Source organism: Ciconia boyciana, chromosome 7, assembly GCF_034638445.1.
Source record: "Ciconia boyciana chromosome 7, ASM3463844v1, whole genome shotgun sequence".
NCBI classification, from domain to species: Eukaryota; Metazoa; Chordata; class Aves; order Ciconiiformes; family Ciconiidae; genus Ciconia; species Ciconia boyciana.
The window spans coordinates 19,971,620-20,259,977 of NC_132940.1; the positions used below are offsets into that span (position 1 = coordinate 19,971,620).

The following is a 288,358-nucleotide window of genomic DNA, read 5'->3' on the forward strand; positions in this document are numbered from 1 at the left end:
GATTTCATAATCAATTCTTTTGGAAATAAAGAAAAAAGGAAAGACATGTCCTTTTTACATGAAGAGCTGCTTGTGTTCTTTATATTCAGGTCATGGCAACAACTAGAACTAAGCATTTGGCTGGCTGCCCTTAATTTAATTCTGTTAAAGTGAATTTCCTCCAATTTTCATCAGAGAAGAATTTACAGCAGACTGCAACCCAAGCAGAATCAAAATCACAGCTTCCTCATCTGCCTATCATTACCAATAACCCACACAACAAATAATCTCCAGTTAGCTTTAAAAAAAAAAGACATTAAAAATGTTATTTTTGAAAAATGCATATAATATAGTAAACACATTTCACCCAACGTGAAAATTTTTCCTAATCCATGGAGAAAATAGCTAGCTGCAATACAATTGTAAATTCTAACCAAGAATTTTTGACAGTGTTGTGGATAATAGTTTATAAAATTTGAAAATTATATTTCAGAGTTAATCCATATGGTACACATCACCCACTTGTGAATCTGAAACTCCTCTGTTTCCATTTACCCTGCTTCCAAAGGATCAAAAATGTATACCATTCCTTTTCATCGAAGTATCACCCCTGTCATTACACTGACCCAGACCCACTGCTGCTTCATGCCGTTCATCACATCCATATCTAGCCTATGCATAACTTCCAGGGTCTCGGTTTGCCCCTGTGACACAAGATTCAATCTACTCCTGTGCATCTCTGATCTACACTCTAGTATCAATTATATCAGAAAAAAATCTGAAGTCTTCTCTGACTGCTTACTATAACAATAATTTCAGATTTCTACCTGTATAAAAGAGAATGCTCATTTTCACAATAACTAAATCTGAAGTTTCTATAAATCCTGTGAAATGGGATGAGCTTTGTTTCCTACTTGGCAGATAGCATGCAGGGATGCAAGAGGCCTAAAACAGTAGTGATGTCCCGTTAGCCACATCTTTTGCTTTAAAGGAGCTGGAGTATCCACAGATAATTCCTTTGTAGTACAGATGCTTCATCATTCTCCCTGTCCACGGTGTGTGTGTGTGAACCATAAGCTGCTGAGCATCTTCTCTGCACAATCGTGCCTGTGCAGGGTCAGGTGCTCAGTCACACTCCCTTCACACTTGCCAAGTGGGAGTAAAAAGTGAGAAAGATGAAGAATGTCAGCATAGAGTTAGAAGGCTATGGGTACTGACTGAAGAGTTAGTCAATTCCATAGAAATATCATGGAGCTAAAATTCTGCAGAACACCAAGTTGGATATCACCCTCACTTTAGCTACAAGAAAATGTGAATGGCTTGCCAAGCCATGCTGCAAGGCCAAGACAAATACAGAGTTAGAATTTGAGAATTCCTGGCACCCAGTCCATTACATCATATTGCACACTGACTTTAGCCACAAAAATCAAATTCATAAATTGTGACACAGTTCCATTAAGTGAATATTCAAGTAGATAAAGCAATTTTACAAATAAACCTTTAAAATACAATCCACATTTGCTGGTTCTAGAAATCCACAGAGGGATAATTTTGCTGAAAATTTCCAGTACAGTAAAATCAATATACATTTGAAACAGATCTAGTAAAAACTTGTTGGGGGAGGGAGGAGAAGAACGTATATATAATTCTGGGCTAGGTTCCCAGCCTGTGTAATATTTGTAATTAAAAGACTGACAAGAGGACACAATTTTTAAAAGGTATTGTTTCTGCAATTAGATCAGAGTCAGTATTCACATGTTATGCTGAGTCAGTCACTCATATTCATAACTGAGTGAAAAGCAAAATTTAATCAAGAATAAAAGCTTTCCATCCTTTTAGAACATGCTTGGTAAGCTCTTTCCAGAAATGGCACTGACTACACACAACCAACCTTACAGACACTTACTACCCCGTGATGATCCAAACAGGTGATAGGACACTCTGACCCCATAATAACTTTTAGCTGTCAAGAAAAAGAGTCCACACAGTACCAGTGCCACACTCTGAGAAATCTAAAGAGAGCAATAAATCCTGTAATATTAAAATATCCCTCATCAAAGAGAGAAGAGTCTGCAGCCATTTCTCTTCCTGTCCCTATTCAGAGGAGGTTCAAACCAATGCAGATTAAAAGCACTTTTCCCCTGAAAGAAAGGTAATGACAACACTTAAAGCCTGGATTTATTAACCAGGGACATCTCCAAAGGAAAGGTTGGCAAAAATCACCTACATTTTCTCTGTTAAAGTGAGCATCTGCCAACTCTGTCCATTAAAAAAACGAGGCACTCCGGGCCAAATTGTACTCGTACTAACATTGACATAGCCTTGAAATAACTCCACTGTTTTGGTTTTGTTAGTTCAGATTCAGAATGATTCAAATGAAAGCAGAAGTTAACCCAGTGTTTTTACTTACAAAACATTCCTGTTATCTGCACTGAACCAGAGACTGCACCACTGCTTAAACACTGTACTTGTTTAATATGTGCACATCATTCCCAGAGCACATGGGTGAGGAGAGAAAGCAAATACTGCATTTAAACAGTGTGGGAGAAGGTAAGGAATTTTTAAGGTTGTTTCAGATTCATTATCTTTTAATTGTATATTCGAATTCTTGCTTTTAATCTGCAGACGAGATGATGAGCAAAATTTATATATTAATAATCTCAAAGTACTATACCTTAGCATGTATGCTAGAGAAACATATCCCACTCCTCTCGATTATTTGGGAAGTCTTGAGACCAGACCAAATCTGTATACTTGCTGTTGGTTTTCTCTTATTTGTTTTCTAAGTAAACTGTGGCAGAGGCAGCATAATCTTTATCAGTGTCTTAAGTTTATCTGGACAATATAACTGCTTCATTCTTACAAAATGAAGAATCGAGTAACTGGGCTGAGGAAGCAATTGCATAAACAGGCAACAGGAGAACTCCGTCATGCAATAGAATTTAGTAAACCCGTACAAAGGAGAAGGGAAACTTGTGGAAAAGCAGCTAAGCTATCTGGGTACATTCTATTAGGTATCTTTTGCCATTCAGGTTTGATATATGGAAAGTGACAAACAAAATAAGGTACATAATAATAAGGCATTTCCAGAGGAAGTTTTACCTCAAAATTTTCAAGTAACCTTGCAGATGACTAACTTGCACAACAACACGTGGAATAAGAAAGCATCTAGTGTCTATACTTTACAGAAGGGAAAATGGAGCAGACTGCCTACAGTCACACAGCACGGTGGTTGCATGGCTGGAATAAGAATCCAGAAGTTCAGGATTAAATCACTAGACCACAGATACATATATACTTTTTCTTCTGAACTGCATAGGAGCTGAGCTATAGTGTAGTCTGAAAAGCTTTAAAGGAACAACTCGACTGTGTAAATATTTGTTGGCTTGGTGTTAATTTAAAAAAATAAAAGCCCAGATGGTTACACTTGGATTTCAAAATGTAGGCAAGAACAAAACATTGCACTGTCACCTTTGTCTTTGATAATTATTAACTTAAGGATGTAGTCTTTAAGACTGCTTTGGCACTTAAGGTAAACTGAGGTGTATTCCCCATAAATCTGAGGATTAGCTTGAGACAAAAATACATGTTGCTTAACACTTTGCTCTGAAAATTACAAATAACATAAAAATAGACTCGATAAAATTTCATAATACCAAAGAGACAACCTTAAGATGAAGAAGAACAAATGCTTACAGAAAAAGAAGGTGAATTAAATAATGTGTCTAGGATTTCACACACAAAAAAAGTGGAACTAAGCAAAACAGAAATGCAGAGCTGCAACACAAACAGAAATCCCAACACAGGGAGGCCAAAGATCAAGGGTAGTTGTAGTTATGAAAATTCATTCAAAATGCATCACAAATGAGTACTTTGCACAGAATACAATTTGAGGAAAGTACACAAAAGGACACTGAAAAGAGCTGCATGAGAAACAGTTTGAGAAATGAGAAACTTGGGCTTATTACCAAACCTGAAATGTTAATAAAAAGCAAAAGAACTCCGTCTTTTCAGAATAACATAGACAGGCTCTCCTTTGGCAACAGAAATGTACAAAAAGTTATGCTTCTGAAATGCACTGGAATACAAGATGAGTGAAATGCAGAACTATATAGCACCATTGAAAAGACTCTAGTAGCTAATTCTCACTGTGTTAAGCTATGGAATACGGACAGAAAATTTCAAAGTAGAAAAGGCCGATCAACCAAACAAGAAACAATTCTGCAAAGCAAATTCCCACTGGAAAAGAAGCATAAAATTATGACACATACTCACAAAATGTCATTTTAAGAATAAAAAAAAAAGGGGCTTTTTAAGAATAGCTTTATATAGTGAAAGGGAGGCATCACTTTGGATATTTTTGAAGGATGTTTGACACAATTCTTATGCTTTTCTGAAACAAAATGGGATGTGTTCTGATGAAAAAACAGATCCAATTAACAACAGAAAATGCTGAAGTTGTCTTGAAACAGACTCCCATCTCTCCAGAAGTCAGATGTACTCCACTTTTGGCAAGAGGCACCAGCCGGGACTTCTCCAAATGTCCTGTCGCAGTGCGACAGGACTCTGCATAGGTTTGGCACTATTAGGGAGCACTCTTGAAGTAAATGTTTGTCAAGAATTTGCCACTACAATCATCCAGAAAAAAAATAAGTATCTGTATGTGTGATTACTGAAATTAATTTCAGGAAGCGTTGAGGATCTCCTGCAAGGTGCTAATGCTCTGATTATTTTCAGTGAAAACAGCCAATAGCAATATCACAAAGGATGTAAATGGGAATTAAGGATGAAAAGCACCTTGTAGTCATGATTTTCATCCTTGTGTGATATGAAGAAAGCACTCTTGACCATGACTACAATAATCTGCATTTATTAAAAACGTTCCTTTGACCACCAGTCTGTACCATTACAGTGAATGGCCTCCAAATGTACATACTCAGGAAAAAGGAAAAACACGGGGAAAACCCCTCACAAAACCAAAGTCACTGTAGACACCTGGTTTTATGTAGTTTGCTTTCTGAAGAAAATATAACAATAAATATAGAAATAAAATAATAATAACATAGAAATAAAGAATAAATAAAAAATAAATTAATAACAAATGTCTGGTACATAAATACATTACATAATAAAACTGTACATATGAATGATGAAAATATAATTTTGCATTTATTTCAAAAGAAGATATTAGAAGGAATTTGAGCAAATACGAATGAACTGCAAGTGATACCATTCTAACCAGTTCCTAGGCTCATCACCAATTACATCATCACAGAAAACAATGACTAAGATCCATGGACTGTACACCAGGTATTTAAAAATTACTATTAAAAAGTTACTTTTGCGACATGAAGGGGTTCAAACTTTTCCATCAAAAGACTGTATTCATCACAGCTAGCTCTGCAGCAGCTGATCTGTTAATAGAGCTACACAGAATTAACATTGTCTGTACAATTAACATTGTACTCACTTGTAGGAGTGATTTGGCATGATTGCTCATGTCCCCCCAACTCCTCAAGACACTGCCCTTGGGAATTACTCCTACCTACCCAAATATACTTGAGAGAACAGAACATGTATTAGTCCAACAACAGCCATAAATAAGACAATTGGAAGAGGTTCTTAACAGCAGTCTTCCTGCTGGCAGCCTAACAAAGAGGGGCAATTCTCCAGTGCCCTGATAGTCACATGGAGATTACAGCCCCCACTGAGGAAAAGGCAGAGATGCAGAAGCATCTACAACGTGAAGCACTTATCTTCATGTTAAGAAAATAAAAATAAAAAAAAATAAAATTGTAAATGACCAAAAGAAACCCTCCCTGACAGAGTTCTTTTGGAGATCCTCAGGCCCTGTGCATCCCAGCATTTTTCCCACCAGTTTGAAGAATGCTTTCTCGTGCTGCACTACACAGATGAATCATTATAGCAGTAGGGTTGTAATAATCCCCACTTGAAGGGAGAGAAAGAGAACCACCTGAAATGTACATATTGTTTAACGGTCCCATTTAGGTAATCTATACATGACAACCTCTTTCTCTGTAGTCTTCTATGATCTCTTGCTCTCAGCAAATGTATTTACTATAAAGGTTCTTAGAGAAAGATGATGGTACTCCCAACAAATATCTGTGGAAGCTCTGTAAATCTGGAAATTGACTTTCTAATAAATTCATGGAAGCTCAAACCTTACCAAAATTAATTGGATATACAGTACATAGTGATTTTTTTTTTCATAATGACAGAAGTTAATGCTGAAACCCAAGTTGTAAAAAGTTTCTTGAAGAACACTTCAATTTCATAATTAATTTCTAGATTTTGGTTTTAATCAATGGAAGAGTCCTATAGGATGGTGCTTTTTTTGGCCTGCCATTGATGCACTTTGCTGTCTTGTGTCAATGTATTCCTACCTCAGTTTCTCCTCATATTTAAAATGAGCAAAATGGCACCTAGCTGAGCCTAGTGAAAATTTTCCAAGTGCCAGTAACTAAAAGCAGCACACCTGTACTCCAGGAAACTTCTACTCCCTGAAACAGAGCACAAAGTTGAAGAGGAGCTAAGATGAAAGCCAGCTTGCAACAGAAGTGGACTTCGGCCGGCCCCGGAAGAGGGAAAGTCCAAAGGACCGACCCAGCTCCAGGCGCCAGCAAAGGTTAATCTGATCTCTTGTTTCTGCCTAACAGACCACATTTCGTTAGCTCACGAACCGAGAGCTGTGCTGTTTCTCATGCAGCAGCTCCACCTGCTGTCCAAAAGGAAAGGTGGACTTTGCACCGGGACTACATTTACAGAATAAAAAAGGAAACTGACTTGAATGATTTGAAATATCTCTGGAAAATTTGTAAACGCTTCCCCAGTCAGTCCTCCTGCATAAACGAAACCAACAGCCAGCCTTTACCTACCTGTGTAAACCAAGTAACCACAATGAAAATATGAAAGGAAATAACAATCATATGAGTGTCAGGATTATTCATGCATACAGCTTCAGAATTATTTTTTTCACAGCAAACTCTGATTCTTCACTATCTGCAATCAGTTAGTTCTGTGCTGTCCAAAGGTACCACGTTACCAAATCACGCTGGTGAGGTACTGACTCACTTCACCCCACAATAAATGTGCCCAGGTATTCACAAACTACAAGATGTTTATGGGGATTCTTTGTTACTTACAAGTGGTTTATTCGAGTTGCACAAACTTAAATTTAAGCTTATTATTCTAAGATCAACTCAATTCCTAAAAACAAAAGTTCTGTTTCTTTTATGCAGTGCAGGGCCTTGAGGACTCAAACTTTCCACACTTTGCATTCCTTTACCAGGAGCACTATGAAGAGTTCTGTCCACAACAGAACAGTTGTGGCAAGATCATGTGGACCCAGAGCTTGTAAATTCAATCAGACCTGCTCTGAATCTTGTATAACTTAGTGATTCTTGGTCTGTGTTCACAACTGCTCTGGCTCCACTAGAGTTTGTTAGCTTGGGGGGTATACCTCCAATATGGTATTTGCTGTAACTACTGAATCCTTCCAGTAAACCCCCCAGGTTCTGGGCAGCACTGCAGGAGCTATTTAATAATCAGCCAGCTCATGAGCTTTGCTCACTGCTGGCCACAGGCACGCTAGCTGACTTCACAGGAATCACGAGGCGTACTACCAGTGTGCCTTCATTACCTGAGTCACCTTGGTTACTCATTACACTTGGTATCTTAGCCCTTGATGCAATGGCTAGTGGATTGTGTATCCTAATCAGCTTATTTTACATTGATTTGATTAGCTTCCTGGTTCCTCAGATTTTAGGGTGCACTTATTTTCACGTTTTTCTCCACTCTTATGGATACTGATGCTTTTAAATTATGAAGTGAAACACGAGATTCTCACAAAACCGTTTTACGGTATAACCTAGCCCAGGGCACTACAGAGCACATCTCCTTCCAGCCCCGCCTGCTCTGGCCCCAGCTGGCTCCCCTGGGCCCTCCAGCACGGCCTGGTGCCTGGCAGCCTTGTGCCCCCTCCCCAGGCTCGGCAGGGGCGGCTGCAGGAGAGCCGAGCTGGGGAGTCACCCAGCAGCAGAAAGCCATAGGCTTCTGCTGGGCTTAGAATTCAGTTTTGGGGTGGGTTAAAGACAGAATAACCTAATGCTCTTGTCTTTTGGGGTTTCTAATATGCCTACTCTTGATTTAAAAAAATAACATCAAAGACTTGTTTCAGACCATAATTACAGCTTTAAAGGGAAAATCTTGTTTTACTGAATCTACTGGGTTTTTTACTGTGATTTCAGAACACATATAGTTCAGTCATGACTCCCTTAATATATTTAGTAATAGGCATTCACAGTATTCACAGCAATGATCCAAGTATACTGTAATGTTTTCACCCACATTGAAAATATTGTCACGTAATAGAATGTTATTTCCCTAATTTATTTTCTTTTTTGTTCTTTCCATTTACAAGGGGTTTTTTAAGGTCTCCAAAATATTCTCAGTTGCTAATTTCCACGTGTGATTCCCACATCCCATTTCTCTACCTGTTGACTCACAATAAGTTGCTGCAGTGTCTAGCAGAGATTGCATGGACACGTTTTTACTGGTCACCTATGTCTTGTCTTTCAGATTCCCACAGTTTTTTTGTCTCATGTGGCACTGGAAAGCCAGAAAAAAGCTGCAGTGCCTGGGATGCCCAGTAGACATTACCACAGTTTTCTAGATTCCTGCAATTCAGATGCTATTGTTTAAAAAAAAACGAAACGAAACAAAACAAACCCCCCATGTTTAGACTGTTCCTAAAAACTTACAATGCTGGAAATGGCCCATGTTAAAAGAACTTGGTTCCAAATAACTTTGGAACTGACCCAGTGTAGTTTCCATATCCTTGATGCTATGACTGAAAGGTTTTTTATTTTTTTGTCTGATATATTCATGTGTACTTCAGAAGTGGAGTGCTGTTAAAAGCACATTATAAATAATTGCAGTATGAGAAATGTTCGTATTTATTAAAGCAAAATCATTTTATCTAATTCATCAATGTATCACCTTCATCTGTGTAAAAAGACCCAGTCCTATAAAGACTTCCTTATGCAAATTTACGGACGTTTGGAGGAACAGTTCCCCAATATAAGACAGTTGTGGAATATAATTATATTCCCCCCAAACATAAGGATTAATACTGATAACGCCCAAGTGAGATGACGGCAAATATTTTATTTTCATTACTGATGAACTTAAAGAAGTCTGTCTTTCACAAGAAATAACGACGTAGCCCTATGGCGAGCGCCTAACAGCAAGCTATGGGCCCCACTCGGGACCTGGCCGTGGACAGCGCTCAAGCGGCACGTAGAGGCTGCCTGGAGACTCGTTTGTACAGCGGCTTATAAGACTAAGCCTGTTCATATCGGCAAAAAAACCAAAACAAAACAAAAGAAAAAAGAGAGAGTACCCACCGCCCACGCGTGGACGAGCGCCCACCCTCGGCCCCGGCCCCTTCCAACCGCCGCGGGCGGGGGGCGCCGGCCGGGGGGCGTCGCGCGCGGGCTCTATGGGCGGTGTGCAAAGAATCCAACAGGTGGCTCCGTGGCGCAATGGATAGCGCATTGGACTTCTAGAGGGTGAAGGGATTCAAAGGTTCCGGGTTCGAGTCCCGGCGGAGTCGCGTCTTCCCTTTTACCCCCCCGCGCTTTTAGCGGAAATCTTTTTACGCCACTATCCCGTCCCTTACCTCTCCGCCGGAACGATCGGGCCGGCCGACCTGGCGCTTCCCGGCGGCCGGCTCCCGGCGGCGAGGCTCTCCGGGCCCGCCTCCCGGCGTGCCTGACGGAAAGTGGGGAAGGCTGGGAGCAGGCGGAGTCAACGGCACCAGCCTCCACCGAGCGTGGCGGCGCACCGGTCATCTGCGCTGCGACCTCCGCTCGGCCCCAGCGACATTAAGGTGCTTCACCGCCAGCGAGAAAGGTGGAGGGCCGAGGATGGGCGCCGCGGCGAGTGGCCGCTTGCCTCCGAGCCGGCGGAAGAAGGGCTCTCCTCCTCCTCCTCCTCCTCCTCCCCGTCCCGTCGTCTGCCCTCAGGCAACGACCGCCGTCAGCGCGCGGTGAGGGAGCGCCGGGGCGCGCGTGGCGCCCGCTGCAGCCCTCCCCAGCGGGCAGGGCCCGTCCGGCAGCAGCCTGGAGCGGCGGGGAGGAGGGCAGCCCTCCGACAGCCGGCTCTCCGCTTCCGCACGCAACGAGTTTCTTAACAATACGTACAAAGGAAAAGCCACCAAGCAAACCCCTGCAACAGGAACAACTCCGGCATATTTGTCAGTATCTACAAACCAGCCTACTCATGCCGTTAGGCTTCCAGGACAGTCTTCAGAAAGGAAGTTTACTTGAAAATAAGACTGTGTCTTTCCCGGAGGCACTTCAGTGAGGGTCCACGATACGTTTCTGGTTATTTTCAAGTAACAAAACAAGCCCACAAAGTGCAGTAGACAGAACTGAAGCATTTAACACTCGAGTGGATACCATCTTTTCCTCCTAGCTTACACATGCCTATAGATAGAAGATGAAGAGCCATTTTAACAACAACAATCAAATTTTAAAAATTGCGTGGTAAAACACAAAACGGTAGCAGCACTAAACAAACCTTGGTTTTGCTCAGGATTGAATAAATTATAAGTTCATCTGAGTCATGGTTTTATTCAATTTGTGGGGTTTTTGATCAATTATTTTTAATCCTGCATGTGACTACAGCCTCTTTTTCAGACTGTACTAATGTTTATTTAAAAGCAATAAAGGAAAAATCCACATAATTGAAATGAAACACACCATCAGGAACATTAACTGTCACTGTTTTGCAGCACAGCAACCCACTCAAGAATGCCATCTAGCTATAAAATATATGTATCTCTTTACAGAAACATCAAACTTTCTCAGAAGTTGCAGATAAATAGCAAAAACAAAACCTCTCTACATTAACCTGATAAAAAGCAACTAAATCAAATGACAGAAGACAAAATGTTCCTCCTTGTTCGGTCACTTCCAGCAGTGCATAATACTATTTCCCTTTGTATTTTTTGTATTTAAGCATAGCTTCATAAAATTTGCTTAGTTCCAAGTGAAAAAAATTTGAAGGCGGAGGCTTTTACATATATGTTTGCATGCTGCAAGCACTATTTACATAATAGATACTCTAAAAATGCATAAGTTAATTAAGGGCTACAGTCCAAAAGAAAAAGAGAAAATTGTAGGTTCAAGGAGCAGGGCATTTCCTAGAGGTAAGCATGGCGACACCTCTCCTGCGACACTGGCGGTGTAATGTTCTGATGTGAACCTGAGTGGGAAAGTATAGGGACACAATTCCACAAAATATTTGTATGAAGAGGGTTTTGAGGAAAATGTTGCACAGACAAGATACTTGTAGTATTTCAGAACGCATCAAGAGAATCAGGAGAAAAAAATTCAAGACATACAGCAAGCGATATAAATTGGACAGATGCTGCTTGCTACAAATTTATGGAGTAATTAAAAAAAGAAAGCAATGTGAAGGCAAAGAGGCAGTCTAATAATCAATAATAATCCTTCTATCTGACTGGGTATGAAGAACAACTTTTTTGCTGTGAGGACAGTCAAGCAGTGGAGCTCTGGGAGATGTGCAGTCTCCTTCCTTGTAGGTTTTCAAGACCTGATTGTATAAAGCCCTGAGCAACCTGGTCTAACCCTGCTTTGAGCAGGAGGCTGGGCAGGACAAGCTCTCATGGTCCCTTCCAACCTGTGTCACGGCAGGATTCCAAGTCTCAGCAAGACTTACCTAGGTAGGCTCCTGTGATAAAGACAGGACTTTTTAAAAATTAAGACATCAAAAATAGTTTTATCACATGGAAAATAGCAATGGTAAGAAGATACCTTCAGTTTTAAGGAGACCAAGTTGATTGCAGAGAGATTAAAGACGCCCCAAAGAAGGAAAAAGGAAGAACTGCGAACAAGGAGAGCATGACAGAGGAAAGTGAGAAGTCTTTTACTTCTGTTCTATGAAAAGAGCTAAAATCCCCAAAGACAAAAAGAAAAGTTGTAAATATGTTTCCTTTTACTTTCCCTTTTGCAAATAATTTAGCCTAGCCTGTCAGTATGGTTGGCCTTAAGTAAGGAAGCTTAGATAGTAGAATTGCTAACGAGCATTCTTTATTTGAAGGAAACCTCCATATGGTCTTTCCCCTCCTCCTAACAATAATCATTAGAGTAAGAATGCTTTGCCTGTGTTAAATCCTTGGTTAGCTGAGATAGTTGCAATGTAGATAGATAAAAACGAATTCTTCAGGCCCTGTGTCCCTGGAAAGGGCTGATAAGGAGAAACTACACAAGAGCCACCTGGTTTTCGATATGCAAGGAAGGTATGAGCAAGACAAAGATGGACTGAGCATGCGTAAAGACAAAGTTCAGTCAGCAGTCAGAGTGATGAAGACTACCGACCTCCTCCAACGACCACCTAAGGACTTAAGTACGCATGAGTCAGAGACATTTACATATATTAATGAGTTCCAAGAAATCTCATGTTTATATAAATTATTCTTATGAATATGTATGATTTTGCAACATATAACCTCTGCGATCTTGCTTGTTTGTCAGAGCACTTATGGTGGAGCGATCCCCAGTGCTGCCCAGCGCTGCAATAAAGGATGCCTGCTTAATAGTAACTCCGTTGCTATTGAGTTTTATTTTGGGAACACTCTGAAACTCTGATTCACCTGTTGGGAGATTTGGATTTTAAAGGGTAGTCTCCATGAATTTTGCTTCACTATACTAACCATGCCTACTAGTGGTACCACAGCAGCAACACCTCAGCCCCTGTCAGCCTAATCCCTTTTCATTATACCCTTTTGATTGTGACATCTAGGAGATGGACTGTGAACTCACTGGGCTGTACAACCATTGGATAGTCTCTGCCCCGAGGGCAAGAAGAAAAAGGAATATTGGCAAAACCAAGGGGAGCATAAAGAAACAGGAGAAAGGAATTATTACTGTCCGCACAAAACATTCCAATGACATCCAAAACAGCAATAGCTGCATATATAAAAAACCCCAACATGGTACCTACTGCCCTTTAATCTCCGGGAAATTTCTTGTTCATAATGGTTTACATCAATAAAGGCAAAATTACAAATTAACACAAATATTTGACAGCCATTAAAAGAAAATATTACTTGCATTTATAAGCAAAGTTTCTCAAACGATGCTAGTGTTTCACAAATAATTTTTTAATGTATTTGAGTATTTTCAGAGAAATCTGATAAGTTTATACAATCACATGGTGCATTTTGTTTTTACTCTCTCCCCAGCAACTTAAACCTTAGGTCAATTTCAATCAAATTTAATTGAAAGGTAAAGGCGTCCAAAATACTACCTGCCTATGCTTTTATGAAAAGCGGTGGTTAAGAAAAGGTACACTAACTAGTGCCTTAACTAAAAGAGGCTGAAGCCCAAACTCAGGCAATAGCTGACTGGCAAGCCAGCAAACAACCTGCAAGTACTATGCTGCAGCCCAGCGAACACCGTCCAGTACATCTCACCTCGTTCACACAGAACATGGAGACTCGCTGGGCACAGTGTGTGGCAAAACAGAAGACATTAGAAAAATCAAAGGAAGGGAAAAGGATATAGAACATAAATCCCTCACTATGTTGTACATGAATTAACTTCTGTAACTAGCTATTGAGCAGCCTGAGCAACAGACACTGAGTTGTTGCTTGCTGCGTAACACCAAAGCTTGCATTTCTCTTTTAAGGTCTTTCAGAGTTGTATGTTGCTTTTCTAAAGTTGGACTTGAACATCCCAGGATGCAACAGAATGACAACTACTGTGGTGCCTTGTTTTCTTTCCTCAGTGTTCAGTATTAACTTTTTTGTGCTTCCATGTCTCATCCAGAGAACAAGACACCATAGTTGTTTTTATTGGCTTTTTTTATCATTTACAGAGAATCGAGATATTAGCATACATATAATTGTATTAGAACAGCATCTGCATGTTAGCTGAGTCTTGGGGACAGGTGGTTCTACTTGTATGTGTTCAGTACTTCCCAATGAATTCACTTTACTTTGCACACCATTCATCTCCAGGCAGTCAAGACTTTTTAAGGAATCTACATTCCCGTCTGTCTCTGGTAGCAAAACATTATGGTCAACTTCAGAAGAATGTAAAAAACCCCAAAGGATCAGGGAAAAATTTCTTTCAAGCTTCAGTTGGTGATCAATATATACCATGATGCTCATTTCATTTTAGCTATCTCCAGCGCAAATAGCTAATCCTTAAAAAACCAAGTACTTCTCACTCCCAGTAGTAGAACATTTCATGGTTAAACATCGGTCAAGAGCATCCTTCTTGTTTAAGATCTGCAACCTTTAAAAGTCAGTGTTCGTGTGATAAGAAAACATCAACAGCACTGGTCCTCTGATAATCACTTCTAAATCTTTCTCACCCAATCCACCTAAGTCAGCGTAGTGACAATTTTATTTCTTCTATTATCCATCTTTTCTGCTACCTAAGGGCAGTGACCAAGCTACACGAGTTGTAACAGCAATATAATAACCTGGTCATTAAAACCCAACCAAACACCACAGCAGTTCTGACAATGACAAAACGTTATGGACTGTCACTAAAGGAGAACTGAGCTGATGCCATCTCTGGTTCTGTAATGATAGCAGAGGCCTTCCAAACTCACTCTATTCATTTACCCGAAGAACTATTCCAAGTCAGCTACCAGACCACAATCTGCACACTACACCCTAGATAATGGGCCCTACTGTCAAGTTATTTTCAGAAATATCATTGGACAATTATCAAATGGTGAAACTTAGTAAAAGCAACATATGACTGAACGTTAAAATTTTATATATAAATAATATTTACATTATTTTATCTATTAAACAATAGGTAATTTATATATTCTTTATTATTTGTTTATATTCATGTATAAATTTTTATATATAAAATTTATATTATTTTATATATATATATGATTATATATGTATATGCTGAATTCCAGGACATTCTCAATCCTATTATGGTCAATGTTGAAATAAACCCTTCACAACCAAACTATTTCTCAATACCTTCTATTACAGAATTGGCCAGCAGCACTTCTGACAAGACATGGAAAAATTTGTTCTGGCACATAACGGGTGCCAAGGTGAATTACACACATAACTTTAAACTGAATTTACTAATTAATTGATGTAAAGACTGAAGCATGAAAAGACCACAATCCATGAAGTTGGATTTTGTGCTCAGATTTAACAATATGCTTTCATATCACTATCTTTTTACATACACATTAATTTAAATTGAAATACCTGATAATTTGATAAAGCTCCCTACCAAATTCTCACTGCAAGAAATTCCCTAAACCTCAATTTGCACGACCTGCAATCTTAAAAAAGAAAAAACACCACAACCAAAGCATTCTGTAAAAAGTTTTATAACAAATAAGTTGTTCCAGCTTGTTATTTTTCTTCAAGTCTTAATTGTGAAATTTCTTCTTCTTCCGATTCCTCTTCCCTGCTGCAAAAGCTGCTTTTTCACTCATGATCTCCTGATACTTCTTTTTATTATATCTGAACAAAATAGATAATTTACTTTTAAGCATGGTAAACCAAAGTTCAGGAAAAGATAACATGGAAAGTACTCTACATATGTAATTTGTCAAACTGAGTTCTCTCATGATGTTTTCCAAGTCTGATTTCTTTAATTTTATACACTTATGTGTAGGTAAAGCGAAATCAACACTTGGATTAATGATAAATGCAGGTAAATTTGTTTTTGAAGTAAATTTGATTGAAGAATCATTAATTTTGGCATAACCAGAGGGTTCTTCATTGCATACACAATCACTTTTTGAACCGTTTACTAAAACACTGCTACTGCTCATAGTGGGAAGACTCATCAATTTCGCCAATACTATTGACAAATTATACCCATTTTTATACTCCCTTCTCAGCAAACTCAAGATAATCAACCTCACTCTACTCAAGATTGAAAACTGAGATGAGATTAACACTAAACAGTGAACAGGACAGACTTACAGAACATGAGTTGCTAGGTCCTCTAATACAGATTCTTATGTACCTGTACCAATTACTACAATGGACCACTGCACACTGAGCAGTATTGAGGCTTTTAATGGTGACACTGAAACCTGACAAATATCTGCACTAATGCTAAAGTATCTGGATAAAGCCCTTAATTAGTCACAATATAAATTAACTGACTAAATTTCAAATACATTAATTTTTAAAAATAGCTTCTAAAAAATACCTTATAAATCAGGTCAAGCCAAAAAACTAGTTAAGAAAGAGCTATACTAACTTGCTTTCCCAACATTAATAATTAATTCACAAGCCTGACAACATTAACCTTATAATCCCAAATTATGTACTACTTCCAAGAAAACATGTCATTATGTGAAAAAAGAAGTGCAGATTAACATCATGTAATAACCAATATCAAAATGGATCAACTAAGGGATCTACTCCAGAAATTGTAGGTTAGGCAGACATTGATCCAATCATATTCAAGTAAGACTTCTAGAGCAATTTTGATTCCTATGACAGGTGGCAGACTGACATGCTTATAAAATGAAATATCAACTTTCATAGAATTATAGTCAGCACTTTTCTATTAGCTACGACAAGAAAAATTATTCAGTCTTTAAACAAAAAAAAGTGCATGCATAGGCATAAATCACTTATTCAGAGCCCTTGGTTTTTGGTGTAAACCTGTGCAGACACTTACTGTAGAAGTGAACCAGAATAGGGCTGATTGTTATCTCTTCAACACTGACATTATTTTAAGAGTGGCTGCCAACGGTGATGACCCGAGTAAGATATAACCCTTTTATGAAGACAAAACATATGCTGTCTCAGTCTAATTATCTCCTGTCCCTTAGATCTTCTCAATGGCAGTGCAGCTGAAGTGCTAAAACAGCTAAAAAGTTTTCTTTGAAGTATAAAAAAACCCATATAAGCTGAATAAAACAAAGTTATATAGTTAATACTCCTCTCTTACATAGGATATTAGAATTACAAAACCATTTTAAAATACCTTCTAAACTCAGAATCCGCAAGCAGCTCTTCAACAATTGTTCTCTTCCTTTGTTTCTTAGGGATTCGACTATGGTAAAAGTCTATGGGAGAATCAACCACAGTTCCAACCTAGAAAACAGAAATGAAAACATTCTTAGTACAGCAAATGTTGATTATTTTGCCCCCCTTTTTTTTTCAAATCCTCACTGACAAGTGTAAAGACACCTACAGAGAAGATCAGAATGGTATCTTAAGAAAGTGCAAAATACCAAAAGAATTAAACAATGTTTTGTATGCAGTCACTTTGTCTCATTGTTTAGTGCACAGAGGGGGCCTGAGCTTTAAGACTGTACAGTTTTCAACACCGGACTGCTGCGTCAATGCTTGTATTCATAAAAGAAATCCAGTTCTTAACTTTTAAACATTTTCGCAAGGAGGGAAAGGAAACCCTTATGACCATCTTAATTCTTTCCCGTCTCTGTCATTGTGGTAGTTGTGCTAGATGGCTACACAGCAGTTAATCCATCTCTAATACAAGGGCTTCATCCTGGAATGCATCACGTTTTTTCCAACCGGCATGTTAGCCAGTTCTGATGATTCAGGTTAGCAGTGGAGATACATGGAGTACATGCTTCATGTAGCGAAAACAGACCTACACAGATCTCATTATGTGGAACACTTCAGTCTAAGTTTTTCTACGCCCAGAAACTTCAAAAGATACAACAAGACCCACTCTTTAGAGTGAAGTGGTAGTATTTTGAGAGATGAAAACAACTTCCTCAAGGATGCTAACTATTCAAACAGGCATAAGTAGATGGAAGCCTATTTCTATAGTTTCTGCAGTAATTATTTTCTTCATGCAAACCACTTCAAAGCTGAGAGCTACAGCAGCAGAAATTCTGGCTGATCACAAAGCTAGCTGTCTCAATTCAAACTGTATTAGCTACTAAGAAAATAAATGCTGATTATTTTCTACATACTTGTTAAAAAAGGCTAATACTCTAAAAAACCAGTGAAAATCTAGTCCACTGAGGGTTCAGAATACAGATTAAGTCAGATGTTTGTTCAGTACTATGAGATCAGCTGAAATTAAAAAACCCCAGCATATACACATATGTAATATAGAGTTAAGCGGTTGTAAACTGCAGCCAAGTAATCAAAATACTTTAATAATTAAGCTATGAAATTAAATCAACATAGAGGCTACCTACAAAATAGGCAGGGAATAAGAATAGGTGTTCAAAACTTCAGCAGTACAATGCCACCTTCTGCTGCTTCCTTACCTGGAAGTACTTGGGTAGACCATCTCTATCATTCTTCTTATAAAAATGCTTAGGGTCCAGCGAAGCTCTCATCTTCAAAACTTTGAGATCGTTCTTCAGTTCACTTGTGATTTCTGGGGCTTTCATACCAAACCAACCGTCACCTGTTGTTTTCTCTCGCTCTGCCTAGGATGCAATACCAAGAATAATAAATTTGCATTCAGCAACTAGGACAGGATGGAGAAGGGAACTTTCCCCTCCAAAAGATGGATGAAGCATTTAGAACATAACTGTGTACCTTTAAAAAGTGTATTTTATGTCCCTTATTATCAAGAAGGTCATCAGCACTGTATTAATTACAGATTTGTACCATCTGAGCACATTATCTTTCACTTCACTGTCCTGGTGACTAAAAGGATGGCTTTTCACAGGATTGCTCAAGGAAGACACTAAATTGCAGTTCGTCACTTCACTTCCAGTGAGGCCTGTACATGCACACAGTCCCAGCATGGGGCTTTCTACCAAAGCTTGTTTTGTTACTTGAGGCATTATCAGCTCTTCACTTACCCTGCGCTGTTTCTTTAGCTGGTGAAGCGATTCCCTGAAGGGTGGGACACATTCCTTTTTTTCAAAATCTGGAGTTATTATACTCTTCTGCAAGAGCTGTAAGAATTTTTTTTAACGTTAGACAGTCATCTCACTGATAGAAATTTTACTGTTTTACTGTATTTACAGAACCTACTAAAAGAATCATGCAGAATCTATGCAAGCGTTATAATACAATAACTTGAGCTTCTTTGAGCCACAATGAAAGTAGCAGAGATCTTCAAAACAGAACCCTGGCTAACAACAGAAAGCAGCTGGCTAGCTCTGGAAAAAGTGAGACAGCGAATGCTCTATAATAAAGAGAGGTATCATGGATGAGCCTAAGAAAACAGTCTCAACAAAAATAACACCTTCCCTTTATCTCAAAGGGTGCTTTTGAAGTAAAATGGCTAATTCCGTATTAGGGAGCATATAGACCTTTATTTACTGAAATTCATTCTTGCTATAGTCTAAATATCTTGTTAGCAGACCTTCAGCTCGTGTACCATTGGGCAAAACTGCAGGCATAATCAACTTTGTTTTATTTTACAAGATAATGCTGCTATTTGCACTGCTTTTCAGTTTCTGAAGTGTCACATATATTTAAATTCTTACCATTAAACCCAAACATAAATCCACACTTTGGCCAAAAAGAATGGAAGTTCTCAGCAAACCGTAAAACAGGATACTTCTTTAAAAACAAGTAAACCAACCTTATTAAATTAACAACTTTGGGTTACTGTAGTCACAGGTAACTGCATAATTGTGAACACATTACCTGGTCCTTCTTTTTCTCCTTCAGTTTTTTAATTACACTCGATCTGGGCTTCTGTTTTTTTGCATCAAAACTAATATATAAACCTCCAAGCTTCTTGATATTCAAACCAGGGTCTATGCTGCTGGAAAGATGTAAACTAAAAGGGAAATAGTTAATGATTAGAATATTGTAACAAGCATGCAGCTAAACCTTCTACTGTCCTCTGAGACAGATAAACAGAAAAAATATTTTTCTTATTCTTCCCACTTAGGTTCAGTTCTGCAATGATTTTAAGCCACAGTATTTAGAAGAAATACATAATTTAGAGGTGACAGAAGATGGCGGGGGGGGGAGGAAATCATGACATTATATGAAGTGAGAGTTTATTAAAGAACAATACCTGTGGAATCACTTCCACAAATCTTTCATATTAACTCTAATGCTGTATTCTTATCTTAGATATTACTATCTTCTATAAAATTGGATTCTTAATTCGCTTAACCTTGACAAAAGAACTCATGACCAGCATCCTTCCTCTATACATCGAGAAGCCTGCTACAGAAAAAAAACCCACAAAAGCACAAACATATGGGTGGTAAAAACAGTCAATTCTTAGTGAAAAGTATGAAGAAGCTAGAATTCATCGTAGGAATGTTTAAGCCCTTGTCCGTGTTACAGTACTAGGAATAATGTTATTAAACATTTCAAAGCTAGTATGTTTCACATTTTTTCATTATTTCACTCCGGCAAAGGAATGTATCTGCAAACAATGTGCGATGGCTGACTCAAAAGGAGGTTTTTGATGACAAGAATGCTTTAAAGCTATGAAGTATTATGGAGAAATATGGTAATATCTAAAGACATACAACAGATATTTATTGTAGCTTGAATGCTTATTAATACAAGCCCTTTACAACTTCCTATTAAACTGTGACTAATCTTCTATACCGCCTTTACACTGAATGCTTGGATAAGTTTTTGTAAGACCTCTGGCCTACCTGAAGGTTTTTAGAAGATTAAGACTTACTTATCCAACCTAAACAGAGTATTATGCTTTAAACATATGAAGCATGTAACGGGATTTTAGCAGGAGCTGGACTACAAGAGTTCAAGAGGTCTCATCCAACTTAAATTATTCTATGATTCTATGCTGGGCTGATTGCACTTGAAGTGTCAGCATCCCACAGCACAAGAAAAACTGAAAGCATGAAACTATATGCAACTGTTTTGGATTAAAAAGCATGACCTAATTAGGCAATGTGTAAGGAATTCACTGGAGTTTTTGTTACTTATATCCAAACTAAAAAATCAACATTTAAGAAAACTGTGACCTGAATAAGCAATTAAATCAGCCTGACCAGTTTAACCCAGTTTCACATTTTGTTTTTTAAGCCAAACACATACAAGGCCTCCAGATGCCTAAATATTTCAGAGTTCTGTTCTGCTGTATACAAAACTGAAAAAACCCCAAACCCTGAATTTATGGACTATATTTGTATTTTACAATCTGTGCAACCCCACTTTCTATGTCAATATGACTTATGTGATGATACTACTCCCTCATTTATTCTACATAATTTAGCACTTAATGTACATATCCTATGCATATGCTTTAATGAAATGCAGATTCTTTAATTATTCCCAAAATGATACTTACACATCAACCTTATTTTTCAACAAATCATCATCTTCATCTTTCTCATCTTCATCTATCAATTCCTCTTCGGCCTCTTCCAGATCTGAGGATTCTTCTCCTTTCTCACTTCCTTCATGCTTACTTTCAGCATCACTACCTTGGCCTACCTGATCTAGATAATACTTTTGGCTGGAACTCATGCCAGGCTCAGTATCAATTACAAAAAGCCCTTCAGCATGCAGTGAATTGTTTTTTAAAGATTTGTTGAGGGAAGGAGTCCTCTCATCTGCCTCTTTATAAGACAGATTCTCTTCAACTGTATCTATGTCCGCCACATCACTATTTTCAGATTCATCGCTTTCACCTTTGGTCAGAAACAATGCAACAGAATCATTTCCACTGCTTGATCTTTCACTGCTGTGGGATACAGATTCAGCATGTTCTCCTGTTTGGTCTTCACCACTATCCACAACGATTTCAAGAATCCTGCATCTACGAATGCCATCAGTTCTTTGTGCCACAGCTATGTCCTTTTGTGGACTGCTCACTGCACTAGCTTGCTCACCCTTTCTTAATTTATCAGTGTGGGCAAAAGAGTGCTGTGCATCTGCCTCAGCATCTGGACTTCTGCATTCTGGAATTTTTTTACTTTCATTTGGTGTTATTTGCCCTTGGGATTCTAAGAATTGTTTGGGACTCATGCAATCAGTCAAAGAAAGATCCATACGCTGTGATTTCCCCTCCCCTCCCTTACTGTGTTCTTCTTGTATTTGGCCACATGCTTCCTCTGAATCATCTACCCCAGCAGACTGTGTCTTTTTTATTGCCTTTTTTTCAGGTGATTCCTTGTAACTTTGTTTCATTTTTGTAAGACTGCTGGGTATCACATCTTTCAAAACCTCTTCTTTCACATCTTCACTCCGGATTGTATTGGCAGATTTGGAAGAACATCTGCTTTTAGGTGAATTGAGTTCTTTATTATCCTCAGTGACAGAGGAAGCATCTTCTGTGTCAGGGACAAGTTCTGCAGCAGGTCTAGAATCAGAAATTATTACTGGCTCAGATTTAACTGTGTCCTCAATTAAATTCTCATCTTCTGAAACAATTCTGTTTCCCTTCTCAGTCTGCTTAGTATTTTCTGCTTGTGATTTTATTTGCGTGCTCCTAGTAATTCGTTTGGTAGAGATGGGCGGTTCCATATGACAACTTAAGCAGCATGACTCTGCATCAGAAATATCTTCACTCTGGGCTTCGCGAACTGTATCGGACTGCAATTTCTTTTTGCTTTGCCTGCTTCTTGTAGTTCTGGTAACATTAGGGATCTGGACACCAGAAACAGCAGAGGAATAAGACTCAGCTTCAGAGGTATCATCTTCATCCTGAATTCTACTTAACTTATTTAGAAAAGCTGTCTTGTCATGTCTTTTTTTGTCAGGAGAATCCGGTTGATAAGGAACTACAATTTGTCGTCTTCTTGTTACTCTTACAAACAAAGGTGTCTGAAGACCAGACACAGCAGAGCAGTTTGATTCTGTTTCTGACACATCCCCATCAGCTTGTGGTTCAGCAACTGATTGTGCTGAATGAACAGTTGTGTCCTCATTTCCAGTAATTTGCATCTCCAAGCTATCACTGACATCTGTGTCTGCATGCTCTGCCTCTTCAAACTGAGATTCCTGAATTACCTCTGGCTTACGAATTGATTTAGTTCTTCTTCTTGTCATCCTCATAGACACAGGAGTACTAACTTCAGCAGATGCCATCTAGAAAAGGAGTGGAAAAAGTGTGCTATTGACAAATAACCCCACAAAAAGGATGCTATAGAAATCACTAACAACCTTTTTAAACAAATCTACTCAAGCTGACAACATATTACATGTCTCTGTGTAGCCCTATCTATGTGGAAGAAGTGTTAATAAACCATCCCTTGCTTACCTGTTTGTCTACTGTCTTTTACCCAAGGCAGGGGAAGAAACACACACATCCATTAAGAAATATAAAGAAACACATTAAAAAATAGAAACAAATATCTTCTAATTCTGAAAAGTTCTGGCAAGCTGTCATGGGAAGCAAATCCAGAAGCGATGTTCAAAAACATTTGAAGATTTGCTCAACTATAAAACACTGAAGGCTAGCACCTGGCAGAACGTGCCCCAGAATGGTTTCCATAACCAATTTTAGCAGTTTTAGGAACAGACCGGCCTCACAGCAACTGCAACACTAGGTATAATCTGCTGCTTTAACGATGCTTGTAAGTTACCTGGAAGGCAATTCAAAATTTAGGAAGGAAAAAACACTCCTCAGGAGCACGATCTTCCCAAAACCCAGAACAATGTTGGATCAACATGAACCATGCTACCTAAACGATCAGTATTTACGCGGGTGTTTGCATGTCTAGTGGAAAAGCCACAGAGAAATGCTAAGATAACTGCAGTGCAGAGGAAAAAAAAAAAAATTAATACCCTCACCTTTAATTTTCAACGTTAAATGGTTTAACAAGCTACAACGCTGCAAGCCCCGACAGGGGAAGGCGGCGGCACGGCCAGCCTGGGAGCGCCCTGCAGGGCCGGCTGCGGCCGGGCGCCGCCGCGGCAGCGGCGGGGCGGCGCGGCAGGCGGGCACACTGCTGCCGCTGCCGCTGCCCTGCCGCTGCTGCTGCCCCGCCGCCGCCAGCCCAGGCTACGCAGCCGCCACCACCGAGCCCCACGGAGCCGGCAGGCCCCACCGCCCGCCCGCTGCGGACACCGGGGCCCCCGTGGCGAGGCCGCGTGCGTGCAGGAAGATGGCTGCCGCAGCCGCCCCGCGCGCCGGGTGGCGCCCGACTGCCCGCGCCCCCCGCTCCCGGCCCCCCTCACCTCCGCCGCGGCGGCGGGCTCGGGCGCGGAGGGGCTGCCGCTGCCTCCCCCGGCCCGCGCCCCCTGCTCCCTGCGCCGCGCCGCCGCCCGCCTGGTGGCCACCATCTTGTCACCGCCCCCGCCCCTTCCGCCCGCCCTTCCGGCGGCGCTCGGCGGGACAGGGGCGGGAGCGCGGCCGCCTGCGCCCCGCCCGGGAGGGGGAGAGCCCTGCCTGTTCACGCCGCGGGACCGAACAGGCAGCGCAGAGAGGAGCGGCGTGCCAGCCACGGGCGAAAAATGACAGTAGGCTGCAGCGCGTCGGCTTCGTATTGAGAAGCACTGCAGCAACTGGAGACTAGCACACGGTTCTCGGTGAGGAGGGAGGGTTACATACGCCATTAGAAGGTGAAATCTCCCCGCGTAGGACACTTAAGACTATTTTATGACAAAGTGTACAACGCTATTTATGACAGTGCAAGATACTGTTGTTGAGATGATGAGAATTCATACAAAGCACAGATTAAAAGCCTACAAGAGTTTCAAATTTTAATTCAAACTTTCAAGTTTCTCATGGAAGGAAATCCCATCTCTCCCACGTTGATGCAAAACAAGTTAATGAGATAACCTGATAAAACATTATGCTGTCAGTGACTTTAGAAAAATAAGATTATCATGTCTTAAAGTTATCATGTCATAAACGGTACTTTCCTACAGCAAGCAAATTGTTAACAGTTTACAGAAAGGAAATAAATAATTACCCTATTAGAGCAGCCTATACATTGTTTTAGCACAATTCTTGGTCTGTAGCATTTCAATTTATAAAACTGAGCACACATGCGAGTAATACAATACAGAATGTCAACAGCCAAACAGAGACAGAATTTACAGATAGTGGTTAATCATCAGCAGCACACAACTCAAAGCTGGTAGGCAAGTTTTATTTTACACTCATGTAATTTTGAAACTGATACACACTGACCTGACAAAAAAAAAAGATTACATTTTAATTAGGAAAAAAAATTCAAACTTTTATTGATGCATTACCAGTTCCCTCCCTCTCTCATTTATCAAAAGAGCTGAAGAAGGCAAATACTGGGAAATTCTCCTGGACATCTACAGACAAGATATTTGAGGACTCAAAAGGTATCTTGAAAAAGATTCAGCTTTTAACTTAGTGGAATGGATTATAGGAAGCTGACACTCTAGACATTGCCTACAAGCATTCAAATTCCACTAGCTGCCTACATGACAGAATTTGAAAAGTGTTGGTGAAAATTCATTCCCCTACAGTCCAAGTCTCAAAATATGTACAGCTAAGTTAATAAGTACTACTAGTATGAAGCCCTGCTCCTGCCTGAAATCAAAAGGAACATAAGTATTTTGGACACCCAGTATCAAGCTCCTGCTGAACTACAAGTTGAGCTTTTGCTATCTATTCTGATTTGAAGGCCAAGGAAATGAAAAGGCCTTTTCGATAGAAAGACTACATTAAACCAGAGGCCTTGCCTTAGCTACAACAATCTCTCTAGGATTCAAAAGCCAGTGCGCTAAGCTACTGCCAAAGAGAAATATACCTAACTTCAAGCTAACCCTTGCTTGCATCATTTCTGAATGGTACTCAAGCAACAAAGTTACCTAGGCAACCCCAAAAGAAGTCATCCATTTTACACAATCCTGTAGTGAACAGCTTCAGCATTTACTATCTGATCTGACTTGGCCAATTCTGATTGTGTAGGTCACAAGTATCAAAAAAACAAGCCACAGTTGAGAAGGTGACAGGCACAATTCAATTTCTGATTAACAGATTTTTTCATTGCTTGTTTTCAATCCTTATTTTAAACATTTACACAATAATACATTTTCTATTTCAAACGGTAAAGATGCCATTACACTTGTGCAAACACTAAACAAAGCATACTGAGGCACAAAGAAGCCAGAAGGAATTCAAGTAACAATTAAAGTAATTTGGAAGATGCATTTTTTCTAAATCATAGAGGTCTTTTACACTATATTAAAAATAAACCAATTTTCCCATCCACACAAATTAAACAGCTGACTTGCCTATATATACATACCAAGTAATAAGATACTAGTTTAATTTATTTGGGTAATTTTTCATAAAACATGACAATTTTCTATAAAAACTAGTCCTTGAGTGCTTGAAATCTATGTACCCACCACATAAGTAACTACTCTTTAAGAGAAATTTGTTTTTTTAAAAAATAAAAATATATAAGTTTCTCTATACTACCTAATGGCAGCTAAAATATAATGATAATTTTACAGTGAACTGGTCATACAAACAAAAATATTTTAAACTGTTTCTCTATAGATAACTTCAATTAAAAATGACAAAACCAAAATATTTCATATCTTAAATGAAGTGGTCAATAGGTTAAGAAAGAAAAAGTGTTAGAACACTGCAGATGCTCCTGCTGACACCACACTGAATAATTACAACTTTTGGTCTTTGTTACAAATGCTGTAAAAGTGTTTCTATGAAAAAAAGCAATGTTCCCCCCATCCCCAAGAAATTAAACAAGTAAGCCATTAAAAAAAAAAAAGAAAAAACCCAAAGTGTTTCAAGAGGCATTTCTTCTAGCTTGCATGATATAGCCTTTGGACTTGATAATTCCTCTGCTTTTAACAATGACTGAATACCGGAGAAGCCATAAAGGAATCCACTCGTGTGCTTTCGTGTTCTGGATGCTTTCCTGAAGAACTTCTTGGAAACTTGCTTCACAAAGTAATTCTGAAGTTAAAAAAGGATATTCATGCTTTAAATAATGTCATGTAAACAGCTGCAAAAAGCAACACTTACTAAGAGAAGCCTTTTCCTACAGTCAAAAATCTTAAGCAGTGCCAGATACTCTTCTGGAATGCACGTAGGGTAAAAGCAGCTGAATATTACAAAAGAAATCTTCTGGACACTTTTTGCGCAACATTGAGTATTTCCCACAAAACTAATTAACTGATATTTCTACAATATCAAATGGAGTTGATCAGCAGAGCCATTAGCAGGAAAAAAAGAAAATTAAATTTGAGAAGCTAGCTAGACAAACCAGATGCGAGTAAAGCGTAAGGCTGAAATCAGCAAAGCACTGAGCATTCTCAGATACCTCTGCAGTTGCTGGAAGCTAAACATTTATAGCATATCCCACAACTAGGCTCATAATAACCACAAGCCCAGAAAGCATTAAGAAAAATGGGCTTAAATGCCACAAAGCGGAAAAGGAAGGCAAGTACTAATCCTCCTCGTTTCCTCTGGAAAGTCAGTCAAGGGAACAATCTCTTTGACAAGGAATGTTTCCAAAAGATAGTCTCAATGCTCTTCAGCTGACCATTACAGAAAAGTTAAGCTCAGCAAACAATGCTTAAGGGAATCACTCCTTGCTTTGTTTTCTATCAAATCCTATTCTCCTTCATTTCATGACTCTCAATAGAGAGTATTTACTAAGCTGCAGATTGCACTTTGGACTTCACAGGACATGGAAATTGTCAGATTGAATGACAATTCATCTTGTGTACTGCCAGAGCAGTGCTGATACATGCTCAAGCACCGATGAAATTCATTACTTGTAACAATGGTACTATAGAACATGTACTTCAAATACATTTTTTCTTTGGGGGGGGGGGCAATGGGAATAAAGGAGAAAGAAGGAAAAGTATGATCATCATGAATAGTTGGTCATAAGGAAGAATGTAGGGAAGGAATGAACTAAATATTGTTTAAGACTTCTCACTTACAATTCCAGCAAGATATTTAAGATGTCATTATAGTGAAGAAGATTAGATGATGTTTGAGAGAAACTAATATAATATCCCAGAATATTCTCGGGAGCTGGTAACTCAGAGTTCTAGAGTCTAAAGGAAGGCCTCCAAGTCCTTCAATCATTTAATAAACTAATCTCTTCACAGAACAAGTAAAGAATTTACACCAACTCTTTTTGTAATAATGTTATTTTAAGACTTCACTACTTTGAAAGAATCCTGCTTAAAGCATAATAATTTTACATGTCTAACCTTACCAAATTACTCAAAAATCAACTGACCATCAATATTTCTATGCGAGCTATTTCACAGACAAGTTCTGGGCAAGTGGAATTTCATTTGTCATTTACTGGCCTTCAGCAATACAACTGTAATTTCATTTTATGTTTTGTGAAAATAAGCTATTTTTTGAGCATATGTAGTACAAATTTCTCAGTAGTTTGTTCTTTTATTTACTTTATTGTCTCCGATTAAAATGACTTCAAGAAACTATCCAAGGCTGGAAGATTGCCTTTTCCCCCCTTTCCTGAAGCAAAAGCAAGAACTTAATAGAAATATTTTATAGAAGTGAAACTTTTAGAATCCTTTGTTCAGGATTCAAATGTAACGAAGTCTGAAGTTCAAAGAAAGATTATTCCTGATTTTGTACTGAATAAATGCATTTAGAAGTCTTCTGTTAACTTATCTGGCAAAGCCTTACCTTTTGGGTCATTGTGAGTTAACAGCTGTATGTCAAACTGTTTTGCAAATGCTGTGAGATCAGGTGGCATCACACAACAGGAAGCTAAGTTCACCTGATTACTACTTGGTTTCACCTGAAAGTAACAAAATACTTTTATAAGAAGAAAAATATTAATGTACTTATTTTAGTTGTTTCCCCCATGCCCTCTATTACAACAGAAATTTTGCTTTGAACAATTTGCCTTTGACCATTGTTTTGAGGTCTGAACAAGGCTAATTAATTCTGCATGATGCTGAACAGGCAACTCCTACATCTGCCATTTCCTGCAGCACAGAGCCCAAAACAAGAACAGGATCTAACTTCAGGTGCTGCCACAGCAAGCTGTGTACTAACCCATTCTGGCTTCCTGTCTGTTGTGCTCCCTAAACAGCAGCAGGCTGTAGTAAAAACATTATAGGGGTGTTAGTTTGAAGAAGACTTAAAAAAAACCCAAATAATTTTTGTTAAGGATATGTAATTTGCAGCCTTCCATGCCTTCAGGTACATGCCTAGATCAGATTAAGTTAAAAGTGACTCGCTTCCACTGACTCATCACAAACTGCATCTGTGATCACCATGGAGGTGGTCATTAATCCCCTCAATTATCCTCCTCTCAGTATACACAAAACAGCCAAGACCACAGATCAGAACTCTCAGCAGGACCTCTTATACAGATACAGTATGTTCACATACCACAAAAGAAATATCATAAGAGGAGTATTCAAAGAACGAATAAGAAGACAGTAAATCCACAAGCTTACACAAGCATGGGCACACACTAGTACAGACCTCCATCACTTAAATGTTACAAGATGCAATTAGTCAAATTGGACAACAAAATATTGTGCCACTTGATTCATAGCCTGTCCTCCTCTTTACATTTAAGCTTAGCACGCAAACAGCATTTTTCTAAGGGGAAATGCCTCCATTCATAACACAGCTTAAAGTGAAAACAGGTATGTTTTCAGAGTCACTGGAATAAATGTGAAGGTTTAAGAGTACTGTTTATACTCCTTGCTAAACGTAAGAGCATTCAAAACTTAAACCTTAACTACTTCAAAGAACCTGCTACTGAACAGACCTGTGGTTTCCAGCCTTTGCTGGCCTGTATGTAGGAACATTGAACAAGTGACAACCCCCCACCCTGAGCTTCCCCCACCTTGAACAACATTGTGACCATCCATAAGATGCTGAAAATAACAGGGCCAATTAATATTTTGTACATAAACCTATTTATAACAGAAGTTTATAACAGTGTGGCAGCCAACAAAACAGTTACTCTGTCCTAGAAATGCGACAAGTAGGAAGTTTGTTCTCACCTGTGCCCACAGATACAGCTGCTCTAATAGTGTTTTATCTAGGTCAGAGGTACCTATGGCAACAATCTTTTTGTTTTGAACTAGAGTTTCAAGTTCTTGCCAATAAGGTTGCAAATACTCCAAGGAGAGGATAGTTCCATCTTCAACTGGAGGTGGGGCAATAATGACTGAGTCTAACTGAGCAACTCCAAGGGCAGAACACGCTGAGGAAAAAGAACAGAGACACTGCAAAATCTTTTCTGAGATACAAACACAAGCAGCATGACTCTTCAAATTCAGCAGAAAACACACCTCCTGCTTCACTCTGCTAGCTTCCCATTCACCATTTGAAACTCTGAGTGTATCAGCAGTCAAGGATAGTAACACAATGTTTTTAGCAAAGAATCAAACATACAGCTGAAGGCCAAGTTTCAACTGTAGATCTTGGGAGGAGGGGGAAGACAGATGGACATAACCACAACAATCCCCCCCCAAGTGTGAAGCTTTTTTCTCCTTTTCAACATTAAAAATATATTTTTCTCTGAAGACAGTGGTGACATACAATTCTTGATTCCTTCACTCTCAATTTCTTCCAAAATTCATAACTTTCACACTGAACTAACTCAAGTACAGGGCATGGACTAGGAGAACTATTTGATATACGTGAAGAGTTAGACTAAAAGCACATCAAATATGGAGATTTAAATTGCCAGAGAGAAGTGGCAAGTCTTGGAGTATCACTGAGCTTTAGGAAAGATGCAAGTCATGAGGCCTCTTCTGCACCGCAAAATGCATAAAACTAAGTAGCTAAATAAGTTATTTTCTTCTGGAGGAAGATTCTGTCAATGTATTTTTAACAAATGGTACTACAGCTTACAATAAAGGGGCTATTAACTGCGGTATCAATAGAAAAGAATGATATTTGACCCTTTTTTCTTTGGTAACCTCTTACACCCAACACTATTCCAAAGTGGTAAAGTTCAGTGCTGCTCACAATTACTGCTACATTAGGCTAACAAAACTTTATGTATCAGTACAACCATTATATTGTATTTTCAATAAAACTTAACTATTTCATCAGCTGCTTGCAGCATTATTATTTCTTAAATAATCTCTGAAATACTGCACAGTTAGTAGCGAAGTTCATCATGCTAAAAACAACTGGCAACTAACAACAACTGTAAGAACTACTGTATCACTGTTACTAAAACATCACATGCTATTCACTTTAACAAGTTTTGTGTGAAAAAATAAAAACTTGCTCCTCCTTGAAGTAAGGAATCAGATTTGAGTTTGTAGACCCAAGGTTACAGCAATCCACATTTAATAAGTTTACTGACAGAACTGATGTGTAAATAGACTTGATTACCTAAGTCTCTCTTAGTAGGGAAACAGGATATACTTGTGACAGTCACTAAATAAACCTCTTAAACAGAAAAGGTTCTAATTTTATTTCTACATAGTAAAGTAAAAAAGAAACCCTACCAGAAGTTTGAGTTTCACACTTACCCAGGTCAACTGCATCTCTGATTGAAGAAGAGTTTGATCCAACGATGAAAAGTTTTGCTAGTTTCAAAGAAACTGGAATCAATAACTAAACTAGCCAGCTGTTATTAAATATATAGCTATTTACTTTTGCTATATACACTACTTATGAGTTCTTGGGTAAAGGGTTCTTAGAATATACACTTTAAAAATTGGAAAAAACCAACCTTGTGAAAGGTGACTGCCCAATAAAGACACTGTTCTCTTAAATTTCAAAGTTGTTGTGCAGTCTCAGAACAAGAAATCATCCAGTTAAATGATCTAATAAGCTGTAAAGCTAGGACTTAAGCATCAAGACACCAAACAATAACCATAACAACCTGTATGAAAACCCCAAATGTAATAGTACAAACAGACTTCTTCACAACTTACTGAGACTCAAAATGTACTAGTGTTAGTTTGGACTGCCTCCTTCAAGTTCATCATATTCAACCTGGAAAAATTATGCAAATAAATGTGCTTCCAATGCTATTTCTTAATTGCACTATTATCTGTAATATTTTGCTTCAGAAGAGACAAAGATTCACAAAATACATTTAAAATGTCTTGAGGGGATGCAAGTTAAACTAGAAAAATGCTGAGCTGCTTTAAAACCTGAAATACGAATTCAAGTCTTTCTTAGCAAACTTCTAGATTAACCAAAGTACAACAGTATACACTAATGTCATCTGACTTTGCAATTACAAAACACGGTGGAAAAAATACACATATATTAACATCCTCTTAATGACTGCATATGAAACCTTTTTATGCCACTGAATTTTTTACTACATTCTTACCTGATACTTTCAACTCATCCCTTTCTTCAGGATTTATTTTTTCTATAGCTTGAGCTACAGTACATTCCAGAACCTCCAGTATTTCCTGTAGTAAGTACATGAGACTTAGGAACAAGTCATCAAGAGGAGACAGTAAGTTCTTGAAGAATGTTTTTAGTAATTAAAAAAAGGCTTACAGCAGTTAGAAACAAAAATAGTATAAAAATGCAATGACAGAAAGAAAGTAACCCAATGCTTCTTGATCTCTGAGGGGAGGTCAGGAAAATGAAGCTATATGAAAGGCTCTATATGCCCCTAATATAAAAAATACAAATTACTGATAAGAATTATTGAAATAAGATTTAGTAGTGCTCTGATTTTCTGATGTGAACAGATCACTGTGCCAATTCAAACTGCCTTGCTTTTAAAAAAAAGCCTCATGACCAGCTGTAAAAAAACATTATCAGAATTAGGGGTTTTGGGTGGGAACATCTTTGCATAAAAGTATTTTGTAATTTCAGTGAAGCCTATGAAAAGCCTACAGTGACAATACTGTAAAATACAGATATAAAACAATAATTTTGAAACTAAAAATTAGGAAAGGTTCAGAGGTTTCACCCTCTGACCTCATTTAAGACTAGGCTGACATCTCATGTCAGTTGGCACAAGGTGACTTTTTTCAGTCTTTACCTACATGAGATTTTGTATTATACACACACACAGCACCCCACCCCCATCCAAGAACTCTGGTAATTTTTCCTGCCCTACCAAAAAATCCTCAGGTGAGTCTTTGAGTTATTCCATACAGTCAGCATTTTAAACAAAAGTGTTTTTTTTTTAAATTACTGTAAACCAATATAATTAATAAAAGAATTTAGAATTATGCAGTTAGCATGTATTGACAGTAAAACCTAGCTTACACTAAATAATTAACTTTAAATGGATCACTACATCTTAGAGACAAATGTTTATTTATGTTCTCTTGAGCAATCACTAGGTCTTCCACAAATCATTCAGCAATAACTGCCTCACCACACTCCAGTGCGGAATGCAGCAATGTGCAGTTGATGCCACCATTACACAAGAACTGGTTTACAAAACCCAAAGAAATGGTCAGGAAAGTTGGTTTTTTTTTTAGTTTGTTTGGTTTTTTGGATTTTTTTTTTGTTTGGTTGGTTTGGTTTTTTTTAATGAAACATGCTAATATTTCACAGAGCAAATAATGTATTTAGTGGGAACCTATTATTGCTTTGCTGAATTTCAGAAGCAATAGTTAAAGAGGAGCAGGCAAGTACACCAAAATCTTGATGTCAGATGCCTATGATTCTGGTTTTAAATATTATGTGGCAGTCTTTAGCTTTTATGAAAAAATTGCCACTTCTGCATGTTCAGAAATATTTCTGAGACAACCAAGGCTATGCTTCAGAGTCCCCCTCCAAATGGGTTGATCTTCAGCTATCTAGTTTATCATCTCCATAGTTTAGATAATTCTCCATTAAGTTTTTACAAGCATGCTAGCAAACTTCTAAGGTACACAGATTTTTTTTTTTTTCCTGATTGCCCCAACAATTAACCTGAAATCTTACAGACAAGGACTTTTATTTTGCTAAGAATTGTCTATTTTACCATCAACGGGATTCTTTACTTTGGTATTTCTTAACCTCTCAAAATTTACTAAATATTAAAAAAAGAGAGGAAGTTGAAAAATACACTTAAGATATCTGGAACTGCAGATACTTTTACAGAAATTTATTAAATTCATTTATATTTTAAAAGGTATAGCCAACTACATATTTCTCCATTTTCACATGTAACATGGATAACATGCATAACACCTCTCCTACCTGATTTAGGTCTTGTCCAATCTTTGAGCTCCATTCAGTCAGCGTTTTCTGAATGCAGTCCCTCACCTACAAAATATTTTTTCATATTGAAGTGTAGGTATGTTAATAGCTGCACAGAAATACAATGATTCATAGGCATGTAGGACAGACTGACCAGGTGAACTAATGACACTGTTCCTTCAACCACAGAACATTCTTCCTTCATAGCTTCCATCTGAAACTTGTTCAAACTAGTTTACTTAGGTATCTTCCTCTCCTCTTTCAGAAGGAGTTTTAGCAGTAATACAAGTACTGTACTTCATTTATTTCTCAGACCAATGCCATCTTGGAAAAGAAGCAGCTAAGGAAAGAACAATGCTAAGCAAGCAAGTATTAGGGTGTGGTTTTTTTTTTTTTTGCGTAGAGATTCTTAAGTTACAATGTGGTCAGATAATAGTGTACGTGCTGTGACATTGTTAGAAATGAGACTAAATACTCATTATTTTAATTATTTTTCTTTCCAAGATGCATCTGACCCTTTTCATTTACTGTCTGCCTATTCCACTGTGCCAAACCACTAATGCTTTTAAGTCTTTCATTACTGAAGGGGGAACCTTCAGATCCTACCCCACACTTGCATGTTTCTTGCATCCACAGATGCAAAATAAATTTGACTAGGATTCTGATCATGGATTTTCTTGAACATAGTAAGGCATAACTATTAAGTCTAAATCAGCTAATTAATTGCATATTGTACCAGTGCTTCAGCTGTACCAATGCTATAGCTTCCATCTGATACATCTCGGGAGTTGTTACCCTGCAGGCTAAGTAAATGTGCTGTCAAGACTGCTATCTGCCACAGGTCGGAGCACTTTCATGAGCTGCTGCTTTACTTCACTTTTAGCAATATATTTTATAACTATGTGGATACCTACTTTTTGTACCATTAAATAGCAATTTCCTGTGACACCTAACATGAATTCAGAGAGCTCATAATACCATGCACAAACTAGAAGCCACTCCCTCCCCCCCCCCGATATCACAAAGTTTAAGACATAACATAGTAATAATACTTTATGAGCACAAATTCTATACATTCTTTCCCAGTCATTTAAAATGGCATGAAAAAGATAACTAAGTCAAAAGGCAAGAATTGACTTTCCCCCCTCCCAACAGCTATCCACAATGCTGGAACTCTTTAGCCTCTTTTGATGCAACTTACAATGTTATCCTTTCCTTTCTGAGGGGAAGTTAGACAGTGCTAAATATGTATATTCTATATATTGCTACTTTGCAACTGTCACACTTTATATTTCTACTGTAGTTAGCATGCACAAGCCTCTGTCTCCAAAGCACCCCATTCCCCTGCCCTCAACACAGGTGAGAAGCGCAGCATACTCGACTGCTTTGACCAGCTTTTCCAAATAGTTTGTCATGGTTTAGCCCCAGACGGCAACTAAGCACCACACAGACGCTCACTCACTCCCCCCCACCCTCGCGGTGGGATGGGGAAGAGAATCGGAAGAGTAAAAGTGAGAACACTCGTGGGTTGAGATAAGGACAGTTTAATAGGGAAAGCAAAAGCCGCGCGCGCGAGCAAAGGGAAGCAAGGAATTCCTTCACTACTTCCCATGGGCAGACAGGTGTTCAGCCATCTCCAGGAAAGCAGGGCTCCCGCACACGTAATGGTTGCTTGGGAAGACAAATGCCATCACTCCGAATGTCCCCCCCCTTCCTTCTGCTTCCCCAGCTTTATATACTGGGCATGAAGTCATATGGTATGGAATAGCCCTTTGGTCAGTTTGGATCAACAATCCTGGCTGTGCCCCCTCCCAGCTTCTTGGGCACCTGGCAGAGCATGGGGAGCTGAAAAAAGTCCTTGACCAGTGTAAATACCGCTTAGCAACAGCCAAAACATCAGCATGTTGTCAATGTTATTCTCATACTAAAACCCAAAACACAGCACTACACCAGCCACTAGGAAGGAAATCAACTCTATCCCAGCTGAAACCAGGACACAGTTACATCCCCAAACTCCTAACATTAGGATTCATAGATTACAAAATTTTAGCTTACATTCTGCCACTGAGAACTATATACACACTAACTACACCAGATAGAAGACTTAAAAGCCAATTTATTTCTGATAATTGATGTCAATTATTTGTTTTTGGAATTCCAGCAACTCTGGAAAGCAGCGAGCCTTATGTTTAAATGCAGATTTCCCTGTAAGCAAGTGAATTTAAATACCTTAACTGATTAGTTATGTGCACTGGCCACTCCTCATTTAAGAACCCTCCAGAAACTACTCACCCAAGGGTGCTCATTACAATACAGCTATCTCTTTGCTTCAGAACCTAGCCCTATTTCACACAGATCACAGAATGTTGTAATAAGCAACCAGGCCTAATAAAGAAGTTATTACCATGACAGCTAAATAAAAGTATGATGATTTTTTCCTTCTCATTACATCATCCTCCCAGTCACCTTTCTTACCATTTGTGCATTACTAATATGCAGTCAACCAACTTCTAGATTATCAACAGTGCCACTACATAGCAATAACCAGCCAAAACCATAGTTGTTCTGATTATTAAATGACCATTTTCAAACTACTGTGTCGTGACAAGACAGAAAATACAGTGGTTCTGAAGTTCATGGCCACAGGACCTCCAGACATTTTATCAGGATTATTCTAAGTGTTGACACATACTGCTAAAGGTAATAGTTTTAAAGTGGTGATTAAAAAGTTGAAAGAACTTTTTAACAAAGAATGACAGCTATACTCGTTAAAGAAGACAGCAATGACTAATTTTCCTGAGACCTGTCAGCACCAAGAAATTAAATTAATTTCAGGTTAGAAAAGAGAACCTTCATCGTTTGTAATGCAAGCTCATCTCTATTCATATCTTTCTCTTGCTAAAGAAGTATCAGGGATCTCCTTTGCCATTACAGACGGTACTTAAACTCGTAAGCGTTTTAATTCTGCGTTCCCCGAGAACAGAAACACGGTCTGGTTTCTTCAGAGGCTCGAACACAGCAAACAGCTTCCGGGGGCACCCCTGCGCTGCTGCTGGCGAGGCTGGTTCTGGCTATCGCTTCGAATGCCCGCACAGCCAGCCTGCTGGGTTTCCGACGCGCTCCACCGCGAGTTCGCTGCCCGTCAGGCGCTGCCCGCGGCGGCGAGGGCAGCCCCGCGGAGCCGCTCCGCGGACTGGACCGGCCCGACCGAACCCAGGCCCGGCCGACTTCCCAACAGGACAGAACACACACAAGAGAGGTAAAAAAAAAAAAAAAGGAGAGAAAAAAAATAAAGGCGTGTTTCGCCTTTCCCATCTCGCGCCTCGAGAGCGCGCGCGCGCGGTACGGCCACGGGCACACACGGCACGCGCGGAGGGCGGGAGCCGCCCCCGCCCGCGGGCACCGCCGAGGCGGTCCTTAGGGCAATTAAGCCTTTTTCCCCTCGATGACGGGCACCAGGCCACGCTGTCCAGCGCCGGAAAAACAAGCCCTACTCCGGAGAGTGCTGTGAGAGCTCGGACGCCCTCGTACCCGCCGCCGGCGGGGAGCGGTACCCGGCGCTCCCCCCGCCGCCACACCGGCCGCTCGGCTGCGGCGCGGCCCGCCCCGGCCCCCCCCGCCGCGCAGGCGCCCGCCGCAGCCCGCCCCCCCGCCTCAGGACGAGCCCCCGCCGCGGCGCCCGGAGGGGAAGCCCCGGGTCCCGCCCCGCTCACCTCCTCGCCGGGGGTGGCCGGGCACTTCTTGCGCAGGCAGCCCCAGTTGAGGAGGTTGCCGGTCTGCAGGGTGAGGGTGGCCGCCCGCTCCAGCAGGGCGCGGGCGCCGTCCGTCCCCATGGGGAAGCCTGGCGCTGGGGCGGCCGCCGAGCTGCCCGCGACACCGGGCAGCGCCGCGCCGTGACTCAGCACAAATAACGGCGGCGGGAGGGATGCTTTGTAACCGGCCCCGGTCACATGGCACGAGGACAATGGGCGGCGGGGCGGGCTCAGCGCGGGAAGGAGCGCACCAGCCGGGCAGCGCGCGCCCCGCCAGCGCCGCCTCACGCTCACGCCCTCGCCGCGCGCCTGCGCGCCGCCCCCTCACGAGGCGCTTGCCCTCATCGGGCAGCGCCCCCTGGCGCCGGCCGCGGCGCAGCACGCGGGGCGGGGCGGGGCCTTCCGAGAGCGGGGCTTGGCGGGAGGGGCGGGGCTTGGCGGGAGGGGCGGGGCGGGCCCTGCCCTGCCGTGCCCTGCCCGGCCCGGTAGCTCGGCTGGTGCCGCCGCGCTGCGGGCGGGTTCACGGGGGGTCGCGCCCCGGGAGGGCTGTGGCGGCTGCTGAGCTGGGGTCTGCGTGTCGGTCCGGCCCACGGGGGGCAGCGGCCGCGGGAGCCGGCCCCGGCGTCGCGCCCTGAGGAGCGCGCGGGGTACACGTGGCTCTGCCGCGCGGGAGCGGCCCGCCGCTCGGTAACACCCCCCCCCCCGCTTCCGCCCCCCGCGGCAGCAGGGGAACCCGCCCCGGTCCGCCTGCGCCGGGCCGCCGGTCAGTCTGGTGGGCCCGATGTAATCACCTTACAAACACGAGTTACTTAGCTGCTCTGCAGGCTTAGCAAAATTAATGAAACCATCTGAATTTTAGTCATGGTGCTTTTAAGTAACAGATAGTCGTTGATAGACACTGAGATAAAAGGCCCAAAAAAGGAAACCAAATGCTTATTTAGTTTGGTTATGTTGACATTTTGATGAAATGTAAAACTTAATGTCAGGGTATAACTCCAGTTTCACACCAGCAGATTTTGGTGAAGACACACCGGGTGAAACTTGAAGGATTACGGTTTGGGGATTTTTTTAAGACCAGGTGGCTTCTGGAAAGCCACACTCTGAATGTTAAAGTCCTTCTGTATTGGAGAGTCAAGGCGGGGGGGCTTCCCCCCCCCCCAACTTCAGTTAGAGGGAACAGTAAGCCACAAATTGTAATTTTGCTGTCAGCACGGGAATTTGAATTGTGCTTCTAACAGATTTTCCTTCCCCAGGCTGCACGCTGCGCTAATAGAGAGAACCAATTTGCATAACTTCTGTCAGTCTGAAGCACCGCCTGATCGATTTCTGGTACAGAAGGTTAGTTTAAATGTTCTTTATATTTGTGTTCTGATTGGATTACTTTCATGTATTTGAAACGTTTTCCTCATTGTATGAATACAGAGCATCTGGAAGTGAAAGACACTGAAAGAAACGTTAGCTTACTTGGAAAAGCAGTAATTTTGTTTTCTTTTTCTTTAACCCGGAAGGTCTAACCTGGCCCAAAGGTTAGCCGTCCAGACTCGTAATCGGCTTGAGAAGGAGTGTACACCTCCATACGCCTTCACAGGTTTGCCCATATTTACACTAGTAGTGAATTCTGTCCTGCTGGGTCTTTCTGATTGGCCTTCTGGCTTTCCAGCAGAGGCCTTTTCTTTTGGTGAAATTTATTATTTGATATTTCATTTAAGTAGCTCCGATGGTTATAATTCTATGGAAGCACCTTAAATCTGGGGGTTGCAGAAGGTTTCCAAACAGTGCATAGCATAAATCTTTCTGTCTAATGGAAATTTATGGCAGTGAAAAAGCAGCATTGCTTTATAGCATTGTAGAATTTGCTGATATTTAATTGCCTTGGCTCTAGAAAAAGGATATCGGGCAATGAAGACTGGTTGGAGGAAAAATAGTATCAGCCCCTGTGCTGCTTTGTGCCATGCATTTAATTCTCAGCAGCGGCAGGAACACATCTAAGGAGAAGAAGGGATCTCAGCAGAGTCTTGTTGTCAGTCCAATCACCCCTGAAACGTACGGTAAACTATCAGAGAAAGGAAGGAGGATGTTTTCTAGCTCGTGGCCAGTTGTATTTTGGCAGGTTATCTCATTGAGCTACTTCAGGTCTGCAAAAAATACGAAACGCGATTGATTTCCTGCAGTAATTCTGGCATGTTCAGAGAGAAATAGAGTACCCCTTTGAATGAAATGCCACTGAATCGTCACTCAGGCGGTCGGTGAATACTACTCTTCTCTCCCAGCTTTTGCACACCGGGAGCCGCAGGACTTGGCTTGCGCGAGGTCCCGGCGGTCCCCCGCACTGCTGCAGACTGCCGGGGTACCGCTGCTGCCGTTGCACGGAATTGTTCCAGCAGCCGCCCAGCGCGCACCGCCGGGCAGCGGCCCGGGGCGGGGGGTCCGGGCGCCGCCTCCCCGGGCCCGGCGCCGCCGCCGGCAGCCCCCCCGCGGGGGCCGGGCCCCGCCTGATTGGCCGCAGCGCGGGGGCCCGGGGAAGGTGCCGCGGCGGCGGGAGGCGGCGCGGCGGCGGCAGCCCGCAGGATGGGCGGCAGAGCCGGCTTCTTCGAGGTGGGTGCGGGCGGCGCCGCGGGGCAGCGCGGGGGGCGGGCGGGGCGAGCCCGGGCCGGGCCCCGCAGCATCCTGCCGCCGGCGGCCGGGGCTGCCCGGGGTCCCGGCGGACTCCTCTCTCTTCCCTCTCCATCTGCATTGAAGCGGCGGGGAGCCGGAGCCGTCCGCTCCCGGGTCTGCCGAGGCCAGTGACCGCCGCTGGAGCCGGGCGGAGGGAGCCGGGGGGCACGCCGCTCGCCGGGGTTTCCTCGGGGCGAGGGGGCAGAAGCGGCCCCCGCCCGCCCCATCCTTCCCTTCCCCGGGCACGTTCCCCTCGCCGCTCCTCTTCCCCGCGTCCCCGGTGGTCCTCGGACGTGGCCCCGGAGGAGTGGGGGGGGGCGTCCCCGGGCTCCAGGCGGGCTCTCGGCGGTCCGCGGAGGCGCCGGATCAATGGCTCCGGGCTCCCCGCGGATCCTCCCGGGGGCAGCGCCGCGGTCAGCCTGCCGGGGTGGCTCTGGCAGCGCATCCCAGCCGTAAGGAAAGAGCGACAGCGAGGAATGTTCTCGGCACCTTCTGTCCCCAACTTCTTGGAAGACCCTGCCGCCAGCCGCTGTGCACCTCGCCGAGAGCCGTCCCGCTCAGCCTTCCGGTCCGGTGCAGGCGTGCCGCCGGGCGGCAGCGCCTCCGGGGCGGCTCGGCTTGGCCCGGCCCGGCCCGGCTCGGCTCGGCTCGGCTCGGCTCGGCGGCACGGAGCCGGCGAGGGAGTTGGTGCCCTGGCCGAGAGGACGGCTCCCAGCCCGGCTCCCCTCGGCGGCGCAGCGCAGCGCGCACCGGCCGGCGGGGAGGAGCGAGGGCGAGCCGTGCCCGCGGCCCCCGCCCCGGGCAGGTTCCCCCGGCCCTCTGCTAGCACGGTGCGTTCGAGTCTTGCGTGGGAAATAAAAAATAGCCAGACGGAGTTTAGTACAGTCAGCTCCTTGCGTGTACAGAAAGTGCAGAGTAACACGCGCCTGGGGAGTGTGAAGGGTAACGTATCTCATCAACTTACATAAACAGCCACGCCAACTCTTTGTTAGAATTAGTTAGGCCGGCTAATACAAAAATTCTGAAGAGTGGCTCGTAGTACAAAAACAGGTCAGTACGAGCTAAATGGCAGCAATCCTGATTGTGTTTCTGCAGGCTTACACTTCAGTTTCTCCAGCACGACTCGCCTAAAAATGAATGCAATTCCTCCCCCCGTGCAAAATACAAAACAATTGTTGTTATAATGTTAACAGAATCTAAAACAATCTGAAAAGCAGCTGCTCCTCTAGTTACTTACCATGACCTAAAAGTTCAGATTTTGCTTTTCCATGCTATAAATGTGTTTTGGACATCACTAACAATTCAGCAAAATAAGCTGTCTCTAGCTCTTGTGGGCCTGAGGTAGGCACTTGCACCGTGCCTTTTCCTCTGCAGTGTTGACTTCCCTGTTTTTTTAGGAAAAACAACCAAGCTTTTCACTGCCTCCTGCTTTTCTACCAGTGTCCCAAACTCTTGTGAGATCCAAATGCAGGAGCAGGCACATGTGTATTACCCTCCTGAATGTCTTCAGCCATTGTCTGGTCTGCAGGTTTGCTCTTCTGCCTTAGCCGTACTGAGTTTCTGAATAGTATTTGTTACTAGAAGACCTCAAAAGCATGGACATCATTATTTTCACCTGATTTTGCAGATGGAGAAACACAAGAAAGTGCAATGACCTGCTCCATCTTGCTAGGCAGAACAATAGCAGCAGATACAGGTCTTTGAGTCCTAAATCAAGATCCTGTGTCTAAGCAACACTAATCCAAACTCAGAATGCCTCATGAATTTACATGTCAGACTTGTATGTCTTACTCCTTTTCTCTTTACAGCAGATAATGGGTGGAAACAGATTTGCCTAGCTCATTCAGTGTGTCTGAGCTGACTCAGGGTGTAGGATGTGGACAAAGACAGCCTAGGTAGCACTGAGCAGTGCTCTTGCATATCACTTTCTGCACTGTTCTTCCCACTGATTTGCTTTCTGTTATAAATGAAATGGATTTGAATTCTGAATTGCATTTCCCGACCATGCATTCAAAACTGAGCTATCAAAAGAGAGAAAAGGTAAGTGCCCCACCTCTCCCAGTGCTTCCTGGGAGGGGGTGGAAATCTCTATTGGTGTTACAAACATTAGCATTTGCTGTCTGAGGTACTATCTAGTTCTGCACTTTTCCCTGTACATCTCTAAACTGTGTACCCTTTATTGCTCTTCTGTGGTGCTTCCTTATAAGAATTACGAAGCACTTTACAATCATCAAACTGTTGCTGTCTGAATTTTTTAGAATATGACTGTTACAAGTTTAGCAGAGGTTTATTGGTGGAATATTTCTTCCTGTTTTGTTGAGTTTGTGCATTTGATCATGCTTAGTACACAATTTCATAGGTTCCTGAGTATGTAGGAAGGTCCTCTCCCTTATCCATGAATAAAATTACTCTTTGGTGAACGGACGTACAAAAAGATGGGCAAGAACATCAGACTGACTGAAAGGGTTACCAAGCACTGGAACAGGCTCCCCACGGAAGTGGTGGAGTCACCATCCCTGTAGGTATTTAAAAGACAAGTCAATGTGGCACTTAGGGATGGGGTTTAGTGGTGGACTTGGCAGTACTAGGTTAACGGTTGGACTCGATGATCTTAAAAGGTCTTTTCCAACCTAAACGATTCAATGATTCTCTGATTCTATGACTGTGAGTGCTAAGACACTGGCTGTTAATTCCCTTCCTTTTCTTTAGGAGAGTCTTTCTCAGTGCAGTTAAAGACAGAAACACTTAAAAAATGGGCAATATTGTATTAAAGTGGCTATTAAGAGGCCAGTGAAAGGCAGATTCAGCTTTGGAAGTACCTTTAACTCCTTATTTTGAATTGGCTGTGTTCAAACTTAGTACAAAGAATTATCAGCAACCACCTAATTAAGCCGAAGTATGCTGGACCTAATGGATGGACAGCAAAAAAAGCCAGAGTGGCTGAGTGATTTCCCTCTACATATGAGATGTCTGTATTAGACCTGACATGCAAAGTCAGGTTGCTGTACTTCTAGACCTATGTCTCGATGGCTGCCTCTACATTTCTTATTCTGTAATAATGCTAGAATAGGTCTTGTTTACTTCAGGTATTGGTTGTTTCTAATTTCACCTCAGCTTTTTTATCACTAATAGCTCAGGAGAAGCTTAGCAACAACAACTACAGTTTAATGAAATATATGCATACCTGAAAGTAGTGCACCCGATAATTGGAGGAGATTCACCTCCGAAAATTTAGAGATTGATGATAGAGACTTGTATCTAGATAATTAATATTCTCTAGGAGTGCTCATTTCTCCAAACTGATTAGAGAACAACTCTTCTGACCTATTTTAGATGTGTTTCAGAGCTTATGATACAGTTTATAAAAGTGCCTTCTTTTCTCCTTTCCATACTAAGAATGTCTGTGTGACATGCTCAGATGTAAATGTCTGTAGTAGAGAGCTCTGAAGTTAGGCTAATGAATTCTACCCTTTCTTTCTACTTGATGGGTTTAGGTCTTCAAAAGCATTTCATATAAAGAAAATAGTATGGTGCTCTGACTTCCTAGAGGAAAGACACTTGAACAAATCCACTCATACTGTAGAAAATTAGTGTCGTAAGAGCCACTGTTGTACTTTTGCTTCCTTAGCTGGTTTGGATGGGAAGTGGCTTTTGTGAGCAGTGATAACCAAAAATGTTTTGGAGTCATCACTCCCTGAGGATAGATTGAACTGACATATGCAGTACAGTCTAAAAGCAATAATGTACTGGCCCCCCTTGCTGGCATTTAAAGTTTCTCCCCCTTCTGACTGTGATGAAAACCCTCTGAATGCAAGGGGGGGATGACTGCTGCCTAGCTAGCATTGCTGAGATGTCACAGCTCCTGTTACAAAGGTTTCTCCCACTCAGAGCTATGCTGTCTCATACGTAATGAGCATCAAGTAAGAGCACTGAGAGCAAGTGCCAAAAGCAGGACTGCAGAGGATTTTAAGATTCTGTATCCTCCAAGTGTTGCCTGAACAAGACAAAGCCACATATGAGATATTTGAACGGTTATTTAAAGGGACACTGCTGAAAATTGCCCTGCTATTTGAAGACATCTGCTCTGTTTTCACAAGTAACACATAAGATTATTATTACTGAAAAAGATGAGACAATAGGGAAAAACATTCTCTCTTTCTCTTCCCTCACCACTTCTCCACACACTTACCAGCGCTTTCTACACTCAGTTGTGCTGCTTAACTTAAAAGACAGCAATTTGTCCTTTTTCTTTATGGAGCTTGAGAGATAAACTTTTAACTTTGTATAGGAAAATATTAAAACATTACTTGGCAGGAAGTACCTGGAGCTACTCAGAATCTGAAAGCTGCGTTCGAAATAAAAAATCTTCTTATAGAAAAAATAATGGACTTCTTTGAAGTATATTTGAAAAATTTAATACAAATCTTGTGAGTTCACCTGTCAGTATAAGGGCTCCAACCTTCCCAGGGCTTCTAGTCTTCCTGCCCTGTCACAAGACAGCAGACCCATCCTTGATACCTCTAGGTTAAAAAAAAAGGAAAAAAATCTGTCTCTCTTCAGTCTCTTCAATTCCATGTCAAAAGCATACACTGGATGTACATTTTGACATCCATACACCAAATGATCCATGAAGAGTAGTAATGGAACTATAGATACTGAAGTTCAACATTGCAAATCACAGTGCTGATGCAAAGAAATGATTATGATTTCACAAAGAATTTGTAAACCTCTTCTACCTGAATATTGTAGTTGTAGAAACTAATCGCCATAAACTAAAGCCCTGAGGCAATGAATATTCTCTTGCACATGGAAAAGGCTATGCAGTGGTGTTGAAAAACCTGGATGTCTACTTAGTGTTGAGTCAAAGCTGGCTTAGGTTCTCAGATGGAGGCACTCCAGTCTGCTTGATAGTGACAGTGATACTCAGTGAATGATGTGACTCTTCAGTATGCCTGGGAAATTGGCAATGTGCGGCTCTGTGTTAGCCAGTGTAAGTAAATACCCACTGAGTCAGTATTAACTGGTGCAGGTTCCTTTCCCATCTTGTGTATCCTCCTGGAAGATGTCATGCTAGTAAAAGCTGGAAAGCTTTCACAGGCTTTCAAGAGCCAGAATTCACTGTGAAAGCACAAATCTCTAACAGCTCTTCCATTTTGTGAAAAATAAACCAGCCTCCCACTCCAAGGGAATACACCTTCCTTTTCCTTCCTGACCATTCTTACATAGACTTATTTTATCTCCTGATAATTATATAAATGGATTTGTCTTTCTGAAGGATGACCATTTGTAGCTCTACACCTGTTACCATCCTCAGGTCCAGGTCCACAAAACGACTTGGGCTTTGCCGTGCCTTCAGGTTCAGCACCCAGCTCCAAGAGTGGACATGACAATTTGGTTAAGGTGCCCAAGTTTACTTCACTGTGTGGTATCCCAAAAGGCATCCACTGTAGGAAAATACTGAACAGAATGACAATGGAAGGGACCAGTGCTTGAAGCAGCCCAGAGAGACAGGAATTCAGGATTTATTTTTGGTAGGAGACTGCCCTTTTCACTGGAATACACTCCTGTCCTCTCCTGCCTGTACTTTTTGGTCTCTCTTGAATCCTTTCTTCCTTGCTTGGTGGCCCAAGCCACCCAAGCCTTCAATGGGAGGAGTGGGGAATGGCAGAAGTCTGAAGTAATTTTCCCACTTCCTGGCAGTGTGTCTAACCATTACATATAAAGCATGAAGAACTAGATCATCTCCTTTGCTGACAGTTTAGTTTCATTCAGAAATAGTCTAAATGTTGTGCGTTGTGCTGACCTTGGGATAAAGATGCTTACTGGATCAAGGTCCTCGAGGATTTAGATGCAAGCATGCCTAACTAACAAATCTGAAACAGGTGGAAGAAATAAAAATGTACTGAGTTTCAGCACAGTTCAGATGGTGGTTCTCATTGGCTTGCATAGGAGCAGAACTTAGGAAGCTGAGGAGTAAGTACCTAGTGTGTGTCTTGTGAACCTTTAAATGTTAGACATCTAAATTCTACAACAGTGAAATTTAATTGTAGAAAACCTTTTGAGTATGGGTGTTACTGTATCTCCTCTCTTTATACACAGTGAAATAATGTAATAAGATTCTAGTCTCATGAAATGTGAGCCAATTGCTTCAGAGAGGTAAGGCTTTACTTAGTTGGACTACTTACAGAATAAGGTATTATTCTGTACACCTTACTCTGCAGGTAAGATGATGAAATTTCACTTTGTGGTTAAACATTTGCCTTGGTTCTGCTTTCGGAATTCCTCACGCAGCATGTTGCTAAGCTATGGAACTCCCTGCCTCGGGACACTGCATGCAAAAAGTTTACACAGGTTTAAAAAGCAAGTCGATAAAACTAATTGAGGAAAAATCCATGAAAAGCTATTAAATACAAAGGCAGCTCTTCTGGTGCAGGAAAATCGCAGTCTTTGTGTCTGTCTCCTCCCTTCCCCCCAGTCACTACATTCTTGCCCTGTTTTATTACTTGTTCTGAGTCACCTGCTGCTGGCTGTATCAGAAAGAAAGATACCATTCTAGATGGATCCTTAGACTCATCCTCTGCAACAGTTTGTACATTCCTGTGCAAGGGAAACTTCAGACTGAAAGTCATTTGTAGCAGCAGCAGCAGCACAAACATAGTTTTCAGTGTAAGTACGCTTACAGCAATCTCCCTTTGGCTTAACTCTGTTGACTTCAAGAAAGTTATTCTTGATATGCCCTAGTGTGAGATCACACTCAGGCATGCTTACTCCCTTCAGGAAAAACACAGTATACCAGAAAAGTCTAAGGAGATAGAGAAAATGACTAATTCCATAGGAAAAATAAAATGTTTAGAAAGATTTAATTAGGACTGTGGCAACCAGTGAATTTTTTTAGTGTTAAATTCAAGGAACCTGACTTATATAAGCACTGTAATAGTTCAGGGAGAATTAATTCATTCTGCATTACTCTTTCTTGGACTAGTTGGTTTCTAGACTGTAAAATAAGCAATTTTTTTTACTGAGTAATTTCAAAAGAAATCAATACAATATATGCTTATGTCAGTGCTCACAAAATCTCACTCAGCTACAGTTTACTGAATCTGCTGAGTACAAATGGCTGCAAATAAAACTTCCAAGATGCACAGACATGATAAGTGTGTCAGTATTTCCATAATAGTTATCACATAATTTTTGAAGGTCTGTTGATCCTTAAGCATTTGATATGGCTTTAAACTGCGGGAATTTGATCTACTATATTTTTGTAATCCTATTGAAGGGACATTGCATCTTAAAAATTGTTTTTTAAACACTGTTTTTCCCCTATGAATAAACTTTTCCTGCTTTTATCTCCCCCTTTTGTTTTCTGAATAAAAGTTTAACAGTTGAATGTACTTTTTTCTGCTTATATTGTATATTGATTACTCTTTGCCCTTGACCTGTTCTAAATAATAATAATAATCAAGAACTCTTCTGTTTTTAAAGACACTATCAATCTTTAATCCTTATGCACTAGAACAAATTTGGCTTCTAAACATTAAAGATATATATTTGTAGTCACTTATAAAAGAGTTTTAACATAGCTGTCTTGCACAAATCTGCCTATTGATTAAGTTCTACTCAAAGTAGTTTTAGAGAAGCTGCAATTTAAAATGCCTTTAAAAATTCACCAAATAAGTGGACTGTAAGTCATACTGCACCAGTGCAAGCCAACAGTCAGTGTCCTATTGTGCTAAATGCTTTGAAAACACATAGAAATTAAAGTTCTCTGAGCCAAACAATTTATGTTTGAAAGGGATGATGCCCAACAGTAAGTGTTCCAAGAACAAATTGCTGGGTATCTAAAAACTGTTGCCAACCAATACATTAACTGACTTAGTGCTGTGCCTGAAGACTGGAAACACTGTGTTCAGTGCTACGTGGGTTCATGTGACTGGCTGTTATGTTCAGAAAAGATAACATTTCTTGCCTTGGATCAGGCTTTTCTGTCCCTTATGCAGGGAACATCTACACACTGGGGGATGTTCTGATGCAGCTAAGAGGCTTGATAGTTAGAGGAAACAGTCACCTTGTTTTCACTCTGTTGTCGCACAACTTTCTATGGGCTGGAGTGGAATCTAAAGCTGTGTTCCTATGTCTGTCTTTCTGAAAAGGGAAGGAATGTTTGATATTTGCTTAGATCTTGAAAGTAACTGAAAGTAACTGAAATGTTTGAAGTTCAGGAATGGGTGTCCAAAAAAAATACAGAAACATTGAATAATTTAGGTTGCAAGGGACTTCTGGAAGTCATGTAGTCCAACTCCTGCTCAAAGCAGATACAACTAGATCAAATGGCATTGGGTCTTGTCCAGTCCAGTTTTAAATACCTCCAAGGATGGAGGTTCCACGTCCTCTCTAGGCAACTTTTTCCAATGTTTGGCCAAGCTCATTGAAAAAATTTCCTTGTATCTGATTGGATTTTCCTGTATTGCAACTGGTGTCCATTGCCTCTCACCATTATTGCTGTGCACCTTCAGGAAGTCTGGATCCATCATCTCTATAGGCTCCCTTTAGGTATTTGAAGAAACGGGCCAGTACAGGCAGGTATGTCAGTTTGGCACTTCAAAGAGACATGCTGGAATGGAAACAAAGAACACTATAGAAGATCTTGGATGATTTGTTTGTTTGTTTTCCACGCTGATTCCAAAGGTTCACAGAAGTACCTACATTTTTGTACAGCTGCTCCCATGAAAACCACAGAGCGAAAGAAAACACTCTACAATTTTCAGTCTAGCCTTGTCCATAATGAGAATAACCCAGTTAAAAGAGCATAGGTGGCAGAAAGATATCCAAACCACTCTGTAATTGGCCTGGAGAAGATCTCTCCAATACAGCCACTGAAGGCCATAGACTAAAACTTCCCCTGGAGGATTCTGATCCACTATGTATATGCTGGGAGTGGGTATGGAACGGGAAGGAGACTGCTAAAGCTGTGGGCCCTGCTGCAGTCTGTAGGGCAGCCCAGTGGTATTCATTGACACAAGAGCTTTGAGATACACTAAAGGTTTCAATAGCCCTTGTAGCAGCTCGGCATCAGAAGGGATAAAAAATGGTTTACAGCCCCCACAGTATTTGTTCTGTGGACTGCAAGAGTCAGAATTCTGTATTTCAAGAACACCCCTCTGGGAAGGGAATCCACTTCATTTGCTTTCCGATGGAGATGTCCCACAAACAGAGACATTAAAACTTGAAATTTGTGTAATTTCAACTATAAAAAGTTAAGGGGAAATATACAATACCCCAATAATCTGTCACACATTCGTTACATATTACAAAGGAGGAAAAGTGCTTACCTCCCTTGATGTCCCACTTAGAGCTTACAATGCACAAGCAGAAAATATCACTGTGTGGATTCCTTGTGGAGATCAGATTTGATACTTCTGGCTGGAGCTGAAGTGCTCCATTGCTGCACCAATAGAGAAAGAACAATTTGGGACAAGTAAAAGAAGGAAATAAGATACTTTAAACAAGTGATCTCTTCAAAGCAACCCTATTAGAAAGATACTGGGCTGTGACTCCTATTTTTAGTAAGGAATCATATTTAAAGTCTAATGTTAATCTATCCTCTTGGCCAGTTAATACCAAACATAATTAATGCTGGATGTTTATTTAAAAAAAAAAAAACAACAAACTCTTTTGGTACTAAGTAATGATAGTCCCAGTCATTTAGTATGACAGATAAGCTTTGAACTTTCACTCATAGCTATACCACAAAGTTCCATTACAAAGTGTTTGATGTGAACAAATGAAATTAAAACACCGTCACTGTATTTTAGGTTTTGCAAGCCTGCTGCAACTGGGCTTTGAAACATCTGGGGACTTTTCTGTTTGGCTGTTGATTAAAATCATAACCTTTTGCCAAAGTGCTATTTGATCACAGAAATAAACTGCTCTTTCCTTTTCAGAGCTGTAGCAAAACCACTGTTTGGAATATAAAATGCTAACATGTAGTTACTAGTACAGGTGATCTGAGAGGCAAGAGTAACACTGAATATTCCTATAACAACCTTTGAAGGATTTGTGAAGTCCAGATTTTTAGCTGCGTCTCTTCATTATGTCTGCCAATGTTTTCCACTCTCTTTACAATTCAAATATTCTGGGAACAATGCACATTAATCGTCAAGCTGTATGTACTCAGAATATTCACTTACATGCATATATATGCCCCTTTAGTTTTTTTCCTCAAACTGTCTTTCTGGTTTTACAAACCATAAAAATTCTGTTCCTTAGTGATTCCTGTGAAACTTCTCTATCCCTTATTTGTTCGTTTTGCTCTAGCATAAGAAGATACCCCAGGTCAATGTGTTTTGATCAATAAGTTAGCTACTTCTGCTTCTGAATATATCCAGGAAGACAATTGATTTGGGAAGAATATTAGTTTTCTGCAATTTGAGTGCTTTGAGAACCTGACTATGATTAAAGCTCTCTCTTGAGCACATCAGAAGTGTTTTTAACACAGTCCACAGTTCAGATAAAATTGATGTCTCATTCTGAACAATGATTGTGAATTTGGGAATCAACTAAGAGTTTAGAGATTATTTAGCCAATAATTAGTACTTGTCATTTTGTGTCCTATCAGGTGGAAATCCTTGATTGGAAGACAAAGAAACAGCTATGCTTCCTAGATAAGGTAAAACAAAAATCTGTTTAAAATGCTAGGTGACTATTTGAAAATTACTAACTTTTCCTAAGTAAACTTAGTGTTTATGAAGGGTATTTCATCTCCTGATAGCCTTTCTTTGGCCACTGAAGAGGCAACGATTATGCACACTTCATACTGACTACAAAGTACTTCAACCCTTTTCCAGAAGGAGCTTTTGGGCAAAGAGCACAACTTCAGCTTCACTAAGATAGTGCCGGTTGTGCCTTACTCACTTACAGGCCATCAAACTGTCACTGCTGTGGTAGTAACTCTTGACCACTGCTAGAGAAGCTGCCTCTGAAACAGATGCTACAAATTGTCCTCCCTTTTTCCTGTAAGAAGTACTTTGGATCATCCATACCAATCCTAGCCATCTGTAAGAAAGTTATACCATTACATTGTTTAAGTCACATTTCTACTTGTATAGTCTTACACCTAGTAGTTGTCTTTCAAAATATGCATCTTACATATACAATATTTTTTGTTGCCTAGGTGGAACCAAATGCCACAATTAGGGAGATCAGATTGATGTTCCATAAATTATGTGAGTATAACTTTTGCAGCAGTTCACATCACATCAGAATATCCAGTATATAAATAGGAGAAAATTACATAATTTGAAACATGTGATGTACACACACATAATGCTAAGTAACCTGCACATGCATGTGATCACAGTGAGATTTCAGTATCATTTTTTTATACTATCCTGATACACCTTTGTATTTTTTCTGCTGCATAATTTCTCACAGATATTCATGTTGAATAAATATTCCTAAAAATCTTTAACTAAATCTTATCTTGTTGTATTGCATTCATTATAATAGTGGATGATCTAAAACAAATATTGTATATCACACAATTCTGTATGGTCTTACAGATCCTCGGTGGTATCCAGCAAGGCAGTCGATAAAACTTGATCCAAGTAAGTACTTGTGAGGACTAGAGTAACAAAGCTTTGAGCAGGGGCCTGGCGTAAAAGGTGTACTTTGCATGGGTATTAGATCTTAAGAATGAGTTTCCAGCTATGTTAATTAGCACTATGAAGGCTGAAGAGAATCCAGAACAAATGTAATTCTTTGAAAGTATTGAACAGAGTTCCACCCATGTGCCTGGTGCTTGGTAATTAACTCAGGAGTCTGCACATTGTTCCAATGCACTTGCTAACTACTGAGCACTTTCGCTTTCAAGACAGGCAGCACAGAATCTAGATACTGATTTCCCTTAGCTGCAGTGAAATTATCTCCACAGTGATGCTCAGCTGGGAGTGCTAAAAAGGGCTATGAGTTAGAGCTATCAATTCATATAATCCTCTGCTCTCAGGCAGGAATTACAGTTCTTTTGAGGTAAGCTAATGCAAAACACATTGCCATGGATGTAGGATTTGCTGACAAAGCTGATGCCAGCTGGCTGACTTCATTAATGCAGTTGTAGGTATTGCTACTAGAAGCCTTTTAGTACATGGCCTGGGTGCACAAAAGAAAGTCTAATTGCCAAACTGTGTTAATTCATCTTAGCATTCAGTATAAAATGTAGCACTTTCTTCTTTTGCTTCCATTAAGCATCATTTTATTTAAACAGTCTCTTAAAAGTATGCTGGTGAAGATTAGTTCATTGTGTAGAATCTGTCCTTGGAAATCAGGCATATGAGTATCTTATTTCCTTCTTCAAAGATCTACCTTGTCAGAGTCCTCCATGGACTTATGTTGCAAGACTTGCCATGAGAAAATGCTGGCCTTCTGGAGATTCCCCCAAATCTAGGCATTAAAAGCTTGAGTACTAGCTCAAGTCCTGTGAAATCACCTCCTAGCTGGTTGGTTGGGAAAAAAGGAGGCAATGAAAACCTCTGTAGGAGAGCCTTCCAATCTCAGCTTATCCTAGCTTCTGTTTGTCTGACGATGAGCAATGAGAAGAGGGGGAGAGAGAGGAGAGAGATGGAGGTGCAGCTGACTAGGAGGTCAGCGAACTATGTTAAAGGGCAGTAACCCATCAGCAAATTCTGCTGTAGCAGTGATGAAGCAAGTCTACTAGACTAGGCAGGCACACAGGATTGAGAATTCTCCTAACTGTCTTGGTGTGAATAGAGCATCCAGGCTTATATGTGATTACAGGGATAAATCAAAATTAAGTATAAACATTCTTAGTTGGTTTATTGAGATTCCAATAAACCCACGTCATGTCAAAGAATCTCACAGATTGGTTAAAGCACAATATAAAGCTAGCATGCTACCAAAGTTGACTTGAATTTCACTGAGATGTAATTACTTCTTTCCTTCTCAGAAGGAAAGTCCCTGAGGGATGAGGAAATCCTGCAGCACCTCCCTGTTGGCACAACTGCTACCTTATACTTTAAAGATTTAGGGCCACAGATAGGATGGACTACGGTGAGCTATGCTTCACATCTGAGCCATTTTAATGGCTATTTTTCCATAATTAATCCTCACGTCACTTTTTGTCTCTCCAATATTTCTGCATGATGCCTGCTCTGATAGTGGATGCAGGCAATGAATCCTCATTGCTTCAGTTCATTTAATCAGGGAAAGCAGTAACAGAATATTCTGAATGCCTAGTTCCGTGGGAGAGCAGCAGTGGAAAACTTGCTGCAGGGTAGGTTGGCTCTACTGAACTCAGGTGCAGGTTCTCAAACGGATTTAGATGTCTACTGTAAAATCACTAGGAACTAGGTGTCTAAATGCCTTTGAGGACCTGGTTCACAGGGCCTGTGTAACTCTCCTGACAAAGATCAGGATTATACTCCTATGAGTTTGTCTTGCGAAGAGGCATGTGAGCAACTTCACGTGTCAGTAATTGAAGTGACTTCAGAAGGAAAATGCATGAAAGTAAGATCAGTTAGCTGTCTGCATGTGGCTGCATCCCAGGATGCTAGTGGCAGCCTAATGACAGCTGATAATTTCTGCAATATGAGTAGCCATCCACAAAGACCTTGCGTATTTACTGTCTTAGCTCAAATGCAAATCCTGTCACAACTCACTCGGCAGGCAAGACAACACTGCTGTTTATGCAGTGAGGTGACCAATCAACACTGCTGTTTATGCAGTGAGGTGACCAATGACCCTTTCAGTTCTTCAGAAGGTCCATGATGCACATATTACAGTAGTTCTCATGAAACAGCACAGCACGAAGGGAAAAGTACCCCGCAATTTAAAGGCACATTTACAATTTCTTAGCTATGAGACATTAATAAAATCTTGTGTTAAAGACAAACAGCAGACAACAGTCATAGGAGGTAAAATGAAAAAAAGTCAAGTGTTCTGCAAGACTGAATCTTCACATCATTATTTTGGATGCAATGCTGATAAATCAGGCAGCTATTACACAATCCAAAAAACAGTAAGACAGGCAAAACTTCTCATGGCAATGTAGACTCCAAGGCACATATGCATTAATATATACCAAAATATCATAGTGCAGAGTAACACCAGACTTCTGCCATTCCATAATCTTTCCCTCACATTCTGCTCTCCCTGCCCTTCAAGCTACTTTGTTCAAATATAAGTCAAGAAATACTTCAGTTTTATCAAATAAAACAGACAAACTTCTCATCTACAATCAAATCTGATCTTCGCCAGAGAAAATGCTGATTGCTGCAGAAGTCGATAACAGAACTTTTCTGAGTGTCAAGATAATTCTGAATACATTAGAAAACAGTGGTTGGCTTGTTGTTTTTTGGGGGTTTTTTGACAGAAATACAATCAATTTCCCTTCTTTCCTCCATAAATGAAGTATGGGCCTACCTTCCTCACTTGTAGAAGTGTGGAAAATTCAGCTGTTAACGTTTGGTCCAAAGTTAACTTTAATTTAAAGTGATGTTCCTAAGAAATACACACCTATCTGTAATGAAACCAAGTTAGATAATAGCTTATTCGGTTTCCTCTCTTTCTTTTTTTTTTCTTTGTGTTCAAATTAAAGGTTGTTTGAACATAGAATGAATTGATTGTTTCCCAGGACATCTGCTATGCTAACTCTTCATACAGATGGGGTCACCTGTGAACACTTACAAGCTGTGTTTCCAGTTTAAACAAAATTCATGCATTAGAAAAAAAGCTCCTCTTTTTCAAGATAAATTCTCCACCAAATTTCATTTTAACCCAAAATAAAGCAACAGTTTTTGAGGGCAAGAGGAGGGTGAGAGCTGCGTAAATGTAACATGCATGCATATTTATCATGATCTCTGGGCTGCCATGATTATCTTTTCATACCCATACTGTGTCAGCTGCACTGGCAATGGCTGTTTGTATGCATCTGAGGCAAATGCATTGCAAAACATTTACGTGCATGTCTACGACTTTCATAGCCCAAGCCCAAACCTGCTATTCCCTCCCTGCCTCTCTAAATGCCATCCTGGGTCAGTGGAGATGTTTATCCCACTGCATTCGTTATCACAAAGAAACCAAAGCAAAACCACCATCTAATTCAGCTGTCTAATTATTTTCTCTCTTTTTGCAGGTATTTTTGATAGAATATACAGGTCCATTGTTCATCTATTTTCTGTTTTATTTCCGCATGCCTTTTGTCTATGGACTGGATGAGAGGTTTACATCAAGCCCGCATCCAGTAGTTAAGTAAGTCCGTTTGCAGGCTTGAGCAGTATTTCTTGTTAGCATTGTAGTCTTATTCCAAATGTCTTGCCACACTTGTTTTTTTAAGCACTCTTAAATGCTTTTGTCTTGCTGTTTCTAGCTTGGCATGTATCTGCCATTCTTTCCACTACATCAAAAGGTTGATTGAAACAGTATTTGTTCATCGGTTCTCCCATGGGACTATGCCACTGAGGAATATTGTGAAGGTAAATTGTATCAGAATCTATCCATAGACCCCCTTACAAATCCAACCTAGCCAACCCATGCTCTGCCTCTGCAGCACAGATTTTTTGGTGTGGCTTTTGTAGTAATGCACAGCAAATCTCACCCATAAATCTGTAGTTCTTTCAAAAGACTTCTTAATGTCGCGATTGTATAACCCACATGTTGCCATACTGTTATTCATGTTACAGTATTTTCATTGCTCTTTCAGAATTTTAAATCTTCAGCATACCCTTCCTTTTCACTCAGCTAGCTCCTTGGGTGTGAAGTTTTTAGTAACAATGTTAACTTTTAAGGTAGCACAGGCAGGCACAATGGTGGGAGGGTTGATTTAAAAAAAAAAAATCTACTTTTTGTAACAGTCATTTTACATATTTACCCCTAACAGTCTCTTTGCTGTTAAGCAACTGTTAATTTACCTTTGATCCAGTGCAAAGAAGCTTGGTTATTCTCCATCTTCTTCGCCCACAGGAGCACTCCCTAATGTTACCAGTGCTGCTGTGGCATAAGGCAGCTGTTGAGGTGCAGACCCCCTCTTTCCTAGATGTCTGCGAGGTAGTACAGTGGACTGCATGCTTATGGATGGGCTGTAGCTATGTTACAAATGCTTGCAACAGAGTACACGCTGGTATTAAAAAATTCACTTTGTACTCAGGAAGACAGGAGATTATCATCTACAACTGGAAAAGTGTATAGTATAGTATAGTATAGTCTCAGCATTTGGGTATTTACCATTTGGTATTTAGACAGTCCCTTGGAATTTGCGTTATGGCAGTGATACTCCCAGCACCTTGTGGCTAACTCCTTACAGCTGTGCAGTGGCTCTGGTAGTTCTGGTGATAGCTTCATGCTTTCTAAATGGAAGGAGGGTCTGAAGTTGAGCAGTGGCCCTCAGAAAGAATCCTCCCTAGCAATTTACTGTGTTTTCTGCAGGGGAAGAGTGCAGGGGTTGTTAAAAGGCTAGCAGATCTCTTAAAGACTTGTTCTTGACACAGTAGTAGCTGATGCATGCTAAACAGCAGATAAATGAGCAACTTTACCTTGAAAAAGAATCTGTACAGTGTGATAAATCTTCATTTTCTCACTGCCATCTCTGACAACTACTCGTTCCTTTCAGACCATACAAACTGTTGTTGCTAAAATTGACATTTGTACCAGTCATTCTGATCACTTCTACTTTTCCACCTTCTCAGGTTGGTGGTACTTGCTTTCATCTGTAAAGTTGCTCATAGTTGTTCTTCTACTTGCTTAGCAGTGCTTAGGTTTGATTTGCTTTTATAATTTCATTTACTTTGGTGGTGTTACTCCAAAATTGTGCCAGTGAGAAAAATATCACATCCTCTTCCCTTTTTTGTCTCACATACAGATGGTAGACAAAGCTTCTTACTTTAAGTGTTCGATCACATACATAGCAGGTATAGATAGCTTATTTCCTAAGTGCAATGGAAAGCTACCTTTAACAAGAGACACTTCAGTTTCAATAAGCAGAGATCTGAGACAGGAATTGGTAAGATTTGTGAGTTTCATCCTTTGTTTACCAAATGGAAAGAGGAATAAATGATGCCATAAAATGCTGCAGGGGTTCACCGAAAGCAGTTCATGCTATATTTTTTCTAAGATACATGATTTTTCTAGGCAATGGAAAAGTAGAATACCTGATTTATCTGGACTTAGTAAACAACTGTCTCAGGGTGAATAAGATAGGGATTAATAAAAAAATGGTGTGGTGATAAAGGAACTAACTAAAGGAATGATGATTGTGGTTGTGCCAGAAAAGGATCTGTCAGACCTTTAATAGCAGGGAGGTACCAGTGGAATTCCTCAAAGATTAGTCTTATGACTGGTCTTACTGAACATTTTCATGGGTACAAAGAAGGGATATTGTCGCTTTCTATAAAAACATCCAGAGGAAAGAAAACACTAGACCTAAAGAAATACCATTTAAACCAGAAGACAATGTAATGAGACAAACAGAAGAGTACATGCTGGTCATGAATAAACATGGGCAGAAATAAGTCATGGGCATTAAGAAATAGTTTTGATCATTACAGGGATCATCAACTGGAGTAGACAAGACAAAAATCCTAACCATAACTTTGTAAACTTAGGAATAATTTATTTATGGGATCCCTGCAATATCTGAACTTGATCCACAAAATCTTTTTATAAGAGATTGTTGTAAAGGTTTATTATTCACCTGGAATATGAAGGATTCACAGAAACAATTTCTTTCTTTCAACTGAGTTTATGAAGTCTGCATATACTCTGCTGTTCCTATCTGAACCTCACTGGCAGCTTTTGTATGAGCAGTAAGGCTTCTAGTGGCAGCTGGACATTTGTAGTGTTACTGCTAAGGACCTTAGTAGTGGCAGACTCCACTCATCTTAAAGCTCCTTTTCTTATAACTGCAGAATAATTTTGCAGTAAATCATGTTCTTTGGATGAATAGTACTTGTTCAGTTTAATTACAGAGTGTATTGTTCGGAGCTGAGCCATGCTAATTTATTTATCTAATTTTACTTTACTGAAATCCATTGCCATATCATCCATCCTGTGCCAAGCCCCAAAGTTAGGGAAAAGTTTTTCATAAGATGCCATTCCAAGATTGCAAGAAACTGTTTCCACCTAAGTTTGTACAGCAGTTAGTAAATTGTAAGTGATGGTGGAAGAAGCTAGTGTTAGGGAGGAAGCAGTAGTTTATGGATAGGACACTAACTAGATTGTTCCTCAGTGGAGTAATTCTTCTGTCTCTGATGCTTTTCCTGGGGAAAAGGGAAGTTGTCACAGGGAAGTAACAGGGAGGTTACTTAATCTCTCTGCCCTTTTGTCCCACCTGATCTGTAATTATTGGTTAATAATTTTCTCTTTCTCATCAGTTATCTATTAATATATAATCTCAGAGCAAGAACATATTATGTGCATACCCAAAAGGGTGTCCATTTTGTCTGAGGTCTCTGGGCACTTCAGTAGTTCAATTAACTCTGAAAAGAAAGTGGAAATGTAACAGAATGTTTGATACAACTGCTTGCAGCAGATGGGTGCCTTACCCTTCACCAGCATTTTCAGAAAAATGCACCATCAGACACTGCAGTCAGCTAGTGTGGGTTGCAGACGCTGAGGTAATCACTTTTGGGGGTATTATTGCTAGAAATGCAGTTCAGGTATATATAGGGGGAAAAGGCTGCAAAATTCAAAGCCAAAAAAAAAGTTAAACCAGTCAGGACAGGAAAGAATGCAGCCTTGGATAAGAATTTTGGCTGCATGAGCAGGAAAGGAAAGCTGTGAGGGAGAAAGCAGAAAGACCTAGAAATGTCTAAGGTACGCGAACCTACTGGAAGGCCAAGGAAAAAGCATCACCAGAAAGAGTAACAGGATCAGTGTTTTACTCAAGAGTGAAAATAGGAGGGAAGGAAAGATACGGGGAAGGAAAAGAACAGGAGAAGTGGTGAAAGGAAGATAAAGAGCTCAGTTTTGGTCTTGCTGAAGTCCAGGTGATAAGCAAACATGCCCTAAAACACTAAAAACTGAGGCACTAGGTTTGATAAAGGAAGAAATCTCAACTGATGAGAGGCAAATTTATGAGTTGTCGGCAAGGGTTAAAGTCTGTCTGCAAGAGAATGGCACCTAGAGGTGAGAGCACAGAGGAAGAAGAGGAATGGGCCAAGAAAGGGCCTCTCTCCTACCTACAGATATATAAGGAGGGAGAAGATAACCTGTCACCAAGATACTGAAGCAGCAATGAGTGTCAGAAGAAAAACCACAAGAAGGCAGGGCCAGGAAAACCAAACAAGAGGTAGAGATTGTCATTGTAAGTAGTTTTTTTCATGGATGAAGCCTGTGAACAAGCTCTGAGATTGGTCAGGAATGAGTCAGTACAGCCATTAGTGACAACTACGTTATGAGAGTTTAGAGAATGGAAGGTGGATCACAGAAAGCCAAAGGCAGCAGCAGAAGGGACAAACTAAAGGTATTGCAGTGACAGGGCAGAGGAAAGCGTCAGGAAAAAGCATGGGAAAGAAAGAAAACTGATGGGGTGAAGGAGAAGAGGAAAGGCAAGAGATTGGGCAATACAAAGTAATAACGAGGGAAGAGAGCACAGTGCCTAAATCTTGTTTTACAAAGTCTCAAGGGTTAGCAAAACAAGTCTCTCTTTAACATACAGTCTGTATGGCACTTCATCTTTGGCCAAATGGCTTGCCAGACGAGATAAATTTGCTTTCAATAGTATGATCATACTTTCTAAAACTGTTTATAAACTTAAAAGTTCCAAGATATTTGAGAGGAAATCTCACTCTATGAGCACTACTTCCTTCCTGTTACTTCCTGTTGTCTGCTCCCACCTTACCACACTTAGTATTGTAATTTTTTGTTGTATTATCAGCAACTTGAAGGATCAGACCAATTCATTGTTATCAGCGGTCCTTGCAGTGCATACTGGCCTAGATGATTGTACTAAAACAAAGAAAAATTCGCTGTTTTTCAGAACTGCTTGTATTACTGGGGATTTGCAGCTTGGCTTGCTTATTACATCAATCATCCTCTTTACACTCCTCCTTGTAAGTAGCAAAACAACCCTCAATATGATTTAAGTACTTATGTGTTTGTATATTAGTACTAATTACATGTAAACTTTTTTTTTATAGCTTATGGGAAAAAACAGATAAATTTTGCTGTGATCATGTTTCTGGTAGGTTTGTTGCTCTTTTTATAAAAAATGCTAAAACATGTTGCTTTATTTCTTATGTTGTGTAAGCGGAGGAGTGAGTAGGATAAGCAGATACTTAAAACTTGAACACTTGGGACATACTACTAAAGCTGACCACTTGCATGCAGAACAGATAAATCTGTCAGTTTTTAATGTGATCTTGTACACAAGGGAAGATTTTCATTCAGTATCCATTCCATCGCTGGGATACTTATCTGCTGGGATGATCTCTCATAATCTTTAAAAGGATCCTGGAACTACCAGCTTGTGACACTGTTTAAAAGCCAGTGAGTTTGTTTTGTGAACTGTTTATTGAGTGTTAAGAATCACAACAGATCATAAAACTCAGAGAACTGGCCAGCTAAGAATGTATGTTGCTGATAATTTCCAGGGATAGAGGTTTATTTTGCTGGGCTTCAGAAATTTTTTACAGCTTTCCTTATGAAGCAAAATTCTTAAGTCACTGTCTGTTCATTCTCACAGTTCCTAGGAACCTTTCATACATACAGAAGCAACATTAGTCTAGCCAACAAAGATGTACCCATTTTTCCTATGTATGCATAACATGTTTAGAACTTCAGCTGTTCACTTGCTTTGAGAAACTAATCGTCAGTCACTCCAGGATCTCAAAGCAGCTTCCCAGTATGAAAATTCTGTAAGTTCATAATCTATTTCCAGTTTATAGAGAGACTACATAACTGAAAGCACAGAGCTGGGAATAAAACTCAGGAGCTCTGACCAGCAGTCATTTGCTTTAATAGTTATGGTTTGCAGACACTGGAGACTGTCCATAATCATATAAATGGGTCATTTCAATACACTTTCTGCATAATTGATTGGGGAAGCATTATTTAAAACCAGTGGAGGAAGCTGGGTGAATTATATTTCATGAGTCATATCAATTATACTCTAGAGAAGAAAACTTACTTAGAGTCCAACACGTATCTTCCTTGGGATTTTAATAACTTTTAAGAAACCAAAACTATCCAAATCAATTTTTGGGTGTTTTTAAAGACATAAGAATAGCCAAAAGATAAAGCAAGTATCTCCTGGATTTACTTTTATCCCCTTTGGTTTATTGCCTTTAGATCTCATGAGGCTTATATAAGTAGTAAATTTGATCTTTTGGACACTGAGTCCACATTCGCTGGAAAATATCATAAATATACTACATAGTATAATATGGACTCATGTTTGAACAAAGACATTCCATCCTCCTGTCAGACAGCAATCTTGGTTAAGGATATTTATTATGTTTATAATAGATTCTTTTTCTTTTTTTTTTTTTTAAAGTACTCCAGGAAATAACAAAAGGAAGAATAGTAAATAGAAGGGAAGCGCAGTTTTAATTCTGTCATGCTTTTTCTTGCAGCTGTGTGAAGCTGGAAATTTTTCCATTCATGTTGCACTCAGTGACCTCCGGAGAAATGGTAAAAATTGCATTATCATTTTTTCACTTTTGCGCAGCCATTCAGTACTTCTATAGTTACTCTACCTCATGAAAGACCTGATCCTGGAGGGCATTGATACCTGCCAGCTGACTGCTGTGGGAGCGCAGGTTGCTCACCACTGTAAAGACTGGATCCTAGGGGAGATCAGACAGTGCAAGGCATCCAACACCAGACTGTTAAACAGCACTTCTTATCTTACTGTAGTTTTTATTGGTTAGGGCCAGGTTGTGTTGGGGGAAGCAGTTACATTAGTTACACTGGTAGTGCAAAAGGAAACAGTGCTCATATAAGCTATGCTTTGGTGAGCAAGGGAAAGTAATTTCACTGGCTTCTACAGTGGGTGCAAGATCTCTGTGCAGGCCAGGGTTCCTTGGGCATGAGCCAAATATCTTACAGCTATGAACTATGACTGCTAAAATCCCATTCTGTGACAATCTGACAAAACTTTAACTTCTAAATCTAAAACTTGAGGTACCTCTTCTTACAGGAGTGATTATGATCAAAGGCATATGTAGATGACTTTGTAATGCCTGGAACATTTCCTCACAGTTATCCTATTCCTTCTTGTGGGTCCAGAGGACATCCTGTTTTCCCACATCCTGCTTGTCCCTCTGACAGTGATGAGACACAGGAGTAGGCAGATTCGGGTAGTCTTTATAGGAAACAATATATTTAGGAGTGTGAATATTTTGTGATTTGTTTTCTAATCTATAGGATCCAAAATCCGTAAGATCCCATATCCAACAAAGAATCCTTTCACATGGCTGTTTTTCTTTGTATCTTGCCCTAACTATACATATGAGGTATGTATTTTCAAACAAGATGTTAAGATTTTAGTTTTGCTGAATATATTTTCATTTCTTTTGGAATGTTAAACATGGAAGAGACCTCTGAAACAGTTCAGCTCAATACATTTCCCCTCCTCCCTTAAACCCCAAGAAATCAGATTACAGACAGGAACTTGTCTGTTCTTCTCCTCCTCCCTTGAGGCAGTACTTGCAGGCCTAACCTTAGACAGACAGCCCAGACCCTGGGCCTATGCTTCAGTGTGGCTGCTAGACACGACAAAGAGACACTTTAAAGCAGTGCAAATTTTGCAGACAGGAACAGGGAGATTGCTACTGAATGTGTGTTGCAATGAGGGGATGGGGGCATCTGGTGGATTTATAATATAAGAGAACCCAGGAATATCACAGTACGCAGGAAGATACGGGGCAGATGAATAGAATATATTGTGGTAGAGAAAATAGGAAATAGGCCCAAGTCTTCTTACCCATTTTCTTAAGTTACATAGTTGCTTGTATTGGTGGTGACTGCTTTAGAAGCTTGAATCAGTTTATTGCTTCATATTCCTTAATCAGGAGCCAAACTCCTGACTCAGTTCAAAAGCAGTTAAAACCAGTGCAACTCAGTGTAAAATTCACTTTTGTACAGGACGACAGCATCTGGTTTTAACTTCAGTGGAAATTAACAGATGTTAATGAGAACAACATTTGGCCTCAGACTATAGAAAGTTACCATTCCTAGCATTGATGGAGGTGTGACAAACACAAATTAGGCAGAGAAATGGAAAGGAAACTATGTTGTCATGCTTAAAATTTTGTCATGATAGCTATGGAAGCAAATGCAAAGGTTTTGTTTGTGATAATAAGGCACTGTTCACCTTTTTGGCTAAAGGTTATTAACACTAGAAATTGATCTGGCTGACCTTGGCTTTTTTATTTACCTGTACTAGGACAAGGTTGTTTTTGATCAATAGAGACATAAATGCAAATGCTGTCACCAGAAATATTTTAAATTTCCTTGGCCAAAACAGGTGGGGACCTGGATCAGTTTCACTATCATGACTCAGTGTGTTCCAGGTGAGTAATGTTTTGGTACTTCACCCTGAAGTGATGTCAGCAACAAGAGTGTGTTTTTAATCTGATAATGAAATGTATCTTTTCCTCCCTTCCTTCCAGTGGGGCTGTTCACCTTGCTTTGCTTCATTCAGATGACAATCTGGGCAAAGGATAAACACTGCACCTACCTACGAGAATTCAAGGATTATCCAACTCTTCGAATGCCAATTATTCCCTTTTTGTTGTAAGAAAAAAGGTTTAATTTGAATATTGCACAGACCTTCAAGAAGAAAAAGCTCATAAACCTCCTGCCAAATAACTGAATTAATTTAAAGGATTTTGGTGCATGTTGAATCTCCACTGCTGAGGGAAATTGTATGCACTTGAAAGCTACACTTCCTCACATTCAAGAATTCTCAACTCAGAAGCACCTTCAAAAAATAAGGCTTCATTGCACAGCTGGTAGTCAAAAGCCCCTACAGCTCACTGTAACCTGATTGACTTAGATTTTCCTGATCTAGTCTATTTAGATTGATGGATCAGAGATACTGAGAAGTCTGTGCTGAAAAGCGGCTCCAAATTTAGCAGTGGCATTCTGCAAGACATAAGTAGATTGGAACGAGGACATACCAGCTACCTACTAGAGAACTCAGCTCAGCCAGCATGGCCAGCTGGCCTGAAGACAGTTGCATGATCTGCCTTCTTTGACTTGAAGAAGAGAGTATGCTGCGTGGAGGCAGGTGCTTTATAACAAATAACATTACCAAAGAATATGAATGATTCCTGGAATAAAGAAATAGGCAATATCTCAAATACCTGATTTGGGTCTAACCCCTAATTTGCCAAAAGATGTATTGGTAGTATTTGTGGATGTAACATCCTGCATTGTTGGGTTTTTTTGTTTGTTTTTAATCTTCTTCATTAGTAAATTGCATACTAGTAAATAAGGTTCAGAAGATCTATGCTATATCTGTGATATTTAGCCTGTTTTCATATAGCAAGTCCTTATGATACTAAAGGACCTTTTACCTAGCATTTTATGTCAGCATTCTCTGAATAATTTTTAATACACTTTGTAAATACATGAAGTGACTACTAGTCTTCAGAATGCTAGCTCCCTTCTTATTTTCAGAGCCAGGGAGAAAAATCAGCTACATTTTGGACTTCCTGTGTTTTCTTTTTCACAAGATGTTCAGTGGGACTTAGTTGGGTTTTGTGCAAATCTAGTAAAAAAAGACTATTGCAATCTAGCTGAACGACATTTTTAAGAAGCTATTTTAGAATATGAAGAGAATGAGTAGATACTGTTTTGTTTCATGATTAATTTATTTATCTATAATGGATGTATAGAAAGATTTTTGAAACTATTTGTAAGGGTGAAATATGCAATAAATTCTAGACTATATTTTGAAATCAGTTGAAATAATTATGGCAAAAGAAGAAGATTACAGCTGGTTGCTGAAGTTTCATAATATTTTGTACAGTAAAAAGCAAGAATGTCCTTATATATTAAAAAAAAAATCTACATCAATTGAAGAAAAAACCTAACAAAGCAAAAATACATGACCCAGATTTTATTTCTGTATAACATGTCTAAGAGAAGATTTCTTAGAAATGGTTAGATCTGGTAGATAACTGAAGCAATACATCATTATGAATTTGTTTTCAGTATTGTTATTTTCCACGAGTTTAACTGTGAACCAGAGAAAAGAGCTAAATGTCAAATGATTTCCCACTGAGTGCAGTGTGGAGTACAAGCAGGTTGAAATTTTCCTTCTGAGCACAGAGAAAGCACATACCCTATTCACACTTTACACCCACTTAAGGTCTAGTCACAGGAAAGAAGAAAAATTTGATCTTGTTTAATAACAAAGATATCTTTCCAGGCCTCCATGAGAAAACAAAACTTTTGGCGGATTTGGACATATTCTCTTTCCTTTTAATCTCCATTTTGACATTCTGCTTCCATTCGAAAAACTTGAAGATGACTATGAGATCATTTTCATTAAGTTGTTGGGTTTTTTTAAAGCAAATTTCTTGCCTGGATCTGAGATCTGAATTAATTCTTCCCATTCTTGCTGAGACAACTGTCTGTTTTCACTGGCAGCCCGGTGAGACAGTGAAGCAGTCTCCCAGCACTAGCCCCATTCAGCCAGCACTGATGTTCTGACCTTGGTATTCCTGTGTACTCAGGATGGCAGGAATCCACTTCTAAGCTGGGCAATGCTCTCTGCCTTGGGACCTGTCTGCTGGCTGGTAGCACTGACTTCAGAGTTAAAACAAAAAAAAACCTACCAGCCTGAAAGGACCAGATAGAGAAACTGTCTTTAATGCTCTTTACATGTCAACAAGGAGGAATGAGACTTCTCTTCTTGTATCTTATAAGCAACTTTACGTCAGAGGAAGATTTTGTTCTATAACGAGGACCTGCCTTTCCTTTGACACTTTCAGCATGTAGCGTTCCTGGTAGGGCAGTAGAATTTGACTGTTGCTAGGGCTGTTGCTGTTGTGAGCACAGTGCTCAGAAAGATGCAAAAAAATCAGTATAATACTGAGTGCGAGAATCTTTGTTTTACCCTTGTACTGCTCTGGTATGGCACATCTTTGCACTGTGCACACTCTAAGCGGTAGTGACTGTAGGAATAGTCTATGCAGCTGCTTGCTGATGCAAAGCAGGGGACACCTTTGCTTCTCGGCTGGCTCCAGCTGCACGGGGATGCAAAGGAATTTCCTCATCCTCCATCTGCTGTTTAGCAAAGTTCACAAAAACCTGTGTGAGGAAAGCAGAAAATGTCACCATCTCATCAACTGAGATGAGTTAGTGGGATGTCTCTGTACATTTGCATCCTCTTGGCCTCTCTGCAGGGAAGAGACAGAAAGGGGAATCCATAGACATGAACTGAACTGAGACACTGCATATCAGCAGGGATCATTAATTCCTTCTTTATTTTGATAAACTTCCTTGCAACTTCCTTCCTTTGGATGCACTTACTTGCAACTAAAATCCTATTTTTTCTTAAGCAGGAGATGGGTTCAGCAAGGTTTGCATGGCTTGCACAATGTAAGTGAATTTGGTTGTGATGGGAAAGAGGAGACAGAATATTTTAGTAGGAAGCTGTAAAGGCAGCCAGGAATGTGTCTCTAGCATTCTCACCAAAGACAGCTTTGCATATATGGACCCTCAGCTACTTAGGAAAGCAGGCAGATGGGGCTAATACCCTCTAGCAAGTGGGTGTTGCCAACAGTCCCAGTGGACTTTCCAGGTTTTGTGTGTCTTAATTGCTCCTGTATAAAAGCGCATGACAGAGACATATAAACATTTAACTAGATATCACAGTGTTGCTGACACAACACAGTCCAAATATCTTATTTAAAATAAAACATTATTCCCAGCTCAGCAAGCCTCATTCTGAATAGCTCACCTTGCTCAGACTGCTGCTCCTGAAGGAATGGGTTGTGTGAATTCTGGCATCTGGGAAACACTGTCTTACCAGCTTTCAAATGGCACCTATTTACACAGGGAATTAGTTACAGATTTCATATCTGATCCACCCTCCTTGATGAGAGGTCTAGGAATTTTGCCTGAGAAAGAGGTGCGAGATAATTCTCTACTCTGAACAGTTTGGTCCTTCAGTCATTTGGATACACCCCCATTGCATTGCCTAATTCTCACCAGACAGGCTCTCTCATGGATGCTTTATTTTTTACTCACCTGATCTAAAGTTGTTTGAGACACAGAATATTCTTCAATATGCAAGTTTTCCTTATTGGAGATTATTAACCGAAAAATCTTAGCCAGAGAGGAGGAGCAAATCTGATACTGCAGCATGTTGTAGTGTTTCTCTCTCTGTAAACTCCCTGGGAAGTTCATGCGTATGAACTGCTCAGCAGGAGTAGGATCTGGAGGCAGCCCAGACTTTGGAGCTTTGATTTTCAGAGTGACAATGTAGCCATCTCCAAACCTGGGAAGCACATGTAGATTTGGGAATTGGATGAAGAGATGGTTTCATTATTCAGGAAGGAGATTAATTTTCAGCAGCTATGAAAACATTAACAGTATCTGAAAGATAATGCATAAGATCTAGCTTTGTAGGAAGCTCTGTATTTGCCCTGCAGAAGTGGTGTGTAGCATAACAGTTGAAATGAGGTCTGCTCAAATTGTCTAGGATACCACAGAGCTGTACTCAGAAATGGATCTGCTTAAACAACAGCTCTTCAGATTGGATTGCTGTATTAAGAACGGTACATGTCACATACACTAAGTTTTCACATTAAAAACCACCATAAAAATATTCTGCTTACTTGTATTTTAGCTGCTGAATTGTGCCCAGGCATTTGAAGGTACCTTTTACCATGATGGCTAAACGAGTACAGAGGGCTTCACATTCTTCCATACTTTCAAAACAGAGAACAGATATTTGAGATAAAAGCCAGCAGATGAACTTCAGCTACTCTGGGATTCTGAATTCTAACTCTTTTTACCTGTGTGAGGTTAGAACCACAGCTCGCCCATCTCTGAGCACACTGACAATAGTGTCCCACAGGAGGCGCCGGGACTGAGGGTCCATTCCAGTAGTCGGTTCATCCTGTAAGGGAAACATTAAGACAATTAGAGTCAGAGAAGCAGATATGAAAAAGAAAATCTATTTAGAATAAAGTAATTTTGTGTTTGGGCCTTAGCATATAGCTGCTTCCCTACTGAAATCTGTGCCTTGAGAAAGCATGTGCACCTTGAGAAGCATATGAGTGAATGGGTACTAATGTACTTCTTGGCACAAAGCAGTAAGGCAACAAGTACAAGAAACTGCAGGTAAGAATATAAAGTTGTCTGTGTAGGGCACAGCTATAGGGAAGGGAATGCAGTGACCATTACAACAAAGGCAGTCCCCAGTCTAGGGTCTTACATAAAAAGATATAAGCATTTGTGATACACCATTATAAAAACATTTAGGACCCAAAATAGAAATAAATGGAAAGAGGCTCATGCAGTAGCAGTTACATCAAATTGTGTCAAGTTTGGCTCCCATGTTTTGATGGACATTAGAGATGTAGGTCAATATACTGGAGAAACAAAGAAAAGAATCTTATATCTATAATACTACCTTTAAGACAGAGATGGACACTTTGAATAAAATCTTCCTTTTCTGGGGCAACAACTCTTGTAAGAGAGTGAGTTCTCCCCAAGTAACCTTCTTACTTACATAAACATATAGGACACATTTTTCAACCCAAGAAGTTAGTGAAGTCCCCCTGATTTACACCAGCTAAGGATCTGGTCCTGCATAAATCAGTTAACCCAGTCAGTAACAAAAAATTTTAAAACATCTTGGAGAAAAAAAACTGTCATTCAATGTTTTGTCTTAAGAAGTTATGAGAAAACATTTTATCTGGCTGTTCACTATGTACAGGCAGAATACATATAAAGGCATATTAAATGGCACAAGGAACCATGCTATTAAAATGTTATTAAAATGTTTCTTTTTAGCCTACAAATTAAGGTGGGACAGTATAATCTAAATAAAGAATTTTTTTAGTAATTGCATTTAGAATTTCCCTTGAGATATGCAATTATCCGATAACTTATGTTATTTGATGAGAACTACATTTCAGCATTTGTATAGTTTAGTCTAAATTTGTATAATTTATTCCAAAGATATTAAAGGCTGCAAAAGGGTAGCTATCTTCCTCTGTTCTGCTGGATAAAGCAGCAAGGTATATGTCATAAGATCATCTTTTACATGAGTGGTTATACTCTGACAAGAAAAGGCAGACTGAAATCAAACATGGATTAAAATTCAGATTTGTCTGGATTATAGATTTTATCTCAAACCATTCTTTGCTGAAGATCTTTCTTTCATAATCACTTGGGGTCCATTGAAAACATAGTTATGCATTCCAGTCTATCCCTGAACTTAACTCAAAATTACATTGAAGTAGATGTAAGTTGAGGGCAGAAAGGAGCTTGCAAGCTTGTCATAAACATCCTTGTACCTCTTTAGCGTGTAGTTTTATGAGATGTTATATTGAACTATCACAGAGGTATGTTACCGTGATACTTACTAGCAAGACAAGTGGTGGGCAGCCTATCAGTGCAATGGCAGTGGAGAGCTTGCGCTTGTTGCCACCACTGTAGGTACCAGCCAGGTGGTCTGCATACATAGGAAGTCCCAGCTTCTGGATGCCCCATTCAGCAACCTATGAGAAAGACCGCCTTTTTCACACAGCAGCTAATGCATAACAGACAGGGTTGCTGATACATCCCTCTTCTGGCAGAGACATGGCAATCTCCTGAGTTTTAGCACATTCATTTTAGAACTGGAGCAGGGGAGTCCAAAAAATTTATGATGATGAGGGGAATTCTAAGTACTTGAGGGAAAGCCATAAACCAGCCTCAGCTGTAGACTTCCCATCTGTGCAAGAATTTAAATTATTTTCTTCTGGAATCTTCTTCATGTTTTTTTTCTTATACGTAAACATCTTTAAAGACAAGAACAAAACAGCAACCAGTGCAGTTCAGAGTAATAGCAATTGCATCTTTAGCCTTCCACAGTTGGCGCCAGAGTTTTGCAAGTCCCACTAATGCCATTTGATAGTGCAGTCTTGTACTTAACTGTCCAAATGACAGGAACCACTCCCAGGATTTCCACACACAGAATGGAAAGCCCACTTTGAAAATTCTGGCCCTGGGCGTGTTATGAACCCAGTTAATCATCACAAATATTCACTGTAACTATGCATAAGTCAAAAGCAAGAATGCTTTACCCTCTTGATTTCCTCTGCTGGAACCCCGCGCAGGCGTGCATATAAGTAGAGATGTTCTCGTCCTGTGAGCAGGTCATCAATGGCATCAAACTGAGGGCAGTATCCCATGTTTTGATGGACGTTAGAAATGTGGGTCAATATACTGGAGAAAAAAAGAAAAGAATCTTATACCTATAATACTAGCTTTAAGACAGAGATGGACACTTCGAATAAAATCTTCCTTTTCTGGGGCAACAACTCCTGTAAGAGGAGAATGAATTGTTCCTGACACAACATCCTACTAAAATATCTCTCTGTACAGAATAACAAGGAATATATTCTCATCTAAGTCAGCTCAGTCCTGGTTAAGAGTGTAAGCCCATTTCCCCTCACCCATTTTCGTGTTTGAGTATAGGCTAACTTAACCAGAAGTTCTTTGAGCAGCCACTCAGATCATATATGTTGCAAATGGTGTTTATTTCTAGAAGAAAAAAAAATTAGTCAATTTCATCTCAGAGTGTGGCCACTGGGAACAGACAGGAAAGACATAAGGCTAACACTTCTTTGGTGGTAGTAGTAGTAGTAGTAGAAGTACAGAATCACAGAATGGTTGAGGTTGGAAGGGACCTCTGGATGTCGTCTTGTCCACCCACCCTGCTCAAGCTGGGTCACCTAGAGCAGGTTGCCCAGGACCATGTTCTGGCAACAAAATAGCTATTGTTCAAATCATATCAATGGGCAAAGAATCAAATCCCAACTATACCTAACAAACGAAGACACACAACCTGGAACTAAACTAATGTAAGTGAATACCAGATCACACTGTATTAACTTATGACATTATGCCAGCACTGTGTAAACAAAGATGCTAGAAACAGCCAGAGAAAAGTCCCAAAGCTCAGATCAAAGTACCCTGTTGGACTGGTTATCTTATGGTTGTGAGCTCTGGCCATTAGATCCAATTGCCTTGTCCCACTGTTAGCATTACTATAACTTACCCACAGATTTTACAACAGAGTGTTAAAAGTATAAAGTGCCAGTGCGTGTTAGCTGTAGTCTCTCTCAGTGCCATAAAACTGGAAAAGAGCTGTTGGGTCATTGAGACTATGATCTGGGCAGTTCTACCCCGGGAAATGGACTGTCTTTTTTTTTTTTTTAAGGGACTTACCTATTGCCAGCCACTACAGCATCTCCAGATGTCACATCAGTATCTCCAGTAAGCATTTTGAACGTTGTTGTTTTGCCAGCGCCATTCACTCCCAAAAGACCAAAGCACTAAATTACAAAATTTATCACATTCTTTAGTATTTCCAACTTGCAAATCAGCAGGGGCATGAAATCTGAACTGATCCATGGAATGTAATCTAGTGTTATTGAACAACCTACCTCTCCGGGACGGATGCCAACACAGAGTCTGTCCACTGCAGGCTTGTGCCTACCTGCATAAATCTAAATTGACAGAAAAAAACAGAAAAATTGTATTTCAAGACATCTACAGCAAAGAAAGTCTTCTGAATTTTTTACTTTAATGTTATTAGGATGAGACAACTTTAGAACCAAGACAGGAGTAAATAAAAATTAAAAAGAAAGAGTAAACATTCTACAAAGTCAGACATTTAGTTACAGTAAATAAATTTGTAATGACCCCTAAAAATACCAATTTTTCTGCATGCAGCCTTTTACTTCATATCTGTAGCACTAGGAGACAGACCTGATGCTTTGCTGGGACAAACTATCTCTGATACATCAAACCAAAGTGGAACAATACAGCAAGATAGAAGAATGATAGAAGAATGCTAGAATGATACTCCAGTTCTCTGTTCATGAGATCCCAGCAATGTGTGTAATCTTTGTATTTCTGTAGCTCAAGCTTGCATGCATTCTGATAGCATAACTCAGATGCCTTCACTGTCTGGAAAGAAGATAAATTAGCAATAACTATAGCCCTCATTGTGAAAGCAACCAAATGGTTAACTTGGGATTGAAAGTCACCTATGGAAAAAACAGCATTGTAGAAGAAGAGACTAGTAGTAGAAATGGACATTCATTAGATAACAGTCATGTCAGACGTTACCAGGTGTGAGGTTAAAAAAACCACCTTAAGCAGGGAGGGTTGCACTGTCCTTGCTGGACTTCCCTGTGGTTTGATTTCTAAACAAAGGAAATAGCCATATAACATGTTAAGCCTTGACTTCTAAAATGTTTGTTATTTTCTAAGGCCCAAGGTTGATTTTGAAAACAATCCATCTGAATCCACAGCTGAAATACATTCTGAAAGAATAAATTTACACTAGACTCATTTGTTTCATTCTTCTCAAAATATTACCTTGGTCAGTTCTTGTAATTCTAAGATATCTGTTTTGTTGCCTCCATTCATAATTCTTTTTCTTTCTTCTGCAACGTCCTCATCTTCACCAGTAATAGGCGACATGGCAGTCTCAGCAAACCTGGAAAACCGCAAGAGATAGATTGCAGAAACAAGGAGTTGCCCTGGGTGCAGTTAGAACAACAGTGTGAAACAATGGCTAATCAATTGCCAAAAATGTGACTGGTGGAAGCAGTGGGATTGAAACTTCACAATGTGATGTTGGCTGGAGCATTCCTGCTGTTGGGAGAATCTCTGACCCTTGAAAGTTAACCTCTAAGTACTAAAAAGGGACGAAATGGCTTGCTCAAAAGAGCATGCCTTGTCAGTCACTGATATGACATAACCTGCCCCTCAGCCACAGCTTTTGCTATTTGGCTGCTCTCCAGTAGCTATTGATAGTCCTCTACAGATCTTTTGAGCAGACCTCCCTGTAAGACAATGTTTTCGTAATTGTACCAATTAGTACTCTTGTTGGCAATCTTGAACAGGAGTGAATGACCCACTCACACCTGGACAGTAGCTGCTTTCATTGGGATAGAGGCATATTTGTAAAGCTGAGAGAGAAAGCTTGCACAGTGTCCAGGCTGCAACTGTCCTGCGTAATGGACTAGAATTCCCGTCTTGGGATGTCAGACTAGTACCTCATGCAAGTACTTATGACACTACAAACTTTCCAAGTCATTTCATAATCTAACTATCACAGTGTCTTAATCTAAAAGAATTTACAACATTAAATTCTTAATTAAAGAAAACTCATTTCTTTAATAATACATTCTTAAATCCTGTTAAGATAACGCATATTTGTAAATGCTTTCTTGAACCAGGATATCAACAAATTAAGATGAAATCAGGTAAGTAAACAGAAAAAAAAAAGCTGAAAAATTCAGAGAAAAAGAAAAAAGAGGGACATAGAGAATAACAAAGACACTCACCCTGTTAATAAAGAAACATTAATACAAGCTTCCAGACATACCATCTTGTGGAGAACAGACGGTGCTGCATAAGGAGATTCAGAATGAAGAATGCCACCCCTTGAACAGCCATGGCAACCAGGTTCTTTCCAACAAAGTCCCACTGAAAAGGGTTGGAAACATGCTCCTCACCTTTGGAGAAAAAGCACCAGGAAGCAAGGTGAAATACTGCTGAAACAAAATACTGCTCCTCAGAACAAAAGGCATAATCATAATGGTTTAGGATGAAAATCTGTACTTTATTTGATCATGATCAGGCAATGTCTCCATTTTCCAGTGTCTTATAAAGATTCTTAAGAAAATACACTCCAAGCTCCGCTGCTGCATGGGAGCATAAATGAATATAAGCTCTCTGAATATGCGCTACTTTGGATATCATAACATGAAATTTGCATGGATTAAGTGAAAGACATACATTTTCTGAATAAAAACAGATAAGTTGGGCTATATGACTATTATTTTAATAAGAGGTTGTCTGATATCAGAGACAGCCATATCCCAAGAGGATGCATTTGAAGAACAGCAGCCACTTTAAGCATTAACATGAAGGCTGCTTAAGTATTCAAATGAAATGAAATAATATATCCTACTGTAATGATCTAAGGACCTCAGAACAAATGATAAAAAGACACCAGAGTCTGGCACTGAACAAATGGGTTCATTTCCAATACAGACTAATGATTGGGCTGCAGTGTTCTGGCAGCTATATCAGAAGCTGTGATTCCTTCAGAGAGGTTGAACTTTCACACTCCTCATCCATCTGATGATGTGAAAGGAGAGAATTTCAGAAACAGCCACTAATTTTCCAAGATAACACTTCCAACCGTCTCATCCAAGGTCAGGACATGTGACAGTGATATAACTTCTTGTTTATTGGCTCTTACTTACCAAACCTGGCATATACTTCAGTCACAGCTTGGTTCATGGCCAAGTCAATGAGTCCACGGCCCAGGCAAAAATGTGGGAAGACAATCAGCACATTTTTCAATGTTTTATTAAACTTCAGCAAAGACTATAAGAAACAGAAACAACATAATAAGCAGTTGAAACCAGACTTCTTTAAGAAAACATAGCAACATGAGTGAAAAGTTCTTTGTCATGTCAGAGAAACTGGATGTTCTGTGTTCTTACAACAGAGAAAACAAGACAATTTATCGAGTTACTCCCAAAGCATCTGCAACCTAGAACGCAGCACAGCAGAATGCTGGTATACACTGCACCAGACAAGGTGCCTGTGAAAAACTGCCAATGGGGAGAGAGGTTAATCTTTGTAATGAAGTATTTCTCTGTGTAGCAGAGGTAACATGTAATTCTGGTGTCAGCTATTATAAACAGCAACTATGAGAAACAAGAAAGAGTGGTATTCTTCTGTCATAACATCTTTATTTACAGCTGCAATATTTCCATAATCAGGACCGTCACAATACTGAAAAGTACCAGCATCTCGGCATAACTACACAGTAGACTTTGGTACAATGTGGAGATACCCAAAACGGTGTAAGTGCCAGTAGCAGTCTAGCTGCACCAACGCTGAATCCAGAGAAAGGCAATTTTCCCTCTGGAGACACAGTGTCTACAACAGGGACATATTATCAATGATAAAAATACTGGCCTGCTGTGCCACAGCCAGAATGGCACTAGATTGAACCCTGTGCTATCGAGATGCATGGCTGAGAATGCAGGAACACCAGGGACAGAAAGTATTGTAAAGCTGGCCCTTGAAATAATGAACTGAACCAAGATCTGTTTCTCCTTCCCGACAAACAACAATGCTTGATCAGCACATGGTGTTTGAAAATGCACTATCAGTAATGATAGCTAATTGGATTGCTGTCAGATGTAGAAAGGATGGCAATCTCAGTGGCCAGAGTATCAGCAGCTATAGAGGTGGTAGGTAATAGTGCATACAAGCCAACAGCATTTTATAAACTGATCTCTTAGCCTTTTGAAGAACTAATTTTGGCACTCACTGTATTCTGTCTATTCTTGTACTTTCTGTCACCTTCCTGGTGGTGGTAAACTGTTTTTGGGAAATTCTCAAAATGCTACTGTAAGCAGAACATCTGCTAGTCATTGTGTTAGAGGAGGAGTGTCTTTCCTTACTTAGTGGTGACTCTGATTTTCTACCATGTACCTCTTCCTGTACAACCCAAGCTGCAGAAGCAAGCACAAAGTGCCATGTCCCCTCCTCCGCAACTGTGAAAGAGTACAGAAGTTTGCTCACAGGGATGAAAAACATTCAATGTCATTCCTTGTGTTTGTAGCCCAAGATAACAATTGCCGAGTCACTTATCTGGGTTATTCTGCTCACCTGTCCCTGCAGTTACTCAGCAAGTTCCCCACTCATTTACTGCCAGAAAAAATGGCAAGGTAGAGAAAGACAGTTACTCAGAGATGGTTATGCTTGGACACCCTTTGCACAGCTCTTTAAAACCAGGTGTCAACAAAAACATTACTTACCGGGTTATTTTCAAATAACTCCAGGATGAACGTAATGGCACTGCTGTTGATACCCACAAAGAGATTAATACAAGACAATGCAACATAAGCAGTGCTAGGGACACTGAAGAAAGAAGAAGCAGGGTACATCATGGGAATTACTGCCCATCTGCATGCAAAAGATAGAAAACCTATGATAACAGCTTGTCAGTATTCTCAGTTGGCCTAATGAAAACACAAAGTTGAGCTTTCTTCTCATCCCAAGTGTAATGAAATGGTGTAACCAATCAGAGATGCCACCACAGTATTCTTTCCCTGGTTACTAGATAAAAAGTTTTTTCTGCTTAGCCTTTTTTGCTGTTAAAATGCAGGGCAATAGAAACTGCTAAAATTGAGAAAACTTAATGCTAGCAAGATTATCATCCCAGGTATCCTTGAACATCTCAGTGAACTGTACACCAGGAGAGAGAAACAAAGAAATGTTAGATAAAGCAAATACAATGTACTGCTTTGCTAGATACTCCTCAGCCTTTGGAACTGTCCAAAGAAATCAGAAATTCTGTAAATGTTGATATTCTTTTCTAACTCCTCTACCATTGCTTTTTTACTCTTGATTTGGAGGTTCCTGTGCCATGATTTCTGGGACATAGCAAATGCACATGCAGCAGCACAAGAGGAGTATTCCTCTGGAATAAACTTACAGTGCTTAGCAACAATCAGTCTGACTAGGAAGAATTCAGTAACAACAACCTGAATTACTTAATGAGACAATACACATGTGGTCAGAAAGAATCATCCTAAGTTTCTCATTGTGACTGCAGATGGATGCAAGGGCTAATATATGATTCTATGGATTTACCTTCCTTTCTGTTTTTTGAGTAGCAAATTATGAAATTATTATTGAAGTGACTGCCATGTGATTATATTTTTTCTGAACATTTCATCTTAGTAGATGCTTTAAAATATGCAAAGACATTTTAAGTGTCCATCCACAGAGCCATGAATTACTATATTTTAAAAAAATATATAGAGCCACAGATAACTTATTAAAGATACCACTATTGCACTTTAAAAAGATATAATGAAAAATTAAAACAAATGAACGTTCTGATAGCATTTTTTAAAATTGGGTATTTTACAGAGATTAAATTGTGATAATGCTTTGCATTTTCTCAGGATTTTAATTCAAAGAATGAAACTTCAGAAAATTAAAGGTAGTCTGCCCAGCAAATAACTGTTCCCTCTTAGACTTAATTTGTGATATACATAGGAGGATGTGAAAAGCTTAATTTATTTCTTTAACTCTAGAAATAGATCTGGTTGATCATTTTGCCTAGACTACATCAACTGCAGGGCTATCAGGAATATAATTTTATAGATAAAAATATATGATCACTAATTAAACGAGAGAAAGTAAATATCAGTCAGCCTTTTAAAATGCTACTTTGCCAACACAAATGGTCATTTGAAGTTAAAAAAAGTGTTGAAGACTCAGTACTCTTTGCCCTTGGGTTAAATGCTGAAAGTTATTTTAGTATTGGCTGTCAATGAGGCAAATGAACCACCACTAAATTCCTACACATTGTACATATCAGAAAGCAGCAAACTGAACAAATATATTTTCCCGTAAGGATTAGGTTTAATGCTTAAAAATGTAAGGCAGTGACAAAAAAAAAATCTCCTTTACAGCGTGTGGCCAGACAGCATGTATAAATATCCTGGAGCAGGGACAGAACCCAGTTGTAACTTGTATTGTACCCACTCAGTTTTATTCTTTAAAGCTGGATTTCGCTAACTACCAAGCTCAGTAACATGAAAACATTTCCATCTGAAATACAGGGCCCCACATGCAGGAACAACCTTGAACACTCACCCATACAGAAGCAGCAAGGCAACAAGCACAGGGAGATTAGTTGGAGAAGTGTATGCTTTCTTGTTGAATCCAGCGAATATAACCACAACCATTCCAGCACTCAGTGCATAATTCACCTGCCACATCACAGGGTGAAGATCAGTGTGTAAGACCTGAGAAGGTCTGCAAACATATCCAGATCCTACACATAATTCCAAAAGGATTTTGTATTGAGGAACACTGGAATTTATGAGCTAGACTAGTCACACTCAAGCTGTGGATCAATGGGTCCCTGGCAGCACTCGACATTTTTATGAGACATCTTTTATCAGACTGTTCATCAAAAATACAACATATATTGTTGTTTCTTAGATTAAGGTTTGGGAGCCAATTATTTCATGGTCCTGCTGGCAGGCTGCCCACAGGAAGAGGCCATGGTTATGCAAGGGAAGTGCAGTTTCTGGTGATGCAAAGGCTGTGTAGGAGGGAAAAAGCTAGTTACTTGAGCCACATTCCTGGGAGGAGGCTAAAGTGAGTACGCTTGGCCACTGCTCTTCTCAATTTCTCTGTTCAGTATTAGTAGTGCTAGTCTACTGCAATGCACAGAGCTGCCCATGCAGAATGGAAGGTGGCATTTCACAGAACTGCTAACATCAATTAATACCTTTTCATCATGCTGTCAAGGGCCATGGCCAAGCAGAATTCCTGTCAAGGAAGCTGCTGGGAGGCTGCTGTGACCAGCAGGGGACAAGAACTGAGAGACCTGCTTCTTTTCCTCATTTACTAAATTAATGTTTTCCTTAAATTAAGCCTTCTCCTGAAAGAGCACCTTCCAAAGCCCAGAGAGTTTAGGGCTTCTCAATTATTTCAATTTTTTTTCTTTTTAATTTTTTTCTGTTCTATGTTCATGCTTTTCTTATTGCATAAGCCATTGGCCACTCTATTGAGAAAGCATGGCCAGAAAACAAGCCCCTTGCTGTGCCTCAACCAGGCAAAGACTTTGTTCCTTTGTGACAAAGCGGGCTGAGGAGTAATGGGAGGGTAGCTGGGCCCTGTCTAAGCAAGCCTGGGCCTGTGGTCTAAATCCTTTTGGAACAACACAGTGAACATGATTCAGTGACCTAAACAAATACATCTATGTCATTTTAGACACCCTAGAGTATTCTGTCTGGCCTCCAGCTACTGTTCCAGCAGCCTGTGAATCTCCCCACTTAGATTTCTTGAATATCTTGAAACACGTTATGGTTCTTCTAGCAGGCAGGAGTGACTAGCATCAGGCAACTGGGCTTTCCCCTGCTATGGTAAATTGTACTTAATTATACATTCAGCTGTAAGGACTGGAAACCCTAAGATTACAACAATTTCTGCTTCATTAGTTGAATAATGAGCTGTGCACCTGACTTAATTTTTACATCTGTAATTAGTTAGGAGGTTAGATCCTTAGCATGCTCTCTGAGAAAAACTTAAAGAAATAAATGCTTTGCAATGCTCAGAATCACCTTCACTTAATTCACAGATTAGTCCCCAGTTCATGCAAACCCAGGAATAATTGCAGGCTATGAAATCAGATCAGCAGTTACTCACTATGTCCCACATGAAGTTAGTCAGCCAGTAGATCGTAGGGCTCACACCACTGACAAACTGTAGATGCTTGGCTTTTGTCACACGTTCTTGAATCAGGTATAAAACAAAACTAGCTGGTATAAAGGACATGGCAAAAATCACACAAATGGCAACAACAGCATCCACTGAAGTGGTCAGCCTAAAACAAAGCACAAGAAGGGCCTGTGAGCAAGGGAATGGACGCAACATAACACTATATTAGCTTTTGGGGAATAAGGAGGGAATTTTAAGATCTAGAAGCAGCAAGGTTATCTTGTAAGTAGAAGACTTTTCCAATTTCAGAATGTGCTAGTGTATTTTCCCAAGTTGTGTTGCAGACTGTAGCTAACAAATATGGATGTTTGTGGCACCATTCCCTGATTTTTTTACTTGCCTTCACTCTCTGGAGCAGTTCGACTCCTATATGTATCTCAGTTTGACAGCCTTTCCTGTATGGTGTGTCTCAAACTAGACATTAAGGCACAATAGTCAAAGTGCTCTGGGAGCTGGGAAAAGAGGGACTCAAAGAGGCAAGTTGCAGACAGTGAGATGAAGCGCAGATCTTGCCTCTGTGCTAAGGCAGAAGTTTTCAGTTTCACTGACTTCTGAACTTCATAGGAGACGTGAGTGGGAAGTCATGTCTTCTTAGAGGTGTCTTTTTCAAGAAATTATGGCTTTTAGATTCTGGAATACACCAACTCTACTACATGCCATTGAAAATCTACCTGTGTGCTGTCCTTGGCACCAAGACAGAGGTCGTTGACTACTGCCTACCTGTAGTCAATTAAGGACAATTTCTGATTCCTTTTTTGGTTATGATCTCTGTGTTATTTTACAAGTAGATCTATTGGCTTTGGAGCATGAACAAAGACTTCAGAATCTTTGTGCTTGGGAATCAACAGAAACATGTAATCATGTATAACCAATGGTCATAGCTCCTACATGGGATGGGAATGAACCCTTATAGGAATATAATGAGACAGAAAAGAATAGATTGTATATCTAATTCTTGATTAGAATAAACCTTCAGGGTAAGGCCTCCACATTCTGCCAATTGAACTATTTATCCTGTCATGGTTTAGCCCCAGCTGGCAGCTAAGCACCACGCAGCCGCTCACTCACTCCCCCCCGGTGGGATGGGGGAGAGAATTGGAAGAGCAAAAGTAAGAAAACTCGAGGGTTGAGATAAAAACAGTTTAATAGGGAAAGCAAAAGCTGCGCATGCAAGCAAAGCAAAGCAAGGAATTCATTCGCTACTTCCCATGGGCAGACAGGTGTTCAGCCATCTCCAGGAAAGCAGGGCTCCATCATGTGTAATGGTTACTTGGGAAGACAAACACCATCACTCCGAATGTCCCCCCCTTCCTTCTTCTTCTCCAGCTTTATATACTGAGCATGACATCATATGGTATGGAATAGCCCTTTGGTCAGTTTGGATCAACTATCCTGGCTGTGTCCCCTCCCAGCTTCTCCTGCACCTGGCAGAGCATGGGAAGCTGAAAAGTCCTTGACTAGTGCAGCAGCAACTAAAACATCTCTGTATTATCAACACTGTTCTCAGCGCAAATCCAAAACATAGCCCCATACCAGCCACCACAAAGAAAATTAACTCTACCTCAGCTGAAACCAGGACAATCCTCAGAGTGTGAGTACACTGGAGGTGGTAAGCTGCCAGGAGAGGGAGCAGTAAAAGCCAGCAGCAGAGCACAGGCAGACTTACACAGTGACTTCAGAGAGTTGCTCCTTAGTGAGGTTCAGAGGGTGGTTTACAGCAGTGATCCCGTATTCCTCAGGGGCTTGGCCAGTCCGCAGGTTCGCTCTAAGGATTGCATTATTTGCTACATTAAGGAAACTAACCATAGCATGCCAGCCTTTATTGTTAAACCACACCTAAAAGAGTCAGAAAGTACAGATTCATTTAAGAAGCCTTCACTAATAATCCTGAGCTGCAGGAGAAAATTTGTCTGCCTTTCATCTACTTTGGCAGGCATTGTCAGCAGGGAAGAATCCAGCACCAAGAATTCATAGCTCCTAGGCACAGTCCAGCAGGAGGAGCTCACATACTATACTTTTAAAAGGGTTGGACAACCACTGTCAAGGGATTTTATAGAAGCACATTTTAAAATTTAGCAGAATATGTCCTACTCAGAAGTATTTAGGACAGCAAGAAGTACTAAGAACATGGTTAAAATATCTCACATTAGAAATAACTTTGAATTAACACCGTATCCCATATTACTTATAAGTATAATATATCAGCTCTTCCATCTGAGAATGCTACTACCAATATTCTCACAATTTGAAGTCTATGTCAAAGAAAGACTGTGAGTTAGCAGACTAATTCCAGCAAATACCTTAATATTATCTTCAGTTTCCATGTATTTAAGGAAATTAGAAATTTCTTTAGCAGCAGCCAGTGAAGTTTGTCCCTAAAATAAAAAAGAAAAGGCTAAAGGTCAGCTGTCTGGGTGAAATCTGGTGCTGCAGGTTTTCAGCTTTGTAACAATTCTTTAGTGAAGGGACAAAAAAACCCAATAAAAATCTTGCTTACCCCTGTCACATTCATCATTCGGCCAAGATCACTTAAAAAATGGACAACTTCATCTCCAGAAACATGAAGGACTGGGAGCCTTCCTCCTATAGAAATTCCTCCATATCTAACAAAGAGAACAGTATAATCAGTCACTTGTACCACAGACCCAAAACTCTGTACTTTGATGGAAATACTAAAAGTCCATTTAATGTAAGTTTGATTTCTATACATCATATAATTCATGTATAACAATCTCCACTCTTCTTCTAACAAGTTTTACTAGGTCTTTATAGGGCTTACAAATAATAGAAGTCCTATCAGTTTCTGAGGGGTTCATGCCAGGACCCTGAGAAAATTATTATTTAGATAGAAGACTGGGAGAAAACAGTAATTTCTACAGTGCAAAATCTTTAAATCAAGATAATTGACATATAACTGTTTGGACAGCATGGAGGACTGAGGACAGCATGGACCTCAGTTAAAATTTCAGTTGCCCTGAGAGGAGCAGCTATTCACCAATGCTGGTGCCAGCCAATACTCCATAATGATAAATACTATTGCACGAGATGAACCAAAGTCTAATCCCATAGAAAGTAATGTTTGCACATGAACAAGCAGATATTCTGTGAAGGAAGCCAGTCATCCAGCTGCTACCTTTGAAGTGAATTCCTACTGCTGATGAAAAACTAAATAAGTACGTTCTCCAGGCTAATCAGTCATCTTTCTAAGCTTAGTATCTGCAGCGTTGACATCACACTGAGGTTAGCTGATGCCTCTATGTAAGCATAGAGCACTAGTGGAATCTGTTTTATAACTACTGCACATGTTCAGAGCTGGGATGAGGAGTTGTGGTTGTTACTTCTGTATTTGATAGCTGGTGTCTAGGTTTCATCTTATCCAGGTCCTTTTTTTGGAGGGTTCATATTTTTCTGCTGCACTTTGAAAGAGCTGCATGAGAGCACCATCGCAATGTAGTACAGCACTGTATTGTAACATTCCATCACGAAGATCCCATTAGTCTGCCTCTTGCAGATAATAAAACCGTGATAGTTCCATTGTGTGCCTCAGGCCTTCATCCTTGTGGGGGTAGTCCAAACAAATATAACCCCTTGTCTTTATAAAACCATTGCTGACCCCCAACCTATTTCCTACTGAAGCCATCTCTTTGTTCTGTACTATCTGCCACAATTCCCCTTGTCCATTCAGAGAAACATTGTGAGGCTCCATGGTTAAACAGAAATTCATTGTTCCTTTATTTACCACCATAATCTGTGAATTGGTTTCTTACCTTTGCTCATTGACCCAGTATTTGCTCTTCAAGCTGAAACAGACAAAGAGAATCCTGTCTCTTAATGCACTGAACCAAAGTCAATGGTATTGTCAGGCTTAAATGGAAATTAAAGGTGAATTCCTATGCTTTGCAGATCTCCAGTTTCCCCTAGACAGCTTTTTTTTGGTTGTTGTTTTATTCGCTTTCTTTTTTAATTGCTGCTGATTACTTTGAGTTGTGGGGTTGTCAGGACTTTTGGTATTCCCTGCAGTGGGTTTTTGGTTTTTTGTTTTGTTTTGCCTTCTGACATGATTAATCTCCAGCTCATACAGAGATAAGCAAGATTTCTAAAGTGACACATACTGGCTCTATCCTAAATCCATATCAAATTGATTTTAAAAGATATATCTAAAGCAATTATGACATGTGCTAAGAGAAATCAGTCAAAGGCAGCCAGCACACAACTAATACAATGGGAATTTCAAGAACTCTGCTGGGAATTGAAAAGGTAGCAAGGCCTGAATCAGAAATAATAGGCCATGGACACTGCACAGCTAATTACCATGCGCGACACTCGTGCAAGCTGAGGAGCTATCAGTAGGATAGATGTATCTATGTAACATTGTCCTTTGGCTCTTTAGCACTTCTGGGAAGCAAGTGATAATTAACTCAGGCAGATGGTCATGCTGGTGTGGCTACAGTTCTTCAGGGACACAAACTAGTATCTCTCCATGACAGTTCACCATGCTGAGCAGAGGCACCAGTTTTCTCACCAGTTTTACGATTAATATGGCATTCCATCAACATTGAAACTTAGCTCTGCCTATAAAGGAGTACCCAATTATACAATAGGTATAATTAAAACAATTTAATTCCCCTAAAATGAGTGTGTCTCATTCTTACATCAGGAATATAGACATGATGCTCAAGTCTACACAATACTGTGGCACATCAGGTGCTATGTTATTATTAAATGAGAATTTCATGGCCAGATACAAAATACAACATGTGAAAAACAGAGATTCACCCCTACCTCCCTTTTATCAAAGTGGGATATGTTTTCACCAGAAAATCTGTAATATTTCTATGGGTCAGATCTTGAAGAATTTCTGTGCTGTGCTGCACTCTCTGCAAAGAAAAGAAAACCTAATCAATCACAGTAAACTTTACAGTCTCCAAAGCTATTAAGTAAGTGTCAGGAAAACAGCAAAAGTAGCTTTGGTTCAGAGGAATTGCTCAGGTTCATAGTATCACTGAAATGAGAGTGAAATGAGATGTTTTTTAGCCCAAACATCCTTACTTTGCTAAGATTTCAGAAGAAATCATGAAATCGCAGAAGTTTGCAATGCCTGACACAAAACAGTTGCACTTCACTCTGAAACTTGACCCGAGTTATTTAAAACAAAGGCCAGGGTTGCTCAAGGCTTTTTCTTCACTGTGAAAGAAGGAAGCTTTTCAAATAAATTGAGGTCCCAGTGAGGATGAGGCAGTTTACTATGATTTAGCAAGTTGAAGTAAAAATTAATATGAAAACGTCACCTTCACTAGCATGTTAGATAACTTGAATGAAAATTACTCTCTTTTTTTGTAATGAAAATGACACAATGACACCTTTGTGAGTCTTCTGCAAGTACAGGGTCACTGTGAAACGCAAGACCTCAAACTTGCTCAGTTTATCCCAAGGTAGAATATACTTAAAAAGATTCCTGGGCAGTTTCAGAGGGCAAAGCTTGCAACCTGAAACGACCTAGTAACGACCTAGAAAGTAAGTCTAATGAACTTTCCAGAAGTTCCTACATTTGTCCACGGAGAGGCAGTACCGGATGACACAGAAGATACATTACAGTGGTCTAGGTGATTCTAGACAATACACAGGAAGACTGGTAGCATCCTCATAGTACCTTCATTAAATGAGCTGTCTATGCTCAGACATACTTCACAATTATTTACATACTGTTGCTTCCCTGGAGACTCAAATGTGAACTGTTTCTTCCTGACAAGTTATACAAAATTATCATATCCTGCAAAATTATCAGGATAATATTGTAATAAATATATTTCCCTTAGAGGACTAGAATTCCCACAAACAAACAAAAAAATTAATTTTGCATCCTACTTGGATTTGAAGTTTTAGACTAAATTTCCCTCTCAAATACACTAGCATGCAATTAGCAAAATTCAACTTTGGCTGTCTGTTGGACAGGGATTACTTGGAAATCAGAAATAACTTGGGATGCTGTGAATAAGGTCAGAATATAACCTCTTTATTAATTTCATTTTTTGCTTCATAGACAGGAATTCTACAGATATTTAAAACAACTTTGCTTTGTTGTTTTGTGAATAGCGATAGAGAAACCAAAGCAAGCTGAATCAGTATTTTTAAGAGATCGTGTCATGGATTTGGATTCAGAAATTGATTAAGCTTATGACAATAGTGTTAAAACTAGAATTATTTTAGTCATTTGGCTAATGTGTGCAGCCTGGCAAACAGGAATATTGAAGTCGAACGATGTGCACGGTGAGACATTAAATTAGTGAGCTATTACTCTGAAAGTGGCTGCAGTTCTGTTTTCTTTACCTTGTTAGAAAAACATTTAGAAAACGTAAACACTATCAGGCTATAATTTTCCTTTGCTCTTCAAAAGAGCAAGCACATTTTATAAAGGGCACTACTCAGATTGTTCATTGATAGCAACAGGTGGGAATGTAGCTCTCATCTCTTCTCCATACAGCATCAGTGGTTATTAAATTACTCATCTTCATGCACATGCATACAAACATTAATTTTGCTAGCTTAGAACTTTCTTTCTAGAAATGGAACCAAAAGACATGTAAAAAAATAATTATTTTGGGTTGACTCAATATTAATTTTTCCATTTTTAATGAGATGACCCCACTCCACGATTTTCAAAATCATGACATTTTTTCTTTCCTTTCCTTCTTCTTTCTCCCTCCTTCCTTTCCCTTCTTTAAAGAAAGGTAATCTTCTAAATAGACTTGTTCTTTGAGGCAAAAAAAATTAAGAGTTTTAAAAAAATATTTGACAAATTTTTAAAATTTTTGTGATTTTCTTCTATATGAAAAGTTTGCAATTTGGATGAAAATAGTAATCAAATTTCATTTAAATCTACAGCTTTTCCAATAACTCTGAAACTGAATTGCAAATTCCAGCAATTCTTGCCCCCTTAAAAACATGTACTCAATTCTGTCCATGTATATTGGCATGGCAAGGTACTTACACATGAATCCCTTTTCCATCACTTGCCATGAAACTTTTCTACAAAGATTTGTGGCGCAGGGACACTACCTGTGGTGGCGGGAGGCCTCCTGCACCTGCAGGGCATTCTGGAAGCATAGTGAGTTTCTTATGAGTGCTGCACTTGCAGGAAGGTGAAGGATTCTCAGGGCTCCACTTTTGGCTCAGCAGGAGGCTGCTTAGGTTGGGATGAACAGCAGGTGTGTTCCAGGCAGTTGGCATATTTTTGCATGGGTAGTTCCTGTGCAGAGGAACAGACTCTTTAAGCTGTGCAGAGATACAGTCCATGAGAGCTCACAAATCCACAAAATCACAATGCTCTCAGCAGACATTCTCCTGTCAGCCCTTATCCCGTGAGTTATGAATAAGAACATTTTAGAGTACTTGGTAAACATGAATAAACATAATCTTCCCCCACATCTCTGCCAAGTTTACTGTCTTCAGCTTGCAGATAGGCCACTGAAGGAACAAGGGGACTGTGTTTGACCAATTAGTACACACAAAATCTGCAGTGGACACATATCTTTGTGAAGAAACGATCCTTTTCCTTGCTCATGCAGTATCTTTTCTCTCTTTATTATTTAAAGTTTCCTCTTTGTTCCTGCTCTACCAGGCAGAGGAGAGGAAGGGGAAGAGAGAGGAGAGGAGAGGAGAGGACAGCCAGAAGAATCAAGTTGCTGGATATCATGACTGGGAGAGAGGCAAGAGAAAAGGAACAAATGGCAAAGCAGAGCATGCCAGTGACAAATGCTTCCAAAGCAGGACTCACAGGCAGAGTAAGTGGGTAGGACAACAAACCTACCCACTTAGTGGGTTAAAGTAAGAGCTCTACTAACGTTGTCCTCCAGAATGAGAATACCTTCAAATCATAGAGGCTGTCCTATTGCTACTTCACAATCTGAGTAATTGCTGAAGCTATTGCTTCCAAACACACCAGTGGGAGCAGGAGGAACCTGAGGGGACTCACACATGGGAAGTGCCAGGGAAGCTGTGAAGATTTGGGTTTGAGCCCACTGACCTACTGACATACATTTCAAGGTTGCTTAATTCTCAATACAAGGCTACATGAGCTGGCTTCCAGCTAGTCACATTGAGCACTGTGAATCATTCTTAATCCAGTGGCATTGTTGCCTTGCTGTTTGTTTGTTACTTTTGACCCAATATTAGATATTATTGCCAACAATATATCTGAAGCATTTGCTCTAGTGAAAAGTCAGGCCAATTTGTTCTTGTTTCACTACTCAACTTCCACTAGTAATACCCTGCTAGAATCTCATTCAGGAGAGATTAGCTAGCAACTTACGGAAGAGGCTGATTCTTCATGCAGCGATTTCCAAATCCTGGTTTATTCAAGAAAGCATCAGTGAGGGAGACCATCTGCTCACTGCCAGGACGCTCATTGCTAAGGGAATAAGATAGGACTTTCTCTATAAATTTATTTTTCAAACTATTGTACTGGAATACACATAGCAACTGGTGAAGGACAGCCATATGGCAGAACCAACTGCCCCCCTCCAAATGCTGATAATTCAATTATTTTATTTATTCAAAAGCCCAGAACCCTCCAAGATGGTTAACCCACTAAAGCAGTGGCCCTTTTCTCCTAATATTAAAGCATGACTTCTGACATAGTCCTATAGCAATATTCTACAAAAAGTCTTGAATCCGCATTTCTACCCTCTCAGCCCTGTCACGCTCAGTAATCAGAAAATGAAAAACGCATTCTGCATTTTCATTTGCTGAGGCCAAAGAGCTGCTAATAGTGAAACGTCTGCAACTAACAACCTAATAACATTAGACTATAGAATATTGCTAGTGCCAAGTGTTATACAAGTATGAATATCAAACCCTGCTCCATACACTACCATGTGTAAATTAAATTAAAGTTTCATGTGAATTTTCAGCATGAAACTCAAGGAAAACGCTTCAAAATTATTGCCTTCAGTTTTGCTTTCTGCTAGTTGCGATCTAGTCTAGGACTTAAACATTGTTTATAAATTTCCTCTGCATTGCACATGTTTTGACTTGGTGCAAGTTCAGCTTTGGAATATGTGGAAGTGAAGTTGAAGCAAGTGTTCAGGAGAGCACAGAGGAATTGTACTGTGACCTGGAGAGAACAGAACTGAGGCTTCTATGAAGAATGAAAGGAGACAAAGTGCTAGTAGACAAAAAAAAAAAATTCAGACCCAGCCAAAGGATACTAAGCAGCAGCATTAATAAAATCTAAGATTCTCTGCTTTCATCTTGTTTCCATAACTTTGCCCAAATACTGTACTAAGTATAAATAAATCTACCACAGGTCAGCAGATAGACTTGAATCTCATTGTTCTCTAAGATTATGAATATAGGAGTAGTTCAGTGTCATATCAGAAACAGTCAGATTTCTTACTGTCCTGGATCTCCTGCTAGGCAGGATATGTAACTTTACAAGTGTTGAGGTCATGAACTCAGGTAGGAAGAGGAGAGTATCAAAGATAGCAAGATATTTGAAGGACTATTGGTTAGACATACTAGCAGCTTGCACCAATTTCATGCTATTTTAAATCTGCTGATTCCAGTGGAGTTAATCCTTTTTTATACCACATAGAGCGAGAAAAACCCAGTAAGACAAGGCCCCATGATCCTAAATGCTAGGGAGAAAAGGGTGTATATACGACAGATGTACTTTTACTCAGTGATTCCTCTTACCTGAAGAAAGTAAACTGTTGTCCATAGATCCAAGGGTGTAAGGTTAAGGCGGGATATTCTCCAAACGGAGGAATAATGACTGTAAGTATTAAAGACAGCAACACAAAACTAGCAGGGAGAACAATCTGCAGGGAACATGAAAACATCACACTAGGTTATTAGATATATGTTGTAGAGTGACACTGTACACACCTCATAATATATATAAGCAAAGGAGGGACAGCAGGAGCACACAGATCAGATCTGGTTTAGCTCCTGAACACCAACAATTTAATTTCCAAAGCTTTCTGTTAAGATTCTGTTTGTCTCAGAACTGTATTATGTTAAAAATAAAATGCTGGGCTAGTAGTGATTGAATAATGAACTGGGTGTGGGTGATAGACTCTAGGCAGAAAGAAATAGAAAAAAAAAAAAGAAAAAGAAAGAGGCAGAAGAGTTAGAATCATAACTAGAACAGTTAGGGACATTGTTACCCATTTGCGGCACCGCTGTTGCTTTGCATAGAGACATTGCTGGGAACGACAGCATTGAGAATGCTGTGGGGAAGAGTCAAGAACAGCAAAAGTCAGTCAATACCTGTGCTAGGAAGTCCTTGTGACTGCGGGAGGCATGGTGGAACCGTTTGATGAGCAGTGCTTTGATCTGCTGATGTACAAGCTGAAAACCTTTATACTGTCGGGACCCTTTGCCTTCATTTTGATCTCCTGCTATGCCTACTGGCATTTGAGAAGTGTCATTAGTTTTCAGTGTGGTTTGTTCAGCTGGTTTGTTCTCAGTAGAAGTTTTGCCAAGAGTAGAACCATTTTCTTGAGTGTCTCCTAGGTTAAGATGAAAAGGAGAGAGAAGACACTTTATCCTCCATACCTGAAGGTAGCACAAACATTTTAATGAGCTCCAGATTTTACCAACTGTATATATCACATCACCAGATTGCTTTAACTGCAGCTGCTGCACTGTGGCTGTATCTAGTGGCATCATATGTGTTAACATTCCTCTTACTCAGCAGTATGAACAAGTTAATCAGGTATATAGTTTATGGACTAATGGTCAGCAAAGTACTTTTTATAAAGCTACTAAAACCATTGACATCTGGGGGCTTGACACTCCACTTTTATTTACATAGTTAAGAACCTCATCCAAGCTAAATAAAAGTATTTCTACTGACTTCATCTTGTTTCACAGATATCAAGTCAGGCCCTAAAAACAGATTATTTGCTGACCAAATTTATTTTGGCAAGAACACCATACAAAGGCTGAAAGTTCTGAGGCTGCTCTTTACTTGGCGTTCAGAATACAGAACAGTCCCAAGAAAAGTTTATCAAATACCGATTCATGGATCTATACCTGCTTTTTGCATTCCAGGATCAGCTTCTGCTGTGACCTTTAGGAAAACCTGCCACAGACAAATACATCTCCTGGTTAGGAATAGAACAGGTAATAATCTGACCTCTGGAACACTATACATAATCCTTTAATGCAACAGAAAAAATTTAGATACCTTTTCAGTACTCCTGCTTATTACACAATCAGAGGTCTCTTATGAAATACCTCAGAAAATAAAGAAAGGAACAAACTAAGATACAAAGACAGACAGATTTCAGGATAATGAGTCATGCTCCACAAGGCTAACATGAAGTAAGGCTTGGATCCTTTCTCTACTCCCATCGCAAAGACTTTCTGAGTTTGCCACAGCATCTGTGACTAGGTTTTGAAGGGGATATTAGGAATTAGTAAGATTACATGTTTAAGAACACAAACTGTCTCAGAAAACATTTTGGGGACTGACGGTAAGATCCGCAGATATTTTAATCTGTTTGTTACCTCTTCAAGTGGTGTGTCTGAAACTCCAAAACTGCTGAGTCCCAGGTCATCCAATGTTTCCTCCAGTTCTCTGAAGAGACTGGCATAAGATCGCTGTTTAAAGTGTTTATTGGGCAAAAGGTAAATGAGTTCCTGACCAATGCTTTCAATTAATTTTGCTTCTGGGATATGATGATGAATTACTTCTGCCAGCTCATTCAGATCTCCTGTGAAAAGTCAAAACAGTGTTCAGAGAATGAATATTTAACCATGCTAAGCATGATTTCAAAAGCTGCTGTTTGTACTATACAAAAGGGGACTGCTCTATTACATAACTCACAGATATCTCAGTTAATTCTGTACTAGACTAGGCTATGTTGCTAATTATGCTCTGGAACTATGTAGCAGGAAACTATTTCAGGTCTGTTAATAAAGCACAACAAAATCTTCAGGAATATCTACTTAAGTTGTTCTCTTATGTAGAAAAGCCAGAACAACTTTTTCTGAGAAAGTCAGTTTCCTTTGCTCTAGATATGCTTCAGTCTTCATTAACTAATTACACATTTTGGTGCAGAGTAGTTCAAAACTCAGTCTATACTTCTAAAGCACACAAACTTTCAGTTCATCATCTGTTCCTGAGACTACATATACATCAGAAAGGGGCAATGGTAAGCAAAACCACAAATAAACCTTTTCAAATTCACGTTACAATACAATACAGATGTTAGACACAAGTACTGAAGAAGTAGGCCTCAGCAGCATTGATCTGTAAGATGAGATTGCAGCATAACAGGAGACATAGCTATGTGCTGGAATGCCAAACCATCCCACTTCTTACCATCCAGTTCCTGCTCTGTAGCATCTTCTTTGTCTCTCCGTGCACAGCTGGAGCAGGAGCAGGAGCACTGAGATCCACAGCTACAAAGCGACTAGCATGGACAAGCAACAGATACAAAGATGAAAGCGCTTCAGATACACGCAAAACAGGATGTAAGGGTTGTCAGCCTTTGACTGGCTTGAGTCAGTGAAAAATATGTCACATCTGGAGCATCGTGAACGTATTATACTGAAAGTCATCTGAGGACTGGATTAAGCAGTGTAGAAAAAATAAATCCACCTGCACAAAGCATATCTGTCAGTTCTGAATTGCATGCAAAATATCTGGGGAGATGCGATCAGCAGTGGCCGTGAATATACAGATCATGCTGCTACTAAGACTGGAAGCACTACTAACAGCAGAAAGAATCCAGATCCCTACTTCTCAAATAGGGATCTGTGTGAGACTGGTTTAGCTATGGATAAATGTAGACTCTTCTGGTGTCTGAGCTAGTTACTAGACTACACCATGTTTACAACCAGTGTACTGCAAAAGCAAAAATCAGAAACACCTGTATGTGGACAAATGCAACTTGATTAGTAAAAGTTTAGACATACTTAACTGACAAGAGCAAACTATACACCACTGAGGGTTTCATATCCACCTATTATTTTCACCTGTTTGGCTGAATTATAAAACCAGAGATTTTTTACAGAGACTCATGTATCCATATAATGTCATGAGGTGTCTTAAAATTTTCTCATTGCTTTCTTAATTTTGAAGTCAGTTTTGTACACGGCCTCAAGCAGCACTTAACTGCTTTCTACCTTGGTGCAGCGCATGAATTACGTATAAGTATTTTTCAGGTTATACGTGCAGGGAGGGAGCTACATACTTACTATAGCCCTTCCAATTCTGGTGTTTTTCATCTTGCGAACAAGAGTGAGATAGAAGCCAGACCCAAAGCAGTTTTTTAGGAATACGGGAGAGCCTGAGCAGAAGAGTTTCCCTTGGGATATGATGGCTACTCTGTCTCCAAGGATGTCTGCCTCATCCATGTGATGGGTTGAGAGGATGATGGTTCTGCCTAGAAGGAAGAAGGAGGAATATTCAAGGCATGGACTCTCTCTGGAACTGTGCTTAGTTTTTTGGCAATTAATGCACCAGACCCAGGTCCCAGGTTTGCCACATCCATAGGAATCTGTTCAAAGAATCTTGTTTGCTTGTATTCATATCCCACTACTCATGACAGTTTACACAGCAGGCACATGCTGCATCTATGACAGGTTTTAAAAAAAAAAAAAAAACAACAAAAAAACCCCACCTCAATTTCCACTCTCAAACCTGTTACCTGAGCGATACTTCAGCAGAAGATCCCAGATAGATCGCCTGGAATATGGATCAACTCCAGAAGTGGGCTCATCCAAGACTACCACTTTTGCTTCGCCAACAAAAGCAATGGCAACAGACAGTTTCCTTTGCATTCCACCTACCAGAGGACAGACACATCCAGGAGTCTGAGATGAGTTACGTAAGTGGCAGGGATGTAATTAACACTGCTTTTCAGTGTGGAAACAAACTGATACAAGTAAAACAAAACCCATCCTCAGACAAATATTTCTGCAAAGTTAAATCAATAGTCACATTTTTCTTCTGAAGTTCAGAACAGCTTGTTCAAAATTTTATTATTTTTTTAAAATATATTTTTCATCTATGTGTTGCATTTTCTGCTTTTTGCCAGAAGCAAAAGCAGGAAGATATGAGATTTTCATGTTCTCATGTGAAACTAGCCAACTTTTATAGTTGCAATCAGGACAAAGTAGTATAAGAACACCTGGCTGTTTATTCTAATCAGCTTTTGAAACTGAAAGTGAAATGCGTTCAAATACACTATGTGTATTTGTACCTTTAGAATGAAAGAAATTACTCCTACCAAATAACACAGTATTATGGAGTACTGATCCAAACAGGGGAGCAGCATGATAGTATAATATTTCATTTGCCTTGAAATAATAGAATATTGTATTTTGTTTTTTCTTGCATTGATGGATGTTTTTTTATATACTAATTTAAAAATAACAGCTTTAAATATATTTAAATTTGTTGTATATTTATAAGAAACAAAAGCTTTAGGGGCAGGTTGTGCCAGCTTTACTATTTGTACAGTCCCATTTACTCTTCAAGAGTAAAGACCTCCCCCTCCATGCACAGTGATGTGTCAGAATATGGCCTCAAACATGTAATTCAAGCAATAATTGGCCAAAGACAAAGAAAAGGCGGCAGAAAAAACATCTTAGAACAATCCTGTGGGCACCTGACAAATTCTGAGCTTCTTCATTCCTTTTATGGGTAAGGCCCATATCTTCTAGCATTGTTTCCAACTCTTGCTCAGCTTCATCCCTGGATCTCCCTTTCAGTTGAGAATAAAACAAGATGTGCTCTGCTACAGTAAGGCTGTGAAATCAGATAGAAAGGCACCAAGGCAATTTAAATGAATAAGCAGATTTTTTCCCAAGCAGCAATAAATTCACTCTAGCTTTATCTTGCTAAAAGAAGAGGGGCTGCTTTACTCTAAATCTGGATCACAGATCTTCTCTGGGAGAAGTGCCTCAGAGATACACCTACTGCCAGCACAGTAAGAGAAAAAACGCAGGCTTTGGGGATGTGTCAAGCATGCAGACTGGAACCCTTATTCTTAAACCTAGTATGGAATGGTACTTACTGATTGAATAAAATGTTGTACTGAGGGCACATGCCTAATCTGTGCCGAATGGAGTCCATGTGAGTCTGAATATCCAGGCCACCAATCAGTATAGTTCCAGAGGTGGGTGGGAAGAGGCCTGTCAGTATTGACCTGGGAAAATAAAATGAGGAAATTCCCACTCTCCTATCTTTCTGTGCCAGATTAGGAAGACGCATTGCATGATTCCACTAGATGGAGCATGATGACTTTTTACTATGAGCCTTGATGAAACAACTCCAGTAAAAAGCATACATATAAATACTCTTGCCCTGCTACAGTGAGAATCTTGTGGATCTGCTAACGTAATTTTTGATACACCTGTCTGTATGGTTCTAGCCTGCATTAAAAAAACTGTTTAGTCAGCTACTCTGTTTCAGAGTAGTTTGTTCAGCATGCTACATCACCCTTATGTACAAATGGGTCACAAATGAAGCTCACTAGGATCAAGATAGAGAATAATGGTTTGAGGTCTCCAGCCACACTGACTCATGCCCAGGACCTTTATTTTCTGTAAAATGGAAGGGGGCCCAATGTTATGTTGCAAAATGGGTGGAACCTGTTACTAGATTTGAATGAATAACAGATTTTTCAGTTCTGAAAATTTCAAAGCAATAGACATTTTTGTTTTTATCAGGAGAATAGAAAAACAAATTTACAAAACATTTCAGCTGATTAGAATGCTTTTATTTTGGGTCAAACAAATTCCTTGCAGAACAACTAAAAAATTAAAAGGCAATTTAAAGTGCATTTGAAATAAAAGTATTTTTTAATTAAAAAACCTAAAGTGTTCTGCTAGGAAACTTCATAATGAAACACTTCAGTTCTTTCAACGTTTGGTGAACTTGTTACAGACTCATGAAATGTTTTCTTCACCAATTAATCCTATTTTGCCAAATAAAGTTCTGTATAAAGAAAATTAAACATTCCTGAAGTCCAGCTTCATGAGATGCTAGGATTCTAGGACTAGAGGCACATTTTAATCTGGACATGGATCTTGCATATATGTAACCATTTTGTCTAAAGAGGGCCTGTATTTTATACTCCTTTGCACACAGACCAAAAAATGTGACTGACTTAAAACCAGTTAGACAAGAGAAACCAAGAACACGTGGAGTGTGGTGGCTTTCAAATCTTCAGCTCTTTCAGCCAGAAGATCCTTCTCCCTCTTCACCTATCTGGAGTTTGGCCATGGGAAATTAATTCTGGGGGAGATAATTGCTTCCTTCTCTCTAGACTTTCACTTGTTTGTGTCATGCATTGCCTCCCTCCCAGGGTTTTAGCTAATCCAGGATATCTTCTCTTTGCCTAGGGGCTGCATTTCCCTGTCTGGAAAAAGCTTGATGTTGTGCATCAAGCTAGCTGCAGGGGTGGTAGAGAGACAAGGGAAGAGCGAAAAGAGAAGACTGCTCCTCAGGACAGAGTGATAGAGCACTGCCCTGGATTTGTTTCTTCTAAAATACAGACTTACATGGTGGTTGTCTTTCCTGCTCCATTGTGACCAAGGAAAGCTGTGATCTGGCCCTCATAAAAAGTAATATTCATCCCATCTACTGCTGGCTTGGGCCTGTTCGCAAAAATCTTCACCAGGTTCTGAATGCATACTCCTGGAATCAATCCTGTTGGCTCAGGCTCAAAGAAGGTATTTACTTGAAAGGCAAGAAATCAAGAATGAAAAAATAATAAAAGCACATGTTTCAATCCCAGTTCTGATGATGACACATGAGTAAGTGCAGAAGCAACAGCACATACCCAGTAAAATACAGCATCATATGCCAGGGCTGGATTCTCCAGTCACACCAGTACCAAACTGAGGCAAGATTTCTAACTGCAGTGCAATTTATTTAGATTCACCGACGTATCAATGACAGGAGAAGTGGAGCCGAGAATTGTAATGGTCTGTGGAGAGGTAACTTATTGGATCAGGTGAAGCTGAACATGCTTTCTGTTTTCATTGTGTAGCAGTAATATTATTTGGGATTGTTGTCTGTAGGTACTTAGATAGGCTGAGAGATTACATTAAACAAGCAGCAGGTTGCCTTTCTAGCCAGGCTGAAATCTGCCTTTCAAATCATCTGCCCAGCTGTGCATTCTTTTACCATGATGCTTTAAAAAAACCCAACATTTGCCTTTAATCCTGGTAGGTGAAATTTACCCCCTTACTGAGGCCAGCTCAAGACTTAGGCAGTACCTAACATGAGCACTACATAGGATGGCTTTCTCTCAGGATTAAAAATGCATTATTGTAAATAGCACCATCAGGATGTTTTATTGCATCAGCTTCTAGACAAAACAAACCTCCTTTGAAGTAAATTAAGCCCTTGGGCAATGTGAATTATAGGAGTTGAGAAATTTAAAGACCCTGTCCACTTTTGTTTACACAGAATGCTTAAAGCTTTGTAGGGAGGCTTGTTTTGCAATTGCAGTTTACTTAAATTGTTCAGTACCCAGCAGGCCTGTGTGGAGAGCAGCCAATGCCATCTGGGTGAAACCAGCCCCACCTCCATCAGTGACTTGTATGACTGTCATTATCAACAATACTTAGGAAAAAGTCCCAAATATGTTGTACAGGAGAGAGCTGTGTATACTACAGAGCAGCTGAAATAGTTCATCTAGAATGGGTAGCTTTATTTTAAATAAAATTTTGTCTATGACAAACTTTTCTTTTGCTTTGTGAAGGAATCTAGGTTTCCTTTTACCTTACTGGGCCAAATACAAACATCCCTATATTTACAAAAGTTGACATGGAGTCTGGCTAGATAGTTCTGCATATATTGGCAATTCAGGTACCATCCTCAGTTTTATATGTATCACAAGCTCAATTCATATTTGCCTGCAAGACTCACTGACAAGTTCTGAGGCAAATTCTCTGATGACCTCCCCCAGTATCTGCTTTGCATCACCTGAAGGACACTGGCAGAGGACTGAGCTCCCTTTTTTTGTGATTCCTATTTCTCCATTCTGATCCTATTCCCTCAATGCAATTTTGGGCCATTTAGATCTTTCTTCAGAGGTGGCAGCATTTGTGGGGGATGTGGATAGGGCCTTGGTGAAAGCTCTGCTTAAAATGTATCAAGCAATTAGGACAGATTTACAGTGTGTCTGCCCTGCTCTGCTAACCTGTACTAGTATTGGACTGCATTAGAGTTAAGCCATCAGAACTACTCTCCATTTCCCATCCCATTACTCTTACATGAAGCACTAGCTCTTACAGAAAGCCATTTTGGAAACTGTGTCCTTGAACCATAACAGGTCTGCTCTTGGCTTCTCCACATGTCTACCAGTTCCTATGTGGCTGGCTGAAAGGGAAGGCAGGCTTTTTTGTGCAGTGACAGGCAAAGCCCTTCCTCTGTGGCCATGGAGCAGCTGGAACCTGGGAGCTGATGAGTACAGCACCACAAAGATAAGACAGTACTAGGAGAAGATTGGCTGAAATAACCTTTGCCCTCTGCCTGTCTTTTTTCTTTTGAAGTCCTGTCCTGTTTCCATTCACCCTGAATGCATGTTTTCAGTGCCTACGTGAGGAGCTCTGATGACCCCACTTTTATCTCTAGCTTTTCAAGAGAGTCAGAGTGGGCCCAGAGCTGTCTGTAGCAGTTACTTTTGCTACAGAATCCACATACATTCCTCTGAGCGTCACATATAGAAAACTCTTCTGGCTCCCCACAAAAGAAGACATTGGGACTTGAAAACAAGGCAGGCCATTCAGGAATTCTTAGGTGGTGGCTAATGTCAGCATCAGAAAAGGCTGCATACAGACACACAGCATTTCAGATAAATCCCTTTGAAACCAGCCTTTCCCTACAGATGTAAGACACACTAAAGATAGGCTAAAAAAAAAAAGAGGGGGGGGGGGCTAGGAGGAAAGAACATTCCTCTCAGCATAAATATTTTTATTGAAGTCATGGCTCTGTTTAATTCCAATCAATGTATGTGTCTCTGAGGCTTCCCTCAGCATGAACACTAACTTGCTATAGAAACAGCCTGCGTTCACTCAATAAAAAACAAGTTACAGAGCTCTTCTGGAAGGCAGCTCTCTTATGCATAAAATATTCTAAGGGATTGTGAATGTAGAGTAATCAGTAAGAGGGGTAGCTGGGAGAGTTGATGCCTCTCCTAAGCTTAGCTCTGGCAGTTGCATGCTGTCCTCTGTAGCCTACTGGGCTCTCGTAGTTTGACTCCAATCATTCCTACGTCTAGTTTGTTATGAAGTACAATGAGTATAGTATCTCAGAAGTACTCAGGTTGCTCTCTCCTTACTATTAATTTCATCTTTGTCCTGGACATCTGTCTTAGGCTTCCCCTGCTCGCCGGGTTCTTTTTCTCGTTTGTGTTTACATTGTTTGTTTTTACCATCCTTCTCCCCCTGGTTGTCACTCTTTTCTTCTGGCTTTTCAGGTTCTTCAGATTTCTTTGTTCTGCTCTCATTTTTTCTCTCGTCCATTGTCTTCTGATCCACATGGCCTTCTGACTCTGGACTTTTTTCTGTATAAACCAAAAGTAACCAACATTTAATTAATCAAAATTTAATTTCCTCTTATCTCTAGAGGTGCTTTGAGGAAAAGGAGGTAGCCATAATCCTTGAGGTCTCCAAGAGCATTAATTGTCAGTGCTTTACTCAGGTTAGGAACACAGCACTCAAAGCCATCTAGCTCAAAATCTGCTTCACAGTGTCAGGAACAGATATTTAAGGAAGATGACCAACAATTTTGCAATTACAGACTCAGAGTAGAAGATCCTGACTAATATTAGGTACATGCTTTATATTTTGTCAGTGCAGCTCTAGACCAAATTCTTCACCACATGAAGAGAAAGGCCATACAAACATTTCCCAGACTTACAGGTACTGAGAGAAGAAAAACAAAATGAAAAGGTTAAATGAAAAGCAAAATGCTAAGCTGCTACTTAGATTAAGAGACTAGCTCCAGGCCAGAGTGAATGAGTTGGTGTTAGCTTTTGTACAAGAATTTCTGGGTTTCCAATTTGGGCTTAGGCCTTGCTGCCATGAAGGAAAACAGTCACATAAAATCACTAATGGGGACAGGCTTGAAGCAGGAAGAACAGTGATGTAAGAAGAGGGAGCCCCTGAAGGAATTGTTTACATAACACAAATTCAAGCTGGCAGCATAGAGTGCAACTAGCACAATTGTAATTTATCAGATGGCCTAGGACTTAGTTTTGCTGTGAAATTTCACCATAACTTTCTGCTATAAGAAATTTTAGCCTGTAAAACTGTATAAAATTACCTGGTGCACAAATAGCAACATAAACAAGTTCATCACGTCACCTAAAATGGCAAAGTGGGGGATACAAAAGAGCAGTGATAGAAGTAAATTTTTAAAGTACCAAGATAATTTACCAGTTTAGCTTCATTTTCAGCTGTTTCATTTACATTATCTGACATTTTCTTATGCAGTTTATTTCCCAACACATTAACCAGTTACGATAAATTAAGAAAATGCTTAGTATTACCCTTGAAGGAAAGATATGAGTTGAAAAAAGTTCTACAGTTGTTCATGTAAGCTGAGGCACTGAAGAGTCTTAGTTCTTCAAATAGGTAAGAACCACGTGCCTCCTACAAAGGAATTAATCAGACATGACCTTTCCAACTGTCCCTGCTTGAGAAAACCCAAAGCAGAGTTTTGTAGAAGAGAGGATGAAATAAGTATCAGCACACTCAGGCTAGCTGAGATAATAATGGAATAATTTGGATCAGAAGGGACTTCCAAAGATCTCCAGTTCAATCCTCAAAAAATAGGGCCAATTCAGATCACAGTGACTATCTCCAAAAATGGAGACTTCACAACCTGAGCAACCTGTTCCAGTGTTCTAGCTAACTTGACAATAATTTTTGTCTCATATTGAATAAGAATTCCTGTTTTCCAACTTACATCCATTGCCTCTCATACTTGCAGTAGGCACATCTGAGAAGTCTAGCTCTATCTTAGCTTTCTCTCTTAAGGCTGAGCAGATCCAGCTCTCTTAGCATGTCCTCGTATGTTATATGCTCCAGCTCCTAATCAATTTGGTGGCTCTTTACTGAGCTCCCTCCAGTATCTCTATGTCTTCCTTTCAATGAGGATCCCCAAACTGGACAACACAGTACTCCAGATGCAGTCTCACAAGTGCTGACTAGAAGGGAAGGATCACTTCCCTTGAACTGATGGCTATACTCCTGCATCCAAGTTCAGGATGCATCTGGTCTTCTTGGCTACACAGGCACACTTGATGGCTCATGTTCAACATGTTGTCAACCAGACCTTTTCTACAAAGCTAGCTGCCTGCCAGGCAGGCGGTGGCCAGTATGCATCGTCTTGTGTACTTATTCCATCCCAGACACAGTATTATGCATTTACTTTTGTTGAACTCCATGAGGTTCCTATAAAGCCATTTCTCCAGCCTGTTGAGGTCCCTCTGAAGAGCTGCCCTGTGCTCCACTGTTCCCTCCAATTTGGTATCTTCCATAAACTTGCTCATGGTGCCCTCTATCCCATCACTTAGGCTGTTAATAAAGTCATTAAACAGTATTAAGTCCAGTGTCAGTCCCTGTCAGACCCCTGCCACTAATAACCGGTCCCCAGTTATGCTTTGTACTGCTGATCACAATCCTTTGGGCCCAACAGTTCAGTCAATTTTCTACCCACTTCAGTGTCCACTCAAGCAGCCTGTATATCATCAATTTGGCTATCAGAATATTATGTGAACCCATGCTAAACCCCTTGCTAAAGTCAAGTTAAATGGCATCCACTGCTCTCCCTTTCTCCATTGATCCAGTCATCACAGAAGAAAATCAGACTGGTTAGGCAAGATTTGCTCTTGGTAAATCCATGTTCATTATGTCCTATCACCTTGTCCTTCATGTTCTTGGAATGGCTTCCAGAAGTACCTACCTCTTAATCTTACCAGGGACTGATAAGCATCAGCAGAACTAGGATGAGAACTGTGGAAGGGACTGCAAGATTGCCCTGTTTTTTCTCAACAGTGAACTGTTAGATCAGCTCAGCTATCTGATGTAATGTCGCCTACAAAATAAACTCTAGGCTTCACTTAAGCAAAATGTTTTATCTAAGTAATCTAAAAAATGCTATTAAAAACTCATAAAATAAAAAAACCTGGCGATAAAGTAGTAGCCATAAACTTTTCTGTTGCTGACCTACCTGAGCAACTGAATATTTTGGGGCTTTCAAGCCTTCTCACAACCTTTAGTTTGGGTACTAAGAAATCACGAGTCCGCCTTGTATTGGAAATATATTAAAGAACACACAGAACTTATGAGGCATTAAAATAACCAGAAAATAGATTTCATTTCTACTAAATTTAGGCATAAACTAAATAAATAGAAAAAGTTAAAATCCTGTAAGTAACTGTGCTCCAAATGTGAGATATTCAAAGGAGCTCTGGTGCAGGATATGCCCAAATTCCATGGAAAGTCAATGAGGTGTACTGGCTGACATCTTATCTGGGTCTTCGGAAATTTTCCGTTCATCTATAAACATGCTGCAAAGTCCTCCTTTGGCTCTTTCCTCCTCCTTCCTATACTGTCAAATTCTAATCTAGTGGGCAGCATTTGCAAAGCCGAAGGAGGTATCAGACTCCATAATATCTAGGCAAACCTCCACCATTCCGAATACTCCCACAGCAAGTCTAAAGAAAAACCTGTTCGTTCCCTCAGAATGTATCAGAAGGCAAAGCCTCTTCAAAAAACCCACTGTTATAACCTCCTCTTTTCTAATCAAAACATGTGAGCAGTGGACATATTATCAGCATGTTCACAGAAAGGTTTAGGTTCATATCATATTTCATATCATATCAATAGGTATCACCCTGAGATGAGTCTGCCTTGTCAGCAGTCTGTCTGAGTTGATGAAGGGTAAAGATGGTAATGAGAAGACTGAAGACATTATTGCTTCATCTATCATTTTGATTGGTTTCACTGTTACCTTGTAAATATAAGACAGATTTCAAAACACCACCTTCAGCAAGCCTCTATTCCAGACATTAATCATCATTCTGCATTAATTCCTATTTTAATACAATCACCCACATGTTGTTCTTAACTAGTCCAGTATCAATGCACAGAAAAAAAATCTGCAAAAGCAGGACTTTTGCACTGATTCAAGTTGGTCGAAGGGTGGCATCAATTTTGATCTTGCTTAAAGCCCAAAGTAAACAAACTTAAATTAGTGTCAAACTAGATAGAAAAGAATCAGGTTTAGAAAAATGGGGGAGCCTCAGTGTAAATAAGATCAACATTGTATTTCATTTTGACTCATTTCACAAATGCTGTGTTGGGCAATAAGAACTCCTTGAATGTCTCAAAAGGTGTTGGTTAGAGAGTGGGGGTTTGATGTTGCTTGTTAACTCATGCTTTAAAGCTCTCAGATGGAACAATGGCTCACCTCTAATAACTCTAATAATATGAGGCCACTCCAAGTTCAAAGGCACCTGCTGAGGTTCCTAGTGTATGGCTGTCTCTAATCTTTGCAGCAGCTCAGGTAATGGAAATGTTACACAGTCACCTCTAAGTGGATCAGTGGTTTTGAAGTTATTTCTAAACACCAAAGTTTAAAAGAACTCACCATCAGCAGTTGCTGTTTTCTCAGCTTTTGGGTTTCTAGAGCCAAGCCAGTAAGATTCCTGCACAGGGAAATACCAAGGCTGTGGTAGCCCATAGTCCCCTAAAACAAAAATAAGTAGGTGAAGTGCACTTCATAAACACATTCCTCAGTGGGCGTAACTTCATCTAGGCAAAGTCTGAGCTATAATTATAAACACTTGCAGTCCTAGTGTTGCATATCAGAAGGTCAAACCATCCACCAAGTACCTGACAGAACAGATTTTGTTTGCAGATTTTTTTTTCTTTCGGACAGGAGTAAAATATTCAGAAAATATGTGATCTGATTGGCCTTACCTTTTCTAAAGTAGAATGTGGTTTAATTACAGAATGAAGCTATTCCCTACATGGGGACAATTTGAATCCTCACCAAGTAGGCAGCAGCTGCCAAGGAACATCCTGATTGCTTAAGATGGGATCCCAGCCCCACTCAGGGATTTTCTTTGAAGGTCCACTTAACACTTGGGGATTGACATAAGTGAAAAGCTTATTATATTTACACTTATTACCCTGGGCCTGAATTCAGAACTGGCAATGAGAAGATACTCTGGCTGTTATTTCAGCACACAGCCTTGCAGGAAAAGTGACAGAGTGATCCTTTTCTTAAGCAGAAATGGGCTTTTTTGGTCACAGGTTAATTCTGTTTTGAAAAGAGAAAGTACAATAACATTATCAGTTCTTGTCAGGCCAGACCAGAACTAGTGCAAGTCAACACTGCTTTCCTGAAACATATTGATTTATAGAATGCAGGGATTTGAGCTGCTACATTTAAAACCGGCATCCTTGTTAACCTGGACGTTATTGGCCTTGTGCTACTTATTCAAAATAAGCAAAGGGAATTTGTTATGCTCCCTGAAAGATGGTCAGTTTTTCTATATTGAAAGCCACTGTTTATGAAAGCATCTGCTTATTTCTGACTTACCAAAAATACCCTGTATGTCAGGCAACCACTTGTACTCCCATTAATGCACACAAACGCCCTGTCTGCATCCGTAAGCAGTTTGCCTTGCACTTGTTATGGACTGGATTACACCCCTTTGAAGCTGGTGGCTAAAACAACTCCTTCTCATTCAGGATGAATGCAAAACCCAAGTATACCCATTATGGAGCAGAATGCTCAAATAGCCAAAGGACCAGTGTGCCAATGGGTGGTTGGCTGCAGAGAAAACTTGAGCAGGAGCTGAACCATATGGTTCAAAGGATTATCCAGGGAACTCATATAGTAAGCTCAAAGATTACAGCATTGATTTGGTAGGTCTGCATGTGTGTGACAGAGAAATGCTATGAGAAATTCCACAGAAACAGAGGAGCGGAAAGCCAAGGAGACACTCAGAGCAAATATTGGGAGGAACTGAAGCTAATGAATAGAAGCCCTGAGAGGCATTACTTTTGTGTAAAGTGCTGGCTGAAAAAAAACAACTTGGATCTATGAGCAAAGAAACTCCTGTTGTTTAATTCCTGCTGTGTTCATGGAAATAGTACATCATCCATTCTTTTTCAAATAAACTGCCTTGCAACATGGGCTTCTCCAAAGAGGAACTTTTAGGAAAGTTACTGCAAATCAGCTTTGAAAATAAGTATGTTAAAATTGCATTAAACTTCTTTGTGATGACACATTTCTTAAAAAATGAAAAGGCACTAATTTGGTGTAGCATAGCTCACTTTGGTAGGGACACAAACAAAGCAGACTTAAGGTCATATTTTAATTTTGAAGCAAAATATCCTCAGGCACATCTAAAACCATTTAACAAATCCTTATCTTTTCTTGATTTGGATTAACTATCATGAGTGACACGTGCAGACAAGCACCATCTTACCTTATCCATCATTAATTTTCCTTTATAGCTAGAAAATCTGCAAGATCTCAAATTCTGAGTAACCACTCAAGGAAAAAAAAAAAAAAAAAGATAGCCATCTGCCAAGAAATACATTTTGGAACTGCAGTTTACATGTGGGAGTAATACATTAATGAAAAGAAAGCTCACTTGCTTGTGCAGCATAAGAGTCTGCATTTATTATATTGTAACAATATTCAATAAGAAGCAAGATAACAATTTAAGCTACAAGGACAAACCATTTTGTCACAAAGAAAGTTCCCAAACTTTGTAATTGATAACAAAGAAAATCCTTTTGTGAACTCGCACTAGAACCAGGATTCCCATTTAGAAATAAAATAAATCCACACAGAAACTTTCACAGCTGCCTAGGACACAGCATGTCTCAGGAAACAGTACCATCCTTTAAGAAACAGTCGGCCTAATGTGGCCATAGTATATATTAACTAGAACTGTTATTTCTACATTTTCAAAAATTTAAAAAATTCTTTCTAGAAATGGTTGAAACTTCTCAAAAGAAAAATATGTACACAAATTGGCTTTTAACATATAATCTTTTTTTAGATTTATTTTCTATTTAGATTTTAAAACAGGACCAGAAATTGCATCTTCCTTCTTACTCTTTCCTCCTATTCCATTCTTTTCAGGACTAAAATATGAGAAAGGAAAAAGAGAGAAAAGTGGGAGCCCTTAATAAACCAGTGGTGCTATGCTATACTGGATACGACTCATGGTCTACAATGTCAAATACACTTTTTCTGACAGAGAAATACTCAGAGACTGATTAGATTAACACAATTTACAACAACTACCACTACTTCATATGAGTAAGAAATTTACATACCTGGAAAAACATTATCAAGATACCAAGAAAGTATTCCATAGAGAAAAGCATCAAAAAGCATCATTTTAATGGAAAAAAGAAAACTATATTCATCTCCTTCCAGGGGACTGGTTCTGATGTTACCCCACTGTAGGCCAAGACCTTGCTCTTCATAGCGTGACAAGTATTCTGTACCAAAACCAAAAGCTACTTGAGAAAGCAAACTCTGGAATAAAGGACAAATGACATTCAACTCAGACAGAGGGACATTTTGTAAAGCAACCACAAAAAAGACGACCTTTAGGGACTGGACTTCAAAACTTGATAATGCCTAACAAATGATCAGGGAAAAGTGGTTTCACTTTTATATGGGACTGGGATGTTTAATCCTCTGGATGGTGGCAATTCTAAGCAGTATTTAGCCATAATAGACTAAATTCAACCTTGGCTGTACTTTCTTTAGCTACTAGGCAACATTTCACAGCTTGGTTTTTTTCATTAATGTCTCTGTTCAGAAAATACTATTAATGCATCTAGAAGTTTGCAGTGTACACCTTTGCCTGTCTTGGAGAAACAAAATATTGCCTGAGTGTATGGGGCAGGGCCACTATGAGTAACAAGACAGAAAGTACATCAGGTGCTCAGGATAAGGAAAACCACAACCATCCCCTCCCCTGGTACCCTGCTACCTCCCGTGCTACCTAGTTCTCACACAATAAACCAATAAACCAGTAAAGTATCCAAACATCCTCTTCAATGTTGCATTGCAAAAACAGAGCAAGAAGTGATATAGCGCTGTTTCACAGGATATATAGTTCAGCCAGGAATGCCAGACCTTAGGAAATGAGGGGACAAGAGGGATCCCAAAAGCAACTCTCAGTGAGGCCTTATCATAGTGTGCTAAGTAAAAATGTTTGGTTTTCAGCAACATATTAATTGTTCAATTACTTTACTTGCCCTTAAAAGTTTTTATTTTTTCTTCAGGCCCCCTGCACATGCACACCTCGACCCTTATCATCCGTTGTAATTAACTCTTCTTCAGATACTAACCTTTGAACAACAAATATAAGACCAAACATATCAGGAACACAGAAAAATATTCATGGCTTATGGCCAGCAAATATCCTTTCTTACATGGATGCCTCCTCCTTCACTTTAGAGTGAGAAGAGAGTTGTCTTTATGCTTAGACAGTGTGCTAGTCTCAAGATTTCTTCCCAAATCAGGACCTGTCAGAGGCCAACCCTACTAATTTCCTGACTTAATGACAGGATCAAGTTTTGCACTTTATTTCCTTAATTGGTAGAACTAAAAATGGTATATACTACATCTGATCAGTTGTATCATCTACAACTACATCAGTTAAGAAAGCTGATTCATAGCCATATTTACAGTTAGTTATAGCTTTTTTTTTTTTTTAAAGAGTTTTGTTTTCTTTTTCCTTTTTCATTAGATTTCCTAATGCAACAGGAGAAGACAGTACTTCTCTTTACCTAGGTTGTTAGAATCCTCAGCAAAGATGGGGAGACTGGATTCAAACACCCACTTCCCTTCCTGATTCACTGGGCAATAGAAAATCAGTCTGAATAATTTTGCAAGTTCACAGTTCCATTTCAAAAAACAGGAAGAAGTTTCCAGCTCCCCTGAATTGTTAAGCATCTTACCTATTATGGAAGAGAACCAACAAGGAAGCACTGCATGGATAGTGTCTACAACCTCTTAGACAGAAAATATTTCCCAGAACTTTGGCACTTGGGTTCAAATCCTAACTGTATGTTCGGCTAAAGAAGGAATGTGAACCTGAAGTCTTCTCATCCTTAGATATTACCCTGTTAACTAGGTTATAGCACATGAGAAAGATAACTGCCCCCATTTTGTGAATTGCCTTTGTATTTATTAAACATAGCAGAGTTAAATTTGCTTTGACTTACAAGGAAGTGTTCAAAACATTTTGAACATTATGCTAATTTCCTAGCATTCAAAAAGTAAAATAAATTTTATTGAATTTTCTAAAAGCCATGAAAATATCTCTTGGTCACTAGGCCTGCTAAAGGCTTATTCACTTGCAATCTCTAATTATTTGAGAGAGATTCAGAGGTCTCCCTCTCTGAATCAAAAAAGCAGAGAGGAAGAGGTGTGCAATGCTTTGTTACTCACGAATGCACAGTGAGAAGAGCAGCTAAAATTTGAACCCAAAGATACCATATAATCGGTGAAAGGCTTACTGCTAGGATCTTCAAATTAACAGTCATGCGGTCTTGCCAGACAAAGCAGACGATGTGGGGCAGGTATAAGGTGAAGTAGATGACTCCACTGCAGGCAGCTGCCAGATTTGCTTTGGAGAAGAAGGTGCTGAACAAGAAACACTGCATTATGGTGGCTGTGGTGAATGTCAGTAGAAATAGAAAGAAGAGAAGTGGACTGCTATAATGCAGCACTTGTCCGCACTGTAAGCAAAAGGAAAACAGAAGAATTTAGAAGTATTGCCACTTTCTGAGCTAGCAGAAAAGGTCAGAGCTGCCATTGATATGTAACCTGTAATGAGTAATTAGCCAGTCTTTCTTACCTAATATGACTTCTAACTCTCCCAGGCAGTAATGTTTCAACACCTGAGGTCATTACAATAACAAATCCTTCATCTAACTTTATCCCTGCTCCTGGATTGTGACTTCAGGTTAGTACAATAGGCTGTGGAGTTCATATTCATATTTGATGACTGAATTAAGATCATAACTAGTTGAAAACGGACATTCTATCCCTGTCTTAATAAGCAAATGATTCCAAGAAAGATGTGCCTGCTTGGAAATTCATACATTTTAAATAAAACTATTTGAACTACCATAATACATTTTCATTGATCTCATCTTCTTCTCAGTCCACTTGCTCGATGTGCAGGAAAGACAGTGTAAGGAAGCCTGACAAAATGCATCTTAAAAAAAAAAACAACAGGAAAATTATAAAGCTCCTGCACCTAAATGATATTCAAACTCCAGAAGGGTATCACAGCTGAGGAATCCAAGTGCCGTTTCTCAGAGATCCTTGTGTATTAACTAACTCACTGGGTTAACTTTTATTGACCTTTCTTCCTTAGAACTTTTGTAGATTAAATGCTCCCTCTCAAGAAGAGCACAGACTGCTGCTGATTATCTATTTATTCCTAAAAAACAATGTTGAGACCTATCTATTAGGCTCAACTTTTTTTTGAGCCTTATATAAGGCTCAAATAGGTCTATAAGGCTATAAATAGGTCTCAACATTATTGCAACATCCCACTGGGCCTCTGAGACTGATTTCTTTATCAACAGTGATACAATCTCTCATAAGAATGTATTTACAGAGGTGCCTCACACTGGTATATTGAAATCCAGGAAAGGAAGCGAATTATAGGTGTAAGCACATTGTATTAACTACTTCCTGAATTTTAATTAAACCAGTATAGCAAATAAAGTAAGCTTTCTCTATCCATCCAAACTGTAATGGAACTGCAAGGTACTAGAACAATTCATTAGGGCAGGCTGGTAAGATGGAGTGGATTGAACCCTAACTATGCATTTATACCAATACCAGTTCCCCACACCAGAAAAGACGCAAGAGCACTCTTCCTTATCAAAATGCTACAGTTTATAGAACTAAATATAGCAGCTAGGAAGAGCTTGGTTCTCAGGTAACAGAGGTAAGAGGTAGTCCTTAAAGACAATATCCAAACTGTCCTGAAAAGTTACAAAAATTACAGCAATTCTGAGTCACAGAAGCAAAAGGGTGTTTTTTTTCTTTTTTTCAGGCTATCCTGAAAGTTCTGTCCTTGCAGTCTCTTTTTCCATTGAAATAGTGACATAATTTCCAAGCAGGCAAGCACTGAATATTATAAATGAATCACATATGGTGAATTACAAGATTAAAATTCTTCATATTATGATCCCTTCTATTTAAAGCAACAATTATTATTTATTGGGAGATCTGCCTCTGTCTACAGGAAATACAATATACAGAGGAATCAGCTTGATGTATTGTTCTGTGGGGGATCTCACAATAAATCTTACCCATGAATTTATCTTTCTGTTTCTGCCAAGTGCTGATGCTGTCATGAGGTCTGCTTAGAAGAATGTGCTTGCTACATGCTGCGATCAGAACAGGCCACCAGCCATTCCCATCTCCCTGTGAATGGCTACTATCCTTTCTCAACAGCAAACTGGTATCAGCAGTGCAAACACAAGAGTGAGTTTGAGAGTGGCAATCCTTACCATAATCAGTGCTGTGAGGAGGAACGTGCTCACAGCCATCATGACAAAGCTGTCTAGGAACCAAGTGCACCAAATCACCCCATTAGATATACCCCTGTTCTTCATAGCCTCTTTCAGATGCATTTCCTTCTCCAGCACTATACTCTTCACAGTCATGGAAACTGAATATATCCAAGCTAGCACCATGAAGATGGGAAAGGCGCGGTTTAAGGTGATCATGAAGCTACCAAAGCAAGAAGGGAGAAATGAATTAAATTTAGGTACAACACGGAAATATTGATATGAAAAGCAAGAACGAAAAGGAAAAGGAGTGGGGAAGAATGCATTTATTAACCATGGGACTGGAAACTCTCAGTCTAAACATCAATAACATGTTGCTAGTGAACTTCACAAGCAACCTAAATATTAATGAACTAATGGTTGCTGCACTCCCATGACAGATAAATGTTATTTCTATTTTACAAAGAGGTTCTGATGGTTACTGAAGGCTACAAACATGTGGTGGCTCATGAAAATACATCTCTCTCCACAGTGAATTGCCATAATGCTTTTATTAAGAGGTACAAAGAAATTTTAAGACATGTGCTAATGTTAACAATTTGGGAGTGTCACTGTCTTTTTATGCTCCCAAGATTCACTGGCAAAAGAATTAAACAAATTAAGTATTAAAAGCATCAGATGCTGCTGAAATTCATACAAACCAAGACTCAGGGAACATGTTGGGACTATCCCACATAGCATCACTTCCAAAACAACAGTGCTGGGACAGGCTGCTGCAGGTGGCCCTTCATGTACTGTGATGAAGGCACTGCTCCCTTTCTCTGTCCCTCCCTCCAGACTCTATGGCTGCTCAGCCCTGGCAGATGGTCCTTGGTGAAGCACTGCCCCAAGTGTGCTGTCATGGTGAGAAAGAGATTTTGGCGTGAAAAAGCTGAAAACGTTTTCTATGAATTTGGGATTGCAATTTTTCACTGAAATTACCCTGAAAATCAAATGGACTTGATTCTTTAAAAGCCAAAAGCTTAAAGCTGCTAAAACCAGAAAGGAGCAAAAAATCTTCACCTTCCTAAACCTGAGCCCTACAGAACTACATTTTTGCCATACGCTATCATAGCTACTCCATTGTCAAAACAAATGGAAAATCTTCACTTTTTCACTGAAAATTCCTGAAGAGCAATCTGGCCTGCTGAAACAAAGCCATGCTTTTGTGGAATGGCCTGGGGTACACTGGGTTTTGCCTGTTGGTGGACACATGTAACCCAGTACTAGGCCATGCATAGCACAACATACATGCCTACCATGAGGATGTGCTTGCTTCACTTAAGCAGGCTATCTGCAGCAGCCATCACTGGGTTTGGGTATCAGCCCTGAACTGTGTGTGGCTGCTACAGGCTTCAGAGAACTTTTGCACAGATGGGATTTCTGCCCCTGCAGTATTCTCAGTGGGGAGGAAATAAACAGCAGGCTTGCCAAGGCGACAGTTTGTCAGGCTAACAGGTAATGACTGATGGGAATGACAGGTCAAATTATGTATATCTGCAATCTGCCATTATCTGAAGTACTAGCATTTGCCTGAACAGAGCACACTGACAGAACTATGAAATGATTTCTATAGCGTGGTTTTCTGTTTTTTTTGGGGGGAGTGAAATGTATACCAAGACAGTTGCAGTAGCACAGATTGCAGCATTGGAACAGGCACACTGTGAACAGGGAAGAGGCACCACACTTCATAAAATCTGGAGCATGCATGCTGGTTCAGGCAGTGCTAATGGGGGTCCACAGCCCCACTGCCTCCATGTAGCCATGAAATCTCCACACCCAGGAGCACAATCTCTTTCTTTTTTCGTTACAGAGCAACAAATGACCTCTTTCTCCTTTAGCTTCTTTATTCTGCTCTTCACCAGGGAAAGAAACTCCTGGTGCCTCCAATAATGAACTGCAGCCACAGTCCTGGAATCCTTTGCTAGTTTCATATGAGATTTAAGACAAAAAACAGTCAATCTTCATAAAAACCATGGACAGGAATTAGGGAGAAGAAGGTTAGAGAATATCAGGTTATTGTTGAAAACTGTAGCATCCACGAGGGAAGGAAAAGGGCTGATGTTAACAGAAACCAATGCCGTATATCCAGTTTGATTGCAGATACTAGTCCTGTTTAAGGATGTGGTTAGGATTTTGGAAAGAGTTTCAAGAGCCTCAATTGTCTTGGGATTCTGCAAGGCCTGTTGGTGTCTTCAAGGACCAAAACCTACAGCTTTGGGTATTGCTATATCTAGATATGATTAAGTCTAGGGTTAGGGTTTGGCAATACACTTGAAGAGACTGGGTGGTTTGATTCTTCAAGCCTTACAGAGATAGCAAGAGAGGGACCAATTCCATTGGGACAAGCATTTTCTGTTCAACTTTTCTTTAGGAAATGATTCTTTGGATATAAAGAAAGCTGGGTTTTAGAGATGTAATTAGGGAAAAGTAACTTACTACACTTCAATGGATTCTGCACAGTTAACTGAAGGATGCAGTGTTTGTTCTAACATGGGTCAGTGCTTTGTGTTCAGTTTTGGTACAGGCACTGGTCATATGCTATAGCATGAGACTTAGTTTTAGTTAGATAAAAACTTTTTAAAAGATCACATTTTTGCTGGGTCCTTTGTAATCACAGGCGTAGTTCCAGGACTGACATTGTTAGGGATCCAAGCATGGATTGTTAGGGATCCAAGTTGGGGTGCTCTGTTGACAACAGATTCTCAGCTGTAATCAATGTGAAGGTTTAGGTTAGGTTATTATTATTGTCTGGAAAAGTAAGGCCAAAAAAACCCCCAGATTATTTTTTTTTATTTTGTGTGATATGCAAAATTTGGAAGAAAACTGCTGCTTTCAAGGGGCCAGTGTTTTGTGTTCATTTTAGGTCTGGACACTGGTTGCCTGGATGCAACAAGGGCCAGGACTGGGATTTTGGGTAGAATCTTGGCAAAGGCAGCTTCTGGAGTCTGGGTTATGGCAGGATAAGGGAAAGAACAAATTAATTCAGTTATGTCTCAGTTATTGCCTTTGCCTGTATATCTTAGGACTCGGGTTAGAACTGATGTTTGAGAGTCTTAAAGCACCCAGCAATCCAAGTATTGATCAGAATTAAGATGAACTGCTTTTACTCACACATCATCCACAAAGCATGGATATGGCATTTGCTGCAGATAAATTCCTAATGGCACTTCAGTGTTGGTCTGGGTCTTTATAATCCCATGCTCAATCATGTCTTGGAGATATGCAAAGCCTCCCCAGATATAACGTAAATCATCCACAGGATCAGCTCTTGGACCAGGATCCCAGTACCTCAAAAGAAAATTCACATGGAAATCACCTGGGTAAACAGTGGCTTTAGGGGAGGGGTGGGGAGGGAATAAATTAAAAAAAAAAATCTTATCTACTGAAATTGTAGGGGCATTGCCTGGAGTTGTCTTTTCTAGATTTTGGTCTGTCAGACCACATTGCTTGAGAAAGTATATGACCTGGAAGGTTCTTTTGTTTCCTTTAATTTTCTCTACACTGACATAGAATAGCAATTTTGGCCAAAAATGTACATAAATTAATCATGTAGCAGAGTCACTGTTCTAGAAAAGAAATAACTGTATTTGGAATACAGTATCCTTGGAGATTAAACAGGAACAGCTGAATTGCAACTACCAGTAGACAATGGTAGACAAAGACTATGTAGACAATCCTGAAAAATTCTTTCTGCTACTCCTTTAATTGAGTCCATTTGAGGGGGACTTGAGGAAGAACAGCAGAGAAGTTCTGCTGTCCAGGTGGAGGACAGCTAGGTCAAATCCATGTAGGACTTCCTTGTCTGCCTCTCCCAGTGACGGAGCCAACTGAAAATTTAAGCAGGTTACTGAATAGATTCTGAGCAGAGTCATTCCCTTTGCCATGTGTCCATGTACCTACCCACTGCTTGGCCTGTCACAAGAGTGATACTGCTTGTGTCAGTATTTGGTAACTGGAGATGGATTCTGGACTGCATTACATACTAACTATTGGTGAATACAGTTGAATTTCATGCATGTATCCAATGCAGGTTCTAATGTCCTTACGTCTCTCATATTCACATTACGGCAGGCAAGAACTGAGAAGGAACAATCACTTACCTGTCTTTGATTTTGTTTGTTTTCTCCACTGCATCTATGTCCATCCGGATCTTGTATGTCACAAGTGGTGGAAGACTGCTGGTTGTAGGCCCTATGTCTGGAAAAATGACACCAGCCCAGAATTTGTTTTCCTCCAGCAGATGAAGGGCTTGATGAGTCAGTTGAGTTTCGTCAAGATAACCTTCAAATTTATCCAAGGTCAAGCACTACAAATAATCACAAAGAGAAAAATCGCATGGGAATAAACTAGTAAGAGGTATACATTAAAGCAAATATCAATGGTTGAAAACAGAAAAGAGTGGTAGGTTCATCTGAAGTAGTTGTTACTTTCAGCTTTAAAAGCTTATGCTGAAACTATTAAAAGTTGACTCTCTCCTCCTTCCTGAAAGCTTCTCCATTCTTAGTCTAATTCTTATGACAAATTAAAAACACACAGCATTATCAATACAAGCTCAGAAACATAATTCTCCCTAAAGCGAACTTTAAACCTCAGATTTAGCATTGCTGTGTTCAATGTGAGTGGATGGAATAATTTTGAAAGCAGTTTATTCCTGATATTTAAGGATTGCATCCTCCAAACTCAAGAAACGTCCATCCTGAACAAGTAAGAAATCAAGCAAGGATGGCCACTAAAGCAGGAACTGCTGTTGCAATTTAAGTATAACAGGGCAAATTTAGATGTACGTGTACAAAACTTATAGCCAGTACTAGGTTCAGCCAAAGCCTATGGTGCCACGTTTACTAATTAGATAGAATGAAATAAAAAAAAAATATATATTTAAGCCACTGTAATCATCCAGCCACGGAAATGTAAACTCTGCCACTTGGACTATACTTGGAAGGTTCCCTCAAAAAATGTAAATATCTGAATTGGAAGGGCTAAAGCTGCAGCACAGATGCGGTCCCAGTATCAGGAACTGTCTCCACAGTCTGCATCCAGGAGATAAAATTAACTCAGCTATAAAATAAATCTGGCCACAAGAGGTTTTTAGCAGTCCAGTTGAATAAAAAGACTACCTTTTTCAAGTTTTGGGACATTTTTTTCAGCCTAGGAAGTGCCTGAGTGAACACCAGGGAGCTAAAGGATGACTGATCCATAAGAAAAGCACATTAGCCATGGCCTTCAGCTGAAAAGCACTTTGTCAAGTGAAGCGCTGGCAGAGTCAGAGAATAAATTTGAATCTTAAAGTGTCTTAAGTATTAAGGCATTTATTCCTATTTAATGCCAGTCAACTAGTCAATTGATCTTACTGATAATATCGTGTCCTTACGGAATTCTGACATGTGATTAACCTGCAGGCTTAAATTAACATGCTTCACCTATTTCAATAATAAAACGTAGTTTACCCTTCACAGCAAACTGTTTTCTTCCTCAACCTCTGTCATTATTGTGAAATGTATTATTATCAGTCCATATACAAGACACCAAGTCATCAAAATCCAAGCCCTTCATGTCATAGAATCATAGAATGCTTTGGATTGGAAGGGACCTTCACAGGCCATCTAGTCCAACCCCCCTGCAAGAGCAGGGACATCTTTAACTAGATCAGGTTGCTCAGGTTAAATGTCCCCCCATTTAACTCCTACTTAACAGGCATTGTAAGACAAAAAGATTGTGAACACTACAAACTCTATCATTAGTTATCTGTAAAATTACAGACTTATGTTTGTATATTTACCTTCCACCCTTCAGAATTGGCAAGACATTACCAGAGAGTAGAAGTATTTAACACTGTGATGGACTGGGAAGATGCCTACTGAATTATCTTGCTTCATAAAATTCCAGGAGGCTAACTTGTTTGATCTTATCTTCTTGATCATCTCTTGCAGGTCAATAACCAAAAATTACTCCACATCAAAGTGCTCATACAGGCAACTTGTTATTTCATGGGCAGACATCTTAAAGACTCCTTTATTTAACCTTTCCCTGTGATAAATAATGCTCTGTTTCCTTTAAAACTTGAAGTATTACAGTTTAATGGGATCTATATGAAAACATATTTTTAACTGGCAGCAAAACAGTGCTTAAATTGATACCTTTATTATTTTGTAGCTTTACTCTTCCTGGTGTTTTGCAAATGTTCATTTCCCTGGCTTGCTTTACAAAATTAATCTATATAGAATTTCATATCAGAAAGCAAAACAAGGCAGAAAAACTTTGTGATTTGTATGCCAGAAGAGAAATCAAATTAGACTGATGGCTCAGGTTGTATTAATTTTTTGGGATACGTTTATCCCACATAGTTAACCGAGTTCTGGAACTCGGTTTAGTTCTTGCCAAAGTGTCAGTGTTTCCACAGCAAAGTCCTGCTGTGTAACTGTGTCTTTGCAGCGTCTGGAGGACTATTTGCTGTTTCTTTATTATGAGGAATTATTTACAAGGTACCTGTTGCAGCTGCAGAAGAACTCATGTAGTTTTCCAAGGGAATCTGTGGGAATGGCACTTGCAAAGTACTGACAGACAACTGATCTTGTCTAGATTTTCACTGCAGAACAGACAGTGTCTGGACTAGGCTGAGGAGCAGTAAAGGCTCTTATCCACGGGTCCAGTCAAGGAAGCAGCAAGTGTTCAAAACAGAAAACACAAGTACTTACAGATCTTCTGCATGAGTAGAATGAAACTAAAGCTTGTGTAAGAACATAGGCTAAGACACCAGTGTCACAATAATTCACACCATTTGAAAGTGGAAAGAGATTTTATATTGTAATCTACTAGCCAAAAGCTAGAATTTCTTTCTCTTAACATTAATTGCATTAAAAACAAAGGCTGTATGCTCTACCTAGGCTTTTTTCAGTGAATTGCAACACAGCTTGTGCCTTCATAAACCTCAATATATCAAAATTCATTCATCAGCCACTTGGGGAAATTTATTTCAGATCTTCTCCCAGTAATTATTTAACAATTTAAAATGGTCTGATGAAGATGGGAAAAACCAAAACTAAAATACTAAGAACAGGTTTGGAAGATAAAACCAGAAAATAATAAGCATGAAGAGGTGATTAGGTAGCGCTCTCAAACAGTTTAGCTGTTCTGTGGCCTAAGGTAATCAAAAGGAAGAACAAGGAAATTCTTGGTGAGGATGAGCAGCCACTGCATAATTTGTGGGATTCTCAGCTGCACCACAGCTTGCAGCAGAGATCTGGGAGTCTCCAAAGATAGCTGCTGGCAGCACACCTCTCCTCATTGCATACTATGGTAAGGAGTAGGGTGTCCCTGAAAGGGAGCTATTTGTTCTCACTGTGCTTGGCACAGTGTGAAAACATTCTCAAATGCTAACAACTCAGTGTAAACAGTAGACTTAAAAGAATAAGTTCATTACAAAGAACTTTAGGACACAAGGATCTATTACCAGGTACAGTAACTGCCCTGATATTGTGGATGTTCCAGCAGTGACCTGCTGCAAGCAATAGGTTTCACTTAGCTTGAGTAAGAAATAATTCTGTTAACATGATGCAAAAAGATCATCAGAAGAATCAGCAGAGCTTTGTGCAAAAGCTTTATTGTTCTCTCTTGTAATAGCTATAGGAAGGCAGATAAACTCTCAGTTCCTGCCTTCTTGCAGGGGATGAATGGTCTTTTAGACGGAACTGGACTGGAATTAGGAGAGCTAGGCTTGGTCCTGTTGCCTATAACTAGTATCAGTTTTCTCTATGAGCTTCAGACTCAGCTTATTTAACCATTAACTAACTAAATATTTATTTTTCTTTCAGAGATGCTTGTAAGTGGTAATTCATCTCTATAAAGACCCTGATCCTCATATGGTAGATGCTAAGTGTTGAGTTCCCAAGTATTAATATTACTGCCAACAGCAATAGTTTTTTAAACTCTCTGAGTTAACCTGCAACATTGCAGGGTCCACTAGTTTTGCCTGGGCTCATAAGTTTACAAAGAAGAGTTGCCATTTCATTTATCTAACTTAGCAGGAATCCACCCCATCTCAGATCCAGTTCCAAACACATCTTTACCTGCAGTCAGAAATATACAGGATTAAAAAAAAAAAAACCAACAAACAAATCCAGCAAAAAACCTCCTGGTGTCACTTACCCAGCTCTGGGAAGGAATGGATGCAGCTGTTTGCCTAGCTCTCTAAAAAAATATAACCTTTTTTGCACTGGACTTAATCTGAGTCTGATGAACTCATCAGTAAGTTAGATTGCCCATACCACAGTAACCTCTTACTAAAAGTATCTTCCAAAGTATTTTTACAATAGCTTGATATTTTCATCTACATTTTGAGCATTTTTTTATTTACATAATGAAACTTCACCTCACTTCCTGCACTGTGGCTCTTAAAAAACCCCAGTGTGCACCACTAAAAACACAGCACCCTAGAGAAGGGGATACAGATTCTAGGAAAGAGACTCAGACATCTTGTCAGAAGTGGCTACAGGACAAGTGGAAACTCCCTCACTGGTTTCAATGGAATTTTGATCAGGTGCTTAAAAACCTGAAGGGGGACTTACCAAAGAGCTATTAGCTTCTCTGGTCCTGGTCTTGCTGAAATTAGTGGCCTGTCAGTTATTAGTAGTTACAAAAAAAACCCAAACCACCAAAAAACCCAAACCACGTTTCCTTGAGGTTTTGCATTCACTTTCTGCCTCTCAGCATCAAAGTGTGTTCAGACATTCAACCAACATTTTGAATATAGCATTTGGGGATTATCAGATTGAAGTTTTTTTTCATGATAATAAGTATTCATGTTCTTGTACTGCTGTATTATTTTAAAAACATGCTTTTAATATTGAGATTAAATTTGAAACAAATGAAGATTTCTTATGATTTTCACCTTGTCTGTTGCCACAGACCCCAAGTACTGCCTACCCTGCTTTAAGATATTTTCTACAAGTATTCCGAGCAGTGGGAAGGTTGACCTTACCTCCAGATACTGACTGAGCAAACGCAGAGCTTGGTCTGCAGCACTGAAGATGTTCCGCCAGTCAAAGTTGGCCATTCCCTTCTCCCGGCTCCCTGGAGACCCATTGTGGAGAAAGTTGATTATGTGTTCAGCAGTTAAGCCTTCAGCACCCAGTTGGCTGTTCAAGAAGTCCCTCACTGTAGGGTGCTTCAGAGAGTCCTGAGGAAACACATCAGGACAGCTTCACTACAATGATCCTCTTCACATGCCGTGTTTAGCTAGAAAGGTTTCCATTTCCACGGCTCTTTGAGGTATGTAGTAGTACAAAAGGGTATGCTAAGGAATTAATTTTATAAATGAGCAATTGCATAGCTGAACTGAAGGTGAGACTTGAAGGATGGATGAAAAGAAATTTATCCTTGACTATTTATTGCATTTTTCCTTATAAGCAAGAGAATAAATGTAATAAATATCTAATCTAATAGAGAAGAGTATGGAAAAACAAATGTTTTCTCTAGTATGAACTGCTTTATAAACTTTAACTACAGGTATTACTTGCAGCTTATCAAAGTCAGATCCAGGGGATGTGGAAATAAGCAATTTCTTAAGGTAGTAAATTGCTGGACCCAGCAAAAACATGGTCCTACTGCCTTCTTCGTCTATGCAGAACCCAAGAAAATCAAGTTGTCTGTTCTTGAAGGACATTTTGGAGAGACAGGGAAGCAGCGATTGCTGCCTTTATTAAGAAGTCATTAGCCAGATTCTAGAGAGTGTCCAAATCTGAGGTTTTGTCACAGAAATGCTGTAATGCATCTAAGACTAGACTTCAAACCAAGCCCAATAACCAGTCCAATAGCTTTAAAGGCTGTGATTCCTTGTCAAAGGCTGTGCTTCCTTGCTGCACAGGCTGTGCTTCCAGCCAAACCTTCCAAATTAATTCTCTTCTCCCTTGGTAAAAATAAAGGATGGTGAAAGGCTGCTCTTACTGAGGATCCCTGCTAGGTTATAACATACACGGATCATATTCATTTGCAGGCTGTTTTGAAAGAAGTACCACAGCTGAGGTCCTACTTCTTCCCAAGCTTTGGTCAACAGTCTGAGGCGTTCAAGTTCCTCAAAAGTGGAGTTTGCCTGAGGAATAAAACAGCAGAAAAGTGTGTTAGAAAACTAAAGATATAAACAAACAGAATTTATGATCCAGCCATTCAGTGACAGTGAAACCTGTAACTTATAAATGTTGTAGTTTTTACCTTCAATACTTAATAAACTTGTTAAAATAGCAGAAATGTTAATAATCCTCAGAAAAAGAATTTGTAAAAACCAAGTAGAATCAAAGTCACTTGGGACAAATTTCTGTTGTATATGTAATGGAAAAAACAAGTGCACATTAACCCCAGTTAACTTCAATTCCTTTAAACACTCAGGTTTTAGGTAGAATGATTTCTTCCTCTCTTTTTCCTCTTGACTATTTCTCTCCATTAAGAACTAAAAAGAAAGATGAAGATGTGGGTAGATGAATACACGGGAGGCAGTTGGAGAAGACAGATACTCTCATAGTTAAGATATTAGTTAAGATTTGAAATGTTGGGCTGCTGTAAATCTGATGTTTTCCTGTGTGAACTATGAGCAGCCTACATAGATGTTGAGAATAAGTGATTGCTGGTTATGAGGTGGCCAAAACCTAGGTCATATGCGACCTTGATTTAACTGCTCAGATTAATTTCACCCAACTTCAGGCACTTAGCTGAATAGTCCAGGCTCCATCCTGTTTTCATGAAGTGAAAATTATTTATCATTTCGACTTTTATAATACTAAACCATGATGTTGCTATTTGTTTGTAATCTCTCAGTGTTAGGTCTCAATGAGTCTATCCGAGCCTCATAGCTGCCCCATTTAAATATTTACTGGCACAGAGCTGCTGATGTTCCTACATCTGTAAAATAGATATAAACATTACTATTTTTACTAGTGTAAATGTGGAACCATGCCAACAAAAGGCTACCTGAGCTGGAAAAAGCATGTAGTGCGGACCAAGATGGGATGAATCAGTGAAGATCTGCCTCCTGTTTTTTAAAAGAAGAGTAACTGTCCCTCCTTTGATGACCATCAGAACAAATGGAGTTCTGAGAAGAAAATCTGGTTAGGTTGAGGTAGCTGGGTCACTGTTTTTCAAAATATGTTTCTTAGAATGTAATTTTTTAGAAATATACATTTTTGTATTTCAGAACTTCTTACATTTTTTAGGATTTGCCGTACGGAAGGTGAATCAGGAGCAAAAAGAATTTTTCCCATCAGCAGGGGCTTCACAGCACTCCAGGCTATTTTGGTTAAAGGGTTTGATTCCAAGTTCTGTATCAATGCATTACAAAAGGGTGCTAAAGACAGAAAGACAGACAGTCTTTATGAAAATCTACTCAAATACTATCATACATAACATCCTGCAGGGCTTTTTACTGGCAACATGGACAGTTTAAAGCATTTTGAATCTGTTAAGCACATTGGTTAAGCACATTCTGCAATGTAGAAGTACAACATCTGAATAAATGAAAAAGACTACTAAGTAGATATTTGCATTATAAAGTAGACACCATGGAAATTGGAAGAGCAAACATAACTGAATTTACCCATTTGAAAGTTGCTGTTATTTATAAGGTATTTCAAATGGAAGGAAACTAGACAGCTCGGATCTCACTGAACAATTTTGAGCTCTAATTGCCTTTTTCCTAATGACTTAGCGCCTTTGTATTGTAGTTGATACTGATACGAAGCTGTTTTTTCTCCTATTAGTGGTTAATTCTTACGTAGTATAAGCTATTGGACTGGAGATCCAGCAGGCTTGGATGTTGAACTCTGGAACAGTTCAGAACTAGATCCTACAATAATTTAGAACTAAACATTTTAATGTAAACATTTCTATCTTACTCCTGCACTATGAAGTAATTAGTTTACTTGGATAGCATTCAACTATTTTGTTCCCTGGCTGAAGAAATGGAGTACTGGGCCTTTTACAGGTCTTCTGAAGGTTCAGACATAAGTAGAGCCAAGTATCAACATGAACAGTGAAAGGTTGGAGTCTCTCTACGGGCAAAGTGCTCACCTGTACTTTGTAACCATATCTATCATAGAGGAAGGAACACAGAAATGTACTACCAGCTATAATATGGGTGTTAGTACAGAAAAAATTGCTGGTGGTCTCAATGTAGAGAAAAACTAAACAGCAAACAGAAGGGGACATAAGAAAAAGATAATGAATGGCAGAAAAGATAAAATTGGTTCCTCTTTGCATTCTCTCCTATTACAATAGCAGGAAGATAAGTGAGGAAATCAAAGCAACAAAAACTGGTAAATTGAAATACTTTCTATGTAAGATTTAATTATGCTGTAGAACATTACTGCTCCAAAATATATGGACTTTTATGCAGGAAGAGAACAGCCACCATGTATCAAATTGAGTATTATTTAAAAGGAGAGATTTTAAAATTCCTGTGCTCCAGGCCATCAATCAAGTTGAGAGACTTTAAAAAAATTGCCTTGGAGAAAAGTAATTCCAGAATGCGGCACTGTATTTTCCCGAGCCTTCTTCAGAAGCATCTAGTTCTTCCTGATACCAGTAGCATATTTTAGAAGTTAAGACAGAGGGACTGTCTTAATTATGAGGATGATGACGATGTTTATGCCTTCATGTTTAAAGCAAATGCGTATTTCTGTCAGCTCTCAATTCCTGGGCTTCTCTGCTTCCAGCTATGAGGTAAGTATGAAGTGAAACCATTTCACCTGTCTCTGATTTCCTGAATCAACTGCTTAAAAATGTTATTTTATAAAAGCAACAGTGGTATTTAACATAAGTGCACCTGTCTACAGTCTCTGTAATGGTTTGGTGGAAAAACTTACTGGTTGTATTATCATAAAGATAACTGGATTTCTTCTTTGTTGAGTCAATCCCCAGGAAAGCTTTGTAGTTATTATCTTCATACCAGTTGAAGGAAAGCACTCTGGATCCACCTCCTTCTGGGTATCCGCAGAAAAGATCAGACAGAGAGCTCACCAAGTGGCCTAAGGATTCTGGCCTTCCTTCTTGTACAAATGGTTGCAGAACCATCAAAAGGTCCTGAACACTTGGCTTCCTGGCTAGCTGCAGTAAGACAAGACTTTGTTAATTGCAACCCTCAAAGGAGGTAAGTATCTAGTGAGGTCTCAGTTGTGCCCAGACTGGTAAAGTTTGGATGCAGTCAGAACCTCATCCTTTTATCTCCTCTGCCCTGGTCACAGGCACCATTTTCAGTTCGTGTTCTCTCATGTCTTTTCTGAAGAAAAGAATATGCTTCATAATTGCCAATGCTTATGTCTACATTTATTTTGTAATGAATTTCTAAGGAATCAGCTCTTCCCAAACAAGTCTATTTTCTTTCTGATAAAGCAGGTGACTAGAACATAAATAGAACAAAGGAAAAGGAGGACTATGCGCTACCCAGAAAAGTGATGCCGTCTATTATTAGACCACTTACCTTTTGCACTGCCTGGGAGACATTAGACAGTACCCTCCCCCAGGCCTTCAGGTCAGCACCTGGTGAGTTTCTGTCCAACACAGCAGGAAGCTGTGAATACATCAGAAATACAGATGAGTTTTTTATAGTTTCTACATGACAACCACTATGACAGTGAGAGAAGACAATCCAAACAGCACCTCTTTCACTCAAATACCTTGAGTTATTTGGAACAGTGAGTCTTGTAAGCCTGTCTTGTGGGGTCACAAATCCAGTACCCATATCCACACTCACACAGCAGCCAGTGTAAGTGTTCTTACTAATATGAAACAGTCACAGGCCCCTGAAAATACAACTTGGGCTTTGTTCTGCTTATCTAAGCCCACCATGCCAAAAGGTGCAAATATGGAGGAGAAATGCAGGAACTGGGATTTCTAAGAAGCTGCTCCTCACAGAGGCTGTTTTTCCAGTGAGATGTACACTCTTGGTAACTTCTGAATTTAGCAAAGGTTGTGATACAGAAGCCCCCATTTGCCATTGAGGTAAATAACTGGTAGTACTTTACACTTGAGAGGTTTCCTGATTTTGGAGACAGTCTGGTCCTTGCTGTCTGTCAGATCTGACAGAAACCATTACTTCTCCAAGCTCCTGCAGACAGGCCAAATGGCCTTTCCAGCAGAAGTTAACACTTAGTTATCACTGGCTTCTTAAGAAACAGGTGACACCATGGCATGCCATCACATACCACTTCGCTTGCATCACAGCACCCTTCTTAGTCAGCTGTCTAAAGAGTCACATGTGTGCTTGGAGTTAGCACTCTTGAGGCTTTCTCAGGCATCTATTTCTTCTGGTTTTACAATAGAACATAAAGCTGGACTTTTAGATAGCTAGACTGTAATATTTATGATATAAGCCCCTAAAAAGACTTCCCCAAAACTGTGTAGCTATACACCCTGCTGATCCCCTACCATTCTATTCAGTCAGTAGGTGGTTAAGAAAGCAGAAGACAGCTGCATTATGTGGGTACCTGGCAGGGAATCACAAAGGCATGACTTTTTATGGAAAGCTTATGTTAGCATGTTCTGATCTGTCACTTGCAGTTCAGACAGGAAGTGTATACACACAATCCTTCAAAATACACTTTTCCTTTGTCCCCTAAGGGGAACCAGTCTCTGGAAAGCTTATACAGGATTCTTGGAGCACTTGCCTTAACCTGGCCTTTTTGAAACTGTGAGTCACAGGTATTGTAAACAATCTGAAGCAAAGCAGAGAAAAGCCTGGGATAAATATGGAATTAAGAACCTCCTTCTAGTAGCTAGAGGAAAAGAAAAGAGAAATAGGAGCAAAATTACATGTTTGCTCCTAAATAGTTTCTTGCAGGAGGCATTCAGTATGAATCAGGTCTTAATAGAAATGTCCTAAAATGACTGAATTTGAACTCAGCTAGTTCATGTTCTCTAGAAGCACACATATGACAGGATCAGCAGACATTATATACAAACTACACTCTCATCTGACCTAAATATCAGAACATAGAGTTGGGAATGTTTATTGACCCTAAGCACAGAGGAGGATGAAAGCTTTCCCCAAAATATTTATCCAACTATTTTCATATTCACTGGAAATTAATATGGTGTCATGAAAAAAAGGAAGAGCATAAACATTGAAGAGTTTCTTTCCAACAATAGAAGGCCCAGTTCTGGAATCCACAGTCAGCTGCCCATCCTAAAATAAGCCCTGCTCAAGCAAGGAGCTCTGTAAAAACAAATTCTGGTATGTGATTGGTTATACTATACACCTGTAGCCTGAAGACCATGAAGTACAGAGTGACTGACAGTGTAAGAGTGCAGAAAATAACCTGGGTCATGAATACACAGGTATTTCTAATGTAAAAGTTTTAAAACTAATGTAGAATTTTAAGAAGTCCAATGCAGATTCATTCTGCATATGTAACTGAGTGTAGATTTACACTCAGTTTGATTACATATCAAGTGCATGTAGTGATACTGATCAAAGCAGCTGTTTCAGCAACATGTGTCTATGCTAAGTGAAGAACTGCTTATCTCCACCTAAAATTACAATAAGGTATTAAAGAATTTCATTTTCATTTATTTTTAAGGTTTAGAGAACTTCAAACAAAGCTTAAACAGGCAGGTTCAAGAACAGCAGTGCTGCAGAAAGAGGCTCATTTTCTGTGCTGCGGCTGAGCCAGCCAGACAGTAAAGGAAGGGTCTTATTTTTCTGTCTCTGCTTTGTTATCAAAAATGTGAGTGGCTTTAATTTCTGGCAAAACCCCCTAGAGGGTATACATGAGCACATGAAGGATTTGAGTGTATGTTTATGCACATACATACCTGAATATGTTGATCACAAATTCAGCAAGAAACATTAAAGTGGTGGAGAAGCACATTGTAAAAAAAACTGGCAAGGAGTGCTTAGGCACAGTCTACCTTTTAGTTTAACAGGAGTAACTGAGATGGATTTTGATTTAAAAGGGGGACTTCTGTGTTGGAAAAAAACAGAAATATATTAAAATTATTATTTAGCAACTATAATGATGGGAGTGTGAGAAAGCTTCTACCAACTTGAGGTCCCATGGTGCTAGGCATTGTGAAAAGATAATCCCTCTTCTCTGCAGCTGGGTGCACATTAAAACCCCCTGGGAATCAGGCTATGGATACCCTTCCAACACACAGACTTCCGATATTCAGGGGAAGTCTTGGCAGACAGATCTCATAGTAACAGACCAGACCGTAAGCCTGCATCTGAACACCCAGTCTTTCACAACTCTAGATTTTGGTTTCAGGTTTATGTTTCTACTTCCCATGTGAGTCTATTTTTGTTTAAACACAGACAACTGCTTCATCAAATCTCATATTTCCATTTTACTTGATATGGCAGCAAAATCATGATATGTTAGCAGCTTCATTTTAAAGTTGGGCAGTGCAGTGTACATATTCACATGAAGTCCTTAAATGCTGAAAACATCTCTTAGAAGTACTGTAGCATTAATTCTCTGCTACTTCCAGCAAGCATCAGATATATGAAAATATGTGAGTATACTTTTAGAAACGGAAAACAGCAGCTTTCAAAAGCTGACCACAGATTCTTATCAGGATTGGCAAAATCACATGGGCACAATGAATGACTGCCAATGCTACAATAATCAAACAGTAATTTGGCTGGTGTGTCAGTTAAAGCTTCTGGCATCCTCTGTTCCCAGTTCTGAGCAACTCAAAGCTGAATAAAATCCATGTTAAATTAACCATGGCATTACACTGCTGTGGCAGAAAAGTCCGATCAGTACTTTCTATGTAACTTTAGCAGCTGCTCATATATCCTGCCTGCTGTATACAGCAAACTGCAAATGTGATGGTCTCATGACATTAAGTTGAAAGGTGAAAAACAGCAAATTAAATTCATTGTTGAAAAATGCAAAGTCATGATCATGGGGAAAACAAACACGAAAGACGTATACATAGTGATGGGCTCTAAGTTTGCTATCATGAGGAAAGAGACCTTGGAGTCTTTATGAATAGTTCTCTGAAAGCACCAGCTCAGTGTGCAGAATGCAAATGGAGTATTAGAAAAATATTAGGAAAAGAACAGAGAGCAAAAGCAAAAAACCCCCACCAAACTGGTATGCCATTTTATATATATAAATATATATATTCATACTATTGCTTTTAAATATATAATAAGTTATAAATAATAATAATAATAATATATAAAATGGCATAATATCTCCATATTGAACCAAGGTTGCAGTTGTGGTTAATTTATGGCAAGAAGGTCACAGTAGAAACAGGAACAGTGCAAAGAAGCACAATGAAAATGAACAGAGGTAAGGAAAAGCTTCTATAGAAAGAGTGATGAAAGCCAGTACAACTTTTTTTTTTTTTTAAATATGGCTATCCCAACTCAAGCTGCATTGTGGCTTTGACTTCAGTGTAAAATTCTGTCATGCTGGATAGAGCAAAGACAGGATGGGCTGTATGGGGTATTCTCAGAACCCTCAGCAAGGTCCCTGTAGGTCTTGCCTCACACTGTTTTGCTACACAGACTAGAAAGATCAGATAATAGTTCCACACACACTCTGATTTTAAAATTGCATTTGAATCTTTTAGTTCCATTATACTGTGAATTTAATCTGTTTCATCCCAAAGCATACTCAGAACTGTCTAGTGTTCTGCTGATGGTAGGTTAATGATCACACATCCATAACCTTACATTTGCAGGGGTAAATAAAGACCACTTGGAACATTGGTGATGTATTACAAAGAAAATTCTTGAAGGGCAATGAAATATCAGCCAAAGAAATGACAACATAAGGCAGGATGATTGTGTTAATACTTACCAGCTGAAATAGCTTAAAGAAATCAACATTTGCATACAAGGCATCTTCTACTCTCTGTAGGCTTTCCTGGGACAAGGCACACATGGCCTTGTGCACAGAAGGGAGACCTCTTCTGCTGCTGAAGATAATAAAGCGGTCCAGGAGCATCTGACTGCAAGCAATGTCCTTCAGAGTCAAGCTAGGGACACCGTAGGCAAACTGCAACCAAAACCAATGTTTCATTTACTGTTTTTTATTTCAGTTATGACTATTCCACCCCAATGCTTCCCCACAGCTATTATTCGTTGTCACTGTGCACAGGCATACAGCCAGGCTTTACAAAGCCATTTTACATTAAACCACACCCATCTACTGATTACCAATTCCAATATAAACATGGAACAACAACAACAACAAAATCTTTAGTGTTCAACCACTGGGAACAGATTAGTTTATAGTTAAACCAATGTAAATGCAGAATAACTCCATAGAAATCAGTAAATTTACCTGGGATTTACATTGTTATAATGGAATACTCTTGGTAGTCTATCATTCAGTTCTACTTGCTTTATAATGGACAGAATACATGGAAATATAATAAAAAGTAGCACTGGAAATTGCTCATAAGCTAATGTTCCTATCCTCTGTCCATCTCTTTTCACAGTACAAATTGTAAGGAAAAAAGCTCACAGCACTGCGATTACTGTAAATGCCTACTGTGTTTGAGATGAACACAGACTTTCAGACAAACAAGAACTATGCACTGACACAAGATCATTAGGCTAAATTAATTATTAAACTGCATAGAAAAAGAAATCGTCAAAATCTGCACAAAATATAACTTTCTTTAGAAAAATAATCTGCTGAGCATTCCAGTCTTCAAGACATTTGGATCAAAACAAACCACACCTATACTAGGTCAGACACAGATGCACATTTATTTCCTATCTAAGCAAATTAACAAGGCCATCTAAGAGATTCTGAACATTATCAAAATTTTATATCTGGAAATCTCCTATAGCTAGCAGCTGAGACTTGTTTGGTGGTGCCTGTAAAGAGAAATACTTAAAACCCCAGAGGAATGAGAAAAACTTAATTCAGTTACTTTGGAGAGTGGATTCAAGCTTGAGGATTTGTTTATTAAGTGCTTCAGATTAAGTGCTTCAGCTACCAACAAAACTGCAAGTGTGGCTGTGGAAAGTCAGCATCCAGAGTAGGTAAGGCAGAGGAAGAGAGGTCTAGTACAACAATGTGTTTTGTCTACCATGACTGTCCTGAGTTTCAGCTTATGGAGCTGCAGTTGACAATAAAAAGCACCTGAATTACACACAAACTGTGTATTGGAATAATGATAAAAAAAAGGGATGTGAATTTCTAGTAGAAGTATCTGAGAGGTACTGTGACTATCATCACTACAGCTGTGATTTGCATCACTACATCACAACACCACAAGGCACTGGACAGTCAGGAGACAGGCAGAATGCAAAAGAGGAAATGCAACCGACAGATACAGTCTGGCTTGCAAAAAACCTCCAAAACACCCCCACCCTCCCTCAAACTGGAACATTTCAATGGGATTTAACTGACTTGATGCCAGTGAAAGAATTTGCTTATTTGCTCAGTCACTTATGTCCTGGGGATGTGTGTGAAAAGAACAGCATTTTTAAACCATATACACCTGATCTGGCATGGCCCTCATCATTCAGTGTGAACTGCAATGAAACTGAGCTGCACAAGGAGGCAGCCTGGGAACCCTGTTTTGACTTGTGAAATGAGGAAACTGTGACATTAACATCATTGAGAAGGATTAAACATAGAAAAAAAAAAAGAAGATAAGTTATTTACAAACTGTAACTGCATTTCAAGAATGTTCATGAACAGATGGGATTAGAAAAACATTAAACCTCCACCCTTCCAATTTTTCCGGTAGGGTGGGCTGTTGCCAATCTTTCCTGAACTTCTTATTGTGTTTTAACATCAGTCTCTTATCCTTATCTTAGAATGACTCAAAAAAGCAGGCCCTCAGAGGAAAACTTCAATACTTTTTTTTTTTTTTTAATCAATGTGTCACTGTTCGGCCAAAGCTGGCAAGATGAAGTCCAAATTATTTTTTCAGCTAGTTGGCTGTTTGATCAGGTTTAGCTTTCAGTTCTGTGTGTCATTTCCTGCACTCCCAGGCAGCTCAGACCTAGATCTGCAGCCAGCTGTTGGCAACAGTCAGGCTCTTGTAAACAAGTTGCTTTCAGGTTGATCAGCTCTGTGCCATCAGAGCCGGGGAAGAGGGTGTACAGCGCTATGCAAGGAAACAGAGGGTAGAGCAGCATGAAGAACTAGAGATGAACTATCATGGTTGAGGCTTAAGACAACCACAGATCTAGGTTCTAGTCATGGCTCTGCAACTTCTACCTCAACCAACCATAAGTCCAGCCTCCATAACTTGTTTATCAAGAAGGTAGGAATTAAGCGATTTAACTCCCATAGGAGATCAAGTGTTCAATTCCTATTGAAAATAATTCTCTTGTGGTCCTTTGAAAATTATGAGATTAGTTTTTCTGCATCAGTTGTTCTTGGAGGAAGTATTCACAGCACTTTCTTGCCTCATAGCTGTAAATCAGCTCTTGTGAGATGATCTTGTATCCCTGTGATTACTGCTAACAAGAAAACTTTATAGATGACAGCAAAAATGGTATTTAACACCAGGTCTCCTCCAGCTTCCTCTCTAACTGATGTTCAGATTTCTTTAGTTTCCAGCATGAAGAGAACTAAATCTCCTACATCAGCACAGAACATACAGCAGAAAGACACCATGTTCCAGCAGGTTTCAACCGTACTTTCGGTGATGGTGTTGAAAATGTCAGTCCTGCATACACTGGCAGGCAGAGTTTTTAACAGTAGATGAATGAATGCCACTGCGGAGCTAATAAAGACTGATGCAGCAGCACACAGTTCCCCTGGCGCAGCAGATCTCTGATGAAGAAGAGGTTAGGGATGAAAAGGGAAAGAGAAGCCCAGCAGGATATCTGTATATATTCTCCTTGTCATGAGCAGCAAGGAACCAAATTTTCACCATCTCAGCTGATACGGAGGTGTGAAAATAAGTAGGATGTATCAGTTGACACTGGCTTTGGTATGGTCTTGTGGTATTGCTTCATGACAAAGTGAGGAGAGGGGAGGGCTTCCCCAGTACTAATCAAGAATACAGCAGATAAGTAATCTGGCTACTAGTCACACCAGCTGGAACCTGTAGTGCATAAAAGGAACTGCATGCAAGTTCATTAATGCCCTCCCTCTTTCTGGCCACACACAGTTCCAGCATTTGTGTTTTATGTGGCAATGAAAAAGAGGAATTGTGTCTTTCAGCCTCAATTATTCACTTGCTTCCACCCACACACTAACGCAGTGTAGAAATTGTTCCAGAGTTCTGATTCAGCAACATTCATTCATTAATACAGCGTTCCTCACAGAGCTCCCAGCCACGAGTACATGCAGAGACAGAGACAGCCTGGACTTGGCCACAGTCCCCTGTTTAGCTGCTTCAGGAGGGATATGAGCTCCAGTTTTTACTCTAAATTTTCTGAGCAGATCTATTATTCAATCAGAATCTAAGAAAGTGGGTCTGCTTCTCCACTCCCACCTATTCACGTGAGACAATGCCATAAAGCCACCATATTACTCTGCTGACACTGGGGCAGAGATTTAAATGTTAAATGAAGAACCTCAAATAATTCTCTGCTGCTATTCATCAGGACTGCTGTCCCAAAAGGATGCACAGCTGCCTTATGCTTTTGAACCAAGTCTTTAATCATGGGGATGGATGCATTGCTTGGCAGTATCGTTTCTTGATGCTCATTTTTTGGGAGCAACAACAGCATCGAACTAAATATCTATATTTAATGCATATTCAATACACCTCTTCCTCTAGATTCACAAAAAACAAAGGGAGAAGTTGTAGAAACCTATAAGGCAGCAGGTATTCTGGGCACAAGGCCCTCAACTGAGGCTATTTTGCATTCCACACAGAAAACAGCTTGGTATCTGTTATACTCTACCCACCTGTTCAGGGCGCACTTGAGCATTAATAAGCTGGAAAACAACAGCATCTGGGAGGCCAGCATCTTCCAGCAAGAAGGAAGTGAGAGTCTCCCCATCTTTCAAAATGTCTAGAATTCGTATTCCTCTTCCTGGATGAAGAAAGGAGCGCAGAGATCAGTGAGATACCAAACAAAGGAAGTTAAAGAACAACTGACACCCTGGCTTAAACCTGCAAAAAGTATGTGCTTTGGCTCATATACTCACTAGTGACTAATGGAGTCCAAAACTATTTTTTAATTCAAACTCATTTTAATCCGTTGTTGGGGAATGATCACCAGAAAATGCTGAGTGTTCTGACTCTGCATATCTGATCTCTCAAAGATGTTTCAGACTAGAACTTCAGCAATGGAAGTATTGAAAGCATCCCTGGCTACATTTGAAAGAGTCTGCCTTTTTTCTGAGGTAATGCTTTATTTTAAAAGTTCAGATTCAAGTGTGCTACTGTTGTTAGTGTTCTTTCTTCTGAGCCTTGTGTAAATAACTTTAGCCAACCCTTTACATTTACACTAAATTATCACTTACTGTGGATTAATCTTAGCTAGTTAATCTCATTCTATAGTTTTTGCAAAAATTGCCCCTTGAAAATCTTTCACAAGAAAAACTCATTTTCCTTGGAGAAGCATAAATTGTTTGTAGTTTAATAGTCATGTTGAACTAGATTACCAACTATTAAACTAAAAACTTGCAAACCTTCAGACAAACCAATGAGGCTACCCACTGTTAAACTAAACACACATGAGAGCCCACCAAATTTCCCTAATCCCATCTATAACAATATTCAAAATACTGCTGCTCTTAAAGTCAGTGTCAATCTTTTTAAACTTGTCTCTGTTACAAATCAATATCAGTGTAAATTCTGCCTCAGTCTGGTCCTAATGAAAGCTTGGAAAGTGAATGCTGCTTATGTCCATTGAATACTACAGCCTTTATTAAAGGTAGTTCACATAGCATCAGACTTAGGTGAAGAATGCTTGAAAAGCACTAGTTCTCCATTCTTTAGAACAGGCAATTGAAACTGATAGGAGCAGCATGTATCATAGTGACAGGGGGAATGTAGCTTTAGACACCTCCACATAAACATGCACAAATTTGCTGTTGAGTGTCTCCATTTTGTGAGTTAAGTAGCGTCGTATCAGATTTTGACAACTAACTTCCACAATTCCATCTGCAATAAGCACATTCAGTCCTAGGGTTAAAGAGGCTGAGTAGAACTTCTTCAATTGCTCCTCCATGTATTTACTTAAGCACTGAATACTGAAAACAATAGTAGAGGCCTCTCCCCCATATTCTCACTGATGCCTTTCCCAGCAGCCAGGCATTGTGGAGGAAAAAGCACTCTACAGGAACACATCTCATCAAATGCAAGGGGGGAATGGGACAAGGAATGAGGACTCAAGAAGTGGATCCAGTTTAAGGAATCAGGAGAAGGAGCAATCTTAATTCTGACATTTGTTAATTTTTCATTGCTCAACTTTGCAACTATAACAATATTCTGTTAAGATTGTTACTTACAGGCAATAGTAGTAAGCTACACACAGAGAGAACTTAAATAGCCAATTCTGCAGTACCTTTTTCTGTATGGAAAAAGGTGGAAATTAACATTTTATTAGTTTAGCTCCAGAACTGACTTTGTTACTTTGTTTTATGAAACAGGAGATTCCAAACTTTTTTTTTTTTTTTTTTTTTAAGTAAAACACATTCAAGAACCCCACAGATTCTGAAAGAGCATTAACATTATATTTCACAGGAGCGGGGAGGAATGTACTCTATTTTCCAGCTGCTGAGTAAAGTTGAAACGGGATGCAAAGGCAACTTCCCAAACAATGGGGTGTGGTCCCTTAGCAATATGTAGCAAACCCATGGCATGTCATGCTTTTCCTCACCTCTAAATAGGCAGGTTTGGTTTCTATAGCTGTGTACAAACCACAGCTCAGATTATACTCAAGTTCTTGTTGTTTGCATTCTGGGGCATTTTGATTGTCTCACTGTTATTTACAATGAGATAGTCCCTTTTTTACTTCTAGTTAGAAACCTCTGATGAGATAGTGGAGCATGTGTATCAGATGGTTTACACATATCTTATTAAAATATATATGGAGAGTGATAATCTGATTTTAATAAGAATATTATTCCTGTGGCAAAGGACTTGAGAATGGGACAGATGAATTCTCAGAGCCAGTCTATTTTTGTGCCGTTAGTTTTAGGAGTACCTTTTCAAATTCTGTACTTAAAGCCCAAATATTAAATTAAATAAATTATTATTAGTCCATTTCCCATTTTTCCGCAGGATCGTGTTTCGCATTTGGCAGGTTGTTTTAAGTAAAAATTAATGGAATCATATAATCTGCAATCCTGTTTATAAGAAGTGTGCAATGCCTTCTCTCTCTAAACACATCATCCAAACAAGAAGCAAGTGTTTCCTTCTTCACTGTTCCAAACCTATTTCAGCTAACACTTGAAACAAAGTATCTCCAAGCTCTTCTGTGGGTTATGCTCTTAGTGTATATTCAGGCACATTCCTAGCTTTCCATTCCTCTGCATCTTCCAGTGACACTTTCTTACTGCTTCTGCCTCTACTGTAATAATAATTAATGAAATCTATTCATCCATGCGTTTTACTTTGGGTAGTGAGAGATCCATGTTTCTGTGTTCTGAGTTTTGTCTACTGCTATTTAAGGAAGATGGTTGTAGAATGGAGCTGAATGCCTCTCTCCTTTCTCTCAAATGAAAGGTGTTTGTTACAACACTGGACAAGTTTTAACTTACCCTCTCTAGCAGTAAGCAGACTAACAGCCACGTGTGAAATACTTTATAATGTTGTCAGTCTGCAGAGTAACTACTAGTCAGGTCTCAGAAGGAAAAATTCAATAATCTAAAGGATATAGACAAAACAATTACCTGCAATTCTTTCAGGATTAGTTCTCATTGTTTCCATAAACTGAGTCATAATGATCAGTTCTTCCCAGATTCTGCCAAGGTCATGGATTTCAGGGGCTTCCAGTAAGAGCTCCTGAGCATCTTTATATACCCTTGCAAGGCTGAAAGAAGAAATAGTGAACCAACAATAATTTAAGACTGATGACTCTTAAGAACCTTTCATATAAAAAAAGGTGAAGTTGACTTTCTCTATGTTAGGGATGAGGAAAAAATAAATTATTTTGTCCTCAGTCTTGAAACTCAAAGCTCAGTTTTGTGGTGACAACAGAGTAGTTTCAGTTGGTGTGGGATTCATTGGAAGTCCACAGAAGGTTTAAGAGGGCTACTGGTGTTGCAGAAGGTCGGCCTCTCATGTAAGTTCTTCCTTAACCATGCTGATCTTGCTGGGGAGACAGGACCTTCCCCAGACAGCATTCACCTCACAGCTATGGTGAAAATCTGCTCTGGTTCTGGCCCAGGCTCAGCTCCAGCATTTGGATGGGGCACTCAGGGCACATGCAGCCCTGCTCAGCCAGGTAAGTGACATGGAATCACCCGGACACACAATCGTCTTCCCTCTCCCAGCTCAGTCCCCTCCAACATAAGGGTGGCTTTTAGGTCCCTTCAAAACATGTCTTCTAGGAGAGGCAGGAAAACAGGAGGGACAAACTGCCACAGGCAGCTAGCTGTTCACCCCCTGGTTCTGGGTTAGAACATACAGTTCAAGCAAGGATGCAATCAGGTCCTGTGTTTATAAACAAGTACAAAAAAATTCTTGTTTGCAGCAGGGGAGGCCATTACATTTCTTTAATGGTGCTATACCATTCCATGTATGGAAAAGGATATCTCAGTCCTCACAACTTATTTTAGCTTACAGGAAACAGCAAACAGGAAGGACTAAATTCTTTCAGAAAACACAATGTATTTGCTTCCTCTGTAATGCACTGAATTTACTCTGACTCACAAAGGGACTGTTTGCTCTGTAATAAGCAACCTAGAAAAGCCAGAAACAGAACCCTCTGGCTTCACTGTACCCCACAAAAAAAGCCCTGCTGACTATTTTAAATCCTGTTCGCTAGGAACAAAAGGTCAAATGCTAAGTTAACTCCAAGCTATGGACTTTCACATGACTGGAGCTTTAATGGCCTTGGCATGGTTAGCTCATGAATTTTAATCATTGGATGCTCCAAAGTGGACTATTTGCAAAGGGAGATTTGGAGCAATTTTTATAGCTATTCTAACAGGTTTTCACTCTAAGGCTCTTTGTCTGCTATGCTGTCTTTCATGACTCAGCTATAACAAACAATGCAATGAAGCACTCCCACAGCTCTTTTTCACTAGCAGTCCAGAAATCTCCCATCCTCCTATTTTGTTAATAAGCTTAGTATCTGACGGTTACTATGCTGACTAAAGTCTCACAAGTATATAGCCAAAACAGGTGCTACATAAGAAATGGCAGTGCAGATTTTCCTTTGCTGCTACTTCACCAGAGCTCTCATTCAGAAGGGACAACTCAAGTGATAAGAAGAGAAAGCTTAGGGGTTTCATACTCTTATATCAAAAAGATTTGTCCTGAGACAGGCTATCAGCAGTTGCCTAGCAGACCTGTATTACTGCAACCCAGTCTCACACATATAGCTCTGCTTACATGGAATTGTTGTAGTTGGACACAACACCTGGACCTTCTCCGTGGGTTGGGCTGCGGAAACAGGGGTTGTTCATGTTACAGAAGATGCCATGTAACCATGGCAGTGTTCCTGCAGATGGCATTGCCTTGTTTGGGAAGTGACCTACAGTATGGAAATACAAAATATAAATTATTAGGTGTCTTTTCTAATGCAGCCTGTGTGAATCTAAACAGCATAATGGGTTGGCTCACTACAGAAGAAACATGATGGAAATCATATAGGTTTCTCCTTTACTAAGCAAAAAAAAAAGTCACCGACATAAGCAATATGGCTATTTTCAACTGAAATAAATTCTGAGCTAACTATTTTTTTTAAATAGTGAGGCAGTACTTTCTCAGTAACAGAATTACAGAAGTCTACAACTTGATAGAATCTTGAGATCTCACAAAAGTCCGACAACAAAGTATCTCAGAAAAAGTAGAGCTTTTTCTTTTTCCTCCTCACTGGTAATTCTTACGGCTATAAGAATTGGCTATAATATGGCTATTATGGCTATAATATGGCTATAAATAACTAAACTACTTGAAGCAAAGCCTGTTCTTTTGCCACTGGAGAATACTACTCAGCAAACAGATCCCAGTATCTCTGTCCAAGAACATCTAGCCATTATCTAGCACAAGTCAGAGCATTAAAACATCTTAAATGTTCTTACATTCATGTTGGCGATACAGTGGATTAGCTTTCCTCAGCCAGACAAGGGCAAGAAATAACGACAGAGGCCATACAAGCTCCACCAGAAAACGAAGCTGGAAAAAAAGAAGAAAATAAATTCAAAATAAATTTTACAGATGAACCACGTATAGAGTCACTAAGTGACTAGAGGGCTAAAGCCCCTTCTCACAGCAGCAACGCCCAGTGCAGCATGTGCCTGCCCTTGCCTGTTTCACCATTTGGAAAGGACACCCAGAAATAGCAAAGATTTCATCAGAGCCCCATGAAGCATCACCATTAACTCAATGGCTTATCCACCCTCTTCTAAAGAAACGTTTAAGCATCCTGACTGAGGTAAAAAGAGGCGGCGGGTAGTACTAAACTGTCAGATAGACCAGATATAAGTCTAAACAGTTTTTATACAAAGTGGATGACTCTATAACAATACAGTGAAAAAGGATTAGATGCAAGAGAGAAAAAGTGTGGGATTTTTTTATCCACACTTTCGCAATGCAGGGCTCATTAGTAGGTTGTCAGTGCACTGTGCCTACCCAAAGGTAAAAGACTTTAGCATAAGCTAACATTCTTTGATCTTTACTTTTGCTTCTTTTTGCCATCATTCATTTCAACATTATTAATTTTCTAATACAGGTAGAAATATATACATTTATTCATTAACACAGAAGACCCCAAAGGCCACTTTATTGCCCAGATCTTTCAATACCCTTAGAACAGTCACTAGCTCCCAGTCATGACAGAAAATCAAGGGCACTGCTTTACCACAGAGCAATATCCTGCCTGTTTTTCAGTCTGTTTCCTCCACTCCTGTGTTTCAGTTTGTTTTACTGCCTCTGTGTGTTTTGGCAGAGGTTTGAAACTACAACCCTTTGATCCTGTGACATAGGCTTTGGGCTCTGAGGACCAGCTATGGGATCTGTGTGTCCAGCCACGTGGCACTTTTTTTTTCTCCTCCCTACAAGAGCCAGGACAAACTCTCTCCAGAACTGGAGTTGTAGCACATGCACAGGAAAGCCCTCCCTGCCTCCTTTCCTTTGCTCCTGCCTCCCTGACCAGGCACCAAATACGTAACAATAACGCATACAGCGGTAGAGCCGGAGACAAGATGGGTCATGTGTGAAGGTTTTTTTTTTTCCAAACTGAGCAATACAGGGCAAAAGATACTCCACAGCAAAATTAAGAACAGGTTTTTGGAGCTGCCCTGTTTTTTCCGCTATAACTTTGTCTAATAGCTTTAGTTAAGCACAGCTTATGCTTACAGCAAAAGGGTAGAAAGCTTTATACCAGGCAACTGTTTCCTATTTCACACTTTTTCTCTTAGGGCTTTTTAAAAAATAAAACAACAACAAACCCCACCCCCCACCCCCCGGAAGTTATGCATGCCTGATAGTTTCAAAGCTAGACAAAAATCTTACCAGCAGCAAAGGGCAGATGACACAATTATTAGAGAAGGAAACCTGCCATTGTACAGCTCTTCACCTTGACAGCTGTTGTGCACAGCTCAGAATACAGTGTTACAGACCCTACTCAGCAGGGGTCCACAAGGTCTAATTGACACCCATTGCCATCCATTTGATGTTTAGGACAAGCACTACACACCCATAAACTCAGAGGGGTAGGAACTGGGGAGACTCCTTGCTTGTTGTCTTTGCTGCAGAATTCATCTGCATTATTGTTCAGATGTCGATTCTTAATTCATTCCCAGGAAATACAAAATCCTCATACTTGAATTCACTAATTCCTTTCTGTCTGAGCTAACTAGTTTGGAAGGGATTGAAGGCTAAAGCACAAGGGAAGCTTTCTTTCAAGCTGGTACACAATGTGTCATGCAATAAGGACAGACCAAGTGCTGTTAGCCCTCTGATTCTTTCCTGTGATCCTCTTCCTGAGGACACACAGCTGCCTCAGAACTCACTGGAAGGATCAGAGAGCAGCCAGTAAGCCTGCAGAACTACAAGAACAGCCAGAAACCCCAGCAACATGCACAGGAGATGTAATGGACCAAGCACAGTGATAGGACCATATAAACATGACCAGCTTAAATTGGCTGTAGATCTGTTAACTCTGTAATGAAGTCTTTCCTTTTGTGAATTAGGTTAGACTAAATGATGAACTTGAGTAGAAGATTGGATATGCCTCCATTTATGGTACTGCATGATGGTTAATAAAAAACAGGCTGATTTTCCCAAAACATATTTTATAGCTACTTTTGACATTATGGATTTTTGTTTTGGCTACCTTGTTTCTCTGTGTGGACAAATAAGCAGGTAGGTTTATATACTTAGAAAAGGAAATTATTTTTACTGACTTTGTTGTAAAATGTTTTACTCTTCAGAGTGGAGGAAATACTTATCTGTTGTCGATTACACTGTGCTTACAAGCTAGGAATGATTATCACAGAAGGGGATCTCTGGCAACACCAGGAAACACCAAGTTAGCATTTTTTAAAATTCTATGCGAAAAAATAAACAAGAAAAAAAAGCAATTCCTGAAACCCAAGCAGGCACTTTGGGTCACATATCTGAGCAGATTTGCCTGAATAAAACAGTATTTCATACACTGCAAATACTGAAGTAGTACATAAAGATCCATTTGCTAAAAAACAGTGGCTACCAATTGTCCCAGTATACACATCTGAAGATCAGAAAGACATGGATTTTCTCTTTGGGTTTTTTTTTTTCTGAACTTGAGAACCATGCTACAGCTCCTTGACAATCAGTAACTGAAGTCCAGCTTCAAAATGGAGTCCTTGTATTTGGTGTAATTTAGTTCAAGTATGGATTGGTGACTTTCAATACTGTATTAAATCATGAGCTGGCAATGTTACATGCATCAGCTCTTGACGGCAATGTAGACTGTGGGAGAAAGTCTGCTGGAAAACTATGAAAGAAAGGACATTCAATTTGTCTATGAAGACAAGCAGATAATCCTTTGATCCTAGAAATTTCAGCATGTGAGTCATTCCTAATTACTAAAATCAGGTCAGGATAGGTAAGCATTTAATCTCATCCCATGGTTCAGTTTGACCCTGTTGATATCTGTTATTATAGCAAAATTGTTTGCAAGACTGTTACAGCCTCACAGATGCCCTAATGTACCTTTTAAATTTTTTTAGTTTGAAACAGGTAGTCTATCTCTATACGATCTCAAAAGGACTTCCTTTGCTGGACAGAAGTAGTTGCAATACATCAGATGACCAAGACCCTAGTTTGAGGTTTTGTTTGACTCTCAGAAAATTTGTCCCAATAAATAAGAAAAAAAAAAAAAAAAGCAGTGATGAAATAAGGTGGAAAGTAATAGATAAATTTGCTCTAAGACAAAGTATCATAAGATCTAAGCGGATTTGAAAGGATTTAAAATACTTCTCTGATTTTCACTTTACTTATGTCATTCAGCCATATTAAAAATCTGTGTGAACTTTAGGGCCCTAATTGGATTCACGTCTAATAGCAGCTGGGTGTGAGGAGCAAATCTAAAATTCGGAATCAAACCTCCCTGAGCTGAATAGTGCCCACGATGTTTTCTAACAGCTGATCTTTTAATGTGAAAATACAAAAATGTCACTACCCACAACTATTCTCCTGGTACACAACACTATTTGTCAAAGAAAACCCCAATTCTATATTTAGTCTGTAAAGAGCAGCTTTGCAAACTGTACCAGACAAGATCCCAGACAGCAGGCCCATACAAAGATCACATTTGATTCTTTGAGGAATTCATGATTTTTACATGCTGATAAACATACCAGTCACTTCATCCAGTGGAGTATATGGTCCAAAGCTGAAATCCAAAGACTAATACTTTACCTTTTGTCTTTTCCGGAGGATCCAGTTCTTCCAGAGTAGAAGTCTGACTTGCCTAAAGAAGCTCATTTTTCTGCATCAACACTTCTGGTTAACCTGTGGCAAAGGATGCATTGCCATTTCTCAGCTGACAGCTGAAACAGACCTCAGAGCAAAATAACAGTTTTCTGTTCTTATTTTAAGATTATGTTATCACAGAGATCAGTTTCTTTCATTGTCTGCACCGTTTAATATTGCACTTGATACACTATCATACATGAAAAATCATGGTTTTCCTTTGGACGCTGTTTCTTGTGACACATTTATCAGCACCAAAAAAACAATAGAGAGGAAAAGCATCTCTTTCAAGTGAAAAAAGTCATTAACATTGAATCCAGCTATTAACTTGGACTCACAAGTAATGAAAGCAGTTAATTGTTGCATCATTTATCAGATTAAATGTGTGCTTTCAAAAATATTTTTTTCAAGAAAAGATGGATTTACAACTGGACATTAGTTTATATAAAACTGTTTAGTTATTATGGTAAAGACAGAATTAGGTTTTCCATTCAGACACTATAAATGCATATTAACACAGCCTGGAAGTTGCCATTTTACTAAAAAATACAGGATCTCATATTTTTATGCTTTTAAATTCAGCACTCCCACTACATTTTAGTAGGGATACAACAGAATTTAAACCATTTTATGCTCTGTTTTCTAGGTTCATGACTCATTTTAATCGCCATGAATTTTTACCTTCAAAAGGAAAACGAGAATTTGACATATAAATCTAAATACCAGATACAGGGACCTGTTAAAAACAAAACCAAACCATTTGAATTTGTTACCTGTATCAACTTCCTACTTTAGAGCTGCCTTATGGGATTTAAATGATTGAAGAGTAGTTTCTTCATGAATGGTTAGTAACTGGAAGAGTGTGGAAAAGGAAATAGAAGTCAGATATTGGAAAGCACTCTAATGATAGGAATGGTGAAGTAGTAGAACTGATTGCATGGGAGGGCTGTGGGGCCTCCATTGCTGGAGATTACTCAAACCTCTAAAGACTTACACAGGTAAAACTGCTCATGGATTAGATGATTTGTTGAGTCTCTCTTGCCATTATTCTTCTAGAATTTTGTTTCTGGAAAATCTACTAAGTGGAGGAGATTTTGTCTGATTTTAAGAGACAAGGTTTGGAAAACATGTCAGAATATTTTGGCCCAATGTGTCAACAAAGCATTAGTTAAAAGCATTAGATAAAAAATCAGTAATAATTATTTGACTGTTTCAGAAAATAATCTCAGGTCCACATTTTATGAACTGAAAAGGAATTTACACCTCAGCCAGGGAGGAGGTGGCCAGCACTGACTAACCCTGCTGGAAAAGGATCCTATAGAATGTGCAGATCTCTTCCAACATACGTGGCATAGAAGAGATTAAAGCAGGATATTTAAGGCCAAACTTAGCTAGAATAGGCTGTGCTGCTTATTGGGGATCAAATAACAAAACAACAATTCTGCAGAAAGAATATCCATGCAAAACCAACTATGCCAAAACCTGCAGCATTTTCCATATTTTGTAGGTCAACAGTTTCATACAATTTTCAACGTCACTCCATCAACTCTAATTGCTTAAGTTACAGAGCACCACAAGAAGTGAGACTAGCTATAAAAAGCCACTGCTGTTGTAAAGAGTAAATGGATTAACACTTGATGGTTTGAAGAGATATACTTTTGGGGTGCGACAGCCTCCCACTTTGAGTGGATAAAAGCTAAAGGGAACAAAATTAGCCCACAGCTTGGTGACTTTGCCCAACACCGAAAGTTGAAAAATGGTCTTAATAGTATAGACAATACTGGGATCCTAAACATGCATCATGACATGCAGAAGAGGACCAGTTTTGTTTTGGGAGATGTAGCTTCACACTGATGGGATCTGAAGCCTATTTCAAACCATTATGGGAGGAAACATTATTGAAGTCTTGACACTGAGACCAAAGAACTGAACACAGAGCAATAAGAAATTCTGTATCAAATTGGCTAAATGCTAGTCCTTCCAGAGTTTGCTACACTGTATTTGTGTGAAAAGGCAACCAACCATGTAGTAAGAGAAGCCAATTTTGCAAGCCTAAGTGTCAGAACACAGGCATTCCTTTTCCACAGAGCTGACACTAGGAAACCAATCTACATTGATTATTTCATTGCTGAGTGTACTCCGGAAACAGAAAAGGCTAAATTTAGACACTAACATTCAAAATTTTTTCTCCTTCACTAAGAAATTGAAAAGAAGCACATCTAGTTCTTATTCAGACATTTACTCAATCCAGGGCACTTCTGAGCAATTAGCTGTTTGGAAGGGTTTAGGACCCAAGAATAAAAATCAGCTGAGCATCATCAACAAAAGACAATATTTTTGCAGTTTCACTAATGGCAGCAAGTTCTGCATGTAAACAGGCTGATGGCTCATAAGAACATTCTCATGTGGAAAGCTGTGCTATATTTGGTTGCAGGCAGCTCCCAGCAGCCACCAACTTGCAGCTGCCATTAGTGTGGCATGCCTGCCACTCCTCAGGAGTTTCCATCGAGGTTCTCTTCACAGAGTTGCCAACTATGGGCAGTCAGATGGCTTTCTGACACCCTTGCATAACCCAGGGCTCTCCAACCTGCTGCTATTCTAAAGAATGAATCCTGCAGCTGAACAAATGAGGAAGAGCCAGTTTTGTTCCAGCTCCTCTCACCTTCCTCTAAAGCCCAGATGGACACCGCAATCTTTCTGCAACAGCTGTGAAAGGAAATTCAAGCCTTCATGTCAAGGCCATAAAATCTGTTGTCTGCCAATGGCCTGGCCTCTCCTCTTCCTCCTGGCTCTTTACTGAGCCATCCATCATTAAGAGTTTCTATCTCAATGAGAGATTCTCTAGTAGTACAGAGTCTTAGCTCATGCTCCTAAATCTCTTGCTATGTATGACATACCTGCACCACCCTGTAACTTTCACTACTACTAGTGAGAAAATTTGTAGCACAAGGACATAAATGGGATTAGGATTGCCAGATAAAATGGCTGTTAGCGTTTACTCTGGAAGATCTAGCTATTTTTCTGAGACTAAAAATATAAGTAGTAAAGAAGCCAAAACCAATAACCTTGGGGAAAAAAAGGGCAGTAAGTAAGGTTATCCAGATTGTGCTTGTTATTTAACCTTTAAGGTTTTTTACATTAAACCTTGCTAGTTACATTTGTTGATAGTGATGGGGAGAGATATTCCCTATAAGAGGAGCAACTCAATGACAGACAACCTAATTAATATGCACCAAGTGTCAAAGGCATTGCTCTTTAGATTGATTACCAAAGTTAAGATTCTGCTAAATGAGTCAGAACTTAAAAGTACTTTTCCTTTTGGCCTAAACCAAACTATTTAAGTTATGGCATTAATACATGAAATGCAATCAACATATAAAACTTAAAGATTCTATTTTGCTCATCAGACACACTTTAGAATCACCTCTAATTTTAGGATGAACAAGAACACATTTATATTTCCCCAGACTGCTTTGTTTATAAAACTTTCACTAGGAGCTAAAGGGAAAGAACCTTGCTTTCCTAAATGGAACAGCTTCACAGATGTGAGTCTTAAAGTGTATTAACCTTATACTGCTTAGAAATCTGAATTAGACAGGTGAACATGAAACAAAAGTGTAGGAAAAAGAGAACTTAAATAATGCAATCAGAAGACACTGGACAGATAAGCCTCAGATTCTGTAGCAGCACAGAATAAATAAGGAATAATTATTTTTCAATCCTGAAATACCCTTTCCTATCTGGGCATTACTCAGACAGACTAACATAGAATTGTGTGGTTAAGATTCAAGCTCTACTTAAATTAAAGTAGAGCAAAACACTATAATAAAATAACAGAATAGGACCATGATAAAAATAGTACCTAGCAATAATGTGTTGAGAACTCCACTTGGGCTCAGGAGGTACATGAACTTCTGGAGTGATTAGTCATGGGGGAGATCTATCTTCATTCTTTAAAGGCAGCACCCTGCTCACAAAATCAGTGGTGGCTTGAGACAGCTGCAATTAGAAACAGCACAGGCACTAGAAGAAATTCAGTTTCCAAAAAAAGTGAAGTTTATTAACATAGACATTAACCGTCTCCTAAAACCAGAAAAAGCCCCCCACACTTATGAACGGTTCATTCAGTTTTTCATTATGAAGCTAATGCAAATTATGACTGTTACTATTTAGAATGGCAAATGCTTGCTGCCTAAAGACAACATGCTCAAGGGATGTGACTTATATCCATGGCATACGAAAATCTGTGTTTTGTTAACTTTCCTTTTGCAGGAACTGATTTCCTTTCCAGGGGGCTGACTGTAAGGGCCAACAAAAATAAGTTGGTTCTATCACCAGCATACTATTGAAGCATGGGAAGACTCTTACAAAGCCCCAACTCAAGAAAATAAAAAATAGCACTTATTTTTTATTTTTTTATCTTTATTTTTTTCTCTAGCAGTTCATACTGTAACATGGAAGAACGATTTGCTGCATACATTCAGAAAGAAAACTCATATATTGTTGACAGAAGACAAGAAAGTGAAGTAAGTAATTGGTTACATCAGTCATTACCACTAGTTTTAATACACAGTATAATAAATCTAAGTATTCATTTTAAATCAGTAGAAAAAGATTAATTTAATTTTTACATTTAAAAAATCTAATTTCTCAAAGTTCAGTCCTATCTTACAACCTCCAGGACAAGATCAGGAGAAAAAACCAAGGGTTAAAAATATCTTTAAACAATGAAGTAATAAAAAAGGCCTTTTCTCCACTCTTTTTCTGGCTTTTGCACTTCAGCAGGGAAATATGGTGACAGCTTTTATCACCTAGACCTTCTTGCTAGACAGCACATATTCTAGTGTTACAGCTGGAACCACAAAAAGGTGTCTGGGTTAGGAATGACAGTAATCATTTATTTCTCAGCTGATAGTACAGGAGGCTGAAGGCAGTGATGCAGTGAATCGGCTATTTCTATATGTTACTTTATGTGAGGTGAGTAACAGTGAGGCCTAGAAATGAGGTAAGCAGATTGGCATCATGTAGAGTAAGGTTTCATATTTTGACTGGCTGCCAACAACCAACAATAGCTCTTCCCTGACTTCATCCTGGAGGTTCACTAGAACATTCCCAGCCTCCAGACTGTCAACAGCAGTTAGCAAAGGGTCCTCTTACCCTGCTTATACTATATCAATTACACCTTATTATCAAAAGCTATCAAGAATTTCTCTCAACTGAATATTTCTTTAAGCCATTGTCTTCTGAATTTAATTATTACCTACAGCATGTTCCTGCTTTTTCTGAGGAGCCTGAGCTCCAGGGGTACTGACATATCACAGCCTTCCTCATTACCATCAGGGTTAAGAGCAGTGCAACATGTTCATTAATTCTCAAATTTTTTAATATTATCATGACAAACAAGTACCACCCTTGGTAACTTTATTAGCAGATTCTTTCAACTGTACATCTGCTGATATGGCCTTAGAGAAGACAGAAGTCTTTCTCACTACTTCAAAACTTAGTTCATGGGATTTTCAATACTTTCTCTAAGCTCCATTTGTTTCATGAAGGTGGCGCAAGCATTTTTTTCTATTGGAGACAATGTTTTAGAGACCGAGAATTTCTTCTAGGCTTTCTAGACAAAACAGACTGCAGTAACTGGAGAAGATGATTCTTTTTCACCCCCTTCATTTTCACATATTATTCTGACAAAATTAATGTCCTTGCTGTTGCTATACTTCCCTTGTGAAACGCCTGGGAAGTTTGTACTTGTAACATCTGCGTGTGCAGAAATATAGGTAGTTCAGTACATTGCTTCATGGACCACCACTCTCTAAGAACAGAGACAGCGAGACACAAAAGCAACTGTTTCACAACACCACTACAGGAGAAAAAAAATTTGCATTCTTCTCATCTGATCTTCGATCTTGTATTTTCTAAAACTTCTAAAATGTCAGCAAGCTGCAAGCTCACATAGAAATACATTAAGCTAAATACAACATGACCTTATGTGTGTTCAAACTCAAACCTCCGGAGATGCATTCAGAGAGCTTTTCAACAAGCTCTGTACTACTTCAACTAATATTTACTAAATCAAGTTACATATTAGGATGAAATGTCTCATTTCACATCTCCAACATAAATTACCCCCAGCAGTATGGTCAGATCAAGAAGCAAAAAAGCACTAAGTGAACATTGAATTCTTTGTAGATTTTCATCTGTAAGGGTTGAAAGAGACAGCAATGCAGCAAAACCTGCGACCAGTGCACACACCAGGCAATGGCTCTGTATAAGCATTATCGCAGCTTCCCTCACTGCCTCACTATGATTGTTCTTCCAAGTAGAAGTTGAGCACCAATCCAGCCTTCATTATTTAAAAAAATAAAAGAGGATGTCGCAATGTTTGCCCGTTTCTTTCTCCTTCACAGGGCTTTGGGGAGACCTTTGAGAATTCACCATGAAACTGCATTTCATTGAATTTAACAATCGATAGGTTTACACCAGACCACACTGCAGCTCTGCCAGCAGAGCACCGCACTCAGCACACTGCTTCCTTCCAAGCGCCATCTCAGGACCTTTAAGCCTCCGCACAGATTTGCTTCCTCAACCACTGACTTTAACCTGGCTTCCTTCACAAAGGATGACATGGCAACCCCTTCTTTTACAAGTGGCTTTGATCTAATTTCTGTTGGACATATGTTCATATCACAGGTGAGACTCACACTGCTGCAACCTTGATGGAGAAACAAAGGGCTTTATAAAGCCACAGAGGGAAGTCCACTCTGATTAATTAATGGCAGTACAAAGCAGAGAAACTAGTGCTGCTGCTGCTTGGCTGTAGACTGTGGTTAAGCACTATGACTATGTCCGAGGCAATGAGACAATTTAATACTTTTATTCAGCAAACAAACATTTTAACCCTGAGATGCTAAGTCAAGTTATTTTAAGAAAATGGATCCTTTTTTTTGCTGCCCACATGTACACAGAGGCAGCTCTAACAGATTAAACTAATCTCTCCTAATTAGATTTTTTACAGCACAGTTGGATGATGGTAGGGTATATTTGTTTTCTACGTTCAACTACATCGGCTGTGCCTGTGACCCATTTTTGCTTTGTAAAGAGGGGGATCTTTGAAAGTAAACAGAGAAAGCTTATGGTGGGCCTATCAGTTCACACGGGAGGGGAAAATACAGTTCAGCTTATGGAGCACACTGCACAATTTCTCTGGTAGCTCTACCCACAGTTTTCACTATCACTTTGGGATTTCCTAATGATCTGTAGTTTGTTGCCAGCAGCAGCAAAAAAGGAGGCATTCCATTAATGTATCAGAACCTAATGAAAGCAATAAGTGGAAACAGAGATTTGGTCATAGTTCTTCCATTATGCCTACAATAGGTATCTGGTAATATAAAAGTTCCCCATTGTGGACATTCATGAATACCCACATGCAATCCATAGGGTCATATGGTATGTGTGTTCTGTTACTCCCTCACCTACATATGCCATAGTTTTAACAGCTATTTTGAATACCAGCATTTTATTAGTTTTCTTATTTCCAGGCTTATTCCTGACTTTTAACTACAAAGTTAAATCTGGTTAAATGCTGTTTGTCCAGCAAATTATAAAAACATCCCTAGTAAACTCTCCAGCAACACAAGCAAAGACTTCTCTAAAATTAATAGAATTTAAAAATTACCTGAAAAGATAGCTTTGAAAATATGCACACTCGTGTGTACTGGGTGTGCTCATGGGCCAACACTTCTAATTTTCAGGTATAATTCTTTCCAGCATCCAAACAATTTCTTAACTGGTGAGATGTTCTTTCTTACACATGTAGAAGAGCATGTCCCTAGACACAGCCTCACCAGAAAGCTAACGCAATTAATGCTAACACAATTTTGCCCAGGCCAACTGTAGGAGCGTGCGTGTAGAAGTGTATCATAGATAAACAGATACACCTGTGTGTGTGTGTGTGTGTGTGTGTGTGTGTGTGTAGAGAAAACTATACATACACAGGCTGGGGTTTTCTGAGTTAAGGTAAGTTTTGCACCCAGCTATCTTAAACTGCCGGGGAAAACCCAAGCTGAGGGTTTTTAAATTTTTCCTAACGTGTTTCAGAGGCTTCTCTCCATGAAATAGATGAATGACCTGAAGGACAAGAATGGGAAGTTGTGGCAAGCTGGGGTCAAATGATATGTCTTGGATACAGCTGCTAGTAAAAAAAAAAATTAAAGAAAGGAGACGGAAAGTGAGGAAATGAGTTGTACTACTTGAACAGATGGCAAAGAACAATCTGCAAAGAAATGAGTGCACAGAAACTGGTGGAAGCTGTATTATTCACAAGGTATGGCTCAAGGGGAGCACTGACAGGAAATCAGAGAGAATAAGAAAAGGCCAGTGAAACTTCTGTTTGAAAGGTGTATTTCTAAGAACCAAAGACAGTCATAATCAGAGTCCTCCACATATCAAACACAGGGAGACGTGGCATCTTAAAGAGATCCTGTCCATGTGCAAACCCAGCAGCGGGCTGATCACCCCAATCTGTGGTTAAACAAGCACAAAGCACACCAAGTGCAAATTCAGAAGGCATGTTTTCTACTTCCGGCATAATCCAGTTTACTTCATGTAGACACTCTTCTGTCATCCAGCAGCATAGGGGCTGAGGAGCAAGGGTTTTCCTAGCATTCACCTTCCTCAAACTTTTTACATTTTTGGAAGATTTAGGATGGCTTTTTCTTCTACCTGTGAGTGAAAATACTTTTCAAGGATCCCATGCACCTCTGAATTAGAAACAGAACTCCCCTCTCTCTACAAAGATAAATGGGCATGCAGATAGAACACTTTATTCAGAAAGGCTTGATTCCAATGCATCCTCCTGTGAAATATATCCATGTTGATGTGTTTATATAGAATAGCATTGTTGGTAAATATCAGACATCCCCCCCGCCCCAAACTTTGCTAGTGGAAAGTTGAAATGGTTTGTCCCATTTTCCCCAACATATTAAGTCTATGTGTACATTGACAAGTAGGATGACCCAATAAGAGGAATTTATAGAGTGAGGACTCAGCACCCATACACTATTTGTCTGGGGGTTACTTCAGAAGAGCTCCAGTCTGGCCCCATGGACTGAACATGCATTACTAGCTGCAGCACATCAGGTACACTGCAGAAGCACAAGTTCCAGTTTAGTCTCATGCAAAAAGAATTGAGTTTGCGTGCTCTGAGACCACTCTGTACTGTGAACCACAGTGGTTATGTAGAAGAGTCACTTAAAGAGTACAAACTTGCTCTGAACTAAGTTACCAATATTAGCATACACACACTAACTGCCTTTGCAGAGCATTTTGTGTCAGTTTTCAGATGAACTCAGTTAGGCCTCTGCTACACTACAGAAGCTAAAAATTCATGGATTTGCAAGCAAAACAAGGACTTCTTAAATGGAAGCAATACAAAAACTGGAAAACTTACCACAAAAGCTTACCTCATGTGTGATCACTGCTGTGCTATGGGAAAGAGAAAGGTTTCTGAAGGAATGTTCAGCTTGGCTGCAAAGAAACACATATCTTAGATGCAGTTAGCGCTTGCAGAATAACAGTGCTCAGTTGTAAGGAGATTGTTTTAATCCCCTGCTTGATACAGAACTGCTCAATCTGCGAGTTTAAGGACTGCTGACTAAAAATCCTCCCAAATATCCAATATGATCAGCACAAGCACAATAAAGTCTCTACTAGGAAGCTGGCATTTCTGAAACTATTTCTTCAGATCTGAACAAACCCTGTATTTGAAAAGATGGTCTCAGAAGAGTAGCTCTGGTAGCATTAGGGGCCCTGCTAAACAAACAGCTGTCATGACTAATTAGGTCAGGGACTTACGGAAGTCGGTACTCTGCCTATTTCAAGGGGGATGAGGCAGTGCATTACGACTTGAGAAAACGCAATTACCAAGCAAATCTGATACAGAAAGGTTTCCTCCCCAGAGGGCAAGCCGCAGGGTGCTGGCACTTTGCATGACCCTGAGCCCTGTCACCTGGGGCAGGTGGGTAGGATTACTGTGATTCAGTCGGGGTGAAGCCATTTCAAATACAAGACCTCAGTAAATCTGCATCAGAACCGAAAGAAACAATAGGGACCATTAGTAAGTTTTCAGTCAAAAAGAAAGCCAAAGTCTTTTCCACTAGGCTTACGGCTCTGCTGCCGCGGCCGGTCACGTCCCTCCTCTGCCGCGGCAGGTTCCTCACGCTTCTGTCCGACGCAGGCCGGAGGCGACCACCGCTGCCCGGGGCCTGCTGAGGCGCTTCCTCACACGGAGGGGAAGAGGCCTCAGTGTACCAGCCCGAACAAAACACAGCCTTGGCGTCAAGGTGCAAACATTTACAAAAATTTACAAATTAAAAAGTCACACACTGGCCCTTAAGCCACTGCCTCCCAGCCCCCCGCAGGCTGCTCCATCCCCTCATCTGGCAGGAAGGTTCTGGAAGAACCCTCTGGCCCCCATGCCACAGCCCCTCCTGCAGGGTCACCACACTGGGTAGCGGGGTCACAACTCTTAAATAAGCTTCAAAGGCTTTCATTTCAAAATAAGTGCACTTGTCTCCTTCACTTGTATTGCGTAAAGAGTCAAAGACATTACGAAGCAAGGACATGCATCTTTTGAAAAGTGATGATTTTTTCATAAAATAACGTGGTTTTACGAGACATCTACTCTTCCACCTACACAGGCATGAGGAAGGGCACTGCGCTCCCCTGCTCCTGCCTGCGCCTGCCAGAAGCTGCCTGGCTATGGGAAACATCGAACAAAGACCTGAGGCACATTTTAAAGAGCAGAAACCTTTCACGCTAGCAAAACATGGAAGCAGATGGTACATAAAAAGCAATATGGTAACAACCAGTAGTAACTGGTATTATGACTTGGTTAAGAAACATTTGTCTGTTTGTCACAGATTAGTTAGTATATGCTATGATAATTCTCCATCTCAGCAGCCTGCCCTGAGGAGTACTGGAGACCCTCCATCCAACTAGATGAACAGTTTTTACTACAGTTTAAGCCATTAGCATATTCAGTGCTAGACATATACTAAAACACAAAAAAATACAGTGAGACAATAGATTTAATGGTAGTTCACAAATTAATTTGCTATCTTGTGGCCCTAATCTATACTGATCAGCACCATCCTTTCACAGCTGTGCTATGAGGTTCTGCTATGACACCTGTCATGTTTCATTAATGCTATTTCTGCTCATTAACCAGTGGCATGGGGTTCCCCCTCCCGTTCTCAAAGTGGAACAAACTCCTATCTATGTCAAGAAGCCTTTATCCCTCCTCTTGTTTTACTATGCAACTCACAATACCAGTCTGGGCAGATAGCAGCATCTGGCATCTTCAGCTTTTCTGTAGGATGAGGCAGCCCCCCAAAGAAACAGCTCCTAGCATGGCCAGAACCATCCAGTGGTAGCATGGCCTTTGCCAAGAGTGCAAGCCAAGCTTGCATGGAAATGGGACAAGGAATCAGAAGTTCAGTCTTGCAAGTTTAATATCTTTTGTTCTGGAAACTAGAATCAGATTATGTCCACTGAATGCAGTATGAGATTTTATTTGGGATATTTTGGGAAGAAGGCAAAGGGAATGGAGTAGGAAAGTCCAGTATATTTTATGTTGTAAAAACAGAAAAGTGATTCTTTGCTTTTCCTGTCCTCTGAGAGTCCTCTTGGTTCTTATATCAGTAGAAAGTACCATGTTAAAATAACTGTACTCTATAGTACGTGAGAAAGGGTCAAGCTAATTGTAATCTCATTAAGAAAGGCATGCTGCCCCCTCATCCCCGGAAGACAGATGCAGCAGAGTACTATACTATTGCAAAGGCCAAATCTCTGTATTTTAATAAGTTAGAAGAAATCCAGATATAGAAGCCATAGAGTCACTGAAATGTTAACAAGTTAATATATTTTAAAGCAAATATAAACACATTGTACACATAAAAACCATTTAATACAAAGTGAAAACCATTAGATGCACCTACTAATGCAGATTTTTGGTTATTTTCAGCTCTTTCACTGAAACTTGGAAACAATGCTCTTCATTTCAGTCACACCAGGTTAAGTGGTGAAACTGATCTATAGCAAGCAAATCACTGCCTCTTCATTCACCTGGGAAAGACAGCACCACTGCAACTGATAGTCTCTCAAGAAGGGCATCCAAATGAAACAGGCTGTGCACATTTGCCCCGCTCGCTAAGCTATACGAGAAACCAATGTGGATTGACTGCTTCCTCTGAACAGTAAAGCTCAGTAAGTGCATCCTTGCTATACAAAAAAAAAAATTAAAGTGACAACATAGAAAACTGGCAACAGATAACCGTGTCTTGCCTAAAATATACACATATGATACATAATTATGGGCCATGCTGGCCAGTCTGTAAGTCTGTTCAGGAGCAAAGCTTTAATTGCACAGATTAGAAAACTGAATGAATGCTTTTACAGAGCAAAGCACAAGCTTTGGTTTATGCTTAGACAGTGAACATTAAGCCTTCCATTTTTATTATAACGTCTATTATGAAAAATGGCTCCTTTCACTGCTACATGCAATAGTAGTTTCTCTATGAATAAGTACTCCATTCCATACAATGAAATGAAGCTCAGTGTCTTATTCAAGGAACCCATTAGCTGTATCTAGACTGGGGATGCATTAAATCTTTATGAAAAGCTACTTAATTACAAAAAGTTTTATTTATTTCCTTCACAATTCCCCAGCCCCCCCCCCCCATTTTTAAAATGCTGCATATATAAAAATAACTCAAATATGGCACAAAAGTGGGATTCTCAAGGGAAGGCAAAGGATAAAGGGGCAAAGGGAAGCCTCCACTGGCAACATCAACAAATTGGATACAGTCCAAGAGGAATTTGCACCCTATACAAAATGAGCTTCCCTGTGTTCCAGTTCTTGGATCCTTTTTGGTCTCAGTCTCTGGTAAGTAGGCTTCATATCTGTGGGGTGAATATCCTCTGAGCTAGTTTTCTGTCCATTTGTGTTTTGTTCAGGATCACCTGATGGAAGTACGGAGCTCCTAGCCAGTTGCACAGTATTATCTTGGTGAAGCACAGCACTAGAACTGGTTGGTGCACAAGCTTTAGCAAAAGGGCCCTCTTCATTTTGTTTTGATTTGTTAGAGGGTGGTTTATAAAATGTCCCTGGGGGTGGTTGCAATGTTCTTGGTGCCCTGAAGGCAGCAAGAGGATTGGCATCAGGACCATTCCCTTCTGTTGCTGTCCTTCCTGACCTGACAGAAACAGAATATGGCTTACTAGGAATACTGGCATTAGCTGAATTGTTACCAATGCTGCAGGATGAAGATAAGGCACCTGCAGTTCCACTCTCAAGTGCTTGGTTCTCCTGGGACACCTTAGTCACGATCATTGCTGTCCTTGCTGTGATATCATACTGTTTATATTGCTTGTCCCAAGTTTTTCGCAGCATCTGGGTGTCGTAACAAGGAAGTCTGCAGCACGTATTAACAGCAGGGAGTGCCTTCACCTCTGAAACTTCTTCAATAGTAGGGCTTCTGCCAAGCTTCTCTGGAGTTACTGCTCCTGCATTTCGTGAATTTCTTTCATTCAAAACACATGGAGGAAGTATTCGGTCTACAGGTAGGCTCACAGGGCGAGTAGCTGGTTTTGTCCTTGGAACCCGCAATGGAACTTTGGTAATCTGACGGTTAGGTTTTGCAGGAAATAAGTTAATTTTACAGCTGTCTTCACCTAGAGAAACAAATGAATCATTGTTTCTCTCTGAAGCTGGACTCACAGCATCACCTAGAAACACACAAATAGATGTGACTGGATCTTTGCACTAAATATACAGAGAATTCAGGAAGACTTTTGCCAACATCATATGAACTTTATTAATGATCCCTTGACAGCTGATATTTTAACAGGATAACAGTTTTCAGGTATGCCTTGTATACATACTAGGAGTATCCTACTTCAACCAAATGTTAGCATTTCAATAGCAGTAAAACACATACTGTACAGATGTAACCAAGGAAGACACTAAGGAGAAAATACGCAAAGAGATGCGGCACTTTTTTTTTGCTGGTGCTTTCCTGGCATCCCTGAATATTTTCAGTTTTAATATGTTTCAGAATGTTGCACTGTTAATGTACAGGACATGACTGAACTGGTAACACCAGCTGAAAATCAGTATAATTAAAAGGGATCATGTATAGTTACTCCTAAATAAAGTAGATGAAATCATACCTACATTAAAACAAACCACTGTAGTAGCACAGGTAGATAAACAGAAAAAAAAAATCTTACAGAAGATTTATAGTTAGGTTAGCAAACCTGGCTCTTTTGGAGCAGGAATATTAATATCCAAAATGCTGGTAGCTGATGATTCTGTCAGAGAATTACTCTTCCCAGAGCCTTCTGGTTTAGTTCCAGCGAGTGGCAATGATACACATTCTGGGGGAAAACAATGGTCAAAACATCTTAATTGCTGGATATTGGTTTGCAGCATCATAGTGGATTTCAGAAATCCACAGTCACAGCAAAATTATCTTTTTTTTTTAAAAGGGAGAAACCAAAACATTGTTGTATTGTCTTACCAAATACTTTTAGCTGTGATTCCATAAACACAGGTTTCTTGAAAGCCTTTAGAAAGATTTAATTCTCTGTTCCTCTTACAAAGATAAACAGTATAACAAGCAGTGATAAGCAGGTTTTATCACTTGCTTCTGTCTATAGTGCATGCAGCTCTTCAATTTAATCTGGTGCATCCATGACTGCTTACTCACCCACCCCAAGAATTAATAAAAGCGCACTAACCAGTTACAGATGTATCTACTTGTTCTTTTGTATTCTTGCTATTGTTCAATTCCAAAAACAATGCAGCTGTTTCTGAAGCTCTGCTTTCACTTGGAGCTATAGGAGTATTCTGTTAACAAAAGTCAGAGCAAAAGTAAATGAGAACTCAAGAGGAAAGGCACTCCTTAACAAAAAAACCCACAAAGATTTAATAGAAGTGTGCTCTGGAACGCTGCAGCATTTGACACAGAAGTTAAGATGGCATAGGTAGCATTGCAGCAGGACAAGAAAAGTCACTCACTTCCTTTACAGCAACAAATGACTTCCTCTGCTGCTGTGGCTCCCTCTCTTCTGCTGATAAAGCAACTCTGACCATAATGGCAGTTTCTTCAGACTGAGATATGCTCTGAAGTGGTTTCAATGAAACATCAAATATCTTTTCATAGTATGTTATAAGCAGCTCCACTACCCGGGCCTGATAAGGGTAATCCACAAGTGATGACAAAGAAACGGTAGCATCTGTTTGACGTGGCCTGATCAGAGTTGGGCCAAATATTATGCCAAGGTTGCTGGCTGACATTTTGTTTTCCTCAGACTGTTCTGTAACCCTGCATAAAGAGGGAAAAAAACCCAAACCCCAAGAGTTAGAGGGTTTTACTACTTCAGAAAGATTTTAGATATTAAAATATTATCTTATGTCTACACAGGCTAAAAGACAATAAAAACCTGAAGGTGGGTTTGGTGTGCAGGCAGAATGGTTAGTGTTATTTGTGGCTATTTGGTATTTCTGGGGTTGGGGAAAAAATGTCTCTCTCATTCTAAGTAAAAATATAGCTGTGGCCCAATATTACCCATTTTTATTGGTAGTCATCAGCTTGGTACATCCTCATCACATATCATCACACAATCCAGCATTTGGAGGACAAGCAAGTGAAATGTAACTGGAAAATGGTTATTAACAGACATCATACAAGTTTCAATTTTCCATTCATAGCCACTAAATCATTGCCCTGTCTGGGTCATATCCTGATTTAAATCACACCTAGGTCCCTGCAGCTGCCACTAGTTACTACTTGCTGACCCCAATGCTAGCAGAGAATCAAGAATAATGGAGCTCAGCTCTTCCTCCTTTCTTTCCATTTCATAACCTGAGAATTCATTACATTGGAAAAAGAAACAGCAACAGAACAATGTCTTCTAAGGCATATGTGAATTCTTCCTCTACAGTCATCAAAAGGGTACAAGAGTTTCCTAGTACGCAGCATGCAGCAGTTTATTTTTCAACATCAATTTGCATTTAAAGTTTTCTCTCACCTGTGAAGGTGTCCAATAAGGTACTGAAGAGTGTTATAGTTTGGTACAGGTAGTTGTTTCAGAAGATCTTTAATTTTAATGATGATCCTATTCAGTTCAATACAGATTGACTGTCTTTTCTTTGATTTGGGGCTAGCTTGTTTAGCATCCAATTCCTCATTAACATTCTGGCTTTCTTTTGCAAGTCCAATGAACTCGTTGTAAAGCCGAAACAAAATCAAGGGTTCCGGAAGCTGAAGAGATACGAACATTTCAGAAACATACTCAAGCCTGAATTTTAACTTCTTTGTTTCCTTCCTGGTTTTCTTCAACTTTGTCTGGTCTAGCATCATTTCTTATATGATGACATTGTTTAATCCTTGTTCATTAGCTCAAACCACAATTTGTCAAATCCAGTCCCAGGTAACAAAAACACTGCTCCCTACACCTTTCTCCGAAGTCTTTTGCTAGCCCTTTCCTACAATAGCTTAAAGACTGAGCATTTATCAATACAGGTACAGATTTCAAGAAAGTGAGTGCTATGAGGGAGGTTGTTACATTGCATACGCACATATACCATGATAATAGACCAGTTATTCATTTTTACAGTCTTTCATCGTATATTACATGTGGTATCGAATTTGGTCCATATTCCATTTTTTAAAATTGGATTTTAGGCCACGTAACATTCATTTTTAGTTGTGATTTAAGTATTCTCTCAGTATGAAAATGAATGTTAATAATAAAAAAAAATTACAAAAGAAAAAAGACAAAAACCTCCAACCTGACCTGGCTATTTGCATTGCCCCAGCTTAGATAAAAGCAAAAAGTAGGAAGACTAGATAAAACTCAAAATAATTAGTTTTAATAATTAGTCTCAAATAAGGTTTAACTCGGGATTCTGCCTAAAAATGTCTTAACTGCATGTTTCTAGCACTGTTCCTGTATTTAAAATGAGCAGGTTTACCTAAAAGCCACACCAACAGATCAGCTACAAAGGAAGCAACAAGACCAGAAGAAAACATGTTCTTTGACTTTTTAATTATGAGCCCTATTCAAAATACAGCACAGTGCCTCAAACTGGTACCCCAGTATAATGTATATAATATGCTACCTTTTTACTCTAATAAGTAGGCAGAGTATATCTTTGTAATTTTTCAAAAGCACTTAACTTAATGGTGATGATCACAGGATTGGAATGCTCATCTCTGACAGCCAGTGTAAGCAAGAGGACAGGACCATGCCGCTAAGGATTATTCCTTTCAGGGTTAACAAGTCTTCAGAGTGACTCAGTAATTTCACTGGGCAACATCCCAGCCTCATTTTTTCAGATACATACTGAAACTGTTTTGGAAAACTCAATCATGAAGCTTTAAAGCTCCTTTTGAAAGAAAAAGATGGATGATTCCTCCATAATGAACACATCATCATGACCATTATGAGTGTTTCATAAAATTTTTGTTAGCATGTATTAACAGCGATACATTAGCATTGTCTGTGTGAAGAGGCAAGAATATGGGAATGTTTTAAGCTTCACATAAGACAGGCAAATTCAGTAACTGGAGAGGTTTTAGATATTAAAGGTTCACTACAAGTGGATAAACAAAACCTTGTTCTGCCTGTGGTACTAATATTTAAAGAGACATTATGCCCATGTGGAATAGAGATTGTAATACCAGCAGTGAGCAATCTCACAGCTTTCCCTGCCCCTGTCACAGGCTCCATGTGAAAATAAAGCAGCCTACTGCAAATATACAAGGCACTAATTTAATCTTCTGCTGCAGGACTGCTGAAAAGGGTTTTTCCTCTTGTACTGAAGAAATATACTATGCTGCTTTGGTTTTCCATCTGATCTCTCAAGTACATACCTGGCGGAGATACAACTTGAGAACATTGCTGATATCATGTGCATAGAGTTCTGAGAGCTCGACCAAATCCTTTCCATTTTCAAAAGCTTGACAAAGCTTTTCAACTCTTGATTTGGCTCCATTCACACGATAGATGCCCTGAAATTAAAAGACCAGCACAACTATTTTAAATTTGAAAGGCATGTGTAAAACACAGATGATATCAACGTTACAGCATTAAAAAAAAGCCTCTTAAGATGTTAAAAAGATTGTTCATACTTAAGTTTTATAAACAAACTTGAGCATACCTTGACATTCAGTGCTCTGCTTTCAATTTCTGATGTACACTTTTTGATGATGAAAGGAATGCCATCGGGAACATTTTTAGCAGCTTGGGCAAATTCCACTCCAAACAAGTGAAGCCTTCCATGAAGTTTTTTGTGCCCACATTGAATAGCTAAAGTCTCTAAACATTTTTTATGGCATGCAAGTGAACACTACAGGGGAGGAAAAAAAAAGCACATGGTTTGATACAATCTGACACCATAAGAAATCTCTGCTGTTTGTCACCCCATATGTGAGCAAAAGGAAAGATTTATTAGTGTGTTGTGCTTTTGCTTTGAATTCGTGATGATTCTATAAGCCACAAAGTCTTTTTATACAGAAAAATAATGCAAGTTTCCAAAACTCCTGACTTTACATAAATCCCAAGCAGCAATGTAAACTACTTTTCAACTTACCTCCTCACATTCAGCTCCGTGAAATACCACTAAGCTGTCGCATTCTCTGCATTTAGATGGAGCTCTCAGCTTCCGTAGTTTGTGTGTTTGTGCTGCTTTGGACATATTAGCGTTTCTAAAAGGTCCTGGAGAATTTGCAGTTTCAGATGTCAGATCATTTAAACCTGGAGAGAATTTCTCTGTTACAGTCATTCTAATATCTAACTATTGGGATAGGGTGTTTATTCTGATTTTTTAAAACCGTGCTGCAGAACACAGTAATAGCAACTATCAAAGTAATAAAAAACATTTCAATCACAAGGAAGCAAAACGATGTTACAGTTTACATAACAGACACATTAACTATCAAATAATCTTACATAAAAGTGGATTCAATCAATAAGTTTTGCGTTTTTAAGTATTTCACTTTTCTTCTCCATTAATGGCATGTGAAAATATTAGGACATTTAATTCCAACTGCCCTGCAGTTCAGGCAACTATTCATGAAAGTTTCATTGTATGTATTTCAAAATCCTGTACTAGAGGATGAAAGATGACATTATGGTTTGGCCTGTAGTGTTTCTGAAATACTTAAAGAATACTTTGCAGCAGGGAAGAATTAACACACACTCACAGCAGAACCCATATAAAATAAAAAAGAATCACTGATTCTCAGCCTCCTATGATAACATCAAAATATTTTCTAGAGGATTCTAAAACAGAATAGCAACTGCTGCTTTTTGTGACCAATTTTTTCCAAGCAGCTTACTTAAAATGTTATCAAACTCTGTGAACCAAAATCCTTTGTTTTACAGATAAAAACTTAAACGTATACAGTTAATTGCCCAGAAAGCTTCTTAAAAACTCAAGTATTGATTAAACACCACCACTCTTCAAGTGAAAATTTCCATTCATTAACATGTTGCCATGCTTTAAATCTGGATCTAAATTAGTATTGTTAACCACAGGCTCGTTCCTAGAAGGCAAAGTATACATTTAGGAAATAAGGACTAACTGAAGAATTTCCTAAAGGCTTTACTGAGCAAGTGCCACAAATATTTCAGAACTAGTTTGTAAGTACTGCAGACATCCCATAGAACTATTTCTGATAATCCAGTTATTCGGGTTTCAGTACCTGTGGCAACATTGTCTTTATACAGTCAAAATTCATTTGAATATTTAGAAATGGTCAAGTCTGGGACAGACATTACCAAACTTGCTTATCTAAGTTGAAAAGGGTAAAATCTCCGTTATTACCCTAAACATTTGGATCCACTTTTTTCCAATTTGCCAATTACCAACTCTCCGTATCTGTGCATTTCACTTCAAAGTTTAGAAGTGATCTTAAATACCTCAGTGCCATGCAGCTAATTTTAAATGCAAATGTCTGGAGGGAACAGTTAGTGGATCATTTATGTTTACCTCAGGAGGGTGAAGACACTAGAAATGTTCAAAGGCTGCCCCATACAGTTAGTCTAAATGTATGAAGACAATTCTGCACTGCTTCATTAGAACAACCTGAACATTATTCTTCAGCTCTCAATCTCAAGTGGATGCACACTGTATCGAAAAACAATGCTGTTGGTAATCACAGCCTTGTTAACGTACTTTTCTTAAGCACATTAAAAAGAAAAGCCACACTCTACAACAAAAAGCATCTTCTGGGGACTTCAGGTACGGAAACAACATTACCACAGTCTGAAGGAGATGGTGGCTCTCTTTCATCAAGATCATCTGCAGATGACATAGTACCAGTGGAAGGTGTTCGGGGAAGTCGTCTTTTAAAATCCCCTAGCAGATGAGAAAAATTTTCAGGAAGCTGTAAGTATCAGTTCCACCCAACTGCTCATTTTCATTATAGGCTCTGTCCAACACTTGCTAAACTAACAGCAATGTCTTCATTAATGTAAAACAGTCCAGAAAAAGGACTTCAAATTAGTATAGCAGTAAGTGTAGCTGTACCTGGGCTAGCAGATGGAGAATCCATGGATCGTGACTCGCTGCTTCCCCCTGCGCTTTCAGAATCACTGCACATTCCTCCACTCTGGTTGCCAACTGACCATGATCTGAACGGTGGCGGCCCTCGCATTGCTTTTGAAAAGAAAATCCGCAAATTCCAAATGACAAGGACAAAATTACATTCTTTTCATTTAAAGACTAACTATGATTGTATTCAAAATAGGAAAGTATTGCAGAAGTTACGCAAACATGCAATATAGTGAAAAAAAACCCCACAGCATATATTTCTGTAAAAGCCTCAGGATGTAAGAAAATGAATTTCAGAAACTTGACAGTTGTGCTTTTGTGAAAGACCTGAAATCAACCTAGTATTTACAAAAACAATGGATTTTAAATTGCTAGTTAATTGAAATAGTTTAGTACACTAAGCTTGACAGTACTTGCTGTCTGAATTGCACCTCACCTTTCTTGTAAAGAATCTAGGTATACATACAGACAGGTTTCCATTTGTCCTTACACTCAAGTACATAACTGTTTTTATAGGCTTTGAACTTAAAAATACGTTTTTTAACCCCTTCAGTGCTACATTTCTGACAGTGAGACATCAAGCACCTGTTTTTTTTCTGGTATTTTTATTTAGAGACTGAACTCCGGATGAAATACAGAAGAACTACCTTGGATATCTGTGCTGCTGGAAGATCTCTTCTCTCCAATCTTTTGTGAACGATGATAAATTGGGCTTCCCACATCATCTAACGTCTGAGCAGGAAAATCTCCTGAACACTGAGATAAGTTACCATGTGATGTATGGACACTGTTGGTTGATTGCTTATTAAAAACCCTTCAGAAAGAAGAAAGTAATTTGAAGGGTGAATACAATAGAATTAAATGAAAAGCAATGTATTTTTTAATCCCTGGGCACTACAAATGCTTCATTTAATTGCTGTTCATGAACACACATATTTGACATGTAATTATTAAAGCCCAAATTAAAAAAAAAAAAAGGGTGGCAATTTATTTTTAATTAAATATGTGCAATTTCCCAGTGTTTCTCCCCCCGCCACTGTAAATCAGCTTTTCCACATCCCTGCAAGGTATTATGACCCTTATTTTGCAGACTTTGAAAAAAAAACAAAACCAAACCCCAGGAAATCTGTTCATCTAAAGATCAGAATAATTCAGAGGCTATTGCATCCTACTTTTGTGCTTTCCTCCAAAAGATTCTCTGCCCAGACATCAGGACCATTCACCTATAAACATGTAGGCTTTAAAACGCCGTGCTTTAAAAGCACAGAAAATATGTTGAAGCTGCCAGAGAACTTATAGTCAGTCCATTGTGAAAATCTGCTCTCAAGATAAGGACAGAAAACTGTTAACAGTAATTAATGTAAAATGCTAAAGCACCCTGTGGACAAAATGGCCTGCTAGCCAAGTTTAGCAGTCAGGAAGCTGTTCCTTAATCAGTTCTACCCTATCCAGCTGAAGGAAATAAAGACTTAAAACCATTAAAATTTGCATTTGTCCAAGCTACTGTCCCTTAAATAAATGCAGACCTAAACAATACAAATCATCACTTCAAGTACATGAAGAATCACAAGGCCATGTCAAAGAAAACAAAAGGTGGTGAGAGGGGAGGAGAAAAAACACACTCCTATAAATCTTAAGCAGCAAATAGCTGGGAGAGCACACACAGTTTGAAATTTCATGCTCATCAGTTTCTCAGGGAGCTGCATAGTTAAATCCCCTTAAGTCAAAGTTTATGAGTATAGCCTAAATCAGTCTTAAAAGGCAGGAAATTTACAGACAAGAACTAAGAATCTCAGCTTTAACTTTGAATTTCCTGGCTTTTGTTGGTAGAATTCTGACTCAAGCATTAGGGTTTTTGTATTTAGTTTCCTTTTGAAAGACGATGACGACACTTTCCTGTAGAACTGTGAAACACACAGATTGGAATGGATTTTCTCGTGCTTTAGTGCCAAGGCAACTATTTTACAAGAAGTTGAAGGTGGAAAAGCATTTGGCATACTGACACCAGGAGCTGTCTTTTTGTCTCATAGCCTTTACTTCCACATTAGCTCTATCTTTAATAGATTAACAGTAAAAACTGCCATTTCACACAGGTTGGAAAAAAATGATTAAGTTATAACATAGGGACATGTGGACTCTCAACTTTTAGTCACACAGCATGAGACAGAAATCAAGCAACACTTCCTGCCAAAAAGTTGCCAAACGTAAACAATATGAAAGAAGGTACTGTAGCAGCAAGACCTGCAGAAGAGGAAAACTACCTCCTCAGACTTTCTAAACTGATTATCAAACACTACTGCTACACCACACTACAGAGTTCAAAATTTACATTTTTCATATTAACCAGTATCTACATTAAAATATTAACAAGTCAATTCTTGCACAACAATTGTCAATGTTTTAGCAAGTCTTATTACACAAAATGACTTTCTGCTTTGGAATTTAAAGTCAGGTTTTAATGTCAACATTACATAAAATCTACAAAAAGATGAGTCAAAGAAATAGAGAATGATAAAGCATGGTAAAACACCAGGATTCATTTAATTCCTCCAAAAATGTTCTTTTACTGTTAAACACACATGCCTAGCATTTAATTCTAAACCAAGCAAATGCCACCTGTTGTTTGGGACTCACCCATCAACTTGGGAACTCTGTGTTTCAAAAGAACCTGATTCCACAGGAACACCTTCCTTTGGCAAACTTTTCACAAACTCCGAATACCGCTGACCAGGGTCATAGAGTTTGGCACTCTCACAGAGGGACTGGTAGTTCACTGGAAGAGATACAACCTGAGCATGCTGCAGCTGGAACAGGTTAACTGTTGCCTGTTGGGAGAAAAAAATTTCCGTATTTGTAGATCATTTACTAGATATTTCACTCGCACTTTGCTCAACCCAAATTAATATCCCAACAGAAAATTATTTAAACAATAAGACTAGAAAAATTCTAGAAAATAGTAACAATTGTAGGGATGGACTTTGTGCAAGATTCCTGAAAGTCAACTGCAAAGACTTCATCTGTAGTATAGATACCAGTATTCCTCTTCCCTCTGGGTTATTGAATCCTCCAGGTAGCAAAGGCAGTTCCAGTGGCTTCCCACTTTGGGTTGACCAAGATAAACCGCAACGTTTTTTGCTCCCAAAAAGGCATTTTTCATGCTATGGAGGGAATTTTAGTGACCACTACAATGATGAAGACATTGGAGCTCCAAACCCAGATGAGCTCCATATCACCTTGAGATAAGAAATGGACAAAGCTCCTCATCCCAACAGAACAGATTAACTGGACACTTTCTTTGTCAAATTACATAAACTTCTGAAATATTTTATCACAAGACAGAGACCAGGGAAGGGGACACTGCATGGCTGCTTCTTCAGCTTTGCGGTTGCAAAGTAGCTCACAATTTAGCTATATTTGAACTGACAAGTTTGTCTAAGCTTTCTACTGGTTGTATGGGTTGGTTTTGGGGTTGCTTGGGGATGGGGTGTGTGTTTGTTTGGGTTTTTATTTTCCTCCCCCGCCCCAGCATTAAATTGTCTTTGTCTCATCTATTGGCATAATGCACTCTTAAAGCTTTTTTAAAAATTATGTATGCAGATATACTGTTTTGACAATCCTTTGCTTATTTACACACATTAAATTAATACATTGAATTAGTCACAATGGATCCTGTAGTAATTGAGACTGTCATCAAGATTAGCAGGCTCCATGCTGCAACATGTTAATGTCCATTCTGTGCTTGAGCCAAACATCTTTGCCAATGCACTAATGAAAATAATGGGAATGGGAGCTGTACTCTTAAGCAACAGAGTAACACTACTGCCATCAATATTCTTAGAGAGATTTTACAAGAATTGTGTAGTCAGGGTTCTTGCAAAGCAACAGCTCATAAAAAACCCCAAAACATTGAAGACATGTATAACACCCTCCCCCTTTTGTTTTTTAAACTCCTAACAGAAAGGAAATACCACAAACATCATTAAAAGTTTTCCTTTTTCTATTGGCTTCACCTCTGTCCTTTGAAAACTTTCTATTTGAAGCAGTTAACACTACAGATGGGGCTTTCTCTTAGTCTTAAAATATTTATATATCTGTGCCAAACATATTTTAAAAAGCATGCTTACAGCTTTAAGAGTAAGATCACACTGGTAAATAAGTTCCCGAAGCTGTGTTAAGACATCACTTTTAAAGCTTTCCAAATCATTTCTTTTTTCTTCAACCTCTGCCATGCTTGCTTTATAGTGTTCATTGGCCTCTTCAGCCTAGAGGAAACACAAGTATAAAGTGTTGATGGGACTACAGGCCTTGACACTAGAAGCAAGAAAAAATCCACACAAGATGCTTGTAACTGGAGATTCCCATTTAGGATAAAGGCCCCAAAGAGCATTGCACGATGAAAATTAAGAATTATGAACAGAACACTTGCTCAAATGCTCCCATTGGGAAAGCACAAGTAAAACCAGTGTAGGCTTAACTTTAAAAGCAAGGAACAAAAACTCTTACTTTTTGAAGAGCTTCCTCTTCTAGCCTTCGTTTTTTTTCCAGTTGCTTGCTGAAATCTTTCACAAAGCTTCCACTTGAGCTAAGATGTTCCTCCTCGGCACGCGCAGTGCAGGATTTTGCCTTTTCATACTCATCTTGACGCTGCGTATATAGCAACTTCGCTTTTCTTAGAGCAGCTTCCAGCTCTTGCTGCAGAATGCAACAAAAGAAAAAAGCAAAAGAATTAATGATTTTAATTTTCCAGTTATTTAGTGTGATGTTTAAAGAGGCTGTTACACACAGGTCTGTACACTGCAGTTCAAAGTACATAGTCACAGAAAGATAACTTCTTACAAATACAATATGTCATGAAACTGACAGTTACATACTACATCCAATAAGCCCTATAGATTCTACATGTGAATTTAAGTGCATAATCCTAGTTTGAAAGTTTTGTCCTTTTGAAGAATTTTAGATTGAACACTGTTAGATATGAAAGAAATACCAACCATTTTTTTCTGTTCTCGCTGCCAAAGCTCCTTGATATCTTTCCTTTGTCTATCCAACTCATTTTTCCTTCCGAGAAGAGGCTAGATAGGAAACATTCATAGAGTACATAAAAGGCTTATAGGCTACAAGTTTGTTCTTTTGAAAAATTTGTGCTATTACAAAACTTTTAAAAAACCCTAAACAATATCTTGGTATTTTTCTTTAAGCTTACCTGCACAAATTTGTTAGACTGGAGAGCTGCAGCTGTTTGTTGCCAAAGTTGATTGTTCTCAATATCATTTTGAAAAGCATTAATGAATATTGATTGGAATGGCATATAATCCTAAAATTACACACAACAAAACATTAATGTTCTAGGTAAGGTAGAGGTACACTGACATTCTAAATGTCTGTACAATTGAACTAGATTTTCAATGAAATTTAGTAAGCTATTCATATGTGTGTGGAAGTCAGAGTTTGGTATGAATGTAGAAAATTACTAATTTTTCAGCTACGTTTCATTTTACTAGGAAAACACTCTTAAAGAGAAGCCTACAAGTCCAAATCACAAAGCATACAAGATATTAGACAGAAAAAAGCATATCATGAAAACTATGAGGCTATTCTGCATTTTCAACAAAAATAAAATTCATATATCCACATTTCCATAGGGCATGGGAAAACATAAAATACAGCAGATCATTTAACCAGTGATTTACAGTATAAATCAATTCTGTATCAACTTAAAAATTCATTCCTCAACATCCCCAAAGCTTCACTTTTGAGCAAGGCATCCAATACATATTTAAGACTTTAAAATAAAGCCCCTAAGATGTACTTACCTGGTGTCCAACAACAGCTTTAGCAGTTTCAGCCATTTTTGCTAAGTTTTTAGCACACTCCACTTCTGTTAAAAAAAAAATCACAGTTACTGTTTACACTAACAGTTGTACCACATGCTAAATGCTTTTTACATTCTTCCTCTAACAGATAGGCTACAGAGGGGACCACCTTTCCTTTGTTACAGGCCTTTAATTATAGGAAACGCGCAATAGTTCTGTCCACTTCAGCGGAACAGCTACTAATTTAGAAATCACATTATTGACAGTCTGCAGCACAGAGACCTGACAACAGATTTAATTTCATCATGGCAAAGCTGATTAAATACCAGAAAGAGCCACTCACCCAAGCTAAGCTTTTTTTCTACCCACGCGACTACATCCTTGGTATATTTTGACCATGCTTTAGCATAGGACAGAGCTGATTCAATTCCACTGTCATTTCTTAGGAGCATGCTATCAACCTCCTCTGCTCGAAGATGTCCTGAAAATAAAGCATCGAACACAAAGTGAATTTTAGACATGACCACACAGTGAGAGCAAAGCCAGTATTAGCCAACTGTGAATGCTTAAGCAGCTCTGATCTTGAGTTGGTCTTTAATGCTAGTTGACCCTAAACAGGACTGACAGAGGTTTTAGAACAAATTAAAGGGTCATAGTATTTTATCTGGAGTAGTCATATGGTCAGCATAACTTTCTTAAAGAAAGTGACCCAACAAAACACCAAACGTATGATGACTTCTGTATGACAGAAGTGCTTGAGGCCTTGGTTCTTCCCCTCCCCCTCCCGAAAAGCAACCCAGGCTGGTTATTCACAAAAGCATAAAACCTATGCAATAGCATATTTTTTACAGTGAAGTTTTAATGGCATAATAGGTGTAAAAAAGTGACCAAGCAACTTACTTATAACATTTTAGAAGATGAAAACACAGATACAGAATGGCGTTTATTAATATTAAATGAATGGCCTACCTTGAATATCATCCCTTTCATGCAGTGACCCCCCAGACTCCACAGAGAGATTCTCAAAAGACTAGTGTACAAGAAACAAAACATTAAGTTAGCGAAGAAAAGCTCGCACTGGAACTGACAGGCTAACAAAATAAATGGCATCATCTGCCCCTTTTTTTTTGCAGATAACACAACAAACTGAACTGTGCCTTAGATGACAAGGAGTGACAATACCTTCTAAGCTCCCATAGCTGTCGACTGAGACATAATAAATAGCAAGGAATCATTATATACCTTTAAATCAACAATCTTGAAAGGTTGTGATGAAAGGAGTTAATTGTTTAACAAATCAGGTTGATATTTAAGTGACCTCCAGCTTTTCTTAGATCCCCACCTATCTTTTTTAAAAGATTTCATACAGACCTAATGTCATATAACAGACACCATTCTACAAGCCATTAGAATCCTGTATTTCTTCCTCAAGGGAATAAAGTTATGATTTCTCCTAAATTACTTGCAGGTGTGCAGTGTAGGCACAAAAGCTGACTAGTAACACTTGCTAATGAAGCCATGACAATCAGTACAACCTGACAGAATTTAAAACAATAATAAAAGGAATTTAGAACAAGATTTCATCCCTACCTTTGTCCTCATGCTGCATTTTGCTACCCCTTTAATTGTGCAAGTTGAACTATTTGTAGGATTATGCTGTGAACCAGGCGACTGAACAAATTTAAATGAATAAAAAGTTTACCTAGTAACCACCACCCCCTTTTTAAAACAAACAAACAAACAACAACAGAACCCTACATCATTTTAAATGAATAAACTACTCTTGAAAACTCAGAAGCAGAGAGCAGGCAGAAGACAAAGGCCAAGAAATAGCTGCAAAGTGGCCTCAAGCTTTACAAGAACAGCTTATTTCCATTTTAGACTTTGGTTTTACTTTCAGACTTAAAGCTAAAATGGAGCACAGCAACAATGATGCAAGTAGTTGTTTTGGTTTTTTTTTAATGTAAATGGAAACTGATCATAAATCACACAAAAATCCCTCAATCATTGTTTACTTCACAGCAAAAGCAGCTTTTCCATATACCAAAACATGCAAGGTATTAATAATCAGTTACATTGAACAGAATCAAACTACAGTCTAAAGAACAGCTCCATTCCTAAGGAAGTGGAATACTAGTACAATTGCTGTCTAATAAAAGAGAGTTTCAGTAAAATGGAAGGGCTTCTTCAGAACAGGTGGGAAATCCATCCAAAGCTGTCTATCAACCAAACAGTAAAAAAAACCAACAAAAACCAAACACAAAACTGAATTTAGGGATGGATCGATATTTGGTTGCACAGAAAGCCTGAACATTCCTAGATTTAGTTCTGATTTGGGTATAAAGTATTACTGTCTTCAAGTAGATTTTAAAGTGGCATACAGTTGTTAGGGAAGAACAAATAAGAAGAGGAAAAACACCCCCATACTTTATATTAACTCAGGAGGCACTTAGAAGTTCTGGTCCTAAAAATTTATTTCCCATTCTATAAGACCTAAATCATTTCAGTCCCAAGAACTGTTCCCTCCTTTCCAGTACTTCAGGCACACAGTCTAGTTAGGGCAGCTAATCAATGCTCAGTCATCCATCCACATTCACCCCACCACAAATATGTAATACCATGTTTTAAAAGCAAGCACATGGACAACTACTTTTACTTATGTCCTACAACTTATTATCAGAACTTGACCCATACAGCTTGCTCCCTCAAGCATCCAATGACTCATTTCAGTGAGCCGAGCAAAAATAAAAACAAAAAAAAAGCATCGAATAACATTCAAATAGCTTGTTGAGTAATGAAAGGTCAGACATGCCTGTCTCATCTCTTCGAATGTGTTCTAAAGCTCTTCTGTTTTTAATTAAGAAATATCTTTGCTTCCACCTTGTACTTCTGGTTGTACTACAAGAGCGAAATTGAGAATTACATTTGCTAAGAGGGGGTACACATATCATTTAACTCAAGCTTCCAAGTGGAATGCCTGAACTAAAGAATGTAGACTCCCCCTGCAGTCAAGAGAAACAAGATCAGCCCCCCCTCGACCCCCCCAGCAATCCTCAACAGCTTAGTTAAGGAGGTCCCTAACCCAACAGGCAATTAAAATCTTTCTCCTTAATTAACCCTCAAAGCATTTACATGTTAAATGCTACCAAAGTGTTATGCTCTAATCTTTTTAAGATACAGCTAGCTGCTGTGTTCAACCACTGAATGTACACTTCTACAGGAATGAAGAGTTAATACAGCTACTTAAGTATTTTGCATTTAACTCCTTGTAACACTCAACTTTTAGTTGGTCTCCAAATTGCTCTCTGAATTGCAAATCAAAGTGAAATGCTTCATTCGTTAAATATGTATGTATTTGCCTGAATGAAAATGCACTTAAATTTAAGACAGATTTCCAAGAAATTGAACCATATTATCCTGCCTGCTCCAAAATTTATAATTGCTACCTTCCACATTAGGAAAAGCAAATAACACTACAAAAAAGGGCTTTTAAATATAAGCTGGTGACTTCTGGAGCACCTAGAATAGAATTTGTTCTTCACTTCGCTATATTCTAATTTCCCATTGGTCTTCCCCCACCCCCATGTTCAAAAGAGTGATCTTTTAGCCAAGCATTGACTTCACAACACAATACATGGGACCATCTCGTTCCACAGGAACACATTTTTGCATTGCAAAGTCATTACAAGATTAAAATGTTGACAAATTCAGCACCTTCCTTCTGCTGGTGAACCCATTAGCTGAAATAGTACTTGTTCAAGTAATCTCATTTAAGTTACATGAGATGCTGGCTTCTGTGCTATTTTATTTCATACTTTTTATCAGCAACCTAATCCTCTGATTCTAAGTCTGCTGGAACCAGTTTTCTGAGCAGCCTCCTTCGCCTCCATGTTGTTTGCAAAGATGAGTTTTGTAGCAGCTACAGAAGTAGAACTGTGATCATCCATCTTTCTCACACATGTGTTATCAAACAGTGAAAATTTAAGACTACTACTCAGCTGCACAGCATTACTATGATCAAGCCTGTGTGAAGGAATGCTAAGCCTTAAGTACATTTCAATGAAGCCTTTAAAACATGCCACAATCTAAAATTTTTAACCTTGCTACAACTTAGCTTGTCATACACACCAATTATCAGCTGCATTTTCCTTGCACATAACTTTTAATTTGACTGGATTTACTTGAAAGTCTGCTTCTAGGTACACAAAAATTCAGAACAGAATTAAGTACTGAGCATTTTTTAATCTCACCTTCAAAGTGTTTAAAGGGGAGTTTAAAACACTAACGTTTTTCTTTGACTACCTATAAGTTGACAGTGCTATTTCAGTTCTCTTAGTGATTTGTTGTTGAGACAGCTACAGCACAAACTGGGCTCTGGAAGAAGAAAAGGTTATTTTCTAATGAATATTAGTCTTTAAAAGCCAAAAAGAGGTCATTAAACCTTTAGCTTCTAGGTCTAACAGGTCTATTCTAACTACTCCAGCATGCAAATCATTCAAGTATCTTACTTTTAAGTATTTAGTTCTTTTCACTTAATCAATTTAAAAATCTCAAATACAATTGCAGACGGTTATCATTTACATATTTGAGTGCTAGCCCCTTTGAGTCATCACTGGCATTTAGAACTAAGCATACATGCAAACATCTGAAACCTTGAATTAATTTTTTTCATGGGTTTAATCTTGTTTTAACACTCAGAAGGCTCCAAGTGTCCCAGCCTCATGATGCACATAGTTTCAGTGGAAACGAAAATCTCCTTTAAAAGGTAGTATTCCACAGTCCAAGAGAACGTGTTCAGCCTACCCGACTTCTCCGAGATACAGGAAGTCCCAATGACGAGCCATTGTCTACATCTCCCATAAGGAAGTCTGAAACTCTGCCAGAAAAACAAAGAATTGTGTTATTTCATTACTTTACCTCACCAAGCAATTTCAGGTCACCTAGAACAAAAATTCAGGTAGTGTTTCTACTATCCTTTAAAAGTTCTGCAAGCAATTTTTAGAAGTAGTCTTCTATTCCCTGCAATTTCTATACCATCATTGTTTTCCTTGTTAAGAAAAAAAAAAACCCTAAACACCCAAAGCAAGCAGTAAAATTGTTCTGGATGTGGTTAATTTAAATTAGTTTATCAGCTAATATTTGTCCAAAAGGAAACAAAAAGTTTTTGTTGTTTGGTCTTAATTTGATTCAGCTCCACCAAGCTCTTTAAAAACTCCTTCTGGATTCCAACTTACACGTTTCCAAAGGTGAATGCCAATGTTTCAATGGAAGAAAATATTTCACTGAAGAGTTCTCGCTTGTTTTCTTCGTTAACTTCTTTGAAGTTCACCGCTTAGGAAAAACATGAAAACCAAAGGGTGAGAGGTGGGGTCAATCAAGCAAGTTTACTAGGCCTAAAGACAAATTTTATACACAAAGTCTCCTACAGAACATGCAACATTATACTTTTCTCAACAATTGGAAAAAAAAAAGCCAACCAGTTTTAAAGAAGATTAGTAAGAAAGTAAACACTAAAGGAAAGAAATTAACACAATCCACATGCTTCCCACAATGAAATCAGATTACTCTTTCACTTCCTGTATCTTCCCACTTGAGAAGCAGCTTTGTGTGGGAACATGATGGTAACGTGAGGGGAAGAGAAAAACAATCATTTTACCAGCAAGAGACAAATCACACAGCAGCAGCAACACCACAAAGCAGCTCACAAATGCAGTCAAATATTTGAAAAACTGTTTCTTTCCCGGGTAGAAATTTCAGAATTCAGAACAGGAGCAGTAGTTTATGGGAGTGCCCTGCCCAACTGTATGCAATCCTGTGTATGTATCCAGAACACAGGATTTCTGGCTTGAGTACAAACAGAAAGCTATCAAAAGGTAGTGTCCATTGCAAAACCCTTTAATTATTAGCTCCACAGTCTGGCAAAAGCCCCTCAGTTTTGCCTGTTGAAGGTGGGGAAGAAACTCAGCATAACTGTCATTGTTCCAAAATAGGAAAAGGAGCATTCCTGGACAAATTAGATGGTTGAAACTGGTGATCAAGACAAATATTTAGCCACTCAACGCTGAGCCTTTAACATGCTTCCATGACAAACTGGAATACTGAGACAAGAAGAATGATTCATCCAGAGTTTCTATTAACAACTACTGGACAAGGGGGAGGAGGGAGAAAGAAGACAAAAAGCACAATCATTTTTGTCTGTTTCCAACTTAACTCCTTAAATCATTTGTGACTGGGAAATTTTTTGTGGAGACATCGTGTACGCTCCTTTGAGCTGAAGCTGAGCCCTCTGGCTGGAAGTTTTCCCAATTTTACATTGCGAGAAGTGACAATTTCACATGAGTATTTATTTTTAAAAAGTTTAATTTTTTTAAGCAATGCAATATTCTTAATTATCTAGATGCCTAAGTTACACTTACACTCATCTGCTTCAGAGATACCGCAATGACACACATACAGCTATTCACCCCTATTCATCACTTTTTGCAAGACCTGTGAGAACGTTAATTTGTGTATCCTCCTTACATCTCAAGTACAAATATGGAAATAACGGACCGCAATGACTTCTAGAAGTAGCAAAAACTAAATCATGTTAAAGTGTTGTCCATTCTACACACATTTTCTTAGCAAATTAAAGTAACAGACTTTAATCTTAAAAAGTATTCAAACTTCCTGCCAGGTGCCTAAACACTAATGGGTAACAAACAAAGAAAGTACAGTAATCTACTCCCCCATTAGACTTCCTTTGTGAAAGGAAAAGTTTTTAACCAGTAAATTAACACAGTTGAATCCATTCCTTTTCACACAGCATGCCAACAGGCCTGATCAACATTTTTATAACAACTATTTCACACAAAGCTATTATGGAAAATATGTATTCTTCTCATGGGCTGTTTTCACAATTACTTGCAGATCTGGAAGAATGTGTTGTAATAAGCCTACAGCAAAAAAAAAAAATCGCCATGTATTACAAAAATATTAACAGTCTCTGTTGCCACAGTTCACTGCTAAATTAAGGCTTCTCCTACCTCTTCATTCTTCTACACTTTGTAATTACATAAAAAAATGCCTCTGGCACCTTTGTTTGAAATGAGACTCAATAAAGCTCCACAGATTTCTTTTTAAATATATATATATATATATACGTGTGTGTGTATATATATATATTTTTTTAACAACTTTGTAAATAGCAGTGGGTTTCTTTATTTTTTTTTAAATTCCGGTTAGTTGAAAACCTCAACTGTCCAGAGATAATGCTGCTTATAAATCTAAATTTTGCATTCCAAATCATTAAGCAACAACAGTTACTACGAGATCTATTGATTACCAACCACTAATGACTGGAAAAATCATTCGAGTGCTGGCACGAAAAACAAACTGTTTTAAAATTAAAAGCAACCAACAAAAACTGTCTATACATTCAAAGCACTTACCACTGAAACATTCGTATATCCATTAGCTGCAGTGTCTTCAGAGAAAGAGCACTTCTTTCACTTTGCTAATGAGACATTAATATAGATAGCCTCTCCCTAAAGAAATGCCGTCTGTTTCACTCTGCCTTCCTGTTCCAGGAAGAGTTTTGTTAAGCTTTACACTTTATATACCACAGAAATCCTTTCTTTTCAGGATCCATCACAAACGGAGTAACCAAACTCAAATTTTTCAGAATTACCACTTCTCCCAAAAAAGGTTAGTCCAAGCTTTTTGTAATTCAGTGGAATACAAACACCTTTCTTCTAGCTTACTACAACTGGAATGCTGATGTACTTAACATCAACTTTAAACCATGCATGCTCTTTCCCCAGGACATCCTGACTGCACACAATAGCGACTGACAACAATGAACTATAGTAATCTTTCCATGTCTGGAAATGACAGCTATCTATCTATAGTTCTACAGATTTCAAAGCAAGTATACAACTTATCAACACTTTAAAATAAGACTTCAGATGGCACAATGAACTTTAAAAAATTGTATGATAGCAATACATTAAAATCCAGAATCCAGTATCTGAAATGCAAGCCTAGCTTGCATTAAAGTGGATCTATATTTCCAAAGCTAGCAAAGCTGCCTTCAAACTGAGGTGGGTTTGGCAACCTCATCAAAATGCTGCAAGACACTGCAAAGTTTCAACTCTTGGGTCATGCCACCAAAAGCTTTCTGAATGAAGCACAGAAGAGGCTGGGGAACCAGCAACAGCCATGGAAGTTTTGGAAGCCAGAATCCCAGAAGCTGAAGCAGCAGCTGAGGACGTTTGAGCAATGCTTCTGAAACTATGAATAAGAGGCTGCCAGCTGTCAAGACCAAAGTGCAACCAGGGCCTTTAAAAGATGATGCTTAGACAGCTCACAGTGACCACAGCACCGCACACAGGCTTCTGTGATGCTCTCTTGTCCCCTTCCAGTCAAATCAAGACAGCACAGCCCAGGAAACCCAGGGGACACAGCCATGCCGGGGTCTGCAGGAGTTCGCTTGCTTCCTCCTTCCCCCTCCCCATAGACAGCTGCAAAGCTACCTTGCCATCTGTCTGCAGAGCCTGGCCAAGTCTAAACTACACCAGCTTGCAGAATTCACTCTTTGCAGGTCAATTTTGTTGTATGTAATAGATAGATACAGTAACACCACTGTATCTATTTCCTTAGACAGGAATACATCTTCAATCCATACTTTACTAGCTGACTTTTAAGCAGTAAGCAATTGGCTGACTTATTGGAACTGAATACCTTTGCAACTAATTTTCTGTCCTCAAACTCCCAACAATGCTTTCAAGAACCTTTCAGAACTATTTCAAAACCACCACCCAAGCAAACAAAAAAACCAACCAAGACCAAAAAACACTCCTTCTCCCAAAAAAAGACTTGTTTTATTACCTCACATCTTTAAAAACATGTGTAAAAAAAAAACGGGGGGAGGAACCTGAATAAAGAGCAGTAGTACACAGACTGGAAAGAGGCAGAAGAGTATTCTCGGGATCTCACAGCTAGAGAGGATCAGCAGGCTGTCCAGGCCCCACTGTTCTACTTTTAGTTCTCTGTGCCATATAATTTCACCAGTCTGTACTTCCTACCAAGTTTGGCAGTCTCCCCAACTTTAGCTGGATGCCAGCAAGACAAGTTTGAGGAACTGTTTCCTACTCCATCCATAATAAATTTTGCTCTGAATTTACATCACAGATACACCAACAAAATGGAAATTACTTCACCTTGCTAGAGGTATTTAACTTTGATGCAGAACTACTAGAAAAAAAACATACCTAAAAAGGGAATTTCTACAAGTGCAATTTTTGGCTTTACCAGGAATCTGCATTCATTCTAGTGATCCAGTTAAGTCAAAAGGTGCAATTTAGAGCAAAAGAACAGTACAAACTTGAATTCAGCATGGGATCAGGAGAACCATGTACTCTGGGGCCATCAGCTATTTAAAGACACTGAGTGGGAAAATAACAACTATGAGTATGATGGTGTGCCAGACTGGGAAGTGACTTCCAGAAATAGGAGTCTGAACAGGTTCCAGGCAAGACACTTCAGTAAGTCTCAATTCTTCCAGATCAAGTGAGGTGTCATTTAAAAGACACTCTTCACGAAGCACTCGAGTAAGCAAGTAGTAGAGTCCAAGCAAAGCAGCCTAGTGAACCATGTCATGTCCAAGATATAACCAGATAAATCAATTTTTTTTCCCCTACATTTTCCTGCAACCTCAGTCTAAAATGGTAAAAGTCTGACATTATTTGTTCTGCCAAACATCTGTAGCAAGATTAAGATAACATGCTATAGCTAGTTTTTCCTTCAATCTGTCCAAAAGGAAATGCACTAGACATCCGAAGCAGAACTACAAGCACATTCATATCATTCCCACTGAAGGACCTGAGAAATGGCCGAGAAGCTTGAAGGAGGGGCACAAGCACTCTAATTTTTGCTAGCATTCAAAATATTCCCACTTGCAGTAATTTAAAGGGGGTGGTCTGTCTGCACTGGACATTACATTTAAATCACAGTGCAACTTGTCATACTTACGAGAGTACTTCACAAACCAGAGTCACTGACAGTCACTGGTTCCAAAGTTATTGTAACTGATTTCATTAAGAGCAAAAGCATTCATTTGTTAAAATAACCATTTGCCCCATATGAAGTTCCAAATACAGACTAGATTGAAACCCTGGCATTATGCAAAGATTCAAAAAGGTCCTTCTAGAACCTAAACCAGTTATGCTTCTATTTGGGGGGGGGGGGGGGGGGGAGTTGGGCAGAAATCATGTGTAAATCCCAGCTTGTTTCTATTTCATCCTCTCCTAAATAAACATCAGAAATTTTCCATGCCATGTTAATCTTCTTCCTAGTCATAAATCTGACTACAGATACAGAGTGCTTCCACATCTTTTTATAGTTCTGTCCTCCAATGACAAGAAACAGATGAGTCGGAAGAACTTCTTTCATAATGTCACATTAACATTGCCTGGGAAGACAGAGGAAAAAGGATACTGGTTCTATCCTACCAGCTCCTCACATTCTTGTAGCTTCCTGTTTATTCAAAAGTTACATTACTTCTAGTGAAATAATCACAGCTGAAAACCTGTGAACGCATGTGTTACCGACAGGCCACTGTAAGCAAACTTGAGGTCTGATATGCTTACCATTCACCACAACATGCTGTATTTTTACTTCAGCTTCCTCAGTTCCAGCAGTCATACACTTCAGTTTGAATACAAACACAGAGCAGTATGATCCTCACACAAAAACCAGCTGTAAAAACCGGAGAGGTGCTAAAGACAAACTGGCTTCACATTTACCACAGGTTATGCTGGGGGGAGGTAGGCCGTTTTCATACAGCAAAGGTTTTGCTGTTCTCAGAGAAGTAGGACTGAATACCAGTCAGAAAGAGCCGAAGCCCTGTAACTCCCTGTTTCCATCTCCAGACACATGAGAAATACAATAAATGGCTGAGCAAACACTGATAGGCATTACTAAAGTCTTCATATGAAAGTACTTGTTTGTATCAAAGGCTACAAATATTGAGGTAGGACTGACCGAGACCACCTTCTTTAGTGTGATCCGGAGCTCCCTTTCCTTGCAATTAATTTGGGAACTCCACGAGGCCAGGTCACACAGCACTGGATCACAGGAACGACAATTTGCCAGAGCGAGTTTGTTCTTTGGCTAAAACAAACACAACCAGACAGTTTATGCCAGCCTCTCCATTCTGGGTCCAGAATGTATGCTGCTTATGATACAGCAATAACTCAATGAGAAATTAGTGAGAATGCTATGAACAGCAATTGTATGCCATAATCTTTTATTCCATCAGAAAACACTTTTTATCTATTTATTCAAGCTGGAAGAACACATTTGTATCAGATCAGCACTGTGCACCATACCATCACTGCACTTTGGATCCTGTAGCAGGAGTCCCAAGGCTATATTTTCAGTACTGTCAAATCACTGCCAATGAGAAAATTATTCAAAGTAATATAACCAAGAGGGGGAAAAAAAAGTCAGAACTTGAGCTCAGTTCCAGCTCAAGGATGAAGACTGTTACCATAACAAAATCAACTCCTTTCATGCCTTTTTCCTTTGAGAGGTTTCTCATCATACAAGATCATATTTAAGAGAGTTCAAGTGAGCTATGGCTGAACATAGACTTTTCAGATGTACCTAAAGTACAGTCTTACAACTTGACCCACTTGAACACATTTGACAGAAAACTGGAGGACATGACTGTACTGCTTTTGTTTCAAGTGGCATTCTTACAACAATAAAGAGTGGAGTTACTTTCAAAATTCTGTAATTATACAATATACACAGTGCTTTCCTAACAATAGTTTTTCTTTCCATATAGAAAATAATGCAATCCCTCCATGACTGTAGCTCCTCAAACTCAATATATTAACAGTGAGTGAACTCTACAATGCAAATGTTAGTAGTTAATTTCAAGTGCAAACATATCAATTACATGAACTAAAATCTGTTGAGGGGGGAAAAAGCTAAAAAGTATTTGTGAATATCTGTATTGCCAAAAAAAGGCTTAGTACTGAAGTTATTTCTTCTGCTCATTATCAAGCGAAATGAACAAATCCTAAAATAACTATTCAAAGAACAGCTACTCAAACTAGGCAGAAACAGATGCATATAAGAAAATATATGAAACACCAATGCATCTGCCCAGGGTTCAGTGCTATTGAAACAGTATAATGGAACAGTGTGCACCAAGAAAAAAATATGTATGGCATCAAACTCAGAAGGCTGCAAGTACTCTGGAGGAATGGATTATGTAATTCAACAAAGTGCTTAATTCTCCACTTCAGAATCAGAAGGGGAGGAGGGAGAATACATAAATCTAGATCTGGAAAACTGGTTCAGCACTGGAACTACAGAATGTGACCTTTGACTTATCATGGACTTTAAACTGAACACAAAAATTGACAAGAAGGCCAACATTACTATGGAATCAATCAACAATGTTACCATGTGAGACAAGGAAAGTAACTCTACTGCTTTACTCTGTAATGGTAAACTTGGACAGTATAGACAGTGATCAATTTGGGGCATTGCATATCAAGAACAACCTTGATAAACTATGTAGTCGAGAGAGGATAGATATTATTGCAATAGTTTTTGGAAACATAATTTAGCAAAGGTTGATGTAATTTGATTTACTTGCATACCTTAAGTTCTCCTCAATGTCTCTTTAAATTACAGAAAGAGCAGTTGAACATTGTCCTGTGTCCACTGAAATGAGGAGGGAGTGGAAGACACATAGTAATCTTGCCACAGCACTTAAGCATGGAAACAGCTTGTCTAAGGTGGATGTAGAATTATGTTTACTAAACATTTAACCTGTTCTCATGTATAAATATCTGATTACCATTGTACATGTGTACAAGATAAACAAGACAAACAGCAACCTCTCAGGGATACCCTCTGCATTTCTACTGTTATGTACAATTCTCTAAAGCAAGTTCAGAAGTTGCAGTTATAATCCTCCTATAATTTCAAATACCAGAGACAGATCTATAGGAAACTCTACATGTAGCAGGAAGAAAATGCAAAGTGGGCTGCTAGTACCTGCCAAGATCAAACAAACTGGCAAAGCTATGTATCAACAGGAATAATCCTTAAGAAGTTTGGAAAAATCCAAAGATATAGGAATCAGGCAGCTAAACCCGTTACCTTTTTAACTGATATTCCTACTTTACTGAATCAGCAGTGTATGTTCAGACATACTTAGGATAATTAGGAAACAAGGGGAAAAACCCTAGAACAAGGAGAAAAACTAAATCATGCGTCTCTGAAGGAAGATGTTCCACATGATTTAACACTGGCAAGAAGTGGAGATTTAACCCTACTCAAAGTATTCTCCATGCCACATGGAAGAAACTGTACTGGTTCCACAGTAATATACTGGACTTATTCCACAGTAGGGAGAGCTGCAGTCAAAGGCTACACAGAGAAGAATCAGCTATGGTTAATGGGGCTGGAGCAATGGTGTGCTTCACCATTTGCATGTCTGACACGCAGAGAAGCGCAGCAGCAAAGGCCAGCAATAGAAAGTATTAACGTATATATCTGCAAGGCTTTTTTTGTTGCTGTTGACGCCTTTACCATGCTTATGATATGTTTGTGGAATTTATAACTAAGTGTTAGGCCATTCAGATTTGGATTGCTCATTTAGGTATTTCTTCACTTCATAGAAATACACCACCATCCCTACAAATTCATAGAATTAAGCAAAAATTTTTGGCAAATCTCTAAGTGGATAAATGTGAGGTTTATTATTCTGTGATATTATTCTGTGATACACAGGTAAAGAAAAGTTCAAGATGAAAGGCTTGTGCTTTTGGAATTCAGTGTGGGTTTGCACCTAGCTTCCTATAAGCAAAATCTTATTATACCAACAGGAGAACAAGCTATTTATAATATTACTTTTCACTTAGAGAAGGTACTTTTAAACAAGTGTTAAGTTATTACTCTTTAAAAAAACCCTGTTTCTTCCATATACATAGAATCCTATCTATAACTCCAAGACAGAGTCAATCAAGTCACTAATTACAGTTTTCCAAGAATATGAAAGGTAGTAATTCCTTACCTTTTACTTTTGCAATAACTGTTCCTGCAGCACTAAGAATATCAACTGAGTTTAGAGTCTGATGTTTATTTATCACTGCTTTTAGAACACGTAGCAACTCCCCCAGGCGTTCGTGTACAACCTGATGCAGGCCATCTTGATTTTCTGAAAAAAAGGAGAAACTACATTAAAACAGTGAATTAATGCCCAATCACATTACAAACCACTTTGATGGTATTAAGCTGCACTGAAGTCTAGGCCATATGGAAGCTGGGCCTGCTTAGAACAAAGAAATGGTTAAAAAAAGACTTATACTAGCGCTTGCCAACAGTTTACTTGCAACGTTGTATGCCGTTTACGTAGAAACGAATTTCTCCCAAAAAGTCAAGCAAGTATACTTTAAAAAAAGTTACCAATACCCTAAGGTTTCTGAATTAAACCATATTTTTCTCATGTCATTTCATCAACCACCATTTTGATGATTACATATATTCAAAAGAGTATCAACAAAAGCAGATTTGGATTGCTCATTAGATATTTCTTCACCTGAGAAATTCAACACCATTTCTGTATATTCATAGAATTAAACAAAGATTTTTGGCAAATGTTGGCTAGCTTTTAACTCAAGTGTCAGTCAAATCTTAAGCATCTTTAATATATAAGTCTAGATCTACAAAGGTCTGTCTTTAAGCATGTCACCCCTGATAAAGTTGAACACCTAAATTATTTTGTGGAATTAGGCCATCAGAAAAATTCTCAAACAAGCACACATATAGGGCGATGGTTTTTACAGTATATGCCTCTTGCTATGCGTCCCTAAATCCCGCCCCTGCTTTATTTTTTAAAAAAATAGTTCTTGTTCCATACATGGCACAGGTTAAACCACAAGCTTTTCCGTTCTGTTACAGAAGAGGTGCTGGTGCACGGAATTAAAGTTTCACATGCACTAGAGTGCTGCGTTGCAAGTTGTGGTAAAAAGCTTTCAAATTCAGGAAAGTCTAGCTTATGAAAAAGAAAAAGAGGATCTAATACAAGCTGACTCACTTCCCCCCCGAGCAAAAAGGAATGGCAGTTCTGTGTTGTCTGTGGCCATGATAACAAACAGGTCAATACAGACAATTACAGTACAGTGCAAATTGATCCAGTGTTACTCAGAGAACAGTTTCAAATCTGAGCCATTTTGTTCTGGCTACAAGACATTATATTTAGGCTAGAGGCACCTAAATTTTTCTGAGGAATCAACAAAGTACAACATGACACACCAGTACAGTATATCACTACTGTCAGGTGGGTAGGTGGGGGGGCTACATACAAACTACATGCGATTGCATCAAGTGCAAAAGCAAGCCTTCTAAGGACCACTGTGCTTCAGGCTTTATCTCCCTAGATGTCAAGTATCAGGAGATTTTTTCAACTCAGACTAGCTTATACATGGTCAAAGGAAAAGCCTTGACTCAGGAAGTGGACTAAGGCAAAAACTTTATCTACCATTCACCGGCACTTTGCGTGTTTTTTCCTGCTGGAGGGGAGTAGGAAGCTCTGTCCGTAACAGGACACACAGAAGTCTAAGAAAACCCATCTTACACAGCAGTAAATTAAGAAAGCTCTATGTAATTTATTAAAGAAACATTGTTGTGGCTTTATCTTCATTTACATGTATACATAAGGGTTTTTAACTGAGGACTCAAACACAGCAAAGGCAAAAAAATGTCAAGAGGCTGGTACTAAATGTGGCTATGATTTAGTACATACACATTAGTAGCAGAGGTAGTTTATCACAAACACTCATTGATCTAAAAGCATACTATAGCTCAGAGTTTGGAACTTAATGGGGAAAGCAATCCAGGCTTGAAGCAGTTTCTGTGCAAGCAACAATAGCAGAAGCTGGGACCTAGGATAAGAGATGATTTATAGGGGATATGAAAGTATATTAGAAAATCATGAAAGGCATGAAAATGGTGGGTAGAATCAACCACTTACCAATGTCTTTCAGTTAAATATAACACACTTCAGATGATTAAACAGAGCAAGCAGGAGCCAGATTCAGAACAGAAAAGGGAGATTCTTCATGTAAGAGACCTGTGGAATTTCTTGCCAAAACACAGCATTGACACAAGCAGTTTACATGGAAACAAGGAGAGACTCGGCAAGCTCTTCTAAGTTTCCCTGTGGGTTACTAATGAGACAATAAATACCTTACCAGGTCAGGCCATGGGTCCAGATAGCCTGTGCCTTACACAGCAGTGGGCGAAGCTGCTTAGGAAACTAGACAAGACTGGCTGCTTTCTACAGTCCAGTCCCCCAGCACCCACAACTGCTGGACCACAGCTGTTCCTGTGCACTTCAGTAACTGCTTACAGACCTCCTGTCTTTGAATTCATTTAATTCCTTTTGAACCTGCCTCCACACCTTCTTTTCACTCAACTACTCCACTCTTTAGTCTACTGAACTACTAAGCATTGTACTAAAACAAACAATGTAACCTGCTCAAGAACTCCCCCAAGCAGAAGGGGTTCAGAGGATGGGAGAAGTAACATATATGTCCAACTTACCATTTTTACTTTTCTCTAGCTATTCACTTTTGGCAGTCATTGGAGCTCAGACACTGAGTTAGACACAGCTTTAGTCTAAGCCAGCATGCCATTGCCACCTTCTAACAGTTGGAGAAATTCTATAGCTGTCAAAATGAAACCAGATAATTTTAATGGTCCCTTCGGGCTTTAATCCATCAAAGCCTCAATTGTACTCCATCAATGCAAGAATAAATGCTGTTGGGAGTACCAGACAGCTCCAGGCAAAGGCAATCGGGAAAAGGAAAGACAGCAGAGCTGTACTGATGCCCACAAACCCAAAGTGGATCATACAACATAGAAAATATATCTGAAAATTATAGTAAAATGTTACTTTCAGGAAATAGTATCTTAGATAGTTAAAGGTAATTCCAATTAGTTCATTAAGAAACATGTCTAGTGTGTAGACTTAAGTTTTGAAATACTTAAGGAGGACATAGTCTATGGAGATCGTGTCTCATCTCTTCTTACAAACTTCCAGAGGCAGAAAAATATTCCACAATTCTTCACTGGGACTAATGATTTATATTGGCAGGATTGGGACAGATAGGCTTTTATGGAGGCATTTGAAGGCTATATGCCACAAACCTACCCCATCAGCGGTCTCTAACCAGAATATACGCAGTCCTCACATGAAGGGCATGAATATTGTGGTCAGCTGGCTAGAGATGGTCTGCACAAGTGCATCATTTGACCAGAACTGCATCTCTTGCCTAGCCAACATGAAGGTGTCCCTGTCTTCTGATGCACAGATGTCCACTTGTGGCTGGAGAGAAAAGAGTTCCTAATCATGTGATCAGGAATACACACGCACATACCCCCATAACCAGGTCCTTTTGGCAAAATGGTGGGTAGACTTTTGGACCCCTAACAAGTAGGGGAGGGGAATCAAGGCAGGAAAGCAGTCAAACCAATCTACAGATTACTCCCAGTTTGAGAGTCCTCAGGAAGGAGTGCAGAGGCCTGTGACATACTGCATGAATTATTCTGGGGAGCTCAGCGTGACCCACAACTAAAGGCTTGCCATTACAGGATAAAACAGCCTCTTGATGTTCCTTACAGGTTAGGTCAAGGAAAAAAAAAACAAACCCATACAGAAGACTAATTAAAGCATATTGATCCCAAAATGCAGTTTCTTAGTATTAAGATTTAATAATATCTCACCAGACCAACAGAGTTGGCAAAAAAAGCAAAATAAGTGGGAGGGGGAGGAGAGAGAGAGAAAAAAACTTAAGGGACACAAGCCTCTCAAGTCTGAAACAGAAGCAGTAAGCTTCAAAGGGAAATGCAAGTTGAAAACAACTACTGAGTTGAATTAGATGTTTATCATACCATCCAGGAGAACACTATCACTAAAATAATGCATTCAAGCATGAGATCGTTATTTGTACTCTCAAAAGCAAAGGTCTGGCTACACCCAACTGAGATTTCTTTGTATTCCATCACTGTATTATTTGTTTACAAATTATCTGAAACATTGTTTCTATGCCTCCAGAAGACAAAAGGTCTGTGACACAAGTGGCGCTCAGGGAGGGGTGGGGGCAGAAGCCATCAGGAACCACAACTACACTGCATTCAGCGACTGATACTCACCAAACAGACACTAAAACAGAGATTTCCTGTTCAGGACAGATTTATAAACCTCGCGTAGTAAAACAATCTAAATATGCCAGATTAACAGAAACACAGTTTTAATACTAAGGAGTCCGAAAACAGCTATAAGACCAAAACAACGGTAGAGCAAATACTGTTTACAGTGAAAAGAATGCTTGAGGAAATGTGTCTCCAACAAGTTCCCGCAGCAATTCAATCTGACTTAAGCAGTCATAAAAATTAATATTTACTTTCAGTTTTTCTTCTGTCCCTTGTCTCACTGTACACATTCATTTATCTACATGAAGTCAAGCACGAAATTCCTCAACCAATGGATGCTATATCAGGTTTAGAAATCTCTCGCAAGCTTAATAACACAAATTGCAATACCATAGAAGACTAGTTAGTACTCAGGACCAGAGGACTCCGGCTGCCGGTGATCCTGTAGCACAGAGGACCTCCCTGGGCACGTGAGTTCAGCTGTTTGCTTAGATGACTACAGTCTCCTGAAGAATCAGTCATCCCTCTACCCCCCAAAAGAAAAAAAACAGAGCTCTTAAAACTGAAGGGGGGAGGAGGGGGGGGAGGCTGAGGAGATAGGTTGGGGAGATAAGAAAAAAAGAAAGGTTGGGGAGAGCTTCATAGCCTATCTGCAAATCTTCTTTCATTGGGGTTTAAAATGTCATTTACATTAGCTGAAAAGAAGCTCTTCCAAAATGTAGAGGCGACCACACGAAAGCATACTCTGTAGGAGAAGTGGAGAAAGAAGAACAGGGTGAAAAAGCATGTATTCAAAGCTGGCAAACCTAATGCAGAAGAATGATATAACAAAGCATCTGGGAAGCCTGTCAGTGTTAGCCAAGCCATCTCAGTAGTACACTGTTGTGATTAGCATCCCACTCCTCTATGGTTTCGGTAACCACATTTTATAACCACTCATCCATCTTTAATATAAAAACAGCGTAAGCTACCTATTTTCTAATTTTAGGTATCTCTCAACAGGAAGCCTTTTTTAGTAAATATTAGCAAGCAATAATGGCCTTACAGCTATGGATTCTGTTCTCATGCAAAACAAAATAAAATTTGCTCATCAGGCTTGTCAGCGCCAGTCACCCTCCCTGCCAAGTCTGGGCTGGTCACAATACACACAGTTGGGAAAGGCACTGCTGTGTCAGTTGGCTGGTATTCTTTTGTCTGACCTGATTTATTGTTGGCCCAAACATTTCTGAAGCTGTTTATTTCAACAAATGTTTGCCAGGACAAGTTAAATACAGAACATACAGTTTTTCCCCTCCACGGCCATCGCATATCCTACATTGCAGTTCAGACCCATACAGAAGATTCACGTACTATTCTGCTTACCGCTTCTCCACTTAGAACATTAATGCTTTCTAACACCAGCAGACTCTCCCTCTACTACCCATTTTCCACCAGCCATAAGAGAAGGGGAACCACTAATACAACTATTGTTTTGCTGTGGCTAAAAGTCTGTTTAGAACTGAAGTTGGTCACACTGATGAAAGGGAAAGATAGAGTATTGATTTAGATAAACCAACTGAAAAGTAACACATCCATGAAAAATTCTTTAAGTCAGATTACATATGAGACTTTCAAAGCAAATATTCTAGTTCACACCATCTAATAAAGTCCTGCTTTCCATAAGAGGCTTTTTACAAGTAGAAAGATGTGATTATTTACTTCATGCATTCAATAGCTTTCAAGAATGTTACACACAGTGAAAGTTACTATCAGTGTGGAACCTGCCATGCATACTCTCTACAGCCACAAGTTTATATACATAGACCATTCTTTTTACTATAGGGGGGAATATATATAAACTTATCTCACTGTTTGTGAAAAATCTTACTATAAACAAGGTAACTTGTATTTTTTCCACAAATAGTTTCTCCATCTACCCTCACGAACACAATTAAATGCCTTGTCTTTGATAAGTGTCTACCATGAACTCACTCACTCTACGGACGTTACCACTAGTTTAAGAAGATGAGTAAATGCAACTGGATGAGAACACTTAAATGCCAGCTGTGTACAAAGCCACTGAGCCATAGCCAGTGGCAGAAACTAACCACCACCCTTGCTAGGTTTAGTCCCCATTTTGAGAACTCCCTTTGTAAACTGCTGCTTTGCTAGGATCAGCTGAGGAGGATGTACTTCAGCTCCCCTTTTACTTCCACTGAAATACAGGAGCCTCAGTTCTGGTTTTAAGTACCACTTCACATCTGCATAAATCCCAATCTCCTTCAGAAGAAAGGGAGAAGCCAGACAGAACAGTCTTGCAGGGTGGTGGCGAGAACAAGCACACAAACTGGGAATCAATCTCCCCAATATCTGAATATCTGGATACAGAACTTTTTATTAAAGTTTCACCTTATGGAACCTGAACAGTCAGCTCCTTATCGCTTTCGATCTTGGAAGATAAGTTAGAGTAATCAACATTTCAATCTCCAAGACCAACGTCTTGGCTAAAAGACTGTCAACTCTTATTTACTAATAACCTCATCTTTGGCCTTAAGGTAAATTACATCCTATTTCCATTATGTTACACAGGAGGATTACATCATATCAGTAGTTATGCCACCTAGGTCAGGGGGAAAAAAAAGTCAGCATTGGAATGAAGCTGATCCAAAGTAAAACAACTTTAAACTAAAATCACGTTACTATCATCTTCATCAATGTCCGTGAGCATGACAGAGTAGGCAAAACAATCATACAACAGTGAACTGTGTGGAAATCACCTAATTCCTACATCTGCAGTTTGGGAAACAGTCCCAGATTAACCCATCATTTTATTTTTGCCCTCCTCCCCCTATCAGCCCCATTCTAACATGATTAACAGCCTGCCATATTTGTCTGATTTGACAGAGGTCACTATCACACTCAAAACACAACAAGAACTAACCAAACACACAGTGAAAGCATGTTTTACACTTTAGTTTGACCACAGTAAAGTTGACCTAGGTCACTGCTGTCTATCTAGTCTCAAGGAAGCTTTTGTAAGGCAAACATACATATGGGCTAGATGTGATTTTCATTGATTGTACAGATACAAAATGAACAAAACTTTTTCCTTTAACAGTGGTGTAGATATTTTATTTGTTGGTGGCCACAGTTAAGGAGTAATGAGAAAACAGCAGTCTTAGCTATCATATTTCTTCTTTTATTTGGCTATATAAACATGCTGCAGATGTAAGGAATGAAACATTTTAATTCACTGAAAAACAAAAATGCAAAGAATTTCTGGAAGAATTTATCCTTGTAAACTCTGTAACAAGGCTGGAAGCTGCCAAAGGCACAAGTGAAGTCATCACATTTCAACCGTGTGTTATGATACAGAATTCGAAGCTACCTACCTGTTCCTATGTCAAGAAACATTGTCCTTGAAGCTTTCAAAATCACAAGATAGCTAGTCCTAGCTTTTTTGTTCATCAGTATCACGGCAACCCTTGTTGTCATGGCATCTTTAAAAGACACTACACCAAATCCATACAGTCTTTGGCAACATGTGCTCCAGAATCCACTACAACCAATGTTTTAAGCACATTATATTGCAGCAAAAGTGACAATTTATGGAAAACAAACAGTTAAGCAATTATTTCAATGAGGAAAATCTGAGGACATGTGAAGTTTGATTAGGAATGAGGAAGAGAAAGGCATAAAAATACCCAAAGCCCTACATTTGACATAAAAGCATTAAAGTTTGGGAGGTTCTTTTTTTCATTAGAATAATATACAGATCCAATTCAGTGAGAATGCGTGGAAATTTCCTGCAAATAGCTTATTGAATATGGTATATTGAAAGTAGCAATGTTTGATTTCATTTATTATATGCAACTAATGTTTTTATAATACAAGAGAGGATTTAACATTTGGCAAGTCAGTTGCCTATTTACTGCTAAACTACTAAATCTGACCTTAAAATTAGCTTGTACAAATTTAGGTTAAAATTAAAAAGCACCTGGTATTTACAGGTTTTTTTGGTATTTTAAGGGTGGAAGTTCTCTCTTGACTTTTTGAAATAAATGGGGTGAAACGCAGGCTTGCAATTTTTGCAAAAAAATTGCTCTTGGATAAAAGACAAAACTATCCCCCATTAGTCCAGCCTTCCAGGTAAGATTTCTAGCATGATGAGCTTCTGTTGTGTACCACAAATACCCAAACAGCCCTCTCAGGTTTGTCATTTGCTATCAGGGATTGGCCAAAATATATCAGTCTATCCATTTAAATTTGACCATTAACCATGCTGACTAGCCTCTGATGCGACCTTAAACAGTGGTGGGTTTAGTTAGTTTGTTTTTAAACATGGCTAACATTCCTACCCCATTGTAATTATGGACCAATTCTGCACTTCTGAAAAGTCAAAGCTTATGTAAGAAGTCCTTCTTGCCTATGTAAATAGGGCAAACCAAGACTAGATTAATTTTCAGAAATTAAAGGAAAGTTATTAAAATCAAGATGTCTTTAAAAAATATTTTCAAAAAGTCAAGAAAATAGATGGTGTACATGCAAAATACATCAGAATAATAAAAATCTTATAATCCTGCCTACACTGAAAGCAGTTAAATATTTTCATTATGTTGGTTTGCCAACTGACATCAGCAGAACAGTTGTTACTTCACATTCATTTCACATTTAAATTCATAGATGAACTCCCCATTTGTGTATGTGGGGAAGCCTTTCGGAAAAAAACTACCACAATGCAGCTTTTCATTAATCTATTTCAATATGCTGTACGCCACATTCCTTCAACTTTTGTATTCTACTAGCCTTGAGATTCCAGTCAACTAACCTAGATGTGTTCAGCCATGCAGTTTAATCTCTAGAATACATTAATCTTCTATTAACCCAAAATTTAAAGACCAGAAACCTGTAATGAAAATTGCTGGAGTTTCCTTATTTACCTATTTCTGACAAATGAGAGTGAACACACTACATGGCCATTTTAGCCACTGTTCATATTATTTCCCTGAGTCTTCCAGAAGTTTAAGAATAAAACTAGGTGAGGATAACGCTTCAGCACTTTCAGAACATATTTTAAGTTAGAATTGTAAATTGTCAACTGGACGTAAGACTACGTTCTTTACGATGAATACATCTGCAATAAGCCTGATCAGTCACATTTCACCAGAAAGTCATATCCATCAGGATTAGCGACTATACTTTTAGTAGTATGCTACTTATTTCTTAAAGGGCATTTTACTAAAACTTAGTAAAGTAGTCCCTGGACTGAACAGCTGTCAACAGAAGACACTGTTAAAATAAAATGAGAAAACTTTTATGCTTTAAGCAACTATGTTCCTTGCATATTGGTTCAAGTTCTGAAAACATCTGAAGTAATACTCAACTTTCACGGCACAAATTTCTGAAAAAAAGAACAAGTCGGAAAAGGAAAGATTATACCCAGAAAGTTGATCTTACCATATCAAACTGGCACACAGAAGGGGTAGTATGAAAGTTTCATTTTATTCATTCAAAAGAAAATAAATTTAACCTTTGCTAACCCACATCAAAAGATTATCAAATAAATACTTAACCTTTAACTCATTTTACTTTTAGTCTAAAATACTATTTGTTCTACATGGCTGCTCCTTCCACTTTTAGCCTAAGTCACTGATTGAGCGAAGAAGCTATTTTATTGCTGCCAGCCCACCTAGTTTTCAAAAGACCACACAAAGCCAGGATTATGAGATTATATGGTGTTAAACAAGAGGTGCGTTGCTTTGTGCATTTCTTTTAAAGGATCTTTTAAACACAATTATGGACTGCTATAGGATGTGATGGTATTCCATTTCTGTTTTGTTGATTAAAAGAAAAGAGTTGTGCAAAATCAACTTAGATTTTAAGTGGTATTCAAATCACTACAGCAGCAGCCAGTACCATTAGTTGTCTAGAAAACTGGTGAACATAAAGGATTAATTATTTGAAGTTTCAGCATTGAAGTCCTGCTGAAACAGCCACCCAAGAGTAAAGCCTGACGATATAACTTGCACAGGCAAGACAGAGTGATGAGCCATTTGAATGCTCAAGAGGAAATACCTTCAAAATCTTCCCACTTCCTAGATTCAGAAACAGTCAATCCCCTCTGCAATATAACGTTTCGGTATCAGATTATTTCACACCAAAACATCTTTGACAATTTTGTATGAAGAGAAAACACTACAACACTGTCATTATAGCAGTAACTGATGTTACACTGGCACTTGCATGCCCCAAGAGACAACAGTAACCCACTGCACAGCTCACTATGCATTTTTAATTGAGTAGTATTTCTTCACAAATACTTTGCAATAGAAAGGTGAAAAAGACAAACCACAGAATCTGTTTGCTTTATGGTTCTGGATTTACACTGCTGTTTCCCCCTAGTACCACTACAGTTGTCATGCCAGCTAGTCAATGCTAAATTAAAAAAAAAACACACAGAAAAACACACAACCAAAGGATGTGCAGGCCAGTAAAAGCTACAGAATGTTAAAGTTATAATAAAAACAGGCAGAACTTGGTCAACTACATATTTGAATAGGAGCCCCATGCATTTAATTTTTCATGCAATGGCAAGCAGCATTTGATGTTGTGTAACAAGCTTCTCTCATTATTAAGAATCCTATTTATTTATATGCTCCAGATCTATTGCTTTCTTTCCAAATTAAGTTCTCAGCCACATTCTCCAAATTTTCATGTCTAGTCATCAGCTGAAGCCAGCTACAGCTAGAAAGAGTTCTCCATTCCTTGCTGAATTTGTTTGCTTGTTCTTAACACAAGGGCTTAAACATGAATACCAGACAGCATTTAATTTGACCACTCTGCAATCTTAATCCTACTGTTAGTTTCCCCTTCTTCACCACTGGCATAAACTATTTATCATGGTCACTTTCTCAAGGCCCTTCACAAACTGTCTTTACTCAACTATCACAATTCATGTATGCTACTAAGCTTTCACATAAACAGTTTGCACCTTACCACATGAAGCACAAAACATACAGGATTATGCCTCCAAAAAGCTGCCTCCTTCAACTGCTCTTCTGCTAGCAGTAGTTAACCTACTTGTGCACTGAGACCACAGCCCACTTTGTTGACCAGTACTGTTCTGTTTCTCTGCACCTCCACTTTAGTGATTCCAGTAAACATTTTTTTCCACTTGTCAGCATTGAAGAACTTCCGGACAGACTTTTAAGTTCCATAGTTGCGGTAGCATCTAGAACAAAGTACCTTATATACCCTATATACAATCAATGAATGAAAAAAAAAAAAACACAGAAAAAAACCCACAAACCAAAATGCAAAATAACTTAAGCATCCTACTAAAGAATCCATTCATATCACTATCAACTCTAAAACAGCAATAGGAATTTGTGAACATTGAGCAGTCTTTAAGCTAATGTTTCAGGAATTCCCTGTCCATAACTATTTCAGCAACATCTGATCTTACAAATAGAGCTAAGAATATGCTGCAGTCCAAAAGTAGAACATCAACTGAGATGTTAAATTTGTTTATAACAGAGAGGCCTAAACTGATCATACCTGCATGAACTGGAAAAATTTCAATACAATGCTCAAAGAGCAGCACCCTTTTGAAATCCCATGCTACAAAACTGAACTTTGGCCCAAAATCCTAAGATGTCAAAAACTCTTGTTGAAAAGGTATGGGGTGAGAAAGAGGACCCACTTGTGCTTTAACTCCACCGTACAAATATAATTCCTGCAGATTATTGATCTACAGTCCTGCAATTCATTTTAATCAAAATACAACATTGTTTTCAATGCATCTTAGCTGAAACTTCCTCACCAGGCCTTCCACATCTTGCAGATTCCTAAAACTAGAACTATTACAAGAGTTAGAAGAAACACTTTATTCTTTCCAAAATAAGAGCCTCCCTTTCCCTTTAGCATTCACAGTATGCATAGCAACATACATAATACCACGGTCATTTTATGTCTCATAGATCAGTAGTACTAACAGAACTTTTAAAAATGTAATGAACTGCTGCAACACCCACCTGTGGGCCCTGAACCCAAGTTAAACACAGCACAGAGAATCAACACATTTGAAAAAGGGAACACACTATATTATTATAATAGCTCTTTGGAACTGCTTAAGTCATCAGAATTTGAATCTTAAGCTTTCTTATTCCTCTCATACATTCTCCAATACCCATTTACACTAAAAAATAAAAAAGTCTGTATGTTATTTCACACACAGACATGCAAGAAGGTGAGAGACAAAAGCCCCAGCATTCATTCTCTGACCATCATTCTAGACCAAAGCAACCACAGCCATTTTAAATGCTTCTTCACAAGCAAAAGGACTACGTAACTGAGTGCCCTAACCCCAGAAATAAGTCTTGTAAGTTCCTTTAAAAACTTTTCACTGCTTCTTGCATTAGATATATTTTCATTGCCATTTGAAATTTAAACAATAATGGGGCTTTCACTGTCACTTCAGATTTAAGCAATAACTAGACTTGCTCAAGTATCTGAAGCAGTTTAATCATGACACAGAACACAACTCTGAAGAAATAAGTTTGATAAACCAGCCTTTGCCTTGACAGTCTCCAAAATAAAGATAACCAAAATTGGCAAATAAGAAATCCTATGTATTTTTAAAAATTATCCCAAGAAAGTACCTTCAAACAGTAAACAAGGAAAAAAACGGTAAAAAGGAAAAATCCTTTGTTCAGCTAAATCACAGCCTTTACAAAAAAATTCCTCAAGTCCTATGTTTTCCAGTTACACTGTTCTGTAATGAATGTCAATAAGATGAAAGTTTAACCCAAACATAGCAATCTTCTATAAAAAGGGGCATTTTAGGGAGACAAAGGAATTAGTCCCCATAAAAATCCCTGCTTTCCTTAAAAAAAGGGAAACAGCTACCTGTGAAGATCAAGGTCCAGGCTCTGTATCAAATCTCCTACCCTGCCATGCAGTTCTAACTCCAATCCATTAATGAGACATTAGATCTAACATAACTAAACCACTGCAACTGCCAGATTAGGTGAAGACTTGCTCGGAATTAAGAAACAAGTCAGCTTCAGTTCTGTGACCTAGCTACATAAATGGGAAGAACAAACACTCCCAATAAAACTGGTGGAAAAAGAATGATTTAGTCTCTGAAATCCTCATGAATTCAAGATCATTAAAATGACAGACAGTCACAACTCATAACTCTATGCTGTTAGGCACACAAAAATTACTTGTATTGATGTTCTTGTTTTATGTTGCAACTTTGATAAATTGATGCATCAGAGAAATGAGAAAATGGAGTATTTTTGTGGATACACTAAAATACATTTTGCCAAGAGTAGGAAACTAATTTAGAGCAAGGGTTTTTTGTTTTGTTTTTAAACACAAAAGCTCCTACATGCACACAGGAATTGCTGTTAAGAACACAAGACCTCACATTGGATATGGATCAAATCTTATCTTTCAGGTGTTGGGGCAGAGTTCTTTGAGCGATACAAGTTTTTGTGTCCAAGTGCTCCCCTGTTTCTTAAGTAAGCTGCAAACTGTATTAGAAGAATTTTTGTTGTTGAAAGGCCTAACTTTACATCTACATTCAAAAAAGAAATTCCGACTGTTCATCCTCTTCCTCACCTTTCATCTTGCTAATCTTGTAATTTCAGTTTCATTAATCTAGTTGCTGTGATGGAAAGGGAAGGTAATTCTAATTAACAAAATAGCTAAGTGTTTTGAGATTCTTTTGTACATCAGAAATGCAAAAAGGAGGAAGAATGGAGTTTTGCCTTGTATTACATTTTTTGCACTTCAAAAGCACCATAAAAATGGAAAATGCCTATGTTCTCTTATAAATAGTTCAGAGTTTTCCTAAAGACAGTTATGCTAATTATTTAAGTCAACAAAAATATCCGGACTGCACATAAGGGTTGATTTTACATTTTAAACACCCACAGGCCTTCAAGACACACACCCCCCACCTCCTGACTGCTGATCTTAGACACTATAGCAACAAGTGAACATTTGTTCTGAAGGAATGCAGAGTATGCAACTGGGGGAGGGGTAGTACTATCAGCCACAAACTTATCTGCTGGTCCACTAAGTTATTATTTAACTTCAGTCTTCCCTGAAGCCGAAGAAACAGCATTTACTATCCAACGTCAGCAACCTGCATTTAACAGGCAGCTTACACTTTGACTATGAAGAACACAGTTTTGCTTGAACTGAACTTCAAGAGGAGGTTGGTTTTTTTCCTCCGCTTGTTCAGAGTACTGGAAACAGCAGAATTGTTCGATGACTGCAGACTAATTCAGCAGTACTCTAATATTGCAAACCTGCAAAACAAAAGAAGATGCCCAGCTCTTCTAGCTCTGGTCACAGCATCTGAAAGTCCAAGACTCCCTAACAAAAGCCTACAAGATGGCAGACTCATAGAAAACAAGAAGCTTGGGCAAAACAGGTTGTGGAATGATCTGGAGTGAAACAGCAAGAAAGGTGGAAAGTCCTCTCTCCCGGCTTAAGTGTAACATTCCTGGGGAAAAGCATGGTCCGTAGCTATGGTGTCTCCCATAAACTTCGACTGTAAACTACTTTTTGTTGGATTGTCGTAGGCTTGCCTTCTTTCAGGTTTCATTAGTTCTTTCATGGACAGAGTTTGCTGGAGTACATCAAACTTCTGCTTTCTTTGAAGAACTTCTCAGGTTTGAGGAATCTAGCTCTGGACAGGAACAGGATTCACAGCCAGGGATCTCAGTGCTTTCTACTCATGAGATAGACCAGGAAGAAAGGACAGTGTGAATGTAAGGGAAGCATGGGAAAATGACCAGGAGGTCTCTGGCTTGCTGTGGTCCCAGCGCTCTACTAAGAGAACCAGTTTCACAGGCCTGTCTATTTTTTCCCCCCCTCTGAGTTTTGCCATAAAAGGCATCAGAAGCTGTTAAAAAAACCCCAAATCACTACTACTGGCTTTGGGTTCCTCACAATAATTTTACCTGTTAAAAAAATTAAGGAAGTATTTACTTTGTTCTTACCCTTGTTTACATCCTTTACATCTCTTAGCTTGAAAGACTAATTCACATTTGTCAAAGAACAGTTTCCATTTCAGATTGACAGAACTAATATTTAGAAGTGACTACTACTTAGAGATATGTGAAAGGGTGTGCTAAGGAATTTCCAGGTCAGAAAGACTGGAAGCACATCTGTCTTTGCATATAAGAAGCAGGTTTTAGGAAGGCAAGTTTAAAAGATGACTGTCAAATTCAAATATGCCAAAAGCTCAGAGCTAAGAAGGCTGATTAATTTGCCATCTACAAAGGGCATTTTCTGCTTGCCGTTCTCCTCGCCACCTTTCATATACCCCTGTCAAACTTAGCATTCAATGGAGGAGACAAAAGACTTGGTACAGGGTTTAGCAGTATATGCTGTAATGTCAACTCTGCCTAGACCCTCACAGTCTTGTTCCATTTTAACCTCTGGCCACTCGTTCCTTTGCCAGCCACCTTCTCCCTCTTTTGCTGATACTCAGTACAACCTTACAGTCAGTCAGTTCATGGAACTGATCTGGCTGAAAACTAGTTCCTTTCTTCCTAGGACTAGTTTTCAGGCAGATCTGCCCCCAGAACTGGCTTGCTATGCAGTCACCAGAGAACTACTGCCAGTGCCAGGAAGAAGTGGTGAGATCACAGTAGCTCACACTTAAGTTTCTTCTCTAAGCAGCTGTGGAAATACACTATTAACATGGTTTAAAACAGAGCCCTCAACATAACAAGCTTTATAGTAAGAAAACAACTATTTTAGATGCATCTTGTAGATTTTCAACACTTACAGAACCATACCATCAATTCAGCTGTTGGTGAGGAAGAAAAATCTGTAATTTCTGCAGGAGCACCTTCAGAAGTTACCCTTTCCAGCTGCCTCACACCTGCCCCACTCTGGTTTAGTCCTGGCTTCGCTGCTATTGCAGCTCACAAAGTCACTTCTGGCAACTCTACTGCCGGAACAATAACATCCAAAGCAGCAAATACAAATTGTCAGAATTCACCTCTTAACACCTTATTTGGTTCGGCAAGAGGATGAACAAAGTTATTACAGACTAACACATTTAAAACATGCAGTTAGTTCCTTGTGGACCAAGTGTGAGTAGAGCTACAAAGTACAAAAAAGGTCATATTTTAATAATAAGTTACAAAATTATTCTTCAGATATTACAAGTATATAACACCTCAGCAGATCCTGGAAGTGATTAACATTGAAATTCCACTTCAGAGTATTTGCCAACATCCTCAAATGATGTTATTTCTGTAATAGGATTTATTATCTGCTAGACAGTTTGTTTACCCCTTTTTTTGTGCTACATGGAATAAGAAAAACAATGTGCTACACTTTACATGAATTCGTCCGCCTTTTCCCGAGGATTCTTCAAGGTCACTTAATCAATTCACAAGCAGATTGTTTACGCATTTGATAATCACTATGTTCTCATGGTCCCCAAAAGTTATGCTGCCCTGACAGCATTTTACTTTCCCTTCTCCCATAAAGGTCTTTAATTTAGAACAGGAAATACTATCAAACAGAAAACCAGCACCATCTTCCACAAAAATAAAAAAAAAAATCAGTCCAATTTACCTCAAAACAAAAGAAATAACACCCCCCCTCCCCCCCAAACATTCCTTCCAGAGACTATTGCAAAGAAAGGTAAACACTTTCAGATCCTTGTTTAGAGCAGTTTGCCCACCTACCAAGCATTCATATTATCAGGTGTCATTAGACAGGTAAATACATCCAGTTTAAGGTGTATCAAAGACAGCACCTTTCATTGAGAAACATCAAAATTGGAATAAAGAACAAACAGCAAAATTACACCTAGTATTATAAATTATCATAATTTCAATCTGTAATCTTCACTGCAATAGCTAATGAACTTCAGGTTTCCCTAGCGAAACAGGACAAACTGACTTTCAAAAACACTGCCTCAGAAAAAGGACATTAATGTTTTACACTAATAAAATTAAGAAATAAAAATCAAATGCTAAAAATACTACAGTGTCTTACTCGTACTAAAATTATGGACAGTACTAAAAAAAGCACACATTATCAAGCCTGGAAGGGCTGAAGAGTAATCATTCATCTTTGACCCTCAGGCACTATATTCAGTAGACAGCTTCTAGCTTTTAGTGTAGCATGCGATTAATACCAATCTCCATGGTGCTAAAACAAGGTTTTGAAGTCACTAGAGATTACAAGTTCCTTATTTTGAGGAAAGTATTTAACTTGACACACATTTAAAATTGTCCCACTGGGCTGAATATCTTATCCTTCAAAAATAAGGACCTGACAGGTTTCAAGTTAGGTAGCATTCCTGATGCTTTTGAAAGTATTGGTGCTACCATAAAGAGGATGCAGACGTTCCTGACCAGGCCATCCAGCTTCACCAGTATTTTTACCTCTGCTTCAGTTCAAAGAAAAAAAAAAATCTTATCAAACTCTAAGAAACCAAACAGCAAAATCTGATCCTCAAAGAGAAATCTGCGATGAAAGTTAAGATCTTGCTATTCTGTTTTCTAAGATATCTGGAAAAAAGTGTATGCTAACAATTTAGAATAAGCTACAATTTACATTAGTTGAAGATAGGATGAACTTGAGGAAAAAAGTTTTTGCTCATGAAGAGGATGCAGAATTACCCACATGAAGCACACAATATCACACTTTGAAGATTACTTCAAAGTTTGTGATAAAGCAAGGAATAAGTCCTAAATATATTCTGAAGTACAGTCAAGAAGATTCTATATTAAATTATAATTACTCCTGCACTTTTAAACCACATGCAAATTTTACCCTTACAGCTATTCGTAATGAAACACAGTATTTCTCACAGTCCCAAGGGCAGACCTTACAGTATGAAGCATACATTACATTCCTTAAACAAAAAAAAAAAGCAGATATCACAAAACTTGTAGCTAACTATCTTCAGACTAGGGAAACAGGAATGTTTCCTCCATCTCTGATGTGATACAAGTAAAAGCTAGTGTTTACTGTTTAAAAGTGAAACACTTAGTCTGAGTTCCTAATTAGAAGATATTTTACTGTGTCCTAAACATTCTTTTGTGTGGTCCTTTTAAACTTGAGTAAATGAATCTCATTTGAGCAAAGACCACACAGTGGCATCATTTGCTTAAAGCAACAGTGGAATTTATGATATGCAGTAACAGCACAGACCGTAGTGTCAATCTCATATATAAATACCTGTTCTTCAACACATTCTCAGTTTTGTATATCTATGCAATAAGCAATACTATTTTTGAACCGATAAATTCTCTAATAGAAATTTGTAAGAGGTAAGTCCTGCATGTTTTGTCCCAAAAAGTGGCTTACGTGCTTTCTATACATCATCTATGAGGTAGAGGCATCCTTATATTTTGAAAAGATTGGATAGTACATAGCAGTTACTCCATATCTCTTCTCCAAAAGAGCATATTACGCATGTAGAAGCCACTCAGCCTGAAAATTCAACAGCACTTACTTGCAGATGCATTAAACTCATGCTTTGGGACAAGAATTAACCCTCTTCAAGTCACAGGATTTTGCTTAAGTATACCTCACGCACTTCAAATTCTGAAGTATTTTCAATACTGTGGTCAGGTTGTTAAGACCTCAGCAGGTCTCTGTGGGAGGCAAACAACTTCTCAGTTCCTAAAACATTCTCTACCATGGAAAGTTACTTCTCTTCCTGAGTGCCACTATCTCTGAAGATCACAGATAGCTCCAGCCTTTAGATTGTACTTCACTGTAGTATGTCCTATCTTGTCAAAGAGGGATGCAAGCTGAAGGCAACAATTAGGGTTCTCACACTCTCAACCGATATCTGAAAAGTTACTATTGGAACTCAAAACACAAAGAGAAAACTCACCAGTTTTCAAGCCATTGTGTCTTAATAGTTTGTACTTCGGATGTACATTAAAACTGAACAAGAACTAAACCTGGGGTACATCAAGAATACAGAATGACATCAATAAAACTGAAAACTCAAATGAACAGTCTTAAGACTAGAACAGATTGCAGGTAATGATCTGAGTCTTCTAGGTATTAATTCAACATACACTCTCAAGTTTGGCCTTCCAGGTAGGGATTTCTGAGGAACTGTTTTCATTTTCTTCTTATTAGAAAGGAAAGAAGATTGACTTATTTTGAGTCTCCTCAATATATTTCAATTACCTCTGATCTCATAAAGTACTAATACTACAAATGAAGATGACCTTTCAGTTCAAACACAAAGATGTGACAACAATATAACTATCCTTACTAATATCAGCCATATGACACAATCTCACTCATCTGGAAGTTTAACTGAAGACTGAACCAAGAGACTGATGCACTAACTGTTTGTGCAGTTTAACCGCTACAGGTTCAGCCTGTCATCAAGTAGAATGAAATAAAAAATTTATTGTGAAACAGCACTCGATCCGTTGACCTACGTTCAAAAAATGCCCAGATCGCTGCTTTAATGAAGACATTGGTAAAGTATCTTGATGCCACGCCTCAAGTTGGATCGCTAATAACAGATGGTTACATCCAGTGAATACAATGCCTAGATTCAAAAGGGAATTTTTAAAAAGATAGGAAGAACTGAAGTACCATAGAACATATGTTATTTCACTCAACACAAGAGGCAACTGCAGCTCACTCATGTCCAAACAGCTGACAAACTGTTCAGCTCCATAGTTATATTCAGAGGGGTTTTTGTTTGTGGGTTTGGGGTGAGGGTTGTTTTTGCGGGGGTGGGATGGAGGTGTTTTGGTTTTTTATCTGAAGTATCATTAAGAAACAAGTTTTCTACTTGGTGCCAGCAAGGAGATTCCAAGTTTTTTAGATTTCAGTTTATACAACAAACATTGCTGGGTGAGAGTCTGAAAATAATCAAAGTAAGTTACAATGCTGGGTTTATCTTTGCTGACAAGTAATATCCAAAATTTATTCAGCATTATGACAATGAGACTACTGTAAGAAATTACATTATATTAGCGTAAGTAATGCAAAGGGAAATAGCCTTGAAATCTACAGAAAGTTTCAGTTATATAACATTCTCCCCTTAAAAGAGATCTAATTCTTCATGTTGTATATCAACTTGCATTGGTACTGTACAAAAGACAGTACAAGTCTATAATCCAAAGACACTTACAATCTAGTTCAGGCACGAATACATGTTATAATCCAAAATAGCTTAGATTTTTCACCCAAGATAGCATCACTACATCAGGAGAATCTTAAGTGAACCATGAGTGAATAACTGCTAGGCTCTTCTGAGGCAGCGCAGATAACACAAGCAGGGAATACAACCATCAGTCAGTACAAAATTCAAGGCATGCACCCACTGGAATCAGTCTACCTACTGATGCAGACCCCAGCAGTGGAACGGCCAGCCCTGGCAAACAGGGAGCCACGTAGTCAAGAGTGAAGTTACCGTACATTAGAAAGGAGTTTTTAGACAAATCTGCCAAAGTGGCAATACTATGACTAACAGTAGATGCAGAAGCTGAGGGAATAGTAGTTAGAAGTCAAAAGACCTACAGCAGACTCTAGAAACACTTGCCAGGCAAATACAAGAGCTCACTGATGCAACCCTGTTGCACCACTTGTATTTGCCACTTCTGAACCGCTTGAAGATGCACGCAGCATATACACATCAAAATAATGTTTCTTCCGTAGCTAGCAGCAGAATTTATTTTTAGTTCTTATTTCATAAGCTTTAGAGCAAAGTTTTACTATTCAACAAAATCTACATCAAGTCAACAGATTAATGCTGTCCAAAAAGCAAGAAATTAGTTTCCTATCCCTGCAATTGATTCCACCTTGGAATAATTAATGTAACTAATTTCAGGATGGTGGTAAGCTGCAAGTATTACGAACCAGAATTTTATGTGTAAGAAGTCTGTTCAATCACCTTAGTAAGTTTTTGTCAATTTTTGGACAGACAACTGTAAACATTTCCAAAGATAAATAAGATGGAGAAATGCAATCTAAACTACGCAGCTTCTGGGAGGTTGTCTCCAGCCAGCAGTAAGCAAGCCCAATATTACAGAACTCACTGTATTATGAGATTTTGTGGACAGAGGTCAAAAAGAACACTCCCAACTGTGGAAAAGAAACATCTCCTTTAAATGGACAACACTGTTTCACAAATTAGTTCCACAATGTAGTATAAAACAAGAAGACAACTCCTGTCTTCCATGTTAGTTTTTTGGATCTTCTGAGTCTGAAATTTAAACCGAACATTAATTAACAACTGCTGTGTGGCAACTGGAACACTTCAGTATTTGAATAGTCCTTTCCTACAGGATGCCCATTTTGGTGTCAGCAGGCACCAAACACCCCATCTCACAAATAACTCTGCTCATCCCGTGTGCTCAGCAAAACCACTGTTGACATGAAGTGATCACTAGTCTCACATTACTGCTCTGTTAAGATTTGCTCACACCTTTTGGCAGAGCTATTTCAGCTGTGTGCAGACTCACTTTCAAGTGAGTCACAGAGCTGACTGCAAACGCTCAGCACTCAGGACATCTTACGCAAAACTGCCCTGGATGTCATTTCAGCTCTTAACATGATAGCATTGCTGTAGAAGTTAGATAAAAGCTTTCCTGCTGATGACCAAAAATGGACTAATACCATTTCCCTAAAGGAATAAGAACACACAATAATGCACACTCCTCATAAGCAAGAACATTTGCAGTTTCCACCTGCTGGCAGAAGATGGTAACTACTTATCTTGTAGAGGAAGAAAGTGCAGAGTTACATTCTACCTTACAACCCAAACTACTAGCTTATAAGACTTTCAAAAACCAAACCAAAACTTCCTAGAAAACTGAGACATCGCCCAAATATTAACAGAATTCTTTGGAATTACAAAAAACATTCAGGTGGCTAAAAACTAATCAGTTGATGGCCTTGCTAACTTTTATCATGAGCCTAGATGGCCTGCTAAAAACCTATTTTCCCTTGTTATGATTATGAAACAGATTGCACAGTGTTCTGATGAGGAAATACAGAACCCAAACTAACCACCACCATTTCCCGTAATCATCATGCTGGGGGAGGGGAGGGTGGAGGAAGGGAGGATAAAGGGGGAAGGTAAAGGGCAAGGGGGAATAACCACAGTAAAGACTAGTTAAAAATATATTAACAGAGTTGTGAGAGTTTCAGAAAAATCTAAGAATTAAGAAAGAAGAACTGACACACCTTCTGAAAGAATGGCTTCCTTCAAATAGAGTAGCACATCTGCAAATTTTCTGACATCGTTCACCAGTTGCATGATATATTCTGGATCCACAACAGGATTATCATAGCAGTCAGAGTTGGAGCTAATGCTGCTCAGAGAGCTGCTCTTGGTGCTGCGCCCCATTCCCCAATTTCCTGAATTAGAGATGGTGAAGAAGTTGGAGGTAGACAGTCGGGCTAATCCCAAACCACGCTTGTTACTTCCACCGTTCTGTCGCAACATCCCAGCAGCCGCTGTGCTTATAGAGCTCTCGCAGTTAACACTCAGTGTTGCTTAATGTCCATTTGACAAGCCAAAGATGAAACCCTTAAAAATTGGGGGAGAAGGAGGTGGAGGAGAAGGAAAAATGCTGATTAGTATAGAAATATGTAAAGTAGTATTTTTGTATTGACGAGATCCAAAACTTCTTTCAAGACGATACTGTTTTACATTGCAATGCTTAACTGAAGTATTATAAAGGTTTTTGACTGTTTGAAGTTACTTTAATTCGTACAGCAGATATACAGTGTTGCATAAAAATCAATGGTGTGCAGAAATTATTTCCAAAGCTAATTATGATGCATACTTATTTAGTGAGAAGTTTCTTCCCTGAAAATTTATTCTGGAAACCTTAAGAATCAAGTTCTTTACATCTACCCTGAGACCTGCTCTTTACCATGAAATGTTACTACAACTGAATACAATTGCAAAAACACTTGATGTGATATAGACCATGAGCAACATCCCCGCTTGCATCTACCACCAAGATGTATTCAGCATCCTGTCTCTTAAGATCATAGACAGCATTGATCTGATAGGATGAATTTGCTTTGTGTAGATTGTGCCAACCAAGAAACCATGGCCTATCACAGTTCATCTCAAAAAGGAAAACATCCTGAAAGAAGTTATGCGGGCTTTTCAGCATGCTATCTTTTAATATGAAAAGCAATCAAAGGAAAGACATAGAAAAGTGAAGAGATTTAAAAATATTTTAGTATTAAAGTTTATCTGCAAATCTCAGTGCAGTTATCTTGAAGGGTGTTGCTCTGCTTTAGTACACCTTAAAAGTTCCACCATAAAAATGCACAAATTTGGGGGAGATTACATTGGTATAACTAAGCAACTACATGCATTCATTTTGTTTAGGAAAAACAGAATGCTACTGCAAATTTCCCAATGTCAGGTTAAGTGGTTCATTTCAAAGCGGCCAACTCCAGGTGGCCGAGTCAGGTATGGTTCCAGCAGCTCGCACAATGCCCGCTATTATTCTCTTAACACCAGGAGAAATTCTCAATGTTTACACTATATAGTAAACACTACAGGGAAAAAAACAACCAAACTGGAACACAACAGCTAAAAAGTTAACATAGGTTACAAACATATCTGCAGCAAAATCTCAAATTCAACTATTTTTAGCTAAAAATAGAAGTTGTTACAATTTTAAAATGCAGGTTGAAACGGGTTATCCTGCGTATGTTTGTATTTGGTTAGACCAACTGAAGAGGTAGCACCTTTAACATTTTGAACACTCCCACTATGTATTTCAACAGGCATTATTCTAATGCACTTCAATTATTTTTCCATTATTTCTGCTTTATTTCTCTTTGCAATTTAAAAATATCAGAGGAAACGTGGTCAAAGCAGTTGTTTTTGTAATTAATCTAGCAGGCCTTCCAGGGAGCGTGCGCTGGGGGGAAGGGGAAGAAAACTTCAGATTTTAACACAAATTAACTGCTGTAATTTCTGTTTACTGTTTAAAGTCAGTACCTATAAGAGTACACATAAGACTATACAAATAATGCAGATAATTAAGCAATTCCAAACACCTCAAGTAGATTGAAGTGAGGTTTACATTAAACATAATGTTTAAGCAAGTTTCTTCTGTTCCCACATATAATTCTCATGGCTACAAAGCTACTTTGTAATTCCGCCTTGCAATTACAGAAGAAAAAGCCACATAACCTTCTCTCCTTTTAACGAGTGTGATATCTATTTATACCGAGACAGATTTTCATATTATTTAAAAGACATGCTTCTTTTAAGTCTGGCCAGCTTCAGAGTCAACTTTAAGTAGCATGATGCGTTAGACCTGTTCCCGTAGCAAGTCCACGCTTTTAAATCTGTGTTGTTTTAGAGATATGTTGCATTTTTTTTTATTCAGACGAGCAACAAGTAGTACAATAACGCCACCACTTTAAAAGCAATGACAAAGTGTTTCTGAGTGGGAAAAACTTGAGAGAGACTTTTGCTGTAAGGTAGCAGCAGAACCAAAACCGAACAGTTGAGTACAAGTCACCTTTTCCTCGTAAATATTAGCCCTTACGTCTGCTCCTCCTGCATTACAAGGCAGATGGGAAAAAGCTTCCCTCACAGAACACATGCCTTTCATTACTGAGAAGTGTTTCATATTTCTTCAGGAGACTCTGGCTTTGAAAACGAAAAGCATCCACCAGCTTTTCTATAAATGCCTCCAGACTCCTCTGGTTAAGAGCGAGCCATTGCCAGTCCCGACGGAAAAAGGAAAGAAATAAAAGCGCCAGATATTTCAGAAATTTGCTCTCCCAGCACAATTTCCCCAGTAGGGAGAGGGGAAAAAAAAAAAAAAGGAAAAGGCAAAAAAAAGAGAAGACGCTCCCGAAGGGGCCACGTCGGCCGGCGGCTGCCAGCCCCCTGGCCGAGGGCAGGGCCGCTCCCCGTGCCCCGGGCGGGGGTCGGCGCTCCGCCCTGCTCCCACCGCGCATTCCTGGCGGCCCGCCACTGCCAGACCGCACGTCCTCCGCGGCCAGGGATTTCCTCGCAGCCGCCCGGCCGCGGGGGGAGCGGCGGCGCGGCAGGTAGCGGGCAGAGGCCGCGGGGGCGCCGCCGGGAGCCCGCGTGAGATGCGGGGCAGGGCGGAGGTGGGCCCTCGGCCCCCGCCCGGTACCGCCCCGGGGAACCGCCGGGCGGGGAGGCGGGCTCAGAGGGGCGAGACCCGCACCGGGGACCCGACGGGAGCGGAAGAGGGGCGCCGGGCCCCTCCAGCCGCCCTCGGTCCCGCGGCTACCCGCCGCCACCCTGCCCCGCGCTCGCCCGCGGCTCCTCCCGGCGGCAACAGGCGACGCCCCCCACCCTCACGGCACGGCACGGCACGGCACGGCACGGCACGGCACGGCACGGCACGGCACGGCACGGCACGGCACGGCACGGCACGGCCCACCTCCCCCGGCGGCGGCCCTTACCGGAGAGCGGCGGCCGAGCGCAGGCAGCAGCCGGGCCGCCGCGGGCCCTGCGCACTCCCGCCCCGCTGCCCATGGAGCGCCCTCCCCACAGCGCGGCCCGCGCCGCCGCCCACGGGGTCGCCGCCGCTCCCGGCACCGCCCCCTCACGCCCGCGACCCGCCGTTGGCCGGCCGCGCGCCGCGGGGCGGGGCTCCGCGCGTGCCCCGCCCGGGGGCGGTGCCCGGGGACCCGACCCCCTCCGCGGGAGCGCGGCGAGCCCTGGGGAGCGGTGCGGTGCCGGCGGCGGGCGGGCGCGCCCCCGGTGCGTGGCCAGGGCGCGGGGGGCGGCGCAGGGGGCGTGCAGCGCGGCCCGGCGGCGGGGAGCGGAGCGGCGAGATCGGGGCGATAAGCCGAACAATGGCCGGTGGGACACGGGAAGGGAGGATTCGCCCTCCCGCTCCCGCCGCATCGCCCTCGCTGCGCCGACCGCCAGCCGGCCGAGGGGCACCGCACGGCAGCTGCCCCGCCGGACGACGCCCGCTCAGCCGCGCAAGGCCCAGCCCGTACCTCCTGAAAGGAGCTCAGAACGGCCGGCGTTTAGCGTGCGTGCGTGCAAAGCTCGGGGAAAGGAGCTGCACAGAAATAACTAGTGTACACAAAACAAGCGTCAGAAGTGAGGAAAAGTCCAAAATCAGACTACGTGGTGTTTAGCAAACAGGATTTTCTTTTAAGTGATTTGCCCAACAAGAAACAAAAACAGCGTGGCAAAGGGGAGAATATTGTTCTCGTACTCAACCTCCCCCGCTTTCTGCTCCTGAATCTCGTATGTCATCCATTGTACAGCTTCCAGTATTGTTATGAGTGAGTAAGATCTGCGCGTGCACACACACACACTTTCCTTTCTACTATACCCAGCTTGCTGTTATTTCTGGATGAGCTCTGTTGGCTACTTAGGGAAAATAAAAGCACTAACAAAACCAAAATGTAACAACGTCAGACTATACCCCCAGGATAGGAGCGGATTCAGCTACCCAGACAGCCCAAATTTTGGCATAATTTAGCTTCTGAATTTAGCTGCATGTGCACATATATGCACATTTTTCTGGTTAAGAAGAAAAAGAAGTTCGAAAAGCAGAAACTTGCAGCATCATACAGAAACTCAAATAGTTCCCAGCAGCATCGGGACCTTTAGACCTCTACAGACTTCTGTTACGTCTGCTCACAGTGACTGAGGGCAGCAGTTTTTCCATCCTCTAGAGGCAGGGACTACAAACCCACACTTTATTCCTCACTAATAAAAGGCCATTTCAATTCAGCAATCTTAGATCCGGTGCCCAAGCTCTGGAATGGGACATACTTTTGATAATGTATCAAAGCCCTCAGCATCTAATTCTTAGCCCAGTCCCTCAACCCTAGCAATTTCAGGCTTTACCTCTTGAAATTCCCCATCCTTGCTCCAGTCTCCTTCCCCAGCCACTCTAGCACACTACCCGTTCAGGATTTTGTGTCAGAGCACCAGCCTTCTCCTTGGTCCATTCTTCCTCTCCATATATGCCATAATTTCCTCTATTGGAAGAATTTTATTCCATTTCTTTTGGAATTTATAAAGCCTGAAACTAAGCAAGCAAACTAAAACAAGTTGTGACATTAGTTATCTCTAGTGTCAATGTTAAGCACTGTTCAATAACTTTTCTTTACCTTAAAAAAATCCTGAATAAAATGTGATGTAAATTTAGAAATCCAGTAAACGGTTATAAATTCTTCCAGTCTTCTACGTATGGAGAAAAGCAAACAAAGAAAACAATGCCTTGAGCTTCAAAAAGATTTTGATCATTCAGGTAATTGATCCAGCAGATGTCAAAATCAGGCAAGAGTAAACAATTGTAAACTAATTTAACGTGCAAGCAAGGAACTATGGTAGGGAATGCGAGTTAAATAGTCCAATCAACAATCACATCATCAGAAAAAGTATTAAAGGTTTATTGTGGGAAAAGTCATTGAAACCATTAGATAAGTGTCCAATAGCAATAAAAAAGATAAACAAGAAATTCCACCTATATTATCAATAGATAGAATACAAAGCAATGGATACTATTTGGTCTGCCAAACCATTGTTAGAAAGAAAAGCATATAGCCACAGCAGACTCTTTCTCTTCCTTACAGACACTCTTTTTGAAAACAGAAGTGGCTTTATCTTGCCATAATTACTCCATTCCCAGGCACATTTTAGAAAATGCAAGGAAGAATAAACTCAGCTGTTTCAAGTACATACCCAGCTCTGGTCCTTTCACTGTTCTGAAGCAGACATACATTTCATTATACTTCAGCCCCTCCATGTGTTAATTTTCTCTCATCTTGGCTCCCACATAGGCTAACCTGCATCTATACAAGAATTCAGAAATTTTTTTTGGTGAATTGTTTGAAAAAAAAAAAATCAGTTCCAGAGGTCAAACTGAAAGTGACAAAAAGTAGAAATACTAGGATTACATGTTTTTATGCTTCTGAAATATTTTGTTTCAGGCACTTTTGATTTAAAACATAAAAGTGTTCTACATTGTGGGAGGCCTAGCTTCAAACATCTTTTGAATAAAGTATTTGAGCCCACATCTGCCACATTATGTGAATATTAAGTGAAGTTTTGGGTTTTCCTCAAAGTAAAACAACAAACAATTGTCCTTTTTCATTTTGGTTGTTCAGAACTTTTTTCCTCCCCATTTTCAGTTTGGCTGCCAAATTGAATACAGAGTCCTCTGCATTCCCCCTGCATCAAGACTAGCACAAAACAGCTGCAGCCATGTCCCAGACAGTACAGTGTTGATTACCTCCTAAATTGCCTTGGAAAATATTACATGAAAGAGAAATGGAAACAACAGATGTACCTTCAAGAAAATATGGCTTGCATAAAAGGCCAGGTCTACATCACAGCTTGCAACTTTTGCTGCAGTAGATAAACTGGAAGGAGGATTAAGGGTCTGACAGCAGCTGTATTTTGGTCATCCTTTGCTACTCTACAGGGCTAATGCCCCTTTTTAGCCAAGTATAACCTACAGCATGACTAATGCAGGTTTCAGGGAAGCAACAGAAGTTGAGCAGGTGAAAGGTTGTTTAAAGTCACCTTTTTTCTGCACTTCATCCAACTATCATAGCTTGCTTGGAACGAACAATCAGTTTCTTCAGTGAACAATCAGTTATTAGGCAAATAGTGGAGACAGGGTCAATCAAAATAGTAGAGTGTCTCAACAATGAATTCTCTGAGAAGAGACACCAAAATCAAATTTGTTTTCATTAAAAATACTGAATTTTCCTGTGAGCAGCCACTGAAATCTCTAACTCATTAAGAGCCACTTGCATGATTCTTTTAACAGGTTTTTTTTCTTGATAGAGCATATACAGCAAAATAAAAGCTGCAGAACATCTCTTTTACAAAAAAAAAAAAAAAACCAAAAAATCTATGGAGTAAATGCCAAGTGCATGCTTCTCCTTTCTCAGTCTTGAACAGTACTTTACTCACGCAAAAACTCCTTTGAAATCCAAGGAAAAGTCTGTCTGATGAAAGCTGCTGTACACTGCAGCTTTCAATCACTGTTAAGAGAAGAAACATTTCTAGGTAGCAGCATTAATGTAACTAGAACTGGGAAAGTGACATTTGTTAAGAAATCAATTTCCAAATACTGTCTCTGTTCTATGTAGCTGCAGAAGTGCCAAATATTCCAGACTAGTTGGAAGACGTAAATTATGAATATATAACTTACTGCAAGCAATAAGAGTTCAGTACAGAGCTGGATATTTGTTAGTATTGTTAACTGCCATGTCAGCAAGGGAAGCAACAGCTGAGAAGGGAACACAATTCTAGCCACACACTGAACATCACTATAAATAAAATTAAACAAATTACTTAGAGAGGTAACTTGGTAGAAGTTTTCACCTTCTGCTTACATTCCTGTGAGGAGAATTCTGCTCTCAAGAAGCATTTCCATAAACCATTTATTTCCAAGAATCTTATATACAGGCTCCTGCAAAAGGCCAACATCATTGGTATATCAGAAAACAGTTCAAGACTCAGCTCCCGTTAAAGGAAATAATGTGACATTTTTGGTAAAACAAAACCTTGCCCACAGCTACATTTTAAGTTTTAATAAAGAGTCAATGAAGAACAGCTGGAACTCAAACCTGAAAATTATTCATATGAAGTCTGAGAAAACTCAGAAAATTGTTCCCCCAGCCCCATTGCATCTACTGCTGGTTTATAAAAGAATTTATCTTTTCTCTTGTGAGATCTCCATTTTGGCTGTAATAAATGCCACCCACCTACCTGAGAACCCGTCATTCAGATGAATCTGGATACCCAGATTCATATGCACTTCCTAGAACATCCTACATTTCAGCCAGTGCACCAAATGCCCTTAGGGGAGCTACGTGGGTGAAACTGCAGCAGCCACTATGCACTGGAATGGACTTGCAGAGCCAACTGATAGAGAACAGAAACACCCCATCTCCTACAGACATGCTTTTCACCCAGGGATCAGCCATCTCTCTCTTCTCAGTCCTGATCTTCAAGGCAGACCACAAAACACTTCAAAAGATGAGCAAGGGACATGAAATTCATAGCTTTAGCAGGTATTAAAAACCATATTTTTTGTTTAATGGCTCATTAGAATTCATCCCCAAGATAATCCCTCCATGCTTTTTAACGTGATGAACGAGGCCTCTCTCTTTTCTATAGGAGAGAATCACTTAATCAACTCTCCCCCTGCTAATAGACCTCTTCTCCACTAATCTCTCCTCTATTTCACAATTATTGACTGTTTTTTTCTCTCAGATGATCTAGCTGATATTTAGCTTAATGCAGAGCAGTTATTCTCAGTTTTATTCTCAAACCTGATGCCCCAAAACTTGTTGGCTTTTTCTTTTCAGTTATATCAACTGATCTAATTTAAAACTCTTTCCCTGGTCTTTCCTCCTTTTATGTAACATCTTGCCCTGCTCCGGATGAGCTACATACCATCATAAACTATTCCTCAAAAATGATGCAAGGCTGGAAGCGTGATGTGAGAAACGCAACTGGACACAGAACAACTCCATTTGCTAATCCTCCAGGGAAAAGGATCGCCACTGGCATGGGCAGCACCCTATTTCCTAACGTTTAACAAACGGTTTCTTAAAAAACTTCCACCTTAACTAGCAATTGCCAAGGAGGACAGTGGGTGGTGAGGAATGAGAGGAAAGACTGCATGAAAGAAACAACTTCCAGAACCTTCGCAGCTTGCCAAACGCACTATTAACCAACAGTAATTACAGCACAAGGACCTGCTGCTTTGGGAGCCAGGAGGCCTGAAGCTAACCACCTTGGCTCAGTTAGCCCCACCTGCTGTACCGGTACCAGCTGGATTTAAGGGAGAGAAAGCCCAACAATTAAGGGTTAGCAGAGAAACAGGCTGTTTCTACAGGGAACAGGAGGTTTAGCTGGGAACTGCTTGTAGGTGGTATCTTGCCAAAGGCTGTCAGCCGGGCTGTTGGTTTGATGTGCTCTGGGTAGCAGGGTTACTGCCTGCCAGCTAAGGGAGAGGTAGTAAGCAAAGCTGTCGGTGCTGGATTTGCCTTGCAGGAGAAGGTGGTTGCGATGTAGCTTCTGTTGGCTTTGTGTTTTGAATTAAGGGTTGGAAGTAGATTATAAGATACAGAGACAGCGTTACCCAGTTTCTGAAAGTCCTCAGGATGCCAGGCTTGTGGGGTGCTGTGGGGCTCCTGCTGTCACTGGGTTTCTTTCTCGCTGCTCTGGAGCATGCCAAAATCCTTCTGAAAGTGTTGACCATTGCTGCTCTCAGCTGTAAAGCAAAAATTCCTTTATATGTTCTTGACAGTTTTTAGTAGCTTAAGTGTTTGATAAATCAGATGAAAAACAAAAAAAAAGTGTGGCTAGAAACTTTTCTTTCCCCTCCATTTGCGTAATTACTAACACAACAGTAAGTCAATTCAAGTGTAGCAAATAAAACCCCTAATCCTCCATAGTTTCATAACTATTGTTAGAGAAAAATGTAGTGTAAGTTAAAAATATTTCTCTGCTGGAGAGAACAGTGTATTTTAGGTTGGGAGAGCAGGTAAGGTCCTTCAGTAGCAATCAAACGCACTACATGTGATTAAGTGGTTTCTACTTCCAGATCTATGCTTTTGCCTCTTCCTTCCCTCTCCTGCCTCTGATGTTGTGGCACGATTGTCCAAATCCAGTCCTGACAAAATGATCCAGGTTGAAAGAGCCCCTATGGTTTAAGTACCCAGTTCACTGGGATCATTTCGCCAAGAGAGTGAGTACAGCTCGCCTCGATGCTGCCAAACCTAAGCATAATAGTTTGTGATGGGGTAGGGAGCTGCAAGCTCACAACCTGCTTTAGGTGAAGCTGGAATAACTTTTCTCATTGTGGCTTAGGGTTTTCTGTGCTAGTCCCACAGACTCTATTTGGCTTCTATATGCAGTTTTGTTGCCAGGGATCATATTTTTATGTTGGAGCCTAGACAAATAAAAGAGAGACTCAGCTGAAGATCAGCACTGTTGATACCTCAGCTGTTGTACAGTTTGTGTGGGAAGAAACTGTTTCATATTCAGTTTTTATGCCAATATATCTGTTTCAGATACCATGATGTATGCTTTCTGTTTTGTGTTTGGTTTTTTTTCCCACCTCGGGAGGAAAAAAAAGGAGAGGAAAAAAAAAAGAGTTAAACCAAAACTATTCCTAGCTGCTTGCAATTATATGGGCAAAAAAACCTGCTTTACACCGCACTCATAACAGGATATGTTATTCTTGGTATAAGTATCCTCATAAGAGTGTAAGTGAACCTTGTTTAATGGGTGTAGTTAAAGAATAAAGATGGCTGATATTGGCTAGTAAGGACAATTGAGCTAATCATGGTGAATTTGAACCATAGTCACTGTGTGCTGTTATAACAGTGTATCTGCTGCAGCTACGGGACCGCTCAGCCATAGAGGAGGGAAAGGTGATGAACTGCGTTCTCCTGTGCATGACTAATGGCCAGTAGTTGGTACGCCAGGACCAAAAAGGACTGGAAAATACAGGTTATTCTCATCATTACAGAGCAAGGTATACTTTACCCTTACTGCAGCTCATAGATAATTAAGCTCTATGCTAAAGTAGATCTATCTGATTATTCTGTTTTCTAACTACAGAGGCAGCATCTGACCATAATATTACCATGGCTAGGAAAACATAAGCTAGCTATAATGTATGGCTGACCTGAAGTTTTACTGAATTTCATATGCTGGTCACATTACTTGAGGAAGTATTTTTTGTACAAGGAGCTCCTTCAGCGGTTTTCATCCTGGACTTTATAACTTGAATATCTCAGTCAAGTTCTTTCTAACATCTTCTTACCAAATTAAGTATTACAGTCTGCTTTGTGATACAGTAGTCTTAATCATCTGTATTAATTTAGGACTTTAAAATGACATCCCACTTTATTGAACACTGGTGAGTATATATGCTAGAGGGTATAATATTAATGAAGTTGCTAAAGGGATTGCAATGTGTTCACAGGTTTTGAAAGTACAGTGCTATTGCCTGTCTCTTTTGGTGTTAGTGAATTCAGATCAATATCTTGAGGCAATGTTATCATGAGGATTCTGTTGCATATAACTAGATTAGTAACAAAGGTGAGCCTCAGGAGAGAGCTCTACTCCTAGTCCTGTGTAACAGTTTACACAATTTGTCAGTGGTGTTTCTCATCTAAAAAAATCTGCTCGTTTCTGTCCATGATCATTATGAATGCCTCTTGATCATGAATATGAGCTTCAGACAGCTTCTGGGAGAGGACTCGCTACTCTAACCTTCGTATTTTACATCACCAACATTCTATACTGGGCCAGGGACTGAGATTTTCCACCCATTGGTATTTCCTTTCTTTGAAAGTACTGGATCTTCCCTCAAGTGATATAATTACAAACAGAGGAAAGAAACATCTGTCATGCGGTTGTGAGACTTGTCCATGTGAACAGATCTGGCATAAATAAATGCAAGTAGAAAAAATACAGGTATGGGTCCTTTAAGGGTGAGAAAGTTACTAAACACCTCTTAAATATCTTTGAGTATGCTAATCCCTGAACTACTGTACAAAAGCTTCAGTAAAAATAGTGAACTCTATTCAGTTTCTGATGAAACAGTTGTAGATGCCTGGTCCCAAGGGACAACTCCTGAGCTGCTCTCAGCTGTCAACCTTCCCACAGCCTAGGCGCAGCACCTAAATTCCTGAAGGGAATTTCCTACTGACCTCAATGGCTCTTTGCTCAGGGCACAGGTTGTGCAGCTGTCCTATAATGAGGCTCCTAAATCTTCCTATTCACAATACAGGGAGAGTAGGTGCCTAATACAGGATTCCCTGCAGGCCATGGGCTGGGACACCAAGTGTTACAGCCCATCAGTCTCTCACTGGACTTGGCCCAACAGTTGCTAATCCAACACCAACAGTGGTTTGTCTGTTTTGTTTTGTTTCCTGTTTTTGCTTTAAATAGTAATGATGAATCTGATCAGCTGCAAGACAGCAGATGCTATTGTAATATAAGATTTGAATAACAGATGTGGGAACAGACTCTGGCCTTGGTTTAAATGACATATGTTATTTATTATTATTTATCATTTTCTTGTGCAACGGAAGCCACGTTTTCTGCTCTTTGAGAAACTCCTTACTGAACAGTATGTGCAAAATCAGGACCATTATTATTTTATGCATATATATATAAATCTGAGAAAATAAAATTGCTGTATCTAAAAGAGCAGCATATATCTTGAAATATGATACTGATCACAGAAGGGTTAAGTGATAAGCTAATAGAACTGATCTATTTCTGTCATCTCACCTAGGTAAAATAATCTAACATGATACTTCTGGTTAAAGGTCAACAAAGGAAGTGTGTAAAGCTCTGTTACTTTTGGTTATATATATATATGGCATAAAAATACAGAGTACAATTCACTACATTGGAAACCACAGTATTTTAACAAATTTATTCTGACAAAAACCATAAGTAGCTTGCACTTACTGATAGCTATTAAAAAGGTGTTTAGTTTCAGCAAATATTATCTTATAAATCTGTAGCCCTATTATATAGGAATCCAAATTATATATAAATAGTAAACTGTGGTATTAAATAAAAACAAATAACCCAAGCCCTACTTGTTTATGTCCAAGTTATTACTGGTTCATTGGCACCTTAGCAGTACAGGACTGTTTGATAACAGCATGAATGAGAAATCAAAGTTGACAGGTTTGCAAATCTAGTGAATGAAAAGGCCACTGATGTCGCCTGAGCTACAGCAGAACACACTCTGACTGGAGACACTCCTCAGCTTCCTCCTGTGAATTAACTTGTCTTGGTAGGAACATGTGGGGATTCCCTGTGAGTAGCCCAGCTTGCCCCATGATTCAGAAAGATGGTGGTCCCCACATATGATGGGATGCCTCTGTGATGAGACTTAGACCACGTGTCAGGTCAAGATGACTGCAGATAGATCCCTTTTGCTTTGGCAGGCACTGCTGGTAGCTGCTCTGGGAAGATGAATCCAAGTAGGTACAAACCTATGGAGAGGCAAATTCCATTCTCCTAGAACCAGAGGTCTTTACCGAGGGCAGGCCACAAACCTGGGCTGGTTCCCTCCTTGCCACTCTGATACTGTTTTGCGGAGCGGCTTCGGAGACCATCCCCTTCAGACAGACAGCCTCCAATTCAAGATTTAGCCATGAAGCAGCATATAATCAAGAAAGCAACACTGGCAATCTTCTTCAGCGCAGGAATGTGACTCCAGAGCTCATGGAGCATTTGACATCTAATTTCAGTAACTTCTTTCAACCAATAGAAAAATCTCTGAGACAGGCTTGGCTGCCAAACATTACAGGCTTTGAAGTCTGCTGGCAGGTAAAAGCTGCGTGTCAGTGACCTACAAAAACATCAAAAGGTATGTCAGGGAATGCTGTTGCGAGGGCTGGAAGCTGGAAATCTAAAAGAAAATCCTCAAAGATAATATTAAAGGACTTCAAAGGTAGGAGATATGTAGAAAATCAACAACACTGGTCAAAATCAGACAGAAACACAAATTTTCTGACTTGAGTAGAAGTTGGAAAGGAAGTAAAAGGGAGAAATATGTACCACTTTTTATGGTCACATGCGTACATGTACTGTGTAAGCAACACCTATCTTGTCTTCAGGGTGTGTATATTATACACTCAGAATATAAATATATACACTTAATGCCTCAAAAGGAGATTAATAATTGATATCTATATTTTTCTTTTTACTTACATATCTAAAGGTGCTGTATAATATGAATTTTTTTAGTAACAGAGTTTATCACAGTGTAGCAAGTATGTAATAGTGAAAGACACCATCATTAAAGATCAGGTCCTTCACATAACCTGCCAGAATCCAAATGTGGGACCTAAAAAACTCAAAGTGAAGGCATTAATGTAGGAAATTTACTCGGCTATGGATTAATCTCAATAGTATAAGGCTTTTTATAATCTCTGGTACTTTATCTCTTAAGTGAGGATTTTTCAGCAATGAAAACCTAACATGAGAACACAAAATTTATGTAGAAGGAACTTCGGAACTGGAAATAGGTAATGCTTCAAAATAAGAATGACCAGGCTGGGTAAGACCAAGAATCCAGTAAGATCAGTATCCTGCTTCTCATAACAGCCATGAATGGACACTTGAGGAAGACAGGGAACACTAACACTTTTCCCTGAGCTTCCAGCCATTTGCAGCTGAGAAACTTCCTGAGCAAAACATGATTTCTGTGTATCTAGTGATTCTCAGTGAATTCCTCTCCTGTGAACTTGTGTAGTCCTCTCCTGAAACTAAACTTCTAGCAAACACAACATCCTGTAGCAGGGAGTTCCCAGCTTTACAGACACTGTGAAGAATTATTTATCTTCCCCCCACCTCATTTTGACATCTGAGAGCCACAGCTACTGTACTGAGATTCAGACTGGGTTTCTGAATCTGGCTCCTGCCACAAAACCTGTTCTGTGAAGATGCTCTATTGGAACAAGCTGCAGGAATGGGTCCTCCATCAATGCCGTTGCGCAATGAGTGAAACAAATCAGAAAGGAGAAGGAAATAGCAGCAGCATATGATCTTGAACATCAAAATGACCATGTGAGGACATTTTCAAAATGCACTATACCACACTTGTGTGTGCTCTGTGTAGTTTACCATGGTGCCAGAGTGCACAGGGCTGTAGTAAAAATTCAATTGATAATTTTTTTCCTTTTTGTGAAGTTCTGTTTTCAATTTTCAGTATGTAGCAGGGTTACCAAATATGGGAGAATCTGGTACCACTCTGACTTTTATCACTGCCTATGCACTGGGGATGCATAACAGAAACGGATTTCTTTTTTTTAATTTTTTTTTTTTTTTTATTCCAATGGTAAGCACTGATTCCTGGTAGCCTCCTGTGTGGACAGAGAAGCTTGCAGGCAGGTAGCACGGTAGATCACCATTTTTCTGCTTTGTATCCATACAATTAATTAAAAAAAAGCTGTGAAAAGGAGTGCTGTTGAATATATCAGATACAGTAAGAAGGGTTAAGCTGTTCAGATCACCTGCTTCAGATGCAGCACAAAACTTTTTTTTTCTCCAGGAGGAAAATAAAGAGTTCCCTTGTCCCTAGGGTGGTAGCAAGCCCTAACAAGGAAAAGCAGGACACATTCCTTCCTTCCTTCCTTTATAACTAGTCACTGAATTGCTCCCAACACATTCCAGATCTGGTAGGATAGCTTAATTGTCTTCACCTGGAGGCCACTGCCTGAATTCCTGTCAGTTAGTGTAACACCTATGGAGTGAGGCACCACAATTTCTTTCTGATGAAAGTGGGTTATGCACCCAGTCCCATGGTCATGAGCAGTTTCATAGGTTCATTTGCATATGAAGATTTATGGGTTTCCTGGGTGTAACTGTGCCTATAAAAGCTTGAGTATATAAGTGTCATCAAACATAATTCCTGCCTAAAGACTTAGAACAGATATATGAAAGATGAAGAACTGTTTATTGTAATAAGTTGTGGTTATGAGTGAAATTTTTAATTCCTTCCTTTTCAATGAAAGGTCTCTATGGAGAAGGGAATGCTGCTGGTTTGCTTTCACTGGTGGTGAAATAGGGAAATTCCTGTAACAATTCATGATCAGGTGTGCAGTGTTATGTCTGCTGAAATTTTGCAAAGCTATTTAGACAATAATTCTTGTCACAGAATGTTATCAACCAGTACTCTGGGTCATAGTTCCCCATTTCTGTAGTTACAGATACCATTCACACAGAATGTCAAGAGGAGTCCCAAGATTCAAATCCTAAATCAGTAGTAAACCAGCAAGTTTATACCTTTTCCAAACAAGTAGCTAGACAATTAGGCTAGAAAAATAAAAATATTTAAGCAGACAGACTCAAAGTAATTTGTCATTGTTATATACTTGTTCTATTTCTGCTCTCATTTATGAGGTATTTTGTAACAAGCTTTGAAACCTCACTTGTGTTGCCTGATTCTGTTCCAAGTGAAGCAAAATGTTAATGTTGTTACAGATAAAGACTCTGGAATAGCACTGAAAACAGTTGCTTCCTAGAAAACATTTTGACAGTTTGGTGAGGCATCAGGGAGTTCCACTAGACAGCATCTTATCACAATATTGCATAGATAGCCAGAATAAGTTTCAACATAGACCAGTGATGGCTCTTTATTCATATGTCCACTGCAGAAATGAAAATACGGTAAGACCAAAAGGCCTCTAAGGCTTGAAAATCATGGTAAACATGACTCTAAAAGAAGTAAAAATGTGCAAGACCGCAACCAGGATGATAAGCAACAGAGTGAGAATATTAACAATTCTATTTTTACCCATGTTTACTGATTTATAAATTTTATTGAGTGGAATAAAGATTTAATGTAAGACTTCTGACAACAAAATGAGATAATTGCGTAAGTGGGAGACAAGTACAGAGGGGAATGACAAAAAAATTTCTGAATAAGGAAAGGCATCTGTTTTACCAATGCTGTCCTGATATACCCCTAACTGTTAATCTAATCTAAACTAGACTGAAAGCTTATATAAACCAGAGCTTTGAATTCCCACGGATAAAGAAACAAATATTGCTTTTTGAAAACTGCATATAGTTATCATATGTTGTATAGTCTTGTATATATCCTGTATCAACAAGTTTGTATTTTGGGTTGTGTTCAGATATATTGGAAGCTATAGCTTCCAGTCCTGGAGCTGCTTGTGATTAATTTCAAAACAAACCGGAGAGACAGAGGGGTCTTAAATATGTACAGGGCTCCTATTAGAGTGAACTTAATGGTATCATTTTCTTCTTAAGTTCAAAAGATTAAGTTCTGTGGCAAACAACAAAAAGCATCTGACAATGTTAGTCACTTTAATTTTATTTTACAGATCACTCTCTGGATACTCACATCAACTATTTCACTTACATAGGCATTCTTAGGAACTTTTTTTTCCTTTATGTAAAGAACCTTAATGTACCACAGGAAAGGAATGGAATACCTGTTTCTCAGGTGTCTTGTACAAATATGCTTCTTCATTGCTCCCATAACTACCAAAACATTACCCAAAGCAGACCAACAGTGACTTAGACTGGTTTAACTACTATGACAGCAGAAGGAATATGCTCATTAAATATACCTTTGGTAAATTAAATGAAAAATTAAGGGACCTGTAGATTATAAACTCTGTAGTTGCACTACTAATACTATTTCTGCACAATGTGTTTTACAGATACTCTATAAAATCAAAGTTATGAAGGCAAAGAGGGCTACACTGTTTCACCAGCCCCTACTGTACAGATGTTCACTTCGACTGCAGCCAGTCCACAGACAGTCACCTCTAATACATACCTGAGATTTGGGAATGGAGATGAATACAGATCAAGAAAATAACAAACCTAACTGTAGGATTTAAATTATCTGTCAAGATTACAGCGAATACAGATATTGCCCGTCATTAAGTGTATAATATTTGCGTGGATTATTTCCTTTAGCACTTGCTTTTTTATAATGTTAATGTAAGTGGCAGCTGAGTGATTTACAAATCTGACCTTATGGCACCATCCTGTGGCATACTTGATAATTGCACGACTCTCAACTGCTGTTAACTGGCTGTGACTTTTCCGTGCTGAGTGGCCATGCTCTCTAACAGGGGTGGAGCAGAGGATAGTTTAGAGCTTTAGTTTCATGTCTCTTTCTGTGGCTAAGTATCACATTGGCTACTCTAGCAGAGTTTCACCTTATCCGTGGGAAAGTGGTTTGAAGGGAAGGGAATTTTCCCTACTGTCCTAAAATTGATTCAAATATACTCTTCAACCCATGGCTAGCATGATTAATACAAATAAAATATAGAATTGGGAGATATGTGTTTGAAGAACAGATCAGATTGGATGGGCTGAAAATCTTCATCCCAAAATCCTGAAACAAACTAGAATAAGAAGACTGTGGGATTGGTTCTGTAGGAAATATTTCAAATAAATATATAAAGTCAGGGTGGTATATGATTGGAGAACAGGCAATACAGTATCTGACTGTATAAAGGAGGGAGAAGACAGAAGTGATTCACGTCTGAAAGGTCGCTGAATTTGACCTCACCTGTCTGCAATAATTTAAAGCAAATGGTGAAGCAGTGAATAATTGGATGTAAAAGTAGACAAGACGGTATTTGACTTAGCTGTTTTTTTTTCCAAAATAACTTGATTTTCTAGGCAAAGGCAATGTCACACACTTTATTCAAATGAATATTAATAAAACACATTATATGGTACCACGCAGAAATTTATTAATGAAGCTAGCAAAGTTGATAATTTTTATAAGGATTATAATAAAGGCAAGGAACTGGCTAAAAGTGGTAAGGTACTGAATGATTTTTCAACAGTGAATCCAGCTGAAGAAAGCTATTAGATTTTAATATAGTCATGAGTGACCTGACATAAATGTTACCTGTGCTCTGTTGAAAAAAAAATTAGAAGGTATTATTAATATTATGCAGAAAAAAAGGTTGATCCCAAGAAATGGAGGCATGAAACAGAATGCTATTCTACAATACAAACTATAACATCATACTTCTGAAGAATAACAACAAAGAATGTGCTATAAGGAGAACACAGTATTTGGAAATAGCAAAACAGGTTGATCTAGTTTATACAGGATGATGACAAGTGTGATACAGTTGTAAAAACATCAGGATTTACTTACCACCTGACGTATTTCCTGCAGAAATAGGAGTGACACTGGTAAGACTTTAAAATGGAATATTCAAGTAAATCAGTATGTAGAAAAGACACACATCACTGGCACATGTGCAGAAATAACTACGGAGGTGACCAAGGGAAGAAAAACAAAGGCTGAGTGAGATTAGACATGATTGTTGCATATAAATATGTTAACCAGGTAAACACTGAGGAGGGAGCTGTGCTAAAATGAAAGGGCAGTGATGATGAAGAACAAACCAGTATGAACTGTCAATTTATAAATTAAGAATAGAATTTAGCAGAAAGATCCTAACCTAGAGGAGTGAGTTTCTAGAGCAGATGTCCAATTGGAACATGGGAACAAAATCTTCAATTATTAATTTAAACAAAAGAAATGAGGTGATACAGTGCCTCCAATAACAAGAACTGGACTTGATCCATGTCTTTTCCAGGTCTATATTCTTCTTATACTGTTATTCTGAAGATTAATTGTGCCTTTTTTCAACTATGACCCTATAATGTGAATTTATTAGCTTTACACTATTCGTGTTTAAGTCCCCAGTTGACCAGAAAACTTCTGGGGAGAAACCCAGACCTATACCGCATGATGTCATGCGTAGCACCACTCTCTCCAGTGTTAAACTTGAACAAACTGTCCTTCAGGAGATGTTGTCTTCCATAAGCTGTCAGCCCAGCCTTACCTGTGGTGGACAGGTATTTCCCAGATGATCTTATCAACTAAAGACTGGTTGGATGTGTTAATTTATTAGAGCCAGCTAAGAAGAAGCTGAATGCTACCTTCAAAAGGTAAGAATGTAGTTAAATAACATATCTATACTGTAATGGCTATACAGTGAATGGTCAACAAGCATAGTGAAATTTCTGGTTTTATGGTATAGGTTGATTAAGAGTTTTGCGCTACTACTAGGTTCTTGTTTGCATTAATATTGCCTTGGTAAAGCAAGCAAACAAACAAAACCCACAACCAAACTGAATATGTAAAGAGCTGGTTTGGCTTCCCAACCCAAGAATTCACTACCACGTATACAGTCATTTTGAGTTCTTTTTCAGAACACTGTTTTTATTAATTAGTATCTGGGAGGAAAACTAGAGCTATTGTGTTTTGGTTGGGTGTTAGTCAAAGTATTTCTCGCTGTTGGAGGAGAGTATGTAGCTTTCAAGCAAACTTCAGAGCACTTTAATACCTGCTTTCACATTTGCTCCAGTTTTCTATTAGTTCTCTCACAGTTTGTTGCTATTTTATTTTAGTTCAGCGAAGGAATTCTGAAAACAGCAAATTCCGAGACCACAAGTGAAAATATCCTCAAAATGTCAGCACTATGCTCACTGTGGGATTGCATTTTGCTTTCAAAAGGAAGCTGATTAATCTAGAATTTTTGGAGAAGAACCTTAACGTTAGTTTGGATCATTATCCAAAAGTTGGAAGATGAGTTAAATTTTATTGAACCAGTGAGGTACTGCTTATGTGACCACAACTGAACTGAATAAACTTGGAGTCTAAGACTTGCTGCTGTGAATGGAAGGTCCCATTATCCACCTCTAGAACTTCTAAGGAACAACCATTATGACTTTAAATTACATTTGTAGGAACCTCCCCCCTTTTCTCTTTCCTCCTTCCCTAGACTTTTCATGCTTGTTTTAACCTTTCCTTCTGAGATTTCAATTACTACTTTACTTCCCTCCTTCATCCAAGGTAGGAGTTAGTGCTCTGCTTTCCCTAAGATCCTATGTTATTCAGGCACATAATCTTTTCCTCACAGGTATTCTCTTCCCAGCAGCAGAGAGAAAACAGGCTATGGTTGTGCTACATTGCTACACAAGTGTCATGGTTTAACCCCAGCCGGCAACTAAGCACCATGCAGCCGCTCACTCGCCCCCCCCCAGTGGGATGGGGGAGAGAATCGGAAGAGCAAAAGTAAGAAAACTTGCGTGTTGAGATAAAGACAGTTTAATAACTGGAACAAAATAATAGTAATAATAATAATGAATTGTAATGAGAAGGAAAACAACAAGAGAGAGAGAGGAACAAAACCCAACGGAGGAAAAAAAAACAGTGATACAACTGCTCACCACCCGCCAACTGACACCCAGCCAGTCCCCGAGCAGTGACCACTACCCCCTGGCCAACTCCCCCCAGTTTATATACTGGGCATGATGTCATATGGTATGGAATAGCCCTTTGGTCAGTTTGGATCGATTATCCTGGCTGTGCCCCCTCCCATTTTCTTGTGCACCTGGCAGAGCATGGGGAGCTGAAAAGTCCTTGACCAGTGTAAACACCGCTTAGCAACAGCCAAAACATCAGCGTGTTATCACATTATTCTCATACTAAAATCCAAAACACAGCACTATACCAGCTACTAGGAAGAAAATTAACTCTATCCCAGCCGAAACTAGGACAACAAGCCTTATTTCCATCATGATCAAAAGCTTCAGATTTTCCTTACTGAGAAGATCTTAGAAAAAGTAAAGACATATGTTTCTTAAGACGTGAAGGTCCCTCTGTAATTGGAACAATCACTTTAAGCTGTGAGACGGCACAGAAGATAAGCCTGTTGAACATCCATCTGAGAAACAGCAATTTCAATGGCCTCTGAAGTAAATTCTGCAAAATGTGCCTGCAGGAACTACTCAGTACTTGCGTGTCTTGATCTGTTGCCTGCTTTTAGCAATTTTATTCATCCTCCTCTTCTGCAGGACTACAGGGCTTCTTGGACTGAAAGGTATTTCAACAATACAATCCGGATAACATAACTGCTCTGTTTCTCATTTACCCTGGTAGTCATATGAGTCAAGCCCTATGATTTACAATTTCAGATTATAAAAATAAATATATAATAAGCTTAAAGGTTAGGGCACAGGGTTTCTGAAGGTCAAATGTACGGCACATCTAAGTTTAGGAAAAGAATTAGGAGGATTAAGCTTATATTTCTTTTTCTTAGTTACCATACACAACTATTAAAGGTTTGGTCCATACTTAGTATTTGGTTACTTCTGCCGCCTGTTTATGCTATTCCCATCAAGTTAGTCTGAGATAAACTAGCATGTGAACATTCAGTGCATTAACTAAGCTGTGATAATAACATGGAAACATGTCTTTACTTGTGGTAAAAACTCACTCTCATCTTATTTCAGGTAACAGGGCAATTGGCAGTTGACATCTGACTTGGAATGATGTAATTTGGATTATTATTTACTTAATAGTTAAACTGTGTATCTTCTATTTATATATTCGGCATTAAGACGGACTGTGTGGGTTCAGTCTTGCTGAGCTGGAGCAAAGAATCCTGCCCTACCTTATAAACTGTGCCTTAGTTGGCAGGCAGAGGGATGAGCTTTCATCTGTGGCTTAGGGTGTAGCTCTATGTAGGAAGGAACAGAGAATTTTCTCACATTGGTTACATAGGTACAACTTTATGCCTTAAGGCTGAAGAGTAATATGATTTTTTTTTTTCCTTCTACTAGAATGGGATAAAACTTCACTATTTATTTTTTCCTTCGAAAGACAGATTAATTTATTTTCTGTACCAAAAAAGGAAAAAGTGTGCATATATATTAGTGTATTTATATATACACATGCACACATATGTATACTTACATACCTACAGAAACTTTCACCATTTTTTTCTAAAACATGTAAAACACTGGCCTATATAGCATGAGGGCAACTGTCCTGATGAGTATCACATTTGGACAGTATGTGCATTATATTCCTTGATGAATTCAGTTTCAAATTTTAATTTCCAGTGGACATGAGCTATATACTAGAAAGCCCCGTAAGCAGTATCTTTGCATGCTGAACAAGTTAAGATGTTTAACTGCAAGCACTCTCTTGAGCACTAGCAATCCAAATAACTTCTCCTAGTGATCTGGCTTTAAATGTACTATTTATCAGTAGTATCACAAACTATTAGTAGTAGCAAGATGTAATATTAGTAAATTAGTAGCAAAAATTATTAGTAGCAGATATTAGTATCAATATGTAATATCAGTAAATAGTAGTAATAGTAATAATGTGTTGTAGTCACATCCTTTCTTAAAAAAAAAGTAGTAGAACAGCAGCAGTCTCCTTCTATGTATAGTCATGGAGAGGAGCTTCACATTTCTTTAAAACTTTACTATTTTCTTCACATTCTTCAGGGGTCTACTTTCTGCCTCCTCCTCTGCTGTTATTGATCTTATGCTTTTTTAACAAAAGCCTACTTGTTTCATGTTTCTGCATTTTACTCATTAAATTACACGTTTTGTTACCTATTCTACTATATATTAGGAACGTATCTCTTCCTGCCTGTTCCATGCAACTAAAAGGTTTACTATGTTAATAACCTTGTTTCCCTGGCCTTTTCATTCCTCTCATTCTATACCATCTTTGCTGAAGACCATCTGGATGATCCTGTAGGTATGCTCCAGCCCTGTTTTTTATGATTCTATGATCTTTAATCAACACTGAGATCTAAAGTCTCTCTTGGTTTTCTCAATCAAATTTAAAGATCCACCGCTTCTGTACCTTCTGTACAGTTCCGCTGCATTCTCTATTTTCTTATCACTAGACAAGTATCAGCCATTCACGACTCGCACCTTTCCTTGTTGCTTCCTACTCTGTTACCAGTGCGTTTCCTTTCAAAACTGTGAGTAAATTCAAATGCTTTGAGAGAGGAAGAAGGCAACTAGATCCAAAGATTACAGATCTAAACCAACATCTCAATTATGACAACTACTGGAAGCCAGTGCATGCACTAGTAAAACACCTTTTTGCAGAAAATGTTGCTAAGTAAAGCAGCTGCATTCTGCACATGTGTCTTCTGGAACAGTCCCAAATAAGTCTGCCACAAAAGTGGCCTAAAACTGCCCAAGAAACATGAATTAAGGCTGTATCAGGATGCAACCTTTAATCATATGGCTTCATATGTTTTTACCACAGTATTGCTGCCTCATTCAGTGAGTAGACAGCTATTTAGTATTCATTTTGTAATATTGAATTAATTTTTAATCAGTATCTAGCCCTAGACTTTAATGAACACCATTGAAATACAATTAAAAAATTAAAAATATATTAAACGCTAAGTATTTTTAAAAATACTATGTTTAAAGAAAGCTAAACCTAACTGCAATGACTTAGTAGCACGGAACACTTCTGCAAATACCTCTCTGATATATCTCATGATAAACATTCTGAAAATGGGGAAAAATGCAATTATAGGCCAACTTTGAATGTGTTAGATAACTTACCCTGGGGCAGCATCCTACAGTGGTTTTGTGGCAGAGTTAAAGTAGCAGTTCAGATCATCTTACCAGAATTTATCTGCCTTAGCCATAGACCTGTCATTTTTCTTCCCATCGTCACCTGCCTCATATGCTATGTCTCAAAATTTTTGTATTATATGAGAGAGCAGGCCTGTAGGCAACAGCCTATTTACCTGTACAATCCTAATCCAGTACAGGTTCATGCAAGGACTGTATCTGAACTCCCTGTCAAATGGTTCTCCTACCACGTTTCCCCCATCTCCTCCACCATAAATTGCTAGCTCAAGTACCACAGGCTCCTGGTCCACCCAGTTCCATCTCACATCTTCTCATTAGATTTAAGTTGCCTTCTTTCAGCCTTTTTCTTCTCCAGCCAATTAGCTCTAAATCCCTCCTTTCCATTTTCCTCATCAGCTCTGAGCGTCACCCTCCTGTTTTGCAACACATATCCAGTCTGCTTCTCTTGCCTAATAATTTAATTTCCTCCCAATACCAGAATCATTGTTCAGCCCATCTAATCTCCTTGCTCAACTAGTCTCTAGGTCTTCCTTCCACAGGCTTTCTGACCCAAGGCGGCTCAGCCTCCTTTCCCAAATACTGTCTTGCTAAGCCACTCCAGTTTCTGTAGCCTTTCTTCACTGTTTTCTTGTCAAGCCATTTATTTCTCTTCTACCCTCAATCTCGCCTCATCCTAATGCATTCCTTTCATCCCTTATCTGGTTTTATGTCCCTGCATTCAGATCAGTGGGATCATTCTTAAAGCAAAAAACTGTTACCTATGCTCAGTCCCCATGTCTAGCTGCATTTTGGTATAAAACAGCCATTACAGGTAAAGCCTTTGAGCTTGCATAGTACCTGATCAACAGCTGGCTGCTTAGTCTGTATGGAGGAAGGTTGCAGAGACTTGGATAGTATGATCTGTAAGGAAACTCATGGTGCATGGTTGCTTTACAGGGTGATGCAGTTTGCTTAGCAGCAGGAGCTGTGAGGGACGTGAATATACCAAATGACGGAATCTCCAGCCCTCTTAGTAGCCCCAAGCCAAGAATTGTCACAGTGTCACAGAAGGCATACAAACCTATTTTTCAAAAGTCAGTAATTTGGCAGTGTGAAGGAACAAGTGAAAAACTTACTCGATAATGCTACATGGATATCATATATGAGCTGTTATTAGTGTGTAAGAGCAGACCATTAGGCTCCTAGAATGTTCAATGTCTCTGACATGGTTAATCACAAGGGCTGCTATAATAATTACCAACTTGTGAAACAATGGGTGGAGATAGGACTTCCATTTTAGAAACCCACTTCAAGTTACCACATTGCTTCTCCACCTTCTATCTTTCTTCAGCTGGTGTGTAGCAAAATGGTAACTGAGTCTGAGTGTTAATAAATGCAAAGTATTGCATACAAAGGAGAAATTCTAATTCTACTTTAATTCTCAAAAAAAAGATCTGAACTATATTGACTGAAAACAATGACTAAGAAATCTGTACTTGCCAAGGATAGAAGTTTACTATGTAAAAAGTATGAAATACTAAATAGTTTAAAAGTCCCTGTAGTGAGAGGAAGTAGGGACAGTAATTTCCAGGAATATGCCAACAGGGAGAAGAGTTCTGCAGAGTCTAAAAACTGGACCCTCACTACTGATCTTTCACAGTGATTAACTAAGCAAATAGATCTGCACACGGAATGTATTAAAATCCTTGTTATACTAGCATCCTTTCTACATTACCAATGTTAAACACAAATTATACTTTGTTTAAAGAACACATCATCATAATATATATTTGTGGCCATAGCTCCTGGAAAACAGAAAGATTGGTCTGATTAAGTTATTATGGTTTAAACCTAATGCCTGATACCTCTTGACTAAGTATGAGAGAGGGATATGATTCCTTTTTGAGCGGTTATAACAATTCAAGCTCCATCACCTGGAATAAGAAGGAACCATAGCATAAACAGTGATGATGACAGTTTTTCAAAAGTTGTGTGTCTCTCGTATAAGCTGGTCTCTGCTGAATTCGAGTCCGCATTGCAAAGCATGACGATAAAGCACAATGACCTAAAAGCTTGTTACATTTTCTTTATTTTCTGCATTGAAAGTAATTTATTTTTCCATTGCTTCATTCTTGGAAATAATTGGACCACACTGGCATGACATCTTTTATTAAAGAAATTAATATCCAAGCTGAGGTAGAAAATTTCTCCCAACTTTCAGTTTGCATCATTATAAATCAGCAAAGATATAAACAGCTGAAAAGCACTACTTATAAGGGAATTGTGGGGCAATCTCAATAAAAGAATTACAGCTCTACCTAGGAAACAGGAATTAGTTGTAAAACTATTTTAAATGCCTTTGTTTAAATTACTGAATTCAGCTATCGAACTTGACACCTTGACTTTGCAAAGATCCCTTATACTGTTCATGAATGCCTTTTCAGTAAAATGTTCCTTAAAAACTTCCTTTAGTTTTCTCACTTTTTGATGAAAAAGGGAACAGTTTTTTAACCAAGCGTTATTCTAAGTATGATAGGAAGTTAACATTGATGACTTCTTGTCTTCTATTTTATGTATCTAGTAAGATGTAAAACAATACAGTATGTTGAGTAGTGAAATACCTTGGCTTTCAGATCACTAAAAGGTGTCAAGATCAAACTGAGCTGTGATTCACTTCAGGAGAAAACTGAACAAGCTAAACAGGAACATTTAGTTTCAGTTACCAGGTTTCTACCCACTCACCTAGTCCAAACAAGGTAGGCAAGTGAAGCACAAAATGCTAACTGACACTGACTGTTAAGAAATGCAGAGTACTGCATTTTGGAGGAAAAATCTAATTCTGTATTTATTTCACACAGATCATCCAACGATATTGACTCACGAAAGGAATATCAGCATTCTAAGCATCAACATGGACAGCTCAGTGAAGACATCTTTCTGTAAAACAGTCAAAACCAGAAACCAACTAACAGGAAAACCAAATGAAAACACTAAGTAAAATACATCGGAATTCTTACTACAAATCAGTGGTTTGCTCTCATCTGAAATATGAGGCACATTTTCTGGACCAGCAGAATATGAGTAATTGTAATACTTAATGACAACAAAAATTAGAATGGATGTTAAACACTGTACTTTAGAACTAAGTCAGTGCGTAAATGTTGAAATTAGAGTAAGATCCACTATGAAAGCAGATGTGTGGAGTCTATACTGTCTTTTAGAGTATCTGATACTATGCATGTACAGACAGGAGACCAGATAATTTCTGAGTCTGGTCTAATAATGGTAATTCCTATGTACTTCCGCATTTTCACCTGGACTTCTAAATTATGAGCTGTGCTTATAAAAAAATGATCTGTTGTCTTGTATTTTGGAAAGGCATGAGATATTAAGTAGAGGTAAGAGTTGTTTTTATAGAGGATAGACCACAGTCACATTAAAAAAACAGGCATATAGAGCAAAAAATATGGTCAGAAATCAAGGAAATGCAGAAAGTAGACTTGTGTGTAGCAATTAAACTCTTGTGGGTTATGATGTCAATTAATAAAGATTAGGACAAGTACTTGTATCCCCATACAGTGGGGAAGTAAGACAGTAATGGCACAGAAAGTTTGCAAGCATCAATATATTTAAAAGCCAATGCTCTGTACATCCTAAGCTCTGTAAGCATTTTTTTCTATACACCCCTTATGTTCTTCTCCCCACATTATTCCCAAATTTTACTTTCTGCTCAGAAGGAGTGCCTTCCCACATCTTAAGTTCCTGTAACATCCCAATCATCTGAGGGGTATGCCAGAGGTGGGTAAGAAAAGGGCAAGAACAAGAAGAGAAAACAGGAGGTACAAAGCAATGGAAGCACGTCTTCTCTCTCTGTCCTGTAGATCAAAGACAGTTTATGTCCATTTCAATTTCACCCTGTAGCCCCACTCTGAAGATCAAACCTGTGTTATAATCAGCATATGTTTCATGGAGGTGGAGGCTTATGGGTTTTGAGTCGCCGATACCTTATCTACATTACTTCACCCACACTGGTGTTTCAAGTTATATGAAGTGACTAAACATACAATGATTCCATTTGGTTGATATTAGCTGTATTGATGAGGCTGTCATTGAGAATAGTCCATTTCATTATTCATATACACATATACACGCATATATGAACTGATACATAATTAAATGTAGGTCAACTTCAGATGTATAATTTCCTTCTGTTAAAAATCAAGCAACAAACTAACACTCTGGTATAGCACTTCAGTAAAATGACAAAACCTTATCACTTAATGCTGATGACTGCATTAATAGAGCAGTTCATTAATCTCCCTGCGAACCATGCCAAATTCTACAACTAAGAGATATACCTAAGACATAATACAGATTTCACAAAAGAGACCACATCAATCCCTGGAACTGTCCTTCTTGCTCCACTAGTTATTAAGTTTTCAAATATCATAGTACTTAACATTAAACAAGTGAATAATCTTACTGAATTTATACGGACTTAAAAACTAAGCAAGTGCAAGTATACAGAATGGACACCAGCACTATACAAATTACCTTCAAACTTAACTAACATACATGGTACAGTTTGCATCTTACAGCTTACCTCAACTTACATAAATTAATCTCATTCTTCTGCCACCTTTCACAACATTTGTAAATTGCTCTCACTGATATTAGTATATGCTACATTGGACCTACAATAAACAACACAATTTTTCATTTCATTATTAGATGATATGTTGTTCTCAGAATATAGTTGGGTGTTGTATGCCAACTGCCAACAGCAAATAATACAGGTTCTTCCTGTTCTGAGAGAAACCAAATCAGAGCATCTTATTTGTTAACCTAGACTCCATTGAAAAAATGTATTCACATAACTATATTAGTGGGACAAAATATTCACTCCATAACAATTTCTTACATTCCTGACTTTGACTCACTCCTTAAAACTCAACTGGATAAAATCAAGATTGACTGAGGACATGACTGGAAAATCTGAACTGTTTAGCAATTTTATTACTGCTTTTTATTAAGCAGACTTTTTTTTTTATTGTGAAACTGAAGAACTGCTTAGGCAGATACTGCTGCTTAACACTTCAGACGCAGGACCATAGCCTAACACTTGCTGTTATGAGGTCTCCTGATGTCCATTATAGGGTTTTAAGGCTTTAATACTAAATATGCATTTTTCTTCCTAACAGGCTTCAATCTTCCAGAGTGCACTTTCTAGTTTAAATAGCCTGCTTTCTATGGATGTTCTTACATAGCTAGTAAGAAGTTTGAACCATAACATGAACCATATTAAAAGCACAGCTGTCAATTTGATCTTGCTGCTTCAGAGAAACTCCACACACTATTATTAATACAGGTGAGAGGCGTGGCACTCTTTGCTTTGTTTTCTTCCAAGCTGCCTCTCCACCTCTAGCTTTTACATTTGAGATACATTTGAATTAATGTTGCTGTTATTTGCTACCTTGGAAAACTCCCACAGTTGACTTGTACCAAGAATACGAAGAAAAAATGGCTGCAACATATAAAGTATTGAAATGCAGCAGATCTCAAATTACAGAACAAAGAAGGAGCTTTTGTCACAAAAGCATTTGATCAGTGTGGGTGATTTTATCAAGGATATGCTTAGCCATGAGTGTTGTTGGAAACTGATGAAATAATGGATCAATAAAAACCAATAAAAATCAATCAAAAAAGAGTTCATGTTTTGAACTAAGTGCCCATTTATGGATCATGCTAACAAAGTTATTCTGAAAAAAAGCAACATTCAGGAATGGAGGCAGTAGAAGAAACAGTGGAGGACTGGATGCATGAGATAAGTTTCTTACAAGATGGTAGGTGTATGTGAAATTATTTAAGGACAAGTTAGAAGAGAAATAAAATACGTAATAGGACATGGTATTGGCTAGCCTCAAAAAGTGGGATAAGGACACTGCAGAGGACAAACATAGCAGAACACAAGTCATGCAGTCATGCAAACAACAAAGGTCAGCATGGCCCAAACAGATGGACATTCTATGTAAACAAAGTTAGGCTGTATTCGATAGCTAGTTCTGTGGAAAGGTACAACCAACCTAAGCTTGGGAAGGAAGAGGACTTGTAAAGAAGTGCATAGCAATATCATAGTGCTCTTGATCTCTGCACAGATATTGAGATAAAAGTAGCAGCAAAACTGTAAAGATTCAGTAAACCTGAAAACTTGTAGAAATTTTCATTTTTGTAATGATCTGAATATAAGAAGTTTACTTTGATGAAGAAATTATTTTTAGGTTCTCACATTTACCTACTGCCAAAGTATCTAAGATCTAAAAAACCAAGATATTTTTACAAACATTCATCTTATAAAAAAAGATTAATTTATTAATGCTGTGTGATTCTGCTGTATATTTTCCTGAGGATCAGAAACACTTTAAGTAGTTTATGATTTTTTTTCCAAAAACACCAATGACCAGCAGCTATTTTAAAGCAGGGAGATTACTGATTTGTCCAAGGTCACAGAACAAGTGCCAGAGAACTAGATTCAGTAGCTCTGACTCTAGTGCTCTAGAAAATGTGAACAATTTGATGTTTTGAGACTCCAACTTTTACATCAAAACATAAACTTGCCCCAAAATGCCTGATGATACCAAGGATGGGGAGAGGGAGCGAGAAAGAAAAGTATATGTGGTCATTCACAATGAAGAAACAGAGATTACTTCTCATCAAACTGTAGCTTCAGCCCTGCTACTCCAGGCAGACATATTTGAAAGAAATAGGAATACTCAATAAATGGACTGACCTATGTGCATACTCTTATACTACAATAACAAAAGCACAACATTCAAAGGTATTCAAATGTTTTAAAAAGCCTGTATGAAAACCTTTTTTAGACTAAGAATAGATACATTGATTCTAAGCGCATTATCTGCATTTAAGTTTGACCAGAGAACTTGTTTTGTCATGTCAGTGTTAGCCATTGCACCAATACAGGCTTTAAATATTTAACTGACCTGTTGCTGTAGAAAGTACAGCCACTTCATGTACAATATCAAGTGTCTTTCTGAGGGATATGCTCAGAGGGAAAGATCTAGTGTAAATACAGTTATGCTGCCATGGGTGCTTTTGCTGGTATAGCTCGACTTGGGAAACTGTTATTAACTCTGCTGAAAAAAGCACCTGTGTGAGTATAACTGGTTTTGTAGAAGGCTGGCTGGTATCTCCCGCCGTACCTGGTGTGGCTCTGCCCGTGAGAGGGAGTGTTTTCCTGGGCTTACACAGGTGACAACTCATTCCACCCTCTGTCTGAAAGTCAATATTGGCAGCTCCTCTCATGGCCCTAAAAAAAAAAAAAAAAAAAAAAAAGACAGCATGGCAAAACTTACATCAAAGTATCTCTTAAAGGTTTATTTTGTATTGTCTCCACATTTATATGGCATTCATAATTCACACTCAGAAATCACACTGTACACCCGCACAAAGCCTCCCCGTGGAAGCGACTGACGGGAGCCCCACACGGCAGGAGGTGCCAAGCCGAAGATGCCAGAGAAAATTAAAACGTAAGCTGAGGCTGAGGCCGAGGCCGAGGCGGCGGCCTGGCCGCGGGGAGCGGGGGGAGGCCCGACCTCCAGGCGAGGACAGCCGGTGGCAGGCCCGACCTCCAGGCGAGGACAGCCGGCGGCAGGCCCGGCCCTCTGGCACAGGAGGAAACGCCCCTTCCCTCTCACCCGCTCCCCGCCGCCCGCCGGCGTGGGAGATGGGGAAGAAGCGCTAATTACCGCGGCGCCCCTTGCACAACCTGCCCGCGCCGCACTCCCCAGGCGAAGCCCGGCGCGCCTCGCGCTGCGGGCCGTCCTGCCGGCGGGGGCGGGGGCGGGTGGGCCCCGCCGGGTGGGCCCCGCCCCCCTCCCGGCATTCCCCGCGCCTGCTCGGCTGGCCTCGGCTCCGCTCGGCTCGGCTGGGCTGCGCGGCTGCAGTCGCGCCATGGCTGCCTACAGCAAGTACCTCACGGTGCGCCACTCCGCCATGGCCGGGGCCACGGCCGCCGCCTGCGCGCTCCTCTGCCTGCTTAACAAGCGGCGGGCGGCAGCCCAGCACGGGTGAGCGGGGAGGACCGGGGGAGGCGAGCGGTGGGGCCGGGGGCCGGGCCTGGGAGGGGCGCTGGGGGCGAGCCGCGGTGCGAGCGCTGGGAGGCCGAGGCAAGCGAGAGCTGTGGTCGCCCTTGTCGGCTCTCGGCCTGACGGAGGGGCAGCCCGCGTCCCTGCTGTTACGGGGCGCTGCTGCAGATACCCTCCTCCCGGGGAGGTGGCTCCTGTGGAGAGCGGTCGGGCTGCTTCCCCCTCCCGCCTCCCCTGGGGCGCAGTCAGTGCCGCTCTTGTGTGTATCCAACCACTGCCACCTTGTTACTCCAATTATATTAGTTTTTTCCATTTTCCTGACTGTGGACTAATATTAACGAACAGTTGACTTCTAGGGATGTCCTAGGGTGCCCTATGTGCATAGGCAAATAATGGACCCCAGCTGTTGTTTTAATGCTGCCGTGTGGCAGTAAGGTACACGGATAAAAATTTCAAAGAGGTAGCATCTGGTTATGGTGCCTGTGAGGATGCCTCACTGGTATATGTGTGCAAGGGTGTGTATTTGTTAATCTCCTATGAAGCACTTGGGTACCATGAAGTGTGGCGCATGAAGAATATACCTCAGACTCAATCCTTTCACGATTTTAGTGTATTTGTGGCTGTAGATTATTGACCATGTGCTAAGGACCCAGTATGTTACAGTAGTACAGTTAGATGTCGTGTAGTTGCTACAAACTTATCTTGGTGGTGAAATGGGCTTACTCAACAGACTTAAGTAATAACATACCTGTGATTAAGCAACAGTCCAGTTTTATTTACCTAATTCCTTTCATGTATATGATATCTTTAAGAGCTTAATGAAGTTAGGTAGCTGTCATACATGTCAGAAATTTTTATGCTGCTGACAATTCATGCATTTGCTACCTTACATTGTTTGCATGAGAGGAGAAACAACAAGATCCCAAACTATTGCTGAGAGTTACTCTTCTATCAAAATCATAGGGAGGGATGATATTTTTCAGGTATCTCTGCTTAATTTAGTGAAATACTGTTGTAAAAAAGGAGAAAAGCTATATAGAAAGGCATGAAAATGGTGAGCTGGGAGAGCTACTGACACTGTAGCACAAGATTTTTACACTTAATATATTATAATGGTGTTTGTAAGAAAGACTAGGCCATACAGATGTTCTGGGAGCATCTGTGTTTTAATTCAGATCAAGAGTATTCTTTTAAAGTGAATCTTCCAGTTGTCCACGCTTACCTTTTTCTGCCTTTATTGAGGAGTTATGTTGGAGCACACAAACTAGATTACGTTCAGATTGGAGCACATCTTCAAATGTAGATGCAAGTCCAGTGTAGTTTTGAAGTGCATTTAGTATATTTCCACTACTAGTAGCATTCAGTTGACAGGAGCATGCTAGAACTTGTCCAGAGTTATCTCCCTGTCCTTGAAATAAATATAATGTGGGTCCTGGGTTGTCGCCATAAACTATTTTGCTTGCAGATCTTCTGATGTTGCTCTGCAGGACTTGACAATGGCAATGCATCTATTAGATTGAGAGTCAATATACAAAAAGTGAGCGTTAGCCTTAATACTGAAGACTATATTTGGAATGCGTCCTTCCTGTATGAATCTTTGATTTTGCTAGGTACAGTGTTAAAAATCTGAGGCATTCATATATATTGGGTGGACCAAACCCTGTTACAAGATTAGTGAGAATTCAACGTGGAGATAACTAGCTGGAACATAATTCATAAATTCAGCAGTTGAATGGAGTTGAGATAACCTGACCTGATCTGTCCCTTTTCCTCTGTCTGTACTGCAGTCTTTCTGACACCTTGTCAAATTGCTGCTGTAATCTTCCTCTCTCAAGTAATTTTGCATTCTCAAATCTATTAGAAATGCAGTTGCTAAAATAGGTACCATGCTTGCAAACTTGATAGTTCCACTTGTTCGTGTGTGTTGGTTTAAGCTTTTGAGTCCCTCCATAGCTTAGGTCTTATTTACTACTGGTACTGTGTTGTGGCCATAGATTCCAAACTCTAACATCCAACATTCAGTTGTTTCATAATAGCTGTACAGCTGCTTGAATGCTATTTTTGAGGATGTTTTTTGCCCACTGGTCATCTTCGTTCTTGTCTCCGCGTTTCCCTGTGAGGCAAACCTTGCCAGGAGCCTTACAGAATGCTACCTATCAAGACTAGGCAGGTAGGTAAGCTACATTGCCTATACCACCAGCCTAGACAAAAGCATCCAGTTATTGCCATTGCCTCATCCTCCTTTAGTCTGATTAGTTCATGTATCATTCATTTCTTAATGCTTTCTTGCTAATGTAAATTATAGCATACTTTTGGAAAGAATTGTCTTTGTGCCAAATCTTTACATATTCCAGCATAGTTGTGGTGGCATATGATGCTGACATATAATAACAAGTGGTAAACCTTTGTGCAGTAATGATAAAAAATCTCCAGGTCCTAGTGTACCCTCTAATTTCTATGTTGTATTTCTCTCTGCCTCTTTGGGAAGAGAGAGAAGTTGGGAGACTAGGGCTGTCCTGAATTTATTTACTTATTCCTATAGAGAAGAATTTCACTTGCCATCTAGATAGTTTGGAAGAGGACTGGTAGTGTATCTGCTGCTTGAGGTTAACTGAGTAAAGTGTGTGAGGAATAGTGGTGATTTAGTTTCATGTGTGTGAATCCCTTTGTTCACCTTGGTATATAATGCCTGAAAATATTGTGTTGTGTTAGTATGAGATGAATTTCAGAAGGTGAAATTCTAGTTTTGAGCTTCCTAAAGGCAAAGGTGAATGTTGCAGACTTGAATATAAACAGCAAAACACTGGCATTAACATTCAGGTAAACCATGGAAGTGTTCTAATGCAACTGTAAACTTTACCTGCAAAATTTCTTCCTTTCTCACATAGTTATTTAAGAATACACACTTAAGTATTTATGCTTAGACATACTTTATGTTCAAAATAAGATATGCTATTATATAATGTTTTCCTGGAATAACTGTTTGTTTTCTGTTTTATTTTGTGGGCTTTTTTTAAGTTTTGCTGGAATGTCAGCAATAGTTCAGTATCACCGCTGGCCAAAGTTGAAAAGTCAAATAACATACAAATTAAAAAAAACCCCAAACTTCTTTTAGCAAATCACATGTGTTTGAATGTGTAACAAAAAAGTTATCTTACACAGACTTTTCATATTGTGTGTGTTAATTTTGATATAGAATAATCAGTTATAGAAATGGTAGCAGGAAGGAAAGAAGAGGCAACTTTCACCTACTTTTCTGCTGTCAGACAATAGGGGCAAGGTCCACTACAACTCATATCAAGTAGTAATGTATGAATAATTAAGTATATGTGTTATGCTAACCTACCTTAGTAGGTCAAAGATCACTTAATTAGTGGTAGCTGGATTAGTCACAGATGTTCTTCTGTAAGAGCTACTACATCAACTCATCAGTTTTGCAGAACTGAGAGGTAGTATCACTTGCAGTTCACAATATATCTTAACCACAACTTTCTAAAATCCTCCAAAATAGAACAACATAGAACTGTTTGCTTATAGTAACTTGTGAGCTTTTTTTTAAGTTTTGCTGGAATGTCAGCAATAGTTCAGTATCACTGCTGGCCAAAGTTCAAAAGTAAAATTCCACATTACTTCCTTGGAGTAAAGCATGGAAAGAAAAATGCCCTGTTTCTCTGTTGGAGTTGCTCTCCTCAGAGTCTGTTTCCTTGGAAAAACTTAATTTATTCTTGTGGGGGGGAGGTTGTTATATGTAAATGCAATTATGACTTCAGTTGTAGTATTTGGGTTTTTTAGAATTGTAAGTTGTCTTGTTTGAGAGACTACATTATCCTGGGTATATGATACAGGAAAAAACAATCATGACTTTAATCCATCATGAGCTGTTTCTGCAAACAGAAGTGACTCCAGCACTGATGATGAGTGTCTTGACAGTGTAAAATGTTGCTTCCATTTAGGGAAATGACTCATAAAATCTGTTTTAAAGACCTGTGGTTCTATTTTTCCACCATTGAATACTGGAGAAAGATTTATAGAGTGGAAGAATGAAGGAAGATCAGCAGAAATCAGATCAGTATTCTTTGTAGTTTGTCCCCTGTCAGTTAAAATCAAGAAAAAGGTTTAATGCCCAAGACTTTGTCAATGAGCAAGGTCTGAAAAGACTGATTTTTGGAATGTTTGTTTTTTTCCCCTCAAGTAATAAAAAGTATTGAAATAAAACTTTGAACTAATCTTTACTATTTTCCTAAATGATGTTTTGTTCTGTAGTACAAGTACTGTCTGGCTATGTGTAAACACAAACAGCAAATATTTCTTCTTTTAACAGCTGCTGTTACGAGGGATAGCAGTTTGTTGTTGTGAATTACTATTTTAATTGAACACAAATGGTCTCAACCTTACTGACAATGCATGAGTGGGGATTGTAGTTCATATTCGTGCCATGTGGAAAAAAAAAAAAGGTCAAAACTGTTGAAATGCTGAGCCCTGCTTCACCCCCCTGCCCCCCAGCCTTTACATTTCTGCTTCTCCAATTTGGTTCACCTAAACATTGTAGTTCTTTAAACAGAGACACTAAACCCATATTAAATATAAACACTTAAAAAGATGGTAAATGCTGAAATAGGGTTATACAGTATAGGATTGTCTAAGGAAAAAAAAGCCTGTAATGTACAACATATGTAAAATAAAATGAAGTTATATGTTAACCTTTCATCCACAATAATCTAATCCCATGTCTGTTTTGTGAGCTTTGTCTTGAATATTAGACATTACTACCTCAAACAAGAAGCAACAGAATATTTGCTTAAGATTTAATTGCTTCAGAAATAAAACCTTAAAGGGTGTTACATAAAGGAGCTGGATATTGTCCATTATCCCTCTAGTGAGAATTGTTCCTGAATATCCATGTAGTTTAAAATAAAGTACTTACACAAGTGGAGAATGAACTTGGATTACTTTCAAAAAGAAGGTCTTTAACTCATACAGCTTTCTGCTGGAAGAAGGGACTGAAAGGAGTAATAGAACGTAATTTGGGTAAAGAGTTTGGAACTGCAAGATTAGGGAAAGGGAAGAAACAGAATAGAGTTAATAGAAAGGAATTTGTAATATATGGAGAGGTGACAAAAGATTTTAGAGCCTGCTCCTGGACACACTGGCCTTTCCTATCATCCTGCCATGGCCATTAGCATCCAAGAGGAAGCTGGGGTATGGAGATTTAATTTTGTATAAATTGAACTTCTGAAACCCAATGTTTGGCATCATTCCTGTGGAGAAAAAAATAGGTAAGGGAAGAACAATGTGTGCTTGGGGTTTTAGAGGTTAGACATGGCTAAAGCAAGGGCAAAGGCTCATTTGAGTTGAGAGAGGTCAACAGAGTTGTTGACACAGTGTATATCACATAGGGTTTTACACAGTTCATCTTGGGTGACACATGACCTGTGCACTTGCCTGTCATTGGGCTTCTTAGCCTTTTTCTTCTGACAGAGTGGAAGTAGGTGTTCTGCTTATGTTATCAGCTGGACTGCTCGTGAACCTACTGTTTGGCAGTGATTGATACAGATACAATCAGAAGTGATAGACACGTGTTCAGACATTTGGAGGAGCTTTCAAATATAACACAGAAGTTTAAACATAGCAAGTGGCAGTTGTAACTTGAAGCAAGTCATGCGTTTTTGTTCTGGTTTTGTATATTTGGATGTCACTCTCTTTTGTTAGTTTGCCTCGTTTCTTTAGGTTCTGAAGATGTTTGGGTGAGCCTTGCTAGTGTACTTTGCAGGAAGGGAGCTGTTCTAGTTGAGTCCCCCCTGACTGTTTGACAAGAAGGGTGAAATTACATTGCTGCAGTTTAATAGACTGCTTCCGTGTATGTAGAAGCTTTAAAAGGGAACTGGTGCTGCTTTGTGAAAAGGTGGCAGGTGTCAAAAAAAAAAAAAATCTCTACACAACTACATTAAAGTAGGTTTATCCAGAATGTGAATGTGACTGTCCAGTCCACTACTTGCTGTATGTGCATTAGCATTAAAAAAAAAAAAGACAAAACATATGGATAGGATTACTAGAAAATGCATCTAAAGTCCAGTCTTGTAGAAAAACCTGCCTAGGGCTCAGAAAACGTGTCTTCAGCTGGAGGGTATGGAGAGAGGAGAAACCAGATGACTCAGTCCTACTCCTAGCATTCAGACTGCCTTTGTTTTGGGCCTGGGTAGTTAATTAGTGGTTTCTCTCATATTAATTTGCATAAAATGATTGCTGTCTAAGCCAAGATCTAGTGTAAGTGTGTGTAACATTGTGAAATGATTTCCTTTTTCACTTTGCAGGGAACTAGTTAGAAGCCTTTTTCCACTGTTATCCATGAGGGAGAGCTACAGCCACAGCTCAGGCCAGAGCACAAGCTTAAGGGAAAACTAGCAGCTCTAAGGTTTTTCTTTACATGTTACTTCCTTATCAAGATGCAGACTTCTACTGAAACTTAGAATTTCATAGAATCATAGAATGGTTTGGGTTGGAAGAGACCTTAAAGGTCATCTACTTCCAACCCCCCCTGCCATGGGCAGAGACACCTTCCACTAGACCAGGTTGCTCAAAGCCCCATCCAACCTGGCCTTGAACACTTCCAGGGATGGGGCATCCACAACTTCTCCGGGCAACCTGTTCCAGTGCCTCACCACCCTCATAGTGAAGAATTTCTTCCTTATATCTAATCTAAATCTACCCTCTTTCAGTTTAAAGCCATTACCCCTTGTCCTATCACTACATGCCTTTGTAAAAAGTGCCTCTCCAGCTTTCTTGTAGGCCCCCTCCAGGTACTGAAAGGCTGCTAGAAGGTCTTCCCAGAGCCTTCTCTTCTCCAGGCTGAACAACCCTAACTCTCTCAGCCTGTCTTCGTAGTAGAGGTGCTCCAGCCCTCTGATTGTCTTTGTGGTCCTCCTCTGGACTTGCTCCAACAGGTCCATGTCCTTCTTATTGTTGGGGGTCCCAGAGCTGAACATAGTTCAGTTCCTCTACAACAGTTCTGCTTTGTTACCTTCTTCTCAAATGTTTGTAGAAACTTTTTGAGCTTTAGCAATGCAGACCAATTCAGAGCCCCTGCTTGCAGTGACATAGCTGTCTGTGACCTTCTCAGAGTCCCCTTCTTGGTTGCCTGAATGCATTACCCTCACATTATTTTTGGTTATACTGCGACTAGCCATGAACCTAGAGCCAAGAAAATTGTGCTCTTGGTTTCTGTGTGCGCTCAGTGTGTACTGCGTAAATGGGCATGCTTTTGGACTGTGCCCAGGGTTCTGAGTAAGGTTGCTGCCCTTGACCTGAAATAACTGTACTGTTGCTCTCTATTCCTCTGTGTGGGGTATGCAATATGAAGCTGTGTCTACCAATGAGTGTTCTATGAGCGACACTATACTTTTCTCATTATAGCTGTTATTTCTTCACACCGTAACAAGGTATATTGTTGCATTCCATCTTTAGTCATTTGAATTGTATTCTCTCTTTACAATGTCACAGTAGTATCTTGACTGCAAAACTGACCTGAAAACTGCACAAATAATCATGAACTATTACAAAATCGTTTATCTTGCATGGGTTTTTTTAAAGCTATGAAAATTGTCCAGTGCCATTCTAGAATGTAAGGTCTAAAAAATACAAATACAAAGGTTGCTTAGAAGTAACGACTCTTTGAAAAGCTCCACTTATCCCTAAAACAGATATCTTTCCTTTGCACTGTGTTGGGCAGAAGCTAGTCATCCTACTCTACAGAAGGAAGGTGGCATGACCTGAAATTTGTAGCTGCTTTTGCTGTTAAGCACAACATAACATTTTCAAACTCTTATTTCCTCCTCACCTGTCATTAAAGTGGAGGTCTTGCTTATCTCTCTCTTCATCTGCAGTTCCCTGTTGTTACGCTTAGCTTGGTGTAGATTGCTTCCACTGAACTTTGTTCTTGAAGGAGACAGGTATTTCTAGAGATAGTAATCCTTTAACTTTTTCCTGTTTGCTAATAAATACCATAGAACTAGTATTCCTGAGACCTTTCAGTAACTAGACTCAACGGCCTCTTGAAGGCTTGCCCAGTTTCTCGAATCACTTTTTTCTTCAGTAATGTTGAGAATGATCCTTTTTGAGTAACCGCCATTGTCGCTTGTTTCTTTAGAGAGAATAGCTTGTCTGGTGCAGAAATAGAGTTAAACCCAAAGAGTGAGTGCTGTGACCAACACTTACTTGGAGACTGAAATTGCGTGGTATTATCATCAAGTTTTCTGCCTGCCCCCTGTGCTATGCTGCTGCCCTTGAAGTTGCATCAGCTGCCAAGTGCCTGTACAGAGTCCTGGAACTCTTTATTAGTTTCTTTAAAACATCTTGCTGGTTTTGGCTAATCATGTTTCTCGATGTTGGGGAAAGATGTTTTGTTCTATTGCCTACTGTCTATTGGGTAAGTACTTGCCTATTTACTTATCTTTAGTGAGTTGCTATTCAGTTATCATGCATGTATGAATGAAAAGTTTGGTGTAGTTGTGTCATCCCAGTACTGCTGATAACTTTCTTCACTTGTTACATGTATGTTTGCTGTAAAAGCTGTGTGCAGTTAAATAGCAGGTAGCAGGCTACATCTGAGATGCTGCTTTTCTTGAAACTTTTTCAGATTATACATATCGCATTATATCTCTGGCCTGTTCATAAAAGTAAAATTATAGAATGGTTTAGGATAGAAGGCACCTCAAAAGGTTACTTAATCCAAGTGTCTGCTCAAAGCAGGATCCACATCACATTCAGACCAGGTTGTTGAGGGCTTTGTGCAGTCAGATCTTGAAAACATCCCATGACAGATTCCAGAGTCTTTGGAGAACTTGTTCCAATGCTCTATTATTGTAATAGTGATTCTTATTTTTTTAATTATTTTTTTCCTTATATCCAGTTAGAACCTCCCCAATTCAGTTCATGTCTGTTCTCCCCCCCTGCCCCATGCCCATGTAAAGAATCTGGCTCTGTCTCCTCGGTGGCCTCTTGGGTAATGGAAAGCTAGTGCTACATACTCATGACCATCGTGATGGCCCTCTGCTGTACCTGCTCAAGTTTATCAATATTTTTTTGAACTGGGGGTCCAAAACTGGTCATAGTACTCCCTATCAGAAATGGTAACCTTGATAAGGAGTGTCTAAGACATTGCTGTAGTTAAAAGTGGCTTTTCCTGTATGCCTGTTGTAGTCACCGAAGTGTTCGTTTAATTTGAGTCTGACTTTAAACACTATGAGCATAGAGGAAAATTTTGAAAGAATGCTTTGTTTTGTTTAGCATTAAGGTAGCAGTCAGAGGAAACACCATGAAAATTTATATAGATTAAACCCATGCTGACCTTTATATTTTGTTACTATAGATGGTTGTGTGAAGATGATGAAAGTTAGGGGGTTTTTAATTATTATTTTAATAGGACTAAGTCTTTATAGAAGCTCCTTCTCTCCCCATCCCCAGGATAGAGGAAGATTTTTAGAGTTACTTAATCTAGGTATTCTGGAAGTTTATTCCATAGATAGAGCATCTGAATCAAAAGTACTTTGTATCTCATTCTATATGATTTGTTCTTGGCTTTGTGATCTGCATTGCTGCAGGGGGGTTGCTACATCAACCATGGTGATCTATGGATGAAGTTCTGCCATTGAAAGTAGAATTTGACTTACTGACTGCTTTAAAATTTAAGCCTGAGACTGTGGAAGTTTGGAGAAAGACTTGACTAGTGTAGCAGTAGTACCTGATGAATGCAGGCAGAGAGATGTGTATAATTAAGATCTTTAATGCTTCCATGGAAAGTTGTAAAGAAACTATGCAGAAACACTTTTTAAGTCTTGTTTCATCTTGGAATATTCTGTGTTCCTATCCTTATCTATAGATAAAATTAGTCCTATAAAACTATTCCTATTAAAATCAATAGATTTGGCTCAGTGTTAGAAATACTTTAGTACCATAATTTTTCTCATCTTTTTTTTCTATATGTTGTCTGGGTAACCCTTTTCAAAAACCTCTCACCATCATCACTCCTCCTTGTCTGTGAGGGTATGAAGGAGGCTCAAAAGTCTGTCCATTATGTACTTGCTACTTAATGAAGTCTGTTATTTCATTACTGTATTGGCAGGTCTTTTTTCGTAACTCCCTGGCAGTAAACTTAGTTTCAGTCAAGCATCTTCAGTGTCGAAAAACTGAAAAGCAAGCAGACATTGGAGATGAGTAAGTTAAGTAATTCTGCTACACAAGTCTGTATTCTATTGGTACAGTAGGAGCTTGGAAGAAAGCTAGCTTTTGTATTTCTACAGGTTTTATTATTTCAGAGAAATAAATTAGAGCAGTTCAAAATACAAGTTTTTGTGTAGTTTTGAGTAAATGTTACTGTATTAATTTGTGCTTGACTCATGCTTTCAAAATAGTCTCTCCATATGTAAACTGTCATGGTTCCGTTTAAAATCACATTATTATTTTTAAGCTGCAAAGTTAGGCATTCAGAAGTTCAAAAATGTAATAATATACTTTCCTGGATGAGATTTGTTTTATGGTGTATGCCATACTCTTTTTTTCTTGCCATAAAGTCATCTTTTTAATATTTGTTCTTGTAGTCTTACTTTGTCACCATACCTTTTTTTTGGTCACCTAAAGCAAGGTCCTGTATTCTCTTAGTATCTGTAATGTAACTATTGAATTCTTTTTGATAAAATCTAGTGCCTCAGGGGAGCTGATGGCTGGAAGTAAAAAAACGATCCAAATCCAGGGAAGGGCAGGAGAAAAATCTTAGGATTTTCTGATATAGAAGGAAAAGGGGAGAAATGAATGGTGAACAGTCACTGCACAGTTCTGGCTTCAAGGTAGAGAGGAACAGAAATGTGTTCCCTGTGGGACACCTTTCACATCACTGCTGAATCCAGTGCTACTCCCATTCGAACTGTCTGGAAGTTGTTTTTGCTTTGGGATCTTTCATTGTCCCAGCCACTCCAGCTTCAGCCTCAATACATACGCTCAGGGAAGGGTTTCATTGTGAGTACCTTGTGATGAAGTGAGAGTAACTACACTAAAGATCAAGAGTAGAGCTCTTCTGCAATTTGATAGTAGGTGCCTGAATTGCAGTAATATTTAGTAAGCATGTGATGAATTGTACTAACCGGAGCTGTATCACAGCTGTTACCCTACCACATCACCAAGTCAAGCATCAGTAGCACTTGAGCTTCAAGGCACTCCTGTGATAATAAAAAGCACAGTTTAGCTCAAACTGGAGAGCAGTATGTGTGGATAGGGTAATCACTAAAGTTAACATTGCAGTAAAAGGCAGCCTTATGTTTCTGTTCCAAGCAGTCCTTACGCTGTGCTGTTCAACGATGTCTCCTATACCAGAGGAGTTATTTGCAGTAGAGAATTTGGACAGCATGTAGTGCTTACTTTCCTTCACCAGTAAGGCTTGTGATGCTCCAGCATTAAGTAAATGAGAGGTCTGGAATAATAGAGAGCTTGAATCTATTCCAAATGTTAGAGCTCTCTGCTGTAACCGGATAGTCGTCTTGTATTCTTGCTGACTAATTGAGGCTGTTATTTAGTCTTAAAATTCAATGAGAATGCAACCACAGTTCTCTCAAAAAAAGTTCTACAATAGTATAACAGAGTCTGGAGTAGTGCCAAGAGGTATCAGACTGAAAAAATGAGACTCTTGAGAGGGAAAAGTTCTGCAGTAATTGGCCTGTAGAAGTTTTATTCTAGGCAGAACTATGGCAGTCTTTTGTTGCAAGTAAAATGGTTTTACTTGTTAAAATAACAATGGCTTTTTTTTTTAATAGCAAGAGCAACATTTTTGGAGCTATGTAGCCACATTTATTTTTCTGCTTCTAGATAATCCATACTTCATATATGTTTGTTTCCTTTCTTATTGAAGTATTAGTCTTGTTTTGAGCTTGCATGAATTTTTTCAGAAAAAGAGAACAAAATACTGTTAAAGCTCTTTTTTCATTAGGTTTTGAATTTACAAATACTTAATTTTTATCTTAAACTTTATAAATGTAAATTCTAATTAAATGTGAGTTCACAATTAAATATAAGATCACTGTTTCTGAACAGTCCTTTCTCTTTAATGGATAATCAGTTTCAGCTCAGTTCAGTAGCTTCAGCTACTGAATTTCTCTTAACAGTTACTGTAGGAAAAAAATGTATGAATAAATACATCAAAGTATTCCACTGCCAGAATAATTCTGGGCCTCATCATCTTCTTAATATGTTACTATTTTAATGTATTCACTTCTGATCCTTTTAAAGGTGAAATAGTTGTGTATTACGAGTGTTGGGACTTCAAACATTGGCAGGCCTTGAAGCAACAAAGGTAGGAATTATTATAGCATATCTGGAAGAGCAGCATACATTCATTTTGCATTACTGCAAGTCGTGAATAATCTAGGGAAATGCCCACATGGTTTGATCATGACTTATTCACACCTAAGAATACTACTTTTCTCCTAGTCCCAAACCAGATGTGATTGGACTAATCCATACGCAAGGACACTTTTTAAAAGATAGGTCAGTCTTTGCACTTTGAAAAATTACAAGATGTATTGAGAAGTTTCTTGTACCAGCAATACATTGCCCCTACGTCACGAGGATGTAGTCTCTAACTAGATTGTTTCCTAGACTTTGCACACTGTTACTGTTTCTGCAGACATGCTTCCATCATGGTCTGATTAAGTGTTATATCTCTTCTGAACTTTCATTAAGTTATTTCTCCCCCAGTCTGCCCTCTGCCACCCTTCGTGTTCTTTGTTCTGTATTTTGCACAAGTAGTCTTACAAGATTTTTTTCTCCTCCTCTCAGGCTTCCATCTCACCATTACCTTTATGTTTTGTTAAACTGGCATCTCTCCCTTCTCACTTGCATGGTCTCCTCCTTGCCTTCTTTTCTCATTCTTCTGCTACCTTGCCTCTTCCTTCCATAATAATTATTTCTCTTCATTGGTCAGTGATATTCATAGATCTTGCTAATCATCATAAATTAAAATAGGCCTGGTTTCATTTTCTTTGCAGATATTTAAGATATTTTCTTTGCAGAGCTTTAAAGCACAAGTGTGAAATGATACTGTTGATGAAGTTGCGGGATAACTGGTTGTGTGGCAGTCTGCAGTTGTTTTGATGTTGTAGGCAGAAGGAGCAGTGCCTCTCATAGTTTCTGCTTCCCTGTAATTTCCTAGGTGCTGTCTTGAAAGTGTATGAATATTGTAGTTTTAAGGCAGCCTGCTCTCACTGTTTTGGTATGATGGTTGAGAAGTGGTAGGTTACAATTTAATATGGTTAGCTGTCACTTTTAAACTACATAAATGCATAAGCTCTCCCAACAGCTTCATGTGCTTGTCTGATGTTTGAATATGCAGAAAGGCAGACAGACAAACTATAACTGTCTTATATGTCAGCTTGCCTTTCTTAAAAGGAGAGGAAGAAGAATAGCATTGTACTTTTGAATTTGTTTAGCACTAGTTGATAAATATTTTTCCTCTAACTGTTCTGTAAAATGCAGGGGAAGGAAAAAGGACAGAATAAAAAACTAGCTCCCCTTCTAATGCACACCTTTGCAGCAACTTGGTTTCACAGGATCTGACTTTTTTTCCCCTGCAGCGCATGTTTATGAACAAATAATCTTTATGTATAGTAAAATGTGTTATTTGAAAGTCAAATACAATGCAAAACAAATCTGGTTGGCTTATGTAGATAGTGCAAAAACATCAAAGTTGGGTTGCTGAATCTGCATTTGTCTAGTTTTTGTTTGTGGTCAGTGGAACTATGTAGCCATGCTTGCAAAGTATATGTTAGAAACATAAAAACACTGGGAGTTCATGGTACAAAAGCCAAAGTAAAGCAAAACTCGGAGGTGAAACAGGGAGACAGTTTCCCTACATGAAACTGAATGCTGGAAGGAGTAAGGTTTCATTGAAATAGTATAAAAACAACACAAAAGTTTGACATAAAAGGTAGACCTCTTGTGAAGACACTGTACTGCTTTGAAAGAAATAGATAGGGATATATTCCCAGGCTTTCCGTTTTGTCTCTTCTGTGTAGAGATCAAGACAAAGAAATGTGTGTTAATAACAAGTAAAATACTTTATTTTTTCCTCTACAGTAAAAGAAGTGGAAAACAAGTGTTGCAGAACAATGAGGTAATTCTTTCTTCATGTAATATATTTTTGATAATTTTAAATAATACTGGTAATATTTTTAACTTTAAGTCCCGTAATTGTAGTTTTATTTTGGACAGAATGATGGCTATGGTGCAAGTGTGGTTTGAATGATACTTTCAGACTTGCAGTGGTGAAACAAGTGGAAGAATCAGGTTAATCACATATGGCTGAAGTTTGACTGCGTAATGATATGCGTTTGATGTATACCGAGTGCTTTTTCATCTCTTTGTGCCTTATGAATGTTTAAGGACTAGTGTTGTAAGTTTGGCTGTACAAATAGCAACAAACAAGGTGCCTGTAGATTTTTTTTTATGACTTGTATTTGCTTTTTATTTAAAAGAAAAAAGTATGGAACAAGATGTAGAGTCTGACCATTTCTAAAAAGTACTTCAGACTTCTGATAGAAGGTTTGGTGTTTCGCTGGTCTTTTGTGTGTTTGTTAATTCATTTATTTGAAAAGGATAGATTATATCCCTATAAGTCAAGGTTTTTTTTCATGTTCAAATAAAATACAACAGTTAATCCAAAGGGCAGAGCCCATAACTGGAAATATTGGGTGATGTGATGGTATGAATAGATAACTAGTCCGCATACTTCCGTCTTCGCTGAAAACTTAAGAAAAGGCTTGCACTGGATAAATATAAAGCTGTATGCAAGCATTGTGTTAACTTCTAGCCAGACGTTGACTGCACTATCTGCCATAAACACTTGTATGTTGCATAGCTATACCTATTTCTACAGGTCTTAACTAGCCTTCTCTTATTCTTACCCATCTTGGATATAATTATACTGAATGAGGAATTAACAGTCTAAGGGAAAAAAAACCTCTGGGAAAGAAGATATTGGAATTAATTTAAGTGCAACGCAAAAGTAGAAATGGAGATGAGATGAATAGAAAGGACAAACAGGTTCAGATCAGACATCAAATATCTTTAGTCAGGTACTCCTAGAAATTTTGCACATCAAACATTGTGTTTGTCATTTCTATTACAGAAAAGCAATAACATGTGTAGGGTCATGCTTCATTAGGCCTGGACAGTAGTCTTAAGTTGTTGGGGTTGCTTGAATTTTTGCGTAAATAATTTTTAACTGAAATATTTTTATCATCTACCATATAGCATCTGATCTGGCTAGAATTTTTATCTGTAGCTTGTGTTCACATAGTTTTTTGAAAAGGACAGGACTATAGTTGACTTAATCCCATGAAAAACAGGTGTAGGCTTATTCACAGTGCATTCAGAGTAAATTTGTGTTTGATGGGGCTGAGAGCTTGCACTTGTTGCCCATCATGTTACATATGTAAACAGTAAGTCAGGAGGTTAAGTTGGGCTCTTTGTGCAAGTTTCTGTGGTTTAATCATCCTTGGAAATAAAAAAAAATAGAGTGCTTGATAGGATTGTCTGAGTTGATTAATGGTGAATCACAGGCTACTTTTTTTGTCTTCCATATCCTGTATCCCTAGTTTTTTCTTTCAGGCTTGCTGTCTGAGTATGTTGTAGTATTACTATAGGCATTGATAACTTGTGCTTCACATGAGCCTTGGGTAGCAAAGATAGCAGAATTAGGTTGATTAGACAGGACTTGTTTTAAGTACACACGTATGCCCTTTTAGTCTGTTTTCAGGACTGAATCCTTATGTCACAACTGTAAAAGGAAAGAAAGAAAACGAAAGAAAGAAAAGATACCTGGACCATTAGCTTTTTAAAAAGTATTCAGGTTAGTCGAGACAGAAGATTTGGGTTATATAGAGTAAACAAATGCAACTGACCCAAATAAAAAGTGTTTGGGTACAGGAGGGGTTTTGAGTCTGGTAGATTTAGCTCACTAGGAGTGTGTTGCACTGTTTTTAAAGGAATAACAAATTCTGGTTTCACTTGAAGCAAGTTTGGGCTGTACAGTCAAGGAGTTCAAACCATTGATGGTCTAGACAAATAATGGAAGGCATCTTTAAAAATACTGGCTGATGGTGTCTTCTAGAGACAAGCAATGTTAAGAGATGGCAGATTGCATTGTAATTGGATGTTTTAATGCTATGGTCTGCATTGTTTGTGTATCACTTTTAACTACATTTGAAATAAATATTATTTTGTATCATGGGAGCTACTTCCTATTGCAATTTGTTTTGATAGCTTAGTACTCTTACTTAGGATTTCTGTTAGCTGTGAGGGCATACGCTCCCAATTCTTACATTTCATTTAACTTGTGTAAGCAAGTCTTAAATTGGAGGAAAATATTGCAAATGCTGCAGAAGAAAGGTAGCTGTAGATAACTTGGATAGGGAAAATATCACATCAACATTTAAATAATACATTACCAAAAAATCTCACTTTTCTTGTTTTGCTTGTTCTGTGTGAAGCAGAAAGAGGGAAAGAAGGAGCGAGCAATGGTGGACAGAGTGTTTTTCGCAAGAATATGTCGAATCTTGAAAATAATGGTCCCTAGAACACTTTGTAAAGAGGTAAGCATTGCCTGCAGTCACAAATAAAAATGAGCATTTTTGGAGTCAAGTTTTCTTTTGTAATTACATCACAAATTAAACAAAAGCATATACCTTGCTTGAATAGGACTAAATTGTACTATATGTTTTAAAATAGCAACATATTAATATAAAATTCTACATGTATGTTCAGTTGTTAGATCACTAAAAAGTTGCATTCTGGTTTCAATTCAAAAGTTCATTCTGGTTTCAAGGTAAGCCATTTACTGTCAGCTAATAACTGCTATCTGTAGCATGTCTTCTTTTAAAAGGGCATCCAGGTTTTGTTTGATTCGATGCAAGGTAGTATACTTCTCTGTGCAAATGCTTCTTATCTTTAAATAGCATGCTGTTCATCCGTAATTTTGCTTTTGTAACTTATATCTAGGCCAACCCTTATTAGAAGGTGAATTTGTCAGAAAGTCTGTAAGCATCATTTCAGGAAAGCTATGCAGACTAGAATTTAGCAAGGTAAAATTGTTTCCCTCAGCATCTTTCTCATGCTTTCCAGAACACTTAAGTTTTTTTAAAAGAGCATTAGTTGAGCTCAGAACTTAAGTGATTAACTGTAATATATTAGAACTTCAACATACATCGGACACAAGAGCAATGAATTCCAATGTACAGAATGTAGAACAAGCATGGCAGCTAGCTAGCCTGGATGAACAGGGACCTTCAGCTCATTCACAAAAAGGAAGTACACAGAAGGCAGAAGCATGGATGGGAATGCCTCTGAGAGAGCTGACAGAGCTGGTCTCCATCAACTTCAAAAGGTCATGGCCATCAGAAGAGGTTACTGATAATCCCCAAAAAACCCAAACAGCACTTCCGTCTTCAAAACTGAATATACTGGCAGCTACAGGCTGGTCAGCTTTACCATATTCCTGGTAAGGCTGTGAGCAAATCCTTCTGGAAGCTAACTCCGACCACATGAAGGACAAAAAAAGTGACTGCAAACAGCCAGCGTGGATTTATGAATGGCAGATCATGCCTTACTAACCTGATTGCTTTCAGTGATGAGATGACTGGCAGTGTGGATAAGGGAAGACTAGAGGATGTTGAATACTTTGATTTTAGTGAGGCCTTGAGCCTAAGGTCTCCCCTAGCACCCTGATAGGCAAACTGAATTGGCTGGATGACTGGACCATGAGGTGGATGGACCACTGGCTGGACTGTTGGTTTTTGATCAATGGTACAAGGTGTGACTGGCTACTAGTGGCCCTGTTTTGAGTGAGGAGTGGAGTAGGTGACCTTCAGAGGTCCCTTGCAACCTATATGACCCTGTGCTTATAGCAGAAAAGTGTCTTGGAATAGCAGTAACTTCTTTATCCCTGCAGTGTTCCATCTTATAAGATGTGTCCGGTATGTGTATCAACCAAATACACCTTTTAAAAAGACAAAGTTTCTTCATAAAAATGTAATCAGTATTCTATTAAAAATATTGTATGCTAATGTGTTTCCTGCAAAGTAAGCAAATATTGCATTAGCTGGGGGCAGCAGGGTAATATTTTTCCGCTTAGATGTGGTTGGACCACTTACTAGAAAAAAGTGGTGAATTTTATCCATTGTTTAACTGTTATGCTTCTATGTTTATACTAGACAGGTTATTTGCTGCTTATTGCTGTGATGCTGGTAGTCCGCACATATTGTGATATTTGGATGATTCAAAATGGAACAGTCATTGAAAGGTATCTATAAACTTGTTATTTTTAAGCATTCTTTCTTATGTTTAACAGGGGAAGTAATCCGTCAGAACACACATTCAGACATGAAACAGTTGGAAAACTGATATAGTTGCAATTTTGGAGGGAGGGGGATCCTTATATTTTCTAAAAGAAAAAAGTTCATTTTTAATCAACTGTTTTTCTGCTGTTGGACACAATTTTTTTTTAACCAAAATTTACATATTAAATGATTTTCAGTTCTTTTGGTCATATTTTGTACACTGAAGACTCTAAATCTTACGTTGATCTGAACGTCCAAGAAGGCACTTCAGAATAGTGGCATAGTGGTTCTATGGCATAGACTCAGACATGTTGTTTGGATATTAGGACTGTTACTTCTTCCTACTGAGCTGTTTGCTCTTTCGATTGAGAAACACAATGCTTTCTGTCTTAATGTTTTAGAAAGTGTTTTCTAGACTGATTATTCTTGTTGCTGTTGTTGCTAATTGAAGCAAGTCAGAATTTGTCTTGAAGTGTAATTCAAAATGATATTGTATTTCAGGAGAGTCTTTCAGTGCTTTGTAGAATGGAAGGACTGCTTTGTTGCTCTCTTGTGAGAATCTATGAAAGCAAAGAAGGAAACGAACTGGTATTCTGTGACCATGAATTTCTGAGCCCTTAATGCAGGCAGTTACTGCAGGAACAGAAGGGAGATAATTGCTTAGTCTGTCACTTACCACTTAACTTACAGAAGTCTGTCATACTTGATCCTACAGCTGATATTACATGTTTCCACGATGATTTTTTTTTTACCTCTGTGTGGTCCACTGAGAATTTGTCCACTTCAGACATGCTAGCTTATACTTCCTTGTTTCTCTTGCAACTAACTCTTAGCTGATGGTCGTTTACAGTGCTATCATTGGCCGCAGCAGAAAAGACTTCAGGAAATACTTGTTCAACTTCATCACCGCAATGCCTGCTGTAAGTGCTTTTCTTGTGCCAGCCTTTTAGTAGAACGTATTTTAAATGTAAATTAAGAATTTGAGGAAAAGATCTCAAATGAGTGTCTTAAAACGCATGGAAATTAGTTGTTTTACACGCAGGTCTGTATTAAGATGGATTTCATTTTCTGGCTCCAGTGTGTGGGAGACTTTATCCGCATGTTTCCCTGTTGATTGATTGCTACTATTTTTCTGACAGATATGTTTGGGTTTTCAGGTTGATTTTGTTGATGGCGATTTTGACTGATAGCTTAACGTGCCATCTGTAGTACTGTATAGTAACATCTTATGGATTGGGTGATGTTTCAACATTGTAGGTGTGGGATTCCTTTGATGCCATTGAAGATGACAATTCCTTCTTAGTCTTTAATTTTTGTATTTCTTATAGCTTCTTCTGAGAACTGTTATGTTTTTTTCCACCCTTTAACTTCCCTTCAGCTTGTCAACAGCTCTGACCTGCCCCAGATAGAAATAATTGTTACTACCTAATAGATAATGTAATTGGTTTACAATAGATTTAAAAACTATTTGATGAATTTAAGGTAGTGATTGTCAAATGGTAGCTCTTTTCTAGACCTTGTCAGAAGAGCTGAAGATATGCTATATGAAAATAGTTTTATATTAAATCCTTTGATGTGGTGAGATCCACTGGGAACTGGAGTTTTCAGAAATGTAGACAGAAACCTAATCAGTGGTCCTGCAGACGCTATATGGTTGGTCTTATGTGTGTTAATAGTATTATTGACTTCACGGGGAGAATTCACCTGTTCTAAAGTGTTTGCACAATCTATGCTGCGAACTGATCTATTAAATTTTGTTAGCTAAATATTGAAATATGGTCTCTTATTTTAGATCTCCTTAGTGAATAACTTCCTAAAGTATGGTCTGAATGAATTGAAACTTTGCTTCCGAGTAAGGCTTACCAGATACCTGTACGAGGAATATCTTAAGTAAGTAACACCTTGTTAAAGTCTAAGGGTTTTAAAAACTAAATTGATTAAAATCAAACCAAATAATTTTAAGTACATAGTAAGAAGGTAGCAAGGTGCTTAATAGGTTGGGTGTACTGTTCAGAAAAGGCTTTCGGTTGCAATTAACTTGGAGTTAAGGGTGAGTGGCTTATCCAGGTTGCATATGGCACAGATATAAAGACAGCAAAGTTGCCTCAATTAGGAAAAACAATAGTGCACTGTACTGCTTCCATTACTGGGTCAGCTCCCAAAGTACTTCAGTTGCTTTCATATAGGGCTAATAATCTTGCAGACTGAATTGGATGCATGAACTTGAGTAGCTGCTTATGTCCTTCTGCACTGAATTTTGGTTGTCAGGTTGTGCTGATGCAGAGTTTGTGAGGGTTTTCTAACTCTAAGTGCAGCAGCAGTGCATAGAGCAGCATGGGCCTGAGCTTCTACTAAGACATTCTGGAGCTTAAACAGTTCTGCAGGATTTAATGTGGATCTACTCAGGCAGAAGCACAAGCTATGTTGAGTCCATACGGTCATTTAATGTTTGCACTACTTTCCATCTCAGTTGTATGAAGCAGGGAGGTTCCAGTTATTTGAGATCCTAGGTAATTAATTTTTTTCTGCCACTTAGCTACTGTTTTGTTTCAGAGCTTATACGTACTACAAAATGGGAAATCTGGACAATAGAATAGCTAATCCAGATCAACTCCTTACACAGGATGTGGAAAAATTCTGTAACAGTGTAGTGGACCTGTACTCGAACCTCAGCAAGGTAGGTCTTTTCAGAGAGAACTTTGAGTAATAGCTGTGGATGTTTATGATGTGATGTCAGAGCTCAAAACAATTGCTTGCATTTATATGTGTATTGCATGGAGTATGATGCTAAAAAAAATTTTTTATGATAGTTTCATACTGTGGTTTCCATGACCTCTGCTAAAGCACTGTTGTGGATTGTTACAATTTGTATTAAATTTTCTTTTAAAGAACTTAACACATTCTTTTGCAGATGAGCTGTGATGAGTAAGCTTTCTCAGCTAGTTACGTTTCAGAAGAAAACCAATGGCTAGCTTTTAGTTACATACGAATATTATTTTGGCTAGGGAGGTGTGGTTGAATAAGCACTTGCCTCTGTTTCTAGTGTAAATTTTAGGGGTTTTAGGTAATGAAGTAGAATACTATTGAAATTTTTAGACTAAATTTTTTTTGATGCTATGTTGTTCATACAAGCAGAGGTATAAAGCAAAATACAAGTTAATTTGTTCAAAAACTTCTGGCTACAAAACCTGTGGTTCAGCTGCTCTAGCTTTGAGAGAGTGTGTATGGAAGAGGCTGCTTGCAAATTGGAATATTGCTTCTATCGGGTACATAGTGAACTATATAGCATTATTCTGCTCAGTATTTCTCACGATTACTTCAGTTAAGAATTCCAATTTTGCTTAGTGAGCAAAGTGTTATTACAGACCTAAAAAGGTGAAGTACTTTTTTTATACGGTATGTACTTTATCTGAAGATCATGATGCTTTTATGCTCAATTCTTGAGTGAATGTTTTCAGGAAAATGTCATGTGGCTGAGATTCCTTTTGTTTTAGCATTTAGCTTGTATAATAGGTTAACCAGTCTTGTGCTTTTCATGCAGAGCTATGACTATTCTTGGGGTGGTTGGTGGTTTCTGGACTATTTTATATTTGTGTTATGTTGGTGTTCTAATGCTTTTTTCTATGCTTCTCTTACAGCCCTTCTTGGATATAGTTTTGTATATCTTCAAGCTAACAAGTGCAATAGGAGCTCAGGTAAATTGAGTGGAGTTTTTAGCGCTATAAGCAAATTTTCCCTTCTTTGGTTATAGCCTTGTACCTATTTGGAGTCTGAGGACTCTAGATGTTAGCTATAGATTCATCCATTATTTGAAGGGATATACTGAAAATATGCCTTTACACTTAATGTTTTGTATGCAGTAGTGCTCTATATCTTGAGGCAAGCAAAATAAAAAACAGAGTTTGCAGGCATTTGATCAACTATTTTAAGAAACAAGAAAGTTCTTTATTTTCTTCTAGCAGTTACTTGGGAATCCCATTTAGTGCAGTACCCTTCTGGCTGCTTTTATCTTGCATGACTTCCATTTAAGAGAGAAAATAAGTTTTCTGTTTCTTTACAGCCTCTATAAAGGTGAGCCATTCCTTGCATTGAGCTGTATGACCATTATATTCTTCTCCCCACTCCCCCCGCAGAGGAATCATTACAGAAATAATTCTTCAGCTTAGTAAAATGATACATTACCAAAAATGTTCAGGGTTTGACAAGAAGTAGCTCTGGGACACATGATGTAGATTTTGTAGAAATAGACTGCAGTAAGGCTTAGCTGAACCTCAGTAATTTTTCCAGTCTCGGATGTCTTTGCATTGTTCTCTATAATACTTAGTTATTACAGGCAGTTTATGCCTTGGTTTTATGCCATGCCACACTTCAGTAATATGTAAGCATGCTGTTTGGGAGCCCTGGTCTATTGCAGATTAGGATTCAGAAGAGTAAGAGATCCCTACCAGGACTGCTTGAGAGAAACAGGAAGTGTGTTGGAGATATATGGATCAAAGAAGGGAATGGATTGAAATATTGACTGCTATGAGGGTGTAGCAAATACAGAGAAAAAGAAGTAGGTAGAAATGAAGGAGAGGAAATGAGAAAGGACCAGGAAACTATTAGTGAAATAAGCTAGGACAGTGGAACATGGAGATCGCACTGGCTGAGTAGTAAAACTTGAGTAGAAGGCTGGGATGGGAAGGGCATCTGGGGACAGAGAATTAGTAAAATCAGTAAAACAGTATCTACAGCACAAAAGAAAGGAACATGATGGGAATTGCAAGAGTAATTGAATTGGTAACGTAGGCACATGGGAGGTGAGAATCAAGGGATTTGTGCTTTCTGAGCATTTTGGGTACAGATGTTGCAGTTTGAGACCATCTAGATGGTAAGCTTTTATTCTTTTTTGATATGCACAGGGTCCAGCTAGCATGATGGCGTACTTGATTGTTTCGGGGTTTTTCCTTACACGTTTAAGGAGACCGATTGGCAAGATGACTATTATAGAACAAAAATATGAAGGGGAGTACAGATACGTCAACTCACGGCTTATTACAAACAGGTATAGATTTACTTGGATGACAAGATATAAGTGACTAAGTAATACTGTGGTGTAAACGGAAGCTGTATATTAAAATATATTTGGAAAGTCTGATCAGTTCTGAGCAAAATGTTTGCATTTTTATGCAGATTATTATTAAATAATTTGTATGTGCGTTATATTCCTAATTCAAAAGACAAACTGTAGCTGGGGTATAATAAGCTTATGTTCTACTGTTGTGAAAAAGTACAAGCTCTTATTTCATAAGGTAACTGAAGGAACTATATTCCTGGGTTTTATGGCTGACTTTTTGAAAAACTGTCTTTAACAAAATGAAGTTGCATTCTTTGTGGGTTTGGTGGTGGTGGGTTTTTTTTGTTGTGTGTTTTGTGTGTTTTTTTTAGTGAAGAAATTGCTTTTTATAATGGAAACTTGAGAGAAAAACAGACTATTCACAAAACCTTCCGTAAACTGGTAAGACTTCTTTTATCTTTTAAAACATTCTAAGCAAAACTTCAATAAATTTTATCATGGTGATTCTTAACATATATTAATGTAAATTGAATTATAGTGGCTTGGTGTTTATGCTGCTACAGTCATTAGATTTAAAAATAAATTAGTAGGTTATAAGCAGAACACAAGTTTCTGATAGAATGGTCTTTCTCTTGCCACTGACCTCCTTTTCACCCACCACAATTACTGTTCTCTTGCTGCTTAGTTTCACAGGTAGGTTGTTCGATCTAGAGCGCAAGTCTTTGCGAGCAGGGATACTTGTGCAGTGATTGTCACAGTTAGGTGACAGATGTTGTTGAGGTATATTTGACTTACTGAAAAATAACTATATTTGGAATCAAACTTCTGTAAAATAATAAAAGATAGTAAAACAGGTAATATAGTTTGACCGCTTTTCTTCTGTAACTTACCAGGTGGAACATTTGCATAATTTCATCCTGTTCCGGTTCTCTATGGGTTTCATTGATACTATCATTGCCAAATGTAAGTGTTTTGCCCAGTGCTAATGGACTGCTGTAAATAACAAAGTGCTAAACTTTTTACATGAGAATTCTCTTTTTTTCTTATTGCTTCAATTAATGTGTAGCTTAATATTTACTCTTAAACTGCAGACCTTGCCACTGTGGTTGGTTACCTAGTTGTTAGTCGTCCATTTTTGAACCTGGCCGATCCTCGTCATCAGAATAGTACTCATGCAGAACTTTTGGAGGTAAATAGAACAGAATTAAAACAATTTCCCAAATTTAAATTTTGTTAGTCCACATAAAGAAACTTTCTTCTACTCTAGGATTACTACCAAAGTGGAAGAATGTTACTGAGAATGTCTCAAGCTTTGGGCAGAATAGTCTTAGCAGGCCGTGAAATGACAAGATTGGCTGGGTAAGCTTAAGAGTGGTTATGTAAAATAGTCTTTCATAAACTTATGTTATTGCTGTTTCTCATCTCATTTTAAGAAACTGACTGTAGAATTAAAACAAAATTACTTTATCTGCTTTGTTCACTGCAGCACCCTGAAAATCTAGAAATTAAAAACATTTTATGCTGAAAACATATTTGAACACGTGCTAATTACATCCACTAGTAATTTCATATCTGAATAGTAGCAGCATAGAGTTTGAATGTTTGATTGAAAAGACATTGTTAAATGCTCGTAAATCAATTATGTATTGATTATTTACCAAACTTTTTTTTTTACATCTTAAGAAGAAAAGTTATCAAATATTTGGCTATTACAGGAAAAGGTTCTTGTAAATATTGTGAATATTGGAAAACCTCAGTGCAACTCTAGAATGTAAACATTCTGTTTCTATGCTGGGTTGAGTAACTTCGTCATTTTGAGTACTCTTTGACATTAGAGTACTCATTAGAGCTTCTGTGGATTTCCAAAACTTGTAAAGATTAATTACTTATAGGTCGTTTATTTGTTTTAGTTTCACAGCTCGAATTACAGAATTAATGCAAGTTCTGAAGGACTTGAATAGTGGCAAATATCAGCGTACTATGGTGTCGCAAGAAAAAGGTAGGTGTGTCATAATATGAAATATGTGCATCTCTGTGTAGTGCTCCAGTCTCTAATACTTTTTCCTTAATTTAAGATGCAGATAAAAAGCAAGCTTTGCCTTTGATACCTGGATCTGGAGAAATTATCAACGCTGATAACCTTATCAAGTACGTTTACAAAGCTTCCACAACTTCAATATTTTTAACGTAGTCTGGCTTTTAAGTCTTTCCCTCTACCACTGTTAATAGAGGTTTTAATACACATTATTAAAATATGCAATTCCTGTTGTACTATAGTTTATTTACAGATAATTCCACCTCCCTCCCGCTCAGCATTTCTATTCTGTAGGTCAGTCCTTGTCCTCTCATGTTAGCAGAAGACATAATATGCTGTCTGGACTTAGCCTTTTTGGTAACATTTCCTGCTGTCCTTTGGAATATGACTTCCTAGACCATTTTGTTAACACTTTATCAAATTTCTTCTTAGAAATATGTTGGTTGCAGATTTTATTCCATGATGTAATTGAGCTGTAGAAATCAGGGGCAAGTCTGTATTCAGTTTCAAAATATTTGCTTGTATTTCTGTATGTTTGGACAGTTCATTGATGTATCAGTCAATTCAAGACTGCTCAAGTAGCAGTCAATTCCTCAGTTCTTTGCAGTCTGAGGAACATAGTATTGACATAGTAGTACTACTTAAAGGCATAAAGTAAAGCCAGTTAAGAGATTAAATAGCCTCAATCTGCTCAATGTAGAAAGCAGATAGTGGAGCAGAGGGGAAATAGGAAGGGAAGAGGGAAAGGAGATGATAGAGCTATTCTTATTATTTAAAAAAAGCAAGGGGGAGGTGAGCAGAGAAGTCGTTCGTCTGTATCCTCGAACTAATAGAATACACTTCCACTAGCAGGTTTAAAATTAAGTGCATCCTTAAATGTAGGTTTATATCCACAAGATGTTTTGGAGACCAAAGGCTTAGAAGGAGTTAGAAAACAAATATATGAAGGGAAAAAAAAAAAATCTGTAGATGTTTGTTAAACATTAGGATACCACTTTTGGTTCAAGAACTTCCTTAGCTGTTAATAGTTGGAAACTGGGACAGTGTACTGAATGAACTACTGCTGAAATCTTGCCCTATTCCTTAAATCTCTGAGTAAGCATGCAGTATTTAGCTGCTTTTAGGCAACTGATTTTTGGTGGTTTGTTTGTTTGCTTGTTTTTTAATGTTGCAATACAAATAGGTTTGATCATGTTCCTTTGGTGACACCTAATGGAGATGTTTTGATTCAAGACCTTAACTTTGAGGTAAGTTTTTTAATATCGTAAAAAGCCATATTCATATAAAATTTTTGAAGTGAAGATTATAATTTCAGAGGTAATCTGATTTATAAAACAATGTGCAAACAAAAATGGAAGGTGCTTATATGGTGTGCTTAAATTTGAACAAAATTAATCATCATGTTAGTTAAAAAAAAGGCAATAAGCTATTTTCCCAAAAAATGTGTTTGTTACAAGTGTGTTTTCTTCCAGCTGCAGTTGGTGCTAAACTAGTTGGAAAAAAACCATTATTGGTGGAAATTACCCATTTTAATGTCAGAAAGTACTATGTACAAGCCTATGAGAATACCACCGTGTCTTATTATTTGTAGAAGCTTTCACCAGTACTTTCTCACTACCCTTTTAATGTGTTGGCTTTGCATTTTTAGGTTCGATCTGGTGCAAACGTTCTGATTTGTGGGCCAAATGGGTGTGGGAAGAGCTCACTTTTTCGTGTTCTTGGTGAGGTAAGGGAACTTTTTTAAATAAATGGAGAAGAATCCAAAGCACTGTTGTAATTGGACTTTTTTGGTCAAGTTTAAACCTTTTTCTTGTTGCAGTTGTGGCCTTTGTTTGGTGGCCGTTTAACAAAACCTGTAAGAGGAAAGTTGTTCTATGTTCCACAGGTGAGGCAAAGCACTTTAATTGACAGTAGTATTCTCTTTCTTCCTAGTTTGACTATGTTTAGAAATATTTGACGTACCTTTTTGTTTCTAACTGTATCTCAGAGACCATATATGACTCTTGGAACGCTCAGAGATCAAGTTATATATCCAGATACTTTAGAAGAGCAGAGAAAGAAAGGGATTTCTGATCAGGTAATGATAATCCGTTCATTTAACATTTTGCTTTGCTTAAGATGAGTAATGCTTCAGATTTTAAAATACTGAAATTGGTATTAAAAACACTGCACTTAGTTTGTTTTTAATATTTATCAGGGTTGATAGTACACCAGTATAACCCTTTATAACCTTTTTCAATAATTTCTTTATTAAGTTCACTTAAGGTCTATTTGTCATTCCTGTTTCAATAAAAGGTGCTGAAGGAGTACTTGGATAATGTCCAGCTGGGTCAAATCTTGGAACGTGAAGGAGGCTGGGATAGTGTTCAGGATTGGATGGATGTACTCAGCGGGGGAGAAAAACAGAGAATGGCAGTATGTCTCTAAAGCATACATATTTAACAAATACAGGACATAGGTTGAAAATGTAATCTGAATTGTAAGCATTTTTTTTTAAACTAAATATTAATATTTTACTTAAAGAAGAAACCCCCAAAATGTGTAATACCTGAATACTGAGAAAACAGCCTAAAATAGTGCCTATTGTACTCAAAATTCAATAGGAAATGTTGCCCTTTTACCACACCTTACACTCCAGTTATATAAACAGAAGTTCTAAAATAATTGGTTTTTTTTAAAAAAAAAAGGAAGGATAATATACAGCTCTCAGACTGTCAGGCTTCAGTGGGTGCCAACTTAAAGGAAATTCCCTTGCTACAGTACATTTTTGGACACTAATTCTTACTTTAACTTCTAACACTGCATTATTGGTTGTAGTTCTGTATCCACAGTAGTGTTTTGGTTTGCATTCCAGATGGCAAGGTTATTTTATCATAAGCCTCAGTTTGCAATTCTGGATGAATGCACCAGTGCTGTTAGCGTTGATGTAGAAGGCTACATTTACAGCCACTGCCGAAAGGTAAGCTCTTTGTTGCTAGAATTATACCTCTGTATGTTAACAGAAACTTAAAATGATGCAAGATGCACTCTTCCTTACACCTAGTGCAGATTACAAAAAAAAAAGGCTTAGAAGGGCATGCAAGGACCTTTTATGCACACTAGAATTCAGTAATTCTTTTGTAGTCTTAAGATAATTTAGACGTACATGTGGCCTCCGTATATCAGAACTCTTACTTAACTGGTAAGTAACATTACTTTTCCAGATAAACTCTTAGAATGTCAAGTGAAGATCAAATAATCTAAAATTTTATACTTTGTTGTTTCTTTTGGCCACGTCAACAGAAGTGAAAGGCTGGAAGTTCACATTTCTATCTGTTTTGAGATATGAAAAGCCAAGCACTCTAGGAAAGCATGATATTAAATATAGTTTTCTTTTTCCTTTCCTTCTTATACTCACCTTTTCAGATTCCCTGTAGTGCCATGTGAAATATCAATAAAATTCAATTTCACACCCCTAGCCTGGGAAAGAATGGGCTTGAAATAACATTAATTATTGAGTAGCAGTATTCTCAGAATGGTAATGGAGCAAAACTGTGCATGCACTGAAATATGTGCTTGAAACTTGAAGTGGAAACCTAAGGAGCCTTCTGTGGTAGTGAATTGATACTAGATAAGGACTCTGCAGAAGAATGGACATTCTTTCTTGAACTAATTTTACCACATTAATATCAATACCCTGACAATTTTCTAAGTCTGTTTTGCATATACTTGTTATTCAGTTAACTTGAATGTTCATTTGTACTTTTGTTTTAGAGTTACTGTTGCCAAGCGACTAATGCGTGTTACTGAAAAATAGAATTCCTGGTTAATCTGTCCTTGCAGAAAGAAAATATGTTATCCTGTTTTATCATCAGAGCCATTTTGCCCTTTAATTGGTGCTACTGTTAGGGATACATAATTAACTGAGTTGCAAGGAAACAGAGGAAGATTATTCACCTTTAAATTCTAAAAAGAATTTAAATTCACTTTAAGTTTATAATTCATTAATAGCTTTTGTGGTTTTGGCTTTTTTTTGCTGTTAAAGTAGACTTATTTTAATCACCAGGTTTAATGTTTTACCTGCCTCCTACCTTACCTCCTTTGCCCAGTTCTTTCTACATTTTGCCATCATTAGGAGTAAAAGAATGGTGAAATCAATTGAAGATAAATCCGTCCTGCCTTTTTTTTTACTGCAAAATCTTGTATTACGGTTACATATGTATACTGTTAATAATAGAGCCTTGAAGTTTGTGTTTATGAATTTAAGCTCTTCAGCTGATACCATGCTGAAAAATAAGTAACATCTAACTCATGAAAAAAACTAACTGCTTTATTTGTGTGTGTATTCTTCATGTAGGTTGGCATCACTCTCTTCACTGTCTCCCACAGAAAGTCACTCTGGAAACATCATGATGTATGTAGTCTTTGCTTTTAGCTAAGGATACCTGTAGGTGGTAGGGGTTTTGTTGTTTGACTTTCTATTAAATTGACTTTACAATTCAAGGTGTTCTCATTTTACATCCTACTAGGTCATGTTCTGTGTTTTTTAAAAAGGTTTTACTTGATTAATCCAGTTGCACTATTTGAAATATTCTTACACTTCTAGTTATGAAGGGAAGAGTAACCAAAAATCCTTAAATGTATCTGTAAAAGTAGCCTTAAAAATATGAAAGGCTCACTAGATAATACAGTCTTCTTTCTTAGCCTTGAACCAGAATCCAGTAAACAGCATGGAGTTTTTGCTTTCAAGATGCCTAATATATCTACACATTAAAAAAAGTTAATCTCTAATACATGGACTACTTTTCTTCCAAACTAAGATTTTACTATTGTTACTACTTTTTATGCAGACAGACTGTATGTGTGTGGAAAAATGCTGAATTAATACAGAGATGAATGTGTACCTTAAGTATATTGTCACAAAAGCCAAGATAGCGGTGTTAAGTCTAGGTGTGACCATTAGCAGACCGATGGATGATATGAACAAAAACAGTTAACTCTTTTTCTGGAGGCAGTTAAGTTTAATGAAACATGAGGTGGGAGAAGCTTACCCTCTGGTTAGCTGAGTTTAGGATTTTGCATTAGAACTACTTTAAAATATAGTTTATTTAGGCATTTATAGACCTGGTAATTTTTAGATGGTTGATAACATGTTCTTTTATTTCAGTTTTACTTGCATATGGATGGCAGAGGAAACTACGAGTTCAAGAAAATAACTGAAGACACAGTTGAATTTGGATCTTAAAGTCATGAACTGAACTGCTTCAAAGACTGATGATTACAGGAAGTGTGTAGAATGGCAGACATTGTACAATAAAACTACTCAGCTTGTTTTTTAAACAAATTAACTAGGATAACCCAAAACAAGCTGTTAAGCGTTTACTATTATGTAGGATATTGCTAATTGTGTATATGTTGGTTTAATTATTGATATGTACTAAGAATGTCCTTATTCTTGTGGTTTAAAAACCTGCCTAAATTAAATTGGGCTTAAATCAGTGTAACCTGATTCATCCTGGGATGCAAACCATTTGAAATCAGCTGATTTGACTTTTGTAGACCTTCTTTCCCTTCAGTGAAAAGCCCTGTTAAAATTAGGGTTGCTACCTCTCTTGTTCCTGCAAAGCAGTCTTGGATTTTTGCTCTGTTCTATGCATATTTCTGAGTTATCTCACATGGTGCAGGACATTCTCCCGTCTTCAGATCTGTGCCCTGTTAAGTGAAAAAGCCTTTTCCTTGACCAAGCCTTGTGATGTAGCCAATATGCCCTTGCTGATAAAGGATGGACTGAACCTAAAAGACAAAACTAATTCCTTCTGCTAAAAAAATTAAGCTTGTTCTTTGCTGGGTTTTGGATTCTCTTTAACATCTGTCTGTCCATGCAATTCTCTCTGGTGCTCAGCAATCCTATTCTTGCCCAATTTAGCAAGAGCTTCATCCATCCCCCACCCCAGCTGCCCTTTTTCTGTCAGAGAAATACTATGGTAATGAAGAGTTGAGAGGAGGTTGAGGGAGGAAAGGACTGACCAAAAAACCAAAAGGGAAAAGAAAAGTGATGTTCCTTGTTATCAGACAATCTTGCGCATGTTTTCAGTTCTGAAGAAATGAATGGCTCCCACAAGTAGAAACAGAGAAAAGAATGTGGGTCCAATCATTCTTCTCTTGAAATAGGTAGGGGTTAGAATGGTCTCAAAAATGTTAATCTGTGAAATAGCAGACTGTTGTCTGTCCTGTGTGTGTTCAGTCCTGTAATACAGCAGTTGCTTTTTCTGAGTTCCTCCTTTTCTCTCTCTTCAAAAAATCAGATCTCATGGTTTTAGCTGCCCTTCAGACATGAGTTTGAAAGTAAGTGATAATGGTACTTCCTGTTTGGAGTTCGGGGCTGTGAAGCCTAAAATGATGCTTTCATCCTTTGCATTTGTTCTCTTATTTGTCATGAGGTTTCTTGATTTCTGATACAAATTATTCGCCAGTGATTCTCGCTGTTGTCTGAGGATCTCTAGTCCCTGTTGGTTTTCTTGTTCCAGCTGCCAAATCCCCTTGAAGAAACCAAACTCTTCAGTTTACTGTAACCGTTTTTTTCCATACAAATGATTACTGTGCTTGCCATATGACTTTGACAAACATAAATGCAGCAAGGTGATTTTTGTGATCAGGGAATAGAAGTATAACTCAAACTGAATTGCTGTTTAGGCTTTAAAACAAAAGTTTGCCATACCTGTTGTACAGTGAAGGTCTAATAGTTTTTTAGTGTTCTGTATAACATATAGGAATACACTACATGAAGGCATGCATAAAATATGCAATAAATCTGTTCTCTGCATCTTTTATCAAGGGTTTAGATTAAAAACAAAACCAACTTTTTATAAAATGGAAATGTACTTGGATGCACTGCTGTCTGTTAATTTTTACCCAGTTTGATTAGTCATCATCTTTCAGGTTGAAATTGCTACCTGTTAATATTTTTACTTTTATCATAGTTCTTGCCCATACCTGTCAGTACTACTGTTCTTTCATAGTGCTCAAATGTAAACAGCTATCCTGGTATAAGAATCTAGTGACCACAGTAGATTCATAGTATAATGCATCAATGAAAATCAAAAAAGCCTCTCTGAAGTGTAGCATATTCAAGAGAATAGGGTACCAGAATAAATTTTTGTGCTTGGTCCACAAGAAGGCAAATAGATATCTCACTTTACTAATTTTTTTCTGTTCATTCAGATTCTCACATCAGCCATAATGTAGCAGGTAGCAGCACGCTGTATGTGAGGTGGTAGTCTTTTTTTAATTGTAACCGTGAAAATAGGGATGCCAGATACTTTTTTTTCTTTTTTTTTCCTTTTGTGAAAGTTCTCAGCACAAATGCAACTTCTTCTCTTGGAAGGGATGTTTTAGTAGCCTTTTAGAGAGACAAAGAAAAAAAAAAATCTCTAAAATGAGAAAGTTGCTATTATCCTTGTGACTAGGGCAGACTTTGCAGTGGAGTAGTGTTGGGATACTTTAATGTATTTTTAACACTGACAAGCAAAACCACACACAGCACACTTATATAGCACCCCAGCAGCCAATCCCAAGGTACTTTACAATTGAATTGGTTAATAACATATTTTTGTGTAATCTTGGATTTATTTTAAAAACTAAAACAAAACAAATATTAAAAATCCAACTCCATAACCAAGGAGGAATAGGTTTGCCTTTAGATGCCCTGAAGTTCATTGAAACTGAGGATGCTAGTATCTCCTTAGGGTCAGGACTTAGTGTTTCTAAATATACTGGAAGGAAAGAAAAATAACTCTTCTGTGCTTGATTGTAAGGGAGGCTTATGAAGAAAGTAAAAAAGAATGATGTTTTAGAATGATATTCTCAAAAGGCCTTACATTAAAGTATTTTGAGATAGACTTGGTCTTATGAAAGATTGTAAAAAAATCTAATGAAAATGAACCAAGTCTCAGTTCTGTTGCAGAATTGCACTGTGATACTGTATTTTAGCTGTTAGGTCTTTTTAATAGCACAAGTTGGAAGTTTGTAAATTGGAATTCTGAACTATCTTAGTAAGACAAAATACTGATGAATATTTTCAGTCTCAAACTGTTGGTGCTTTGAAGATGGTACTGGTAATAGTCAGATGGCTGCATTTCAACAGTGGTGGGAAACATTCCTGTATGTAAATACTGTAAAGTGCTTTGGAGGGGGAAATGGCGCTATATAAATGTAAGACATTAAGTGCCTCTGAAATAATAATAAATCTAAAGATAAAATATATCTAGGCTTTTTATGTTTCTTGATGATGTAATTAGGAATTTTGTAACAATACAGTGAATGCATGCTCAACAAATCTCAAGTTACTTAATGAGCTGATTGACTTGTGTTCAGCTTATAAAGTCCATAGTACTGTCTGAAATTCACCCTGGAATCTGCCAGATGATGCCATCCAGTGGTAGGCTTAACAAAAAACATGAGCTCAGTACTTGAAGATATGTACTTAGAGCAATTGGATTGTAGGTGCACTAATCTGTTGTAAGTCTGCACTGATTCTGACCTCTCCTCTGTCTCCTTTGTCTGCTGGCCACTTCTTTTCCCTTCAAGTTTCTTGATTTTTAGAAGAGTGCCGGCCTGAATAAGGTTAACATGATATCAGTATTTAATGTAGTAATTCTTCTGAGTGCTCCTTAATCTTTGTGCTTTGAGGAAAACAGGATAATCACTCTCCACCTTTATTGTATTTGTGATTTTTAATGTTTTTCTTTGTTGTGGTAGATATACCAGCTATCAGGATACTGGAAACTCAGTAGTGTAAGAGTGAAACCAAGATATGCTTGAATGAACTGATTTTTAAGGGTCTTCTCTTGTGATCAGTGTTTTCTATTGCTCGTAGGTACTGATTTTTCCTTCTAAGATTAGCTCTGCAAAAAGTGTATATGTGTAGCATTCTTAAAGGGTAGAGCTCCCTTTGAAAGGAAATTCCTCAGCCAAGGATGCAGTCTAAAAATCTAAGTGTCATTCAACTTAGCTGATGAGCTGGAGAGAAAAAAAGGAACTTCTGTGTTGTGGATGTGATGTTTAATACTTTAATATTTAGAGGAGTGTGAAGTTTGTTACTTGTTCAACTCTGGGCTCTCAGCTACTCAGTTCATTCCAAATGCTTGGTTTGTATACCTCAACACTTTAATTCTTCCTTATGTAGAGGAAAAACATCAGTTCCTGGAACAGTAGAACTAAAACCTTGGAGCAACAAATTCAAACCCCTTTTCAAGGATCAATCCACCATCTTTTGAGGATGTTCAGTAGCCTTGGTCCAGTATTTCTGAATGTTTAGTAAAGCTCCAGACAGCTGTCCCCTCTCAGCAAAAATTAAGCTTTCTTGATGAAGACAAGAGGTGATGGTGCCTTCTACAGGACTAGCATGAGACTGGAGTAAGCTGCAAGATGACCAGAACATCACTGTGAATCTTGTTATCTTCCATCCCAAGTGCAAAGCATGCTTCATTGCATAATGGGATATATTTTACCCAATAAAAACCCCAGCAGGAAATGCACACAAAAATCCAACCTACCTCTGACCCTTGTAATTCTTCTGGGAAAAGTTGTCAGTGTAAGCTACCTCCTAGCCAGTATGCATGTTGCAGGGATGTTTCTTGCCCAAATGTGGCACAGATAGAGTGGAGTAGACACACCTGGCTGGACGGCCCAAATATAAGATTACTTCAGCACCATTTGAAAGTGACTTGTGCTATAAGAAAATTCTGGACGTATTGCCACTTCATTAGCTCTGTACTGTATACTAGAGAAGATGACTAGTGAAAAACAAAGCAGCATGTAGTGCTACCATGACGCTTACTTGACAGGCTTCTTAATTAAATCGCATCTAGTATTGACAACTTAAATGACTTATTATGCTTCTGCAGAATAGGGAATTCAATCCTCATGTTTCTTAAATCTATGAAGAAGAAATATCCTGTGGATTACGACTTGTGAGAAAGAACTAATTTAGTGATTCTTCCATAGGATTCAGCTCTCTGCAGACTCAACAGATACCAGTGCGTCACCTAATCTTTGGTGTTCTGAAGTGGTCTAGAAAGGTGAAAAAACATTTAAGATGTCTTATCAAGATAGGAGTGAAAAATCCATTATTAAAATTTATATATAATTATCATACATACTATGAGATGTCATAGAAATGTCCATGATAATGATCACCTGAAATCCAACTGTGAAAAATAGTAGGGGGAAAAAGTTACCTTGGTTTTATAGAAAAAATAAACTGCAACTTTTGTCTGTCAAGAAGAAAATCAACAGTGTGCAAGTTCAAATTTCTGCTTACAAAGCTGCTGTTCAAAACACTTATTTCTATGTATAATGTATTTGCTTCTTTATTAGGTGTAGGTATCAGTTGGTTTGTGCGAGTCCTTTTCATGAGCATGGAAAGAGGTTTCTTAGTTTTATGAATCAGTGATGTGCAGCTGTTTTGGGAGGAGGTTGGTTGGTTTTCCCTTCACATGTTGTGGTTCCAGGCTCTTGCTATTGCGCTGGTTACAGTCAGATTTTTATTAATGATGCCTTAAACTTCACCTGGAAGTTTAGAATGGCTGTGCACATTACAGGTTCCTATAATATCTTGGTTTATATGGTCTGATGAAATGCATCCTGTCATGTGCATTCAAATATAAGATGAAACTGTTTCATCTTGAAAGAGAAATATAGCCAAGCTAGGTTACTATGAAAGCAATTTGTCTTTTACATTAAAACCTTAGAAACGTTACCTTCAAAGTTGCTGAGCCATCTTTGAACTGCTGTATCATTTTCTTTCCTTGTATGCAAAAGCAGAGCCAGATGACAAGCAGCCTGGAACTTCACAGACAGAAGCTGTCTTAAGGGAATAATTTGAAAAATATGACAGATTCAGGGTTTAAATAGAAATAATATGCCTAAACATCTGGTGAAATTCCGTGGGGATTGACTTTGGAAACTAAGACATTTTGCCAGTAATCCTGCGAGGAATGCAACAGTTGAAGAATAATCATCCAGCTGGTATTTTAAAATAGGAGAGAAGGGGAACTTGGGCACTCCACTTCTGTGGAATGTATCTTTCACAAACCAGGCTTAACAATCACAGTCTCTCTCGCACTGGTTAGAAACCTCACTCTTAGTGACCTTTGGCAAGTCTGAACCATAAAGATTCAACACAATGGCTTTTACTGGCAAAAGGAGCTCTTGTGCAGTGGTGACCAGCCCCGTTCCCCACTCTCCTTGTCCACAAACCAACATCCTTATTCCCCACCCATCCCTCATTCTGGGAGAGAAGTGGCATCCACACATGATGCCACACCAAAATAGAACAGAACTGGAAAAATGAGGTCAGTGCTGTCTGGACAAAACTAAGACTGCAGAGATTGGTTTACTTGGTTAGAAATAGGGAACTCCACCTACATGACTGAGCAAGTTTTCTGCATTAAAATAACTAGAGTTTGGCACAAATCACAGCTAATTTTTTAAGCTTAACTAGAGAAAATTTGGGGGATACTGCTCTGGAAAAGACACTCCACGTATGCAATTGAAGAGACATTCTTCTATGTAACCAAATATACCCTTCATTTCCTTAGACTGAATGGTTTAGTGCAAGCAGGTGCTAAAATCCATTTGACCAATTTTAATCGTTGTGAATCATGACAAGGTAAGTAGTGTGAAGATGCTCCCCAAAATAAGGTAGCCTTTATTTATTTACTTTATTGTGGTATTCTAGTGCAGGAATATATTGGCACAAAAGCAAGAGAGCTAAAAACAGCTGTGTCAGAAGCTGCTGATGTGACAGACTTAGTAAAACTCTGAAAGATAATGAAGTAACTATGGAAGGGCTGATAAGCTAATGTATTTGGGAAAATAATGGTTAAAAAGAAAGGCATGTGTGCTGGAGGCTTAAAACTCAGATGCAGTCTTACGTATTGCAACAGGACTTATCTGGAAAGCCAGGAACCATTAGCAGTTTTTTTGGGAGCTTAGCAGGGAATTAAGGGCCAAGGTCAAATCTACACATTGACATTCTTGTCTTTTTTTAACCCACAAATACTAACTAGATAATAAAAAATTTAAAGTAGATGTTTTATATTAGAATAGTTATCTATAATAGTCCTAAGCAGAGAATTTTGAAAAGGCTGCATGAGGTTAGTGCTTCAATACTCACAAAAATCTCTTCATGCTTAGTGTGTTACCTCTGTAAACTTCCTCTGAGGCACTGGGGTGCATCATGCTGGTGGGATAGAAGGTACTTGAACAGGTGGGTCTGATAGACAGTAGTAGTTCCTGTGTCTTCCATGTATCTTATTGTCCCCGAGGTTGTTAGATAGTGTGGTGACCTGCCTGAGAGATGCGGTACCCTCACCTGGGACCTGTTCCAACTTCTTGTGCCTGTGCCTCTAGAGTGGAAGGTCATTCCCTCAAAAGTCGTCTTTTGGGTTGCTTTTTTGAGGCAAGCTCAGCAGAACTCGAAGCATGTAAAGCCCCAAATAGCCCCTGTAAAGCCAAATAGCCACAAATACGGCTGCATTCCAGCTATTTCTAGCCATGCCTTTCTTTTCCTTTGCTGCTGGACAGGTAGCATGTTATCACAGTTCTAAACATAGCTTGTACTTCAACATAACTTACAGGGCTTTTACAGCTCAATTTATGCCACGTGCAGTAGTAACACATCTTCCAGTGCTCCTAGAAGACTTCAGCCCCTGCTCTGAGGTTCTCAGTCCATTCTTCTTAAGAGTTAAAAGGGCAGCAAGAAGAATCTGTTTTCTGTTTGAAGCATACCGAGGAAAGAAAGTCTGGTAAGAAGCTTAATGTTCAATGTGAAAATCTCCTAATTCTGAGGTACTCCTGAGTTTTCTGAGACTAAAGGAGAACTTTGTCAGGAGAAGGGAGTATGGTTTTGTGCGGGCTTTAACACCATCGTGCAAACAATGGGTAAATAAGTACTTGTTGCTACCCGCCGGATTGTTAACTGGGGCCTTGTTGCCATCTGTGCTTGAAAACTAGACAAGACAATGTATGTTATAATCCAAGATCCCCGGAGAACCTGGCAGAGGGAAACACGGACTGAATGGAAGAGAAAGGAGAGTGTTCAGGGGGAGAGAGCTGCTCTGCCCTTCCTATCGGATCTCATTGAGCTGTTCAAACTATCTGTTGCTCTTTATTATTAGGAAAGAGAAGATTAACAAATTTCGCATGCCCTTTTCCTTCAAATTTTGGTGAAATCTGGGTTCAAACTGGGTATCAGTGTGCTAGCCATTTAGGAAAATTTGGATTGTTAACATACTGATTATGCCTTTTTTTGCTACTTGGGGTCACCTTTCCTAGTCACAGGAAACATAATACCAGGCATGCAGTTGCAGAATGAATATTGTAGAGATGGCTCACAGAGTGTAAGTTGTATATGCAGTGCTGCTGTTCTGATATAGCCGTGTGAAGAGCAAAGAAGGAACAGATCTGCGGTGTTCGTGGTTCCACTACTATAGTGATAACTGCAGCGGTTGCATGCGATGGTATGGTTGCACCCTTGATGCTTTATGGAAGCAAATGATCATGTTACAAATAACGTGGAAAGATGGGAAATCAGACTGAGTATCATTTCTGTGGAGATGTACGTATTTCGTGTGAACATATGGTAAAGTATGAAGGCAGCAGAGGGAAAACCTTCTGTGTTAATCAAGGATGCACTCTTTAAAACAAAAACCAAAACACCTACCTTTTCCCCTGGAATAATGAGGACTTTTTATTGGAGTAGGTTTTAAAATCTCACTTGTCATTCTAGCTCTTTCATTACACTAGCTTTTTAATTGAGTTATGTGATTACTGAAGAACTAATTAAAAAATTATGTGATCTCATTGGGAAAATATTTCTCTATTCAGAGGAAGGAGGTTTTTAATTAAACCTCTTTCGATGAAATAGTTTTGTGAATATAACAATGTCTGTACTTTGCTATTTAAATATTTATTGAAATAATAAGGTAGAAAATTTGAAAATAAAAATAGAAGCAAATGCATCAGTGAGGATAACTGAGATCTGGAACTGTGAATATTCTTTGAGTTCAGATTAATAACTTCACTGCTAGTTAAACAAGCCACTAAAACCATTAATATTTAAAGATAATTAGGTGCACTGAGAAGGACACTCAGAGCAGTGCTATTGAATGTTCTAGGAGTTACTGATCCAATTATGGTGACCAAGGGAAGCCGTAGAGAGTAAAAAAAAATGCTGCCATGCTATTAATATATTCTTGATTGTTGATTAAAGGATATATATTTATTCAGGTGCTAATATTTTCATTTAAATTAGATCCTAACCAGCTGTTTTCAGAAATGAGGCAGTGGGTTCATCTCTAGGGAAGAACAGGTAATGGAAATGACTAGGGGATGGGGGAGAGGAATGGAAACATCAACAAAGGAGCCAGGGGAAGTAAGGAGCAGAAACGTTGTGAGCTTCTTGAGGAGCAAGTCACTGAAGTATGTCACTAATAGGGCACAAATTTTGAGAAGATGAGAAACAGGCACAATCCCTGCAATTGGACATACGGGAGAGGATCTGGCTGTAAAAGCCCTAGAGACAGTCAACATGGCTGTGTCTTTATTGCCAGGTACTGGCAGGTTTTACTAGAAGAAATCACCCCTGAGGCACATCTTTGTATGAACTTGCCTAATTCAGCTACAGTTAGAGGCTGAGGAATTACAGGGTAAGTTGTTCTTTCTGGGTCCTTTTGGGGGATACTGAAATGGGCTATATGGGCTGAATGAGAGCCTGTGCCAGAAGAAGCAGAAGGATCTCACTAGGGGGAAGATTTCTCATCATAAGGTGAAAGGAAGAGGAGATTTGCGGCGCATCTGTCCTGGTCGTTATGCCCTGAGCTTTTGTAAGCGTCCTGCCGTAGGGCACTGGAGGACACAGACCAGCAAATAAGGGAAGGGCAGCTTTCTGTGACAGTTGCTCTTTGTCAAGGGAATGGGTATACTGTGTGAGAGAGCATATGCCATGGTGAATAACACCACACCTAATGGTTGTGGAAAGATTTTCAGCTGGCCAGTTCCTGCTTCTGTCCTGTCTAGCAGGTTGTTCTTTTTTGTTTTTCCTGTCTTCCTCAAACATGAATACCAGCTCCCTCTGCCTCAGTGACAAACATAGACTATAGAAAGCGAGGTTATTTGTACGTGGATAAATACTGTGTAGTTAGCAGACTACTCAATTGACTCTTGGGTCTGGTACTGTCAAAAGCCCACGCGTTCCTGTGTATTACAAGGTTCTGAAACTATGTAGCAATCACTACTACCCTGCAAAATAATCAGCATCACAAAACTGAACCAAGAAGGTAATCTATCACAGCTGTTTATTCTTACTCACTTAATGCAGCAACTCTTTGTCCTGAGTTGCCACATAATCAGTGATGCACGTTAAGCTTATAATCACATTCTTATCATTACATGCCTCTCAGCAGCAGCCTTCTCACAGTGGAAAGCTGAGTCTGCTATAAGTAGATTAGCTAAGCTGTTTGCTGCCATATCTATCATATATACATTTATGAAGTCCTTCCTATGTGTTCACTTTAAGTAATGGCAGTAATTTTGTCTGCAATGCTGTTAGGGCTGTCAGAAAAGTAGCGGAACAATATCAGCCTTTAGTCGCTCATGTGAACAAGAAGAATGTAGTTTTAAAGCAGTACTATTAAATGAAAGTGACTTATTACAGTATGCAATGTTACATATTCGTTTGTATAAGGAGGGAACACAAGTACTGTGTCAGGGAACTGGGCAAATGTTTTCATCCACTTGAAATAGCTGGATACCTTTTTCTGCAACAGATGAGAAGGAGCAAAGCAGAACAGGGGCATCAGGAGCATCAGTAGGAACACACTTGCTTACAGAAACCTGCTTAGAAGATAAGCCAGGGAACTTAGGTGTGTAGGAAAAGCCTTCCCTTTCTCACATGGATTGCCTGGGTGGCTGGCTCTGTCTTAAATTGGTACAGTGCTGAAGTGGCCACATGTGTGTTGTAGATAGGATCTAGTCTTCCTTCCTAGAGACAATACCTTTATTCAACGACTCCTTTTGCCCACCCTGATACTCTGAGAATGTTAAATCTCTGTATAAAACATTGTGTGTGGGCTCACTACACCGACCCAAAGGATAATACTTCCAGAAGTTTGCAATAAAAAGCCCCTTTCTCAACTGTCTCCACAAACAGCAAAAAACCTTTTTGAAATAGGATCTGTGAGCCCCGTGACTCTGGTTACTCAGCATTGTTGGATGACAACATACTGCAGCTAGGGAACAGAAGCGCTTCAGGTTTCCAGAACTTGTGCAGTAGTGGGTCATTCTTATGCCATTTAAGGCACTTGTTCACATTTCTGTGGGTGTTCTTTCTTTCAATAAAAACAACCTTCATATTCAGAACAAACCAAAAATCTCTTAAGTAATGAAGTATGATTTATAACATCAGTCTAGGTAGCTTATGACAAGCAACTGCATGGTCTAGTTTAAAAAATGCTATGCTGTAACCTACAGGCTTTCCTTTTCCTCTGAGCTCTTCCCTTTTCTGAGCTTGGCACTGAATGAAACCGAGGACGCAGAACAGCACAGGGAAGGGAAGTAATGATGACAACTTTGGAATGTTTTTAAATTTACTCCCACAAGTTCTCATATTTTTGATTGCTGTTGTAATATTCCTCCTCCATACAAGGCATGCAGCAGAAAATGCATTAAGCATTTATTGCACAATATTAAGTAAAGAGGGATTTTTCTGGGGGGATGGTGGTGTTTGTTTTCTTCCCTCTGTAAAAAAGGGAATTAAAGAACAAAGAAAACCCCCATAAACCACACTCACATGTTCACAGGAGTCTTAATCCATACAAAGAAGGTATCTAAAATACAGTAGGGATGAAAAACATAAAATACAATTCTGTAAAAATTGGTAGATTGGGATATTAATTTTATATTATATTATTCCTTCTCATAAATGCAATAGATCTCTTATTTTAAGACATATATGAAGCTTTGAGATATACAGCCAATTAGTGCCAACTACAAGATGCATTTTTTTTTCCATTCACTTGATTTTTTTTTTTTTTTTTGTGCCTATGACCATTGGTAGCAGCAGCAGTAGGTACCAACATTAGTTGCAGCAGTTCTCATCTCTGGGCCAGGCCCCATAATGCCTTGAATGAACATTAGTACCACAAGCAGTACAGGCACAGCTGTGGGAATCCCTGTGTGATACATCCAAAGAGACGCCTAGTATACTTTCCATTGGAATGAGAAGCTGTGAATGCAAACACTGAATAATCTCTCACATAAGTAGACAGCTGAAAAGCAGCTCGGGACTCCTCAACACTTTTCATCAGTTTGTGAACTGTGGCTTCTCATATTTTTATCCTTACAGGTAGTAGGTGCCCTGTTAGTCTATTTTGCAGTCCTGGTTAGACTTCTGGCAGCTCACCTACACTGCTGTCACAAGATAAGTTTCCTAAATTTATTTTTAATTTAGTTCTGGAATGAATGCCGCACCTCATTTAAAAAAAGGAAAAGTCTTATTTTCCCAGTCACCTTTATTTCACTAGAAAAGTATAAATTACCATCATAAATACAGATATCACCAGTATAAAAATTAGATTCTCATTTATAAAATAAATACTAAAATAGTCAAAGCAACAGGTACCTCCACATCCCATCACCAAGATGATCTGAATGTATACCACATAAATTATTCCTTCACCAACTGTTTAATTAAAAATAATGTTCAAAATGCAGTAAATACTGCTACCTAGTCAGTGCTTGCATGAAGTGAGTTACTACTGACTCAAAAACTGCAAAGTATTTGTTATAACACTTACTCAGAACCATCAGACTACCCTGTCTGTATAACTCTAGGTATAGTGTAATCCAGAAATGCTTTCCAGATGGATAACAGCTACCTACTTCAAAAGTGTTCTTTACAAGTTGCCAGTACAGTAGTTTCAGTTTGTTTACCTTTGATTGTCTATGTCCAAAGATAAATAGACCAAGTTAATTCTACCCAAGAAGTGCAGAAATAATAGTAGCATCTTTGTCACATCTGAGCTAACAGATCATTTCACCAGTTAATAATGTTAAAAGAAAGTAAAAAATACAGGTTTTGTTTCATAGAAACAGAAAGATGTTCCTTTCAGTTAGGTAAAGGACACATATTTTTCAAAAGTAGTGTTTTTTTCCCCTCACAAGTACCATAAATCTTCTGGCTCAGTAAGGCCATACTTCCGGAATGGCTGTATCTGGTCAAGTCAAAGGTCCATCTAGTTCAGAATCCTGTTTCAGACAGGACAATAGAAAGAGCTTGGGAAGAGTATATGAGCAGGGTTAGGATATTGTAACAGATCACCAGAATACTTTTCCAGCCTCCGGCCACTAGTGACCCAGGGGCTTCCTGATATCTGGATTTTTCATCTGTGACTAACGGATTTTTGAATCGACATAAAGTTTGGGCTTCAAAATTCCTGTATCAGAGAGGCTAAAAGGCTCCACCCAATTACCCAATTTATGTTTTTTGTTGTTTGTTTGGGGTTTTTTTGCTTTGGAACTGCCACTAGTGTCCACTATGATTCTTCCTTAGACACCATTAAGCGGTTCCTTTTCTCTTGCAGCTTTTGCTTTCTTGCGTTTACACAGGATCACTGATAGGACAATGGCAAGAGTGATGACCGCAATTGCTATGACTGCTATGATGATAAAGACTTCTGCTCCATATTCTGTAGGGGAGGAAAAAAAATCCAAGATTCAGTTATCAGAAGCCATAATGTCACAGTGCTACAAACTCTTAGAAACCCTCTCCACTGAATTCAAAAATGCTTTCCATATTTTACAGTATCACAGAAGTGGAGTGACCACCTCAGTGTGAACTGAATTAATTTTAATGTGAATTTGTCGAACTGAGGTAAAGCTTTATTTCACTTGGTTCACACTAGGTTTTAATCTAGTTTAGTTAGTGCACTAAAATACCATGCTACCACCACAAGAATAAGTCAAGCCATTCCCCCTACCCCTGCATTATTTCTGTGAAACTAAGTCCAAGTGGAAATTTATTCTAGGTTAGAAGCTAGAAAACACCAACAGAAGAGACTTCTATTCAAGTTGTAATTTACTAGAATTCAACTATTGTGATAAACAAAAATATATATCTAGATAAGAACGTTAATTTGAGAGAGTTAATTTGCCAATTTTGGAAGAGCTTTTCTGCTTAGAGTGCAAATATTCTTATCTGGTGGAGAAGAAAGATACAGTACAGCAATGTGATATTATTTAATAAATATTGATGACTTTATATTGAAGAAAGTGTTATCCAAATTGTTTGCCTGGAATTAGACTGGCTGATTCACCGACCACTCACTAACCTATTTACCAGTAAAGAAGTCAATCTGCCAAACTCTGACCTTGTAATTTAAGAGTAAAGAAAGTCTTAGTCTCATCATCTGCTTTTGAGATAATAACTAAAGTTCAGTTCAAACTACAAGTCAATGGATATGTAGGTTTCCAGCACTCCTATGTTATAGAGCTAATCCTTCAAGCACTTACTATGGGACCTGTTATTGGAAGGATCTGAGGAAAACAATCAGAAAACAAAAATACGAAGCTGAAGGCTAGTGATGAGATCTGAAACCTCAGTGACCAGTCATCAACTCAGACAATTTAAAACTAATCAAAGCAGTTTAGCAAAACCCTAAAACCAACTCCAACTAGCTAAAGGTGGTGGACTCTTACTTAATGTGAGTTCTTCCTATGAGTTTCCATGTTCAGTCTGTGTCCTCTCACTTATACAGTAAATAGTTTATTCTATAAAAGGCATCACAATTTAAAAAGGTATTAAAAAATACTGAGGATTGAAGTGTCTTTTTGTTAGAATGCTAAGGACTGTATGACAAACTTCACCAGATACCTACCATCTAAGATACCTCTTCCTACACTGGTACAAAGCACCATGCTTTCTTGACCATTACGGTTTTCTCTGCGGGAGGGAATGATTCCCTGTATGTAGAAGCAATAGTTCTTTGTGCTGTCAACGCTTACTTCAAATGTATGGCTTTTTGTTGTTGCATCTTTCTGTAAAGGAAAAAAAATATTTCAGGAAAGTGTTCTCTGCAAAAGTGTTAGCTCTTAAGGTAGCACAGAAATTGTGTAGCTATAATACAGCTACAGAATATGTAAAAAGTAGAGTTAGAGCTCACCTTTCCAGAACTTTGATCTTTCCAGTAATAGAGTTTGTATTCCAGGTCATGTTGGAAAATATCTCGAATACTTTGAAAGCTTCCATTAGGAAATGTATATGGTGTAAGTGGATCTTGGAACACAATATTCAGTTTGGAACCTTTTTGTGTGTAATTCTGTACCTCCGGTTTTCCGAGAACAGCTAAACAAGCATTTTTAGAATTAAAAAACTGACATCATTTTTTCTAGACAACATGCTCTTTTTTCTTCCTCCCTCCACTCCCTTCCCTCCTCAAATCTATTATAAGTTTACAGAGCCAAAGTAATACAGTGAAATCCTGAATTATTAACAAATATCTTCATCTAGTATGCAATGTTAATAAAATGGTCTACTCACTGCAGGTGAGAAACAAATGGTAACTAATATCTTACACGCTCCCCTATAACAGGGAAAGCTTTATGCCTGAATGTCGTCTTCTCAGATATCAGTAAGGCTACTGTAAGAATCTATAGCAAAAACTTTTAGGCCCAATCTAAACCTCATTTAAGTCAATGGAAGTAATTTTGAGAGGCAGTTTATAATAAGATTTAATTGGCAATCCTACTTACTCTGACTATAAGGTGTAAATTTTTCAGAGACTGCAAAAGGTGGTTCTTCAAAGTTATCCATCCTCGAGGACGTTACAGACAGTATGTGTGCTGTATAGGTCTCTTTTACATTCCTGAGCACATCAGTAACATCACACTCTGTTTCTGCTGTCAATATGCATTTTTTTTGGGTGTCAGATGTCTGTCTGAAAAGAGCAAGAAAGAAGCGTCAACACTTTTCAACCAGACTTTTACATATTTAGATATGTTAAAAAACGTTTTTCCCCTCAAACTGTATAGATTTTCCTCATCCAGTAGAACAGTCTTGCAAGTGTACTAGGTGGAAAAGGAGAAGAAAAAACTCAAACCCCACTATTCTGTACAGCTATATTTCACAATTCAAAGTAGAATCAAGTAAATCAGATATGAGCCATATTAGTTATAGAAATGTGTTATTGGATACATATATGAAGTAAAAATTCAATCTTTTCTATGAACTGAATAGAAACCATAAGTAGTTCTGATTTGGGATTTTTCCGCAGTTGACTTATTTAAAAAAACATAAGATGCATAAATCACTTTGAAAGTGTTATCCCTGATGCATCTGAAAACTATTGCCTTAAGAAACATCATTTGTCCTAGGAAGCTCTGTTGATACCAATATTAATTGTTTAATGTGACAACAATGTCTCCTCATACATGCCACTTGTTTTTGCACCTATGCAGGTGCAAAAGAACCAGACAGTAGCAGCAATTTTTGCTGCAGAATTACAATTTTAAAAAAATTGACAAAAACCATGACCCATGCACTTCTCTTGATTTTTAAATGATAGAAAGTGGGTCCATTTACTTGAGAAATTATAATGAAACCAGGAAAAAAAGTGTTAATTCCCCATTTTACTTCCTAATGAGAAAGAATGGAAAACCAGATTAGATATTACTACTTCAATTCTTTTCCCTGTTTTTGCTGGTGAACTAAGGAAAAGAAAAATTGTGTGATCTCAGCTGAAAGAGCAAGAGTGCCGACTGTCTGAAAATTAACAAATGAGTTTTCCTCCAAATAGGTCAAGTTTTATTTAAGAGTCACCTGAACTCCCTTCTCACTTCACCAGACTTCTTATGATGTCACAGATCAGTTAGTAATAGTGTCCTAGAGACTCCTTGAAAAAGGACAGAGGAGATTTGATCTGTGTGATCAAACAAACGTACTCTGTAAATGTACACAGATGAGAAAGCAAACATTTAAGCGCACTTCATCCATAAGAGCAACTTGTCTAAAGAAGTGTCTCCATATCAGAACTATAGCTGATTCTATACTTAATCTCAGGCAAACAGACTTCAATTTTTTGCAAGCACAAATGGCTGGAAAGAAACTCCAGATTCATAAATTTCATAAAATTCATTCTGCTAGGGTGTGCTTTTAAGTCTATTAATTTAATCACTCCCTTAAAGAATAAAAGAGCACATTAGGCCATTGCACTGGTATTTAATCCGTTAGTCATGAGAGCGCTCTCATTTCTATGCCACTTTTACAGACAGAAGAGACTACAGTACCATATTTTCATTAATATGTAGGACAGTTGATGATGCATTTTCCCTTTGGGGCATGTTTAATAATGGTCTATGAATTAATATGGGAGCTAAGAACAGCACAGATTTATTACTGAACTTCATGGAAATTTTTGGCGCAGTATTGAAAGAGGTGTTAGACTCTTCACATAAGCTGGCTACTTTTTATATCCACAATATTTCATAGCTTACGTAAAACATTGTAACAGAGGAAGTCTCGACAGAGGTAGAGACCAAAGGTAATTTTCAGTATTACCCAGCAAGACAAATTATTCATTTACTGTGATTCACCTATTAGAATAAAATGCAGATTCATATTTGTCAGACACCTCCCAAGACTCAAGACGAAAGACTCAGTCCAGACATGTTGAAAGACATAAAAAGGTGAAGTTCTATTTAATACATGGTGTGTCAGATTGAGTCTCAACTTCTTCAAAGTATCTTGGCCTAGACTTCCAGTGCAGCTGGCCTGCACCGAACCCCAGAACTGAAATATTGACCTAAAGCTCAACTCTCTGTTTCTGAAGTGGGCAAAACCAGAAGCCTGAATCAGATATTCTTATAGTTGGATACAAAGTATTAACAGCTGGGTTGGCAATTTTCCTAAATCCTCATGTTTGGGGTCTTTTCCTGTTACATTCAGTCTTGGAAATATTCAAACACGCTCTATTTGCATCTTCTTCAATTGCCATTAATGGGCACACCTTGGTGTTATCTACTTACCCGTGTATTTCTACTGTATACAAGTAACCTGATGGTTTTGGTTGCCACTGTAGTATAGTTTTAAAATTGATTGAAGACCAAGTTATATTAACTGCTGTTGGTAGTTCTGGATTGCCTTTAAATACAGAAAAGAGAAGAGTGCCATCAGTCATATTATACGTAATTCCTGGCTCCCTGCAGTCACTTTTTAGTTAAATGAAGCAGTTGCTGTTAATTGCTGCTTGGAAAAGTTCTTTTGGGGGAAAAGTCTCACTCCTGCCCTCTGGGCTCATGCTCATCTAACTAAAGGAATGTGTCCTGGCAGAAGCGAGAAACACAAGAAGCAAATTATTTTCCCACTTGTAACTCCTAGGTTGGTGAGGTAACTTATTTGGAGTTCTGTCTAATGCTTCCCTTTTGATCCAAGACCTCTGAAGAAGCTACAAAACCTTGAAGATACTCATGAGAATGTCCAAGCACCAAATAAATGCGGTGCAGTTCAAAATCATCCCTGGCTGTATCTGCTGCAGAAGGCATTTGCTTCTGGTTTCCCCATTTATTTATTTTGGGAAGATAAAGTCTTTAAAAATCAGTGGTTGCCCTACACGCTTACATCTGAGAGGGACTATCCACGGATGAACTTGTGGCCTGCGCACAAGCGGAAAGGAGGCTGCAGTGACCCATGAGCCCGCTGCCCCGGCAGACGCCACAGCTACTTCGGGGAACTGCATGGGAGGAAGCCAGAACGGAAAACCCCGCACAACCTCTGTAACCTCTGGAAATCAAGCGTTTCACTGAGCGATATCCTAATTACTTTCTAAATACAACCTTCACTGCCTCTCCAACAAGCTCGGAACTGGGGACAAGGGAAAGAAATCTTGCAGACCACTCCTGGTCACAGCAGGTCAGCAGCTGCGGACTCTGGAGACTCCCCCCTGCTCCCCAGCACCGACGGGGCTATGGTCATTAAGGATCCCCCCAGAAGAAACCAGCCCTTGGCGACCCGAGCGCTCCGCCGTCCGGGTGCTGAAGCAGAGGCGGACCGGAGCCGGGGCCCGCCACAGCCCGCAGGCGAGGGCCGCTCTCCCGCCACGGCCCCGCGCGACAGCCGCTGCCCGCCCTCCCCAACGGCCCCGCGCGAGACAGCCGCCGTCCCCGCCACAGCCGCCGGCGCGGGGCGGCTCTCTTGGGGTCCGGCGTCTCTGTCAGAGGGACCGCGCCCCGCCGTCTGTCCCGCCCGCCCGAGCCAGCGGCCCCCCGGCCTGCCCGCCCGCCCGCCGTTACCCACCGGCGGCGGCCAGGCGCCACAGCAGGGCGCTCAGCAGCAGAGCCCGACCTCCGGCGACGGCGCGCAGCATCCTCGGGGGAGCGATTCGGCGGGATCCCGGCGAGGCTGAGCGCGGTGAGCTGCCGACGGGGCGGGAGGCGCTGGCTTATATCTGTGGGAGGAGAGGCGGGGACTGCGGACACCTCGCCCCCGGGACAGCCCGGCGAGGCAGCCCGGCGCCCCGGGGCAGCCCCGCAGCGAGAGCGGCGGTGACCGGCCCGGACGGGGTCGTGGGGAACGGGAGGGGGGCTGGCGGAAGCGCTTAGGCACGTCCGGGTTGAGCAAGCGGAGGAGGGGATCTTTGAGGAAACTGGCATTACTGTAAGGAGAGGGGCACTGAGGGGAGGGGCGGCACGTCCCCCGGGCGGCTCCAGCCCCGGCCCCCTGTCCCCGGGCGCAGGCCCACCCGGATGCGCAAGCACACCTGGACATGCCCGCGGGCCGCGTCTCCCCGCCTTCTCGGTGTCCCCATACAGTTGTACCACCCCTCTCTTCCTGGCTATAGGATGGAATATGGGTGCAACTGGGCGACACTTGACAACCAGCTTCAACCACTGCAAACCTTTGGCTGGCTGTCAAGGGCGAGGGGTGCTAGCACAACCGCGGCTCAGAAGTGACTGCTCTCGAGGGCAGCTGATCCTGCGGAAGTGATGTTTAGATCCTTTAAATTCTGAAGGGCTAAATATGTCAATTCTTGCCTCACCACACAAAACGTTTGACACAACTGTTCAGCTAGCTCACATCTCTGTTCTCTCGCTCTGTGCACACGCATACGTGAATCCTGTCAAGGCTCACCTGTCATACTAGACAGCAAATAAGGTGCAAGTGTTCAGGGAGTATTTAACTTCTCCCATAAACCAGGGACCTGTTAAGCCTTTTCCTACAAGCTTACTTTGGAAAGGTATGCCATTTTCACAGGTGTCTCTGACAGAAGGTTTTCTGAATCTCAGCCTGCAGCCTTTGCGACAGGCTCCCTGGCCTCTCTGGTGTATATATTGATCTTTCTCACGGTGCTGCCTTTCTAAGCACTTAAACCAAGCTTTTGGAGACGGGAATTTGCGTGCTGTGTTTTCGTCTAATACTCAAGCTCTAGAGGGAGCTGTATTCGCACTTAGCTCATGATTCTTCTGCGGGGAAGGTGGGAAACAGACTATATAGCAGAACCTATTCTGTAATTAAGGGGGGATAGAGGCATTTTACAGTGTTAAGCTGACTCTTCTTTTTATTTTGATGCTGATTTGTACAATGTTTTATACCTGGAAAATATAGGTAGGAGGAGAAGACTAACGGGGAAGTTTCATATTTAATTGCCTTTAATTTTCATGATTGACACATACTTAGATGCAAGCAATCAGTTCTCATAATGCAGAATAAATGCATATGGACCAAACTACATTATCCATTTCAACCAGAGTTTGCATCAGAATTCATATAGCATGTTCCGAGGTGCACCTAAACCCTGGATTTTTAAATTATCAGCATACCTTCATTAAAATCCAGCCATACACCTTCTAATTTTCCTGCCTTGTTTTTGATCACATTTCAGCGCTGTCTCTATGCAGCTGTATATCAGCATTACATCAGCCAAAAAGCTTTCATGCTTTTAACTTTGTGCAGAATATGGATCTTGTGTGACTAGATTTTCAGGATTATGACCTTATAAGATCACAGTTGATTTCCAGAGGACTTTACAAAGAGAAACAATGCTTACTTGTTCAAAGAAAAGAGGTGCTTATATAAAACTTTAAATCACTTTTAGGGTCTAAGTCCAGTTAATTTCGCTGTAGTTCAGTCACAAAAGATGGAAAGTGGGTCAGCGGTGGTTTCCATTTTTTATGGAGATAATCTCAGTATCCCCTTCTCCTGCCCGTCTTTCTCACTCCCACCTCTTCTGTCATGACCTCCCATACTTGAGATAGGTGGGGAACGCTCCAGACGCTGCCTAGGCTAACCAGCTTGACCAATGTTACCTTATTCCAATTTCCAGCAAGATATTCCAGCGTTCACTAACGCTAGGCTTTTAGATGTCCTGCTCCATGCTGTGGCATGAGAGAAGGAGCCCACCAGTTTACCAGAGTGGTGGGAAGCAGAGCCTGAGCAAAAGGATGTGCATGGAGCAAGCAATCAAGCAGGGCTTGGGGGGCGTTGTGTGGTTAGAGAAAATAGGGGAACTTTACCAAGCTAGCCATTCTGAGGGAAGGAAATTGAAGGGAAAATTTGAAAGCTGGGGGGAAAGACAGCAGGCCAAGGGGACAGTGTAGCTAGATCAGTTGGCAGGGGAAGGGTG

General features: G+C 39.2%; 7 protein-coding genes, 1 long non-coding RNA gene and 1 other non-coding gene across 18 annotated transcripts; 3 read left to right on the forward strand and 6 right to left on the reverse strand.

The window, feature by feature from the left end:
* Nucleotides 1-9,528: 9,528 nt before the first annotated feature.
* TRNAR-UCU (transfer RNA arginine (anticodon UCU)) lies at nucleotides 9,529-9,613 on the forward strand. Its single transcript is given in 2 exon segments — nucleotides 9,529-9,565; nucleotides 9,578-9,613. It is a non-coding gene; the product is annotated as a tRNA-Arg (tRNA).
* Nucleotides 9,614-15,387: 5,774 nt separating this feature from the next.
* On the reverse strand, nucleotides 15,388-24,496 carry DNTTIP2 (deoxynucleotidyltransferase terminal interacting protein 2). The gene is made up of 7 exons (XM_072868788.1): nucleotides 24,104-24,496; nucleotides 21,270-23,011; nucleotides 19,634-19,769; nucleotides 18,838-18,933; nucleotides 18,292-18,456; nucleotides 17,028-17,137; nucleotides 15,388-15,541 (listed from the first exon to the last, which is right to left on the reverse strand). The coding sequence occupies exons 1-7, from the start codon at nucleotides 24,479-24,481 to the stop codon at nucleotides 15,448-15,450; spliced, it is 2,721 nt and encodes a 906-aa protein (XP_072724889.1). The 5' UTR covers nucleotides 24,482-24,496; the 3' UTR covers nucleotides 15,388-15,447.
* A 508-nt stretch (nucleotides 24,497-25,004) lies between these two features.
* Nucleotides 25,005-38,075, reverse strand: GCLM (glutamate-cysteine ligase modifier subunit). The gene is made up of 7 exons (XM_072868791.1): nucleotides 37,733-38,075; nucleotides 34,020-34,085; nucleotides 32,197-32,281; nucleotides 31,382-31,438; nucleotides 29,894-30,096; nucleotides 28,554-28,668; nucleotides 25,005-26,834 (listed from the first exon to the last, which is right to left on the reverse strand). Exons 1-7 carry the CDS (start codon nucleotides 37,850-37,852, stop codon nucleotides 26,665-26,667), a joined length of 816 nt encoding a protein of 271 aa, XP_072724892.1. The 5' UTR covers nucleotides 37,853-38,075; the 3' UTR covers nucleotides 25,005-26,664.
* LOC140654908 (very-long-chain enoyl-CoA reductase-like) lies at nucleotides 36,912-65,413 on the forward strand. Of its 3 annotated transcripts, none has more exons than XR_012043565.1 (14): nucleotides 36,912-37,278; nucleotides 39,025-39,109; nucleotides 51,042-51,092; nucleotides 51,597-51,648; nucleotides 51,985-52,029; nucleotides 53,385-53,488; nucleotides 55,572-55,687; nucleotides 55,806-55,911; nucleotides 60,411-60,483; nucleotides 60,571-60,614; nucleotides 62,005-62,062; nucleotides 62,798-62,886; nucleotides 63,819-63,945; nucleotides 64,045-64,147. XR_012043565.1 is itself a non-coding variant. In XM_072868789.1 (14 exons), exons 1-14 carry the CDS (start codon nucleotides 37,103-37,105, stop codon nucleotides 64,170-64,172), a joined length of 1,173 nt encoding a protein of 390 aa, XP_072724890.1. In that variant the 5' UTR covers nucleotides 36,916-37,102; the 3' UTR covers nucleotides 64,173-65,413. The 3 variants fall into 3 exon arrangements, 2 of the variants coding, with proteins under 2 accessions (XP_072724890.1, XP_072724891.1); XM_072868789.1 differs by having other exon boundaries at nucleotides 36,916-37,278; nucleotides 63,900-63,945; nucleotides 64,045-65,413; XM_072868790.1 differs by lacking the exons at nucleotides 36,912-37,278; nucleotides 39,025-39,109 and adding an exon at nucleotides 40,330-40,366 and having other exon boundaries at nucleotides 63,900-63,945; nucleotides 64,045-65,412.
* Nucleotides 65,414-65,878: 465 nt separating this feature from the next.
* Nucleotides 65,879-141,568, reverse strand: ABCA4 (ATP binding cassette subfamily A member 4). The gene is made up of 49 exons (XM_072868787.1): nucleotides 141,503-141,568; nucleotides 137,680-137,773; nucleotides 136,988-137,129; nucleotides 135,322-135,461; nucleotides 132,385-132,512; nucleotides 128,353-128,550; nucleotides 124,017-124,106; nucleotides 123,403-123,643; nucleotides 121,747-121,886; nucleotides 120,525-120,641; nucleotides 119,532-119,729; nucleotides 114,655-114,860; nucleotides 113,666-113,842; nucleotides 110,513-110,735; nucleotides 108,497-108,718; nucleotides 106,295-106,499; nucleotides 103,581-103,679; nucleotides 99,262-99,486; nucleotides 96,473-96,650; nucleotides 94,984-95,115; nucleotides 94,576-94,715; nucleotides 93,613-93,750; nucleotides 93,161-93,348; nucleotides 92,283-92,373; nucleotides 91,466-91,671; nucleotides 90,989-91,037; nucleotides 90,221-90,462; nucleotides 89,645-89,769; nucleotides 88,260-88,358; nucleotides 87,008-87,197; nucleotides 84,734-84,828; nucleotides 83,719-83,751; nucleotides 82,449-82,554; nucleotides 82,252-82,326; nucleotides 81,618-81,787; nucleotides 79,880-80,057; nucleotides 78,317-78,432; nucleotides 76,465-76,612; nucleotides 74,893-75,016; nucleotides 74,007-74,136; nucleotides 72,992-73,112; nucleotides 72,052-72,114; nucleotides 71,834-71,940; nucleotides 70,687-70,828; nucleotides 69,985-70,119; nucleotides 68,407-68,510; nucleotides 68,227-68,319; nucleotides 67,637-67,886; nucleotides 65,879-66,694 (listed from the first exon to the last, which is right to left on the reverse strand). The coding sequence occupies exons 1-49, from the start codon at nucleotides 141,566-141,568 to the stop codon at nucleotides 66,572-66,574; spliced, it is 7,002 nt and encodes a 2,333-aa protein (XP_072724888.1). The 3' UTR covers nucleotides 65,879-66,571.
* Nucleotides 141,569-153,420: 11,852 nt separating this feature from the next.
* ARHGAP29 (Rho GTPase activating protein 29) lies at nucleotides 153,421-207,764 on the reverse strand. Of its 5 annotated transcripts, none has more exons than XM_072867575.1 (24): nucleotides 207,650-207,764; nucleotides 204,413-204,758; nucleotides 182,073-182,216; nucleotides 173,230-173,326; nucleotides 172,799-172,871; nucleotides 168,965-169,025; nucleotides 168,339-168,476; nucleotides 167,996-168,060; nucleotides 167,386-167,496; nucleotides 167,174-167,254; nucleotides 166,686-166,874; nucleotides 166,307-166,444; nucleotides 164,817-165,007; nucleotides 162,830-162,996; nucleotides 162,159-162,287; nucleotides 161,892-161,987; nucleotides 160,218-160,381; nucleotides 159,786-159,974; nucleotides 159,499-159,636; nucleotides 157,652-157,884; nucleotides 156,639-156,945; nucleotides 156,359-156,467; nucleotides 155,876-155,995; nucleotides 153,421-155,344 (listed from the first exon to the last, which is right to left on the reverse strand). In XM_072867575.1, the coding sequence occupies exons 2-24, from the start codon at nucleotides 204,672-204,674 to the stop codon at nucleotides 154,443-154,445; spliced, it is 4,104 nt and encodes a 1,367-aa protein (XP_072723676.1). In that variant the 5' UTR covers nucleotides 204,675-204,758; nucleotides 207,650-207,764; the 3' UTR covers nucleotides 153,421-154,442. The 5 variants fall into 5 exon arrangements, with proteins under 5 accessions (XP_072723676.1, XP_072723677.1, XP_072723678.1 ...); XM_072867576.1 differs by having other exon boundaries at nucleotides 160,218-160,342; nucleotides 161,889-161,987; XM_072867577.1 differs by having other exon boundaries at nucleotides 153,421-155,290; nucleotides 161,889-161,987.
* Nucleotides 207,765-216,348: 8,584 nt separating this feature from the next.
* On the reverse strand, nucleotides 216,349-235,993 carry LOC140654253 (uncharacterized). Its single transcript, XR_012043373.1, has 3 exons — nucleotides 235,901-235,993; nucleotides 235,355-235,461; nucleotides 216,349-217,569 (listed from the first exon to the last, which is right to left on the reverse strand). It is a non-coding gene; the product is annotated as an uncharacterized lncRNA (long non-coding RNA).
* Nucleotides 235,994-236,043: 50 nt separating this feature from the next.
* Nucleotides 236,044-271,971, forward strand: ABCD3 (ATP binding cassette subfamily D member 3). 4 transcript variants are annotated; one of them, XM_072867378.1, is made up of 24 exons: nucleotides 246,430-246,448; nucleotides 248,510-248,573; nucleotides 250,355-250,391; nucleotides 252,769-252,870; nucleotides 254,488-254,576; nucleotides 255,464-255,533; nucleotides 256,406-256,503; nucleotides 257,167-257,290; nucleotides 258,252-258,308; nucleotides 259,515-259,657; nucleotides 260,041-260,110; nucleotides 260,563-260,632; nucleotides 260,761-260,858; nucleotides 260,937-261,028; nucleotides 261,580-261,668; nucleotides 261,745-261,817; nucleotides 262,888-262,951; nucleotides 263,353-263,430; nucleotides 263,524-263,589; nucleotides 263,692-263,781; nucleotides 264,000-264,119; nucleotides 264,559-264,663; nucleotides 266,041-266,097; nucleotides 266,851-271,971. In XM_072867378.1, the coding sequence occupies exons 1-24, from the start codon at nucleotides 246,445-246,447 to the stop codon at nucleotides 266,926-266,928; spliced, it is 1,938 nt and encodes a 645-aa protein (XP_072723479.1). In that variant the 5' UTR covers nucleotides 246,430-246,444; the 3' UTR covers nucleotides 266,929-271,971. The 4 variants fall into 4 exon arrangements, with proteins under 4 accessions (XP_072723477.1, XP_072723478.1, XP_072723479.1 ...); XM_072867379.1 differs by having other exon boundaries at nucleotides 252,772-252,870; XM_072867376.1 differs by lacking the exons at nucleotides 246,430-246,448; nucleotides 248,510-248,573 and adding an exon at nucleotides 236,044-236,221 and having other exon boundaries at nucleotides 266,851-271,970.
* Nucleotides 271,972-279,229: 7,258 nt separating this feature from the next.
* F3 (coagulation factor III, tissue factor) lies at nucleotides 279,230-286,238 on the reverse strand. The gene is made up of 6 exons (XM_072868292.1): nucleotides 286,033-286,238; nucleotides 284,766-284,880; nucleotides 282,495-282,679; nucleotides 281,906-282,087; nucleotides 281,621-281,780; nucleotides 279,230-280,432 (listed from the first exon to the last, which is right to left on the reverse strand). The coding sequence occupies exons 1-6, from the start codon at nucleotides 286,100-286,102 to the stop codon at nucleotides 280,293-280,295; spliced, it is 852 nt and encodes a 283-aa protein (XP_072724393.1). The 5' UTR covers nucleotides 286,103-286,238; the 3' UTR covers nucleotides 279,230-280,292.
* Nucleotides 286,239-288,358: the final 2,120 nt, after the last annotated feature.

Excerpts from the sequence above, each read along its gene's own strand:
- DNTTIP2 (XM_072868788.1), bottom strand. The coding sequence starts at position 24,481 with ATGGCGTATGTAACCCTCCCTCCTCACCGAGAACCGTGTGCTAGTCTC. Across the intron at positions 23,012-24,103 it reads AGCCCGCCGCCGCGGCGGAG|ATGGCATCTGCTGAAGTTAG; the intron begins GTGAGGGGGGCC and ends CTCCTTTTCTAG. Across the intron at positions 18,457-18,837 it reads AGCTAAAGAAACAGCGCAGG|GCAGAGCGAGAGAAAACAAC; the intron begins GTAAGTGAAGAG and ends ATTGCATCCTAG.
- LOC140654908 (XM_072868789.1), top strand. The coding sequence starts at position 37,103 with ATGCCCGCACAGCCAGCCTGCTGGGTTTCCGACGCGCTCCACCGCGAG. Across the intron at positions 51,649-51,984 it reads ATTGATGTTCCATAAATTAT|ATCCTCGGTGGTATCCAGCA; the intron begins GTGAGTATAACT and ends ATGGTCTTACAG. Across the intron at positions 62,063-62,797 it reads CAGTGACCTCCGGAGAAATG|GATCCAAAATCCGTAAGATC; the intron begins GTAAAAATTGCA and ends TCTAATCTATAG.
- GCLM (XM_072868791.1), bottom strand. The coding sequence starts at position 37,852 with ATGGGGACGGACGGCGCCCGCGCCCTGCTGGAGCGGGCGGCCACCCTC. Across the intron at positions 31,439-32,196 it reads GGATGAGTTGAAAGTATCAG|CAAAACTTTTCATCGTTGGA; the intron begins GTAAGAATGTAG and ends CTTTGAAACTAG. Across the intron at positions 30,097-31,381 it reads CAGAGATGCAGTTGACCTGG|CGTGTTCTGCCCTTGGAGTT; the intron begins GTAAGTGTGAAA and ends CTTTTTCCTCAG.
- ABCA4 (XM_072868787.1), bottom strand. The coding sequence starts at position 141,568 with ATGAGCTTCTTTAGGCAAGTCAGACTTCTACTCTGGAAGAACTGGATC. Across the intron at positions 91,672-92,282 it reads TACAGAGCAGGAACTGGATG|GAGATCTGAATGAGCTGGCA; the intron begins GTAAGAAGTGGG and ends GACTTTTCACAG. Across the intron at positions 70,120-70,686 it reads CAGCAGAGGAAATCAAGAGG|GTTGCTGAATGGGGCATCCA; the intron begins GTAAAGCATTCT and ends TCTTTCTCATAG.
- ARHGAP29 (XM_072867573.1), bottom strand. The coding sequence starts at position 204,674 with ATGTTGCGACAGAACGGTGGAAGTAACAAGCGTGGTTTGGGATTAGCC. Across the intron at positions 166,445-166,685 it reads AAGAGGAAGCTCTTCAAAAA|GCTGAAGAGGCCAATGAACA; the intron begins GTAAGAGTTTTT and ends TGTTTCCTCTAG. Across the intron at positions 162,288-162,829 it reads CAGCAGCACAGATATCCAAG|CAATGCGAGGGCCGCCACCG; the intron begins GTAGTTCTTCTG and ends TCTTTTCAAAAG.
- ABCD3 (XM_072867376.1), top strand. The coding sequence starts at position 236,106 with ATGGCTGCCTACAGCAAGTACCTCACGGTGCGCCACTCCGCCATGGCC. Across the intron at positions 262,952-263,352 it reads TTCAAGACCTTAACTTTGAG|GTTCGATCTGGTGCAAACGT; the intron begins GTAAGTTTTTTA and ends TTGCATTTTTAG. Across the intron at positions 266,098-266,850 it reads CACTCTGGAAACATCATGAT|TTTTACTTGCATATGGATGG; the intron begins GTATGTAGTCTT and ends CTTTTATTTCAG.
- F3 (XM_072868292.1), bottom strand. The coding sequence starts at position 286,102 with ATGCTGCGCGCCGTCGCCGGAGGTCGGGCTCTGCTGCTGAGCGCCCTG. Across the intron at positions 282,680-284,765 it reads TATACAGTAGAAATACACGG|ACAGACATCTGACACCCAAA; the intron begins GTAAGTAGATAA and ends TGCTCTTTTCAG. Across the intron at positions 282,088-282,494 it reads ATTTACACCTTATAGTCAGA|CTGTTCTCGGAAAACCGGAG; the intron begins GTAAGTAGGATT and ends ATGCTTGTTTAG.